This window comes from Schistocerca serialis, chromosome 1, assembly GCF_023864345.2.
Source record: "Schistocerca serialis cubense isolate TAMUIC-IGC-003099 chromosome 1, iqSchSeri2.2, whole genome shotgun sequence".
Taxonomy (NCBI): domain Eukaryota; kingdom Metazoa; phylum Arthropoda; class Insecta; order Orthoptera; family Acrididae; genus Schistocerca; species Schistocerca serialis.
Window position 1 is genome coordinate 870,162,680 of NC_064638.1, and position 243,793 is coordinate 870,406,472.

The 243,793-nt window shown below is 42.3% G+C and overlaps 1 protein-coding gene, 2 non-coding genes and 1 pseudogene across 3 annotated transcripts; 1 reads left to right on the forward strand and 3 right to left on the reverse strand.

Annotated features, from left to right (window-relative positions):
- Nucleotides 1-49,476: 49,476 nt before the first annotated feature.
- On the reverse strand, nucleotides 49,477-242,728 carry LOC126441766 (sodium channel protein Nach-like). Its single transcript, XM_050090691.1, is given in 17 exon segments — nucleotides 49,477-49,660; nucleotides 54,801-55,003; nucleotides 75,618-75,884; nucleotides 85,835-85,967; nucleotides 122,445-122,566; nucleotides 140,791-140,981; nucleotides 148,889-148,995; nucleotides 153,274-153,313; nucleotides 156,316-156,326; nucleotides 157,191-157,308; nucleotides 167,676-167,729; nucleotides 178,322-178,607; nucleotides 192,858-192,970; nucleotides 196,438-196,603; nucleotides 214,651-214,804; nucleotides 232,526-232,732; nucleotides 242,634-242,728. Coding segments are annotated over 17 exon segments (2,451 nt in total).
- Nucleotides 76,951-77,022, forward strand: Trnai-aau (transfer RNA isoleucine (anticodon AAU)). The gene has a single exon. It is a non-coding gene; the product is annotated as a tRNA-Ile (tRNA).
- On the reverse strand, nucleotides 145,040-145,157 carry LOC126419945 (5S ribosomal RNA; annotated as a pseudogene).
- Trnai-uau (transfer RNA isoleucine (anticodon UAU)) lies at nucleotides 182,583-182,657 on the reverse strand. Its single transcript has one exon. It is a non-coding gene; the product is annotated as a tRNA-Ile (tRNA).
- Nucleotides 242,729-243,793: the final 1,065 nt, after the last annotated feature.

A 243,793-nucleotide genomic window follows, 5' to 3' on the forward strand; every position in this document is an offset into this window, starting at 1 on the left:
AAATCTGATGAAATATTTCTTCGAACCGTTTGAGAATGAGACCTTAGACGACGTAAATGAGAGTGCCTTCTAAAATATACGAACCAGTTACTGCGGAAGCTCCTTAATCCTTCACCGAACAGGCGAGACAGGACTACGCCAGCTCACATTCGTTGAGTAATTTGAACGTAGCGTTTAAGTCGATCTCTGATAGGGGAAGACTAGATAGATGGACTAGCGCTCAGTGTTAAGTGACTTATTTTTTTAGTTACTGGCGCTGTAATTAAATTATTGTTTTCCCAAAGATAAGTATTTAATGACAAGTTGTTACGGTGGTTATTAATGACGAAACGCAAGCTCGTATTGGGGAAGGATGGGTAAATAAATAATGACATTCGACTTAATAGGTGTAAGGGGTCCGTAGGCCCTTACTATAACTTTGCACTCGGCACAGGTCGATAGGGCGAACAATCGATTGTGACATGTTGAGAGCGCGAGTGTCGATATGCGCCAGAGTAGTTGGCAGGAATGGTGTGTGTGTGTGTGTGTGTGTGTGTGTGTGTGTGTGTGTGGAGGCCATTGTTGAAATACAGGGTCTTTAACCGAGAAGGGTGTCACCATCGCCGTGGTTAGACCCCTAAATAATAGATTAATACCGGGAAAGTGATGAAGTATCATTATGAAAGTGATCAGTGACGTTACTCGTGCCAATATTTGGTTTCGCGTCTACCGCGCCGGCCTAACCTTGGACTGCAGTGTTGGATGCAGTGATGGATTAGCGTGTGACGATAATGGAAAATGAAGAAAGCCTATGCTGAGATTAGCCGTAATTAGATATGTATGACCAAGGCAGTGGCTGTCTCCTTTTTGTGTTTTGAGAAGAATATAAATTCGTAATTAGTAAAACTGTGCTGGTGTTCCTTATTACCAGATATTCAGTATTATAGTATTGAACAGGACTAACTGGAAAGTAACAACTTCCGTAGTAGTCAATTCCGATTACCAGCCCCATTAGGTTCACGGTCATGTTAATAATAAATATTGGGCTGCTATTCAATCAGATCAGGTCGGGATAAAAACGGAGGTGTTACATAGGTCAAGTTCAGAAAAGTACGCTGAATGGCCGGGACGGGATTTGAAGCCCGCTCCAGTAGGAATAGAAGTTCAGCATTTTAAAACAGTGGGTCAGCTGGTTCAGCGTGTTGGTTGCCTTTTTGGGTTCGTAAACAGCAGCTGTACTACAAGAATCTCTTGACGTGGCGATGTTCAGTAGAGAATGGAAAAGTGAACTGAACTGATGATCCGACTGTTCACTTCCTGAGTAAACAATGCTAAGCTGACTTCCATTGCTACTGACAATTCCTTGATGCTTCAGAATGTCTCATATCAACCACTCGCTTCTTTTAGTCAATTTGTATTATAAATTTCGTTTTATCCCAATTCGGTTATTATCTTTCAAAATTCCTCCTTGGTTTCCTTAACAGCTTACTGAATCTACAGACTAAATAACAATCAGGATAGCCTACAAACCTGCCTCCCTCCCTCCTCAGTAACTGTTTCTCTTTTCATGACATTTGACTCTTATAACATCACTGAACTTCGGTATGCTTCTTTCTTCTTCTGATTGGTTTGATGCGTCACGCCGCAAATTACTCTAGTGGTCCAACCTTCTCATCTCACAGTACCAATTCCAGCTTACATCCTCGATTATTTGTTGAATGTATTGAACTCTGTCTTCCTCTCAGTTTGTACCCCCTAAAGCTCCCTCCAGTACCATGGAAGTTATTCTCTGATGTCCGAACAGGTGGCCTATCGTCCTACTCCTTCTTGTTTTACTACTGTGTTCCAAACGTACATTTTCAGAAAGTTAATTCACAAATTAAGTCCTATGTTTGATACTAGTAGACTTCTCTTCCTTCAACAATATCTTTTTGCCAATGCTAGTCTCCTTTCTATGTTCACCTTGCTGCGTCCATCATGGGTTTCTTTGCTGACTAGGTAGCAGAATTCCTTCACTTCGTCTTCTTCGTGATCCCCATTTCTGCCATTTCTGACGTTAAGTTCTTCGCTATTCTCATTTCTGCTTCTTCTCAATGCTTTCATTTTTCTTCGTTATTTTCTCAGCCCATCATATCTACTCGGTAGATTATTCATTCAATTCAATAGATCTTGTAATTCTTCTTCACTTTCACTCAGAATAGCAATATCGTCAGCGGATCATCGTATTGATATCCTTTCACCTTCAATTTTAATCAGTCTTGAACCTTTCTGTTATTTCTGGCATTACTTCTTCCACGTATACATTGAATAGTAGAGTCGAAAGACTAAATCCCTGTCTTACACGTTGTTTAATCCGAGCTCTTGGTTCTTGATCTTCCAATTTTATTGTTCTCTCTGGTTCTTGCACATATCGGTATGCATACGGTATCATGCGTAACTAGTATGTTCCAAAATGTCACGCATAAAAACGGAATTTTTGCGGTGCTCATACCTGGGTTCTATTGCTGATAAAAAGGCAGGGTCAATTGTTTTGGATTTCCCTTGGGTTAGGGTCCTTTTGTATACCAACAGAAGGATTGTCTTAGTGTCACTATCCTACACATACAAGGTCAAAGTACGAATATTACATACTTTCTCCTACTTAGGCAAATTGAACAAATGGTTGGTTCTTTTTGCATTTGATGTGGTCTACGGTGGGCTTGATGGGTCTTATGGAGGCACCATTAACCCATGGTTGATTCCTCAGAAAACCCCACAAAAACGTTTTTTTTTCTACTTTATTTTCGCCGTTACCAGTGGACCAAAACCCAACCGTGGATTCCGTATTACCTGTTTGTACATGTAAAATAAGCACATAAAATCCGGTGTGAGGCGAAAACATAGTTTGTAAAGTGACGTAGTACGGAGAAAAAAGCTGTAAAATGTCGCCATTATCAGGAAATCCTATGTTGTAGTACTGAAGCAGGTGCAAAATTTGTTTGCGCGTAAAATCCGTTCTAAGGTGTAAAATTCTGGATAGTTTCAGTTTTACTTCAGCAAAATAACTAAATTTTATTGACTAATACATTCCTTAACATTTGAGTTACAAGCCCTGCTGAAGTAGGGAAAAGAGGGGAACTAGCAGATAAATGCTGTATCGGAACACAAAAAATGCTCATATGTACCTATTTATTTAAAAGACTGATTGAAGGATGAGATACCAGCTGCCTCATTCGACCTTTCTCAGCACCTTTACAAATATTCCCAAAGATTTTGGCATGCGAACATATTCACGGTCTTTTATGCTGAGAAAGAAGGCAGAGGGAGTAGCAAAGAGACGGAAAAGTAATAAATACTGGAAGATACTATACAGTCGCTGTGTTATAGAAAGTGCGGGAGGAGACAACGGCAATGTGAAGGAAAGAGAGGGACAAAGTGGCAGTGGAGTATAGTTGACAGTGTTGGAACAACGCTAGCAAAAGAGTGAAGGGGATAGTGCGAGGGAGGAGAAATAAAGAGAAAGTGAAGTGGCTGAGAACCAGTGGTAATGACAGACAGAGTATACAATCGCACCAAAAAGTATTGGCACAGTTACATTTTAGTGGTTGTAGGTTAAACGAAACATATATTTCAGAACAGAACCCATACATGTGACACCTTACATTACATAGTTTACAAATATGTCAAAATCACCTGTCCTTAAAGTAACATACAGTGTCATGAAAAAAAACATCGCTCTTCTGCACCCAAAAAAGTATTGGCACACGCATATGAATCGGACAGTGTGTTCGTTTTCTTCATTGATGTTCACCATCTAATAGCTAGTGTGCATCCCTTTAGCATCTATAACAGCACGTAAACGCCTAGGAATGCTTTGTATTAAATTCCGGGTGATATCAGGGGTAATTTTCGACCATTCCTCCAGGAGCACTTTCTCCAAGTCGTTTTTACCGGACGGACGCCTTTTTCTGACTTGTGTGTCAAGATGAGCCCACAGGTTCTCAATGGGGTTCAAATCAGGGCTCTGAGGTGGTGTTAGAACCCTTCTGGGGGCATTGTACAGTAACCACTCCCGGGTTTTCATGGCGGTATGTTTTGGGTCGTTGTCTTGCTGGAACTGAAACACCCCAGTAAGGCCCAATTTCTGTGCACTAGCGTGTAAATTACCTCGCAACACGTCAATGTATCTCATATGATCCATTGTGCCGTGAATTACAGCTAGATTTCCAACGCCGGAAGCCGCCATACAGCCCCAGACCATGATACCGCCCCCACCGTGTTTGACTGTGGGATGCATGTGTTTGATGTCGAGGTGCGTATTCGGCTTGCGCCAAATTTTCTTTCTTGCATCAAATCCGAACACATTGAACTTCGATTCGTCGCTAAATATCACAGTGTTCCAAAACTCCATCGGCTTGCTGATGTAGTCCTTGGCAAACTGCAGGCGTTTCTGCCGGTTAATTTCCGAAATGTATGGCTTCTTCCTGGGAGAACGTCCATGCATGTCAGCCTCATTCAACACATTTCGTATAGTCTGAACACTAACCGTCTTGTCGGACGTTGTCTGAACAATCTCAGCAATAGTTGCTGCACTTGTAGCAGGTTCCTTCCGAGCAAGTGCGATGATATGGCGACGCTCTCGGGTTGTAAGCACTTTTGGACGTCCAGGACGACACTTATTCACTGTTGTTCCAGTCTCTTTATATTTCTGAATGATGGCTCTTACCGTGGTGTAGCTCACAGACACCTCTGCGCCGATTTGTCGATAGCTTCTCCCTTGTGAATGGAGCAATACCACTCTCTCACGCAACGCCACTGAATGTTCCTTCTTCTTCGGCCCCATGCTGACCACTATCGCGCACTACAGCAACATACTGGCGACCGGGCCGTCAACAACACGCAGTGTCTAATGTGTCAGCAGATGGCGTTCCGGTACCTGAAAACCCAGCAATATACCGAGATGCCATGCTCTGTGCCAATACTTTTTGTGTGCAGAGGAGATACGTGTTTGCCCATAACACTGCATTTCTTTGTTAATGGTAGGCACTATGGGCAGAATTGTAATGTCTGGTATGTGAGGTAGCACGTACATGTACTGTGTACCGGAAAGTGCGGCGTTTGTAACCAGCAACGATAAATACGCACGTGTGCCAATACTTTTTGGTGCGATTGTATGTCAATGAAAGCGTGGAAGAGACAGATAGTGACAGTGAGAAGAGACAGCAGTAGTAGGAAGGAATGAGATGTTAGCAGTAAGAGAGAGCGAGAGGGAGACAGTGACAGTGAGAGGAGACCGCAGTAGTAGGACAGGACGAAGGACACTAACTGTGACGTAGGAGACCATGACAGAGAGACACAAAGAGATAATGACAATGAGGTGGGCTAAATGAGAACGACAAAGAGCAACTGAGAGTGGATAGTTATGAGCGACTTACATCGATGGACTAGTGGGTGTGAGTGAGTTACAGCTAGGGGAGTTTCGGGAGAATAATATCTTCGCATGGCAAAATTTTCGGGAAATGTTTTAAAGCTGTAGAGGAAAGTAGAATGAGGCAGCTGCCATCCCACTACTCATTCAGTCTTTTAAATATATACAGGGTGATTCACCTAACATTACCGCTGGATGTGTTTCGTGAACCACATCAAATACTGACGAACCGATTCCACAGACCGAACGTGAGGAGAGGGGCTAGTGTAATTGTTTAATACAAACCATACAAAAATGCACGGAAGTATGTTTTTTAACACAAACCTACGTTTTTTTAAATGACACCACGTTAGTTTTGTTAACACATCTGAACATATAAACAAATACGTAATCAGTGCCGTTGATGCATTGTAAAATGTTAGTTACATCCGGAGATATTGTAACCTAAAGTTGACGCTTGAAACCTCCGACGTTCAGTTGCGTGTTGTAACAAACACGGGCCACGGTCGGCGAGCAGCATCTGCAGGGACATGTTTACGATGACGACCGTGTTTACGAATGTGGCTGTAGTGCACCGTTGTGGTTTGGTCTAGCTGCCGCAGTGTCCACGTGTAGCGCTTGCTGCTATTGTTATTCTGCATTCGTCTCCGCACGCAGACCAAATGTAGTACACCGTGTTACCAGACGTCTGTGATAGTGTAGTGTTGTAGGAACTGTGACCATGGTGTATTCGAACTCTGAAAAGGCGGAGATGATACTCATCTATGGCGAGTGTCGACGAAATGCAGCTGAAGCCTGCAGGGTGTATGCAGAACGGTACCCGGACAGAGAGCATCCAACGTGCCGCACATTGCAAAACATCTACCGCCAACTGTATGCAACAGGTATGGTCGTAGCACGCAAACGGGTCCGTAACAGGCCCGTCACAGGAGAAGCGGGTGCAGTTGGTGTGTTAGCTGCTGTTGCCATGAACCCACACATGAGAACACGGGACATTGCGAGAGCCGGTGGACTGAGTCAAAGTAGTGTCATGCGCATACCGCACCGTCACCGCTTTCACCCGTTTCATGTGTCGCTGCATCAGCAATTACATGGTGATGACTTTAATCATCGAGTGCAATTCTGTCAATGGGCATTAACAGAGAATGCGTTGCAGTTCTACTTGTTTACCGATGAAGCGGGTTTCACAAACCACGGGGCAGTGAATCTACGAAACATGCATTACTGGTCCGTGGACAATCATCGCTGGCTCAGACAGGTGGAGCGACAGCGACCGTGGACCGTAAATGTATGGTGCGGAATCATTGGCGACCACCTCACTGGTCCTCACTTCATTGCAGGGGCCCAAACAGCTGCAACATACATCGCGTTTCTACAGAATGATCTGCCAACGTTGCTCGAAAATGTCCCACTGGAAACGCGTCGACGTATGTGGTATCAGCATGATGGTGCACCTGCACATTCCGCAATTAACACTAGGTTGACCCTTAACAGGATGTTCGACGGGCGTTTCATAGGACGTGGAGGACGCATAAATTGGCCAGCCCGTTCTCCTGATCTTACAAAAATGGCTCTGAGCACTATGGGACTTAACAGCTATGGTCATCAGTCCCCTAGAACTTAGAACTACTTAAACCTAACTAACCTAAGGACAGCACACAACACCCAGTCATCACGAGGCAGAGAAACCTGATCTTACACCTCTGGACTTCTTTCTGTGGGATACGTTAAAGGAGAATATGTACCGTGATGTGCCTACAACCCCAGAGGATATGAAACAACGTATTGTGGCAGCCTGCGGCGACATTACACCAGATGTACTGCGGCGTGTACGACATTCATTACGCCAGAGATTGCAATTGTGTGCAGCAAATGATGGCCACCAAATTGAACATCAATTGGCCTGACATGTCGGGCCACACTCTATTCCACTCTGTAATTGAAAACGGAAACCACGTGTGTACGTGTACCTCACCCCTCATGGTAATGTACATGTACGTCAGTGAAAAAGACCAATAAAAAGGTGTTAGCATGTGGACGTAATGTGCTGTTCCAGTCTCTTCTGTACCTAAAGTCCATCACCGTTCCCTTTGGATCCCCACGTAATTCGGTGCTCTCCGATACACACTATCGAACAGCGGAGGAGTGGTACTCAAGCGTCAACTTTAGGTTACAATATCTCCGGATGTAATTAACATTTTACAATGCAACAAACGGCACTGATTACGTATTTGTTTATATGTTCAGATGTGCTAACAAAACTAACGGGGTTCCATTTTAAAAAAACGTAGGTTTGTGTTAAAAAACATACTTCCGTGCATTTTTTATGGTTGGTATTAACCAATTACACTAGCCCCTCTCCTCACGTTCGGTCTGTGGAATCGATTCGTCAGTATTTGATGTGGTTTACGAAATATATCCAGCGGTAATGTTAGGTGACTCACCCTGTATATGAACATAGGTGCATTTTTTGTGCTCCGATAGGTGATTTTTCGCGCTGGTTGTCTATAACCCGTCTTTCCCTGTAGCTTACCCCTACTTTTCTTAGAATTTCGAACATGTTGCATCATTTTACTTTGTCGAACACCTTCTCCACGTCGAGAAATCCTATTAACGTGTCTTCGTTCTTCTGTAATCTTGCTTCTATTATCATTCGCAACGTCAGAACTGTCTCTCTCGTGCCTTTACCTTTCCTAAAGTCAAAGTGATCGCCATCGTACAGATTCGCCGTTTTCTCTTCCATTCTTCTTATTATTCTTGTCAGCAACTTAGATACATGAGCTGTTAAGCTGATTCTTTGATCATTCTCGCACATGTCTGCTCTTGCTATCTTCGGAATTGCGTAGATGATATTTTTCGGAACGTCTGACGGTACATCACCAGTCTCATACATACTACGCACCAACGTGAATAGTCATTTTATTGTCACTTCTCCTAGTGACTTTAGAAATTGCGACGCCATGTTATCTGTCCCTTCAGGCTTATTTGATTGTAAGTCGTTCCAATCTCTTTTAAATTATAGTTCTAACACCGGATCTCCTATCTCTTCCCTGTCAACTCCTGTTTCTTCTTCGATCACGTCATCAGACAATTCCCCCTCCCCCCTCCCTCCCCAAACACACACACACACACACACACACACACACACACACACACACAGAGGCCTTTAATGTACTCTTTCCACCACCTATCTGCTGTCTCCTCTGCATTTAACAGTAGAACTCCCACTGCACACTTAATATTACCGCCCTTGCTTTAATTTCACCGAAGATTGTTTTGATTTTTCTATATGGTGAGTCAGTTTTTCCGACAACCATTTCTTTTCCGATTTCTTCACATTTTTCATGCAGCTATTTCGCCTTAGCTTCTGTGCACTTCCTGCTTATTTAATTCCTAAATGACTTGTATTTCTATATTCCTGAATTTCCCAGAACGTTTTTGTTCTTACTTCTTTCATTGGTGAACTGAAGTATTTCTTCTGTTTCCCATAGTTTCCCATAGATTTCCATTCATCCTCAACTGAAATGCCTATTAATGTATGTATGTATGTATAGTCTCAGAAATCTTCAAACGGATCTCTTCGTTCCTTAGTACTTCCGTATCCTTCTTCTTTGCGCTTTGATTCTTCCTGACTACTCTCTTAAACTTCAGCCCACTCTTCAGTACCTAATTGTGATCTAATTCTATATCTGCTCCTAGGTATGCCTACAATGTTATATATAATTTCGGAATCTCTATCTGACCGTGATGTAATCCAGCTGAAATCTTCTAGTATCTTCCGGCCTTCTGCGCGTGCACCTCCTCCTCTTGTGATTCTTGAACAGAGTATTCACTATTACCAACTGAACATTATTGCAGAATTCAGTTAGTCTTTCTCCTCTCTCTTTCCTACTACCAAGCCCATATTCTCACGTAGCCCTTTCTTCTTTTCTTTCCCTGCAACCGTGTTCCAATCACCCATGACGATTAGAACTTCACCTCCCTTTACGTCCCGAGTTACTTGTTCAATATCCTTATATATTGTTACCTGTCAAGTTGTAAATTGCCTTCCGCTCCCTGTACGCTACCCCTGCTACCTTCAGAATTTCAGAGAGTATAACCCAGTCAACATAGTCTCAAATGTCTTCTAAGGTACATCTATCTTCTAAGGTACGACTGTGTTTGCACATTTCTCCGAACTCCAAATTCTGACATGAAATTGATTAAAAGATCCTAAAATTTAACGAAATCTGTGGAACAGTTTGGAATATGCTACAAAAAAGCCACGAAGGGGATGAACGTCAAGGTTTAAAAAAGTCGTAATGGTATCTACCACTCCTCAAGTCCGCGCGGCCAGCGTCGCCACGGAGCCGACTTTTAAACGACGCCACACGTAACACCGTTCAGTTCAGTCAGTTCAGATCTGTCTGTCTGGTCTAATCGTTGTGCCTCGACACTCAAGTCTCTGTTACTACTGTGGATAGACGGACTAGGCCTAGCTCAATGACTTGCGCTGTTTATTGATCTGGATTTTGCTACTGGAATTCAAGTTAAATAAAAGAAGTTTATCAAGCAATGGGTGTGCATCTTATTATTTTGCTCTCTGCCATAGTACCCAACAGCCACTTGGCAGCCACGAGTGCCGCGCGGGATTAGCCGAGCGGTCTCAGGCGCTGCAGTCATGGACTGTGCCGCTGGTCCCGGCGGAGATTTGAGTCCTCCTTCGGGCATGGGTGTGTGTGTTTGTCCTTAGGATAATTTAGGTTAAGTAGTGTGTAAGCTTAGGGACTGATGAACTTAGTAGTTAAGTCTCATAAGATTTCACACACATTTTGAACATTTTTGCAACCACTAGCGAGGCAACTAAACACTGGGAACGACTGTCGCAGTATTAAAACACGTTTGCTTACCCTTCAGACCTCCGCACACCCGTCGCTGATGGGTAGTCGTTCTGTGGTTGTAGTTCATTGCAGCGCATTTCCGCACAATGGTTATCTGGTAAATGTTTCTCGTTTTGACATCCTTTACGCTGCTCTGACGTTATTATCGAGTTGTTTTTCTCCATCCTGCATAAGCCATACAACTAGAATCGCAGGTTCCGATTTAAAATGTCCATCTGGATGAATTTATCTGAAGCTCATGACATTGGTGATCTGCGGAATAACATTCATAAGCAAATAATAGAGAAGACTTCGATTCGAATCCCAGTTAGGTTAAGGTCGCTCCACTAATACTTTTTCATGACGCTCTTTTGCATAATTAAAACATTTGAGGATTTATGAGTTTGCTGAGAACTACATAGACACCACTGCACCTTCTCCTCACTCCCTCCCTCCCTCGCCAGCCACAGAGAGATTGGCTGCTGTAGGGGATCCTTGGGCCTCGGCTACCAGACCGCAACCGCAGCTGCTGACCTGGTGCGGAGGGCTGCTTACCGGTATCCTGGCCTCGATCAAGTCCAGCACGGCGTCGCGCACGCGGGCCGTCTCGCGGTCCACCTGCTTCTGCTCGTCTGCTGGGGACGCGTCCTCGCTGTGGCCGCACACAGTGCTCACTATGGCGCACAACACCATCATGGCCGCCGTGCCCGCCGTCTCGCCCACTATCCACCTGCAGTCGTCAGAAGGAGTGGTTACCTCACAGCAGAAAGCTCGTCACTTTACAAATGAGCTCCGTAAAAAACAGCGTATTTACGCAGAAAGGATTAAGGAATCGACTGTATGCCACCTGAAGCAATAACGCTGGTATTCACTACACTGATTTAGAAATACCCTTGGTAAACACACATTGGAGCATCCATTCCGAAAACTTATTCAGCTACTGTTCAATAAGTATCACTTTTATCTCTTTTACGCGCAAGGTCTGCTTCGAGTACAGTCAGCGATGAAATACGTTGAACATAATATATGTTGCCGAACACTGTATATCGAGTTCATGTAGTGCTCAACTAAAGAAGTCACACACTGTGTTACGCGTGTCTCAAACATTGTGTTTGTAGCAGGTATTACAAATGTAGTATTTGAGTTCGTAATAATATAGACATAACTATTATAGAAACCGGACAATAACTGACTAATTAAGTAAATAACATTTCGTACTGGCTCTTTCAGCCCTACACACAGAGGTCACACACTACTCCCTTATAATGGTGGCACAATTAATGAGTGAAAGTCGTCAGACTTTCATATGCTGAGGAGAACTGAGAAGTTTCCATATTGCCTTACCAGATACTGTCATGTTTTGTGGACAATTTGGAATAGCAGAAGGTAAGGGTCACAGTAGGAAACAGAATAATGCTGCACTCGGCATAAATATTCAAATAAATTAATTTGAAACGCAGTCGCCCCAAAACTATGCATTGTTCCATGAATATTCTTGATAGCGATCACGTTTATTCTGTGGGATCGTTGTAAGTGTAAGAGACGGCACTGAGGTACTGAAACAGTTTCTCGTTCTAGCAAGTGAAAAACAAAAATTAAATTACAACTCACACCTCCTCTTGTTAGTCTTATATTTCACTTAGAATATTGACGTAAATTAATAATAAATTATGTATGTAAACGTAAATAATTCTCTATGACCTATGACAACATCCTATGAGTCGCCAATTTGTATCTCATTTACATTATCTATAAATGTCTAATATTACTCAGATTTTAAGAAACAGCCACAATTTTTAGAACATCCATTAGTTTGCATAGATTCCTGTACCCCAGTATGAACTGATAGCGAAACATGAACTACAGGTTACATTAACACAAAACTGTTTCCTATCCCATATCTCTCTCACACACACATGCACTCAACAAAAATGGTGCCATGGTGTAGAAATGGGACAAACAAATGTACGTAGATGAGACTCTTTTATTAGTTACGAGCTGAACTTAACGACTTTTTCATATTATCAGACAGAAAAATTACTGAAGTCGCAAGTAACACTTAACAACGTGAAACTTCGCTGTTTTTTTTTTTTTTTTGTGCGATCTGTCTACAGAGTCTCGTTTGTCAGCTTATACAAATGTAACCGTATCAACAACAACGACTCTCAGTTGTATGCATTAATTCTATCTATTGAACACTCCATTCTTCTTTCCTATCCCATAGACACCTGTGTCCTCTATTACACAATTACTCTATTTATACGACTGTGCAAAAATTTAACATGAAAGTAATGCAACATTACACAAAGTCAGCCTAGTTATAAGTGAAATAGTCGCCAAGCATTTCAACTAATAGGGTCTGGGACACACTACCAAGAATTTTTTTGTATGTGTCACATGTTTTGAAAAGCAAAATGATTCCAAGAACATTCGTTTGTTGAGGTATTACTTGTCTGTAGAGCAGAAATAATGGCTGATGATGTTTTAAACAAATTTGAAATTAAATATTTCTACGCTCAAAGCATTTTTATTTGTTTCACATGACAACACCGATTCCTCTTTTACGGTACAGCTACTAATATTTACTACTTCTGAGGTACGTATCAGCTTAATTGGAAATTTACTGTTGACTCGGCCGCTAAAAGAAGCAAATAATGCTGAACATGTATTTGAAATTGTTAATGCAGTTTTCAAAAAGATTCAGACATCAATGAATACCATCTGGCTTATGAACTGTTGGTACCTCTGTAATTGTTAACGCACGGAATAAATTTTTTGACATAATTCATGAAAGAACAATACAGCTGCAGATTGTTTGCAAAGTATAACGGTGTTTCACTGCATTATTCGCCAGCAAAATTTGTAAAGGAAATTGATAAAATACACATATATTTCAGAAGTCATAACTTTGACAATTTACGTTCATTTAAATAGCTTTTATTAAATGCAGTTGTACCAAGATGTTATCAGATTATGAAAGTGTGTCATATTATAGTGAAGAGATGTTGTTGTGTGAACAGAAAATGTAAATACGATCCTATGATTTGGACCAAGAAACTGCAGTTTCTATCTAAAAAAATGGAAAAAAAGTCAATCAAGAAAAGGTTCTTAATTTACGTTGCTTGTAGACTACACAACGTAATCAAATGAACTCAAATTACCAACCCTAAGTCAAATAATTCATGAACAAAATTGATACTTCGAACCTTATTGTTTTAAGTTACGCGTTTTTGAGATTTCGATAAAAGTTAAACTTTGTTATCATTTTCCTTCTCTAGTAACTAAAACAACGCTTTACGGCTGCTATCGAGGGGAAGTGAGAGCATTAATGTGATACAAAGTATTGCTGGCTTATGGGGAAGGTAATTCATTTTTTTATATTTATGGGTGCTGACGTTAATAATATGATAGAAAATTTTCAGATGAAACATCTTGTGCTTCAAGTTGATTTAGTATTAAAATCACAATTTAAGAACTTTATTCTGGTGGATTTATATATATCTTATTTGATAGAGGAATAATATACAAACTCATGAGTAGAAACACAATGATAATATGTGACTACTATCCTTGGAAGAAAACTCAGCATGAGTCTGTAAAGGCAACAGTGATGAAACCTAAATGGAATTTTTATATTTTAAGAAGTTGCCAAGACCGTTAACAGTTATAGTTAATTACTGATAACATGATGTAATATCTTTAAAAATTTTGTTTTTTTGTTTATTCTTTGGTAGCAAATATGTGATGATTCTTGGATAGCCGCTAAGAAAAGTCAATAAAGAAGTCTCAAGCAATCCAAGTGGCGTGTGTTCTTGGTGATTTAAAATTAGACTAAATATCGTCAATCAACATCTTTTGGGAATTGCCGCAAGTATTACGTTACAGCAGTAATATTTGGTGACCCCGACGTGATAATAAGAAGATATGACGACAAATGGGAGCGTTTCCGAAGATCGCCTGGCAGCAAGCAAAGTTAGCATTAAAATTCCGCCTTTTTGGAGTGAAAAACCCGAAATGGTTCTATCAAGTAGAAGCACAGTTCAGCATTTGCAAAATTGTCACAGAAGAAACTAAATTTAACCACCTAGCGTCACAATTAGAACCAAGATACATCGAGAGTATTTGGGACATTATTTGCGGCACAGATGCGAATAAATATTCGTTGGCTAAGGAACGTCTACTGAATACTTTCAAAGAAAGTGAAGATAAGGGTGGTAAGAGATTAGTTACTGGAATTGATTTGGGAGACCAAAAACCTAGTCAGTTATTACGCAAAATGCAAGCCTTGGCAGGTGCAGATGTATCAGAAAAAGTCCTAAAGACACTTTGGCTAGAAAAACATCCGGGTTCTATAAGGAACATTTTAATTGTCAGTGACGAGGGACTCGAAAAGGTGGCTATAATGGCTGATAGAGTAACGGAAAAAAATCCCCGTAACGAATTGTTCGTCACAAAAACTGGTGCTTGTAGCCAATAGGATGTTTCGATAACAATGAGTGACTTGATGACAAGAATTTCGGAGCTAGAGCAACAAATGGCCGCGCTGTCAACTGGTTATCGAGGCAGGTCTCGTAACAGAAGCTGCGACTGTCAATGTAAAAGAAATCGTAGTAAGTCTCGAAATAAATACAACCCCAAGGGCAAGTACTGTTATTACCACTTTCGCTTTGGGCAGAACTCCAAGCCTGAAAAATGCACATCTCCATGTAGCTGGACTGAAAAGGGAAACGCGACCCAGCAGCTGAATTAGCGGCAAGTTCTGCTGCCCAAGTCCATTGCCGCAAAACCCGCTTATTTGTAACCGACAAAAAAACGGGATTGCAATTTTTAGTCGACAATGGGGCGGATGTTTCTGTAATTCCCGCTCAAGAAATGTTAATGGTGAGTCACCATATAAATTTTATGTTGCAAATGGTACCGAAATTCCTACATATGGAATCGAACTTCGTGCTATTGATCTGGGACTGCGACGTCAATTTCAATGGCTGATGTTGGCATCCCTTCGCTCCCAGCTTTAGGCAGTGTTGGCTTCGGTCACACAGCTTGAGGCTGTTGCCAATGGGCATCACTGTGGGGGTCCGGATGGGGGTTTGCCGGGGACGGCCATCTCGTCCCACGCATCCCCCGATCGGACTACGGCTGTGGCTGCCCGGGATACTGCCCACATTGAGGCTGACCCCTCACCCGTGGTAGAGTGGGAGGTCGTCTCGAGGTGTGGCAGGGGGCGAAAGACATTCCGGAGGGCTGAACGGAAGGCCTCTCCAGCTTGTTTGACGAACCGGTTTCAGGCTCTGTCTCAGGCTGATACTGATTTTCGGCCGGATATGGCTGCTTGTCCTGTTCCAGAGGTTGCCCCTCAGGCTGGAAGATCCGGGCGGTCGCAGAGGGTGGGCTTACTGGTAGTTGGGAGCAATGTCAGGCGCGTAATGCGGTCCCTTAGGGATACGGCTGCAAGGCGAGGGAAGAAAACCAATGTGCACTCCGTGCGCATACCGGGGGGAGTAATTCCAGATGTGAAAAGGGTCCTTCCGGATGCCTCTCTGGCTTCCGGCGGCTATCTGATTTGGCGAAGACTGCCAGTCTCACTAGCGGGATGAAAGCAGAGCTCACCATCTGCAGCATCGTTGACAGGACTGAGTGCGGACCTTTGGTACAGAGCCGAGTGTAGGGTCTGAATCAGCGGCTGAGATGGTTCTTCGACCATGTGGGCTGCAGATTCTTCGACTTGCGCCATAGGGTGGTGGGGTTTCGGGTTCCGCTGGATAGGTCAGGAGTCCACTACATCCAGCAGTCGGCTCCATGGGTAGCAGGGGCTGTGTGGCGTGGACTGGTCGGTTTTTTAGGTTAGATGACCTCGGGAAACTACAGAAAGGGCAACAGCCTCAAAGTGTGAGGGACAAAGTCAGGACATGCGGGGAACAAGCAGCAATCAGTATTGTAATTGTAAACTGTCGAAGCTGCGTTGTTAAACTTCAAGTGCTGATAGAAAGCACCGAAGCAGAAATCGTTTTAGGTACGGAAAGCTGGCTGAAGCCAGAGATAAATTCTGCCGAAATTTTTACAAAGGCACAGATGGTGTTTAGAAAGGATAGATTGCATGCAACCAGTGGTAACGTGTTTGTCGTTGTTAGTAGTAGTTTATCCTGTAGTGAAATGGAAGTGGATACTTCCTGTGAATTATTACGGGTGGAGGTTATACTCAACAACCGAGATAGGTTAATAATTGGCTCCTTTTACCGACCTCCCGACTCAGCAGCATTAGTGGCAGAACACCTGAGAGAAAATGTGGAATACATTTCACATAAATTTCCTTAGCATGTTATAGTCTTAGGTGGAGATTTCAATTTACCAGATATAGACTGGGACACTCAGATGTTTAGGACGGGTGGTAAGGACAGAGCATCGAGTGACACCATACTGAGTGCGCTATCCGAAAATTACCTCGAACAATTAAACAGAGAACCGACTCGTGGAGATAACATCTTGGACCTACTGATAACAAACAGACCCGAACTTTTCGACTCTGTAAGCGCAGAACAGGGAATTAGGCCGTTGCAGCATCCATGAGTATGGAAGTAAATAGGAATATAAAAAAAGGGAGGAAGGTTTATCTGTTTAACAAGAGTAATAGGAGGCAGATTTCAGACTACCGAACAGATCAAAACGAAATTTTCTGTTCCGACACTGACAATGTTGAGTGTTTATGGAAAAAGTTCAAGGCAATCGTAAAATGCGTTTTAGACAGGTACGTGCCGAGTAAAACTATGAGGGACGGTAAAAACCCACCGTGGTTCAACAACAAAGTTAGGAAACTACTGCGAAAGCAAAGAGAGCTTCACTGCAAGTTTAAACGCAGCCAAACAGAAGCTAAACGATGTCAAAGTTAGCGTAATGAGGGCTATGCGTGAAGCGTTCAGTGAATTCGGAAGTAAAAATCTATGTACCGACTTGACAGAATATCCTAGGGAGTTCTGGTCTTACGTTAAATCATTAAGTGGATCAAAACAGCATATCCAGACACTCTGGGATGATGATGGCATTGAAACAGAGGATGACACGCGTAAAGCTGAAATACTAAACACCTTTTTCCAAAGCTGTTTCACGGAGGAAGACTGTACTGCAGTTCCTTCTCCAAATCCTCGCACGAATGAAAAAATGGCTGACATCGAAATAAATGTCCAAGGAATAGAAAAGCAACTGAAATCACTCAACAGAGGAAAGTCCACTGCACCTGAAGGGATACCAATTCGATTCTACACAGAGTACGCGAAAGAACGTACCCCCCTTCTAACAGCCGTGTACCGCAAGTCTCTAGAGGAACATAAGGTTCCAAATGATTGGAAAAGAGTACAGGTAGTTCCAGTTTTCACGAACGGTCGTCGAGCAGATGCGCAAAACTATAGGCCTATATCTCTGACATCGATCTTTTGTAGAATTTTAGAACATGTTTTTTGCTCGCGTATCATGTCATTTCTGGAAACCCAGAATGTACTCTGTAGGAATCAACATGGATTCCGGAGACAGCGATCGTGTGCGACCCAACTCGCTTTATTTGTTCATGAGACCCAGAAAATACTAGACACAGGCTCCCAGGTAGATGCCATTTTCCTTGACTTCCGGAAGGCGTTCGATACAGTTCCACACTGTCGCCTGATAAACAAAGTAAGAGCCTACGCAATATCAGACCAGCAGTGTGGCTGGATTGAAGAGTTTTTAGCAGACAGAATACAGCTGTTGTTCTCAATGGAGAGACGTCTACAGACGTTAAAGGAACCTCTGGCGTACCACAGGGGAGTGTTATGGGACCATTGCTTTTCACAATATATATAAATGACCTATAAAATAATGTCGAAAGTTCCATGCGGCCTTTCGCGGATGATGCTGTAGTATACAGAGAAGTTGCAGCATTTGAAAATTGTAGCGAAATGCAGGAAGATCTACAGCGGATAGGCACTTGGTGCAGGGAGTGGCAACTGACCCTTAACACAGACAAATGTAATGTATTGCGAATACATAAAAAGAAGGATCCTTTATTGTATCATTATATGATAGCAAAACAAACACCAGTAGCAGTTACTTCTGTAAAATATGTGGCAGTATGCGTGCGGAACGATTTGAAGTGGAATGATCATATAAAATTAATTGTTGCTAAGGCGGGTGCCCGGTTGAAATTCATTGGGAGAGTCCTTAGAAAATGTAGTCCATCAACAAAGGAGGTGGCTTACAAAACACTCGTTCGGCCTATACTTGAGTATTGGTCATCAGTGTGGGATCCGTACCAGGTCGGGTTGACAGAGGAGATAGAGAAGATCCAAAGAAGAGCGGCACGTTTCGTCACAGGGTTATTTGGTAAGCGTGATAGCGTTACGGAGATGTTTAGCAAACTCAAGTGGCAGACTCGGCAAGAGAGGCGCTCTGCATCGCTATGTAACTTGCTATCCAGGTTTCGAGGGGGTGCGTTTCTGGATGAGGTGTCGAATATATTGCTTCCCCCTACTTATACCTCGCGAGGAGATCACGAATGTAAAATTAGAGAGATTCTAGCGCGCACGGAGGCTTTCCGGCAGTCGTTCTTCCCGCGAACCATACGCGAGTGGAACAGGAAAGGGAGGTAATGACAGTGGCACTTAAAGTGCCCACCACCACGCAAGGTTGGGTGGATTGCGGAGTGTAAATGTAGATATAGATGTAGACATTTATAGCTGCAAAGATCAATAAAGTTATATTGGGTGCCGATTTTTTGAATAAATTTCAATTATTAGTAGATGTCCATAATAAAAGATTAATAGATGATGTAACTAAGCTCAATGCTGAGGGTAAAGTTATGTCATTCTCAGAGGAAAACGTCCAGAGCACCATAAGCCAAAACACAAAATTTACAGATCTACTGATACAGTATCCAGACATAGCTAAACCTAATTTGGTACGCAGCGAAATTAAACATGATGTCACACACTATATTACCACTGACGGCCCGCCTGTGTTTTCTAGGGCAAGACAATTAGACCCAAAGCGCATGGCGATGGCAAAACAAGAATTTAAATTCATGTTAGACAATGGCGTCATTAGACCATCTAAATCTGCATGGGCAAGTCCTCTCCATATTGTACCTAAGAAGGACAGCTCAATACGTCCGTGTGGAGATTATAGACGGTTAAATGAAAGAACAATTTCAGACCGTTATCCTGTACCTAGAATAGAAGATTTCCATTGTATTCTTCAAGGCAACAATATATTTTCTAAAATCGATCTGTCTAAGGCATATTATCAAGCACCTATTGCTGAAGAAGATAAGCATAAAACAGCTGTAATCACACAGTTTGGACTGTATGAATTTAATGTCATGAGGTTTGGCCTGCGCAATGCACCTTCAACATTCCAGCGATTCATTAATTAAGTTATTTTTGGGCTAGATTTTGTGTTTCCTTACCTCTATGACATTTTAATCGCCTCATCCAGTATTGAATAACACCGAACACACGTGAAACTAGTCCTGGAGCGATTGTCTAATTATGGACTTCGAATCAACATATCAAAATCAACCTTTGGAGTAAATGAAATTGAATTGAATTGGATAACATCAGAGAGATCCCGTGCTCTACCTGAGAAAGTGCAAGCAATTTTAGACTTAAGTTACCTGACAAACTACACGAGCTCCGCAGATTTCTTGGCATTGTCAACTACTACCGTCGCTACTTAAAGATGCGGCACAGACTCAAGCTGTTTTGCATGAACATCTTAAGGGAGCAAGAAAGAAGGATAACAGGCAAATTCAGTGGACTGAAGAAGCAAAGAAAATGTTTGAGAAATCTAAACAAGATATAGTAAATGCTCCATTATTAGCTTTTCCTAACTCGGAGTTACCCCTAGCATTATGTACAGACGCATCAGATATTGCTGTTGGTTCTGTGCTATAGCAACTGGAAAATGGAAATTGGAGACCTGTTGCATTATTTTCACAGAAACTGAGTAAATCGCAAAAGGGTTACAGTACCTATGACCGAGAATTATTGGGAATTTACCTTTCTGTAAAAAAGTTTAAGCATTTACTGGAAGGAAGGGACTTCATAATCTTCACTGATCATAAGCCACTCACATTTGCTTTCAAGCAAAACAATGATAAGGCATCTCCTCGCCAGATGAGACAGTTGTAGTACATTTCACAATTTTCGACCGATATTCGTCATGTCAGTGGCCATGACAATATTGATGCAGATGCCCTATCCAGAGTTGATGAAGTAGTAATACTGGACTATGATGAAGTTGTCAAAAACCAGCAACAAGATCAAGAACTACAGCAACTCCGAACAGTGAACAACTCCTTAAACTTCATGTCATATCAACTTCCATCAGGGAAAACATTGTGGTGTGGCACATCCACTGCAAATATCAGACCTTATATTCCTAAACCTTTTCGTTATCAAATATTTCTTCATTTTCATGGGTTAGCTCATCCTGGCATAGAGACTACAGTGAAACTGTTGAGTAGCATCAGCCATTTGGTCAAACATTAAAAGTGATGTGCGACAGTGGACTAAATCCTGTGTCAGTTGTCAGAAAACCAAGGTCACTCGCCACACAAAATCACCGCTAGAGAAGTTTGAAGAACCTGATGAACGTTTCAGTGTTGTACACATTGACCTCATCGGACCTTTTCCTCCTTCTAATGGCATGACTTATTGTTTAACTTGCATTGACCGTTTCACATCTTGGATGGAAGTCATACCACTTGAAGATATTTCACCTGAAAAAGTGGCAACAGCCTTCTACCAGCACTGGATTGCATGATTTGGTGTACCATCACTGGTAATCACTGACCAAGGAACACAGTTTAGATCACAGTTGTTTAATAATTTGGGCAAAGTATGTGGAATGAAAATTCAGCACACAACGCTATATCATCCTCAATGCAATGGTAAAATTGAGCGACTACACAGAACTCTGAAGTCTGCAATCAAGGCCCATAACAGTTCTAATTGGACAGAAATTCTGCCTACTATTCTATTGGGGTTGCGCACTGCAGTGCAAGAAACAGCGAACCATTCCATTGCACAGATGGTATATGGAAAAACTATAAGACTTCCTGGTGAATTTTTTGAAGACCCCACTACAAAGATTGACCTTGATTCATTTGCATCTAATTTGCAAAAGCAAATGCTTCATCTGAAACCTAGTAGTCCTACACAAAGCAAATCAAGATCAGTATTTGTTCCAAAAGATCTGCAAACCTGTTCCCATGTCTTCCTGAGATGTGACGAGGTTAGAAAACCATTAGAACCTACATATGATGGTCCCTTTCTGTCATTTCAAGACATGAAAAATATTTCACTATTAAAAGGAAGTGCAAACACATAAATGTATCAGTGGACAGACTTAAACCAGCTTATCTCCTGAAAGAAAAATGGGAATCAGAGAAGGAACTTCCAAACTTTTCCAAGGACACTGAACCACAACATCCCACAGAGGAACCATCTCCAAATATCAGAGTGTCGAAGTTAGGACGGATTATAAGGTTCCCACTTCGATTCCTAGAGCAGTTGTCTCTGTGGAGAATTAATCAAATATCATACCAGACATTGTAAAAAGTTTTTGTAATTATTTTGTATCATATCTTTTGTCATTCCTATATGTTTTTTATTGTTTTATGTTAATGTTGTGCTGATTTTTTTTTTAAGAAAATTCCTTCATCACCATGTATTAATTCGTAACCATGTTACTGGTGGGGGAATAGTGTAACGGCAACAGTGATGAAATCTAAATGGAATTTTTATATTTTAAGAAGTTGCCAAGACCGTTAACAGCTATAGTTCATTACTGATAACATGATGTAATATCTTTAAATTTTTTTTTTTTTGTTTATCCTTTGGTAGCAAAGATGTGATGATTCTGGGATAGCTGCTAAGAAAAATCAATAAAGAAGTCTTAAGCAGGCCAAGTGGCGTGTGTTCTTGGTGACTTAAAATTAGACTAAATATCGTCAAGCAACATCTTTTGGGAACTGCCGAAAATATTACGTTACAGCAGTTATAAGTTTCAAATTGTTACAACAATGATAAATACACAATTTACTGAATATATTCAAATTTTGAATCTTCGTCTTGTACTTTTACGTTAATTTACGCCATGTTAAAATGTTTTCTGAAGAATTAATACCGTTAAAGCGTTAAAATCATGTCTTCATATCGTATTGAGTGTGGTGCACGAAAGATACACATCTATTCCTAGAGAAAGTGAGAGAATTGTGATATATTCCTGTTATTCTTTGAGATAAGAATGATTTTATTTTAGTCCCTACTATGACAAGGAAAGAAGATATATTTCAAGAAAACTTTTAAAATGCAATCGTAGATGGGAGAGGAATCTTGATGGCACATTCGTGTCTTTCGTAGCGAATGTCAAACTTGATACAAATACCACTGAACTCTCCACATTATTTAAGTTAACAATGGTTGTAATGAAGTATTATATCGGTATGTGTAGAACGTGTATCCTGCCTCAAACTTTTTGAGGACATATGGTACTTAGTATGACTTGAGGTATTGTCTATGAACTGTATGAGTCACATTGATTTGACAGAATTTTATAAAGTCAGTCTTATGAAAGAATTGGTAAAATCTTGCTGGTGGAAAATTAAAATTGCTCTCTTACCTTGAAAGCGTCAGTGGCGGACTTCTCACTGGACTGCAGATGTCTCTGATGAAACTCGCTGCGTGACTTTATTTTGGGCAGAAAAGCTTAAGACGCAATTCAGATACGTTACTTCAAACTGCACTGAAATTTGAGGCAGCCTTTCTATTATAGATGCCACTAGTTCACAATGCCAAATTGTAAGTGGAAATGGCCCTGTTATGCGCAGGAAATGTTTTAACCTGAAAATTAATGCAAAGATAAAGAAACTCGCTTATTCCAGCCTGTAACGTACGTTAACTAGCCATTAGAGTTCTACAGATTCGTTACAAGGGCCTGCTTAGACAGTAGCGCTTAGTAGCATAACTACAGCACGTAGCCTAGTGACGTCAGTTCGTAGCGTAAACTGCGGGCATATCCTGTCTCATCAAAAGTATCTGGACATCTATTAATGGACATTAATATGGTGTGTGTCCATTCTTTGCCTGTAAGATGGCTTGAACTCTGCTGGTGACACTTTCAACGAGACGTCTGAATGTGCGCGGAGGAAAGCCAACCCACTTTTCTTCAAGATCTGAAACCAGAGAGGATAGTGATGTTGCATACTGTGGTCTTGAGCTAAGTCGGCATTCTGACTATGCTCAAAGGTGTTCCATTGAGTTCAGGTTGGTACTCCCAGCAACTCGGTCTTTTTCAAGAGTGATATTGTCCACAAACCTTTACCTCACAGATGATGCTTTATGACAGGGAGAATGCTCATGGTGATACAAACAATTATCCTTAGGGGACAACCTATGTGCCACCCCACTCTCCATTGTTGCCAAATTTATTCAAGATGGCGGCGATGACGTCACTCAAGATGGCGGCATGTAGACTTGGCAACAGCGCATGATGTCATCCAAGATGGCGGATTTTGGCGGGAAAATGGGCCAATTATGCTATATCCACTAACCTAACCTCCAGAAAAAATGGCGGGAAGTTTGAATTTTGGCGGGAAAATAGTCCAATTGTGCTACGTCCACTAACCTAACCTCAAGAAAAAATGTCGGGAAGTTTGAATTCCAACAGGATAATGCTTGCAAAGACCGTACTTGTCTTTATTATTATTATTATTATTATTATTATTATTGATTATCATTCATTATCATTCATTGTCATTCATTATCATTCATTGTCATTCATGATCATTTATTATCATTCATTATCATTTATTATTATAGGCCTACCTCCACTAGAAAATTGCGCCAAATTCAAATTCCAACACGATATTCTCTCGAAAACTGTACTTCTATGTGTTATTATCATTTATTATTAATTCAAGATGTCTGATTTTCTCGGTGAGAAAGTCATTCTCCTTACATCCATAACAAAAATCTATCATAAGTTCAAATCCCCAACACCATAATTGATCACATGTGCGAGCTTTCTCCGTCACTTATCTTTTTTTTCACTGGTAACCTATCATAATCATCGGGCGCTGATAACCTCGTTGTTGTGCGCCCTAAAACACTAATAATAATCATCATCATCTATCATAATCATGTCAAATAATAAACTGCACTTACAGTAACGTAATTCATGTCCTTTGATTTTGCAGGGGGGAAGGGACTGAAGACTTTATTTCAAGCAGTACGGTCATCACTTGTTTTCCAACACAGTCAGCACACACATCTTTGATATCGCAGTGCAGTCACCACGACATCCGCTCTCCAACCGAATTAGTTCAAATCCTCGCCACCCCCTGGCCAGCTCGCAGAGACACTGCCTACGCCTGTCACGTGAGGTGGCTGGCCACTAGCATGGGGGGTCGAGCCTGCGAGCACTTAACACCAGATACGATGTTTCCTGTCGACCGCGTGCCGTACAAAGGATATGTTTGGCGCCAGAATTTGACCGACAGTGGAATCCACATAACCATATAACAGCGCGTTTGCTCGTCGCGAGAACGCTCGCTAATTCACTCTCACCACCCCGCTATATTAAACAATTCCATGCGGCGGCGAGCGGCTGCTGTGGGTCCCACCCGCGAGCACTTAACACCGGACACGAAGTTTCCTGTCGACCGCGTGCCGTACAAAGGATACGTTCCACCCCAATTTCTTTTTTTTTTTTCTCAATAGGTTCCAACCTGCCGATACCTACCTCACACGACCACCCGAGATGTAGGAAAGTTCCATCACATGACACACTAAAAGCTATATCGGTCCTAAAGTTCGTAAATTCCCAGCACCGACGGACAGGAACAGACACGCTTGCTTTGTCCAAACCACCCTCACGCCACATGCCCGCGACTCCACGGCGCCACCGTCAAGTGTGATGATGGAGCACAAACTACACTCTCGCCCCATAAACTCTGCAATTCTCTCACTGATAGACAGGAACCGACACGCTCGAACTGGAATGTTTGCTACCGAGTTGGAAACTTCCTTGACGTCACAACGGGCGATCGACCACGTGGCTCTGTGGGACAAAGAATGCTCTCACTAAGTTAACTGATCACCCGATTCTCATTATTCACCCCACATACCCCGATTACCTATTCCAGGATCTTCGCGAAAACACACACATACGCGTGAACTGTAGCTCCCGTAAGATATGTACCTCCGCAAGTCAATTTAACACGAAGCTGTCAACTGAAATAAAAAAAATTAACAAGTCAATATCACGCGCACAAGCGGGAACCATCGCACGCTCCTAGGAAACTTCTCAACTCACATACCTATCAACTCACTCAAATTCTATATGGTCCCAAAATACTTAACCTCCCCTTTATTCATTCAAAATATATTCGCTCCCTACCATAAACTCCACGCCAATAAAAAAATAGCTAACAAAATTCATCTCCAAAAACATTACCTTCAACGCCATTCTTAATACCATCAACCTCCAATTACGCCTATATAACATACTTTTAAATAACAATAATAATAATAATAATAATAATAATCATTCATCCTAAAACACACACACATAATGATCTCACTATCATCCCCCCTCTAATCTAAATAAGATCTTCACTGATACTATGAATTATTCGTGTATAGTTTTATAAATTATAAAATGCTCAGCCCTCCACCACGTCCACGAACCATCTGACTAGTTCAGCTTTCAGCTACTAGGGACGCTAGTGAACTCATTCACCACCCCCACAGAATCCTCAACAGCCATTCGTCCATCCTAAGATCATGTGATACTACGTCATCGCACTTATATAAGGAACCACCCCCTGGTCATCTTTCTCACTCTTCAGTTGTCCACCGCATCGTGTGTTTGTTCTCGTGTGTGTGTGTGTGTGTGTGTGTGTGTGTGTGTGTGTGTGCTGTGTCTGTTTTATTAAGATGAAGCGAATTAACAACACCCAGGATTCTGCTGCGAAGAGACTTAGACTCCACGATTCGCCATTATCAAGTAAGTAAATAATTTTTGTTTTTAATTATCATTTCTCCTTTATATCTTATATGTTCTCCTTATTAATTATATATCTCACTGTTATAGTTGAACTCGCGGACTTTATAATTGAGTCTGAGGAGCGAGCAGGTGGCGTCAATCAGCCTTGTCCTGAACAAGTTCCATTACCTGGTAAGTATATTTTTTCAATGTTTTGATATCTCTACCCTTTAACTCCGTGTACGAGCGCTACATCTGTTTTGGACAACTCTATATAAAGATCCGCTTTTCATTTGGTGTGTGTATATGTATCTGTGTGTGTGTGTGTGTGTGTGTGTGTGTGTGTGTGTGTCTGTTATACTCACTCTCTATAAAGATTTCATTTTTTTATATATATCTGCCTTCGTCCTCTAATTTCTATATCACCAAACTTCTTCTACAAACATTTTTACTTTATATTATACTCATTATACTCCATCTTTCTAGATTACATCGGCCCAGCGCTAGAAGAGCTTGATCGCCAACTCGAAATGGAGAGAGCTCGTCGTGAATGTAAGTACATCTCTAATAATAATAAAAATCATACTCGCTAAAAAATTAAATAATTTTTTCTTCTTGTTCTTTTAATATATACCCCTCTTCCTAGTGTATTGATCTAGCCTTAACATATATTTTGTTTCTAGATCATCCTAATTCCACGCAGAGCGAGCGAGCCGAACACAGTAATAACTTTTTAGATGAGGACGAACTGGACATGCCTGACTGGCTTGAGGGGCTTGTCGAATGCGGCAATGAACTGCTGAAGCCGTGGAATGAGATCGGAGAAGGTGAATAGTTTTTATCATTAGCCCAAAATAATTACCATTATTTACTGGTATAATAATTATTATTATTTATCCCTCTTTTAAATCCAGATCGTTAAACTTTTATTTATGTTACAGGTATGTCACACGGCATTGCCCGTGTTCCGCGAGCGGCGGTTGCAGGCGCGGGGCTCGAGGGTGGGCGAAGACACGCCCCACCTTGCATCGCACCGATCACTGCAGCTCGACAGGCCGCGGCGGCGGCGGCGGCGGCGTAAACTAATTTGGCGTCCATGGGCGTCCCAACAAGCGGGTAGCAGCCCTGCCAGGGGTCCCTCGCAGCGGTCAGCACGTGTGCGCGAAGCTGCAGCTGGCAAGATCGCCGAACCTCTGCCCGGCTGCTCGCACTGGCCGCCTACAGCCACCGCAAGGGGGGCGGTCGCCACCGCCGCTACCCCTCCCGAAGCTGACTGCCCACGACACCGCCAGCGCAGGGTTCGTGTACCAACACGCATACCCCTCCCATTAAATGATGATGATGACGCACCATCGCCAACACCGTCATCCACAGGCTGGACCCCCAGTATCATTAGCAGTAATAGTATTAGTGATCATCCTGTGGCTAGTGGCAGTTCTCTAACCCTCCCTTTTAGTGAAGTAGATCAGGTCGGTGACACCATACCTCAGTCGCAGTACTCGGCGATTGCCGACGCCTTCGAGGAGCGAATCTCGGTCACTCGCATCGAAAACCCGGCAGGGGGGTACCGCAATCCTGTCGGATGTTTAAACGCATGCCACCCTATCCTGGAAACCGAGCTCCTCAGGGTAGTCGATAATCCGCGTTATCCCGCCGTTAAGTGCAGAGTGCAGTGCTCTGCATTGAGTTATCGTACCCCCGCCCCCCCCCCCCCCCCCCCAAAGTTCAGTCTGGTCAGGAAGAGATCAGCATTCATTATCTTTGGGGGGATAATGGCGTGATAACGCGGAACACATCTATCGCCGAGTGGTTTCGTAAATCCACCTTGAGTGTCATATTGGGCCGCTTTTCCGAGATGGAAGTCAACGGCTCAGCTAAGGCACTCAGCAGAATTCTACACCTGGACATCCATATACACGTCCACGATCCGTTAAATGGAGGGTCTAGCTATATCAAGCTCCCTAAAGATATAGCTAATAAACAAGCGTGCATTAATGTCGAAAATACAAAAGATCAGACTTGTTTGGCATGGTCAATCCTGGCTTGCGAAAGAAAGTATAATTATAGAGCTCATCCTGAACGTCCCAGTACATACAAAGTCAGTGATATTAACACATATTATAACTTTGATGGTATTGAGTTCCCCGTCAAGATCCAGGACGTACCTAAATTCGAGGCACAAAATACCGGAATATCGGTACACGTTTATGGCCTGGAGAAGAAGAAAAGCAAGTCAGACGAGCAAGACAAGCATGTCGTAGTCGGCCTCCTCCATTTCTCAAAATTTGCCGGTGAGCGTGAGCTGCATGTAAATATGCTTCTCTTTTCTGAAGGTGACAATTATCACTATGTCTGGATCAAGGACATGTCCCAACTCCTTTCCTGCGAACTATCAACTGATTGTCGTGTAAAACATATTTGTTTAAGATGCCTCAATTATTTCTCCTCTGAGCAGTTATTAGCTACGCATCTAGTAGATTGTACTTCCAAGGATGCGGTACGTGTTATTATGCCCACGGAGGAAAACAAATTCATAAAGTTTAGGAATGCTCACCACCAGGAGCGGTGCCCGTCTGTTGTGTACGCCGACTTTGAGTGCCTCCTCGCTCCTGTGACCCGCTGTGAAGGCGATCCTACGACCTCACACACCACCCTTACAGAAAAACACGTACCTTATGCCGCAGCGTACCAAATTGTATCGTCATATGACACCAACCTTAACCGATACAAATCTTACGTCGGCAATAATCCATCGATTTGGTTGCTCTCTGAGCTTGAAAAATTTCCACTGGAAGTTGATAAGCTGTAGAGCGGCAACGTTCCAATGACCAAATCGAAGGAGAATGAAGATTTGTATAATAAAGCCACCGAGTGTCATATTTGTGGGCTGCCGTTGGACAGAGAAGCGGAAACTCCTCGTAGGGACCACTGTCATCTACAGGGAAATTCTGTGGCGCTGCTCACAATGCGTGCAATTTGAAGTACCAATTACCTAGGCACATACCAGCTTTCTTTCATAATTTAAGTGGGTATGACGCTCATTTGCTAGTTGAGCACTTGGCCGATTTCGGTTTGGAGAAAGATCAGGTGAGTGTCCTACCTGAGAGCGTCAAGAAGTATATTTCATTCTCCAAACGAATGACGCCAAGAATTACGCAGCGCTTCCTCGATACACTACGTTTTATGCAGGCACCACTACAGAAACTTGTTGATACTCTACCTCCGGCGGATATGCGTACCACTCGAGCTGCATTTCCCGACAACGAGAAGTTTCAACTTGTGACTAGGAAAGGGTTTTTTCCATACGAGTATGTGAATAGTATGGTCAAACTCGACGAAACCAGGCTACCCGACATAACTGCATTCTCCAGCAACCTCACAGGCGACACCATAACGAATGCAGAGTATGAGCATGCCGTGAATGTCTGGCGGGAATTCAACATTTCTAATTTAGGAGAGTACGCACGTCTTTACATGGACACTGACGTGCGCTTGCTTGCGGACGTTTTCGAAAAGTTCCGGAGTCTATGTATGACCACATATTCTCTGGATCCTGCTTTTTATTACACGGCACCGGGGTTGTCTTGGGACGCGATGCTCAGGAAAACGAAGTGCAGTATCGAATTATTGACCGATCCTGACATACTTCTTTTCTTCGAGCGAGGGATCCGTGGGGGGCTCTGCCAATGTATTCATAGACACGCGAAAGCAAATGACCCACGGATGGGTGACAGGTTTAACGCATCCCTTGATTCAAGTTATATAATGTATCTAGATGTGAATAACTTATACGGACATGCTATGAAGGAATGTCTGCCTATTCGCGAGTTTCTCTGGCTGTCCGAAGATGAATGCAAGGGATTAGGTGGAAAAATCAGGGGGGGTATGGCCGCCGATTCTGATGTAGGGTATGTTGTGGAGGCAGAACTCAAATACCCTATTAGTTTGCATGACGCACATGCCGATTTGCCGCGGTGTCCAGAGCAACTAGTTCCGCGAGGAGGTTCCACACCGAAACTGATGACAACGCTGGCAGGGGGGGGGGGGGGGGGGGCAAGCAGAGGTACATCATTCACTATATTAACCTCCAGCAATGCCTCAGCTTGGATATGGAGCTGGTTAAAATCACTCGGGCCATCTCCTTCAAGCAGTCCCCCTGGTTAAAGGAACATATTGATCTGAATACGACACAGAGAACTTCCGCGTCGTGTGACTTTGAGAAAGATTTTTATAAATTAATGAATAATTCAATTTAAGGAAAAACTACGGATAATGTGAGGGAACGACGTGAAATTTTTAGTAGAACGCAATGGGATGGGCGTCATGGCGTACGAAAATGCATTGCCAGACCAAATTTTAAACGGGTCACTATTTTCAATAAGAATTTTGTTGCTGTGGAGATGGCTAAAACTGCAGTAGAGTTTACTAAACCTATCTATGTGGGGATGTGTATACCAGACCTATCCAAACTCCACATGTACCGCTTTCATTATGAGTTTGCGAAAACTCATTTCGCAGATCCTAAACTACTTTATATGGATACAGATAGTTTCATCTATCGGGTGAAGAACTGCGATTCATATGAAGTAACTAATTCGACACGTCTTCTTATGCGGCCGATAATCCTTATGGTATTGTTCCGCAAAACAAGAAGGTTATCGGTCTCATGAAAGACGAGACGAATGGATTGCCGATTGTGGAGTTTGTAGGTCTTCGATCCAAGATGTATGCATATCGCATATTGGAAGGTCCCACTCAGAGGCGGGCTAAGGGGGTACGACGGATGGCATCACGAGCTCTGTCTATCGAAGACTATTTGCAGTGCCTACGTGGTGGTGTTCGCGGTGCTGAGCTGCAGCCGCCGCATATTGTCCGGCAAACTAGTATTCGATCGATAGCGCACGAGGTGTACACTGTTCTGCAGTTTAAAATAGGTCTGTCGCCTCATGACGATAAAAGGTTCATCTGTGATGACGGCATTGAAACCAGCCCGTACTCACACTACTCACTTGTAGCGAGAGAAGGGGTGGGGGACTCTGATTGAGAGAGAGAGAGAGAGAGAGAGAGAGAGAGAGAGAGAGAGAGACGGCGAGGGTGTCTGCAGAGTAGTAGTATGACCCTTTTATCATAAAGTAAATATGGAATGAGAGTGTTTTGTAGTATGTATCAGCTTGCGTACTTCCGTGTATGTCTGAGTGTGTGTGAATGTGTGTGAGCCTGTGTTAAGTATGCATGTTTGTAAATATTATTTATTCTATAATAAAAACATAAAAAAACAGAAAAACTAAAATAATCCCATTTATAAAAAAAGTCTCTATATATATTTGTATATTTTTTTCGCCGCTATTACTAGTCAATGGCTATATGACTGAAAGCAGATAAAAATTTTACACCTCTTATAATCAAATAGAAGAAGACGAAAATACAATTTTCGCAGTTCGTATCTGTTTTGATCTTAGTAGTAGTTGTAAGTTTCACCTGCCGCTAGCCATCCAGTCAGAACTAGTTTCTTAAGAATGTGAGTTCCACCAATTATATTCTTTATATGTACTTGACTGTGAAAAAAAAATCTTTATACCGAGAAATATGTGTTCACCTGCTTGTTGTAGTGGAAAATGTCTAGAGCCACTTACTTCAATGAAATATAATTTAAATTGCTAGTGGAAAATGTTTTAGAGCCACTATCTTCAACTAAAAATACGTTGCCTTCAGTTAAAAAAGTGCTTCCGGTGGAACTTCACTAGAGATATTATTTACCTTGTAAGATAATATAATTACGTTCTAGTACCTCTGCTTATCTGTAAACTCATACAATGTGAAAAAAAAGTGAATCATTTTACTGTAAACTGGTATGTCGCAAACAAAATCTGAATTTAATAATAAATTCAATTATTTTATTGAAAAAAAATGCCCGAATTTGTTATTATTTGACCCTCAATCATGATCCATATACGTTGCACTGGCACAGAGAGAGACCTATAAGATTTTTACTGATTTAAAGACAGAGATGAAATCGGAACGACGCGTGCTGGACTTCGTCCGCCGGTCACAAACAGACCCAGCCACTCTCTTCGTGGTCCTGTCACTTTAAATGGTGGGCATCTGGCGAAGCCGACCCTAGCACTCTCTCTTTCAGGTCCTGTCACTTTCGACGGTTGACTCATCGCCGCGCGGGCGAGGTGGAAGCAGGTAAACTGGCTCAGACAGCTCCAGTGGAATACGCTTCACGAACAGTACCACCAATAAACTTACTTCTATGGAAGTAGGTGTCACAGAAAGAAAACAACAAGTTTTCTTATGGAGAAAAAAATTATTTATTTATTTGTGAGCCATTTTAAAAGTAATTTTACATTTTCAGATGCTGGCACAAAACTATTTTTTTCTTCTTCACACGTTCGCTGTCTAAGTTGATGGATAGGTGGACAATCGTAGTATTCCAGGTTCTGGATAGCCGCATATTTGAAGATTCGACGCAGCCAGCTACTCTTCTCATCGCCTTTAACGTAGATTACTGTCTCCTTGTGATCAAATGCGCTCAGCAATTGCAGCAAATGTTTATAAGAGATGCCAGGGGCGTCCCACTTAATCCCATGATAGAATCGTGTTAACCACATCGCGCTTCTGACTGTCTTATTGCACTTGACGTCTTTAAATGGTTTCGGCGATTCAACTCTTGATACAAATGTTCCTATTACTCCATCACTTTGCGTGAATGCTATTAATGCACAGTCTTTAATTATGAAACGTCTGCACTCATCATAGTAAAATCCTTGAACGTCAGCTACGATCCTCACACCTTCAGGTAACATCGTGATCTACGCTAGAGCTAGCAGAGTGCGTATTAATTTATACAACTCGTTGCACTACACCAGTGAGCGGACAGTAGTTAACGAGACGATCATGCAAAACGAGAGCATATGCCGAAGTCTGATCAGGGAAGTTTGCTGAAGATTCAAATTCAATCCGTACATCTGTAGGTCTGATTTAATTATCTCATTCTTTTTTGAACAGTCAATCACGATTATTGGCGCTAGCTTCTTGAAACTCTGTGGGCTGAGTAGGCATCCTTCATTTTCAACACCTTCGTAGTAAGATGCTCGGAATCTCGCATACATGTCAAATGCCAGACTGTATACATTGCTGTCCCACTGTAGATGTAGATTCTCATATGGGTAGTATTCTGAATTCAAGTAGACTCTGGCGTTAGTTAACTTGCAGTGGTCAAATTCAATTGAGTCCTTTGATACGCCTTTGAGTTTGAAATGCTAGTATGATGAATCGAGGTGCTTCCAACTGCACTGATGTTTTAATAGCCCAAGTATGTGTGGACGTTGTAGGTAGGACTGGATATTCAAAAAGCTCCCATGAGCGGAAAGTTAGTGGTAGGTAGGTGCCAGCATTCAGAACGTTTAAGAGCTTCAAGCGCTCCTCGTCGGCAACGGTGATGTGAGGCATTTTCCGTGATATGCTATTAATCTTGATTTGAACATTCTCTGCAGCTGTTTGAGAGAATGAATTCGCGTCACTTGCACTTCTCACCAAAATAAGTTCCTGTTTAGCGTTGATAATTATTCGCTGCATATCCTCAAAATAACCCATAAGAATTTTTAGTGGCACGCACGCGGTAAATCGGCTTTGTCCACCCTCCCCATCCGCTGCATCTATGAACCACCCAGAATTTTCCAAACTGTTTGAATCACAGGGTGAGGCTGAAACGTACGTCTTAAGGGCTGATGTAATGCCAACATTTTTAGTTCGGTCTATTTCAATTCCGTTGAGTTCATAGCGTATCTCTTGAAACAGGAATGCTACCGCATTTCGAATGAGCTTCGAGAGCGCTACGGCAGCCCCGTCAGCTTTCTTAAATGTGCAGTCCAGATAGAGGAAGCTCTTGCTGGGCAGTGTTTCCGCGTCCTGATGCTGGATAACAATCCTAATTTCATCATTTTTGTTAAATGTGCTTGAAGCGTATGGTTTGTGTGAGTGGTATTCATGATGAATAATTCGGTCATCATACTCTACTGACTGAGTTACATTGAGCGACGTCATTCTGCGGCTTTAAACCTGCTGAAATGAGGAATTCGTAATTAAGGCGTGTTATCACCTTGCCCTTCCGCGTTGCACTAACGGATTGTGAGCTTGGTGTGCTAACTTTATACCTTATTCACATCTCGGCTTAGATGCAGGCGTACAATGATCTCTTCTCTTCTAAAGTTAACAAGCTGATTATTCTGCTCCACAATACGCAGTTCAAGGTAGTCCAGTGCCTGAACGGTCACCGGGAGATATATAGCGTTTGTGGGGGCTTCTTGAACTATTTTATACCCTGTGCCGACTGTAGGAAAGAATCCGTAAATTGAATGAATCAATTTATCGTTCAGGTATTAGTTTGTAGCAATATTACACTCAACGTGGATTGTACTCACTGGGAGTATGTCTACAGCATGATCTGATGGGTAAAATTTACTTCCGTCCTTCAGCAAAACACGATCCTTCGCAAAACCTAGCAGTGGACCAATTGAATGTCTCTGTGTAAAGTCGATCGTAGCACTCTCTGTCCGTATTTCAGATTTAAGGGTATTAATGTTTGCCCGTAGTTCAATACCTTTTTCTGACTGTTTTAAGAGTTCGTTTAAATCATCAATATCGCAGGCATCAGGTTGTGTTTGTAGAATCTCCTTCCGGCCGTCAATTTCAAGATGTAGTTTATTGTTGTTCTGTGTAATATTTGGAATGCTGTTATACGTCTCTAGACCAATCAGTGAAATACTCCAGTCCCCTGCACTTAAATTAATCGGTGGAAAGTAATTTGCGCGTAATACTGATCCTCGCTCTTTTAAAGTCAGAGTGTACGACATTGCATCTAAACATCAAATGATAGTCATGTGCTCAATGACAGCTCTTTTATACATCGCGCACATGATCTGACGATGACGCATTCTAGAGGGGATTCGCCGTCGCTGTGATGAGGAACATAGTGCAGAGATGACCACAGAGATATGTGTTAAAGTCCTGATATCGCCGGACATTGTAGAAGACGCGTCTTTTGCTGGTGAAGTAGCGCTGTAATTTTTCAGGCGGCTGTAAATCGCCGAATGAATCGAAATACTGAACTGTATTTGGACTTTTCTTGACATACGCAACCCAATGGGTCCCTGGACCCCCAGCAACATTTAAATTTACAATTCCGCACTCATTAGTCCGCCACATGGTCTTCGGTAATGTATTCCGCATAAAGACGCCGCGGAATCCACGAATGTGAAGTTTTTGTTTAATAATTTTAACTAGATCTTTATTCGTGAGCGCTCGGTCGGGTAGGATAACTAACGGACTTTTTTTTTATTTATGAAGAGACCTAGCCCTTTCCTGTATGGTTTCAAGTAGAGATCTTTTCCGATTGCTGCTGCCTCCATAGCGCGATTATGTCTTCTGGCTTCCTCTAGTTGGGTTTGTGCATTCTGTGCGTTTTTGACCGTTTTGGCTACAGCTGCGGCACCGCCTGTGAGTGAACCTATAGCGGACAGGACTCCAAGGTCTGGAACGAGGAACGGGATAATTCCGCCCGAAGTCTTTGGTACTGGTAGGACCCTAGGTGGTTTAATTGAAGTCGTGTTTTTCTTCTTGTTCCCACCATTGAACACACGTTTAGCTGCAGACATCGAGGTGAGAATACAGTTTTTCAAACAACCGGGTTTGTTGTTCTTCTTCCTGTTCTTCTTGGCTCGCAAAGCTGTTCACGCTGCTTTCATAATTCGTTTGAAATTCATCACACCCAAGCCCAACTTAATTTTCCCACGCATGGTTTTATCAACCACGAATGCAGCAATGCGTTGACCTATTCCGAAATCTTTTCTTCGCCTTATTTGCTTGGCTTTATCTGCTAATATTCGGTAGGCGACGTGGCGTGCTGGGAGATCCTTATTTGCTGCGTATCCGAGGTCGTGCTCAAGGCAGGCTTCGTCTAGTAGGTTAATACCTTTATCGCCTCGTGCCAGGCGCTTCTGAAGCTTTGTTCCAGGCCCACAGAAGTTATATCCGGGAATGTGCAATTCAACAGGCAACTTGTCGACAACACCACCTCCATCTCTTATTATGATGTGCCTCCTAACGTGCATGGTACGCTACTGAGGAGATAGAGGTCTACTCTCCCCGTTATATACTAACATGTCAGCTTCTATCCAACTGTTTTCTGATGATGGAAATCCTAGCCATTTAACCAGTGCTCTATTCCCACGACGTGTTATCACCCGCTCGATGAGAAATACATCTGGTTCAGAACTCTTCTGCAATTCCTCCGTGTAAAAGCATCCTGCAATTTCTTCGCCCTTACCGTCCTTTAAGGTATATGTCCTAGAGTTGGTTCGCTGCACTTTGGACACTGTGAATATCTCAGCCGACCAATTTGGTAAGTACGATTTCTCGAACGCGGTCTTGTGTTTTGAAATACGTACTAAGTCACCTATATTGCACCTCTTTTTGCGAAGGTCGAGCATTTTAATCCCTAAATATACTGCGTCCATGAGTGAATTATCGCGTACATCGATTGGTCTCATTTTTATTGTACTATGTTTGGTTCGATTATACTTTGCAATTATCTGTGGGACGATATCTACCCACTTGTACTAACTGCTAAGATTAAACTGCATCCACATTTGAGCTTTGATTGTCCTGTTCAACCGCTCGACGATACTAGCTTTAAGGTGGGTAAACGTGTAGTGGTGTATGCCATACCGCGCCATCACAGTCTTGAAATGGACATTGTAAAACTCCCCACCATGACCGGTTTGAAGATTGGTCGGGTATCGATTCGTTCCTGTCTGCAGCAGACGCTCAAACCCCACAGCAATATCTCTACCGGTTTTCGTTTTCACAGGTAATGCCCAGGCGAATTTAGAGTATGTATCAATAACCATTAAAATGTATTTCAATCCATTATTATGAGGTGAATATCGATTCATATCTACAAGATCAGCTTGCCAGAGGTCATCCAGCCCTTTAATCATGACATGTCTACGGGGGTATGTTTTGCGCGCTGGCTTGTGCAGTTCTCGAACCACAGTTTCCATACTTATTCGATGATACCTCTCTCTCGAAGCTATGAGATTATGGATACAACCACATTCGAATGAGCTGTATTGCCAGCAGCAGCCGAAGCCATCAACAGTCGAAGTCTGTCTATTAGTTCATCTGGATCATCGTAATATATATATACTGCGGGACTTGATTGCTCACTCCTTTATGCTGAAAGTCTGCACCCTCACCTCATTGAGTAAAGGTTGTATAATGGTAGTGTATTTAGAGTTTTCAGGCTTTTTCAGTGTTCCGTCGGGATTTTTGTACAGATCAGTCAAGTTAATTATTTCCTGATAGACTTTGCGATCATCGGCTGAATATTTTAAGTTTCTTGATGTCCTTAGGAAGATTAGGTTCATTAAGCCACGTGTTCTTTTAAACTCTGTATCCCCGATGCGTATTGTGCTATCGGATAAAGTTATAGTTTGAGAGCCCAGCATGTACAGTCTCGCCCTGCTGACACCAAATGTTCTATGTATCTTAACGGTCGGATACTGGTTAGTGAATTCTGCGATTGAGTCATTATTATGCAAAGCTATCCTGGTGAGAGATTCGATAACAGGTTTAAAAGTTTCATTTAGTGTTTGCTCGCGATCTATATTCCCCCAACTTCAGCAAACGTAATTTCTCTCGAACTGCTTTGCGCGCCTGAATGGCTTTATGCTTTGTCAACATCTCGAAGGATACTAATCAGAGCTCTGAATATCACGTGGTTTTATATATGCTTTGTTGTACTTCTTCTTCTCCTTTTTTCCTACGCCACCTTCTTCAAAAACAACGGCCTCGGCTTCTATCACGCCCTCAATTGCGCTAATTCTGTTAGCTATCCGGTTTTGGTTAATTGCAAGAAGTTTCTGGGTGTCCTCTAATTCCCTTACAACTTTAACTAGTCTGGACTCAAGATTTTGAAATTTGATATCGGTGTACATTCAGGGAATCTGCCTTTGCACACCTAATCTCTCACACTGAGCGTCCGCCATGCGTGCGAATTTGTCCATGGTGAAATGTTAACTGATGGGATAAGGTATTTTCGTACGTTTATATATGGAGAAAGTCTTGGAAGTTCCGGCTATACCTACCGTCATTTAGTTTACGGGTTTTATCAATAACGAGAAAGCCGTATTGTGAGTGGTTCCAGCAATTAGCACATATCTTTACAAATTCATGAGTATGGTAAATGTGCTTTAAATTGAGGTTGTCTTGTTTGAATGCTATAATGAGATTTGCGTTGTCCCTCACCAGCTGTTTTGGGATGATGGAATACGTTTGACTCAGATAAAATACATCAACACCCATATGACGACCAAAGCAGAAATATTTACGGATTTGATCTTGCTTTTCAACAGAGACATCGTCAAATATGAACGTTGTGTTAGGCTTTACCTCTTCAGGTGGGGGGACGTCGTCGCTTTCACTGAAGGTTCTGTACGTTACACCGTCTACTCCATCCAATATTTTCTTCAGTATCTGGTACTTGGGCTGAAAGAGTGTTTTGGAGAAGACGAAAAGGTGCTCGAAGCGGACTCCGTCTACGTGCGTTAACAGAGCCATGAGGACATTTGTCTTACCACAGCTGGATGGACCTACAATTATAGCTCGTATGAGTGGTCCATTCTTGTTGGTCTTCTGGTCTTGGTCATCATCAAAGGACCAGTCACCTACAACAAAGCCCTTGAGGCGAGGGTGTTTCACCCAGCCCGCCATGATACCTACTGTGGTAGGTCAAGGTGTGGAATACGCTTTTATATGATTAAAAATATGTGTTTGTGTGTAGTCACTATAGCGCAGTCACCTTACCAACTGAGCTACAGCGGCTACACAATAGAATGAACTCGAGGTGGTATGTTTAAAGGAAAGGAAGGCAGTCATATAGATAAACGTAGGTGATATTTTGTGTTGACAAATAAGAAACACGCAATGACAAATTTAATATTATAAAATAATATATTTATTTATTAAAATATTTGCAAATATGATCAGCATGAGAAAAAATCAGTACATTCTTTTTTAAGCGGTGCAGCAGAAGTACAGTATTTGGAAAATAGCTGCTCCTTGTATGCTTGAAATTCAGCACGTATATCTCGTAATGTTATGGGTGGATTACAATAGTCCGGTATTCCATCAGTAAATTTGAGTTCGACATTTTCAACACTTATTCGAGGAATAGCACAAGACTTGGGCACTGGTGTTATACACATACTAAAACAATGTTCTATATCATCTATGTGAATGCTACATGTGTGAAGCCAGTTAATGATGTCAGTGTACACTGCCTGAACGTATGGGCACCATCTATTTAGTCTCTCTATCGTACTAGTTAGAGCCATGTCTAAATTGAACAAGTTATCAACAGTGGGGTGATGAATGAAAATACTACAACCATCAGCACTTTTAATTTTTAGTGTAGCATCATCATACATTGGTAGAATACTCACAGTTAGACTGCCACAGTACATGTCCTTGTAGGAGTGGGATGGATAATATTCGGTAGTCATACGATTCTTGATTTGTGTTTTTAAACGACACAGTTCATCCCACTCGTAGTCAGAAAATTTCACTTTAATATTTTTGAGCACATTTTCCAGCACTAACACAGTTGAGAGGCTACCGTATTGTGAAACGTCAAGTCCTACATGGATACGTTTTGAACCACTAACTATTAACACACAGCTTGAGGCGACTAGTAAAGCATGATGTGAAGCGGCGGTCGGTATCTTCTCATCCACGACATCCACACCAGCGCTGATAGCCTGCTGTTCTTGCACTGATGGCGGGATGTCCCTTGTGAGATTATGATCAGTGGATGGCGCGTACGAAGGAGCCCAGTACTGTGAAGCCCCGTCAAGTGCAGCCTCTGGCACCGACATTAACACCTGGCTATCCTGCTTCAGCATGCTGAGAAGCTGAGCTACAGGATCCTGCGTGGACGAGTCCGATGCCTTCACGTGCGTGGACCGGGACATGCTGGGACCTGCTGATGCTGGCATCACGGGCGGAGCTGCTGGAGGACCGAGACGAATATCCATAAGAAATGATGTGATGTTGGCAGAGAAATAATAATAATAGCAATAATAATAATAATAATAATAATAACCCCGTGGAGGCCCGGGAAAAGAATAGGCCTCCGATATGTTCTGCCAGTCGTAAAAGGCGACGAAAAGAACAAGCCACTAATAGGGCTAACCCCCCTTTTAGTGTGATTAGTTGGTTCAGGACAGAACTAAAGAAGCCTCGGACAAGCCCCGTCATGGTCGGGGACGACGCTTGAACCCTATGCCCGCCCACAATGGTAACGACACTGCTAGCCAACTGGAAAATGATTTAAATCCAAATAGAGGTGTTTTGCAGGATATGCTTCCTGCAACTACCCTAGAGGGAAAACAAAGACAGAGGATGAGATGGTCAGATGGAGTTAATCGACACCTCATGTTCTGTTATTACCAAGCAACAAACCTAGGAACCAACACAACTGGATACAGATCACAAGTATATACAACATTTATTACCAGATACCCAGAATTAAAATTTTTAACAGAACAACGACTAGCTGATCAGATCTGTGTAATAATCAAAAATAACAGGATACCCCCGTCAGAATTAGAAAACATCAAACAACAAGTACAACAAATACTGGAACAAAATAATGTGCAATCAGAAGAAGAAGAAAATACAGTAATGGACTCAAACATCCCAGAGCAAACAAACAAAGAACAACACGCATCAATTAAACAATCAGAGGAAAACGAAATCTTAAGACAGCCACCAGAACAAGCACAAATAGAACACGAAGTGACACACATGTTAGATATAGAAGAAAAATTTCAGCTGACATATATAGAATACAAAGACACAAATACAGACATTAGACCATTCTTGCAAAGACCGCCAAATAACCCACAAGTCGAAACAACAATAAAAACTATCAACACAATCATACACAACAATATAAATGAAAACACAACCATGGAAGAGTTACAACTACTGGTTTATATAGGAGCACTCACTACACTAAATATACACACTAGGCAGAGATCAGAACCAACCAACACACAGAAGAAACCCACAAAACCAGCATGGCAACACAGGCTACAGATCAGAATAGAAAAACTGAGAAAGGACATCGGACAGCTAACACAATTTATAAGAAATGAAATGTCAGAAAAAAACGAAAAAGGTTAGGTAAAATCTCACAACAAGAAGCGATAGAGCAATTAGATGAAGAGAAACAGAAATTACAAGCACTGGCCAAACGACTTAGAAGATACAAAAAAAGTGAAAATAGAAGGAAACAAAACCAAATATTCAACACAAACCAAAAGAAATTTTACCAGACAATAGATAAGACACACATTAAAATAGACAATCCATCAAACATAACAGACATGGAACACTTCTGGAGCAACATATGGTCAAACCCGGTACAACATAACAGGCATGCACGGTGGATACAAGCAGAAACAGATACATACGAGATGATACCACAAATGCCTGAAGTGATAATTTTGCAACATGAAGTCACCCAAGCAATTAATTCTACTCACAATTGGAAAGCCCCTGGAAAAGATAAAATAACAAATTTCTGGCTAAAGAAGTTCACCTCAACACATTCACATCTAACTAAATTATTTAACAGTTACATTGCAGACCCATACACATTCCCTGATACACTTACACATGGAATAACTTATCTGAAACCTAAAGATCAAGCAGACACAGCAAACCCAGCAAAATATCGCCCCATAACATGCCTACCAACAATATACAAAATATTAACTTCAGTCATTACACAGAAATTAATGACACATACAACACAGAACAAAATTATAAATGAAGAACAAAAAGGCTGCTGCAAAGGCGCACGAGGATGTAAAGGGCAACTGATAATAGATGCAGAGGTGACATATCAAGCTAAAACCAAACAAAGGTCACTACACTATGCATACATTGATTACCAAAAAGCTTTTGATAGTGTACCCCACTCATGGTTACTGCAAATATTGGAAATATACAAAGTGGATCCTAAATTGATACAGTTCCTAAACATAGTAATGAAAAATTGGAAAACCACACTTAATATCCAAACAAATTCAAATAATATCACATCACAACCAATACAGATTAAGTGTGGAATATACCAAGGAGACTCATTAAGTCCTTTCTGGTTCTGCCTTGCCCTGAACCCACTATCCAACATGCTAAATAATACAAATTATGGATATAATATTACTGGAACATACCCACACAAAATCACACATTTGCTATACATAGATGATCTAAAACTACTGGTAGCAACAAATCAACAACTCAACCAATTACTAAAGATAACAGAATTATTCAGCAATGATATAAATATGGCTTTTGGAACAGACAAATGTAAGAAAAATAGCATAGTCAAGGGAAAACACACTAAACAAGAAGATTACATATTGGATAACCACAGCGACTGCATAGAAGCGATGGAAAAAACAGATGCCTATAAATATCTAGGATACAGACAAAAAATAGGAATAGATAATACAAATATTAAAGAAGAACTAAAAGAAAAATATAGACAAAGACTAACAAAAATACTGAAAACAGAATTGACAGCAAGAAACAAGACAAAAGCTATAAATACTTATGGTATACCAATATTGACCTACTCATTTGGAGTAGTGAAATGGAGTAACACAGACCTAGAAGTACTCAATACACTTACACGATCACAGTGCCACAAACATAGAATACATCACATACATTCAGCAACAGAAAGATTCACATTAACCAGAAAGGAAGGAGGAAGGGGATTTATCGACATAAAAAACCTACGTTATGGACAGGTAGACAATTTAAGAAAATTCTTTATAGAACGAGCAGAAACTAGCAAAATACACAAAGCAATCACTCATATAAATACTTCGGCTACACCACTGCAACTTCATAACCACTTCTACAACCCTTTAGATCAAATAACATCAACAGACACTAAGAAAATAAATTGGAAAAAGAAAACACTACATGGCAAGCACCCGTATCATCTAACACAGCCACACATCGATCAAGACGCATCCAACACATGGCTAAGAAAAGGCAATATATACAGTGAGATGGAAGGATTCATGATTGAAATACAGGATCAAACAATAAACACCAGATATTACAGCAAGCATATTATTAAAGATCCCAATACCACAACAGATAAATGCAGACTTTGCAAACAACAAATAGAAACAGTAGATCACATCACAAGCGGATGTACAATACTAGCAAATACAGAATACCCCAGAAGACATGACAATGTAGCAAAAATAATACATCAACAGCTTGCCTCACAACATAAACTTACAAAACAACACGTTCCCACATACAAGTATGCACCACAAAGTGTACTGGAGAATGATGAATTCAAATTATACTGGAACAGAACCATTATAACAGATAAAACAACACCACATAACAAACCTGACATCATACTCACCAATAAAAAGAAGAAATTAACATAACTAATGGAAATATCCATACCCAATACAACAAATATACAGAAGAAAACAGGAGAAAAAATTGAAAAATACATCCAACTGGCTGAGGAAGTCAAGGACATGTGGCATCAAGATAAAGTTAACATTATACCAATTATACTATCAACTACAGGAGTCATACCACACAATATCCACCAGTACATCAATGCAATACAGCTACATCCAAACTTATATATACAACTACAGAAATCTGTAATTATTGATACATGTTCAATTACCCAAAAGTTCCTAAATGCAATATAACACATACGATACAGTTAAAAGGAAGTGACGCTTGATCAAGGTCCGCGTCACTTTCCATTTTTAACCAGACTTAACGTCTGAGAAAGTAAAGACATAATAATAATTTGAGGACTTACTTTTCTGGTGCTGCTTGCTCCTCCTATTCTGGTGTGGTGGTGACTGACGCTTCATCTTGACCGACTGGAACAGAGTTGGAGGAGCTGCTGAGTCCTCCTTATATAGAAGCCAACTACATCATCATGATGCTGTGCTGCTATTGGTTGAATAAGGTGAACACGTGACCTATCGAAGTGCCCTCTAGTGGAGAACTCGTGAACTAGATAAGTTCGTCGCTCTGCTGGATCGGAGGCAGTCGTCTCTTGTGGGCTGGGAGCTTATGTGTGGGCTTTAGAAAAGCAGATGTTTCCACGAGATGGGTAATGCATTTTTAAAGCACTTCGTTGGAGGGAATTTATTTGGAGGACTGTGTTCTTATTCATATGTTCCAGGATTAATGCACATTTCCATTCAGGATGTAGGAGGTTATTGGGGCAGTCCTCGGCTGTATGCAAGCAAACTACACTGCTGTTAAACTCATTACGGTCGAACACCAATAACTCATCGATTGAACACATTCTGCAGGATGGGCTTCAGTGGTATATACGTTGTATACAAATTGTCACCGCGTGCTGGCCAAGTGGTGGCGAGGATTTGAACTAATTCAGTTGGAGTGCGGACGTCATGGTGACTGCACTGTGATATCAAAGATGTGTCTGCTGACTGTGTTGGAGATCAAGTGACGACCGTACTGCTTGAAATAAGAGTCTTCAGTCCCTTCCCCCCTGCAAAATCAAAGGACGTGAATTACATTACTATAAGTGTAGTTAATTATTTGATGCGATTATGATAGGTTACCAGTGAAAAAAAAAGATAAGTGACGGAGAAAGCTCGTACATGTGATCAATTATGCTGTTGGGGATTTGAACTTGTGATAGATTTTTGTTATGGATGTAAGGAGAATCACTTTCTCACCGAGAAAATCGGACACCTTGAATTAATAATAAATGATAATAATACATAGAAGTACAGTTTTCGAGAGAATATCGTGTAGGAATTTGAATTTGGAGGGAATTTTTTAGTGGAGGCAGGTCAATAATAATAAATAATAATAAATGATGATAAATGATAATGAATGTTAATAAATGATAATGAATGATAATGAATGTTAATGAATGATAATCAGTAATAATAATAAAGACAATTACGGTCTTTGCATGCATTATCCTGTTGGAATTCAAACTTCCCGCCATTTTTTTTCATCTGGAGACTTAAGTTAGTGGACGTAGCACAATTGGACTATTTTCCCGCCAAAATTCAAACTTCCCACCATTTTTTCTGGAGGTTAGGTTAGTGGATATAGCACAATTGACCTATTTTCCCGCCAAAATCCGCCATCTTGGATGACGTCATGCGCTGTTGCCAAGTCTACATGCCGCCATCTTGGGTGACGTCATCGCCGCCATCTTGAATAAATTTGGCAACAATGGAGAGTGGGGTGGCACATAGGTTGTCCCCCTACTCACTTGCACGGTGACCATTCAAGAAGGTCTGTCACTTCTGCTTGGGTTAGTATCTAAAAAGAGTTCCTCTGAAGGTGTATCAGTTTACTTTCGTTTGGCTTGTTAAACATCTGCAATTTTCAGAGAAGAGTCATGAGTGGCGAATTTTAAGTAAAACTAAGACATTTCTGTTGTTGCCATGTTAAAATTTGCTTCTTTTGCCAAAACACAGCCGAGTTTACAAAATGTCACTTCACAAACATTTGATGCAGACGCAATTGCGAGAGAATTCTGAAACAGTGGTTTTGTTAAGTTAATTAAGTGAGGAACTGAGGAAAAGTAAGGTCAGTAGCTTATGGAAAAGCACCTCCTCGGTACAAAATAAACGTGTAATGTCTTCAACTGTATTGTTCCCAAATCCACAGCATTTCTCATTTCATAGCCCTTTAAACTTAAATTCTTTAGTTAAAAAAGTCTGTAGTTAGTGGAATAACATTGTAGATAAAGACGTTTTGCAGAGTGCAAATGTTTTGCAGAGTGCTACCATTTGCCAAAGCCTCTTTTCGGTACCTCAAATCGTTTATGAAATATGATGAATGTTGTGTCTATCTCGCTCTGTTCTTAACGCTGGGGGGCGCGATCGGAAATGAGTGCGCTACATAAGATCCATGTTCTCAAGATTGGAGACAGATTGAGTCTTCGACGCAAGCCTAAAGAAAAATTCGATATGACAGCTAAATTTCACATGCAGCAACATATTACGTAATATGCACCAAACGCAAAATCATAGCGACATCTATTTTTCATTGGGAACTTTTTCAAATTTCTAGCAATGTCTTAATTCCATGTAAATATCACAATAACCATAACCATTAACGAAATGATGGTCACATCACCATGAACCTGGCATATAAAGCTATAAGTAATGCAAGAAGGAAATCTTTTTACCGAATAGTTTTCGTAAAATCGTTTGAGAATGATCGCAGGGCGTGTGCCTCGAGTCTATCATCACCGACCAGCCGAAAGGTGGCAGACACTGTCGGCTTGCCGTTATGAATAAACAAATGAACTCGTCCAGCTCTTTGGAAGAAAATTGGTCACTGCGCATCGGTCACTGTACCCTGCGCGGACTCTTAACTGAAAATGAACGAGAAACTAATGCGATATGAATGATCCGAAATGAAGGGCAGCTCAATGTTTCTGGTAGTGTGCTACCACGGCTAAAAACATAGTCTGCGTTGCTAACCCTTGAGGGAGGCTTCACTGAACAACCCCTTTTACGTTTTTGGGGCATGTAGACAAACGAACGAAATTGGAATCAAAACAGATTTTTATAGCCTGCTAATGTCATATCAGAATTTTTAATAAATTAATGTTTATGGTAATCACGTAATTATTCTGACTTACCTGTGTGGTAGGCACATGTTTCCGTGACACTTTGATGATGTGCGCAAAATTAATTTTCTAAGAGAAATTTGCATATTAAGCGTATGCACTTGATTAAATCGACCTGTGGTTTCAGTCACTCGATTCGTAATTATGGGTTGAACGTAACTATCGATTTTGCCTCTCCTACATGGGCATGAATCACTCTCGAAATTTTTGTGATCTGCAACTATGGAAAGATTTTATATACAACTATGTGATACCCAGAGATACTCTCGGATATCAGTACTTCTGTCATGAGTGATGGTGAGTAAGCGAGCTATTGTATGTGCATTTAAGTCGGCTGCTCTCACTTAGCTGCCTGTTCTTGGGTAAGCGTAGCTCGTGATGGGCACCTCCCTCCCCTCTCCACGCTACTTCCTCTACTCACACGATGTGGTGGCACACGAAACATCACTGCCCAGCGAGGTGAGCAGAGGTATATGCATTGTGGTACTGAAGTAAGTATACATTATGTAACGTGTACATTTAATAACTTTTAATGCGGTTTATGTTCACTGACGTAAAAAAAGATGTTCCATTCCCCATATCACGCTGTTAGGAGTGGATTGTTTTTTCTTCCTAAAATATCCTATGTTCTTCGTCACGGTGCAAGCTACCTGCATACCAAATTTCAACGAAACTGGTTCAGTGGGAAAACGTTAACTGAAAAAGTTACTTTCACACTTATAATATCAGTAAGGAAGTATGGATTAAACACGCTGAGGATCGTACAACCAATGTATTCATTAAGTTGAATCGCATTATGTAGAACATGCAAACCAATAAAAACATTTCCACAAATATGATAAAAGTTCAAAAGTCAAAGAGTAAAGAGCTTCTTCAAAAAGTAAGTATGTTTTCCTAATTCCATTATATTCTTCAAATCAATAAATATGTTGTAGTACAAATTTTTTTAAGTAACCTATGTTCTTCCTCTGGGTTCAACCACATTTCTTCAAAATTGGTTCAGCGACTTAGTCGTGAAAAGGTAACAGGCAAACACACGAAGTCTCTTGAACATTTTTCCACACAAGAGGCTTTGGGAACAGAAAGAGACTGAGGGAAAATGACAGTAAAGTTACGTTCAGTTGTCTGCTTGTATATGAGGGTTGTCCAGAAAATAAGTTCCGATCGGTCGCTAAACGGAAACCACATTAAAAATCAGAAATATTTTATTTGGCAGAGTTAGCTACACATAGTCGCCGCTCTGACTTTAACATTTGTCGGAGCGTTATACCAAATTCCCAATACCATCGTCATAGAAGGAAGCCGCCTGTGCTTTCCGATAATTCCCTACGCTGGTCTATAGCGTGTAGGCTGCACCCAAGTGTTGTCTTTATCTTCGTATCCAGCATTACACGTGAACAGAGATGATACTCAGGGCGAGCCAATTAGGGCTGTGTTGTGAGTGATCGAACACTTCCCATCAAAAAGGCTGCAGGAGCATCTTCACTGCCCCTGCAGAGTGCGGCTGGGAATTATCGTGAAGAAGGAAGTACGTGGCAGTTGTGTCAGGTGGGCTGCATACATTAAGGCGAAGCCTCTCAGCGGGCCCTCCTACTTGGCGGGAGACATCCTTGTTCCAGGCACCTTTACTCGCTCACAGTGCGCTCACAACTGAAAAGAGTGTCTTGATGCGATCGACGGCCATACTAGAGACACTACCCAATACATCTTTCCAAACTTCATCAGGTTTTCACTGTGGTGTCCATTTCGCGAACGATAGGAACCTACTTTTTGGACAACTCTCTCTCTCTCTCTCTCTCTCTCTCTCTCTCTCTCTCTCTCTCTCTCCTGAAGCCCGCTCTTTATTGATGTCCCCACTCTCTCAAAATGATCACTCTCTCGAATGATTTTGTACCAGGAAGTTGTAGTTAAAAGATATTTTCAAGGTGTGTGAAATATTTATCTGCGTAAAAGTGTCGTCAAAATATGAATTATGGTTATTGTTTACCAATGTAAACCTTGCCTGCCAACTTTTTCTACGTTCCAGCTAGGAGAACTGCATGACTGCCGACATAACGTTTGCTGTCCGCTGTCGAACAGCACTGATGTTCGAATTTGTAGCAGCCACTCGTGCATCCCTGAGATCTGTTAAGCCGATCTGTAAACGCCGTTTCCGGGCAGCGCCTCTGTGCTTAACGCGTAATATTAATGATCGGCATATGGTCAACAAACGATGTGCGTGGTCAGTCCACTCCACGGTATCAAAGCAGAGTAGACAAAATCTTAAATTACTAATTTTCTCTCCCTTAGTGGTAAATTTATCTGTGCCATGTTATAATTTAAACTTATATTTTTTCGTATTTTTTACTTGGCTGCTTCTTTTAATTAACGGAACTCCATTTAATTTGCTCTTATCAAAATTAATCTTTTAGCTACCACTAAAGAGCGCCACACGAAATAGAGAAAACTTTCTATTTCAACATAATAATTGACACTGACTTGAGCGCGAGCGCGGCCACGTCCGGGTAGAGCGGCGCCAGCTCTCGGATGCGCAGCTGCACCAGCGGCAGCAGGAACTGCAGCAGCAGCGACACGCACTGCGGCTTCGGGGAGTCCTTCAGCTGGCCCAGCACGCCCTCCGTGTCCTTCCGGAAGCTGCCACAAGTCGATGTCAACTTCGCTCACACTACTCTTACGTCTAGCTTATTACCTGCTCCTTTTTCACTGCTTGCCGTATTTTACGAGCTATAAGACACTACAGATAAGACACCCTTAATTTTTAGCATTTTAAAAAAATAACATTTTTACCATTTTTGTTGTTAGATTGCAAAGCCTGACTAAAAAAACTCTTAGCTTATAAAACCGAACTGACCTTTAAAATCCCGGAAAATCGTCATCTGAACTTTCTGCTTCTTCTTAATCTTCTTCGTCATATTTGTCCTCATCATATATAAGATGGTCTTCACTGCTATCGAGTGTGTTACTTATGCCGCACTTCTTGAAAGATTTGAGATTTAACAATAATGTCTTCCCTCACTCTAGACCACTACTGTTTTACCTAATGACACACTTGTTTGATTGTAGGTCGTTTTAAAGCTCCCTTGGTCGTGAATTCTTGATGGGCTTCATCCATAATCCATTTGTTCCTTTCTCTCTCATATACACTTTAAATGTTTTATTTATCAAAAGGTTGGAATTGTGAAGGAAGTCCTCTCGGAATAACACCAAGCTCTGTATTTCCCTGTCTGAATTTCCTTTTCACAGAATTTTTCAAAGTATCACCAATCTGATCTAACACAAAAAGACAACTATTCTTCAATAACGTATCTTTCCTTCTCTCCCACACTCTGTTAATCAATAATTTGATACCAGCCTTGCCCAGCTAATCCTTGTCATGTACATGAAAAAAACTCCTAGCGATATTTCGGAAGGTTTTGGCATAGTTTTGCTACTGAAAATGATCATTGGATTAAGCTTAGTTCCGTCAGCACAACACGAAAGGACAACAGTGTAGTGCATTTTTTCATGTCCACTTGTTTTTAAAGTCACAGTTTTAGCATCTTTCATGGTATCAGTTCTGTTACTCGGCAGATGAAATGTCAGAAGGGTTTCGTCCATATTTGCTATTTGGTTTAGTTCCACACTAATTCCCTTTCGATGTTGAATAATAAAGCGACAGGGGAAGATAATATTTTCTCTTCATAATTTTGTGGCATTTTCTGAGATAATTTGGTTTTAGTTCGCATGCTATGTACTTGACGCTTTATAAACCTGTAGCATCAACCAACTCCACCCTTAAAGTCTGTTAAGTTCCACTCTAGTGCTAGCTTACGAGCGCGTATTTGAATCGTTCTTGTATTAATTCCAATGCCATTTTGACTGTGTCCTTGAATCCATATGTCATATTCTATTTTTAGACATTTTGCATTCAGTCCTATTTTTGCACATTTAGTCTTCCTCATTTTTCTCATTTCCTCTTTACTAGCCCGCCAATCGCGATGGTTTTTTCTATCGGTGGACGGCTGATACATCGCTCAACTGCTCTGTTTCCACGTTCTTCTGCATATGTTATTTCTTTCAATTTATAGCCCTCATTTTTTCCCATTGCGAAATTAGCTACTAGCAAAAGTATTGTTCTGCTATCAATGACACAAATCACTTTCTATTCAAGTTCACTGGCACCGTAGAGTCCAATGACGCATAATAATGTTCTGGGTTTGTGATGGCGGGGCGAGAAGGAGACGTTGTTAGCAAACTCATGTTCGTCGCATCGGTGCACTACTACTGTCAGATAGAGATAGGTTTCCCGCTGTATGGAATATATGGCCTTTTTTAAGAGTAGTGGGAATTTTGAATCAAACAGTGGACATTTTTATGCTAATTTCGAGTATAAGAAGTGCCTGAATTTTTGAGACAATTTTTCTAAGAAAAAGTGCGTTTCATAGTCCGTAAAATACGGTATATGGACAGAGAGAGAAGCGTTGTTGTCTTCTCCTTTAGTCATAATGCAACTATACTTGAAATGTTAATGCTACTTTTTATACGAATAAATATGACTCCATCAGTAGCCAAATTTCAGCAAAGTAGACGAAATTTATGAGGACGAAATTCACACTGAGAAAAAAGAAAAAAACAAAACGCTGAGCTGAGGCTATAATAAGTGTTAAAACGGATCATCCTATACCCGGACAATCATAACTGCTTGACATAGACCTCGCGTTTCTAGTATGCATACTAAAGGGACAGACCCTAGAGTTAATACATTCTAGGATGTTTTACAGCTATCACGGATGCTGGTGTAAATCAATTCATTTTCTGCTCTAAAACAAAAGTTGCCGTCAGTATTTCAAACATATTTACGGCAGCAATTTCAGGTGGTACTATTTGAGCTGGTAAAATTTTCGGAAGAATCCACACATCGAATTTCCGATACGTCGCATAAGTGATCACTGCAATGACGCTATATCGAACGTACAATATCGATATTTTGATGTATCGGATCATTGATATGTCACCCAGGAAGACTCTTATTTGAAAAAGAAAATAGTTGTTAGGTTCAAAACAGGAAACTGTTACTATTTATATTTATTCTTTGAGAGGTAGGTCATTGTTGATTTACACACAACTTCTATCAAAAATTTTCACTGTTTTTAAAATCAAGAATATTTGTTATAGAGGATTAAATATGTTAGAACTGTGGCAACACAGTTATCAGAGGGAAAACAGTATGCTAAATTGTTAAAGGAAGTGATAGGTTGATATGAAATTTCCAGAGTCTTCAAACAATAGTTAATTTGGTAATAGAGAGTATTGTATGGACACAATTTCTATAGAGAGGTCCACGTTTGTGTGTAGCGAACAGATTCAGATGGATGAACGTTGCAGTAGTTACTCAAACACGACATTTACACAGGTAAGTTGGCGCGCAGAGCTCATAACGTCATTTGATAGGATGTGTGAAGTACGGTGAAAAATAAGGTGCTGTGCAAAACTTAAGCACGACAGTAACTTTCGCATTATATGTCACTGCCAAAGAACATACAGCGATGAAACTTGGGAGCTGGTAAAGTATAGTACAGTACAGAAGGTAACTGAAAGAAACGCGCAATAAGACGAACAGAAATTACATTTTATGATGATCCCCTGGACGTTACAAAAGGCGAGCACTTGTGGGATGTCGCAGCACGCCCACATGCATCAACGACCATCCGGCAGTTGTCAGCCACACTGATGGAGCAACGGAGCGCAGTACCACAAGAACTCCTTAGCGACCTTGTAACCAGCCTGGGATCACGTTGCACAGGATGAACTGCCGTCCGTGGCAATCAAACATCATATTAAGAACAATTTGCTGCCTTTTATAATGTCTACTAGACCATCACAAATCGCGTCGATTTCAGTGTGATTATTGTCTTTAAATAAAATTATTATTTCTGCTCGTCTCACTTCGTATTTGTTTCAGTTACATTCTGTACTACACTAAAGCATATATTTTTATGTGTGGTCCAAGTTACTTGGCAGAGGCAAATCACGCGGAAGTTATTCATATTTTCGTCCTTAAGCTTTCACAGTTGTGTACGTCCAATACCCACTTCAAGAATGTACAAAATAAAATGATTAAAGTCATATATATTGGGAAAATGCTTCGATGCAGTCGCTAAATCGGCAGTGAAGTGCACACTCTGACACAAAAATAAGACGCACCAACAAAATAACGCGTTGGTCCACCTCTGGCCCTCAGGCAAGCAGTGATTCGGCTCAGGACTGATTCACAGAGTTGTTCGATGTTCTCCTGAGGGATATCGTGCCAAATTCTGTCCAACTGGCGCGTATCATCGTCAAAATCCCGATATGGTTCGAGGGCCCTGCCCATAATGCGCCAAAAGTTCTGAATTGTGGAGATATCCGGCGGCGTTGCTGGCCAAGGTAGGGTTTGTCAACCACGAAGACAAGCAGTAAAAAATCTTGCCGGCGGCAGGCAGGCATTATCTCGCCGAAGTCTAAGACAAGGATTGCTTGCCACGAAGAGCAACAGAACGGCGTAGAATATGGTCAACCTACCGCTATGCTGTAAGGATGCCACGTATGACAACCAAAGGGGTACTGCTATGAAAAGAAATGGCATCCTAAGCCACACGGCTGGTTTTAGGGTCTCATGGCAGGCGGCGGTCATTTCGGCACTCCACCGCTGTCCGGGGCCTCTCCAGACACGTCGTCGGCAAGGAATCTCATTTAGTGGAGTTGTAATGTCTACAATGATGAGTCTCGCTTCGGACCGAGCTCAGATGACCAGCAAAACCGTGTCTGGAGACGCTCCGGACAGCGGTGGGATATCGAGCTGACTCGCCCCCTTACGGCTCAACAGCCATGACTGCTGGTGTGGGGTGCCATTTCATATCATAGCAGAACCCCTCAGCTTGTCATCCGCCACACTATTACAGCACAGCGGTACATCGACCATATTCTACGTCCTTTAGTTGCCTTTCAGGGCAAGCCATTCCCGGGCTTACATTCCAGCAAGATAATGCTCGCCCGCACATTCTACTGCTTGTTTTAGTGCTTCCCAAACCCCAACTTATCCAGCTAGGTCGCCGGATCTCCCGCCAATTGCGAATGTTTGAAGCATTAAGGGCAGGGAGCTTCAACAAGTTCGGAATTCTGACGATCTAACGCGCCATTTGGACTGAATTTGGCACGTTATCCGCCAGGAGGACACCCAGCAACCTGTGTCATGAATGCCAAGCCGAATAACTGCTTGCGTAAGGGCCAGAGGTGGATCAACACAGCCGGTCGGAGTGGCCGAGCGGTTCTAGGCGTTTCAGTCAGGAACCGCTCTGCTGCTACGGTCGCAGGTTCGAATCCTGCCTCGGGCATGGATGTGTGTGATGTCCTTAGCTTAGTTAGGTTTAAGTAGTTCTAAGTCTAGGGGACTGATGACCTCAGATGTTAAGTCCCATAGTGCTTAGAGGCATTTGAACCATTTGGATCAACGCATTATTGACTTGTTCACTTTGTGAAGCTCTTTCTCGTGAACAAATCATCCAATTTTTCTGAAATTGTAATCATTTGTTTACCTGTACACGTACACCGCATCCAGTTCGGATGATTTCTTGGTTGTGCGTCGTTCCTTTGTCTTAGAGTGTACTTATGTACGCCGGTTTTATTTCTACATAATATCGATAATTCCTGTAAACCGTTGCTATCTTTAATAATGAGAAGAAAGGGCAGTGAAAAGTTTCACATATCTGTCCGTGCACCGTTAACACGGAGGGAAGACGAATTGTGAGCTCCGTACTTTTCATAGCGCAACAGCGCGGCGCGGCAGCGATTGTCGTTGCGGACGTCCTCGAAGAAGTCTACGATCTGGCGCAGCAGGAAGGCGTCGGCGCAGGCGAGCGCGTCGCCCACGGCGCAGAAGGCCGCCTCGCAGAAGCTCAGCACGTCGCTGTCCTGCAGCCCGCCCTGCACCTGCTTCACCGTCACCACCAGCTTGCACACCTGCAAGCGCACCCAGCCACACCTTGTTCAAAGAGGAACCACTGCAAGCGTAAATGTTACTATACTCTTCAGACATAGAAACTGAATATCCTCTCATGAGCTGTCAGCCCAACTACGACGTTTTCCACTCAAAGCAGAAGAAGAATGGGCAGCGATAAAATGCAACGAGATAGATACCCAAATTGATTCATGATGTCTCGGATGCGGCACATATACATGTAAGCATTCACTGTAGACAGCACGAAATAAGGAGCACGATCGTTAGAGACGAGTAAGGTCATTGAGTAATGGAAGCAAGAAATAAGAAAATGAAAACATTATTTGGACCACCTGTACAGTTGACCGGGAAAAACTAGGTGCGCGAAGATGACAGGAAAGATACAATAGTCTTTTCCAAATTTCAAAACGCTTTGTACAAATTCATAAGGAATAGATACCCAGGGATTGATGAAATACCAGCGGTACTCTTGTGAGCATCAGGCCAAAGCCTTGAGTAACAGATACAAAAGCTTGCAAACGACATTTATGTAACTGACAAAGCTCCATCAGATTTTGTAAAGAATACAATTACTGTACACGTTCAAAGAAAGCAAGAGCAGACACACGCAAAAGTTACCGTGAACTCAGTCTGGTTTTACGTGCTTTAAAAACACCCAGAGTAATACTTTATCAAAGAATGGTGGGAAAAATTAAACAGATTAGGAGAAGATCAGTCTGATTTTATGATTTTAAGAGGAACAGGTGCGCCCGAGGAGCAATATTTGTGCTGCGGTTAGTAATGGACGGTATATTTAGGGAAAACAAGGAAACAGAGATTACATTCATAGATTTGGCGCTATGGAATGGAATAAAATGTTTTCCATTCTTACACCATGTGATGTCAACTACAGGAACAGAACTGTAATCCACTCTCTTTAGCCCAAGCAAAGTGTAGTATCAGCATTTATAGAATGAAAGAACGGCCCAAAAGCAGGAAAAGTGAAAAGTTGAGTTGCTCATTACCACCATTAATATTTGAGTTATACAGGATGTTTTAAAGTCTTTGCATCAAACGTCTAGGTGTGATACACCTTGTCTTGGGGAACAAATTATGTTAGAGACACTGACGCTTCCCTGCAACGTTAGGCGTCTTTTAAAATTAGTTAGCTACGTCGTGCGTATGCGATGTGTATTACCTACAATCCAGTCACCTGCTCCGCATGTCAGACTGTGGCATAGCATCACACTTGCTCTGAGAGGCAGTATCACACCAACGTACGTTGCAATTTGAAGAGAAAGTACTAGGCACAGATGAGGCGAATCAGTCAACAAGAGCACAAGCGATCGCAAGAGATATGGACGTCACTCACACCTTCGTGTGGAGAGCGCTACATCAGCACCCTTTACACTTGCAAGAGGTACAGGCCATTGGAACAGCTGACTCCGAACATCTTATGCGATTTTTACATTGGTTTATGTAGCAATGCATTGCCGAGCCATAGTTTGTATAATGTCGGTTGTTTACAGGCGAAGTGGTCTTAGCGAAGTGGTCTTACGAGAGACTGCTATATGAATACCAACAACACCAACGCGTGGGCACAAAAATACCCGTGTAAAATCGTGGTCACACATCACCAATAACAGTTTCCAGTAAACATGTCGGCGGGCATCGTCGGCGAACTTATTGTCGGACCCTTTATTCTGGCACCTCGTCTAGACGGCCCAATGTGTCACAACTTTCTGGCAGATGTCGTACCCAAGCTGCTAGAAGATCTTCCACTGAATGTACAAGTGAAAATGTGGCTTCAAGATGACTGCGCCCACAATATTTTAATCACTGTGTGGGTCAGCACCTCACTGCCACGTTTAGTGTGAACTGAGTTGAGACAGGCGCCCTGAGCCATGGGCACACATTCACCTCGACCATGAACCAGTTGATTTCTACCTGTGTGGTCACATCAAACGTAGCTTGTGTATTACGCCTGTACACCACAGTGATATTCTAGTCGAACGAATACAAGCAGCACGTAATGCCATTCAGACCACTCCTGGCATCTTAGAAAGAGACCGCAACGGCTGTAATCAGGTGGAAGTTCGCCACTTTGAGCACCTGCTTAGGTTCATGTTTGGTGTTGTTAATATAACATGAGCTAGATGGATTACTTTTATGGCATAAGACTGGATTCAAAATTTTGTAAACCAACGTAACACTTCATTTCCATTTTTATTCAGTTTAATATGTGTATTTCTTTAAATGCTCTGCAGAAAACAAGCAAGGAATACATTAGTTGCTGCGGCGGACAGTAAATTATCTTTTTTTTACTTTCTTTACAATGTATTTTGTCCTGGAGTTCGCTTGTTTTAAAGGAGCGTTTCCTTCATGTCTTGTTGTGGTACCCATAGTGGAAAGACGTGTAGTTGCTCAGAAGAGAAGTGGATTGTTGTGGAAAACTCTAGAAACTCTACTGCTTTCCTGCGTTTAAAATAAAGTAGTTGCCTCGGCCTCGTTTGGAAATTAATCTGTGGGCTTCACTGAGAGGAAATTATCCCATTATCCCCGAGAGACGCTTTAAATCGTCTGAAAAGTTACTCCCCTTGTACAAATATGACGGATCAGTTCCAGCACACAGGAAGCTAGTGGAAGGAAGCAACTATGAAAGAAGGAAACTACAAGAACTCATAAGAATCAAGGACGACACGACTTCACAAAACTAGTGTGGTGTACTAATGAGGCGTACTGCATGCTACCTATCCCAGTGAAAGAGCGATTTTCAACAAGAAAACCTTAAGAACGAGTAGCTGTAAGCAGAGTAAGATATTTTAAATGCGAAACAGGAAGTTTAATTTTGCTCGGTCTAGCCCCTTTCACGTGGGTCAGATGACTGGGTTACAGACAATATCTATTACATACACTTGCTGCGGAGAGCCTCCGCCCTGCCTCCTCTCAGGAGCATAGTCAATAATAAGCAGAATTTACTCCCCGTGACTTGAGTTATCACCCCCATACATCTGACTCTGTGACTTTGAAACATCCTGTATACTGAAGAGACTATCTCCGTTTTGGAGTGATTGTTAATTGTTACTCATTGTGTTGCTAATATTACTTTTGTTGTAGCCTAATTTATCCTGCATAAGACAGCTGCTGAGAGCAAGCAACCCACCTGAATACAGCAACAGCTTTCTGTGCTAGGAGGTTCGCATTCTGGCACCTTTATGTTGGACACCAAAGTTATTTGGTGAATATAACACAGCCTTTCTACTATTCAGTAACAACTGGTAGCGTTGAACCGTTTTTTGTCCTACAGACGACTCAACAACGCGTTTCGACAGGCAGTTTTCTCATCATCAGGTTGTAAGATTCAGCTTCTGAGCTTACACACTAAAGGTCTACCTTATTAGCTGAGTCTGAGAACCTAATGATGAGAGAGTTGTCTCTCGAAACGCGTTTTTGTGTTGCGTGAAGACCGGAAAACGATTCAATGCTATCAATTTTCACTGTTAAATTATTACAGCGACTAAGCGACTACGTCACATAATATTGTGTTGTTTACAAACGCCTACCAAGGTGAAAAGGAAGGTATAATTTTTGTTGTGCTGCAAATTAAAAAAATGATTACAGTACGTAATAACGAATTGATTATAAAACTAACGTCCTATATTATGCAATGAATTTAACTCAGTTGTCTCGGGTTAGAGATCTCCGACAGAGTTCCAGTTCGGAGGGAAGGAAAATATGTGGTATTCTTAAATTGTATTCGCACGTTGTCGTCACATAAATTGAATAACAATAAAGTTTCCGTAATTTTGAAAAGTCAGCAACGCCGTCAGGACGTCCATTTTAGTAACTACATGAATATCGTCTTAAAAATTTCCTTCCGCAAATAAAACTAAAATGAAAACATTGCACATGGCTTGGAGATCACACTGGTGGCAATTCCAATTCTGTACACTGAAATGTGATTTAGGTGTGTGTTCTAAGTGGGACACGGCAACCCTGCTCCCCGCCGTACGTGTTCCTACCGAAGTGTCAATCCTAAAGTAAGTTTGAACAAATTATGGTTAAAATATATCGCACTGGAAACAGTACTCCACAAGTATGGCATGTTGTTGGATCATCCTACGTAAGCAGGAGTTCTTGTGTCAATGGTAAGTATCCTGTTCGTAACCTGGAGAGCATCAATTTCATCGGCGAGTCTGGGAAGAGATTCACCACCCCAGGTTGGTGGTTAGCTGACAATCTACACGAGTGGAGAGCTTCACGTAACAATCTTTGGCTTTGCGACCAAAAGAAGAAAGTGTTAATATTTTGTGAATGAATCTTAAATATGGCTGCGATTTCAGCAGCTGCGTGGCAGTGAAGTCGAAGAGGTTGAAAAAAAAATTAGCCAACCAGTTGCAAATAAACATTTATTGGAACACGTGGCCAATGTTTCAACAATTTTAAAATTGTCTTCTTTAGAAGCTGTAATAGTTCTAAAGTTACATTAATGGCTACAGAATTATTTTAAACAGATCAACTGTAGCCAAAAGATCATATGATAAGGGTACTCACTTATTACATCAGATTCTGATTAAGTACACTGAGTAAAGCCAAACGGCTCTTGTCATATTCGATATCCTTCTTAAAAACACAAATAATCACAAGTCATGACTTGGGATCTGTAATCTAGATGGCACCACTGTGCTCTGTTATACATAAATCAAGTTTTGCGTCTAGAAGAATCTTATATTAATGTACGACTGCACTTGCCATTTGATCTGCACACCTGTAATGCTATAGTGCTGCAATTCAAAATCATGGCTTGTGGTTATTTTTGTTTTTAAGATAGATGTCGAATATGACCTGAGTCTTATGGTTTTATTCAATATACTTAATCAGAATCAGATATATCGTACAATCTTCTGGCTAAGATTGTTATGTTGTTCTGCTTAAAACAGTTTTGTAACCATTAATGTAATTTTTAGGATCTATTACAGCTTTTGAAGATAATTTTAAAATTGAAATTTTTTGGCAGATTAAAACTGTGTGCGGGACAGAGACACGAAGTAGAGGCGTTTGCCTTTCGTGGTTAAGTGCTCTCCCAATTTTTTTTTTTTTTTTTTTTTTTTTTTTTTTTTTTGGTATCTCATTTTGTTCGTTCTATTTGTTCGGGACGGGCATCCCATGACGCTTGTTCACATTCATCGGTGACTCATTAACTCAGTTTTTCTTATTCCAGAGGGAGCTAACCCTCTGACGGAACACGCTGAGCTACCGTGCAGGCGCAACTGAGCTTACCACGCACGACGCAGGAACCGTCTAACAGCTTTACTCCCGCCTGCACTTCGTCTCCAACCTTCCAAACTTCACAGAAGCTCTCCCGCAAAACTTGCAGAACTACCACTCCTGGAAGGAAGGATATTGCGGAGACATGGCTTTGCCACAGCCTGGGGGATGTTTCCAGAATGAAATTTTCACTTTGCAGCGGAGTGTGCACTGATATGAAACTTCCTGACATGACAGAGCCGAGCTTCTCTGAAGCTTGGAAGGTAGGAGACGAAGTACTGGCTGAGGTAGACCTATGAGGATGGGTCACGAGTCGTGTTTGGATGCTCAGTTGGGCACAGTCTGAATTAAGCAGTTACGCGGCACGGACCTGTTGTCCCGGCCGCGGACGAGCGTGGTAGAGGAAGTGTTGACATCGCTGATATTCATGCGTGTTGTTGTCTGACTAGATCACCATGGCACACAATTTCAGAAAGACTACGCTCCAATTTACGTTTGACAACAAATATGCTAGACCCAAGGCTTTCGAAATAGAGCGTTTTTTGAGGGACGAAGTTCGTTTACCTGCTACAAGCCTAATTGGAATACACCTACCCATTGTAAGCAGTACAAGATACGTCAAGATGACCGATGAAGCTGCATGTGAAAGGATCATTCGGATATTTGAATTGCCGTTTGAGGTACCAGAATCGTTGCGATCATATGGAACAGTACTCAGTCATATGCCTGAACGCTTGGCGAGGTTTAGCACCTATCCCGTGCCAATCGGCGTCCAATAGGTGCGGATCCTCCTTAACAAACATTAAAAAGCACTCCGTCTTCAGGCCACGAGTGGCCTACCGGGACCATCCGACCGCCGTGTCATCCTCGGTGGAGGATGCGGATAGGAGGGGCGTAGGGTCAGCACACAGCTCTCCTGGTCGTAAGATGGTATTCTTGACAGAAGCCGCTACTATTCGGTCGAGTAGCTCCTCAATTGGCATCACGAGGCTAAGTGCACCCCGAAAAATAGCAACAGCGCATGGCGGCCTGGATGGTCACACATCCAAGTGCTGACCACGCACATAAGCGCTTAACTTCACGGGAATCGGTGTAACCACTGCGGCAAGGCCGTTGCCTCCTTAACAAACATATTCCTTCATATTTATGTATTGGAAGATGTCGAGCTATTGTGATTTACGATGGCCAGCCACGCACATGTTCTGGCTGTGGTGGAGGAGAACATATCCGCTCGGAGTGCATACAGCGCCGCATCACGCAACTGCCACGTGGAGAAACGTCACAGCGAGACTTTCCCACGCAACTGCCGATAACGTACGTGTGGGTGGCCCGCCGGGAGGTGTTGCCGAGTTCAGAGCGTAGCACGGACGTGTTGACGCAAGAGCAGACCGAGTTAGTGGAGCATATAGGTGACACGGAGAATGCCCTACACCCACTTCATGGCAGATGAGGGAGGCACCTTCCGCACCCTCGCATGTAGCACGCGGCATGGAAGTGGAGGTCGAAACAGTGGCGGCAGCAACGGACCAACGAACACAGTGAGGCGTCGACCACGACGGCAGAGGGCAGGACGCACAAACAACGATCGCCGAAGCGTCGCAGAAAGTTCGGGTGACACGTCGTAGGGGTCACGGAAGTTATCCGAGCCGAATAAACGTCTGACATGGAACACGTACCTTTAGAGGATGCTGAAAAGATTCCTTCAGATCGTGACCGGATGTCCTGCCTTTCAGTCGGTCCCTCTTCATTGACACCGACTGCCCCGGTACTGCCAACGGAGGAGTCACATGGAATGTCCCGGCAGCCAAATCGAAATGCAGCAGGGGGCGTTTCTGGGATTGATGACTAACGCGGCTGGGCAGAACCAGCCGAAGAGATACAGGAATTGGCATCCCCACTTGATGACGACTCACTTATAGTATGCACACCACAGAACGAAAACAGCGGAGGGCAGCCAACTGGCGGGCACCCCCTGAGCACGAGTAGTGGACCAGTGGACCAAGTCTATGGAGTTCCCAATGACATGACACGAGCATGACGAAGACGACGGACCAAGCATATAAGGTGGGAACAGTGAACATTAACACCGCACGATCACTTGCAAAGGTGCAACTTTTCCGGGACACGATTTATGCCACAGACTTGGATATTCTGCTGGTGCAGGAAATCTGCAATGCTGCCTTTCCCGACGTGCTTGGTTACAACACTTACCTAGCGCCGACTCCAGATATAGGACGTGTACAGCGATATTAGTTCGGAAAGGGATTCCGGTATGTGACCTCGATTACCTCCCTTCGGCTCAGGGTATAGCGATGACCGTGAACGGCATTCGTATTGTCAACATCTATGCACCCTCCGGATCTAACAATCGACGGGCGCGTGCGCAGTTATGCTCGGAGGAGATTGCGCTCCTATTCCATGGCAGATATGACTACATTTTGGTAGGAGAGGATTTTAACTGTGTTCTCATACCAAAGAATCAAACCCCTAATTTGAGCTCCTGCTACGCAATGCACAAGACCTGCCGATACATGGTACTAATGGATACGTGGGAAAAGATCCAAGGGCAGCGAGAGGGCTACACATTTTATACTAGCCAATCGGCGAGCAGGCTGGATCGAATTTATGTTTCTGACAGATTAAGAGATCACGTGTTGGCTACTGAACCCTGGCCCACAGCTTTTAAGGATCATCTTACACATTTATGCACGTTAACCCTCCCACGGCAGCGGGTCTGACGGAGGCGTAGTTCGTGGAAACTTAATTCATCCTTATTTAGTGGATCCAGAATGTCGCCAACGGATCGAAGAAACATGGCAGACATGCACTCGTCATCTGCCGATGCACCGTACGGTTCTTTCATAGTGGCTGAAATGTGCAAAACCGGCGATACGAAGAGCTCTCATAACATATAGCAAGGAAAAACCGAGATGGCACCGAGATGAACTTCATTCTTACTACATGGTGGTCCGTGACCTGTCCTCCAGGGAGTTAAGCGGAAGTCCATCGCATTCAGGCGTGCATTTTATCGATAATGAGACGTCGATTGGTGGACTTTCGGTCCGTGTTCGGTGATTGGACAACGTCGATGGAGAACGTATCTGCATGCATCATGTGTCTAGGGGGCATGCGCGTAATCGTCTATCCTTGATCACAGAGCTCCATGATGGTGATGATCGGCCCTTGACGTTACAATAAGACATTGCTGCTGGGTTTCTGGAGCATTACCGCCTCCTTTTCACTGGGACGCCGACGGAAAAACGGATAGGAGAAGAAATTTTGCGTCAGATGCAAACGGGGGTGGATGGTCCGGAAGCAGAGGCGTTATTGCAATTGCTAATGGAAGATGACACTCATGAAGGGTGCGTTGCATAAATCCCCTGGCCCAGATGGGTTGACACTCGAATTTTATTGCGAATTTGCAGATTTGATGAAGTCCCAATGTGTGCAGGTGTATAATGAGTTATTGAGCCCTGACGCGGACGTCCCTTCGTAGTTCATGGCGGGGCTGCTTATACCAATACCGAAATCGGCAGGGAGTGTCAGCGCCCATCAATTTCAACCGTTCACGATGCTCAGTACTGACTATAAGATCTTTGCGCGAATGTTGGCGGCAAGGCTCAAGACTGTAATATCCAAGACATTACACCAGACCACGCTTGTCTAGAGGTTCGGAGCAATATCCATTCCATCCTAGGCGAATACCGTGTCATCATCTCCCTGACGGACGCTCGTCACATGTGAGCAACGTTCGTATCAGTGAATTTTGATCGTGCCTTCGACAGGTTCAACCATGATTTCCTTGGCTCGATCATGCGACGCATAGCTATACCTCAGGATTTTATTACCGTCCTTATGCCCCTCCTTCGCGGCGCTCCTTACTCTTACAAGCGTCCGATTCCGTGCGAGTTCCTTCACGTGTCGTGCATATGCCGACGATTTGATGATACTCGTCCGGTCAGAGAACGAAGTACGTAAAGTGACTGACCTTCTTACTACGTATGCAGTAGCGGTGTGTAGCAGGGTCGACATGAATAAAACGAAGATTATGCACATTGGTCGGGGGCTGGATGCTCTGCACAGTTCGTTTACGACTGTGGATATCTTGCGACGGTTAGGAGTATTGTTCAACCGATCGCTACGGCAATCAGCGGCGACGAGCTACCGGCGTCTGTTCCAGCACGTCCAACTGCACGTACATAGCAATTCCCTCCGAACCCACGACCTGCTCCAAAGGGTGAAATACACTAATGTTCATCTGGCCTCGCGATTGCCGCACCTGACACGGGTACTGCCAATAAAAAATGGTTCAAATGGCTCTGAGCACTATGGGACTTAACTGCTGTGGTCATCAGTCCCCTAGAACCTAGAACTACTTAAACCTAACTAACCTAAGGACATCACACATATCCATGCCCGAGGCAGGATTTGAACCTACTGCCAATACCACATGGTATTCTTGACAGGCTAATGGCGGCCTTTGAATACTATGTCAGCTAAGGGATGCTGTTTAAGTTCAAATTAGAGACTTTAACTCTCCCACACTATTCTGGAGGGCTTAATCTCACGAGTGTGCGGAACAAGGCTCTAGCTCTATACCTGCGAGCGACGCTACGGACATGGAACCAACTGCAACATGGCATCGCGTCGGCGATCCTGGACGTGTTTCTTCGTGCGTCTTCTCAACCGCCGGTGGCGGTAGGCATCATATCGCCTTTTTCTCACGTCGCGCGGTTCTTTGTTGATTTTAGTTATGTTCATTTACAGATACCTTCTATAAGGATCCCCACTACTCGAGAGATATATCGATACTTGAGGCGTCATCATTGCAGCAATGTTGTCGAACTTCAATACCCAACGAGGGATTGGCGACAGATTTGATGAGCTGTGAATGCACCTCCTTTCGCCACGGCAGCGAGATCGTCTTGGTACACATCTTCAACTCCAAGACAGCCACCCGCTGACGACTGTACGACATTCACATAGTACATTCCCCGCTCTGCCTTATATGTGGCATGCAGGACACCGACAAACATTTTCTGCAGTGTGGTAAGGCAAAGGGGTTTGGCGGCTGACGCAACGCATCATGGCACTCCTCCGACGCACCGATGACTCCACGATCACGACGGACGCTTTATCTTTCCCAGACGCTGTCTTTTTCCCCTCACAGAGAACATCGACAATCCGCTGGATTGGAGGGCAAGTGGTTCAAGTGGCTCTGAGCACTATGGGACTTAACTTCTGAGGTCATCAGTCCCCTAGAACTTAGTACTACTTAAACCTAACTATCCTAAGGACATCACATACATCCATGCCCAAGGCAGGATTCGAACCTGCGACCATAGCGGTCACGCGGTTCCAGGCTGTAGCGTGTAGGACTGCTCGGCCACCCCGGCCGGCGGGTTGGAGGACACGCATCGAATTACGTGCTCTCGCGGATCGTGATATCGGGCATGCACTATTGGTATTATCTACTAGAACAACACGAAATCACCCAACGTCACTCTAAATACAAAACGCACTTCGTGAACTTCCTAGGCAGCATGTTTCATGACCCTCCCCCCCCCCCCCCCACCCGCCCCCGGAAGCTGTGGGGAGTCTTAGGTTTACGCAGTTTCGCGGAATAGGCTATTACTCCCAGTGAAGTGACAAGGGTGTCACTTCGGCCCTATATTCCTTTCCCATCTTTTTCATAAGTGATTGTTTTTCCTGGGACATTAAAATAAAATAAAAATAACAAAAAAAGAAAAACATAAATGTACAACGTTTCCTTCCCACTCCCTCTCCTTAGGGGTAAAAATTAAAAAAGAAAGAAAAGTTGGTGAGCATGTAATATCTCTTTATATTCGATGAATTATTCAGATACAATTCTACCCTTGAATGATGTTTACTAATTTTCTATCTTCATATTCGCAGAATCCATGCGAAAAGTAGTTCATACAATAGCTATGCCATGAGCGCATAAGTATTCTTTGTAGTACTCTCTCTGGTGGTTGTTAAAAAAAAAAAAAAAAAAAAAAAAGAAGAAGAAAGAAAGGGGCTTCCGAGATTGTCTTCGTGCCGATTAGCCTGAGCTTGGTTTGGAAGAACTGTAATCTAATTATTGAGATTTATGACAGAAGATAACTGAGACGAAACTGTACGATTAAAAAGAAAATATATATAGATTGCTCCTTCAAATAAAAGGTGTGTATTTGAAATTTGAGAATTAATGATATTTATCGATATATTGCGTAGTTGTTAATCAGAAGGGAACTTCCGAAAGACTGGATACGAAACTGCATTTAATAATCCAAGAGCTCCATTACTTCTTCGGAAGGTTGAACTTCATCAAAGCCAAATATCCGCTTGATATGAGGTTTCCCGACTGATTATACAACGCTCCCAAAATTACGAGGCATTTTATTTGTACAGATGAGCAGACTGCCGCAAAGCACGAGCCTGCAGAGAAGAAGAATCATCGCCTGATTTCAGAGTCAATGTGAGTGACTGAGCTATGACTGTGTTTCCTATCATGAATGATTGATTGCTCGAACGAATTGAGAGCTACGGAATTACGTAGAAAAGAAGGAAAAAAATACAGTGGCGCCAGTGTGACAGGACTCTCTTGGATTGTTATATAATATATGTATTTTTTGTTTCATGAAAACCAACGAGAACGAGAGGTAACTAATCTGATGAGAGATTCGATGCCCATAGTAAAAGATTGCTGATACCAAGAAACGATTTCAACTAGTGGACAACACCGAGACTTCAGAACAAGACCAGAGAAATCTAATTTTTTTATCCTGTAGTTAAAATAGTTTGAAATCAATTTAGAAAGAACTTTTTTCCAGATAGTAGTTAGATTGTAGAACTGTATATTGTGTGATTTTCGTATCTGGGCGTTGAACCTTATACCAACTGTGAGGTAATTTGAAAGTTAAGTGTGTCTACGACAGTAAATTTGAAACTGTATTTAGTGATTAGAATCTGATATTGACAGTTATTTAATGGTATTTACTAGAGCGGCATTTAAAATGTCATTGAATCAGCAACGAAAAGTGCAACAGCCTTCAGCTGTTTGCGCAGGAGCAGAGGCCACGGATAGCAATTCTGAGACTGTTGTGGCTAGCGGTAGCAATATAAATAATCCCGATGGTTCAGAAAACATTCATACAACAGCTGATCAGACTGTTGTTGACACATTAGTTGTTATTATGCAACAGTTGTCTCTATTAGCCGAAGGCCAAGCGGAGGTAAAACGAGACTTATCCGTTATACAAAATGAACTCCAAAATCAACTAGCCGAAAATCAAACAGAATTACAAAATCAGTTAAGAGCAAACTTTACCGAATTAGATCAGAGATTAAATACCCAGACACAGGAAATAAAGGAACAGGCGGAAAGGACCGAACAGAATCTTATTGCTCGAATTGAGCACGTCCGCCAACAATGCCAAGAAAACAATAGTAAATTAAAAGCGGAACTAACCGAATATGTATCCGTCAAAATTGACACGATACAAAAACAAGTAGAACTGTTTCCTCAAGTAATACAAGCTCAAAAGGACATACAGTGTTCCGCAGCTATGATACCAGAAATAACAGAATCCCAAGATAATCTAAAGAAGCAATTTGACGAAGTGAAGGAAAAACAGGAGACAGTGGAACATAGAATGAATGTACTTGCGGGATAGTTTTCAGAAATGACATTAGAGCGGCAAAATTCTCCTTCGGAAACGATAGAAGAAACTGAAAGTAGCTTTGCAGTCAATTTCAGTGAGTTCCGAGGAGAATTTTTTTAACAAAGGGTTAAAGGAAGTTCGAGAACAACTTGGCGAAGATTTCTCGCGTTGGAAAGAAAATATCGAAAGATCACTAAATCTCTCGCAGGAGGATTTGGAAACACCGAGAAGTAGGAAACAACATTCTCAATTTGGGCGTGAAATTCCGTCCATGTCAAGATCCGATGTAGACAGAACTGGTACGTCACAAGTTAGATTCGATATAACGGATAGCCACAGGGAAGAGTACGAACCAGGATGATTTTTGGAATCGTAGTACCGTTGAGGAAAAGATGATTAAGCAGAGACAATTTCAAATCTTTAACCCTGACAAAAAGAATGTTCATCCTGTAGTCTTTATTCGAAGTTTCAGAGGTCTATTTCCACGATCTTGGACAGAATGGCAAAAGATTAGTTTTGTATCTGGATATATACAAGGATCAGGAGCATTGTGGGCATCCGAACAAACAGCTTCTTGTAAATGTTACAAAGAATTTGAGCAGGCTTTTCTAGCAAAATATTGGTCTGCTGGAGTACAAGAAAGACTTAGGCAGGAAGTATTATATCCTGAGCCTTTCTCATTTTCAAGAGGATCTCTAAAGAGATATTTTGAGAAATACATTAATAAATCTTTGTATTGGGATGTACCGATTCCTTTGCCGGATATACTTAGAATACTCAAGTCCAGACTACCCACCAGTATAAGGATTCAGCTGTTGTATATAAATGATAACGATATAGACTCATTTATGACTACGCTTGATCGTATTGATATAATTGAGGAGTACAATAAAAGGGCAAGAGAAATTTCATATCAAAGAAGAGCAATAGGAGCGAATCCGAGCTGCAACTTGAGTGGGAATGGCAGTAATGGTAGCAGTAACAATAATCATAACCAACTACACTCTCCGAGGAGACTTAGCAATGGACAAAATGCAAACAATAATTATTACCATAATGGAAACTTTATTAATGGTGCAGCGAGGGGCTATTTTAGGAACAGTTGGAATTTTAATCGATATAATCCAATGTATGGCAACACAGGACAGTTCTACCAACACCAGCAGAACAACAACAATAATTACACGAATCAAGCAAGACAACATAGACAGAATTCACCACAACAACCGATAATCACTGAAGTAGCTGAAGAGATAAATACCAATCGGACCAATAATCAGTCAAACTAAACATGACCCCATCGTGCCCCGGAGGAGCGGTCAGGGGATCTGTTAGGGGCGAAACAGTAAAATTACAATTGTTAAGATATAATGATGGTGAGCTGTTGACTGAAGAGTTAACAAAGGATTTAATAACTTGTCATAATGATAGATCGAGTGTTCCGGTATCGGAAGTATTTGTTGAAATAGAGGAAGTTCCAACGAATGTGATATTAGACACCGCCGCTTCCGCCAATGTCACCTCAGGCGCTCTTTTTCGGAGAATTATTAGGAAGAAGAAGGTACCAATTTTGCCATTACAGAACTGCAAAATCATCGGAGCTGTTGGAGCACGCTCTCCCAATGTCAAAATACAAACACAATTAGAGATGAAAATGGGAAATGTAGCAATAAAATGCCCGTTCCTTGTAGTGGAGAAGTTATTAGTGGACTGTATTCTTGGTATTGGGAGTATGCAGGAGTACGATTGTCAGATTGATTTTTTGGAAGGAATAGTTAAATTTAGATTAAATGGAGAAGAGATAGCACTGGATTTAAATAGAAAGGAAACTGTGCATGAGAAATATTGTCGCGGTGCCATAATTCAATTAATTGACACTACAAACGGTCGTTGGAAGGAGCTTTCAAAGGATTTGATACAACAGGAGGACTTTAACCAAACAACAATGATAAAAGCTAGTGAATCAAATCAGCTTACCGGAGAACAAAGGCAGCAGCTTCATTATTTGTTAGAGGCATATGAAGAGATTTTTGATGAGAAACCAGGAATTATTAAAGGGTATATTTGTCACCTACAAGTGAAGCCACATCAGACTTACTGTTACACTCACTATCCGATCCCCTGGCGTTTAAAACAATCCGTTCAAAGGGAGATAAATAGAATGTTAGAATGGAACTTGATTGAGCCATCAACTAGTCCGTATTGTTCTCCGCTCTTAGTCGTCCCAAAACCTGGAGGTAACGTTAGATTAGTTCTGGATGCGAGAGAGATTAATAAAATAATAGTACCTGTAAGAAGTCATCCGGAAAATATAGATGAATTAATTCAAAATTTCCAGGATGTTTCGTACTTAACTAGTGTTGATTTGAGAAGATCGTACTGGCAGGTCCAAATGGATGAAGAATCTAGGAAATATACCGCATTTATCTATGCTGGGAGAAGTTACCAATTTAGAGTTGTCCCGTTCGGACTTAATATTAGTGCCGGAATATTTATTTCAGCGTTGGATTATGTTCTTGGACCAGAATTGCGTAGTCGTATAACTGTGTTTGTTGACGACTTATTAATAGCCACGAAAACACGGGAAGAGCATTTGCATATTTTGGAAAGGATTTTTGCTGTTTTCAAGAAAACCGGAATTACAGTAAACTTACAAAAGTCTCATTTCGCTTTACCACAAATTAAGTTCTTAGGACATATGATAGATGCGAAAGGTATCCTGCCTACCGAGAATAAGATAAGTGCAATTCGAAATTTTCCATCACCACGGAATAAAAGACAGCTGAAGGGATTTATAGGTATGGCATCGTTCTTCCGTCGTTTCATAAAGACTCAAGCCATGAATTCTGAGGCATTAAACCGGCTTCTACGGAAGGATGTGCCATGGCAATGGACTGAAGAATGTGAACTAGCTTTTCGAGACATTAAAGACCAACTCGTTAACGCATCCTTATTATATCACCCTGATATGAATTGTGGATTCTGTCTGTCCACGGATTCATCGGATGTTGGATTAGGTGCTTGTCTCTTCCAAATAAGGAAAATAAAAGGGGTACCAACATTCTGTCCGATAGCATTTGCTAGTCGAGTGTTATCGCCCTGTGAAAGAGCCTATACGACCACAGAACTTGAAGCACTTGCGGTTATCTGGGCATTCAAGAAGTTTAACTATTATTTATGTGGTTCGAAAACGATTGTGTATTGTGACCATCAGTCACTAACCTTTTTGCAAACATGTAAATTATTACATCCTAGACTGTCACGTTGGACAATGACACTACAACAGTACCAATTTAAAATTATTCATGTGTCTGGCAAAGAAAATATTATTGCGGATGCGCTGTCAAGATCCCCAGAAGGTTTAACGCCGGAAATAGAATCAGTAAACACTTCGGATTTTCCAGTATTACTGTTGCAGGACAATATCTACAAGACTTATTATGTACATCTTTGTAGAGATACGGGAAATTTACAACGAAAAGACCCTCGATGGAAGAAGATAATTCAGCTAAAGGAACAACAAAATTCAAGGGCTAGTTTACATCATTATAAATTAGTAAATGGAGTATTATTCTTCAGACGTGGGAAGGACAACAATCCACGGTGGTGTGTATGTATCCCGAAGGAATATGAGGAAAAATTAATTTGGTTTACCCACTTATCATGGGGACATTTTGGTGTAATTAAATGTGTCAATAAAATAAGAGCATACTGTTATTTTCCGAATATTCGGAGAAAAGTGCACCAAACAATACAAAACTGTTTACTCTGTCAAAAGGTAAAACCGGATAATAGAGGTTGTAAGCATGTTCTGCATTCAATTATTCCACGAGAGCCAAGGGCGTTAATTTCGTGTGATATCTGCGGCCCTCTCCCACGATCAAGAGGAGGAGTCAAATTCATTGTTGGATTCTTTGACGTGTTTACAAAATATGTAAAACTATATCCATTAAAGTGTGCTACTGCCAGAGCTGTTGTAGGGAGATTGGTGCGTGACTATCTTCCGCATGTAGGTTTACCGAAAGCCATGATTACAGATAATGCCAGAATTTTTACTGGATTTAAATGGAAGCAAACACTAACACAACTTGGTATTCGACAAATTTTGACATCATGTTACCATCCACAAGGTAGTCCAATAGAACGAGTTTTCCGAGAATTAAACCGATTTATGCGTACATACTGTCACAGTAAACAAACATCATTGGCTGATTGTTTGTCAGAATTTGAACAAATATTTAATAATCTGACACATACCTCAACTAACTTTACTCCAACAGAGCTTATGTTTAGTCAGATTGAAAAGAACTTCTGGATAAACCATCTGCCAAAGTATGAAGACCAGAATTTAAAATGGGAGGAAAAAATTCGACTCGCACTTGTCAATTTAACTAAAAAGGCAATACAACGGAAATTGACATATGATTAACGGATTCACCGGATTCAGACGTTTCATCTTGGAGAAAAGGTTTTATTGAGGCGACACATCCATTCCTCGAAACTGATGAAGAGCATAAAGAAATGGAATCTTATTTATACCGGACCATATGTTATTGTAAATATACCAAATCCTGGATCATACTTGTTGGCATATCCCGAATCGAAAAGAATAAAGGGATTATTCCCGCATAATGATATTAAGAAATTTAGTGAAGGATCGTAGATCTGTGATACCAAATATGGAGAAGAATTTAGAGTGGAATTTGACTATGAGTCGAATGTGTATATAAATATCAAGAAGTTTATGTTGTCTAGAGGTTAAGAGACAGTGAGACTACCCCTGTGCTAGGTTAAGAGACAGTGAGATTACTCCTGTGGTAGGTTAAGAGATAGTCAGATTACTCCTGTGATAGGTTAAGAGACAGTGAGATTACTCCTGTGATAGGTTAAGAGACAGTGAGATTACTCCTGTGATAGGTTAAGAGACAGTGAGATTACTCCTGTGATAGTTTAGCACACAATTTTTAAGATAGGTAGAAGAATTTGTTAATTACTAGTGTTTGTAAGTGTGGACTATGAGCAGAAGCCACAGTGATGTACAATGAAAGTGCATCTACATTTTCTCAAGACACGGCACTTATGTGAGAATTGCGTGTGAAACTTGAACAGTGTGGGATATGTAGGTAAATACGCTGTGTGTATGATGTGCGCTGTTCGCGCAAGAAAACAAACGAACTGTGAAATGAAGCAACAGTCGATAATGTCACTGTTGCAAACAACTGAAGAAACTCCCTGGTTGCGCGAGAGAAAATTATTATAAATTTTAGATTTTTTCATTATGCCTTCTTTACCAGGAGAATTAATTTAAGAATTTTAACTAACATTTAAAGAATAGCAGTTTGTGTGTTTCATATTATGGACATAATTGTTGAAATATATTTCCATAAATGTTCATGAGAGGATGAAGAAGATTCTGCGATTGGATGATTTGTTAAATGAACATACGTCATCATTAATGATATTTATTTGCAAGTGGGTCTATAAATCAACTAATTATAAGAATAATGAAAATTTTTCAAAATTTCCTTTTGTGGAGTCAGTGTCATATGCCTATGTTTAAAATTTTTCATCAGCTGTAAACTTAAATTTTATCCATAATTTCGTAATCGAAAGCAAACCTCGGACAGATTCAATGCTCTACTTCCACCTGCACTATAACAAAATGAAGATTTGATTAACAATTTTTTTGAGAGGAATACATTCGATATGAGCTACAACAAAATTTAAATGCCCACAGTCTATTTGGCAATATTTTGCACAATCAGCAGTTGTAACGCAAAACAATTTTGGTATTGAGGACTAAAAAACAAAAATTCGCGATTGTCAGGACTGATGGATGTTCCAGTCTAGTACAGATGGAAGAATATAAGAATCCACTCCGATTTTGAGTTCAACGATGAAATATCTACTTCGCTGCCTTAATCCACTCTCTTCCAGGGATTTATTCAGTCAGAACCTTTTCTTATTCCACTTTAAACCTGTTTCATGTTCACGTCCCTGACCATCTGTTCCTGAGATCATCTTCCTGTTTCTACGGCACGTTACCAGCTTCTATCCTGTACCATAAGTCATCGCCTGTCCTCCGTGCCGCCTCCACCAAACGCTGTACGTCGCCTACCCGGTGTCCGTATCCAGTGTTCCTGTTCCATCGACTTCGCAACGAGATCGCCGGCTACATCGTCGAAAGAAGAATTTTGAAAATTTTTTTTTGAGCAATATTGTAAAATTTTTTTTGGCTATGAGGCACTTTTCCTTCGATCTAATCTATAGAGCTTCTATATATTTCAAAATTACTGGATTTAGGCTTTCCTATCTTCTTTAATACCTGAGCTGGGGTCTATTCTTCCGGGTTTCCCAGGGTTTTCCTGTGAAGGCCAATTCCCAAATGGGTAGACCTTTTTCGTAATTACACCAATCTACGTCTTCCCTCGTTAAGTACTCGGGATGCGGGTATACCCCGGTACATGTAAAACCTACAGCTTAGGTATTCTCGTAACTTATCGTCTTAACATGTTATCCATACTCTCTATAGTAAAATTCTACTAATTCAAAATATTCTTCTTTTGAATAAACAACCCAACAAATTTTTTCAGTTAGCTCACAAAATGTATTATCATTAACTTTGCTCGCTGTGAGGGGCAATTGTAATATCTCTTTATATTCGATGAATTATTCAGATACAATTCTACCCTTGAATGATGTTTACTAATTTTCTATCTTCATACTCGCAGAATCCATGCGAAAAGTAGTTCATACAATAGCTATGTCATGAGCGCATAAGTATTCTTTGTAGTACTCTCTCTGGTGGTTGTTAAAAAAAAAAAAAAAAAAAAAAAAAGAAAGAAAGAAAGGGGCTTCCGAGATTGTCTTCGTGCCGATTAGCCTGAGCTTGGTTTGGAAGAACTGTAATCTGATTATTGAGATTTATGACAGAAGATAACTGAGACGAAACTGTACGATTAAAAAGGAAATATATATAGATTGCTCCTTCAAATAAAAGGTGTGTATTTGAAATTTGAGAATTAATGATATTTATCGATATATTGCGTAGTTGTTAATCAGAAGGGAACTTCCGAAAGACTGGATACGAAACTGCATTTAATTATCCAAGAGCTCCATTACTTCTTCGGAAGGTTGAACTTCATCAAAGCCAAATATCCGCTTGATATGAGGTTTCCCGACTGATTATACAACGCTCCCAAAATTACGAGGCATTTTATTTGTACAGATGAGTAGACTGCCGCAAAGCACGAGCCTGCAGAGAAGAGGAATCATCGCCTGATTTCAGAGTCATTGTGAGTGACTGAGCTATGACTGTGTTTCCTATCATGAATGATTGATTGCGCGAACGAATTGAGAGCTACAGAATTACGTAGAATAGATAGGAGGAAAAATTACAAGCACTTGCCTCCAAACGGCAAAGGTCCCGAGTTCGAACCTCGGTCCGGCAGGCAGATTTATTCTGCCAGGAAGTTTCATATCAGCGCACACTCCACTGCAGAGTGAAAATTTCATTCTTGAATTTTAAAATTGTCGAAACCTAGGTCAAGGTTTCCAATAAATATTTATTTGCAACAGCTTGCTGATTTTTTCAGCCTTTTCTGAGCAGTTCCTTGCTGTGTATGGCGTTCAGTTAGAGTGATTATTGCTAAGTAACAATAGTGCGGACGAAGTAGATTTTAGCCATTACGGAGGGTCTGACCTGCAGCTTGGTGGCGGGCGAGGGGTCCTTGCGGGAGAGGAGCGTGCAGAGGAAGGCTCGCGTGTCGACGGCGCGCATGAGCGCGACCACGGCGGGCAGGTTGCGCTGGCAGAGGTTGACGAGCGCGGCGAGCGCGGGCGCCACCAGCTGGCGGGCCTCGTCGGCCGCGCCCTCCGCCGCCCCCTCCGCCGCCCACGCCGCCAGCGTCTGCAGGAGGCCCGGCACCTGCGCCTCCCGCCACGACACCTCCACGCCGTACGTCACGTCCTGGAGCCACACGCACACTTCTCACACTCTGTGCCACATCTAAATTTAGTGTGCACGTCTCTCCTTTTCGAAAAAATAATTTTGAGGTCCGTGTACATGCCCACTAACTTGCATAAAACATCTGGTTATGCAGTGTGACAGCAAAAACGGACACAAATAGAAGTATTTACTTATTTACTGAAATCACGAAACTTACCCACCAATCTGTCTAAAGCAAAACAACACAATTTCACAAGCAAAATCTCCTGGGAAATTAATACTGTGCGCCAGAGAGGGACTCGAAACTGAAACGTTTGCCTTTCGTGGGTAAGCGCTCTAACAACTGAGCTATTCAAATACGACTCAACACCTGCTCTCACAGCTGTACTTCCGGCAGTACCTCGTCTCCTACCTTCCAAACTTCACAGAAATTCTCATACGAAACTTGCAGGGCTAGCGTTCCTGGAAGAAAGGATACTGTGGAGAGGGCTTATCCACAACCTGGGAAAGTTTCCAAATTGAGATTTTCACTCTGCAGCGAAGTGCACGCTTATCGGGAACTTTCTGGCACATTAAAACTTTATGCCAGACCGTGCTCAAACCTGTGGCCTAGTCCAGTCGATAGACCACTTTCCCATCAAAGGCAAAGGCCCCAGTTTTGAATACCAGTCTAGCACACATTTCTTATCTGCCAGGAAGTTGCGGTTCATCGTACACACAGTTGCAGATTGGAAACTCACTCTTCAAACAGCCATTCGGGCTGTGGCTAAGCCATGTCCCTGCAATATCCTTTCTTCCAGGAGTGCTAGTCCTCCAAGGTGCGCAGGAGAACGTCTGTGAAATCTGGAATGCAGGAGATAAGGTACTGGTGGAAGTACAGCTGTGAGGGAGGGTTGTGACTTGGGCTTTGACAGCTCAGCCGATAGATCACTTGCCGGCGAAATGCAATACAGAACGTTCATTGCAGATCCACTGCAATGCTGTTCGAGTTTAGGGGGAATACCGAGTGGGCAGAGGTGTGAATGGGAATTTGGATTGAGGAGAAAGGCTTGCTAGGGAAGTTCGCGCAGTTACTCAAAGCCATTGTGCCGGGCTAGCGTAGTGGTTAATGCTTCTGCCTAATGAGCAGGAGACCCAGGGTCGAATCCTGGGCTTGGTAGAAATTTTCATTTGTCACTTCAGTCTGCATATATATCATAGGTGTTAGACATGGAAAGGTCACTGGAACCATATCGTTTCATTTGAATATACAACAAAGGTAAATAATGATACTAAAGATAAAAAGTCAATGAAAATGAGCACTTCTTATGTAAAATTACTGTAGTTGACTTCGGTTTGTGGCTACTTCGGTACGTCTTCGAGTTTTGTTGGCGCTGAGTGGAAAGAGCCTAAACTTCAGCCATATTTAATTAGTATATACGATAATAGAAGCAAAAACTTTCCAGTAAACATGGCTCCACAATCGAGCCATCTGCAAGACAGTTGCGAATGTGTGATTGCGAGCTGACACCGCCTTCGGCCTACTTAGAACTAACGGATTTGAAATGTAAACCTCTCCATCGAGTCCCCATTCGTGCTCAGATTTCACCTCTAGCCCGGGGTTGGGGATTGCGCATGATGACGCACCAAAAAAAACTTGCTGCTGATGCAAGATCACATCTAACACATCTGTATGATTCAAGATGGGTAAGTCGAGCGGGCCCGGCACCCTGCCTCCGATCACCTAACGTCTAGATTTTTTCGTTGTGAGGTCATCTAGAAAGTGAAGACTGCACCAATTCCGCCTATAAGATGACGAACTGGAGTAACAAATCGTACCGTCTTCTCAAGATTTACGAGATGATCTGGGTGGGGGCCGGAAGTCCGGGGGTTCCGAAAGAATTCGTAACTCGAAACTCACTGCGGAGACAAGTACAGCATTGTCTACATACGTGAAGCCAACATTTGTAAAAGTCTACAGCAAACTGTAACATGTGTTAAACATCACTCTATTCCTTGTGGGTGCTACCTGAGCCTAGTTACATGGTGACTTCATCAAAAAGTTCACATTTTAGGTAAGTTTGTACTAATTATGACTATAGTTCATACTGAAGTCAGTGATGGCCCGTACCCACACAATTACTGTCACCTCGCAATTGCCTCATTTGTGAAAGCATCTCTACTGGAACGTTTTTACTTGTATTACCATAGTTTCACTCATGTCAGTTTTCGCTATTCATTACGGTACACGTATACAGGGTGTAAAGGGTATAAGCGCAGATATTTTTACATGTGGTACCTTAGTATGTACACACATCAGTATGTTGTTTGTTTCTTCTCTGCGTCGAACAGTTTTCGCACAAACACGTCACATAACTTACCAATTGACGTTTTCCGCACGGTCGTAACTTCACCACTAAGTTGACTACACACGTCAGTATAAACTAACAGTTTTGCTTCCAAGCGTTCACATTCCAGTATTTGACCTGCTGCACAGGGGAAAAAATGGAATGAAATTTTTTCAGCTGGAATTTTTTTGATTTTCATATAATTTGTGGATACTAATGTTAATAACAAATGTTAAAGTGATAAAAGTTTGCAGATACATCAACAGATTTAACGTTATTTTGCTTCTCCATGTACAGGACGTACCGGGTGTAAGTGCAGATATTTCTGTTGGTGACTGAGGATGGAGTACCGATGAACGTTAACGTCAATGTGTACGTCATTTGCGACTAATAATTACAGCTATTACCAGTTGCATGTCTTTAGGTTGGGTAGACAGTCCAAGAACAAGTATCAAGAACAAGCCATTAGTGCTTACTTTCCCCTGTGCAGCGCGGGATTAGCCGAGCGGTCTCAGGCGCTGCAGTCATGGACTGTGCGGCTGGTCCCGGCGGAGGTTAGAGTCCTCCCTCCGGAGTGGGTGTGTGTGTCTTTGTCCTTAGGATAATCTAGGTTAAGTAGTATGTAAGCTCAGGGACTGATGACCTTAGCAGTTAAGTCCCATAAAATTTCACACACTTTTGAACATTCGGAAGATAAGCTTAAAAGACTTTGCGAGTTCTTAACTATGCAGGGACACGGAATTATGAGTTGTCATTTCCTATTTCGTAGGCGAGTATTTTACTTTAATGCATGTGTACTGGATTGACTAGAATTGGTTTCCTATCAAAAACGGTTGAAAGTTGCGTCCTCCTCTTTATATATGTTGAAGTCCTAGTCTCGCACTACACACCCCGCCAATATGAATCAAATCTGAGAGGAGAAGTTCGTACAGTCCCCTTGTCAGTGTTCCTAATCACACACAAATATTAACAGTATTACCGTTCATTTTAGGATCTCCCTAAGGCTTTTATCACCGTTGCGTCGTTAACTGACATTTAATTATAAGAAATCGTACCAAGGGTCACGTGTTTGTGATAAACATGCAATGTGCTGTTGGTTCAAAATGGCATAATACCACAACACGAACAACGAATTTGGTAAAATCAATTATGTGTCACCAATGTTGTCATCTGCTATCCTGGCATCGAGTGAGACGTCATTTTGACATTAACTCCGAGTAAGCCAAGCATGCCACAAGTGCGCCTTCATGTATAGTGGTGAGTGCAGTTGCGCTCTACCAGAACTATAGTTCGGTAGTTTTCGTACAGTACATCAATGATGTGGTGAATGCTAGCATTACCGGCAGTACTGGTAGCATTGGTAGGAACAGAAACATTAATGAATGTGAGAGAGAGCTATTGGGAGCCAACGAGTTCCCTTTGTTCTTTGTTCCTTTGTTTCACACATAATTAGAACCGCACATCGTTAAGTGTTAGTCCATTTTGTACTTTATATCCTTAAAAAATGTAGATTGCATTTTATAACTAATAAAAATTAGCTGCTCTCGTAAGTTCTGGGCTTTTGTGTAACCAAAGCGAAAAGTACAGTTCACATGCCTATATAATTATTGTTGGTATTTTGAGCTCAATAGAACGTTCTTCATCATGATGAAAGACAAGAGTTTCCTGTTCTTATTGATAAGTGTGAAAACTGTTTAGCCGCGCGGGACTAGCCGAACAGTCTGAGGCGCTGCAGTCATGGACTGTGCGGCTGGTCCCGGCGAAGGTTCGAGTCCTCCATCGGGCATGGGTGTGTGTGTTTGTCCTTAGGATAATTTAGGTTAAGTAGTGTGTAAGCTTAGGGACTGATGACCTTAGCAGTTAAGTTCCATACGATTCCACACACATTTGAACATTTTGAAAACTGTTTAGATATAACATATATTAAACACTGAAGCGCCAAAGAAACAGGGATAAGCATTCGAATTCAGATGCAGACATATGTAAACAGCCAGAATACGACGCTGCTGTCGGCACGTCAATATAAGACAAGTGTCTGACGCAGTTGTTACATCTGTTACTGCTGCTACAATGGCAGGTTATCAAGATTTAAGTGAATATGAGCGTGCTGTTATATTCGGCGCAAGAGAAATAGAACACAACATCTCCGAAGGTAGCGATGAAGTGGGGATTTTCCCGTACGACCATTTCACGAGTATACCGCGAATATCAGGAATCCGGTAAAACATCAAATCTCCGTCATCGCTGCGGCCGGAAAAAGATCCTGCAATAACGGGACCAACGACTACTAAGGAGAATCGTTCAACGTGACAGAAGCGCAGCCCTTACGCAAATTTCCGGCCGCGGTGGTCTAGCGGTTCTAGGCGCGCAGTCCGGAACCGCGCGACTGCTACGGTCGCAGGTTCAAATCCTGCCTCGGGCATGGATGTGTGTGATGTCCTTAGGTTAGTTCGGTTTAAGTACTTCTAAGTTCTAGGGGACTGATGACCACAGTAGTTAAGTCCCATAGTGCTCAGAGCCATTTGAGCCATTTGAACCTTACGCAAATTGCTGCAGATTTCAATTCTGGTCCATCAACAAGTGTCAGCGTCCAAACCATTCAGCGAAATATCATCGACATCGGCTTTCAGAGCCGATGCCCACTCGGGTACCCCTAATGACAACACGACACAAAGCTTTACGCCTCGCCTGGGCCCGTCAACATTGACAATAGAATGTTGACGACTGGAAACATGTTGCGTGCTCGGACGAATCTGGTTTCAAATTGTATCGAGCGGATGGACGTATAAGAGTATGGAGACAACCTCATGAATCCACGGACCCTGCATGTCATCAAGCTGGTGAAGGCTTCGTAATGGTGTGGGACATGTGCAGTTGGAGTGATGTGGAATCCCTGATACGTCTAGATACGACTCCGACAGGTGTCACGTACGTAAGCATCCTGTCTGATCACCTGCATGCATTATTGCCCATTGTGCATTCCGACAGACTTGGACAATTTCAGCAGAACAATGCGACACCCCACACGTCCAGAATTGCTGCAGAGTGGCTCCAGGAACACTCTTCTGAGTTTAAACACTTCCGCTGGCCGCCGAACTGACCAGACATGAACATTATTGAGCATATCTGGGATGCCTTGCAACGTCGTGTTCAGAAGAGATCACTACCTCTTCGAACTCTTACGGATTCATGGACAGTCCTGCGGGATTTATGGTGTCAATTCCCCGCAACACTACTTCGGACATTAGTCGAGTTCGTGCCACGTCGTGTTGCAGCACTTCTGCGTGCTCATGGGGGCTCTACAGGATATTAGGCAGGTGTACCAGTTTCTTTGGCTCCCCAGTGTATAAATCTAACGGAATATTGAAACAATGTTTGTTATGTTCTTGTTTTGCGTCTTTTTTTAGTGTTACCTTTTTCGAGAAAATAGCGTTTTCTGGCACTGTATAATAAATCGGTGTTCGTTTTTATTTTTCTACTACGCCCTCTGTTTCATGTTACAAATCATCAGTTTTCGAATAAAACATGAATTACCCATTAATAGTTTCAATTTTGATATAGCGCCGGCCGCGGTGGCCGTGCGGTTCTAGGCGCTCCAGTCCGGAGCCGTGCTGCTGCTACGGTCGCAAGTTCGAATCCTGCCTCGGGTATGGGTGTGCATGATGTCCTTAGGTTAGTTAGGTTTAAGTAGTTCTAAGTTCTAGGGGACTGATGACCACAGCAGTTAAGTCCCATAGTGCTCAGAGCCAATTTTGCTATAAATACTGTTTATTTTTAAAATAACAGGCAGGACAATAAATAGGCAAAAAAAAATCCTTCCGTAGGTCACGTAGCTCACTCATTTTCTAGACGGTTGGCAGGTTGGCAACTTTCAATTTTTAGGGGAATTTTGTAAGGCATTGATTGCATACGCAAATAAACAGATAGAAATGAGGTAACGCCAGATAGGTATGCAATACACCTGACGTGCAGATAATGTGGTTACGATCTTAATTGGCTTAAGCACCCCGTCTTCAGGCCACAAGTGGCCCATCGAGACCATCCGACCGCTGTGTCATCCTCAGCTGAGGATGCGGCTAGGACGGGCGTGTGGTCAGCACACCGCTCTCCCAGTCGTCATGATGATTTTCTTTGGCCGGAGCCGCTACTATTCGGTCGAGTAGCTCCTCAATTGGCATCACGAGGCTGAGTGCACCCCGGAAAATGGCAACAGTGTATGGCGGCCCTGACGGTCACGGTCACCCATCCAAGAGACGGCCACGCCCGACAGCGCTTAACTTCGGTGATCTGACGGGAAGCGGTGTATCCACTGCGACAATGCCATTGATAATTGGACTAAGGTATTAGAAAAACTACCGTAATCTACACATACTTACTTACGATAGTCAATAGCCCGCATCTCGTGGTCGTGCGGTAGCGTTCTCGCTTCCCACGCCCGGGTTCCCGCGTTCGATTCCCGGCGGGGTCAGGGATTTTCTCTGCCTCGTGATGGCTGGGTGTTGTGTGCTGTCCTTAGGTTAGTTAGGTTTAAGTAGTTCTAAGTTCTAGGGGACTGATGACCATAGCTGTTAAGTCCCATAGTGCTCAGAGCCATTTGAACCATTTTTGATAGTCAATAGTGGCCTACGGTAGGTTTACAACATGGATTCCGGAAACAGCGATCGTGTGAGACCCAACTCGCTTCATTTGTTCATGAGACCCAGAAAATATTAGATACAGGCTCCCAGGTAGATGCCATTTTCCTTGACTTCCGGAAGGCGTTCGATACAGTTCCACACTGTCGCCTGATAAAGTAAGAGCCTACGGAATATCAGACCAGCTGTGTGGCTTGATTGAAGAGTTCTTAGCAAACAGAACACAGCATGTTGTTCTCAATGGAGAGACGTCTACAGACGTTAAAGGAACCTCTGGCGTACCACAGGGGAGTGTTATGGGACCATTGCTTTTCACAATATACACTCCTGGAAATGGAAAAAAGAACACATTGACACCGGTGTGTCAGACCCACCATACTTGCTCCGGACACTGCGAGAGGGCTGTACAAGCAATAATCACACGCACGGCACAGCGGACACACCAGGAACCGCGGTGTTGGCCGTCGAATGGCGCTAGCTGCGCAGCATTTGTGCACCGCCGCCGTCAGTGTCAGCCAGTTTGCCGTGGCATACGGAGCTCCATCGCAGTCTTTAACACTGGTAGCATGCCGCGACAGCGTGGACGTGAACCGTATGTGCAGTTGACGGACTTTGAGCGAGGGCGTATAGTGGGCATGCGGGAGGCCGGGTGGACGTACCGCCGAATTGCTCAACACGTGGGGCGTGAGGTCTCCACAGTACATCGATGTTGTCGCCAGTGGTCGGCGGAAGGTGTACGTGCCCGTCGACCTGGGACCGGACCGCAGCGACGCACGGATGCACGCCAAGACCGTAGGATCCTACGCAGTGCCGTAGGACCGCACCGCCACTTCCCAGCAAATTAGGGACACTGTTGCTCCTGGGGTATCGGCGAGGACCATTCGCAGCCGTCTCCATGAAGCTGGGCTACGGTCCCGCACACCGTTAGGCCGTCTTCCGCTCACGCCCCAACATCGTGCAGCCCGCCTCCAGTGGTGTCGCGACAGGCGTGAATGGAGGGACGAATGGAGACGTGTCGTCTTCAGCGATGAGAGTCGCTTCTGCCTTGGTGCCAATGATGGTCGTATGCGTGTTTGGCGCCGTGCAGGTGAGCGCCACAATCAGGACTGCATACGACCGAGGCACACAGGGCCAACACCCGGCATCATGGTGTGGGGAGCGATCTCCTACACTGGCCGTACACAACTGGTGATCGTCGAGGGGACACTGAATAGTGCACGGTACATCCAAACCGTCATCGAACCCATCGTTCTACCATTCCTAGACCGGCAAGGGAACTTGCTGTTCCAACAGGACGATGCACGTCCGCATGTATCCCGTGCCACCCAACGTGCTCTAGAAGGTGTAAGTCAACTACCCTGGCCAGCAAGATCTCCGGATCTGTCCCCCATTGAGCATGTTTGGGACTGGATGAAGCGTCGTCTCACGCGGTCTGCACGTCCAGCACGAACGCTGGTCCAACTGAGGCGCCAGGTGGAAATGGCATGGCAAGCCGTTCCACAGGACTACATCCAGCATCTCTACGATCGTCTCCTTGGGAGAACAGCAGCCTGCATTGCTGCGAAAGGTGGATATACACTGTACTAGTGCCGACATTGTGCATGCTCTGTTGCCTGTGTCTATGTGCCTGTGGTTCTGTCAGTGTGATCATGTGATGTATCTGACCCCAGGAATGTGTCAATAAAGTTTCCCCTTCCTGGGACAATGAATTCACGGTGTTCTTATTTCAATTTCCAGGAGTGTATATAAATGACCTAGAAAATAATGTCGAAAGTTCCATGCGGCCTTTCGCGGCTGATGCTGTAGTATACAGAGAAGTTGCAGCATTAGAAAATTGCAGCGAAATGCTGGAACATCTGCAGCGGATAGGCACTTGGTGCAGTTAGTGGCAACTGACCCTTAACATAGACAAATGTAATGTATTGCGAATACATAGAAAGAAGGATCCTTTATTGTATCATTATATGATAACGGAACAAACACTGGTAGCAGTTGCTTCTGTATAATATCTGGGAGTATGCGTACGGAACGATTTGAAGTGGAATGATCATATAAAATTAATTGTTGGTAAGGCGGGTGCCAGGTTGAGATTCATTGGGAGAGTCCTTAGAAAATGTAGTCCATCAACAATGGAGGTGGCTTACAAAACACTCGTTCTACCTATACTTGAGTATTGCTCACCAGTGTGGAATCCGTACCAGGTCGAGTTGACAGAGAAGATAGAGAAGATCCAAAGAAGAGCGGCGCGTTTCGTCACAGGTTTATTTGGTAAGCGTGATAGCGTTATGGAGATGTTTAGCAAACTCAAGTGGCAGACTCTGCAAGAGAGGCGCTCTGCATCGCGGTGTAGGTTTCGAGAGGGTGCGTTTCTGGATGAGGGATCGAATATATTGCTTCCCCCTACTTATACCTCCCGAAGAGATCACGAATGTAAAATTAGAGAGATTCGAGCGCGCACGGCGGCTTTCCAGCAGTCCTTCTTCCCGCGAACCACACGCGAGTGGAACAGGAAAGGGAGGTGATGACAGTGCACGTAAAGTGCCCTCCGCCACACACCGTTGGGAGGCTTGCGGAGTATAAATGTAGATGTAGATGCAGATGTAAACGGAGAGCTTACCGCCTTCGACCTCTGAGAGTTCACAACTTGAGCGGAAGCGAGCACAGCCAAGGGACCAACGCCCCAAGCTCGCTGTAGTGTCGCGCGAGGCAAAATGGGTCACCTTCGATGACTTCTGCCCACCTGTAAGAAGTCGATTTCCCCTACTCCACCCAACCCCCCACCACCAGCCTCTCCCGCCGCGGTGCTGACCTGTAGGGCGCGCAGCAGCGCGAGGCGGCCCTCGTGCGGCAGGGCGCGCGCGCGTGCGGGCTGCAGTAGCCTGGCGAGCACGGCGGCGGCGCGGTGCGTGTGCGCGAGAGCGCGGCGCGCCGCGGCGTTCTGGCAGGCTTGGCTGAGCGCGGCCGCCGCCGCCCACACCGTGTCCAGGGCGCGGCCTGCCGGCGCACCCGCCGACAGCCGCCGCACGCACTCCAGCAGCGACGAGTAGAACCGCGCCGCCACCGACGTCGACGGGTCGAACACCGACAGGTCGTTGCACGCCGACAGCACCTGTGCAACCCCGCGATCGCACACACTATATTTGCTGTAATTTTGTCAAATAAAGTCACTGAACAGTGGCTGCTATATGAAATCAATTTTAAAAAATATATCGGCCCTACCACTTGTTTATAGTGTAAAACACTAAGATTGACGCGTTTCGGAAGTCAAGCTTCCATCATCAGATTAATGAAAAGTAAAAGAACCTGTTAAAACTCGCTAAAATGTACATGCACCAGTTATTATATTATAATATTACGAGAGTCATAATACCATACTTCGATGATATTTCGCAAAAAGTGCCTAACATTTTCAATCCTTTTAATGTTGATACCGCTTTTCAGACCAACAATACGCTGCGGTTTAAACTTAGAAATAATTTGCAGCAGGAAAGCGATAAATATGAGAGAGCTGGGGTCTATAAAATTCAGTGTAACACGTGCAAGCAAGCTATGTAGGCCAAACTGGTAGGTCCTTTAAAGTACGTTACAAAGAACATAGCGATGCTTTCCGGCTTAATAATTTCGAAGCGTCAGCTGTAGCCACGCATATTTGGGAAACGGGACACCCCATGTTGGGAATACATCAGGATCTCGTTATTTTACATAGACAGGACAAAGGCAAAAAGCTGGATCTACTAGAACAGCTGGAAATTACGATACATAGCGTGGATAAACAGAACACACTGAATGAACAGCTAACTGGTGATACAAATAACTTTTTCAAACATTTCACTGGTTTCTTTTAGTAACTACATTTTTAGCAATTGACAGGATACCATCATTTCATGAGGTCCTTGGAACATGTATACGTTATCTGTTTGTATAGACATCTCTGTGACTTCCTCGTTTATTTGCTCGTGAGCTCACTCGTGTTTCAGTGTCGTGTTTGGCTACGTGGTGCGTGGTATCAACGAAGACGCACTGGCGGTTTACGACGAAACATGAGAGAGCCATGTGGTTTGATGTTGAACACCACAGGCGACACCATTTTAGAGTTTTTTGTATTTTGACGACTATGTGGCCTTGGAAGACACGGCTGCAACAAGGGAAGTAGCCACGATGTTTTAATTTTATTGTCAATTTTATTGTGCCTGGTGCATGTTCCATTTTAGCGAGTTTTAACAGGTACTATTACTTTTTATTATTCTGATGATGGAAGCTTGACTTCCGAAAGGCGTCAATCTTAGTGTTTTACACTATAAACAGCCGGCCGAAATGGCCGTGCGGTTAAAGGCGCTGCAGTCTGGAACCGCAAGACCGCTACGGTCGCAGGTTCGAATCCTGCCTCGGGCATGGATGTTTGTGATGTCCTTAGGTTAGTTAGGTTTAACTAGTTCTAAGTTCTAGGGGACTAATGACCTCAGCAGTTGAGTCCCGTAGTGCTCAGAGCCATTTGAACCATTTTTTTTACACTATAAACAAGTGGTTGAGCCGATATATTTTTTTACATTGACATTCACAACCACGACCTCTCATCCAGTATGGATGAAATCAAAATGAAATCAATTGTTGATGGTATACAGCAATCAGCCGCAAATCGGTTTTAGATTACTTTATTCAAAAAGTACCATTACCACTTTCGAATTTACATAATTCACCATCAGACGGCTGTCTTGCTTTTACATACAGTGAAACTGTTGCGTTGGCAGCAGACCTCAACAAAATACGTAAAAAAATTACATTCACAGTTGAGCATGAAACAAATAAGGATATATATTTTCTCGATCTTAATCTTTGTAACATTAATCATAAACATCAGTATAGCGTCTACGAAACCCACCACAACAGATATCAGCCCTGACGACTCTTCATGTCATCCCAGCCAACACAAAACGTCATATTTCAGAGCCATAGTACACTGAAATCGGAAAGTATCTACGAATCACACAAACGAACAAAATGGTATCAATGTAATTAAAGCAGTTGCTCATAATAACGGCCATGATCCAGTAATAATAGACCAACTCAATAATAAAATAAAACAAATACCCCAGTTCCACAGAAGAGCAGTTCGCACAGCATCCAATCCAAAGAAATTAGCCTCCCGCAGAAGCCAAACATAAATATACTGTTATCCCATATATAGGCCCACTATCATACCAAATTGGACACTTATTTAAAAAGAAGAAGAATAAAATTAACTTCTCTACTAATAATAAATTACAGCAAAAATTGATCCATGATGTAACTCCTTCGAAGACCCCCTATCGTAAATCGGGAATATATAAGCTCCAATGCAACTCGTGCCCAAAATTCTATATCGCTCAGACAGGCAGCAGTTTCGTGATTAGGTACAAAGAACACCTTGAAGCTTTAAGGATTGGAAACTTCAAAAACTTCAACAAACCTACGTTTGCTGCCCATATTGCAAAAGAAAAAGTGACAAAATACTCACAGAAACATGAAAATATTACATTTAGCAGAAAAGGGAGCCACTACTAATCTGATAGAGGAAACAGAAATACACAGACGCGAAAACACTTCCCACGATAGTATCCTTAATGAGCAGACTGAGTTGGCTAACACTCCTTTCTGGGAAAACTTCCAGAAAGTACTTTCCACACTCCATCATAAATGATGTCTGTGCACCTGTCTGCAGAGGAAGTCACTAATCTTATAACCTTGTATGTGTGCACTATCGTCACTATTATTTATGACACAAAATATTAATAAATTTTAACGTACACACATCCAAAAACGTTTTGCATCACCTCGGTTCCGAGAGTTCCGGAACCTACACAGAAAATTGGAATAGAGATCAACATAAACATCATTTCCGCCCTTTTTATTGTTCATGAAAACCACACATTGCGTCTTGTATCTAAATATACCGAGACCTTCAGAGGTGGTGGTCCAGACTGCTGTACACACAGGCACCTATAGTACCAGTAGCACGTCCTCTTGCATTGATGCATGCCTGTATTCGTTGTGACATACTACCCACAAGTTCATCAAGGCACTGTTGGTGCATATTATCCCACTCCTCAACAGCGATTCCGCGTAGATCCCTCAGAGTGGTTGGTGGGTCACTGGGTCACGTTGTCCATAAACAGCCCACGCATTTTCAATACAGTTCAAGTCTGTAGAACATGCTGACCACTGTAGTCGAGCTATGTCGCGAGGAAGACTGCATTCTACGATATTCTGCGTTATTTTCGTAAACAGGTTCTGTTAGGGCAAGATTTTTCGTGCATACAAGCTGAGACAACACGAAAGCGAACGTTAACTATTTCTGGGACTCTATACAGTTTCCGAGAGGTCAACTCGGTTCTTATGTTTTACATAGTCACATGAGATGAGTGTAAGTTGAAAACATTGTTAGATGCGTTTGCAAAGGTTTGTAGCTACTCTGTGATCAATGGTAAAGATACGTGCTGCCTGGAGGTCTCTCGCATATGGGGGCCGCATGAGCGCACCTTGGAGTTCTGTGACATCAGTATAACAGTGACTGTATACTCGAAAACAGAGACAACTTTCACCTGCATCTGGTAGCACCTTGCCTCTGTGTCTTTATGCACGTCCGCAAGGAATTTCTCAGGTGTCAAGTATGGGAGGGGCGCCACCGCTTCATGTGTGCAGGACCTTAACTGTTTTCTGTGTGTGGTGTGACAGCTGATGGCCATTTCACTTCGTGGGGGTTGCCGTTAACCTCTTGTGCGGTCTAGTGGACAGGGGGTGGTTGAGGGTGCTTGCGTATATTGATTGTGTGTCTGTTGCATTATTTTGCGAGCTGATCTGTAGGCTGTGCTATGTGTTATTTGGACAGCTTACGTTTTCGTGTCTGCACATCTCTGTGCTGCATTATTTAGGAGGAGTTTCCAGGGCTGTACTGAAATTATTTCGGTGTAGTAGTTTGCATGTGTGCAGGCTGTGGAATGCATTACTTTGACAGTCTACAATCAGTAAGCGTGTCTGTTGTGTTATTTACGAGTAGTTTGCATGTCTGCAGACTGTGTATTGTGACCCCAAGCCCATCAGGGCGAGTGTTTTGTGTCAGGGTGATTAATGTACTCCGTCCATAAATAAATTGTTCCAAAATAATTAAAGCACACTCCTTCCTCCCTCCAGCAGCCCAGCGCAGGCTGAGTCATTTTCCCACCAATACTTAGGAAGAGGTGGCGGTCGGGTGACTTAGGTTAGTGGAGGTGAGCTTGTTCCCTGCAGTTTTCTTAGGTTGGTAGAGAAACTCAAAGTGACCTTTCTTTACCGCCAAATTTCAAACTCTGCGCCAGTTCCTAGGATGAGGTGTTGGTCAGGTGACTTAGGGTAGCCCAAGTGACATATTTTCCTGCGATTTTCTTAGGCTAGTAGAGATATCCATGGTGTGGTGCATTATCGTCTTGGAATTTGAACTTTCCGCCATTTTTCTAGGGGAGGGAGGTTAGGTTAGTGGATGTAACCCAATTGATCTATCTTGTGCCAAAATGCAAACTTCCAGCCAGGCCAGCCAGGGGCTGTGGCACTAGCATCATCAACTGACTTTGCTTCCAACATCTTGGATGACGTCATGTGCTGTGCACGTTAGTACACGTTAGTGCACGTTAGCCTGACAACATGGGTTGCTAAGGGGACATGGTCTTCGGTTGAGGATCGTGGTGGAGACTTTAACTATTTCCTTCCAAGTCCAGGTGGGCGTGGCATTCGCGAGAATTCATTCAAAGTCCACAGTACCGCTCTCTGGTGTTTTCAATATATACTATGCCTCATTGTGAACACACTGGTTGCAGCCATTTTGGATAATGGTACTTGCATCATCACCTGATGTCATGGTTGCCATCTTGGACAGATAGCGTCCTCTAGTGGTGGTGACTTGTACTAGGTCAGTTTATGTCTGGACCTCGTGGCAAACTGACTGCTTCCCACCATCTTGGATTATGTCACAGATGAGAATGCCCTCTGGTGGTGGTACTGTGTACTAAGTCAGCTGCAGTCCGTACCTCGTGGTGAACATACTGGATGGCTGTGCTGCATGAAATTGTTTAAATAAAGACTTATGTCCTATTCCTTTTTCCCTGAATCCTTAGGAGGCGGTGGCAGTCGGATGACTGAGGTTAGTCCAAGTGTCATTTCTTTCACGCCATTTCCTTAACTTAGTAGAGATACACAAATTGACCTTTATTTACAACCAAAATTCAAACTTAGCGCCAGTCCATAGGAAGAAGTGGATGCTGGGTGACTTAGGTTAGTGAAGGTAGCCCGTGTGACCTATCTTCCCACAATTTCCATTTGTTAGTAGAGATAACCATGTGTGATGCATTATCCTGTTGGAAATTAGAACTTCCCACTATTTTTCTGGGGGAGGGGTGTGGCACTTTCCCGCCAAAATCCGTCATCTTGGATGACGTCACAGCCGCCATCTTGGATGATGTCAACCGCCGTTGCCAGTCTACACGTTGCATCTTGGATGATGTCGATGCTGCCATCTTGGATACATCTGACAACAATGCAGAGTGTGCCAGAATGCAGGTTATTCCAATACTATTGTCCACTTTTTCTACCTTCTGTCATTTTGTGTATAGGTTTGCCATCAGAAGTCATACAGAAATACCTTAATTTCTAAACATTGTCCATCAAAGCGACATAACTGTAAGAAAATCAAATTCTCAAATTGAATTCCTTGAGCATCTGTAACAGTCTAGTACAGGAAACGGGTTGCCTAACGTGAAAGCTCTTTCTCACTCGCCACCTCCATACACATTCTTCTCAAATTTCCACTTGATCACGAAAGTCACCCAGCACATACTAAGTATTAGTTCGCTATTCGATCGTCTAGACGACGCCAAAGTTAACTCAGATACATTTCTATACTCCAACAGGCCTCTGCATTTGGATGACTGATACTGTTAAAGGAAAGCGTGAATCATTCCCACCACAGACTAGAGTGGGCAGCATGTTTTCCAAACAGGAACCCTATCGACCATAGATTGGAAAGTGCTGTATATGGATGACGTGAGCCACCAGCCACTCTGAGGGATCTACGCCGAATCGCCGTGGAGTAGTGGGACGATCTGGGCCAACAGTGCCTTGCTGAACTTGTGGATAGTATGTCACAACGAATACAGGCATGCATCAATGCAAGAGGACGAGCTACTGGGTATTAGAGGTAGCGGTGTGTACAGTAATGTGGGCCACCACCTCTAAAGGTCTCGCTGTATTGTGGTACAACATGCAATGTGCGGTTTCCAAGAGCAATAAAAAGGTCGAAAATGATGTTTATGTTGATCTCTATTCTAATTTTCTGTATAGGTTCCGGAACTCGCAGAACCGAGCTGATGCAAGACTTTTTTGATGTGTGTATATGCATGATGAATGTCAACTTGTATGCTTCGTACCTTCACATTTTTTCTCGTCTTCCAGCATATTATATAAAAAAAGAATACCTAATTATTTCCGTCCATCTGGTAAACGTCTCAGAAAACTTCCAGTAAGAGCTGTTGATTGGTCTGTACCCACAGCAGTGACATTAATCCACAGTAATTTCATGTTGTCAACATGTTTGCTGTAAAAGGCATTTCTGTGTGTATATGGTAGTATCAAACTTCAACTGGATCGTAGTCCAGTAATTCCCCTCACATGGATTGTGTTTAAGGGAAGTAGCTCGTGATGAGGTCTGAGGAGACACGGACCGAGTTCCCTTTTCCCGCGCTGCATCGTGCTGCCTGCTGCTCTTTTTCATACGAGTGCTCGTTTTTCTGGGGGGGGGGGGGGGGTTACATTAATGGATGTAGCCCAACTGACCTATCTTCCGCCAAAATTCAAACTTCCAGCCAGGAGGGTGTGGCACCAGCGTCATCAGCTGACCTCACCGCCGCCATCTTGGATGACGTCATGAGCTGTGCACATTAGTACACATTAGTGCACCTTAGTACAAGTTAGTGGACATTAGCCCGACAACATGGGTTGGTAAGGGGACATGGCGGTTGGTCGAGGATCGTGGTGGAGACTTAAACTATTTCCTTCCAAGTCCAGATGAGCGTGGCATTCCCGAGAATTCATTCCAAGTCCATGGTCGCCCTCTCTGGTGGTTTCAATATGTACCAAGCGTTGTGGTGAACACACTGTTTGTCGCCATCTTGGATAACGGTATTTGTGTCATCACCTAATGTGATGACTGCCATCGTGGACAATAGCGTTCTCTGGTGATGGCACTGTGTACCAAGTCAGTTGGAGTCCAGACCTCTCGGTGAACATACTGGATGGTTGTGCTGCATGAAATTGTTTAAATAAAGACTTATGTCCTAGTCCTTTTCCCATGAATCATTAGGAGGAGGTGGCGGTCAGATGACTGAGGTTAGTCAAAGTATCCTTTCTTTCGCACCATTTTCTTAGCTTAGTTGAGATATGCGAACTGACATTTCATTACAGCCAAAATTCAAATTTGGCGCCAGTTCATGGGAAGATGTGGAGGTCGGGTGACTTAGGTTAGTGGAGGTAGCCCAAGCGACCTGTCTTCCCACTATTTTCTTAGGTTAGTAGAGATAACCGTGGTGTGATGCATTATCCTGTTGGAAATTTGAACCTCCCGCCATTTTATTGGGGGAGGGCGGTGTGGCACTTTCCCGCCAAAATTCAAACTTCTCGCCAAAATTCGTCAACTTGGATGACGTCACAGCAGCCATATTGGATGTTGTCATGCCCTTTTGCCAAGTCTACACGCCGCCATCTTGGATGACGTTATCGCCACCATCTTAGATACATCTGGCAACAATGCAGTGTATGCCAGAATTTAGGTTGTTCCAATACTGACAATTTCTACAAGGAGTTCCTCAGTTCATGTACCGTACATAAAATTTACGTAAAAACATAAATGCAAAAAACGGTCTGACCACGTGACACAAGAGCAAACAAAATCGACTCATGGTTTCGTTTCTCGGATTAATATTGATGTTTATTGTGCAGTTAACAAAAACACTGCTTAATCTCACCACCAGCCTGTCCGTGCACAAATCATATCTGTGAAGCGAGAACACTAACCAGGAGATCTTACCAATTAGCCCTCTTCAATTTTCTTCATACTCTTAGCATTAGAAGTTGAGTGCTCGGACATTAATTTCCTTAATAAATAAGATGCAATACTAAAGCATAATTTTAATAAAATACACCTATTTAGTTTTAATTACTAATCACATGAAATTTAAGTTTGATACAGACATGCGAAATGCCTTATTGTTAAATAAAGGACATTACATACATCAATAATACTATTCAATGTCTAGGAATAAAAAAGTATTTTACTTGCTACTAGCTAAGTGCCCGGCGTTACCTGGGTATGAATTTATTTCAGTTCTATTAGTCAGTTTCTTCCTGCCACTGTCTTTGTCCACCTCCTCCTGCCCCCCTCTCTGTCCATCGCGTCCTCTCGCTTTTCTCTGTCCGTCTTCGTCCCACCCCTCTCTCTGTGTCGTATAATAATATAATTTTGTAGGTACAGTCGTGGACAAAACGAGCGAGACCCCTCTCCTTTTCGTTATGCTGATCCGCACAGCTTTAAAGTCTGCTACACAGCATAACAGGCTAGGCGACGAAGTGCTACCAACATACTATGCACAGGCGTGAAATTGACAAACTATCCCAACTTTGTCAGACTGTTTTCAATCATGTGTAAGACTATATTAATACAGATTAGTGTGTTAAACACAACATGTAAATATAAGATATAAATGAAAGAAGAAACTCTAATTCGTATGAACTGTACTAATAAAAATGAATTTCAGCTTATCGAGGTAACATAACTGTTTTAGTAAGACAAAATACCCCAGATCGTTACGAATTATCAAAATATTATGCGCATTCGGCCGCGAAACGGTCTGTGTCAACGTTCAGACCAGTCATACTGGATTACCGTTGCTGACCTACCATGAAAGTGTGCAAATTTAGCAATGCGTGAAGATTCATAACGAAATTCAGTTAAAAATCGTTCAATGCCACACTTAAGTCAATTCAGTATTTGACAGAAGCGGAAAAAGTGGGCAGTAACAAGTATGAAATTCTACAAGAGTTTCATATTGACATTCACAGGGCGCCAGTACAGAATAAACGTAGCAATAAAACGTATTGGGGGCGCCAGAATTTCTTAAAATTGCTTTACTGGTAGTCTATCAGCCTCCATCGAAATTAGAACCGAAAATAAACCAGACCTACCTTGCAGTAGCAAACACCTTTCACTACACTAGCAGACAACCCAGGCAAACAGCCCTCTATTATTACCCCAGACATGAATAAGCCGGCAATTTCGCAATGAAAATGGCAAAATTATCTGCAGTTTCTGTTGAATAGAGCTTTCTGGACTCAAAAACATGAATTTTCTACCTTTATGTCACCGTTTATGTGACAATCATTCGGGATGGTTAACGAAATAACAAAATACTGTTATTAGCGAGTAAATTTGGTAGGATACTTCTGCACCACGTTAGGAAATAAACGGCTATATAGCTGCCAAACGTATTCTACAATGTATCGAATTCTTCATTAGGCTCCCCATAGCCAGAAAATGTTCATTAGCCGAAGTGTTTCTTAAGCTAGCTAGCAATGGGAATGCTTGCACTTCTAAAACTCGGTGGCATTAATACTGGGATCTGAATTACCATGTATATAGGCAAATGGATTTTATTTGCATCCCTGTAAACGTGATTTGGATCGAAATCGCAGCTACGATTAATATGCTTATATATTGACTGCAACTAGAACATTTCGAATAAAGAGTAGGGGGAATTAATTCAGTAATTGTCGTAGCTATTTTCGTTGTTCGTTCAGTAATTGTCGTAGCTATTTTCGTTGTTCGTTCAGTAATCGTCGTAGCTATTTTCGTTGTTCGTTCAGTAATTGTCGTAGCTATTTTCGTTGTTCGTTCAGTAATTGTCGTAGCTATTTTCGTTGTTCGTTCAGTAATTGTCGTAGCTATTTTCGTTGTTAGGATTTCGTCACCTAAATCGGTAAAAATGGGACCCTATTAGTCTCACTAGTCTTTCTTGACAGTCTGTCTGTCTACCGAACCCTTAAAACCCGTTTACCTCGAGTACGGGTAGACGTAATAAGTGGAAATGTATCGCACTTCCTGCTGTATACCGTGCCTTGTTGATGTATAAAAGTGAGATTCTATGTCAATGCACTCTAAAGATACGGCCGTTTATGTAAAGAAAATTTACGCGAAAGGTAAAAAAATGGCTCTAAGAACTATGCGACCAAACTGCTTAGGTCATCAGTCCTCTAGACCTAGAACTACTTAAACCTACCTAACATCAGGGCATCACACACATCTATGCCTGAGTTAGGATTCGAGCCTGCGACTGAAGCAGCCGCGCTGTTCGTGACTGAAGCGCCTAGAACCGCTCGACCACCCCACCCGGCGAGATCCTTTTTCAGTTCATGTATAATGATAATATATACTGTCTAGTTAGGATAAACTGTATTCGCCAGCAACTCAGATCGTTTGATCACGGAACTTTGACGAAGCTGCTTTCAAATTTTGTTCGAAGTCGTCTGCAATATCCACTTATAAACACCCTAGGAACTTCGTATGCGATATCCACTTCCGAAGACGCTGGCAGATACTACAGAACAATAACAAGTTGTTAAGAATTTATTGTTATTGGTCCATGCATGACACTTTATTTCAGTATCAATTTAAAGCACCTAGGTGTTTGTCTATGGCTGAAAATAATGGACAAAAAATAATTAAACAGCAAACAACGTCGATGTTCAAATCAAATGTAACTCTCATGTCGCAGTTACAACATAATTTCGTTGTTACATCTACATGACTGGATCCACAGGATTTATTTGCAATCCAGACTTACGTTCCTGGCAGAGTGTTCATCGAACCAACTTCGGACTATTTCTCTACCGACCCATTCTTTAACACCGTGCTGCAAAGAGGACAACTTAAATCTTTTCTTACGAGCCCTGCATTACATTATCACTATGGTCATTTCTTCCTATGCAAGTTCCCGAGGAGATAACGTTTTTCCATTCAGAACCGATGTTGGTGATTTAAATTTCATGAAAAGACTCGCAGCAACGAAAAACGCTGTTGTTTTCATGAATGTCACCCCAACTCGCTTATGAAATCTGGGACTCTCTCTCCCCTATTTCGTGACATTACAAATCGTGCTACCTTTCCTTGGACGTTTTTGGCGTGCACCGTCAATCTCATCTGTCAAGCATCCCATACGGAGCAGGAATACTATAGCAGTGGACGGACAAACATTGTGTAGGCAGTGTTTTCAGTAGACCTGTTGCGTATTCTTAGTGTGCGGCCAATAAAACGCAGTCTTTCGTTTGCCTTCCCCTCAAAAGTATGTCTACGATCGTTCCAGTTTAAGTTTTACTTGGTACTGAGATGAACTGACAGTATTTCGACTTGTGTTTTGTCATGTAACCGGAAGTTAATTATTGTTGCTGGACGGAGCTTTCGTGTTTAATGTATTCCTCATTCAACAGAGTACACTCCTCGTACACCACTCGTAACTGATTCAAAGTATTAAATTGTTACTTATGTTCCCAAGGCGAAGTGGTCATCTATACTTTCCGTTTTTGAAACAAATGAAAATATTATAGTGAAATATGGCAACTAAGAAGCGGACTATCCAAATAAACAAACATTTCCGGTTCAAGTCGTTGCGGTTCAAGTCGTTGCAGTAGGTCTACTACACAGTAACGTAAATTAGGAGCAAAGTCCATCAGTAGATCGTGATCAGGAAAACGAGCCCTCATAACGCAAACTGCCACTACAAAAAACGAAGTTTCCAAACATGTCAATGAGTAATCAAGGAAAGTGGACGCGTCCTGTCTACTGAATCGCAACGCACGTCACTTACGAGGGACCCGCCAAGTGTCATACCCCAATCTTGCTGAAACTTCGCTCAGTGAAAGAGGGGGCAAAAAAAGCGAACACGTGTCTCGGCTTATCTGCATACACTCGACCGCTTCTGAGAAAACGACGGTCAAAGTTTTCAATGTGCTGTTGCTATAGTGTAGATACCTTTTAGCGTGTAAGGATTCAGTTGCACTGGTGGCATAGCGGCTACCGTCGTGACTTCTGAACTTTGCACTGCGAGTTTTAAACCCGGTTGACCCTTTTTTCCTCTCACTCTCTGAATTATCTACGAATGTTTATTCCAATTTATGTTGAAACAACGTTGTCGTTATTCGTCAATTAATGTACTGTGTACTGAAAGAAGTTCAAAAATTAAACTAATGAGAAAATGATGTGAAATATTTGTGAATGTCCCTACAACCTGACAGGAACTCGGGAATCAAAGTTAAGAAGGAACGACGGTAGCCACTGCGCTACCGCTTCAATTGAATTCTCGGGCGCAAAAGGTATCTGTACTATAGCAACAGCGCATTCATAACTTTGACCGTTGTTTTCTCGGAAACAGTCGAGTGTCTGCAGATAAGCCGAAACACATGTTCGCTTATTTTGTGCTCTCCTTCACTGAGCAAAGTTTCCGGACAATCAGCGTATGGCACCTGGCGAGTTCCCCTCGTTAGTCGAGTCGCTTCTTAGCCCGCCGAGAACTATGTATGCCTCAGAGTAAATTGCGCCACTCGGAAACACGGCGAGCGAGGGTAAATAGGTTTTCCTTCTTATAAGGCAACTTTCTACAACTAAAATTCACGTAGTGTTCTTCAGGTTGCCTCAGATATTTCAGAAATGTTTGTTGCGTTAGGCCGGCCGTATATTCAAAACGTAAACATTTCATTCCATGTAATATTTATCAGGATAAGACATGACAAGAGCTGGCAAATCCCTTCTGTGAAAAATTATAGATTCTAAGTTGCTCCACTGTGTAATGAAACGAGTAAGGGCTTGCGATCTCTCGTTTATGCCATCGATTTCCGTGTTACACATACTTGGCCGTTGCGTTGTGGCTGCAGTCATGGAGGAGGCAGTCTGTTTCCCATTAGCGCTGTTTTCGCAGCAGATATTAACCGCGACGAATCATGCAGTCAACGGTAAATGGCCTATCTGGCTGAGGCAGGCAAGGGTGCTATAATAGCACTCCATGCAGAGGGATTTTCAAATGGCTATATAGCAAGAACTATGGGTCTTCACAAGTCGACGGTAGCCAGGTGGATTAGAGGCAAGGAAGAGGCTGGTAAGCTGAATGGAAGGCCTCATGGCCGTCGCCGCAAAACAACAGCAGCTCAGGATCAGCAGATACGCCGCTTCAATGAGAACCACCCATTTGTCAACGCACGAGAAATTCAGCAGACTTCGGGTCTCAATGTTAGCAGTAAGACCGGCACTCGTCGTCTAAGGGAAGGTGGACTGAGAGCAAGAAGCACTGTTGTGAAAGAGACATTGACTGTTTCTCACAGAGAAGCCCGCCTTGCTTTTGCTGCTGAAAATGTCGACTAACCTCTCCTGTTTTGGAAGCAAGCGATTTTCACGGACGAAAAAGTTTTCTCTACGGCATCAACCGGAAAAGTACTTGTTTACCGGCCGAAAAGTGCTAAGTATAATCCAGAATATATTTACAGTTGCCGAAGGAGTGGCAGGGAGTCGGTAACGGTATGGGCATGGATATCGTCCGAAGGGTGTGGGCTCCTGCGGAAAGTGGAACGAAGATTCGATGCGCCCAATTACTATAAATTATGGAGAACGTGATGCTGCCTTCTGTGACAGCAAGATTTGGCGATGATCAGATCATGTTCCAACAAGATCACTCGCCTATTCACATGGCACATGTGGTTAAGAGGTGGTACGACGGCCATAGTAATATTACTGTAATGGAATGGCCACCTAAAGCAGCTGACATGAATCGCATTGAGAATATTTGGGCAGAAATGGTCAGAGTGTAAGGGGAAATGCACAGTTACCGTCAACTCGCCGACAGCTTTCTGATGTGATTCATGACGCTTGGAATGAGTTACTTGAATCTCCTAGTTATGATCTGTGGGCTCAATTTCCCAACAGACTTCGAGCCGTTGTGGAAGTCGAAGGAGGCTATACGCGATCCTAAGCAGCATCAGCAGAGCTGTTTTTTTCAGCCTTTAACCAATTAGTTGCAACAGATGTTTCAAGTTTGTTTGTTTTTTCTTTTTTTTATAGACGTATATTTTATATAATTTTAAGGAAACGTAGTAAGTGGAATCTGGACAAAAAAATTAATTCACAACAAGATATGTAATATTTAATCTCCTAAGAGAAGAAATACTCACGTTATATATTCATGTAGTCTCTAAAAAATACATGACACACATGTATATGCAAGAAGGGTAAAAAGCAATTCAGCACAAATGAAAAATATTGAGAAGCTCGCTGATGAAGGGGTGATTGGAGAGCGAAAGTCGGGCTAGAAGGGGAGGTAAGGAGGCCCGAAAAAGAAGAGAAAAATCAAATACCCGATAGACTTCGAGTCGTCTCAGCAGAGGGCGGCTGGTGTATGCGATTCGGAGCAACAGTAGAAGAATAGTTTTATTTATTGATTTTCGAGGCTTTGTTTTGTGACGGCTAAACAGTGCTGCTTCAGGAGACCCACTATTTGTCCACATGTGGCTAAACATCAGAGGTGTAAAAAAAAAATGAGAGGTGCCGAAGTTCTATGGAATAGCAACGTGTTTTAGACAAGAAGATGATTTTTAGTTCATTTCATTTTAACGATTCACAGTATGCTTTTAGATTCTAATCTATGATTTCATTTTATTGTTATGTATCTTTTCTTCAGTGAAAGTGAACGGTAGTAAGTTTCAAGATATAAAGAATAACTGGAAGTTTTTAATTTGCGGAATAGCGTATTTAACAGTTAATATTTTCAACAAATCTGTAGTTACAGGACATATTAAGAAGCAAGTCAAAAATGGCATTGTCGAAAGATCAGGTTGGTCTCTAAAGGGTGACGACGGTCAAATAGCAAATACAAAACAATGGGTAACAACTATTGTTGATGGTGAGGAACCATAATCGATATGCCACTATTCTGTAATTGTATTTCTGAAGTTCATCGTCGATCATAGGGCTGAAACCGATACTAGATTTTACGTAAAGAATATAACCTTTAAAATTTACTTAGCAGCGCAGTATATAGATCAGAACCTAATCCCACTGCCTCTAATTTTATTCTCACGGATGACATTGAGACAGTAAATAACAAGAGGAATAACAAAACTCTCAGAATCGATATAGAGAATTCAAGTGTCCAGTGGATTCAAAAGTTTGCTATAATAGCGAATAATTGCTTTCACTGAATCATTCATGACTACGTTTTCTCAGTCAGACAATGTTTCAAACTAGAATTAACAAGGTAAAACATTTTTCCACAAATTGTCAAACTGGAAGTCGAAGAGCAAGTTACATAAGTTACGATGACAACAAACGTTTTTCAAGTAGACTGATCACTGTAGGCATCCAACGTTTTTTTTTGTGTGTGTTACATGCGCAGTATGTTAATTGGCAACGCCACCAACACACAATACCACTAAGCTCTAAAACACCTGTAGGAAAACAGAACATCTTCGTTGTCCATGTGATGGATAAGACGACTAATTCGCAACATAAAAGTCAATGTAAGCACCAATTTTTGTTGGAACGTGCTTCCTGGATCAAATAACATACATTTCCTACGTCTTCAGTGCGAATCATGTAGCAAATGTAATTTAAAGGACATAAAAATATCGAGTGGATTTACTAACATAATTACGAACCACTCAAGAACGTACATCGATAGCTGCCAAACGTGTTCTACGGTGTTGCCATTGTCCATTAGACTAGCAGAAGGAAGAAATCGTTTGCTCAGCTGATGTGCTGATATAGCTAGCTAGCACTGGCGAAGCTCGTGCTTCGAAGACGCCACAGCATCGTCTGCAACCACTTCGTAGGAAACGAAATAACTCAAGTATAAGACAAAGTGTTGTATTCGCATATCTGTGACTATGACTTGGCACTTAGGTTTGGTTATGGATAGTACGTATGCTCAGATTGCGAATCTAACATCATAAATAAAGACAAAGGGAAATGAATTAGGCGTCTTCCCCTTCCGTAACATCAAAAATATTTTAGTTATTCTATCTTAAATGAACTGTGCAAAAATCATTCACCAGAAGTGAATAACTTTTTAGCAACACCAGGTTATTTGGTAACCGTGATAGCGTTACGGAGATGTTTAATAAACTCAAGTGGCAGACTTTGCAAGAGAGGCGCTCTGCATCGCGGTGTAGCTTGCTCGCCAGGTCTCGAGAGGGTGCGTTTCTGGATGAGGTATCGAATATATTGCTTCCCCCTACTTATACTTCCCGAGGAGATCACGAATGTAAAATTAGAGAGATTAGAGCGCGCACGGAGGCTTTCAGACAGTCGTTCTTCCCGCGAACCATACGCGACTGGAACAGGAAAGGGAGGTAATGACAGTGGCACGTAAAGTGCCCTCCGCCACACACCGTTGGGTGGCTTGCGGAGTATCAATGTAGATGTAGATGATATTAACAGCTTGCCGGCGCAGGTTGACCGAGCGTTCAACGGCGTCAATCGCGGACCGCGCCGGCTGCTTACACCGTCAATGGGAATCCTTCCCCAGGCATGGTTCTGTGTTAGGTTAGGTAGGTTTAAGTAGTTATACGTCAAGGGGACTGATGACCTAAACAGTTTGGTCGCATAGTTCTTAGAGCCATTTTTTTACCTTTCGCGTAAATTTTCTTTACATAAACGGCCGTGTCTTTAGATTACATTGACATAGAAGCTCACTTTTATACACCACCAAGGCACGGTATACCGCAGGAAGTGCGATACATTTCCACTTATTATGTCTACCCGTACTCGAGGTAAACGGGTTTTAAGGATTCGGTAGACAGACAGACGTCAAGAAAGACTAGTGAGACTAGTAGGGTCCCATTTTTACCGATTTAGGTGACGAAATCCTAACAACGAAAACAGCTACGACAATTACTGAACGAACAACGAAAATAGCTACGACAATTACTGAATTAATTCCCCCTACTCTTTATTCGAAATGTTCTAGTTGCAGTCAATATATAAGCATATTAATCGTAGCTGCGATTTCGATCCAAATCACGTTTACAGGGATGCAAATAAAATCCATTTGCCTATATACGTGGTAATTCAGATCCCAGTATTAATGCCACCGCGTTTTAGAAGTGCAAGCATTCCCATTGCTAGCTAGCTTAAGAAACACTTCGGCTAATGAACGTTTTCTGGCTATGGGGAGCCTAATGAAGAATTCGAAACATTGTAGAATACGTTTGGAAACTATATAGCCGTTTATTTCCTGGGGTGGTGCAGGAGTATCCTACCAAATTTACTCGCTAATAACAGTATTTTGTTATTTCGTTAACCATCCTGAATGATTGTCACATAAACGATGACATAAAGGTAGAAGATTCATGTTTTTGAGTCCAGAAAGCTCTATTCAACAGAAACTGTAGATAATTTTGCCATTCTCATTGCGAAATTGCCGGCTTATTCATGTCTGGGGTAATAATAGAGGGTTGTTTGCCTGGGTTGTCTGCTAGTGTAGCGAAAGGTGTTTGCTACTGCAAGGTAGGTCTGGTTTGTTTTCGGTTCTAATTTCGATGGAGGCTGATAGACTACCAGTAAAGCAATTTTAAGAAATTCTGGCGCCCCCAATACGTTTTATTGCTACCTTTATTCTGTACTGGCGCCCTGTGGGTGTCAATATGAAACTCTTGTAGAATTTCATACTTGTTACTGCCTACTTTTTCCGCTTCTGTCAAATACTGAATTGACTTAAGTGTAGCACTGAACGATTTTTAACTGAATTTCGTTATGAATCTTCACGCATTGCTAAATTTGCACACTTTCATGGTAGGTCAGCAACGGTAATCCAGTATGACTGGTCTGAAAGTTGACACAGACCGTTTCGCGGCCGAATGCGCATAATATTTTGATAATTCGTAACGATCTGGGGTACTTTGCCTTACTAAAACAGTTATGTTACCTCGATAAGCTGAAATTCATTTTTATTAGTACAGTTCATACGAATTAGCTTTTCTTCTTTCATTTATATCTTATATTTACGTGTTGTGTTTAACACACTAATCAGTATTAATATAGTCTTACACATGATTGAGAACAGTCTGACAAAGTTGGGACAGTTTGTCAATTTCACGCCTGTGCGTAGTATGTTGGTAGCACTTCGTCGCCTAGCCTGCTATGCTGTGTAGCAGACTTTAAAGCTGTGCGAATCAACATAACGAAAAGGCGAGGAGTCTCGCTCGTTTTGTCCACGACTGTACATTCAGTGGCATTTGTAAGGATTTCAAACGTTACGCACAGTGCGGCATCTCAGTGTTTATGGCGCCATATTTCCTGAACTATTTGTCATACAATGATATAATTTTTCAGGTACATTCAATAAAGAAGAGATGAATTTAAAGGGCATGGCTGATGCGACATTTTACTGCATGAACAGCGAAAATGTAACCAATAAAGTTTTTCCTTTTCATCTATTTGTCGGGTTGTAAGCAAGAACAATTTTAGCGAATGTCTCAAATTATGTGTAAAGTTTGTTGCAAGCCACTAAGTGCTCTCGTTCTCAAACACTGGGTCAACAAAATCTGATTACTAATGCGTCTGAGCTGCACTTCTTTTTCACCCCCACCCGTCTGACAGGTAGGTGGTTGTTATCCGCACAGCAATTCTTGCCAAACAGTAAGTGACATGTATAACAAGTTTGGCTGAAGTCGGTCCTGAGGCTTCGGAGCAGATGTGGAACGTACATACATATATTTTTATAATATGTATGAATATCTTTTTTTTCATCGGGTTACCATCCATTATGAACGAGGATGCACTCAGCGACTATGATCTGATATATAAATTATACAGTGCAGCGATCAGTCGTCCTTTTCATTTGCAGGTTTTATTTGGCAGATCCAGATTTCGGCTAGTCGCTAGCCATTATCAATGCACTATTTTCTAGTCTCAATGCATGTCAGCAGGGAACTGACATGCATTGATAATGGCTAGGCACTAACCGAAATTTGGATTTGCCAAATAAAACCTGCAAAAAATAAATAGGACAACTGATTGCTGCGCTATATAATTTATAAATATCTTATTTACCGTGATCAGATTTTGATGAAATATAGCCCCTAGCTACGCTGAAGTTGCAGTGCAAATCCAATAAAATCCGCCGAGTAGTTTTGGAGATCTGTGTGTTCAGACTAACCGAGAGACAGACGCGACGGCTTTAAATAAAACTTTACGTCACGATATCTTATTGCTTTCGTGATCCGGTTTTTATCAACTATAGCCTATACGGTGCCCCAAGCTATTCTCACGTTGCCTGCGAAAACTCCATGAAAATTCGGATCGTACTTTTGGAGATTACCGTTTTCAAAGACAAACAGACACGACGGTTTTGCGGATTTATTATTAGCAAAGACTTTATGTTTGACTTTTTTATACAAAATTTTCAATCATTGTGAATACTCGCATTTTTCGTGCTATCAAACTAAAATAAAATCATTTTATTTTCATTAAAAAGTAAGATTCAGATTTTGTCAATTAACATTTCCATTTGTTAATAAATATAGAATTTAAATAAAAGAAAAACAGCGAACCAGCCACCAGCGACTATGTAAATAAGTAAAAAATGCTTTCTAACTAAAGGAGAAACCGTGATGTCCAAAGGCGACTTTCTTTAAATTTTTATTTCTGAAAATTGAGTCGCACTGGCTTAGGAAAATGATGTCCGCGCGCTGAGCTGTAAGTATGAAGAAAGTAGAAAAGTGTCAGGCCACATAGTGCTCTTGTAGCAGCTGCGAAAGCAAAAAAAGAAAAATCCTAACCAAAATCCGAGGACTATGCGAGATCAAACACCTAATTCACATTAACGTAATCGGCTTTTGTCTAATTGTGCAACCTCACCATCTCTGACTGGAACGGTAAAATGTACCGGCGCGTCATCGTGTTGACACAGTGTTTCTTCATGAGTGGTCAGTAACTCATCTTCACCAGCATTTCTTACGAGAAAGTCGGGTATGTCTGCGTGGGGAGGAAAGACGTGCGGCCCAATCCAACCACCATCGAAGATACCTGCTCGTACACTGATGCCGAATGTGTGTCAACATCCACGGGAATATGTGACGTGAAGATGTAATTAATTCGAAATGTGACTATATTTAAACAGCAAGCAGCCCTCCTGGTCGGTTGCTTGGTTGATTTGGGGAAGTTACCAAACAGCGAGGTCACAGATCCCATCAGATTAGGGAAGGATGGGGAAGGAAGTCGGCCGTGCCTTGAAAAAAGGCATTTGCGTGAAGCAGTTTAGGAAAATCGCAGAAAAGCTAAATCAGCATGGCCAGACGCGTGTTTGAATCGTCGTCCTCCCGAAGGCGAGTCCAGTGGGCTATCCATTGCGCCACATCGATCACTCAGCCTTCCTGGGAAAATATGTTTCGTCAGTCGAAAGCATTTGTATTTGACTTTGGAGGAAGTACACACGATAGTGTAGGGATCAAGTACAGAAATTGATATGTGGTCCAAAATGTGCACCTATTGGAGGCGGTAAGAGTGGAGTAGCTACCCGTGTAGAAAGAGCCAAAAAGTATTGCAAAACGCATCACGGTTGTTGCAATGGCACAAGTACTGGACACATTCTCTTTCGTTCGGCGATGTTCGCTCTTCACTCTCCTTGTAGCACCACATTTACTCTACTGATTTCGAACGTACCTGGTTTTTTACAGCCCTTTTACTCTACTATGGTAAAAACTGTACGGACAGTTGACGCGAAATGTGGAACACCGTAGCACAAATGTTGAGCTCATCTCCCATTAACATTCGCTGTGCAGTAAGCTAACATGTCGACGTACGTAGACATATTAACTACGATACTAAATCACCTTCATTAACGACAGAATGGCAAGTGACTGTTGATGAGGTAGCTTCTAGCGGGGAACATCATGTGGCAGCAGATGATAGTACCAAGTAAACACGCACTGATGGTAGCCTACCACACTGTTAAACAAAGTACGCGCGATAGTCAATGAGACGAGTTGATTTTGCAGTCGCCGTGACATGGGAACATTGTTCCGACGCATGTGATATTATGTATATCTCTTTTTGATGAGACATCTGTGCATCCCAAGATACAAACAATAATCATTGTGATCATTGTGGAACACCCCATAAATAGTTTTATTTGCACGATCGTTACAGCAATTAATTCGAACTCCACCTCAACCATTTCATGCTGTGATCAGTGGAGTTGTTGTCATCCATAAATCATATTGAATGAACCAAAATATGTTCCACAAGCTAAGGTAATTTAGTGAGTACACAGTGATAACCTAGCAAATTGAAATGGATTGCTCGCCGTAACTGGTAGTTGCAATGCTTCACAGGTGTGAACGACTGCCGTCACCTCTGTAGAAACGACATCACATAACACCGTTAGCTGCTGATCAAATTTTTGTTAAATGTGCAATAGGATTCGGTCAAAGATCATTACACAGCAAAATTTTGGTTAACAGCAACAGTTACACAAAGACCTGTACGCATAAAAAGAATACAATATCAAAATTATAAAAAGTATATATGATGATTATCCTTTTGGAGGTAGATACATGGCTAAATATTATTTAAAATATTTCATTTTCGATCTTTTGTTCGCTTTTGACGTAGACAGGGTCTCCCAGGAGGAATGATCGGTATTAAGTGTTATGACAGGAAGGATCATTCGAAGCATGGGCTCTAAAGTGCGTACCTTTGGAGCTATGAACGCTTCATCTTCGATACAGCGAAACAAATATCTTCTACTGCAAGCTCCTTGCTTTCCATACATTGAGAAGTGGTGGTGTGGACCAAGAGAAAAGTCTAGTAAATATGGGCTCTGAAGCGCATCCCTTAAGAGCTATATGTATGGCCTGGACAGCGTAAGAATACATATATACATACTCGTTCATCTTCGTTAGTGTGACACACATTTCCTCTGCTAAACAAGTTCTCGTAGCGCTTAAGATACACATTTTAGAGCCCTTGTTTACTAGAGTCTTCTGCTTCGAGTGATTCATGACCCTGAATACTGTCCATATTTTTTGTGTATGTAACTCCTGCTGTCAACCCAAACTGTGCCAGTTGATTCTTGACCGGAACTGGCCAAACATTAATAAAATTTAAGCAGCTTACGGTGTCATAACGTCATTTCTAAAGTTTATCAAAGCTTAGAACACAAATAACAAAAATATTTGTCACTACATTAGAGAGTCGAACGATTTCAATCGTTTTTAATCGTTCGATTATGAATACATCTAAAAACACAAAGAACAATGAACTGAGCTAACAGAATTTTCTTCATGGCATATGCACCCTATTTTCCGACTGGTGTATCGACATGATATCGCACGTGAATTACGAAACGTGCTGGCGCGTCGAAACGTGAAACGTGTAATGACGGATAGAAGACTAACATATGGCGTACAAGCTTAAAGATATATACATACATTGAACTTCGTTGCACATTGATAACGTGAAATGTTTGCATGATGGATAGAAGACTAACGCATGGCGTGGACAGCGTAAGAATACATAAAAACACACATACATTGAACTTTGTTGCACATTGATAACGTGAAACGTTTGCATGATAGATAGAAGGCTAACGCATGGCGTGGACAGCGTAAGGATACATACATACACACATACATTGAACTTTGTTGCACATTGATAACGTGAAACGTTTGCATGATATATAGAAGGCTAACGCATGGCGTGGACAGCGTAAGGATACATACATACACACATACATTGAACTTTGTTGCACATTGATAAAAGCAAGCAGATACGACAGGTATTACACGTATGTCGCTAGCAGAAGTCACAAAAAATGATGACTGCAGCAAGTTTCGTTTATGTGGGAAACATGTCTTCCAGAGACGAATATCAATCCGCAAATTTGTACATTTGATTTTGTTAGTATTTACTTAAAATGACTTGAAAATTGTTGACGCTTTCATTCTCATTTCTAAAATAGCTCAAGGGAACAGACTTTTTAAAAATGTAAGTGTAACTGTACTTCAACATAAGAGTTATGTTTCACATTGCCGTAAGGTGAATTAGATCATATGATGAGATCTTTCATTTACACTGAGAGAGTTTTATCGTGAGATTATTTTGTAGCCTGCTTACATTTATGTTTTTAATGAAAGGTGAGATTTTTATACTACAGTGTGAACATATTCTTACGTAGGATTGACAGGTCGTTATGAACAGTGTACCAGCTAGTTTGTTTAACAATAACACGTGTAAATCAAAATAGTGCAACGACTGGCAAGGAGACTCACATCTAATTCTAATGAATTAACGTAAAGCATTCTTACATATAGTTGTGACCGCATCGCCATGAGAGCTGAATCATCGTACTGCTCCAGAAATTTCGATGCATGGCTGACGAAAGACTCTAGAATATCCATAGTCACTTTCCTCTACAACGTGCCAGTTCCCTGCAATGCACAAATGTGCGAATTTTGCATAAGCTCTAAAAAAGCGGAGACTCTGGCTCATAGCGGTATTCCCGTTTCAAGAAACTAGTAACTCTGAAGTCAAAGAGCAAAACAACAGATCGCGATTTAAGAAATACAAGCCACACACAGACATATTCTGAATTTAAATACGGAACATCGGCAGAAAAATAAAATTAACAACGGTTTAAGCAAAAGTCATTACTCATGAAATTTGTATGTTACCAGAAAACACACTTAAAGATAAATATAATCTTTGAATTATATTAAATTTCGCGTTAACAGATGCATCTTTTAGCAGGGCTGCGTTTGAGCAACACTCGAACTGTTCTAACAGGTTACGTCACAGTTACGGATATCTGTAGTTCTATTCGATCTTCCGATTGGCCCGCGATCTAGTGACTGTTGTTGCTACTACGTCCATAATGGTCCATAACCTGCGTTACCGTTTTGAAAGCACTGTGGATTTTAATAATAAGAATACCGGTTAAACATGAACAAAAATATCCTCTATGGTACAGGTCATATATAAATATGGCACCTAATAAATAAACAAGAGATTGCAATCTGATTCCATCCATTTCTCCAACATTCGCTCTTCCCACGTTCTAGTGGCTTCTTGTGATGGTACTGCCTCCAAGACTGGTCTTGTCGTCGTAATTTATTTTCACAGTTTGAATTACAGTCAGTTTACTACGATGTATTTCGTTTGTTAGGCATTGATAAATTTTCTTCCTCGTTTCATCTTAATTTTGTCATCTAGCTTTGAAACTGAGTGAAATTTGACAACATTATTACCTGTTATAATAACAGGGTTTGAAATGCTATTCTGCAACCCAGTCGATAAAACACCACCTTCTCATTACCGAACATAACACTGCACTGAGTTCAGTAAAACAAATTTTCTATGGGAGAACATCCTCGTCTTTGACTGTTACCTTTACTCAAAAATCAACATAAATGTTTACGTATTCATACATATCTGTATTGCACGAGAACTCTTATTGAAGATTTGTTCAAATACAAGAACGGTTTGCCCAGTGACGAAATTTAATACTATTTTCTTCCGAATTTCACGATACTGTCAAACTTTAAGCAGAGACGTAGCACATTGTTGATAATTCGTAGTTTCTCGCGTATACCTCGAATTCTCTCCTCACGACTCAAATGTCGAGTGTTTGATCCAACAGGCTCGAATGCTGCTGCGAATCGGGAAATTTGGGGCCCGTTCGAACGCGAATATCGTTTGCCGAATCATTTTAGCACTGAAAGCTCATACGTGGAAGTGGAAAGTGATAGGATGATATAAACATTAATCAGCAATTATGTTTCTAATGCAACAAGTAAAGAGAATATGAAGACAAAACCTGTTTACACTGTTACATTGCCCATATTTTAATTGTCTAGGCAGGTCAAACAGATATTTTAAAACGCTTCTATGGCCACACAATGTAGAATGATAGGTGTTCTTTAGAAGCCCTACACACGCGCGACGGGCCGCAGCAATCCGTCACATGGATGACCCGTTGCTTCGTAGATCGCACGTGTATTGGCAAATCGCAGCGATCGGTTGCTGATCGCTGATCGCATGGAAATCCCAGGCAATCTAATTGATCGCATATGATTCGTGAACGCAGTATGGCTGCTTGGCTGGTTTGGTTAGGAGCGGTGTGTGGCAATACGGCTGCGAACCTTTTTTTCTAGTTATTAAGCGGTTGTACAGTTCTGTTTCGTTTCGTTTTGTACACAATGATTATGAACTTTATGTTAGAATCCAGAAACCTCTAATTACTCTGAGAAATGAAGCACAAGCTAGATTTGCCACATATATATTTGCAAGTAATACCTACAGTTTTCCAGCGGTTAGCATTTTTAAACTTCTGCTGTAGTAGTAGAAAATTGGAAATTTGTGGTAAGGTCTTATGGGACCAAACTACGGAGGTAATCGAACCCTAGTAGAAGTAGAATTGATGGGAATTTAGTAGTAATAGTAACTTTGAGTTATTTATGAAACAATTACACGCATCATTAAAATTTTGTAGTTCTTAACAGAATGGCGTATCGTAATATTTTAATTTAAATGTTCAGCGAAAATCTTTTATGCAGCTAGATACGAGTTCCTTGCCATAATATAATTCTCCCTTCTCTCCCTCCTACAATTTACAACAAGAGTTGAGGTATAATTAATAGTGCTGCTATTGACAAAATTTCTGTAAATTCGTCGAGATAGCAAAGTAAATTGTGTAAATACTTGAAGTTAAACTATAAGACTAATGAATGAAAGAAAGAACTGAGAATCATTAAGCGAAAAACTCATTTTATTAACAGTCTGAAACCCACTTGGTGTCCATGAAAACCTTTATATTTTCTGAAAAGTACCCTACATTTTCCATAAAGTAGCCTACAGCTTCAAAGAAAAGTGTTTCAAAACAAGTCTAATGAATTACAATGCCCACATTTTTAAAATGTTTGAATTTTTTAAAAAACTTTTTATGATTTATTCCTTTTATTTTAAATGTTAATGGGGATACGGAGATCAGCTGCGACTGCTGCTAAATATAGCAGTTCATTTTCTATGCCATAACGGCTTAACACAGTGCTGTTAGCATTAGTACTTGGAATTGCTTGGGAAATTTTACATGTGTGGTGGAGACGCTGCACGTAACTGATTGCAGCAATATCGCTTGTGATGGAAAACAGAACGTGTGGGGCCTTTTAGGTGACTGAACACGAATTTCAATGAAGTGCAGTGGCAGGAAGAACAGAACATACCTGCGGGTCAGTATAAGGTTACCAATACAAAACGAAATAGGGGTAATACAGGTGTGGGTATATTAATGAATAAGACAACAATAATAACTGTAGATCCAAGAGTGAATAAGAAAACAGCTATGAATAGCATAGTGAGCGTGTTATAGTAGTCAAGATCGAGACAACGTCAACACTCACGACAACAGTACAAGGTCATATGCCATCTAGTATCGCAGATGATGAAGAGATTGAAAAAATGAATGGTGACATTAAATAAATTACTCAGCTTGGTAGGCGATGGGGGGACTGGATTCGATAGTAGAAAACGAAAGCGGGAAGGAGAAGTAGTAGGAGATTGCAGACTGGGGGAAGCCACATGGTACAATTTTTCTCAGAATACAACTTAATCATAGTTCATAGACCCACTTGGTTTAAGAATGATGAAAGAAGGCTGTAAACCTGGAAGAGACCTAGAGACATCGACAGATTCCAGGTAGATCACATGATGGTAACATTGAGGTTGTTGAGAACCAGAGGTTGTCGAGAGTTTCAGAGGGAGTATTAGCCAACAACTGACTGAAAAAGTAGAAAGAAATATAATGGAACACTAATATGTAGCTTTGCGAGTTGAAATAGTGAAAGGAACAAAAAATCAAATACTTAAAAAACGAGATGTAGTAGAAATTCTTGGATTAAACAAGGAATATTGAATTAAATTAACGGAATGAGAAATTATAAAAATATAGCAAATGTAGCAGGCAAAAGGGAATACAGGCGTCGATAAAATGAGAGTTCGGCAAGTGCAAAATGGACAAGCAAAGAATGTCTGGACGAGAAATGTAAGGCTGCAGAACGGAAGCACAGACTGCAGTTCGGATGCCACTATGATGGCGCCCCACCACTCACCGTTCGTTGTGTAATTTTTTCACTCATTTTACTCTGTGTAATTCACGGGGAGAATTTGTGCCCAAAGAAAGTAGGTTTTGAACAGGCCATGAAAGTTACGGTCTCAATAATTTATTTCATAAAGTCTCATGGTTTCATCATAGACAGTTTAATATTTCTCTTGAATACATTGACAGTGAATACGAAGATTAGATTTCTTGATTAAGAATAAAATGCTAAGTCGCTGTAAAATGCTCGAGAGGTTTCTTACTTTAATTCATGAAACTGAAATTTTCATGAGTGAAAACAACAGAAATATCTCTAAATTAAAAAATACGGACTGGTTACGTGACTTAGCACCTTTGATTGCCATTATTCATCGTCAACGGCCCATACTTCCTAACGGAAGATTCAGATAGCTTCACGCAGGTGCTTTCTTTGGTGACTCAGGAGTCCAAGGATAGACTCCACATGGCGCCCACAGGTGGGGCAAGTGTACATAACACCAAAGGAATGTTTCATTGGAGGCACTTGACTAAACGCTCGTTTCCAGCTGAGCTGTTGAATCAGGCGCCGTCATGGTACTGGCTGCCATTCTTGATGATTTTCCTCCATCTTCTGCTGTCTTCGGCAAGCTAATGTATTCATATCATGCTTGATGGAATCTTTAAACCAAAAAGCGGGTGTTCAAGGGTGTCTTTTGGCAATTGTTATCGCACTAAGCAGTGTGCGTCGGGGAAGACGGGAGTGGTTCAAAAATGACTCTGAGCACTATGGGACTTAACTTCTGAGGTCATCAGTCCCCTAGAACTTAGAACTACTTAAACCTAACTAACCTGAGGACATCACACACATCCATGCCCGATGTGCTATGAAGTCTCTCTAGACTAGACCTGCCGTGTGGCGGCGCTCGGTCTGCAATCACTGATAGTGGCGATACGCGGGTCCGACGTATACTAGCGGACCGCGGCCGATTTAAAGGCAAATGTGGTGTCTGGCGGTGATACCACAAAGACTATACCAAACAAGGTAGAGGCCAGTACACAGCCTTGGTGAATTGCTCTTTGCACATGAAAAGGATCTGATGTGCTTCCTCCAATCACCACAGGAACCTCTATATCGTCGTGAAAAGCGTTGATCATCTTCAGAACTTTAGAAGGACACCATATCTTCACTAGTAAAATATTCAGTCCCTCCTTGCTGACTGTGTCAAATGACTTATTTAAATCGATAAAAATGAATGAATAATGTGGTCTTGAGCTCGCGGCATTTTTCCTGGATCTGTCGGAGTGTGAAGATCATATCGGTTGCAGATCTCTGGGCTCGCAACCTACATTGAGACTCAGAGTACATACGCTTGGTAAGTTTGTCCAGTCTGTCCAGCACCACGTGGGCAAACGCTTGTGACGAATGTTCATCGTTCCAGCGGTTTGAATTTGCGCGCCGGTCCGCGAACTTGGGTGGTGCTGGCCTACAACTCGCCTCTATATTGTCGACGTAGCGCCCTCTACAACAAGCGTGGAGTGCTTGGATCAAGCAAAGTTACTTATCGTAACAGCTCCTGTTTGCGAGCCGCAGATGTGGTGTACCGTAGTAAGGGGTCTTAGCACAGAGTGTTGCATGTTTTTGTTCTGGGAACACAGCGATGGCCGGCAACTGTGGACTGCGGATTTCACCTAATTCGTTTGTCAGTAAGAGTTCTTAACTTCGTATCGTGTAGCAGCTGGTCGAATTTGTCCAGGCACACCTTCCAAATTGATACTGGACGGTGCATACATATGTATTTACTACGTCGCGATCCGTTACTGAAGCCTTTAGTTTCACTGTGCATTGAAACTTTACTGCACAAGTTCTCAAACCATCCAGTTTGTCCCTTAAAATCGTTTACAGCCGAGGTCTTCATATGAGACTGGCGAAATACGCTCCGACTTCAAGAATAATCCTATAATTACAGTCTGAAAAAGCCAGGTTTTCATAGATGTGAATACTATCAGTCATAAGTGAAAAATATTGACACAAATGAAAATGAAAAAGCTGGTAGAAGCAGACCTGGGGGAGATCAGTTTGTGATCTGGAGCAATGTAAGAGCAAGCAAGGCAAACGGGGCCTACAACTTATTTTAGAAGATAAGCTGAAGAGGGGAACACCTATGTTTATATCGTATGGTGATTAAGACAAAGCTTTTGACAATCTTGACTGGAACAGAGGGCAATGGTTGTTTACAACTTGTGCTGAAAACAGACTGCAGTTGCATGAAGTAAAGGACAATAAAGAGAAGAAATCGTTGAGCAGGCGATGAGACGGGTTGTAGCTTATCCCAGACGTTATTCTGTCTGTACAACGACCAAACTCTAGAGGAAACCTAGAAGAAATTTGGAAAGGGAATTGAGATTCCAGGAGAAGAAATAAAAACTTAGAGGTTTTTCAAATGACATTGTAATTCTGTCCAAGTCGGCCAAGAACTTCGAAGATCAGTTGAATGGAATGCATAGCGTCTTGACAAGAAGCTATAAGGTAACATCAATCAAAGTAAAAGAAAGGTAATTGAATGTACTCGAATTAAATCATGAGATGCTGAGCAAATTAAATTAGGAATGAGACACTACAAGCAGTAAATGAGTTTTGGTATTTGTGGAGCAAAATAACTGACAATGAGGGAAATAGAGGTGTTATAAACTGTAGGCTGGAAATAGCAAAACAACGTTTCCAATAAAGATAAATTTATTGACATCGAATATAAATTTAAGTGTAATTAAGTGTCTCCTGGAGGTACTGGAATGGAGTGAAAGTGAAAAATAGATGATAAACAGTTCAGAAAATAAGAGAACAGAAGCGTTTGAAATGTGTTACTGTAAAGGGATGTTGAAAATGTTGAAGATTAGATGGGTAGACCGAGTAACTAATGAAGAGGTGCTGAATAGATCAGGTGAAGAAAGAAATCTGTGGCACAGCTTGATTGAAAGTGAGGATCAGTTGATAGAACACATCCTCAGTCAACATCGAGTCGTCAGTTTGGTAATAAGACGTGCGACAGGTAAAAATTGTAAAAGGAGAACAAATCTTGAGCACCGTAATCAGCTTTAAATGAATGTAGGTTGCCATAGTTACAGAGATGAACAGTTTGGGGCAGAACAGACTAGTGGCGGACTGCATCAAACCAGTCGTGGAACTGAAGAGCGTGAAAAAAAACAGGTTCAGTTATCCATCAGCAGCACTGGAGATGGAATCTATATTGCTCACATTTCAGTGACCCAGGATTGCGTGCCATGATGCAATCAAAGCAGGGCACAGAATAGTGTCAGCGTACAGCTAGGCTGTAATGGATCCTGAAATGAAAAGATATGGTCCCTCAGATCATCACTCTTGATTGTTGGGCTGTATGCCACACGCCATTGCGGTTGATAGCCCACTGCCGTGAGGGGTGTATCCAGACACGTCTTTGCTGATCAGCAGGGCTCAATCCGAAGCAGGACTCATCACTGAAGACAATTCCACTCCAGTCATTAAGATCCCAGGCCAAAGATATACCTCAAGATGCCCCAGACAGCTGAGGGATACCAACCTGACTGTCACCCACCACACAGCCTGAACATGGAGTGACAATCTGGGGTGCCATTTCTTTTCACAGCAGGATCCATTTTTTTGTCACCCGCGACAACCTCAGAGAACAGCAGTACATTGACGATATTCTACGCACCTTATGTTTTCATGGCAAGCCATCCTGGGCTTATATTCAGAAAGATAACGTCCACCTGCACACAGCGAGAGTTTCAGATGCCTGTCTCTGTGCTGGCTAAACCTTACCTTAACCAGCAAGGTCACTGGATCATTCTCCAATTGGGAACGTCTGGAGCGTTATAGGCAGGGCCCTCACACCAACTTGGGATTTTGACGATCTGACATGCCAGTTGGACAGAATTTAGCACTATATCCCTCAGGAGGACATCCAGAAACTATATCGTCAATGAAAACTGCTTAAATAAGGCCAAAAGTGGACCAACGCGTTATTGACTTGCTCAATTTGTGAAGCTCTTTCCCTTGAATAAGTCACCCAACTTTTCTGAAATTACAATCACTTGTTTGTCTGTACAAGAACATCATATCTTCCAATTTCCATCCCTTTCAGATAATTTTTATGAAGCCCACTGGATTGCAGTACCAGCATAACGTAGCGGGCTGGAACATTGCAATAAGGGCTTTTCCCAGTAGCTTAGCAAAGATTTCAGCGTTGTTAAAGTGCCTATCGACTGTTAAACTCCCCAACTATCGGATGGGAGAGTACTTTCACTCGCAGTCAGTCCATTATTTACTTATATACAGTTGACATCATCACCTCAGTCAGTCCATATGATGGTACAGAAGCCCTCTATGGGAACACACTGTTATACTCGTAGCTCTTAAAAAATACATGGCACTTCTGTAACTTGAATTTTTTCATACAACTGTAGTGGGAAATTAATGTTCCATTTAGGGCAGTCTCTTACAAAGAGTGACTTAAAAAATGGTTCAAATGGCTCTGAGCACTATGGGACTCAACTGCTGTGGTCATCAGTCCCCTAGAACTTAGAACTACTTAAACCCTACTAACCTAAGGACATCACACACATCCATGCCCAAGGCAGGATTCGAACCTGCGACCGTAGCGGTCACGCGGTTCCAGAATGTAGCGCCTAGAACCGCACGGCCACTCCGGCCGGCAGAGTGACTTACTGGTTTTGTTATCTCTCACATGTGGTCTAAATTACTTTTTGACGCTGAATCATATGAACAAGTTGGGGAGTGTTGAGACTAATCGTAATTGATGACCATCACTGGAGTGTGCGACCATAGGTAATCGCTTTCTCGCGGGCCTTAATAGTCATATTAAAGGCGAAGCGAGAAGTGTCCTGAATGAAGACTGAAACAGGTAAGCTTATTTCTCCATCGTGGTATCGCGCAACTACCAACAACTGTAACTGAAACATGCGCTACAAGGGGAATGTCATGTGTAACAGGATCGCACAAGTGTTACGTGTAACCGACGCGACAAAAAAATTTAAAAAAAAATAAAATAAATAAAGAGTTTGTTTCTTCATCGATCAGTGGTTTGGCACGTACACAATGAATACCGTAAGTTCCATGATTTCTTAAGAGCAATTAATTCTAGTAGCACTTTCACGTCCAGCGCATGTGATAAGAGAAATGACAATTATAAAAAGGTCTCGAGTTCTATCAGGTGTGAAAGGCAATTGCGAGAAACTTTCAGAGCTCTATAAACATCCACATACAGTGGAAGTTATTTACACTACTAAATTTATTTGACATATCCAATACTTTCACAAGAAATACTTTTGATGACTCATGTAGACATTTGTATATTATTACATAAATAAATGTAGAATTGATATCTCGCGGCAATAACGGCGATAGTAGCCCAATTATTTTCTCTTGATGGTACAACATTCCTAAATCTCTCAGGCTGGTTTGTAATATCTGGTGCTTTTGTTAAGACCCAACCGTTTCTAATATAATACAAATACAAAAGGCAAACCATTTTTCCATGGGGTTGGGGTGCAAGCTTTCATGTCAATTATCCATGTCACAGCAGAGTACGGTGTATCTATCTATGCAGGGGCATATTTAGAATATTTTTCTTGGAAAAGGGGGGGGGGGGATGGGGAATAAACCTTCACAGCAGGACACATGTATCTATGATAGGGTACCTGTATGTTAAAGTCAGATAGGTCTTCACAAAAACTTTGTAATAAATTGAAATCAACTGATCTGTTTTATTCGAATTTTACTGGTTTCATTACAGCTAAGCAAGTTAAATAAACCTTTTATATAGGTATGACATAAGATACTCTCTGAAAAGTACTGCACTCTCAAAAATACTGAAGTTCAGTCATCCCTTAAATTTTCGACATAAGACTTCTAGCACTTCTTCTGCTGTAGATTTGATGTTCCTGTTGATGTGCATCAATCCTAAGTCGGTTTTCTGTCATGGTGCTACGAAGATAGGTTTATATGCACCGCAGCGAAAAATGATCTTTCTGCTGTGTAAGTGGTGTTGGGCGGAATCGATAGGAGCTGAAGGAAGTCTGCGATGTTTGGAACACATGATGATCCTTTTATGAGCTTGGATTGTGGTCTCGTTTTTCCCACAACTGATTCCAGATCATCAGTTTCCCTTTCAATGCTGCGAAACATGGCAAATCATTTTTGAACATTTCAGCAATCTTCAACACTTCCCCAGTCAACCCATCAGAAATCAGTTGTTTCACGACGTGCTTTTTGGAATTTATAGCCAGTTCATTACACAGAAAATCTGAGAAAGGACTCCAGATTGACACTCTAATTGTTCTAAGAGTTTTTATCTCAGTGCCAAATTTCTCAGCAAGTCCTTCTGATGCCTTTAAGGCAGAATGAAGGTGTAAAACACTGTCCTGACGAAGTTCTTTCAACCTGCCGCACGCTGCTTCCATGAGTTGCATTGGTTGGAATAGATATATTTCCCTGTCTTGCAGTTGTCGAACAAGTGTCAATATTATCCCAAGCACTTTCTCAGGTATACATAAACTTAAAACAAATTCTGATGACTGCACAGCACGAAGTAAGGAAAATGCAGTCGTGCAATACTGGTACTACTTCCACTGCGAATGTTACATAGTTTCTGCAGTGCAATAGTTAGCATAGGAAAGATGTCTCGAAAATGTAGGACAGAATCATGCTTCTCTACCCAACGTGTTTCACACAGTTTGTTTAGTGTGTGAATCTTTCCTTCTGGAAGAGATGTCTGTATTTATTCCTCTAGTAAGAGTCGTCGCTGACCAGAAGATCGTTTCGGAACAAATTATTTCGTATGCTGCTTAGGAAAACAGGCCTTGAAAAATTGAGCCTGTGACTAGCACAGTGATTGTAAATTGCTAATACTGTTCCTGAGAGATAATTGCTTGAACTCCTTTAAATTTACAAGTCATACTTGCTCCTCCGTCGTAGGATTGTCCTCGGCAATAAGCTACATCAAAGCCATTTACTTTAATCTCCCGCATGATGGTGTTTGAGTTTTCACCTATCAGGTCAGTAACAGCAATGAATTTTAGAAATTCTTCTTACAGCGCTACTCTCAACATCAAAGAAACGTATGCATAGCGATAGCTGTTAAGGGATGGTTATATTGGTTGTCATATTTGCTATTATGGTGAAAAATTTTGATTCCTTTATAGAATCAATCATCCATTTTTCCAGTAATAACACCAGCACAGCAGTCTGTTAAATAATCTTTTGTTGACTTATTGATACAGTGACATTTTTTGAGACCGACTTTATGTGTTGTATTAATGTTTCTTTGCCTGTTTCAAAATTTCAGTAAAGCACGGAAGTTCCCAATGATTCAATGTCCTCTCCTGACTGTCTTCTCCACCCAGTAATCCCTCATCTCCATGCACCCATAATGGTATATCCTGGGCTCCACATAACATTATTGTCTTTATAACTGAGATTAGCTTTTTCCGTTTTCATACACTCCTCTCTTTCTAACCTCATCCATTCTTATTATAACATAAGTTGATTTCCCTTCAATCACATGCAGAAAGTTCTGCCAGGCAACCAGATTTCTCTTTAAATTTATCTGATTTAATTTAGCTACATTCTATTACCACTGTTTTACATTTGTTGGTATTCATCTTATAACTTCTTTTCGAAATACTATCCATTTATCCATTCCATTCGACTGTTTTTTCAAATCCTTTTCTGTCTCAGAGAGAACTACAGTGCCGTTAGCAAACCTTACTTTTTATTTTTTCCCACAACTTCAATAACTCTCAGCTAAGGAAGGTGGTGATGGGAATCGCTTCGCCCCCCCCCCCCCCCCCGCCCCCCCAAATCATTAAAGTGCAACAATGTCAGAATTTGGTAGCTGTTCTTCAAGTGTCAGTAATAATTTGCCATGGAGAAGATCCTTGAATTACACAGAATGACACAGTGTCCTACTCCATTTGAGCACTCGCTACTGCTTCCACTGGTGAAAAATGACACACCTTCAAAATCAGCCATTTTGCGCTTAAATGAATTACATTTGTGGCTTCCACATGCACTGACAATCAATCTAACTTAGGACAGGCTTTTAGTCAATGTGAGACTGTTTGAGATACAGCAGTAGCCCAAACTCTTTTAAGTCTCAACTGAAGAGCTTCCTCATGGCTCACTCCTTCTATTCTGTCGAGGAGCTCCTGGAAGAGCTAAAAAATTAAGCAAATTCGAGTGTGACATTGTAGATATTCTTTATTTAAACTTACGACTTGTCACCTGAATATGTTTTTTATATTTCATTTTATCTGTTTCTACTATCGTGTTATAATTTCATGTATTGACTCGTTCAATGACCATGGAGACTTCTCCTTAATTTGGTGCTACGGAACAATAAATAAATAAACAACTGGTTTAATTGCAAATTAGTTCCAAGCACAACCTCTTCACAGAAAAAGCTTTACACAGTCAAGAAATTCAATTTTGGTAGATTTAATTAAGATAAATTACTCTATTGACATTTTTAGACTAGACACAGCCTTTGGGTAGACAATAAATTTCTGATAAAGCTAAACAAAGATGGTACAGCATTAAAAGCATTCCCATTTCATGGATGGAGCTATGTCTTAGCAAAAGAATCCATATTAAGAAATGAACATTCAGGAATAGACTTAATTTGGAGATGTGATATGTTATATATGGTGCCCCACTCCTGTTCCCTAACCATTGATCTTACACAGACTCATGCAAGTATTCAAATCAATAAAAATGGCTCACTGGTATTATAAGTACAGATCAATGAGAACACAATGGATGATGCTCCTTGTCCAAAATTCTTGGTCATCAAGAAGGATAATAATCTAAGGTGGTACAAGCACATGAATAATTCAACCAGAAAGCTTAGGTATGTCTTGTTGATCTTCAGATGGAATTTCTAGAATACTTTGAAAATTTTCACACTATAATGATCCAGCATAATGGTAGAATCTCAGTATCAAAAAAGTTTTCATTCTACAGAAGTGTGCACAAAGAATATTGTGTAATGTTAACTGAACATTTTGTAGATGCTATCTCAGGGTCTTAGAGATTCTTGCAGTTGTGCACCAGTATATTTCTTACTGTTAATAACAAGAGTGACTTAGGATGAAAAGTGTATTCTCACCGCCACAATACTAAGAATAAAAATAATGTACATATTAACTGTACATCCCTAACTGTGGTTCAGGCTGGAGATTCTTATTCTGTGGCAAATGTTTATAGTCACACTGTATACTGAAAAACCCTAGCTATTCACAGGCAGAGAGAAACAGTACAAAAGCAGTATTTTTTTATATTTTTAAATTAGCTATTTTTTCATGTACATAAGGAAATCTGGAAATATTTGTTATAATGAACAAAGATAGTAGATTAACACTAACCATGCTGTGTTGTTAGTGTACCTTATAGAAGTAGCCTGCAATGTGTGAATGAATGGAGGAGTGAAAAATCTGTTACCACCAGAAGTAATTTCAATGCCCACGCTCTGATAGAAACACTGTGTTTCAAATTCTTTGGGATCACTCTGCAGGAAAAAAAAAGTTCACTGGTACCTCTCACTGTGTTGCCCACAAGGTAAAAATGTTGGCATAGTCTGCATATTTTTCACTCCATGTCGTCTCACAGAGTCATCTTCTAGAGCAGTGTGCATAAATTACAGTATTTATTTTCCAGAAACAACCAGTGAGAATATTGTGTTAAGTATAAAGCTAAACTTATGACAGAGATGTCTGTATGGGACTCAGCAGTTATAAATTCACTTCAAGGTACTTTTTCATTTTAATGAGTTTGTTGCTGATAGCAAAAATCAGTTTCAGTTGAACTGTGATTTGCTCAATCATAAAACAAGACACAAAAATTAGAAGTCATTGTTTCCCAGCATATTTTGAATTAGTGAAATTCTTGGGTGTCCCCTCATATCACATTGTAAGTCCTCTACTGCTTTTTCAGAGCTTGTGATGTGACCTGGGTAGACACTTGTTAATTCTAATTTATACATAGTCTCTGTTTTCCTGTTTAGGGTTCGTATTCCAGTTATGTACTCTGGTGCAAAGGTATTCAACAAGCTTCCACATAACATAAAGCAAGAAACTGATAACCCCAACCACTCTATCTAAGTAAAAGAGATAACCTCATTTCTCATTTTTTCTACTGTTTATCGGAGAACTCATATTTAAGGACTAGAAATTCATGTAGTTACATGGCAAGAAGCAGTACTAACTGTAAAGCTTCAAGAGAAACAGTACTGTACTGTAACCAAGCCTCTGGTATTGCACATGCTGGTAACTATTCTCTTTGAAAAATTATAACGTATTAAAATACATATTATACCATGCAATAGAAGGTAAACAACAGCTCTTTGATGTAACTGAGGGTGCAGCAACTTTTTCAAACGTTACTGTTTGAGTTTGGACCACTTTTTCTGGTTTTTCAAGATAAGTTTATTGTGCCTTTCATTTTTGCTTCCAAAAATTCAAAAAAAATTATGTCAAAAGTGATAGATTTTAGAGAACATTTTGAGGCAGAGTACATAATTAATCAATATTGTCATTTAAAAAATACTTTTTTCCTTAATGGATTAATGTTACTCCAATACAGGACAACTTTAGAACATTTACATTTTTTTGTTTGGAAAATATTTTTTGACCAGTTAATGTTGTACATAAGTTTTATGGAGGCATAATGTTAATGTAGATTCTGTAAAAGAAAGTAAGGCCAAGAAAAGGCAGTTAAAGTTACATGCTGGTACTTCCTGAACATTTTATTGAATGGAAATGTTATACATAGGAGTTGAACATAAACAGGGGAAATATAACATGAGATAAGAAAGAATGAACACAAAAACACTAATATCCTCTCCTCTTTGGTCTGGGCTCGTTTATTCTCATTTTTATATATGAAAAGTGTTACATGATTACTTACACTTTCACTTCTGCTGGCCACTGCCAAAACTTCTTAGTTTTCTACATGTACATCACTCTAACTTTCTTCATTCCTTCTTTTGTGACAAAACCAACCATTCAATCTGGATAGAGTTGTCTGTTATAAAAGAGTGCAATACAGTTATTTTCTTTCAGGTCTTCTTTCCATGATTCATCATTTTTTTGAGGAGGGTTGTCATTAGTGCCACAGTCATCCTACCAACACTCTAGTTCATCACCTGTAGTATCTTCAGCACTGAAAGACTCCTCACCAGCATAGCTGATACACCAACATTTTTTTCTTGGGCTTCCCACATTCCTCTTCTCATTTACAGGTGAATCCAGCATTTTTGCTTCCAAGTCTGCAGGAGTGGTTCCTTTTCCAGGTTCCACACTTACCGATTACCATTTTCTTTCAACAGGCATAGACTCTGCTCTGTTACAAATTACTGTTTCAAGGAATGCTTCAGTGACACATTCAACATATGGACCTTTCAGCGCCCAGTAGCCTCTTTGGAACTGCATTTGCATCTAAAAAGGATAGATTCCACAACCTCTAAAGCCTGAAACCATGTTTTCTTACTTGCCTTGAAGAGATTCTGTCTGTATCTTCTCAAGTGGTCTTGTAAACACATCCTTAGAGAGAGTCCTGAATTTTTATCCGTTTGTAGTTTTGCACCATACATATAGGATATCGTATGGAACAATTACATGAATAAGTGAATTTAATTGAAACTGGAGTAACTTACGTCAGGGACAAAGTTTTCCTGGATAACCTATTTTTCAACACCAAGTGTAATTTCATAAAGTTGCAAGAAAGTTCACAGAAATTAATCAAACAATGGAAAATCCAGGATGGAATATAATAATATTATGAGAGTGAGTAGCTACTATCCTTCTCATAATATTCACAGAACTTAAGCTTTATTAAAAGGGTAATGTTAATTTATACTAAATAGCACAAAAACTGGTACTTACTTGAATTTTAAGGATGGAATTAAGATCCAAAGACATCAAAGTTGTTATAATCTTTTACCAAGATGAAAGAGGGGAATCATTTGTAACAATGCTTCCAGCATGAAGATAGAGTTGGATACTAGTGTGACCAACTTAGACTGAGACTAAACTATCAAAGAGTATAGAACACCTGGATTTCCAGCATCTTCAGGATAATCTTTGGAGGAAAAAAGTTTATCTTTTCCCTCAATGTGGGACAAAGTTGCCCCAAAGGGTGAAATTTCGTCCAGTTTATGGTATGACTTTCTGTCTAATGTAGTGGGTTGCACTACATTTAACTAACATAATTACAAATCATATTAAACGCTATAATCATTTACGGTGAATTTAAGTACAGTATGGACATTAAGTCTCTATTACTGGCTTGTCCTTTTTTTAAATGTACATCTCAACTTATTACATATCCCTGAGACAGTATACTGGCTAGATCTCTAGAACATTATGAACAAATCAATGAATAAATGTATAGTGGTGACTAGAGAAGTGTCTGTGATGTAAACATAGTTATCTGTTGGACATCAGGCACTCTACTGCACGTCTAATATGCAAATTGACAAAACATTCAAATTATGATCTTCTAACAGGGGGTGGTTGGGGGTGGAGGGACTGAGTAGATTTTCAACATACAGTGACTTCTTCAGAGCATTTGATTTTCTCCTAATATATGCCTGTAAAGCATTATACAAGTAATTTCCAGTGTGAGTAAATTAGTGCTAATTATAAATTGTTGTTAATATGCTTTACAGTATTAGTCTGCACTGGTTGCATATGCCTAGTAATGTAAACCTCAATCATTTCACATCCCTAAGAGCTCTCTGTATTGGTGGATTTACTATGACAGAGTGAATACTGTACCACAGACTGTATTTTAGAGCTGAAAATTGTGATTTTCTTTCCACTGATCTATTATTTTAGTGACGCAGTTTTATGAGTTCTGAATTTAGTTATTAATCTCTCTGTAATAGTTGCAGTATTTATTTAAAATATTTCAAATCTTCCAACAATGTTTTAGTGGTAGGAATCACATTAAAGATGGGATTCCTAATTGTAATGTGATGAGAACTGTTCTGATGCAGATTGCTCAGAATACATTTATTTATTTGGATGGTAATCATAATTTCAAAACCTTTGACTCAAACACTTTAGCAAACAGTCTGTATGGTGTGATTCTGTGGAAGATCATGTCAGTGTAATGAAGGATATACACTGAGGTGATAAAAGCCATGGGATACTTCCTTATAGTATGTCAAGCCTCCTGTTGTCAGGTGTGCTGCAGCAACTCAGTGTGGCAGACACTCAACAAGTTAATGGAAGTCCCCTGTAGAAATACTGAGCCATGCTGCCTCTACAGCCACCCACAAAAGCAAAAGTGTTGCCGGGACAGGATTTTGTGCTTGAACTTACCTCTCCATTACATCCCCTGTTGGGTGATATGGGTGGCCAAATCATTCACTCCAATTTCCAGAATGTTCTTAAAACCAGTTGTGAACAGTTGTGATCCAGTGACATTGCACACTGTCATCCACAAAAATTCCATTATTGTTTGGGAATATGAAGTCGGTGATGACTGTAAATGGTCTCAAAGTAGGCAAACATAACCGTTTCCAGTCAATGATTCATTCAGAAGACCCAGTACATTCCATGTAAACATGGCCCACACCATTATAAAGCCACTACCATCTTGCACAGTGCCTTGTTGACAACTTGGGTCTATGGCTTCTTGGAATCTGCACCACACATGAACCATACTATAAGCTCATACCAACTGAAACTGGAACTCATTTGGCCTAGCCACAGTTTTCCTGTCATCTAGGATGCAACTGATATGGTCACGGGCCCAGGTAAGGTGCTGCAGATGATGTCATGCTGTTAGAAAAGGCACTCAATCCAGGCATCAGCAGCCTTAGCACTGTCTTAAGGAATATGTTCATCATACATCCCACATTGATTTCTATGGTTGTTTCATGCAGTGTAGTTTGTGTGTTAATACTGACAACTCCACACAAGCACCACTGCTATGTCATTACAGAAAGGCCATTGGTCACTGAATTGTCCATGGACAGGTAATGGCTGAAATTTGGAATTCTCAGCATACTCTTGGCACTGTGGATCTCAAAATATTGAGTTCCCTAATGATCTGAAATAGAATGCCCCATGTGTCTAGCTCCAATTACCATTCTGCATTCAAAAGTCTATGAATTCCCATCATGCAGCCATAATCATGTTGGAAGTCTTTTCACATGAATCACCTGAGTACAAATAACAGCTCTGCCAATGCATTGCCCTTTTACACCTTGTGTACATGATACTATCACCATCTGTATATGTGCATATCATTACCCTGTGACTTAAGTCACCTCAGTGTATAGTGTATTGTTTCACTGACAGCCCCAAATTCTTAGATATGGAAGTAACATGGAAGTTACTATTTGAACTTTCACATAAGTAACAAACAGTATATGGCTTAATTCATCTGAGTTTACTCCAGACATTTTTATCTTAGTGAATATTCAGTTGTGTTCTGCATAGTCACCTTGTAGATGCCTCTCTAAGGAGTTAATCATTCTAACTGACTTTCCATGAATTATACATATTTGTTAATTAAATCCATAATAAATAATGCACCACAATTTAAAAAGAGTGTTAATGTGAAGGCTACAGCATTAGAAGTAAAAGTGATCTCTGTTACACCTTACAATAGCTGACAGCGACTCAGAGAGGAGTCCAATATATTCAATTGCATGCTCAGCAACATATCTGCCAAGTTGGAAAGCCAGTTTCAAAACTAATTTGAAATCATTTCTTCTGGATAACTTCTTCTACTCTCTATACAAACTGTTCATTAAGGATGATACCATGTGTAGAGTAGCAGGCAAAGTTGCTCATTTTACTTAGTTTGTGTTCACTTGTAAGATGAGTAATGAAAAAGCTTAATATGTTCATTTTTACCAAATTTCAATATTGCACTAATTAGTATTCTCTGAGTTGTTAACATGCACTCATCCATATGAACATATAACATTACTTCTTCCAAATAATTTTGACAGATGTAATGCAAATTATCTATGCAATATCTAACTAAACATCTTGCATCAAAATACAATTTGTATCTTGTAATAGATACAATTAACTGTATTCAGAATGGATGTCATCATATACTTATATGGATATCGTGTCTGTTTTTTTCGGACATGTCCAAAAGAATAGACACCATCGATGACCTGCAGCTGTCTAGAACAAAATTAGAACTATATTAATACCTTCAACTGCTGACGGGCATTGATAGATATCAACAGGAACAGGTGAAAATGTGTGCCTCGACCGGGACTCGAACCTGGGATGCTCTATCCATCTGAGCCACCATAGGCACAGAGGATAGCGGGACTGCAGGGACTGTCTCACACATGCCTCCTGCTAGGCCCACATTCTCACCTTGTATGTCCACACACTACATTCGTAGTGTCTCACCCCAACACACTCATTACTTGTGGAAGACATTCTTATCAAGTGCTGTAAGAGTTCGGGAAATATGTATACATCCACACAGAAGAAGGTCATGGCCGGTAACGCCAGAACTATATACTTATATGGATATGGTGTCTGTTCTTTCGGAGAGAATTCATTTGGTGAGAATGTGGGTCTCAAGAGAGGCATGCATAAGATAGTCCCTGCAGTCGCACTATCCTCTGTGCCCTCAGTGGCTGAGATGGATAGAGCATCTGCCATGTAAGCAGGAGATCCTGGGTTCGGGTCCCAGTTGGGGCATACTATATACTTATATGGATATGGTGTCTGTTCTTTCAGACATATCCGAAAGAACAGACACCATATCCATATAAGTATACAGGTCTGGCAATACTGGCCATAACCTTCTTCTTCTGTGCAGATGCACACATATTCCCGGAACTCTTGCAGGACTTGGTAACAATGTCTTCCACAAGTAATGAGTGTGTTGGGGTGGGACACTATGAATGTAGTGTGTGGACATATAAGGTGGGTCTTGTGGAAGGCATGAGCAAGATAGTCCTTGCAGTCACACTATCCTCTGTGCCATCAGTGATTGAGATGAATAGAGCATCTGCCCTGTAAGCAGGAGATCCCAGGTTTGAGTCCCAATCAGGGCACACATTTCACCTGTCCCCGTTGATATATATCAATGCCCGTCAGCAGCTGAAGGTATTAATATAATTCCAATTTCGGATGTCACCATGGTTAGTTGTCTCTTCCCAGAGCAACTTCCTCATTATATTGTAAATGGGCTTGCTATAGTTCCACAATTTCATCTTATTATTGTCACTTTGTTTCAATATCTACTTTGGTAATCATGTGTATCAGAACAATGAAGCATGTCATTACAGAATGACAAGGAAAAGAATATATACATCTTTTTATTCAGAAACTTTGTAGTAATTTAATGACTGATCTGCATAATTTAACAGCATGTTTCTTTCATTTTCTAATTTACTATTGAAGATAACACAATAAATTAGTCTAAGGACTAAAAGATACCAGATGTTTATCTTATAAATTGCTATGCCACACAGAACATTTACTGCTGATACATTTTTAATTTAACAGTAGCATAGATTTAAAACTTAACATGTTCACAGTAAAGCATTATGTAACACACTATGAGGTACAACTCACTGAGTAGTAGATGTGTTAAGGCATCAACAGGCACATAAACACGACTCAAAACTGTAACAGTTTTCCGGCAAATTCTTTTTAAAGCTAGAGCACACACACACACACACACACACACACACACACACACACACACACACACACACACACACACACACAAATGTGTGTGCATGTAGCCATAGACGTGTCCTCTACTATTTGGTGCTTGTTACCTTCCCTCTCAAATTATTTATATTCTATTGGAAGTTTTAGTACAAAATTATATCTACAAGGTGCAACACATTCAAAGCAAAGTGCATGAGATAAAATTCATACTGACTCAAGACATATGCTTTTCAAACCCAGTAACTGTGAATGACAAATCTTCTAAATATTTTGTGAAAACATTTTCACTACTGGTACTTTAGCTCTTTTTCAAAAATTGTGGACTGCATCAAACTTCAATATTAATGATAAAAGTAACATATTTACTTAGCTTATAACATAAATCAAATTTTTAACTGAAACATTACAGTTGTGTGGAAATATAGGCCATTAGACACATAGTACATGTTCAAAGAAGCAGTCCCAGATTTTACCTTAGGTGATTTAGGGGAGATGACTAAGAATTTGGACAAAGTATACATATTTTATAGGTAAATGTAGGTCTATCAAAAGACAAATGTGATCACCTGAGAAAAGTAGCCATTGATCATAACACTGATATCATGGGTCACCAAGAATTCCATCTAAATGAAGATAATATAACAAAGGGTAAGATTACAGGATACAAAATGATAGGATTTCTGCCACAACATCACATGGCTCTATCATATACGTAAGAAATAGCCTCCTTGATATTAAGGGAGTGGGTTGCCACGAGGTTAATGTTATTGAAGTAACCACTGTGTAGCTGAGTGGCTTAACTGTTGTTGCAGTGTACAAACCACCAAACATCCAGCGGTCCACTCTAGTCTTACTACATGTGCCTCAGCCATGGATATACTTAGATGATTTCAACAGCCATCACACAAGCTGGGATTATAAAAACAGTGATGATAATGGAGAGAATCTAATAGAATGTGCAGAAGGAGAATAACCCTATCTTAGTTATGTAGCCAAAGAAATGAAAACCTTTAACACTGCTAGATGGCATTCTGATACCAATCCTGACCTGTGCTGTCTCTCTGCTGGTGGAAACACACTTCCTTTGAGTCATACAAGAAAAGTCCTAAAAAGGTTCCCAAGGAGCCAGATCCACCCTACAACAATCAGTACAGGATTTGAGATATCTGTCACAAAGTCCATTAACAAGAAGAGCTATCTGGGATCAGTACATTCAGGAGATTGACAACAACTTATGTTGGATAGCCCCCAAAATAGAAAACTCTAAGAAATTTATGGGAGTCATCATTGGAGCAGCCAAAAGCAATATTCCACAAGGACTCAGGAAACACTACATCCCTTGCTGCGATGATGCAACAAAAAACATGTATGCAGAATACCAACAGACTGAAAACTCTGATACTGTCAAAAGAATACTAGAACAACTAAATGAAACAAGAAAGTGGAAATTGGTGGACTTGACTTCCAGTTTAAATTTCACTCATTCAAGTAGGAAGGCATGGATGTTGTTAAGGAAACTTGTCACTGCAACCAATGTTTGCACTCAGCAACCAAAGCCATTGCTATCAGAACTAGCATCACAAATCAAATCAAGAGCTGAGGATGTCCCTGTAGATTCAACCATCAAAGAAAAGATAAAGGGTGAACTGAATGAAGCTTCTAGCTACCTTCATGCTAATGCCATGTTATCAGACCCCTTTAATGAAAGAGATATAAACTAGGCTATCTAAACACTGAAAATCAGGAAAGCAGCAGGACCGGATGGCGTATTCCCTGAATTTATAAAACATATTGGGGTACATGGAAGAACTTGGCTGAAGAGGTTCTACAAAGGTATACTTGAGACTGGAAAATTAACTCAACAGTTCAAGTTTGCACATACACTAGCCATCCTCAAATCTGGAAAGCCAGTTGATGACCCCAGCCAATTGTGCTTCTCAGCGTGTGCTGCGAACTACTGGAACAACTTATCCTTAACATAATTCAAGGACTAATAACATATAAAGCCATTTTCACAAGCCAGCTCACCTGCTATGAACAGTTTCCATCCTTGACATTCTACATTGAGGCTGGATTCCAGAAAACACTAATGACTTTGGTGGCCTTTGTTGTTTTGGCAACAACAAATGATACTGTGTGACATGCTAAAAAGTGTGCCCCAAATAAGAAACTGATGACACTTGTGAGACATATGTTAACCAACCATTAATTCAAGGTTAGTGCTGGACAAAAACAGAGTAAGTCATTTACCATAAAAAAATGGGCTTCCCCAAGTATCCATTCTAGCACCCTTGCTCTTCAACCTGTACATCAGGGACGTGCCAAACACTACTGCCAAAAAATTTTGGTATGCCGATGACTTTGCCATAGCCATGCAAACCAGCACACTTGAGGAAGGAGAAAATATATTGTCTACAGACTTAGAAATTCTCAGCACATGTTACAAAGCATGGAGACTGTTAACAAACGCAGCCAAGGCAGAAGTCTACACAGTCCACTTAAACAACAGAATTGCAAACCCAAAGCTCAATGTGAATTTCTGTCAACAGATTATCAGACACAATTTTCAGCTTAAATGCCTTGGTGTCACACCTGATCAGTCATTAACATATAAAAAACAGGTGGAAAACAGAAACCGAGAGCTAAAGGTTTGAAATAATATAGTAAAAAAACTGGCTGTCACAACCTGGGGTGCAGAAGCTTCCACTCTGCAGCTCTGACACTAGTATACCCAGTTGCTGAATACTCTGCCCAGTATGCTAACACAATGCTCATACAAGGAAACTAAACATCAGCCGGAATGAATCAATGAGAATTATTACAGATACACTAAAATCCACACTGATCCCTTAGTTGCACACCATCAATAACATTCCACTACCTAAATTGCAATGCCAAGAAGCAACCAATTGATAATGGAGGATGCTGCATCACCCTGACTACCCCCAAGACCTTCCAGTTCATACAGTCTTAAATTACCTTCCTCCAGACAGCTCGATATCATGCTATCTACTGTGCCATAATGGAAGAACAAGAAGTCTGACCTTAAAGAAGATTGGTGCAGGAGTGCTACAAAATAAAACATCCAGGTCTTCCAGATCCATCTACCAGTCTACCATAATTTGATCTGAAGAGAGGTGAGTAGAGACAATAGAATAGTCATGCCAGGTGCAATGCTCTGATGAACAAGTGGGGTCTCCATGACTCTCAAGTCTGTGATTGTGGGGCCCAAGAACAAACCATCCATCATATTGTCAGAGACTGCCCTCTGAGAAAGTACCCAGGATCATTCAGTGATTTTATTAATGCTGCTCCCTGTGCTATCAACTGGCTCCCTTCAACAGATGTTGAACTCTGACTAAATGTTTCTGTTTTAATTAACAGTCCTAAGTTTTTAGTTTAAATGTCCTCCTGTTAGTATTATTCAGTTATTAACTTTAAGAATTTGAACATATCAGCAATGTCTTGGAATAAGCTGCAAATGAAACTGGAAATACTCTACTGTGCAATACTCAGTGGTTTGTAGCAACCAAAACTGCCTCTCATACAAAGAAAACAGCTTGGAGCCTTTACACATGTGTAATGAGGAAATACGTTTTAAGTACAAGTGAACAAGAATTTTCAATCAAGAAAGAAGATTATTCTGTTTTTTATACTGAAAAGATACAAATATACACACACATGTCCACATACATTTCTGAACTCAATAAGCCAAGTTATTGCAGAGATTCTTAACCTAGACAATCCAGTCTGAGTTTTAGAGTGTAAAAAAATAATTGTCAGCAGTATATAGCTAGCAAGAAAATGGGAGGTAGTAACATACATCTGGCGACTGCCTTGTTGCATGCTGACTCCCTGGGTTTAATTTGAAACTTATGTACAGTGATTAATACATGGAGACAATTAGATGCTCTTGATGGAGGTCTGACTATTGCATGAGAAGACTAAGCTTAGCTACCACCTTGGAACTTCATGAGAAATTTGTTTGTACTGGTGCTTGATATCATATTCCCTGTTTCACATCATAAGAACTCATCCATAGCATTACACAATCAAGAACTCATCACAAACACTGACACTAGTTCTACACTCATCTTGAAGGGAACATAGGCCACCACATTAGAATTCAGCTGAAATGCTTTTAACTAGCCTTGAGACTTGCTAAATAAAGGTTCTTCTGCACACAAATAAACACACATGAGCACAAGACCACATGATGCATGGGAAATCCATCATCTCACAAAAGTCATTATCTTGGGGTTAAAAAAGCAAGCATTCAAGTGTAATAGGTCAACCTAACAACAAATACCTGAAAAAACTGTGGCACACACCTGCACATCTGAGCTGGTCCAGCAGACTGCACCTACCTATTCAGCCCCTACTCCCTCCGCCCCCCCCCCCCCCAACCACCACCAACAACAAAAATCACTCAGTTACATTCATTCATGAACTATGACTCATCTCCTGCAGTGTTGATGCTAACTGGATGGTTGGTGAAACAAGTGTAATCAGTTCAGCTTGACCACCGATCAGACTTGAATTCCCACTTTTAACTGGCTTACTAGTCCAATGGTTATGTGCTATGTGATGTTTGTGCTCTCTCATATTTCATTTTGAGGGCTTAAATATTTATTTGTGCCTGTTGTATACAACTTTAGGGACATATATAGTATGAGCTTGCACCAGCAGTTGCAGTATGTTGAGCATATTGAAGTACTAAATAATTAGACTTCATGTGCCCAGAGGGATACACAGTTCTGATTTTGATTGCTGCAGTCTCCTTAGTGACTGGATGCATCTGGTAATGCTGCAATTTTTTTTAAATAGTGATAGTGCTTCCTGAAACAAAATTGCACCAAGAAAGATATCAAATTCTTTTACTCTCAGCAGGGTATAGACTGAGTGTTATCAATGTGGCAAGTTAAAATTGTGCATGGAACTGACACAGACCTTGATATCGGTGTTTTTCCAGCAGTGAACTACCAACTGTGATACCTGCTCATGTCACAAATCAACTCACAGATTAACTTTTTACATGCATACTATGAGATTTCTGTCCTAGTATCCACACAGTTTTAGATTGTCACTTACAATGAAGACAACACGTGAGTAGAGGAATTTAACATCAATAACAAATCTGAGGCTATGAAGACACAGTGCTCTGTCTCGACATTGGCAAAACATTCAGCTCTAACTTTTCTTCTGATAGATTTTGAGAGTTCCTTTTTGTGATTGTGCTATGGACATATCTGGTAACTTTAAATGAGAATCATTGGAGGAGGTCATTGTTATCCTCACATAACACTGTTGAATGAGTTTAGAAAATCAGTATTCTAAATATGCAGTGGGATCAATTGTGTTGCTGTTATTGGGCATTCCACTTAAGAGTCATAAAGATACAACAGAGATTTAAGAATGTACAAAATCAACTGTCAACAATTTAATTTATAAGATTTACAATGCAGTATGTCTCATGTGACTCAGATGCTTTCATAAAGACAGAAATTAATTCTATATCTGGTTAGCCTTCTTATGTTTCAAACTTGCAGATGTCTTTACCCTTCTCTTCTGTCTCTTTCTTCATCTTTGTGCCAACCTGTATGCACACTTCCCTACTCAAAGAAGAGCCTGAAGGAATTCAGAGTTGTGCTATTAGGTCTACAGCAGTTATTTATGAAAGTGCTACAGATGTATCTGGTGATTTTAAATGAGAATCATTGGAGGAGGTCATTGTTATCCTCACACAATACTGTCAAATAAGTTTATAAAATCAGTATTCTAAAAACACAGTGGGATCAATTATGTTGCTGTTATTGTGCATTCCACTTAAGAATAATAAAGAATCAATAGAGATCTAAGAATGTACAAAATCATTTTATGGCATTTTATATGTGATATTAACTTAAACAGGAGCGATTAATAATAGCACAGAATCAGCAAAATCTGGTTTGGATGACAAGAGTGTTAATGAAAGATGCAATGAGAGCAAGCTTGAAGATGAATATGGGTAAGACAAAATACCTTGCAATGACAAGAGAGAAGAATGACAGTCCTTTAGATGTGGATGATGAAATGTTTGAAAGGATAAGAGAGTTCAACTATGTTGCGACAGTACGGTACCCAGTGATAGAAATGAGATAGATCAGGAAATAATGGCAAGAATCCAAGCGGGAAACAGGCCAAGATTTGCACACAGAAAGCTGCTGAAGCCCTGGTTTTTGAGATCCATGAAGATTAGGATCTACATTGCAATAATTCAGCCTGTCGTACTGTATAGAGTAGGGACATCACTAAGACACAAAAAATAGAAGGAAAACATATGACATTTGCAACTGCTGTTCTGAGGCAGAATTTTGGATCAGAGACGGATGAGGATGACGGGAGAAAATGGAAAATCTGCGTATAGTAGGGGCTGTACAAATTTCTGGATATTGTTGCTGTGATTACAGAAAGGAGACTTAATTGGTGAAGGCATGTAATGCGTCGCTAAGGCCAGATCACCAGGCACTTGGCAGAAGAAGACATCAGAGGCAACAGACCGAGGGAAAGACAACAAAAATGGTTCAAATGGCTCTGAGCACTATGGGACTTAACATCTGTGGTCATCAGTCCCTTAGAACTTAGAACTATTTAAACCTAACTAACCTAAGGACATCACACACATCCATGCCTGAGGCAGGATTCGAACCTGCGACCGTAGCAGTCGCGCAGTTCTGGACTGAGCGCCTAGAACCGCGAGACCACCGCGGCCAGCGAAAGACAACAGTTGAGATGGACTGGCGGGATCAGAGAGGACAAGAATACGATAGGACTATCTGTGTATGAATACATGGACTGAAGAAGATGGATTTGTACGGATAACCACGTAAGTAAGATAAAAGGCAGCATTATCAGATATGGTGGCCAATGTTGAACTGTTACATTGGCAAATTAATAAACAAAGAGATGAATTCGAAATTAAAGGAATCAACTGCATAAGCTAAATCATGTATAAGGGGCAGCCAAATTAAAACAAGGCAGGTGGAAAAAAGTAAGTCAACAGTTATTTATTTAAAAAGTGATTGTGGTAACTGTTAATACACTTTCGCCACTGTGAGACAAGAGGATAACGCCTTCATGAAAAATTTTTGTTGTTGCCTGCGGAACCTTGATTGTACCCAGGCATTGAAATATTCGTCTGAAGCGAAGTGACAGCCACGAACGTCTTTTTTCTTCTCAGGGGGCCAAAAACGCATGGAGAGATTTCGGGACAGTATGGAGGATGTATAATGGTATCTCAGCTTACAATCATGGGAACATGTCGGCCAGAGTACGCTGTGGAAGTTTCGCTGGGAAGCCCTTACACATTCTCCATATAGTTCCGATATCTCCACATTCGATTTTCGCATTTTTGGAGTCTTGAAGAAAGACAACCGTGGCCGTCGATCCGCTTCGAAGGAAGAGGTGCACCCCTGGGTATACTCACGGTGCTGTAGGCAGCCGCAGATATTTTTCCATGAAGGCATTGACCGTCTCGTCTCATACTGGGACCAATGTATTAACAGTTAAGGCGATTATTTTTGCACCCGACTGCAAATTGTTGCTCATGTCGACACCAAAGACTCCTGCCGTCTGGGTTCAGAGGTCATCCTCAGTTCGTACAGACGGTTGGCGGAATTGGTGAAGGCGAAAAGCCTCGCTCGCGGGGTGAAATAAGAGCTAACTATTTGTAGTATCGTTTCCAGAACCGATCGCAGTCCTCTGGTTTGGAGCCGAGTGGAAGGCTTAAACCAGAGCCTCAGACGATTCTGCAGGGATCTGGGGTGCAAATTTCTCGACCTCCGCTATCGGGTGGAGAAATGTAGGGTTCCCCTGAATAGGTCAGGCGTCCACTACACGCCGGAAGCGGCTACAAAGGCAGCGGAGTACGTGTGGAGTGCACATGGGGGTTTTTTAGGTTAGAGAATTCCCTCCCTAAGCCCGACAAGACGCCTCCTGAGACGCGGCAAGGTAGGAGTAGGCAAAATGCAACAGGGAATAACAATATTAATGTGCTAATAGTAAACTGCAGGAGCGTCTATAGAAAGGTCCCAGAACTGCTCTCATTAATAAACGGTCACAACGCCCATATAGTATTAGGGACAGAAAGTTGGCTGAAACCAGAAGTAAACAGTAATGAAATCCTAAACTCAGATTGGAATGTATACCGCAGAGACAGGCTGGACGGTGAAGGGGGAGGCGTGTTTATAGCGATAAGAAGTGTAATAGTATCGAAGGAAATTGACGGAGATCCGAAATGTGAAATGATTTCGGTGAAGGTCACGGTTAAAGCAGGCTCTGACATGATAATTGGATGTCTCTACAGTCCCCTGGCTCAGCAGCTGTTGTGGCTGAGCACCTGAAGGATAATTTGGAAAATATTTCGAGTAGATTTCCCCACCATGTTATAGTTCTGGGTGGAGATTTTAATTTGCCGGATATAGACTGGGAGACTCAAACGTTCATAACGGGTGGCAGGGACAAAGAATCCAGTGAAATTTTTTTAAGTGCTTCATCTGAAAACTACCTTGAGCAGTTAAACAGAGAACCGACTCGTGGCGATAACATATTGGACCTTTTGGTGACAAACAGACCCGAACTATTTGAAACAGTTAACGCAGAACAGGGAATCAGCGATCATAAAGCGGTTACTGCATCGATGATTTCAGCCGTAAATAGAAATATTAAAAAAGGTAGGAAGTTTTTTCTGTTTAGCAAAAGTGACAAAAAGCAGATTACAGAATACCTGACGGCTCAACACAAAAGTTTTGTCTCAAGTACAGATAGTGTTGAGGATCAGTGGACAAAGTTCAAAACCATCGTACAATAAGCGTTAGATGAGTATGTGCCAAGCAAGATCGTAAGAGATGGAACTGCTGCGGAAGCAAAGGAACTTCACAGCAAACATAAACATTAGCCAAAGCCATGCAAAGAAACAAAAATTACGCGAAGCGAAATGTAGTGTTAGGAGGGCTATGCGAGAGGCGTTCAAAGAATTCGAAAGTAAAGTTCTATGTACTGACTTGGCAGAAAATGCTAAGAAATTTTGGTCTTATGTCAAAGCAGTAGGGGGATCAAAACAAAATGTCCAGACACTCTGTGACCAAAATGGTACGGAAACAGAGGATGACAGACTAAAGGCCGAAATACTAAATGCCTTTTTCCAAAGCTGTTTCACAGAGGAAGACTGCACTGTAGTTCCTTCTCTAGATTGTCGTACAGATGACAAAATGGTAGATATCGAAATAGACGACAGTGGGATAGAGAAAGAATTAAAATCGCTCAAAAGAGGAAAGGCCGCTGGACCTGATGGGATACCAGTTCGATTTTACACAGAGTACGCGAAGGAACTTGCCCCCCTTCTTGCAGCGGTGTACCGTAGGTCTCTAGAAGAGCGTAGCGTTCCAAAGGATTGGAAAAGGGCACAGGTCATCCACGTTTTCAAGAAGGGACGTCGAACAGATGTGCAGAACTATAGACCTATATCTCTAACGTCGATCAGTTATAGAATTTTGGAACACGTATTATGTTCGAGTATAATGACTTTTCTGGAGACTAGAAATCTACTCTGTAGGAATCGGCATGGGTTTCGAAAAAGACGATCGTGTGAAACCCAGCTCGCGCTATTCGTCCACGAGACTCAGAGGGCCATAGACACGGGTTCACAGGTAGATGCCGTGTTTCTTGGCTTCCGCAAGGCGTTCGATACGGTTCCCCACTGTCGTTTAATGAACAAAGTAAGAGCATATGGACTATCAGACCAATTGTGTGATTGGATTGAAGAGTTTCTAGATAACAGAACGCAGCATGTTATTCTCAATGGAGAGAAGTCTTCCGAAGTAAGAGTAAATTAGGTGTGCCGCAGGGGAGTGTCATAGGACCGTTGCTACTCACAATATACATAAATGACCTTGTGGATGACATTGGAAGTTCACTGAGGCTTTTTGCAGATGATGCTGTGGTGTATCGAGAGGTTGTAACAATGGAAAATTGTACTGAAATGCAGGAGGATCTGCAGCGAATTGACGCATGGTGCAGGGAATGGCAATTGAATCTCAATGTAGACAAGTGTAATGTGCTGCGAATACATAGAAAGATAGATCCCTTATCATTTAGCTACAAAATAGCAGGTCAGCAACTGGAAGCAGTTAATTCCATACATCATCTGGGAGTAAGCATTAGGAGTGATTTAAAATGGAATGATCATATAAAATTTATCGTCGGTAAAGCAGATGCCAGACTGAGATTCATTGGAAGAATCCTAAGGAAATGCAATCCGAAAACAAAGGAAGTAGGTTACAGTACGCTTGTTCGCCCACTGCTTGAATACTGCTCAGCAGTGTGGGATCCGTACCAGATAGGGTTGATAGAAGAGATAGAGAAGATCCAACGGAGAGCAGCGCGCATCGTTACAGGATCATTTAGTAATCGCGAAAGCGTTACGGAGATGATAGATAAACTCCAGTGGAAGACTCTGCAGGAGAGACGCTCAGTAGCTCGGTACGGGCTTTTGTTAAAGTTTCGAGAACATACCTTCACCGAAGAGTGAAGCAGTATATTGCTCCCTCCTACGTATATCTCGCGAAGAGACCATGAGGATAAAATCAGGGAGATTAGAGCCCACACAGAGGCATACCGACAATCCTTCTTTCCACGAACAATACGAGACTGGAATAGAAGGGAGAACCGATAGAGGTACTCAGGGTACCCTCCGCCACACACCGTCAGGTGGCTTGCGGAGTATGGATGTAGATGTAGATGTAGATGTAGACTTGATTGCCCCTTATTGAAAGTCTAAGAGAGAATGCAATAAATTACAAACAATATGAGCCTACTACGAAGAAAACAAGAGGAAGAGGTGGAGATGAAGACTCCATGTTATAAGAATGCTGGTGGCATATGGAACATCCATGTTTCTTAATTAGACGTTGACATGTTATAAATCTCAGTAAGCTATGCTGCGTAGAAGTACTCCATACTTTTATCTTTAGTATATCTGTACATTAGAAGGTACCATTTCTCTCCAGTATAACTGTTTTCTTACATCTTGACCAGCTAAACTGTAATTCCGGCTCAGCATGTTTCTGTCATATGTTTGGTTTCCATTTTGAGCTGAACGTTTGCTGTTCTCTTCTTGAATGATGTAGAAAAGACGTATAGTAAAGAAATAGAAAAATTCAACTATGCTGATGAGGCTGAAGCCTACGAAGAGCCCGCAAAGTCCACCAAAGTTACCTGCAATAAAAGGTGATCGAATTAGAAATTTCAGTATTGGCGTACACAGAGGCAAACTTAATTTAATACCGACGTGTGTAAGCACTCAGCTTCATACAGAGAATTGACCTTAGTTCATATGCTACATTTTGTCAGCACACCATCATATTGTGGAATATCATCTGAATGATGAACAATAGATAACCCTTTTTGAGGTGACGTATCTTTTTTTTTTTTGTTATTTACACTCCCTAATGGAGTAGCCGTCTTTGTCACTGGATAGTGACCTTCTACAGCCATTAGCTGCACTTAATAGAATAACACTATCAGGAATGTAGACTACCGGCATACGGGAGTGGTGTAAGCTTTTGTTCTGGCTGTGCTTAGTAATGTCACACAAAACAGAACAGACCTGACAGCTGTGTTCTTCTTCCTCTGAAAGCTCTATTTAAACAACCTCTCAAAAAAAAAAAAAGACAAAAGAAAAAGTACCTTAAATGTCATACAGAAATATCATCATAAGGGACGATCAAACAGTTTCCGTTCGAATGCTGTACAGTCCAGAATCGGTATGCCTATCAGGCAAAATAGCTATGAGCGCTGAGGTAATCGTCCTACCAACTCGCCAGATTGAAGATATCCTTTTGTTAAAACACCGTGTCCTGCTGTTGTACATCCTCGTCCGATAGGATTCGTCGACCCTTCGAAGCCTTTGTTAAGAGACCGAAAGCGCGATAATCACACAGTGAGAGACCGGGACTATAGGACATGTTCTCAAGCCCCACTTGAGTTGGCGTAACTTCTGCGTTACGGCATTTGCGATTTGGGAACGTGCTTTATCATGAAACAGCAGCAACCCTTCTCGCACCACTCGACAGACGTGCTGCCCCATACACATTCTTCATTCTCCAATGGATGCCTACCGGTGTTGGTCCTTCAGCAGCCAAGAGAAGAATAACATGTCGGTCCTGTTTCGACGCGTTTAGTGATAACGTTGGCATAGTTCACGTTTTACATCTACAGCATGCCCATCGGCAAGGCACTACCGTCACGCTAATCCCTTGCCTACATGTCGGTGCTTATACATCCAAATAGAAGTCGTGCTACATTGCATATACGCACCAGCAGCGCCCTCAAACAGAAACTTTCTGATCTCTCTTTATATTATTATTATTATTTCATTTACGCTGGGTGCTCCACAGCTTGTAATATATGTCAAAATACATCTTGCCGTACACCATGAATTACCTGTAAAATAGTATATATATAATCTGATACACAAGAAAGCCAACGGCCTTGCCGCAATGGTAACACCGGTTCCCGTCAGATCACCGAAGTTAAGCGCTGTGGGCTAGGCTTGCACTTTGATGGGAGACCATCCTGTCTGCCGAGCGCTGTTGGCAAGCGGGTGCACTCAGCCCTTGTGAAGCAAACTGAGGAGCTACTTGATTGAGAAGTAAGGACTCCGGTCTCGTAAACTGACTTACTGACTTACTGCCGGGAGAGCGGTGTGCTGACCACATGCCCCTCCATATCCGCATCCAGTGACGCCTGTGGTCTGAGGTGGACACGGCGGCCGGTCGGAATCCATTGGGCCTTGCAAGGCCTCTTCGGGTGGAGTTTAGTTAAGTTTAGATACATAAGAAAAGCAAATAGATTTATTGATATGTATATATCCTCTGGGTCATATGCCTCTGATGACGAGTTGTGTGTCAAAATGCTGGTCTGACAATTCAATATGTTTACATGCAGCTCATGGTAGCTGTAAAAGAGGTCTTTGAACGAACATTTTATATCCTTGTGCAGGACATTAGACAACATTTCTTGCGTTATTGAGACAGTTAAGAGTTTCAATGAAAGTGTTAGGCAATGACTGACCGAAACAGGCGAAATAAATACAACGAACGGTCGTGCAGCTTTGAGAGACGAAACAGTGCCTGTCAAATGATAATGTCAAAAAAATCTTACCCTCCTCATACGTAAGAAGACGGAGACACAGGCACGAATGCACTCAAGATGCCATGATCTACATAAGAAAAAATGGCGACGTGACCTGTTCATAATATTTACATGCAACTTGTCGTGGCCAGAAATCAAAGAACAACTAAGATCCGTATCTTAGTTGTCCCCAAGCATCGACACGACATATTAGCCCGAGTTCTCCGACAAAAGCAAATCAGGTTTATTGAAGTCAAAATACCGCATATTTGGCACTGTTAGATGCTGCATGTACACAATAGAATGGCAAAAAAAAAAAAAAAAAAGATGACTGCCTCACTCACTCTATCTCATATGCCTGTATTACAGAATTCATCCCACAGATATCGACAAACTCACCTAAACTGACTTTTTCAACCCACAAGAAGATGCGGAACTGTACGACGTAGTAGTGAAAAACATGAGTCACGGACCACGCAGGCCATTAAATCTAATTCGCCATGTATGAGTGATGAAAAATGTACAAAAGAATATCCAAAACCATAGTTGGACAACACACAAACCGGAGTTGATGGCTATCACAAACCGGTGACTTCATAGCAAAAATATGAATAGGAGGCAGCGACGAATTGGAAATAGAGAACGAATGGGTAGTACTATATAACACACTACTTTCCAAAATGTTCCGAGCACACATAAACGTAGAATACTGCAAATCAGTGAAATCCATCAAATATGTCAGTAAGTATGCGAACATAAATAAATGGGAAGATACAGCAACATGGCGGATTTTCGGTTTTTCCATACACGAACACGAACCAACCGTGTAACATCTAGCATTACATTTGGAGAATGCACAGAGAGTTTACTTAACAAAAGACACCGCCAGAAAAATTGTGAGAGAACCACATCAGAACACAAAAGTAACAGCTTTTTACCAACTGTACTGAACGGATCTATTCGCGAAAACATTACTATATGTCGAAGCCGCTACCTATTGTACATGGAACACAGCAAGAAAATCTTTCAAAGACAAAAACAAGGAATCACAGTGGAAGATCATCCATGAATCACGAGAACTGATGCACTAGGCCTAGTATACACCGTGCATCTGAAAAACGCCGAATGTTTCTATGGTCGGATGTTGCTACACGAAATATGGAGACCAACAAGTTTCACAGATTTCAAGACTGTTGACGGTTACCTCTGCCAGATGTACAGAGAAGCATTCCAATGCTTACGACTACTGCAAAACCACCACCGCTGGGGATTAACACTACAAGAAGCCTCACTCACAGGCTTAGCTGACCACTGAGAAACTTGTTCGCCATAATTCTAACAACATGTAAACCATCGAATACAAAATAGGTTTGGGACTCCTCCAGAGAGGATATGAGTGATGACATACTGCACCAGATCCGTTAAATTGATCCTGAACTGACCATCGAATTCAACGATGACATCTTTAATGAAACACTCATTCGCCTGGAAGATAAATATTTAGCAATAGACGACTAACTTGGGATGTAAGAACCGCGAAAAGATGCTATCAGTGTGCTAAACTTCGAAATTACAAAGGAAAAAGACTTCAAAGTCAACGAACTGCTTCAATACATTGCTCACAACAAACCACTCTCAATGACAAAAAGAGATTTACAGCGTTATCATGGACCAGATCGACAACACCACTGAAGGAATTATTTACTTGGCCGCATCAGACGGTACTGGGAAAAAGTTTCTAACAAATCTAATGCTGGCGGAAATAACGTGCTAAACATCACATCGCACTTGTACTGGCATCATCCGGTATTGCAGCCATACTTACAGAAGGAAGACGAACTGTCATTCCGCTCTACAAATACCGTTGAACATCGCCGAAGAACAATTCCCGGTATGTAAAATCTCAAGAGCGTCTGGACGGGATGAACTTCTAAGGCAAGCTAAAAGTATATTTCGGTACGAATGCACAAAAGCACTCCGTCTTCAGGGTACAAGTGGCCCAACGGGATGCGGATAGGAGGGGCGTGTGGTCGGCACACCACTCTGCCAGTCGTTATGATGGTTTCCTTTGACCGGAGCCGCTACTATTCGGTCGAGTAGCTCCTCAACTGGCACCACGAGGCTGAGTGCACCCCGAAAAATGGCAACAGCGCATGGCGGCCTAGATGGTCACCCATCCACGTGCCAGCCACGCCCGACAGTGCTTAACTTCGGTGATCTGATGGGAACCAGTGTATCCACTGCGGCAAGGCCGTCACGAACGCACATATACATAAAAAATCACTCGAAGCCATGGACAGAACATTACAAAACTTGTGAGGAAACTCTGAAGTGATCGCAGGAGCTCTACTCATATTCTAAGGAAATTTTCGATGAACACTTCCAGTTATCCTCAAGTCAACACCAGCAGTAATTACTGCAACATGGCCATCCTGAAAACGAACTCATCGACCAAATTTTTCCAAACATTGTTCACAACTATACCAATCCAGACTAGCTATTTGAAACGGCAATTTTAGTAAATAAAAATAGTACGTCGACGACATCAACTTTAATATTGAAAAGAAAATTCCCAGTGAAGGGAGAATACACAAATACTCGACAGGATGGTAAACGTTGAGGAAAGTGTGAACGTCCGTACAGAATTTCTAAAGTCTTTGCAAGTCCCATAAATGCCATTACACTGCCTTAGATTTAAAATTGGGTCTCCGAACAAACTTCTCAGAAGTCTCAACTCTCCAAAAGTATGTACTAGAACAAGGATGATCATTAAACAGCCATCGAAGAACATCATTGAAGGCGAAATTATGACTGGAAAGTACAAAGGACATACACTATTTATCCCCAGAATACCACTGATCTCTACTGCACTAGCATTCCAATTTAAAAGACTGCAATTTCCAATTAAATTAGCCTACAGTTTCACAATTACCAAAGTGCAAGCGCAAACTCTAAAATATTGCGCCATCAACCTCGAAGATTCCTGCTCGTCTACGGTCAACTATACGTAGGTTGCTCTCGAATAGCAACTTCGAAAAAAATGTACAGATATACCCCAGATAACAAAATGTAAACAAGTATTGTAAATAGTTAGAATATATTTTCAATATAATCTTTTGCCTCTTATGCTTTAAATTCTGTCCTTTTATTCCAACTACCACACAATCTCGTATCAACTCCCTGAGCGAAGCCGCGTAGCCCAGTGAGCCGTGTGTCGGCTCTCAAGTTCTGAGTCCTTCCATTCCATCGTTAATTGGTTCTTTCATATTTATCGTTATGCTGCGTACGATTCTGTTGCGATTCCCCTCTGGCGACGTGTCTGGTCTTATCGATCTTCGAGTCGTTGCTTCCTATTAGCCTTGTGTAATGGAATAAGATGGGGGGATGGCCGGTTTGTTGCCTAGCGGTGACGAGTCGGTCGGTCGGTCGGTTTTTAAAATCGGGAATTAGAGAATGTCGTACGATGGCACCGCGGGATGGGGTGGCGGTGGAGAGTTGGCTGTTGTTCCAAGAAGCCTCGTGGTTTATCCTGGCGGTGCGAGACGGGTGGGACTCGTTGACGGGACAAGGCTGTAAGCTCTTGCTGTGAGCACCCGGGGGCCACGGCTGTGGTTCCGAGTCACTACTTGGTGGGAGCGGCAACGGAAGTCTTTAAATTTTCGGTCTGGGGGCGGGAATGATGGACTAGTAACTCGCCTAACCGGAGGAGTGGTATTTCGCCGCCGTGGGTGCAGAGAAGACGATGGCTCCGGTGACAGAGCGCGTGGCTGCGTGACTGTGCCCAGTTGTACACGGTCGGGTGTGAGGAACCTTTGCATTGGAGTTCACCTGCTGTTTCTCTGATAAACTGCAAGTTAAGTTGGTTAAAAGTTTAGATGTTAATTGAAGAATTTTGGTTTGTGCAATCAGCGTCTTTTCTGGCTTGTGGCCTCCTGCGTTCGGATTTCCTATCCCTGTCGCCGGTGTAATTATAGACAGTGATCTTCTTATTAATACTGCCTGGGAGGAAGTGTATTTTTGGGCAGGGATTATGGTTCCTGATTTGATTCCTCCTCCTCCCCTGGCCTCGCGTGAGGATGTGATTGCTGAATGTGAGGCGTTGTGGGTCTGTTAGTCCGCTTCTAGCCTGAGCATCCTTCGGGAGACAATTGTGGCCGCCCTTACACCCGGTAGATTAATTATTTCTATCCCAGGACATTTTGGTGGCAGGACATGGTATTAAAGTTGTTAGTTATTGTAAAATGTTAAATGGCTGTGTTTTTCTCTGATTGTTTTTGGCCATTGTTTAAAAAGGTTAAGTTTGCCTTTCGTTGGTGGGTTTTTAAAATTACGTGGCTTTAAGATTGTTAGTTATTGTAAAAGGTGAATGACTGTATCTTTGATTGTTTTAATCTACTTGGCATCCTTTGAAAATGCTAGTTCTGCATTCCTGTTAGCGAGCCCATGTAATTTAATATTTTGTTGTGCCAAAGTTTAAAAGAAGTTGCCTCCCTACATGTTCGGTAGCGACATTGTATGCAAATTGGTGTTTTTTTGTTTCATTACGTGGAAAGTTTTAATTTTGTTATTAAATACTTTATCAAAGTCTGTTTTAAGTAAAATGGGTTGGCTATTAACGGTAAAGTAAAGTTTTTTTTAATTTCATTACTTGGAAAATTTTGATTTGTTATCAAATGTTTTATCAAACTCGGTTTTAAGTAAAATGGCTTGGCCGTTAACTGTAAAGTAAATTGTTTTGAAAAGGCACTCATGCCTACTAGCTTTTTTTGGATCTGTTCCTGATCAAGTGATAAAGAAATGACTTTTAATGGTTGAAGTAATCAATAAAGAAATTGTAAATTGCAACTCGACAGTAACCAACTAATTTTGGCCCCGTTTGCCAACTGGGGGTTTTCCTTGATTAATCTCTCGCGGTGGCGTTCTCGCTTCCCGAGCACGGGGTCCCGGGTTCGATTCCCGGCGGGGTCAGGGATTTTCTCTGCCTCGTGATGACTGGGTGTTGTGTGCTGTCCTTAGGTTAGTTAGGTTTAAGTAGTTCTAAGTTCTAGGGGACTGATGACCATAGATGTTAAGTCCCATAATGCTCAGAGCCATTTGAACCATTTTGAACCTTGATTAATCGTAACACCCATCTCACCCAGCTAGAGTTTAGATAAAGGTAATTGCAACAGAAAGAAATGAACTAGATTCCGCATTGTGAAGGTGTAAATTGTATGCAGTTTGATACTGTAACTGAAAAAGAAAAAATATTTGGCGCAAGGGCGACTCGAACATCGGCGGGTCTGTATATTGCCTCATCTCACTGACATGTGCAGTCCAGAGTTTATGGTACCCGTTCTTGGCCACACTGCACGCAGTTACAGCGTTACCAGAGCCTTGTTTTCTAAATCGCACTTCTATTAAACCTACTGACGGGACTAGGTTTTGCTAGATACACTTTTGTCTTGAATTGGAATGAGGAATCGCACCTTCAAGTATGGCATTTTTTCTTCACCCGGTCTATATGCGCCAGACGCCGTTACGATGTTTCATTGCGAATGCACAACAGTATACGAACACTTGTGCGAATACGGTTAGGCTGCTAGCAAATGGATTAATGGAGAGGGGGCGCTGGTCTGCAGCTTGCGACGTGTAGAGATTTGGGTCAGACGGGGAACGCGCAGTCGAGGCGACTGCTCACGTAAACTCCATAATCAAGGTTCGACTCCTTATCTAGCACCAATTTCCGTCTGTCGTCCATCAGCTTGCTCATTGCCCCATTGCAGCTAAATGTCTGAGATTTCTTTCGTCAGTAAGGTAAGTACATGGGGCTGGTATCTTAATACAAAAGGGCCTACTTTGATTTCTGTTAAAAGTAATCGTACAATGGCAATGGGAACAAAATTCTGCGCACTATTTAAATAAGAAGAATTAATTCCGGCAACAAAATATCAAAGAACTTTAGGACTGCAACATTTTCTCAGAAAACTTGGCGTTATGTTTGTACTCACTCATGAGATCGTACCAGTAGTACAGTGTGTCATGTTTCAGCCGCACAGAATCGGAACTCCCGAAGAACAGGTGGAAAACGCTGTGGTTTTTCAGCTCGATGCCTTCCCTGTAAAAGACATGAGTATTAATGTCTCAACTGTCGTTGTTTAGAATAAGATTGTAACACATATCCCAGTAATCAGTTGTGATAATGATAATGAGTTATGTCTGATTATTAAAGGGACGACTTCACGCTCCACTAGATCACAAAACATCTGACGTAGTGTCCGTGAGGAAGATTTAAAACACCATACACTCCATTACATAACGAAAGAGCGATTGCGAACTTCACTCACTGCAGTACGCCATGAAAAGTGCAGTTACACGAGGTGCCATGTTAGGATAGATAAGGTCTGGGCATCTTTAGGCAATGTTCAGAGAGAGGATTAAGTCTTTTGTAGACCGTCAGGAATTTATTCCGTCCTCAGATTACATTTTGGCGTCCCAGGATGAATTGAAAGGCTGCCAGCCAGTCTTGATTGGAGCGGTGGATGAACACCATAGAAAAGAAAGTTTACAATTTCTGGCCTAGGTCGCCAAAGGAATTCAGGGGGGAAACACGTCTGATCTATCTGGCTGCCTGAGCAAGAGCGGACTTTCAGGCTGGGCCAGAACTGCTTGGGGGATCTCAAATCGTTCTAGCGAAACACTGGGGGGGGTAAAATTAGAGGATTTCTGTCCGAATAAGATTGTGCGATCACGCTGCTGCTGCAGTCGCCACTAGTTGTACATTGCCACGTCAGGACAAAACAGAGACTTTCTAAAATGTCCACCAACCTACCATTTGAAGGTGACGTTTTCCCAGAACAGAGGCAGCACGTAGATCTTGAGTCCGCTGCTTTTGCTGTGCGGCTTTAATGGAGCTGCCAAGAAACAGTCTAAGGTTCTTTCTTACTCAAGTGATATGTTCCAAATTTCACAAGCGTGCCAGCTGTGTGTGATTATGCACCTTTCTTCAGACAAAATAGCAGACTTTACAATATGTGGAGTAGTAATGGGTACTCCTAGACAAATCACCGGCAAAGTTACTAGTAATTCTTTTTGTTCAAAGTTTACATTGCCTGGTAAAAAAGTGAAACATCCAGAAGACATTGTCGGATATCAATGTGCGCTCGTATACGTACACACCACCCGCGCGAACACTATGTGATCAAAAGTATTCTTACCCCCCCCCCCCTCAAAAAATACGTTTTTCATATTAGGTGCATTGTGCTCCTGTCTACTGCCACATACTCTATATCAGCGATCCCAGTAGCCATTAGACATCGTGAAAGAGCAGAATGGGGCGCTCTGCGGACCTCAAGGACATCGAACGTGGTCAGGTGATTAGGAGTCACTTGCGTCTTACGTCTGTACGAGAGATTTCTCCACACTCCTTAACATCCCTAGGTCCACTGTTTCCCATGTGATAGTGAAGTGAAAACGTGAAGGGACATGAACAGCACAAAATCGTACAGGTCGACCTCGCCTGTTGACTGACAAGAGACCACCTACAGTTGAAGAGAGTCGTAATGTGTAATAGGCAGACATCTATCCACACCATCACACAGAAATTCCAAACTGCATCAGGATCCACTGCAAGTACTATGAAAGTTAGGCTGAAGATGAGAAAACTTTGATTTCATGGTCGAGAGGCTGCTCATAAGCCACACATCACGCCGGTAAATGCCAAATGACGCCTCGCCTGGTGCAAGGGGCGTAAACATTGGACGATTGAACAGTAGAAAAACATTGTGTGGAGTGACGAATCACGGTAAATAATGTGGCGATCCGATGGCAGGGTGTAGGTATGGCGAATGTCCGGTGAATGCCAACTGCCATCGTGTGTAGTGCCAACAGTAAAATTCGGAGGCGGTGGTGTTATGGTGTGGTCGTGTTTTTCATGGAGGGGGCTTGCACCCCTTGCTGTTTTGCGTGGCACTATCCCAGCACAGGCCTACATTGATGTTTTAAGCACCTTCTTGCTTCCCACTGTTAAACAGCAATTCGGGAATGGCGATTGCATCGTTCAACACGATCGAGCACCTGTTCATAATTCACGGCCTTTGGCGGAGTGGTTACACGACAATAACATCCCTGTAATGGACTGGCCTGCACAGAGTCCTGACCTGAATCCTATAGAACACCTTTGGGATGTTTAGGAACGCCGACTTTGTGCCAAGTCTCACCGACCGACATCGATACCTCTCCTCAGTGCAGCACACCGTGAAGAATGAGCTGCCATTCCCCAAGAAACCTTCCAGCACATGATTGAACGCATGACTGCGAAAGTGGAAGCTGTCAAGGCTAAGGGTGGGCTAACACCATATTGAATTCCAGCATTAGCGATGCAGGGCGCTGAATGAAAACGATCTAATTAATGAATCGGTAACTAGAATTGACCTATGGGGGTCAATTCTACTTACCGATTCCAACTATTCGATGGTTCATAATTATGGACATTTTTGCAGTAAATTTGTGAACTATGTTTTTGTAGGATTTCTAGATTTCTTATCGATCTCAGAACTACTATGAAAAGCTAATAAATATTGTAGATATAAATTGCAAATTTTTATCTTTTTCATAGTAATGAAAAAATTAATACCACTTTTCATATGCATGCGCAATATGTTACATTTATTTACGTCCAGGGTCAACTGCCAGAGCCTGCAAATTCTTGTTATCTTCTGGCGTTGCTAATTTGGTATAGACAACTGTATCGTCTGCGAATAGCCTTAAAGAGCCTCCGATGCTTTCTACTAGATCATTTTTATATACTGTGAACAACAACAGTCCTATCACACTTCCCTATGGTACTCCGGATATTAACTTTACATCTGGCGATTTTGTTCCGTCAAGAGCAACGTGTTGAGTTCTACCTGCAAGAAAGTCTTTAATCCAGTCACAGGTCTGCTTCGATACTCTGTATAAGCTCGCATTTTTTTCGTTAAACGGCAATGCGGGACGGTGTCAAATGCTTTCCTGAAATCAAGGAACACAGCATCAACGTGAGCTCCGTTGTCCACTGCACTGTGGAGCTCACACAGGAACAGAGCGAGCTAAGTTTCGCAGTATCTCTGTTTGTAAAATTCATGTTCATTTTCCAAAACCGTCATAATTCTTGAGCATTAAACATGTTCCATAATTCTACAACAGCTAAGCGATTGTAGCTACTTTTCAATTCCGCGATCGGTTATCTCAGTATCTGCCATTTCGGTTTTCGTACGACGATCGAAAGGAGGGACAGTGTTACGATCTTCCGCGGTGAAACAACTTCGGAAGACCAAATTCAGTATTTCGGCCTTCTCTTTGTTACCTTCCGTGTCGATGACGGTGTGGTCGCTGAGAGTATGAATAGATGAGTTTGACCCACTTACTGATTTTACATAAGACCAAAATCTCTTAGGGTTCCTACTCCGGTCGGTTGACAACGTCTTACTTTCAAAATCATTGAACGCTTCTCATTGCTCTCTTTTCGCTCATTTCCGCTTCGTTCAGTTTATGTTTGTCAGCTGGGTTTTTACTTCTCTTGAATATGAGATGAAGTGCTCTTTGTTCACGTAGCGCTTTTCTAACACGGCTATTAAACCATGGTGGATCTTTTCCATCCCTTAAAACCTTATTCGGAACATACTTGTCTAGGGCATATTGAACGATGACTTGGATTTTTTTTCTGTTTGTTCTCCTTATTTTCGTCCTCATCACCGAATATTTGAAGCTTTCTATCTTTATTCGTGTCAGAGGTACACTAAAATGGACACATATACAATACATACGAAGAAAACTATGCAGTATTCACCCAGAATTGGGCAACTTTTGTAGCATCGGGTGCTGTAGACGTTAAGTCCTTTATGCTACAGCTGGTTGGGCATGAGTTACATTTGAAGAGATGCCGGGTTGTCTGTAATTCACCGCATTCGCACAGTGTTGTGTTGGCAGTTGGCAGTTGGAAGTTCCATTTAAGGAGATTGTCCCTCGATCTTGCGACTTCCGTTCGTGGTCTGTTCAAGGACTTCCAGTTGCCCCACTTCTCCATGTGTCCATGCGGTAGGGATTCTTGAGGTGTCATCCAGTTTGACAGGTGTAGGCATCTTTCTTTCCACTTGGTGTGTCGCGTAGCCGCAGCTGATCCTTCTAAGGGCTGTGAAGTCGTTAGGAAACTCTTCCTGGACTTCAGTCTTGGCTTGGCAGGCTGAAGTCGAAAGAGTGGATGTGAGGTCACTGTATCTGATTTATGCCTCTCGATGTCAGTGACGACCTCTCTTCTGATGTCACATGGAGCAATTCCAGCGAGACATTGAACTTTGTCCGTGGGGGTTGGCCTTAGGCAGCCTGTGACAATCCTACAGCTGTCATTTAAGGCTACATAAACCTGCTTTGCATGTACTGAATTGTACCACACTGGGCTAGCATACTCTCCTGCAGAATACCATAAGGCAAGAGCTGTTGTTCTTAATGTTTGTGAATGTGTACCCTAGTTCGATCCCGCCAGTTTCCGAAGAAGGCAGTTTCTGGAGGATACTTTCTGCTTCACCTTAAGACAATGCTCCTTGTAGGTCAGTGTAAGGTCGAAAGTGACCCCCAAATACCTGGGGTGTGAACAATATTCTAGCGCAACTTCATTCCAGAATATTTGATACTGACTGCTGAAATTTCTATGTTGTCACCCTTGCTGAGCAAATATATCTTCCTACCAGTCCACTTACTTACGTTTTCCAGAAATATTTTATTTTATTAAGAACATCGCCCAATTTTCACACAATAGAAATTTTTATTTGCTTTATGATTTTACCTGTATCATTTTACCCACGTTGTAGGCTTTGTTCTGCTACTACAAGAAAACTTCACTCATTTCAAGAAGAGACGAAAAATAAATGTAATAAAGGAATTGGAAGCGTTGTGGCATCATGAGCTGTGACGACAACGGTAGCAGGTTCGTGTGCACTCCCTTCAATTTTTCTTAAGATTTTGTTTTCTATAAGATTTTGGGTCTTTTTAATTTTTTTAATAGAAGTATTGTCTCAAAAATCGATGTTATTTATTACGAATAATGAATTTTCTACAATTCTGGAATGTTTCCCCAGTGTCTAGAAATCTTAACGTGACTGCCAGTCTATGTCAGCAGGAAAACACTAGTTACATACGAAGTTTTTGGTATTATGAAACATTCTGCGAAATATATAACCTATCCATGATTTTACGGACTTCCTCAGGTTTGTATCTCGCCGGTAAACGTCTCTTTCAATGATGGTGAGAATCTTCGAAAAATATATCCTTTTCCATTCATATGAAATTATGAAAGGAATCTCAATCTCGAAATATATGTGAAGAAATACGTCATTTCAGAGTGTTGGGAGTCAATGCAACACCTAGAATATGGATATTATGCATGAGCAAACTGACATGAGACACTATAGCTTAACCATATTCCATTTAAAACCGAAAATGGGGTGAAAATTAATTTGACTTAACGAATAACTCCTACTAGTATGTATCACAGATAGTTGTACACTATTATGTAATGTTCGCTATTCAAGTCATCGACGAATCCAGAATTTATTTTACGTGCGTCATTTTCGTAAAGAAACCGTGTGATCTGAGAGCCAAATAACGACCGTTGAAGTGCTCTGAGAGCAGAGTCACGTTAACCAGGTCGTCCCGTGCGTGCACAGCGCTCTCTCTTGTGAGGTCGGATGTCCCGTCCGAGTCCACATCCACATTAGCTGCTTCGTCCCGTTTGGGGACGGCTTTAGACTGGCTGCCTCCGCATCAGCGGTGTTCTGACACCTCCATTGGGGACACACAGACTGCGGGCCACAACTCCTGTCCTGGCCGCGTACATCCAAACCCACCTCACCGCCCGTGCCACCACGGGTACCAAAGACCCGAAATCGACAGCGAGAGAGAGTGGGTATATGAGACACGTCATTCATCAGAACCTCTCCTCTTCCCCGACGTCCGCGATCGGACCGACACCTCTGCCCCTCTACTCGCTCCTGGCTTCCAGTACTTGGACAACATTGCACACATGGAACTCAACACCCCCATCACCACTCAAGACATGGTAGCCACACTTCACACTAAATGCAACACCGCTCCCGGTCACGACTGTCACCTACCGCCATCTCTGTGAGGGTCCCATTTCCTTCCTTACCATCCTAACCAGTCTTTATAATGTGGTCCTCTCTACTGGTTTCTACCCCGACCTGTGGAAAACCTCCCGGATCCTGATGTTCCCCAAGCCTGACAAACTGCCTCCTGATGTTTCCTCCTGCCTTCCTCTCAGCCTCACCTCGGTCTTCAGCAAGGTTTTGGAGTTCATCCTCACCAGCCACATCCACCAACACCTCCACCTGCACCTCCTCCCCCTTACCCAATGTGGCTTCTGCTCCTCCTTCTCAGCTGATGACCTTCTCCTGTATCTCACTCACCTCCTCTCGGACCAACTGAATTCCTGTCGTTCCACCATCTTCGTCTCCCTCAATCTAGAATGTGGCTAAGACTGATCGCCTCCTTCCTCTCTCATCGCCCTTCCTATGTTACCCTCCACAATACAGACTCCTATACCTTCTAACCCTCTGCCGGTGTGCCCAAGGCTCCATCCTCTCCCCTCTTCTCTCCCTCCTCTATACGGTGGCCATGCTGTCACCCCAACCCCCATCTACCTTCTCCAGTATGCTGATGACACCACCTTCCTTGCCCTCGCCCCCACCCTCCAACGCTCCCAGCGCCTTCTCCAATGCCAACTTGACCTATTCATCGCTTGGTCCAACCAGTGGCTGCTAAAGGTCAATCCTTCAAAAACCCAGGCAATCGTCGTAGGCAACACCACCCCTTCCTTCTGTCTCCTGCATTTTTACTTTACCATATATGGCTGTCCCATTAACCTTACCACCACCCTCAAGTACTGTGATGTCATCCTCGACTGCCACCTTTCCTGGAGCCCCCATCTCCGGACAGTCCAAGCCAAGGCACATACCTGACTCTGTCTCCTTAAACTCCTATCTAGCCGAACATTGGGTTTGGACCCCTCCACCATCCTCCACACCTATAAATCCCTCATCCGCCTCATCCTTTGCTATGCCCACTCTGCATGGACATCCGCCCCTCCCACCTAGTACAAGTCCCTCCAAATTCTGGAATGCCATGCACTCCGCCTCACCTATTGCATCTGTCTCCCATCCATATGCTGATGCTATACAACTTGATTCCCTTCCTGCAATTCATTTTCCTCGAATGGATACGGGTCCTTTACACCTCCCACAAGCTTGATCCTCCCCACCTGTTGTCTCTCCCATCCTCTCCCACCCCACCCAACTGCCATGCCTGTACCATTGCATCCCACCTGATCTCCATCTTCACACTCTCCATACCCTTGCCCAAGGTGGCTTCTGCCAACTCCCCCTACCTGATGATGTCCTCGTTCCTTCTACATACCCCTCCTACCAGCCCTAATCCTCCCCTCCCTCTCCCCTTTCCCCCCTTTCCTCCAGGGCTCCCTCGCTTCTCTTTCTCACCATCCTTTCTTCCTCCCCCCTCCCCTCTCCCATTTTTCCCGCTTCCTCCCCCCTCATGGGCTTCCACACCTGACCCTACCCTCTCCCCTCCCCTCCTCTCCCCTCTCTCTTCTTCTTTCCCACTGGCTTCTCTCCCACCTTCCCCCCCCCCCTTGTGTTCCCTACACCAAGTGGCAGCCCCCCCCCCCCCATCTCATCAAGTGTGTTCAGTGTTTTCTGTGCCAAAGATCGTCACCAGTGTTTAGTGCAACGGTGTTTTCTTTGTTTCTGTGAGTTAGTGTTGTCTTCGGTGTGCTCCTTCATTCGAGTGTAAAACTGATTACCTTCGTTTGTGTGCACTGTGGACCTTGTTTCTGAAACCAGTGCCTTCCAACGAACGCCTTCGTTACTATTCTTGCGTGTGTCTTTTGTTTCTAACATTCATGTATTTCGTTTTCTATGTCTCCATGTTCGCTATATGTTTTTTCTGCTGGCCGAAGAGCGGCATCTGTACGCCGCTGCCGGCCCACGTTTGTATAAAGGGAAAATACAATAAAGAAAAAAAATCAGAACCTCCTTAAGATGACAAGTCAACTTGCCAAAATATAGCACCATTTGGACGACGCCACCAGGCCGAATACCTCATGACATTTCAAAAGCAAGCTATGTTTCACACGAATTGCTTGTCCTGGGAAATTTCACTAGTTTTGTAAACAACATAATTCCGTGAACCTACAGGAACTGGGAGCCGTGGTCGTGGTGGGCCATGATGGGCGAGAAGGTGGACTGCAGGCTGTAGGCGGTGTCGGTGCACGCCGGCCGGCACTCGACGCACGATATCGAGTCCTCCCGCTCCGCCTCCAGGCCTGCGATGTCGTCGGTGGGCCGAAGCGTCAGCCACTTCTCTGCAAAACAAAACACGGCGGGCGCGTAAGTGCCGTAGCAAACCCAAAGTTTGCAAAACGTTATATCCTGTTCAGAGATTTGTTGACCAAATCTCCGCAGAAGATTCCATCACGTCTCCTAATAGAAATGTATTTAGAGTTAATAGTACATATTATCTCTCAAATCTGTTCATTTTCTATATAATCTGTGTCATGTTGAAATGTGTGTGAATTCGTAAGGGACCAAACTGCTGAGGTCATCGGTCCCTGAACTTACACACTACTTAAACTAACTCATGCTAAGGACAACACATACACCTATGCCCGAGGGAGGAATCGAACCTCCGGCGGGAGGGGCCGCGCAATCCGTGACGTGACGCCCCAAAACGCGCGGCCACTCCGCGCAGTAATCTACGTCATGGTCCATCACTTACTACTTATATAATGGGGCCAGACTGGTTCGTCTCTATCACCAAGTCGCACACCTTACATCTCACATGACAGGCATATGTACACAGGTGTGACAAAAGTTAACGGACAGCGGTATGGATACATACAGATGGCGGTGGTATCGCTCACACAAGGTATAAAAGGGCAGTGCACTGGTGGAGTTGTCATTTGTACTCAGGTGATCCAAGTGAAGAGGTTTCCGATGTGATTATGACCGCACGACGGGAATCAACCGACTTTGAAATCGGAATGGTATTTGGAGCTAGACGCATGGGATATTCCATTTCGGAAGCCGCTAGGGATTTCTATATTGTGAGATCTACTGTATCAAGAGTGTGCCGAGAATACCACATTTCAGGTATTACCAAATTTTAGGCATTACAGCGCAGTGGCCGACGGCCTTCACTTAAAGATCGAGAGCAGCGGCATCTGCCTTGAGTTGTCAGTGCTAACAGACAAGCAACACTGCATGAAATAACCGCAGAAATCAATGTGGGACGTAAGACGAACGTATCCGTTAGGATAATGTGGCGAAATGAGGCGTTAGTAGTCTGTGGTAGCAGGCTGCAGACGTGAGTGTCTTTGCTAAGACATCGCCTGCAGCGCCTCTCCTGGGCTCGTGGCCGTATCGGTTGGACCCCAGATGACTGGAAAACCGTGGCCTGGTCAGATGAGTCCTGATATCAGTTACAAGAGCTGATGGTAAGGTTCTAGTGTGGCTCAGACTCCATGAAGCCATGAATCGGGCTGTAACAAGTCTCAGTGCAGGCTAGTGAAGGCTCCATAATGGTGCGAGCTGTTTTTACATGGAACTGAAGAAATGATGAGGGGACATAATCAGGAGGTTAGTTCGTGCACAAAAACCAACACCGGAAACACCTTCGCAATTGTGGACAGCTCAGAGGTAGCATGGCTCAATATTTCTGCAGGGGACTCCCAGCGGCTTGTTGAGACCATGTCACGTCGAGATGCTGCAATACCCCGGACTAAAGGATGTCAGACACGATATTAGGAGGTACCCCGACTTTATATTTTACTCACAGCAAGTAGTGGCAACACATGAGAGTACTTTATCGTATCAGACTGTACTAACACTGATACGAAAATTAAAAAAAAAGGGAAGAAAAACTGGGAAAGACAAGGAAAAGGAAGAAAAAGGAGTAAAAAGTTTCAAAGAAAGATATGAGAGTTATTCTAAACTATGTGGGTACTATAGGGATGAGGAACAGAATTTCCACTTCTCCCCCGCTACCAACCCCATTTTTTTTCATTTGTTCTGATTTTAAGCAGCATCAAAGTAATTACCAGAACATTAGTTTCAGAGACTGAAATGGGGTATCGGTTCTCATAAAATGTCGAAACTGAGAAGTGTACGAGGGTAATCCCAAAAGTATGATCTATTTTTTTACAAGTACATAGACCTGTTTATTTCTACAATGGTTCACATCAGTTTACAGCTTGAACATTTACCTATTTTTCGACATAATCACCGTTTCTGTCGATGCATTTCTGATGACGCTGTGGCAGTTTTTGTATGTCCATGTCATACCAGCACGCCGCCATGCTGTTCAGAAAGTTATGAACCTCTTCTTTCACCTCGTTGTCGGAGCTGAATCGCTTTCCGGCCAAATGTTCTTTTAACGAGAGAACAGGTGATAGTCACTGGGTACCAAGTCAGGACTATAGGATTGTTGTTGTTGTTGTTGTTGTGGTCTTCAGTCCTGATACTGGTTTGATGCCGCTCTCCATGCTACCCTATCCTGTGCAACTTTCTTCATCTCCCAGTACTTACTGCAACCCACATCCCTCTGAATCTGCCTAGTGTATTCGTCTCTTGGTCTCCCTCTACGATTTTTACCCTCCACGCTGCCGTCCAATGCTAAATTTGTGATCCCTTGATGCCTCAGAACATGTCCTACTAACCGGTCCCTTCTTTTTGTCAAGTTGTGCCACATACTTCTCTTGTCCCCAATTCTATTCAATACTTCATCATTAGTTATGTGATCTACCCATCTAACCTTCAGCATTCTTCTAAAGCACCACATTTCGAACGCTTCTATTCTCTTCTTGTCCAAACTATTTATCGTCCATGTCTCACTTCCATACATGGCCACACTCCATACCAATACTTTCAGAAACGACTTCCTGACACTTAAATCAATACTCGATGTTAACAAATTTCTCTTCTTCAGAAATGCTTTCCTTGCCATTGCCAGTCTATCCTCTCTACTTCGACCATCATCAGTTATTTTGCTCCCCAAATAGCAAAACTCCTTTACTACGTTAAATGTCTCATTTCCTAATCTAATTCCCTCAGCAAAACCCGATTTAATTCGACTACATTCCATTATCCTCGTTTTGCTTTTGTTGATGTTCATCTTACATCCTCCATTCAAGACACTGTCCATTCCGTTCAACTGCTCTTCCAAGTCCTTTGCTGTCTCTGATAGAATTACAATGTCGTCGGCGAACCCCAAAGTTTTTATTTTTTCTCCGTGGATTTTAATACCTACTCCGAATTTTTCTGTTGTTTCCTTTACTGCTTGCTCAATATACAGATTGAATAACATCGGGCAGAGGCTATAACCCTGTCTCACTCCCTTCCGAACCACTGCTTCCCTTTCATGCCCCTCGACTCTTATAACTGCCATCTGGTTTCTGTACACATTGTAAATAGCCTTTCGCTCCCTGTATTTTACCCCTGCCACCTTCAGAGTTTCGAAGAGAGTATTACAGTCAACATTGTCAAAAGATTTCTCCAAGTCTACAAATGCTAGAAACGTACGTTTGCCTTTCCTTAATCTATCTTCTAAGATAAGTCGTAAGGTCAGTATTGCCTCACGTGTTCCAATATTTCTACGGAATCCAAACTGATCTTCCCCGAGGTCGACATCTACCAGTTTTTCCATTCGTCTGTAAAGAATTCACGTTACTATTTTGCAGCTGTGACTTATTAAACTGATAGTTCGGTAATTTTTACATCTGTCAACGCCTGCTTTCTTTGGAATTGGAATTATTATATTCTTCTTGAAGTCTGAGAGCATTTCGCCTGTCTCATACATCTTGCTCACCAGATGGTAGAGTTTTGACAGGACTGGCTCTCCCAAGGCCCGCAGCAGTTCTAATGGATTGTTGTCTACTCCCGGGGCCTTGTTTCGACTCAGGTCTTTCAGTGCTCTTTCAAACTCTTCACGCAGTATCGTATCTCCCATTTCATCTTCATCTACATCCTCTTCCATTTCCATAATATTGTCCTACAGTACATACTCCTTCCACCTTTCTGGTTTTCCTTCTTTGCTTAGAACTGAGTCTCCATCTGAGCTCTTGATATTCATACAAGTGGTTCTCTTTTCTCCAAAGGTCTCTTTAATTTTCCTGTAGGCAGTATCTATCTTACCCCTAGTGAGATAAGCCTCTACATCCTTACATTTGTCCTCTAGCCATCCCTGCTTAGCCATTTTGCACTTCCTGTCGATCTCATTTTTGAGACGTCTGTATTCCTTTTTGCCTGCTTCATTTACTGCATTTTTATATGTTCTCCTTTCATCAATTAAGTTCAATATTTCTCCTGTTACCCAAGGAGTTCTACTAGCCCTCGTCTTTTTACCTACTTGATCCCCTGCTGCCGTCACTACTTCATCCCTCAGAGCTACCCATTCTTCTTCTACTGTACTTCTTTCCCCCATTCCTGTCAATTGTTCCCTTATGCTCTCCCCGAAACTCTGTACAACCTCTGGTTGTTTCAGTTTATCCAGATCCCATCTCCTTAAATTCCCACCTTTTTGACGTTTCTTCAGTTTTAATCTACAGTTCATAACCAATAGATTGTGGTCAGAGTCCACATCTGCCCCTGGAAATGTCTTACAATTTAAAACCTGGTTCCTAAATCTCTGTCTTACCATTATATAATCTATCTGAAACCTTCCAATATCTCCAGACCTCTTACCATGCATACAACCCTCTTTCATGATTCTTGAGCCAAGTGTTAGCTATGATTAAGTTATGCTCTGTGCAAAACTCTACCAGGCGGCATCCTCTTCCATTTCTTAGCCCCAATCCATATTTACCTACTATGTTTCCTTCTCTCCCTTTTCCTACTCTCGAATTCCAGTCACCCATGACTATTAAATTTTCGTCTCCCTTCACTACCTGAATAATTTCTTTTATCTCATCATACATTTCTTCAATTTCTTCATCATCTGCAGAGCTAGTTGGCATATAAACTTGTACTACTGTAGTAGGTGTGGGCTTCGTGTCTATCTTGGGTGGGTGAGTGATTATGTTCCACTAAAACTGTTGCAGGAGAGCAACGGTTTCCCGAGCGATGCGTGGGCGAGCGTTGTCACGGAGAATGTGTACACTCTTGCTCAACATTCCTCTTCTCCGGTACTGAATTGCGCGTTTGAGTTTTTTCAGAGTCTAACAGTACCTGTCAGCGTTAATTGTGGTCCCAGCGATTCAGCTTCGACGACGAGGTGAAAGAAGAGGATCATAACTTTCTGAACAGCATGGCGGCGAGCTGGTATGACATGGACATACAAAAACTGCCACAGACTCTACAAAAATGCATCGACAGAAATGGCGATTATGTCGAAAAATAGCTAAATGTTCACCCTGTAAACTGATGTAAACCATTCTAGATATAAACAGGTCTATGCACTTATAAAAAAATAGGAGACCTTACTTTTGGGATTACCCTCGTACATTGATACCGCAATATACACAGCCATTTATGAAACTAGTTTTCGCAACGCTAGTTTCAAGAAACGGGTTTCGTAACGCACAGTCTCTGGGGAAACTAGGTTTCGGATATTTATTTAACTGTGCCTCGTGCTACCAAAAACGTTAAGTATTCGTATATGTTTGGGGGTGGGGGGGGGTGGGTTGGGTTCTTTGGGGAAGGAGACCAGACAGCGAGGTCATCGGTCTGGTCGGATTAGGGAAGGATGGGGAAGGAAGTCAGCCGTGCCTTTTCAAAGGAACCATCCCGGCATTTGCCTGGAGCGATTTAGGGAAATCACGGAAAACCTAAATCAGGATGGCCGGACGCGGGATTGAACCGTCGTCCTCCCGAATGCGACGGTATTTGTTATCGACACAATATTTCTCTGAAGAGAGCTTTTCTCCTTTACGCTTGACACAAGCCTTGTAGAAAATAACATACTAAATTTAAAACACCGTCTTTAATGTGACGACGGATCAACTGCAAACTAATATTATGAAAAAATATTGTTATTTTAGTTATACGTTTCCCGGCGTAGTTATATTAAATCGATGACCTGTGTTAAAATTTTTATGATTCTAGAAGGACCTGCCAAAGTGCAGACATCAGTCATAATTATGATAAGTTGGACGTAATTTTGTATGAGTGCTGTTATCCTCGAAATATACAAGAGTATGAACACGTTAGACCACGAGTACACGAAAATAACTGTAACTATTTCGTATATTCAGCCCAACTGTGACTTTCCCCCGTTATCTGATACATTAACGGGTGCATGTAGAGCGCTACTTGATTCCATTCGGACGGTGTACGGCTCTGCACGTCTCTGCACAAACTATATGGTGTAGCGTAAATAATAGCTGCGACAACTGAATGGATTTTCCGAAGACCAGTGTCAGTTGCAAAGCGATTTAGAAAAGATTGCTGTATGGTGCGAACCATGGACCTTGCCGTTGGTGGGGAGGCTTGCGTGCCTCAGCGATACAGATAGCCGTACCGTAGGTACAACCACAATGGAGGGGTATCTGTTGAGAGGCCAGACAAACGTGTGGTTCCTGAAGAGGGGCAGCAGCCTTTTCAGTAGTTGCAAGGGCAACAGTCTGGATGATTGACTGATCTGGCCTTGTAACAATAACCAAAACGGCCTTGCTGTGCTGGTACTGCGAACGGCTGAAAGCAAGGGGAAACTACGGCCGTAATTTTTCCCGAGGGCATGCAGCTTTACTCTATGATTAAATGATTATGGCGTCCTCTTGGGTAAAATATTCCGGAGGTAAAATAGTCCCCCATTCGGATCTCCGGGCGGGGACTACTCAAGAGGATGTCGTTATCAGGAGAAAGAAAACTGGCATTCTACGGATCGGAGCGTGGAATGTCAGATCCCTTAATCGGGCAGGTAGGTTAGAAAATTTAAAAAGGGAAATGGATAGGTTAAAGTTAGATATAGTGGGAATTAGTGAAGTTCGGTGGCAGGAGGAACAAGACTTTTGGTCAGGTGACTACAGGGTTATAAACACAAAGTCAAATAGGGGTAATGCAGGAGTAGGTTTAATAATGAATAGGAAAATAGGAATGCGGGTAAGCTACTACAAACAGCATAGTGAACGCATTATTGTGGCCAAGATAGATACGAAGCCCACACCTACTACAGTAGTACAAGTTTATATGCCAACTAGCTCTGCAGATGACGAAGAAATTGAAGAAATGTATGATGAAATAAAAGAAATTATTCAGATAGTGAAGGGAGACGAAAATTTAATAGTCATGGGTGACTGGAATTCGAGTGTAGGAAAAGGGAGAGAAGGAAACGTAGTAGGTGAATATGGATTGGGGCTAAGAAGTGAAAGAGGAAGCCGCCTGATAGAATTTTGCACAGAGCACAACTTAATCATAGCTAACACTTGGTTTAAGAATCATGATAGAAGATTGTATACATGGAAGAACCCTGGAGATACTAAAAGGTATCAGATAGATTAAATAATGGTAAGACAGAGATTTAGGAACCAGGTTTTAAATTGGTAAGACATTTCCAGGGGCAGATGTGGACTCTGACCACAATCTATTGGTTATGACCTGTAGATTAAAACTGAAGAAACTGCAAAAAGGTGGGAATTTAAGGAGATGGGACCTGGATAAACTGAAAGAACCAGAGGTTGTACAGAGTTTCAGGGAGAGCATAAGGGAACAATTGAAAGGAATGGGGGAAAGAAATACAGTAGAAGAAGAATGGGTAGCTCTGAGGGATGAAGTAGTGAAGGCAGCAGACGATCAAGTAGGTAAAAAGAAGAGGGTTAGTAGAAATCCTTGGGTAACAGAAGAAATATTGAATTTAATTGATGAAAGGAGAAAATATAAAAATGCAGTAAATGAAGCAGGCAAAAAGGAATTCAAACGTCTCAAAAATGAGATCGACAGGAAGTGCAAAATGGCTAAGCAGGCAGGAATGGCTAGAGGACAAATGTAAGGATGTAGAGGCTTATCTCACTAGGGGTAAGATAGATACTGTCTACAGGAAAATTAAAGAGACCTTTGGAGATAAGAGAACCACATGTATGAACACCAAGAGCTCAGATGGAAACCCAGTTCTAAGCAAAGAAGGGAAAGCAGAAAGGTGGAAGGAGTATATAGAGAGTCTATACAAGGGCGATGCACTTGAGGACAATATTATGGAAATGGAAGACGATGTAGATGAAGATGAAATGGGAGATACGATACTGCGTGAAGAGTTTGACAGAGCACTGAAGGACCTGAGTCGAAACAAGGCCCCCGGAGTAGACAACATTTCATTGGAACTACTGACGGCCTTGGGAGAGCCAGTCCTGACAAAACTCTACCATCTGGTGAGCAAGGTGTATGAAACAGGCGAAATACCCTCAGACTTCAAGAAGAATATAATAATTCCAATCCCAAAGAAAGCAGGCGTTGACAGATGTGAAAATTACCGAACAATCAGTTTAATAAGCCACAGCTGCAAAGTACTAACACGAATTCTTTACAGACGAATGGAAAAACTAGTAGAAGCCGACCTCGGGGAAGATCAGTTTGGATTCCGTAGAAATACTGGAACACGTGAGGCAATACTGACCTTACGACTTATCTTAGAAGAAAGATTAAGGAAAGGCAAACCTACATTTCTAGCATTTGTAGACCTAGAGAAAGCTTTTGACAATGTTGACTGGAATACTCTCTTTCAAATTCTAAAGGTGGCAGGGGTAAAATACAGGGAGCGAAAGGCTATTTACAACTTGTACAGAAACCAGATGGCAGTTATAAGAGTTGAGGGACATGAAAGGGAAGCAGTGGTTGGGAAGGGAGTAAGACAGGGTTGTAGCCTCTCCCCGATGTTATTCAATCTCTATATTGAGCAAGCAGTAAAGGAAACAAAAGAAAAATTTGGAGTAGGTATTAAAATCCATGGAGAAGAAATAAAAACTTTGAGGTTCGCCGATGACATTGTAATTCTGTCACAGACAGCAAAGGACTTGGAAGAGCAGTTGAACGGAATGGATGGTGTCTTGAAGGGAGGATATAAGATGAACATCAACAAAAGCAAAACGAGGATAATGGAATGTAGTCGAGTTAAGTCGGGTGATGCTGAGGGTATTAGATTAGGAAATGAGACACTTAAAGTAGTAAAGGAGTTTTGCTATTTGGGGAGCAAAATAACTGATGATGGACGAAGTAGAGAGGATATAAAATGTAGACTGGCAATGGCAAGGAAAGCGTTTCTGAAGAAGAGAAATTTGTTAACATCGAGTATAGATTTAAGTGTCAGGAAGTTATTTCTGAAAGTATTTGTATGGAGTGTAGCCATGTATGAAAGTGAAACATGGACGGTAAATAGTTTGGACAAGAAGAGAATAGAAGCTTTTGAAATGTGGTGCTACAGAAGAATGCTGAAGATTAGATGGGTAGATCACATAACTAATGAGGAAGTATTGAATAGGATTGGGGAGAAGAGAAGTTTGTGGCACAACTTGACCAGAAGAAGGGATCGGTTGGTAGGACATGTCCTGAGTCATCAAGGGATCACCAATTTAGTATTGGAGGGCAGTGTGGAGGCTAAAAATCATAGGGGGAGACCAAGAGATGAATACACTAAGCAGATTCAGAAGGATGTAGGTTGCAGTAGGTACTGGGAGATGAAGAAGCTTGCACAGGATAGAGTAGCATGGAGAGCTGCATCAAACCAGTCTCGGGACTGAAGACCACAACAACAACAACAACAACAACATGGTGTGGCAGGTGGCAGTTGACGCTAAATAACGAAAAGTGTGAGGTGATCCACATGAGTTTCAAAAGAAATCCGTTGGATTCGATTACTCGATAAATAGTACAATTCTCAAGGCTGTCAATTCAACTAAGTACCTGGGTGTTAAAATTACGAACAACTTCAGTTGGAAAGACCACATAGATAATATTGTGGGGAAGGCGAGCCAAAGGTTGCGTTTCATTGGCAGGACACTTAGAAGATGCAACAAATCCACTAAAGAGACAGCTTACACTACACTCGTTCGTCCTCTGTTAGAATAATGCTGCGCGGTGTGGGATCCTTACCAGGTGGGATTGACGCAGGACATCTTCCGAATGCGAAAATATTTTGTTGATCCCAACCTACATAGGTAGGAATGATCATCAAAATAAAATAAGAGAAATCAGAGCTCGAACAGAAAGGTTTAGGTGTTCGTTTTTCCCGCGCGCTGTTCGGGAGTGGAATGGTAGAGAGATAGTATGATTGTGGTTCGATAAACCCTCTGCCAAGCACTTAAATGTGAATTGCAGAGTAGTCATGTAGATGTAGATGTTTACGAGCAAAAACAGTCAGCGACAACTTGGAACGCATTAAACTCTTTAATTTGTGAAAGATATGTGAAGCAATCTGTTTCAGTGTCACTGTTTCCTTGGTGGTTGTTACTGAAAGGCAAACAGATGAAATAGTTCACAATCGATGTCTGTGGCTTAGTGAGTCTATGAGGATGGAAAAGTAGGTTATATTTTCAGCTACACGTCACAGTTATCCCTCCAAAGGTGTGAGTTACTTCCGTATTTCCCACGAACTAACCACAAACAGCTGGTGCTGTACTGCTTGTGCGGACGATATGGGGTTGTAAGAGGTACAGCACTGGGAACTATATACTAAGGAAACAACTTTAACACAACTAAGTAGACGGAATAAAATCTTATTTCGTTCGTATGCTTCAGGAAGATCACTTACCTCTGTACTTTGAGAGGCATTGTATGTCCAGTACATTACACTCTCTTGTGTTGCCTGAAATAAAGAAAAGGTCAAGTTATAAAATGTTAAGAAACTTTTGCTGCACAAATTCTTAATTTTTTTATATCATCACACTTATTTTCTGAATACTCTGCACCTCTCAAATTTTTGGTGTCCGCTAAATGATACATCTGCGTGAAAACCTTGTAGTCGGGCAGCTTCAGACACGAACTGTAACATTTGCTATAAAATTGTTTTCACCTTTTATATGATAAAGTGATGCTCAGGAATGCTAATTTTGATGGGTGTCACTTTGACATCCTTAAGCAACTGTTTTATGGCGTAATTTTATTCAAGATTTTGAAATCTTCCAAAGAAAACAGAAAATAATTATTCGTTAGTAAAAAATTATAAGGTTAGAAGATTTGATGCGTTTACAAGTTTAAATTTGCAGCTTAATTCAGTATTTGTACACCAGAAGATTACAGTAATGTTACGTCTTACACGGAAAAACTTTGTCGACTAAGATAAAATATGTTAAAATACTGCCACCACTGAGTTTTGTTTAATGTTACATTTTTGTAATGGTATCAGTAAAAATTTTCCTCAGCTCTGTCGCATGTCAAAGTGTCAACATCATTTTCAACATCACTTTCATCACTGCTGATACAGTTCACGCTATTTGTCTCTGAATATGCACATTTACAATATGCCAAAGCGGCAGCCGCCACAATATGAACTTTTGCAGGTCCAACTATCATCGTTAGAAGAAAAGAAACTTTATACCAAATGTTACTGTGCTATTAATTTGTACACTGATCCCTGTCGGACTACTATGTAATATTCCGAATTTTTTCTGAATCTATATTCCCAACAGCGTTAAAAGATCTGGAACAGCATCGGGTGTGTTAGTTCATATTTTATTACTAATTTAATACTAAGGAAACTAGAGCCAGAGCTCAACCTGAAATGAAACTGCAGTGCTGGATGGAATATAATTTGCTTTTGACTAGGCTAACGCAAACCAATGAGCTCTTATTACATTATTCAGTTGTTTTGTGGTTGTGGTCTTCAGTCCAGAGACTGGTTTGAAGCAGCTCTCCATGCTACTCTATCTTGTGCAAGCTTCTTCACTGCAACGTACATCCTTTTGAATCTGCTTAGTGTATCCATCTCTTTGTCTCCCTCTATGATTTTTACCCTCCACGATGCCCTCCAACACTAAATTGGTGATCCCTTGATGCCTCAGAACATGTGCTACCAACCGATCCCTTCTTCTACTTAAGTTGTGTCACAAATTTCTCTTCTCCCCAATTCTATTCAGTACCTCCTCATTAGTTATGTGATCTACCCATCTAATCTTCAGCATTCTTCTGCAGCACCACATTTCGAAAGCTTCTACTCTCTTCTTATCCAAACTACTTATCGTCCATGTTTCACTTCCATACATGGCTACGCTCCATACAAATACTTTCAGGAAGGACTTCCTTACACTTAAATCTATACTTGATGTTAACAAATTTCTCTTCTTCAGAAACGCTTTCCTTTCCATTGCCAGTCTACATTTTATATCCTCTCTACTTCGTCCATCATCAGTTATTTTGCTCCCCAAATAGCAAAACTCATTTAGTACTTTAAGTGTCTCATTACCAAATCTAATTCCCTCAGCATCACCTGACTTAATTCGATTACATTCCATTATCCTAGTTTTGCTATTGTTGATGTTCATCTTATATCCTCCTTTCAAGACACTCTCCATTCCGTTGAACTGCTCTTCCAGGTTCTTTGCTGTCTCTGACAGAATTACAATGTCATCGGCGAACCTCAAGGTTTTTATTTCTTCTCCATGACTTTAATTCCTACTCCGAATTTTTCTTTTGTTTCCTTTAGTGCTTGTTCAATATACAGATTAACATCGGGGATAGGCTACAATCCTGTCTCACTCACTTCCCAACCACTGATTTCCTGTCATGCCCCTCTATTTTTATAACTGCCATCTGGTTTCTGTACAAATTGTAAATACACTTTTGCTCCCCGTATTTGACCCCGGCCACCTTCAGAATTTGAAAGAGAATATTCCAGTCAACATTGTCAGAAGCTTTCCCTAAGTCTACAAATGCTAGAAACGTAGGTTTGCCTTTCATTAATCTATTTCCTAAGGTAAGGCGTAGGGTCAGTATTGCCTCCCGTATTCCAACATTTCTACGGAATCCAAATTCATCTTCCCCGAGGTCGGCTTCTACCAGTATTTCCATTGGTCTGTAAGAAATTCTTTTTAGTATTTTGCAGCCGTGGCTTATTAAACTGATAGTTCGGTAATTTTCACATCTGTCAACACCCGCTTTCTTTGGCACTGGAATTATTATATTCCGCTTGAAGTCTGGGGGTATTTCTCCTGTCTCATACATCTTGCTCACCAGATGGTAGAGTTTTGTTAGGCCTGGCTCTCGCAAGGCTGTCAGTAGTTCTAATGGAATGTTGTCTATTCCCGGGGACTTATTTCGACTTAGGTCTTTCAGTGCTCTGTCAAACTCTTCACGCAGTAACATATCTCCGATTTCAACTTCATGTACATCCTCTTCCATTTCCATAATATTGTCCTCAAGTACATACTCCTTCCACCTTTCTGTTTTCCCTTCTTTGCTTAGAACTGAGTTTCCATCTGAGCTCTTGATATTCATACAAGTGGTTCTCATTTCTCCAAAAGTCTCTTTAATTTTCCTGTAGGCAGCATCTATCTTACCCCTAGTGATATACGCCTCTACATCCTTACATTTGTCCTCTAACCATCCCTGCTTATCCATTTTGCACTTCCTGTCGATCTCATTCTTGGATACGTTTGTATTCCTTTTTTCCTGCTTCATTTACTGCATTTTTATCTTTCCTCCTTTCATCAATGAAATTCAATATATCTTCTGTTACTTAAGGATTTCTACTAGCCCTCGTCTTTTTACCTGCTTGGTCCTCTGCTGCTTTCACTATTTCATCCCTCAAAGCTACCCATTCTTCTTCTACTGTATTTCTTTCCCCCATTCCTGTCAGTCGTTCCCTAATGCTCTCCCTGAAAATCTCTACAACCTCTGGTTCTTTCAGTTTATCCAGGTCCCATCTCCTTAAATTCCCTCCTTTTTGCAGTTTCTTCAGTCTTAATCTACAGTTCATAACCAATAGTTGTGGTCAGAGTCCACATCTGCCCCTGGAAATGTCTTACAATTTAAAACCTGGTTCCTAAATCTGTGTCTTACCATTATATAATCTATCTGAAACCTTCAAATATCTCCAGACCTCTTACCATGCATACAACCCTCTTTCATGATTCTTGAGCCAAGTGTTAGCTATGATTAATTTATGCTCTGTGCAAAATTCTACCAGGCGGCTTTCTCTTTCATTTCTTACCCCCATTCCATATTCACTTACTAGGTTTCCTTATCTTCCTTTTCCTACTATCGAATTCCAGTGACCCATGACTATTAAATTTTCGTCTGCCTTCACTACCTGAATAATTTCTTTTATCTCATCATACATTTCATCATTCTCTTCGTCATCTCCGAAGCTAGTTCGCATATAAACTTGTACTACTGTGGTAGGCGTGGGTTTCGTGTCTATCTTGACCACAATAATGCGTTCACTATGCTGTTTGTAGCAGCTTACCCGCACTCCTATTTTTTATTCATTATTAAACCTACACCTTCATTACCCCTATTTGATTTTGTATTTATAACCCTGTATTCATCTGAACAGAAGTCTTGTTCCTCCTGCCACCGAACTTCACAAATTCCCACTATATCTAACTTTAACCTATCCATTTGCCTTTTTAAATTTTCTAACCTACCTGCCCAATTAAGGGATATGATGACATTCCACGCTCCGACCCGCAGAACGCCAGTTTTCTTTCTCCTGATAACGACGTCCTCTTGAGTAGTCCCCGCCAGGTGATCCGAATGGGGGACTATTTTACCTCCAGAATATTTTACCCAAGAGGACGCCATCATCATTTAACCATACAGTGAAGCTGCATGCCCTCGGGAAAAATTACGGCTGTAGTTTCCCCTTGCTTTCAGTCGTTGGCAGTACCAGCACAGCAAGGCCGTTTTGGTTATTGTTACAAGGCCAGATCAGTCAGTCATCCAGACTGTTGCCCCTGCAACTATTGAAAAGGCTGCTGCCCCTCTTTAGGAACCACACGTTTGTCTGGCCTCTCAACAGATACCCTTCTGTTGTGGTTGCACCTACTGTACGGCTATCTGTGTTGCTGAGGCACGCTAGCCTCCCCACCAACGGTAAGGTCCATGGTTCATGGGGGGGATTATTCAGTTATACGGCCATAGTACTACCTTACTGTCACCAATGAAAACGGGATTCGACACATTAGGGAGTCTGTGGAGAGATACCCAGGTAGGGTAACAAGGGAGCAACATGTAAGGAATCCGTGATCTCACAAGCATAGATGCTATCCGACACCCAGGTCGATAGTAGACAGGAGTCGATTGTCGAGCGCTGCAGGAGGCAGAGTAGTACTGGAGAGTGTCGAATGAGAGGTAGTACTGGAGAGACGAGCAAGAATGGTGGTCGAGTGAGTAGTAAACGGTAAATTCACCGGAGTATGACGAGTGAGCGCGTCCCCCTGATCGTCCTGGGGTGGGCCCTCACCGATACCGATTCGCGAGTGATATGAGACCGAAGTTACAAGGGCCGAATTACGTGTTTCGCGTCAACCGCGTCGTCCAGCAACAACCATGGATTGCAGTGAGGGTTGTTGTGAATGTTAACCATCATCATTGCGTGTGACGAAGTACTTAAAAGCCACAATCAATAAAATATATAACCATAATTAAAAGTGTAAGGTGAAGGTATCAACTGCCTCATAATTCGTGTGTTAGTAGACAATACATATCAGTTTGTGCATCGCAACATTTGTGGTCCTTAATAATAGACAAACTTTCAATGATTCCAGTATTCAGTCTCAGAACATCCGTACTCGGTTGAAATACCCCCGAAACCACAGCAGAGAAACCGATGGCCTTTCATCCATTAAGCACACGGTCATATTATTATAATAATTAGTTGTTTGGCAGCTTCGATAATAACATACAAAACCCAATAAAGGAATTTAAACGTGGGTGTTTCAAACTGAGGCGAGTACAGGCTGGACGCACAGAGCTCCAAGTTTGTGTGGCTAGGAGTGGGGTGGCGTGGTGGTCCGGACCTGGCCAGCAGCTACTGGAACTTATCACCGCAGTAGTAGCTGGTAGCAGTCAACCGTCTCGTGTCCTACACACAGCTCAACAGCGCATTTCGAGAGACAGTGCTCACATCATCATGTTGTAAAGCTCACCTCATCGGGTTAAAACATTAAAAAGTATACAAAAAATTTTCAGCGTTCATGAAACGACTAAAAGACGCCTGTCGTTTTTAAAATCGTTTTTAACTGATTTCAGTTCTCTTAATGGAGGACGACCCTTCGCCATACAACATGGACCTTGTGGAGCCTATAAACTTCCTACCTTGAGAAAGCAGTGCCTCTCTCCCACAGAATGCCAAACCGACAGAAACCACAGAAGAGTTTTAATTGGAACTAGCCCAATATTTTATTATGAAATGCGCAACGGAACTCTGACCACCAGACTTCAGAACGAACGATCAGGGAACAAATTTTGCTATTTATTTTCTAGTGCATTTATCATACATGGCAACTATGGTTAATGAACACAGGAGACAGAATGGAGTGCTGGAATGCACATAAGGGGAAAATCTACTGAACTAACTTGAATGATAATTGACGTATGTTATCAAAAGAGGAATGCATTCCTCGACTTCAGCAAACATTTAACATAAAGATTATCCAGTTCCTTAGTAGGGATGCGTTCCCTACAACATCTTTAATCAACATTTATTCAGCAAGGATCATGTCATCAGAGGAAACGACCACACATGCTCATGTGCTCAAGCAAAAAGATTAAGATATTCGGTACAGATGGAAAAGCAGATATTAGAAGGCAAGTTCATCATGGCTAGTTAAATTCGAATAAACTCTACAATTCTCATAAAAGCGTCGTCAAACATGACTTATGACCCCTCAATATATTCGCGAAATTTACTTAGAACATGAGGTATGAAGTGAATCGTGTAGACAGTCAGCCCTAGCAGAAATTACGTTGGCAAAATTTGCACACGTGAAGCCATGTGATTCGGTTGGTGAATTCAGTGACTAAGGCGAAAAACAAAACGAACTCCGATCCAAAATATTCGATTCACGTGCGTACAATGGCTGTATATCATACTCACCAGACCTAGATCGCGACTGCCAAACACAGCAAAAATCGCAACCTGACCCGACTCAGTGGACCAATAGGAGCACCATAGTGGTGCCGAGCGTTTTCTCCATTCAGATGGAAGCTGAAGCAACGCCTGGGAAGGCTGCATACAATTTTCCACCCATTTAACGTCCAAAATTTGAAAATTCGGTCGCCTTGCGCTTTGGTCTGAGAGACCAACAGCAAGGGGAACCGTTCAAGAAGAGTGAGACAGACAGGCAGGCACCATCTCCAAACTGTCACCACAATCCATGCTCGGAAACTTAAATTCAGCGTCCTTTCTCACGCCTAACTACAAGGAGAAACCAAGAAGGCTGTACACATTTTACTAATGTGCACGTGATTTCAATCATTCACACATTCATGTATCATAAAGTTTTAGTAATATGGATAAAGTGGTACATGGTACGCTGATATCAAACATAATCAGAATTGAAATAAGAATATCAATTAATTTGATTCTCGACGGAATCTCTCTCCCTAGCATGATTATACGGAAAAATACTCAAAGAAAAGGCACTCTGTCGAGCCCAGTGAAATTACAATGATCATAACAGCATGAAAGGTGGATAAACTGATGCCTTTCACGACTGCCAGCTGAGGTCGACGGCTTTAATATAAGACGAGGACTCAAAGACCAATGCGTTTTTATTTCATTTTATTTTGCGAACGCCGAAAATGTGTTGGGTTACTTTTTACTGTTTCATCCCCATCAGCTGAATTTGACAACCTGATGATGAGTGCATACTCTCTTGGAAGGCTCTGTTGAGTTGGGTGTAGTACGTAAAACAGCTAAATGCTACCAGTTATAACTGTCAAAATATATCAATCCCTACCTCACATTCTGAAAATGGATAACATTATATTGTTCTGAACATGCGGGAGTGGATTCGTGTCTTGGGCGGGCGGATGGTGACTGGCGTCTTGGCTCCAAGAGAGGCTGTGCTGACGGTATGCAAGTGGATTCTAGCTGCGGTGTGTAATCTTCAATGGTACTGCACAAGAAAAGTGTCTTACTGGTCGGGCTTGACAAAACATCGGTTGAGCATTCGCTTGCGGACTGGTTACTATTCACTTTCATGTTGTGCTAACTGATGGAGGGTTCCATGCTTTTCCGTTTACTATTGTCCCAATGGCGGGGCTGTCGCAAGGCCTGAGTATGTTTGGCTCAGATATATGTGATTTGCTGAAGATCTGTGTGGATTAGACCCTGGGATCAGGAAAGGGGTGCTCTTACAGTACTGCTAAGTGTTGTTTCAGTGGGTGATTCTTTACGTCTGATCGGTCGGTTTAGTGCTTGATTTTGCTGGATCTGTCTATCTTTCCTATAGTCAAGCTCGATGTAGGCCTTCTTTGTTGTTTAAATTGTCTAATTCATGCTACCTTTAGCTGATTGGCAGAATTAACGTTAGCTTTAGATGTTTTTGTGTCAGTTCTCATTTGTATTTTATTAGTAAATTGTATCCTGAACTGCCGAGCTGCGTATCCAATTACTGTTCCATCTAGCTTGTGTAATTATTTAGTTGTAGGTTTGTCGATTTACCTTGTGCTGTACTGTTTGTGTTGAGTTAAGGGCCAGGAATTTTACCAGGTTGACACTTCGTTTAAGATATCCATGTGTATTTGTTCAATCTGAGTGCAAATGATGTTTTCTTCTGTTTGTATTATGCTCACACGCTCTGATTCGCTGGATTGTGGTATTAATAAACGTTTTCAAACTTGGTAAGTAATTACGACCAGACAATTCCCAGCCGCTTACCCCTTCGAATGTTTCCTCTGAACAGGATTGGTAGATCGAATAACTAATGGTGAGTTACTGAATCGAAATGGGGTAAAGAGAAATTTATGGCACGATTCGACATAAGGGATCAGTTGACGTGACATATGCCGAGGCATCAACGAATAGTCAGTTTGGTAATGGAGGAAAGTGTGGGGATAAAAATGGTAAGTGTAGACGTAAACATGAACGCGGTAAGCAGGTTCAAATGTGTATATATGGTTCTCGGGCGAGACGTCGGATGTCGTAGTGAAAACTCCACAATATTTCGTCAGCGCAACTGGCCGACATCTTCAGGTGCGACATACACACTGCTAAGGCAAGACCAGACCTCCCTATTTATGCCAGTCTTGGGCAGGAAGTGCGCATGCGTGGAGGCGCCAAATTGATGGCCAATAGCGACGATATGAACCGATAGTTGGAAGGACAGCAACACCACCTACAGGATGAAGAACCAAAGACTTCGGCGCGCGCGCGGAGGCTGCCGCCGCTGCTCTGCGCTGCCATCGGCCGCCCCAGTCACCTCTGTCGGAAGCCGCAAGCGCGGAAGCTGCCGTTGTTTCTCTGCGCTGTCATCGGCCGCCCCAGCGACCTCTGTCGGAATCCGCAAGCAAAAGTGCGCGTCCACGTAGGCGCCTTGATTATCCTCCCGTTGTCAACAGAACGTGCCACTTTCCAACAAAATGGATACTTCGAACGGGAGATTCGCCGTGCCTTACAACCGAAGCGGGTTACCCAACGTGAGGAAATGGAAGAAGGCGAAGAACAAAGTGGAATGGTCATCTTGCCATACATCGGCGGTGTCTCTTCAAAAATAGGAAGATTATTGAAGAGGCATAAAGTTAAATGTGTCTTTCGTCCGCCGGAAAAACTCAGAGCTCTCTTGGGCTCATCTAAGGACAGCCTTGGCCTAAGAAGACCCGGTGTTTACGAGATTCCTTGTAGCTGTGGCATGTCGTACATCAGACAAACTTGTCGCACTGAACACCGACTCTACACTCGTCTGGAGCAACCAGAAAAGTCTGCAGTGGCCGAGCATTGTCTCAGTACAGGCCATTCTATGAATTATCAACTTACGAAAATTCTCGCATCTACGAGTTCGTACTGGGACAGTGTTATTAGGGAAGCAGTGGAAATACGTATCTCGACGAATCTTGTAAACAGAGACACGGGCTTTCAGCTTAGCTTGGGATCCAGCACTGGCCATATTGAAGTCGCTTCGAGCAGAGAGGAGTACTATTGGTCGTAAAACAGATGACGATTCGGCACCAACATAAATATTCTGTTGACAACGGGAGGATAATCAAGGCGTCTACGTGGGCGCGCACTTTTGCTTGCGGCTTCTGACAGAGGTCGCTGGGGCGGCCGATGGCAGCGCAGAGCAGCGGCGGCAGACTCCGCGCGTGCGCCGAAGTCTTTGGTTCTTCATCCTGTAGGTGGCGTTGCTGTCCTTCCAATTATCAGTTGATATCGTTGCTATTGGCCATCGAATTTTGCGCCTCCACGCATGCGCACTTCCTGCCCAAGACTGGCATAAATAGGCAGCTCTGGTCTTGCCTTAGCTGCCGCGCCTGTATTCCCACGTCCCACCCGGTCTCCATCTCTCCACCCTCCTTACCCTCTCCCAAGGTGGCCTCCGCCAGCTCCCTCTCCCTGATGATGCCCTCCTCCCCTCCATCTACCCCTCCTACTAACTTTGATCCTCCCACCCTCCTCCTGTGTTTGCTCCTCTGGACACCCTCCCTCCCTTCTCTCCCTCTTCCCTCCCTCCTCCTTTTCTCCCCACTCCTCCCCCGGGCTTCCCCTCCCCTGTCCCTCTCCTACTCCCCCCATCTCCTCAGCCATTGGAATCTTTGTTCTCCCTTCTCCCCCACCTCGCCCTTATTCCCCTCTTGGCAGGTCCCCGGACTCGCACACGCTAAGTGGACATTCGTGCGCCAGAGATCATCGGCATCAGTGTCTCGTGTGTGCCGTCGTGTTTAGTGTTCAGTGTTCAGTGTTCACCGTCACACTCCATCGTTCACCAGTGCCATCGTCATCTTCAGTGTTTGTGCTTCGTGTCAACGGTTTGTAGTGTGGATTGTCATCGAGTGTGAATGGCTTCCTGTTTTTTTATGTTCATGTGTCTACTGTTTTTTCCCGCCGTTTTTCCCAGTCATGTATCTTCTCTGTTTATATCATTCTGCTATCTTTGGCTGAAGAGCGGCGTATTGTGCTGCTGCCAGCCTACCTGTTCTCCAGGTTTTAAAATCACATAAAGAAAAAAAAAAAACCTTGCCTTAGCAGTGTGTTTGTCGCACCTGAAGATGCCGGCCAGTTGCACTGACGAAATATTGTGGAGTTTTCACTACGACATCCGACGTCTCGCCCGAGAACCATATATACAACGTGTCCGTTGGGAAAGCCTCAAGCAACACAGGTTCAAATGTGTGCAGGTTGCAGTGGCTATGCAGAGATGAAGAGGCTCGCACAGGGCAGAGTAGCGCGGAGAGCCCCATCAATCCAGTGTCCGGACAACAGTGGTGGGAAGATCAGTAGAGGTGCCTGGCACTGACCCCTGCTAGGGAAGTAGAAGGGCACGCAGTCGCAGAGCGCGGCGATGCTGCTGATGCGGCAGTTCATGAGGCAGTCGCTGTAGGAGTAGTAGCCGGCGAAGAGGTCGGCCAGCTCGCTCTGGAAGAGGCAGCAGCGCCGCTGCTGGCTGTAGCCGCGCACGCTCTCAGTGCTCCACGTGCTGGTGGCGCCCAGCCGCAGGAACACCTCGCTGCCCGGCGGCACCAGCTTCTCCGTCAGGCTGCCGCTCGGCGTGTCCGGGTAGTCGCGCGGGTTGAACACCAGCACCTGCGCACGATGCGGCCGCCTCGCCTGCACCACTCTGTCCAAAACCCACGATACACGTAAAATGTCCAGAAAAGTGGTGCTCCAGCTCCATGTGTGCCCTTAGTTCAGTGAGAAGAATATTATCCTTGTTGTTGTTGTTGTTGTGGTGGTCTTCAGTCCTGAGACTGGTTTGATGCAGCTCTCCATGCTACTCTATCCTGTGCAAGCTTTTTCATCTCCCAGTACCTACTGCAACCTACATCCTTCTGAATCTGCTTAGTGTATTCATCTCTTGGTCTCCCTTTACGATTTTTACCCTCCACGCTCCCCTCCAATACTAAATTGGTGATCCCTTGATGCCTCAGAACATGTCCTACCAACCGATCCCTTCTTCTGGTCAAGTTGTGCCACAAACTTCTCTTCTCCCCAATCCTATTCAATACTTCCTCATTAGTTATGTGATCTACCCATCTAATCTTCAGCATTCTTCTGTAGCACCACATTTCGAAAGCTTCTATTCTCTTCTTGTCCAAACTATTTATCGTCCATGTTTCACTTCCATACATGGCTACACTCCAAACGAATACTTTCAGAAATGACTTCCTGACACTTAAATCAATACTGGATGTTAACAAATTTCTCTTCTTCAGAAATGCTTTCATTGCCATTGCCAGCCTACATTTTATATCCTCTCTACTTCGACCATCATCAGTTATTTTGCTCCCCAAATAGCAAAACTCCTTTACTACTTTAAGTGCCTCATTTCCTAATCTAATTCCCTCAGCATCACCGGACTTTATTAGACTACATTCCATTATCCTTGTTTTGCTTTTGTTGATGTTCATCTTATATCCTCCTTTCAAGACACTGTCCATTCCATTCAACTGCTCTTCCAAGTCCTTTGCTGTCTCTGACAGAATTACAATGTCATCGGCGAACCTCAAAGTTTTTATTTCTACTCCATGAATTTTAATACCTACTCCGAATTTTTCTTTTGTTTCCTTTACTGCTTGTTCAATATACAGATTGAACAACATCGGGGAGAGGCTACAACCCTGTCTTACTCCCTTCCCAACCACTGCTTCCCTTTCATGTCCCTCGACTCTTATAACTGCCATCTGGTTTCTGTACAAATTGTAAATAGCCTTTCGCTCCCTGTATTTTACCCCTGCCACCTTTAGAATTTGAAAGAGAGTATTCCAGTCAACATTGTCAAAAGCTTTCTCTAAGTCTACAAATGCTAGAAACGTAGGTTTGCCTTTCCTTAATCTTTATTCTAAGATAAGTCGTAAGGTCAGTATTGCCTCACGTGTTCCCGTGTTTCTACGGAATCCAAACTGATCTTCCCCGAGGTTGGCTTCTACTAGTTTTGCCATTCGTCTGTAAAGAATTCGTGTTAGTACTTTGCAGCTGTGACTTATTAAGCTGATAGTTCGGTAATTTTCACATCTGTCAACACCTGCTTTCTTTGGGATTGGAATTATTATATTCTTCTTGAAGTCTGTGGGTATTTCGCCTGTTTCATACATCTTGCTCACCAGATGGTAGAGTTTTGTCAGGACTGGCTCTCCCAAGGCCGTCAGTAGTTCCAATGGAATATTGTCAACTCCGGGGGCTTTGTTTCGACTCAGGTCTTTCAGTGCTCTGTCAAACTCTTCACGCAGTATCATATCTCCCATTTCATCTTCATCTACATCCTCTTCCATTTCCATAATATTGTCCTCAAGTACATCGCCCTTGTATAGACCCTCTATATACTCCTTCCACCTTTCTGCTTTCCCTTCTTTGCTTAGAACTGGATTTCCATCTGAGCTCTTGATATTCATACAAGTCGTTCTCTTATCTCCAAAGGTCTCTTTAATTTTCCTGTAGGCGGTATCTATCTTACCCCTAGTGAGATAGGCCTCTACATCCTTACATTTGTCCTCTAGCCATCCCTGCTTAGCCATTTTGCACTTCCTGTCGATCTCATTTTTGAGACGTTTGTATTCCTTTTTGCCTGTTTCACTAAGTGCATTTTTATATTTTCTCCTTTCATCAATTAAATTCAATATTTCTTCTGTTACCCAAGGATTTCTACTAGCCCTCGTCTTTTTACCTACTTGATCCACTGCTGCCTTCACTACTTCATCCCTCAAAGTTACCCATTCTTCTTCTACTGTATTTATTTCCCCCATTCCTGTCAATTGCTCCCTTATGCTCTCCCTGAATCTCTGTAAAACCTCTGGTTCTTTTAGTTTATCCAGGTCCCATCTCCTTAAATTCCCACCTTTTTGCAGTTTGTTCAGTTTTAATCTACAGGTCATAACCAATAGACTGTGGTCAGAGTCCCCATCTGCCCCTGGAAATGTCTTACAATTTAAAACCTGGTTCCTAAATCTCTGTCTTACCATTACATAATCTATCTGATACCTTTTAGTATCTCCAGGGTTCTTCCATGTATACAACCTTCTTTCATGATTCTTAAACCAAGTGTTAGTTATGATAATGTTGTGCTCTGTGCAAAATTCTACCAGGCGGCTTCCTCTTTCATTTCTGTCCCCCAATCCATATTCACCTACTATGTTTCCTTCTCTCCCTTTTCCTACACTCGAATTCCAGTCACCCATGACTATTAAATTTTCGTCTCCCTTCACAATCTGAATAATTTCTTTTATTTCATCATACATTTCTTCAATTTCTTCGTCATCTGCAGAGCTAGTTGGCATATAAACTTGTACTACTGTAGTAGGTGTGGGCTTCGTATCTATCTTGGCCACAATAATGCGTTCACTATGCTGTTTGTAGTAGCTTACCCGCATTCCTATTTTCCTATTCATTATTAAACCTACTCCTGCATTACCCCTATTTGATTTTGTGTTTATAACCCTGTAGTCACCTGACCAGAAGTCTTATTCCTCCTGCCACCGAACTTCACTAATTCCCACTATATCTAACTTCAACCTATCGATTTCCCTTTTTAGATTTTCTATCCTACCTGCCCGATTAAGGGATCTGACATTCCTCGCTCCGATCCGTAGAACGCCAGTTTTCTTTCTCCTGATAACGACATCCTCTTGAGTAGTCCCCGCCCGGAGATCCGAATGGGGGACTATTTTACCTCCGGAATATTTTACCCAAGAGGACGCCATCATCATGTAATCATACAGTAAAGCTGCATGCCCTCGGGAAAGATTACGGCTGTAGTTTCCCCTTGCTTTCAGCCGTTCGCAGTACCAGCACAGCAAGGCCGTTTTGGTTAATGTTACAAGGCCAGATCAGTCAATCATCCAGACTGTTGCCCTTGCAACTACTGAAAAGGCTGCTGCCCCTCTTCAGGAACCACACGTTTGTCTGGCCTCTCAACAGATACCCCTCCGTTGTGGTTGCACCTACGGTACGGCTATCTGTATCGCTGAGGCACGCAAGCCTCCCCACCAACGGCAAGGTCCATGGTTCATGGGGTGGATATTATGCTTACGAAGCTGAAATAAATAAATACACTGGTGTTCAAATCTTAAGGACGAGACGTGTCACAGACAAGTAACATAGCTTCATGAAGCTTGGATCAGGCATAGAAAAAGCTACTACAGTTTGTACAGAAGGTAAATGAAACAAATACGCAGTGGGGCGAACAGAAGTAACACTTTTATTCAAAGACAATAATTACAGTGAAGTCATCGCGATTTATAATGCTCCCCTATACAATTAGACTTTACAAACGGCGAGACGTGGATTTTCTTAGTATGTGTGATCACCACAGACGGTAACGCATGCTCTGCAACATGTTCCCATGTTGGCGACAAGGTTGCTACGTTCTTCTTCTGGCAGGGCGTTCCCCTCCTCGACCAGTGCAGTTGGCAAGTGCTGGACGATCGTTGGAGAATGTGGACGTGCTGGACTACGTCCTCCCATCGCATTCCACACGTGCTCGGTGGACTTAATTACAATTATATATTAATACCTTCAGCTGCTGACGGGCGTTGATGTACATCAACGGGGACAGGTGAAAATGTGTGCCCCGACCGAGACTCGAACCCGGGATCTCCTGCTTATATGGCAGACGCTCTATCCATCTGAGCCACCGAGGGCACAGAGGACAGTGCGACTGCAGGGACTATCTCGCGCATGCCCCCCGCGAGACCCACATTCTCACCTTATATGTCCACACACTACATTCGTAGTGACCCTACCCAACACACTCATTACTCGTGGAAAACATTCTTACCAAGTCCCGTAAGAGTAGACAAATGAACATTGCTGGACACTGGCAGGGCGGTAAAAAGTAACGTGCCGCGCCGCACATGGTGCATCGGCCGGGAAACTATAAAGCTGTAGGAACCGAATTCGTGATCAAGAGGAACGCTCAATAAGCAACTTTGCAACAGTGACTGTAGGTGCGAGTGAGATATATCTGTGAAGACGAACATACGTTTTGAGATGCAACCAGGAGAGAACCTGTGGAATGGAGATTTTATAGCGAACTGGATGCTACGGGACTGAAGGCGCAGCGTAGAATTGGTCCGCTGAGCAACAGATGGCACAGTAAGCGGACAGCAAGGCGCAACAGCTTCCATCGCAGTGGCAGCGCGTGGGGGCCCTGAATCTGGTACACCGCGGGGAGAAAGGCAGATGCTGTTTTCAACACGCTGCGACGACGTCGGACGAAGAAATATAAGCTAAGTTTATATAGTGTATTATTTGCATGTGTAAACAGACTTGCTAGTATGGATGGGAATGGTAATTCTTTGGTTGTGAGAGAGGGCAATGTAAGTCAGTTTGATGTGAGTGCTAGTCAGGCAAGTACTCCTGAACAAAAGCAAGTAGGGGATACCGTTAATATGGAGGTATTAAGTAACGATGTGCCTCAGGTATCTCCAGTTGTAAAGATGGAAGTGGAACATAATGTTCCGACCGATTCTGGTATGGGTGACAGTTTAAATCTTGACGATAGTCTGTTGAATGATTTCAGTATTAATAGTTTGTTTGATGTCAGTAGTGTTAATGTGAGTGAGGAGTCTGACAGAACAGATACCAAATTTGGTATTATGCCTGTACAATTAGCTGAACAAAAAATTGTACAAGAGGAAAACAAACCAGTAAATTTACAAGATATGTTCACAGCTTTAATGACGAATATGAATCAAAATTTCAGTAATATTAATCAGAATTTCACTGAGGTAAAACAAAATTTTAGGAAGTTAGATCAGAAAGTTGAAAAACAGTCTGGTAGTATTATCAAGCTAGCTAATGACCTTGAAACAGTTTAAGACTGAAATTAATGAGAAAATAGAACAGGCTGTTGAGCTTAAGAAGATGTGGAGGACAGATTTGCAGGTGTTTGATACTCACGTAAATAAGAGAAATTCAGATGCAGAAAGTAGGTGTAAAAAGTCTTCAGAAAATGTAAAAAGTGAATTAACAGAGCTGGTTAGCAAGGCTGCTATTGGAAGCGAACAGAAAATAGATCAGATAAGAAAAGAAGTAGGTTAAGTCAAGTCAAATCTGACATCAGTAGAATCTACGTGTCAAACTGCACATGGAAATTTAAATAGAAAAATTGAATCTGTGAATGAAAATTGTTTGGGTAGTGTTAAAGTTGTGTCTGAACGAGTGAATGCGGTTGTGAGTGGTGTAGAAGAAATTACTAACAAAACTGAACAAATAACCCTTAAATCAAATGAGCATGACAGTAGACTAAACAAAGTGGAACGTAATATTAGATTGGGTGCTAACAGTGTGAACAGTGGTATGGTGACGGAAACTGCTGAAGTGTCTTATATTACAAACAGACAGTTTCTTCGTTTTGCTCCAGCTGGAAATATTCATCCGAAAGAGTTTTGGAACGACTTTGAAAATGTTTTGCCTAGTTTGTGGAGTGACCGACAGAAGATTGGTTTCGTAACATCGACGTTTTTGAGTGAGGCTAGGATATGGAGAACGACTGCAACGGAACAATATGAGACGTTAGAGAAGTTTAAAGAAGCGTTTTTCAAAGAATATTGGTGCAAGCAAAAGCAAATAGAATTGCAAAACAGTTTCTGGGCTGGGGAAAAGTTCAATCCCAAGAAAGAGAATATAAAAAGATTTGCTTTAAGATTGGTGACTAATTTGTCATATTTGACGAACAAATTAGAGCCTGAGCAAATAATTATGGGGTTAGATGGAAAGCTGCCTCTAAGCTGGAGGAATAAAATAGGTGCTGCTCCTAGGAACAATGTTGATAAGTTTATTAGCTATTTGGAAAGGGTGGAGAAGCTTATGCAGGAAGAGGAGTAGACAAATCGTAGTTTTAGGCCTCGGAATACAGTTGAGAGAGGTCAGAATGTTAATGTAAACAGAATGGGTGTGTCACATAATAGCCGAGGAGGGAGAGGAAAGGGTTGGCGCTATGCTCCAGTTCCAAGGACAATTGATAATGATCAGGGGCATGCTTACAGATCGCGATCGCCAATTCATGATGACAATGATTTTCAGGAGAGAGATCAAGTGGGGGTGCGAGGCAGAAATGAAGCAGAATCACAGGGCACGGGAAACTAGATCCCGTTAGTGAAGGGGCTGGCATTTGCAGAACGGGTAGCAGTAATTTGAATCCGCTGGCCACATCTTTTGTATACAATAAGAATAAAGTAACTGAAGTCCACATTATTGACAATGATACAATTGAAAGTAGTAAAGCGAAGGATGATAGAATAGGCATGCTACAAGTTGGCTATGTAGATGGGAGCAGGCAAAAGGAGCACTGTGCTGCAGGTTGTTTAGTGGGAAAAGATGTTGAGAGTGATGTAAAATCTAGCAGTGAGGGAGAAGTGTACAGTAGAGCGAATGAGGAATCTTGCCAGGGAGAAGGAGGAGATACGAATATACAGGGATTGCAGGAGCTAGATGAGAAGTGGGCAGAAGAATTATTGATGTCAGTAAATAGGGACTTAGAGGAAGCTATGAAAGCATTTCATGCCGGTGATGACCAGAATGGGGGTCAGCCGAGTAAAAATAATGTAGAAGGAGAAGATGAGGTAGAAGAATTAGTGGAGAAACTAATTACTGTAGAAAAGGGAGCTGCAGATTTGCAGAAGTGTTTTAATCTATCCTTAGTGGATAGGCTAAAGAATGTAGGAAGGGAGAGTAGTGAAAGCAATCCTGTAGAAATTTTATAATCTCTGGGCACAAGGAAGGTTTCGAAAGGCGTAAAACTGTACACGACTTGCTTGAGGAGGATGCAGTCACTGTTAAGGAAGAAAAGAAAGTTCGACCAGTAATCAATCTGTTATTGCAAGGGGAAGAAGTACAGTGCCTAGCTGATAGTGGCAGTGATTTGTGTGCTGTTAGTCAGCAATGTTTAGATGCTTTGCCTAATAAGAGAGCTAGTAATTATGCCTCTCATGGGAATCCAGATTATTGTAGCCACAGGAAAATTGAACAATCATGTAAAGTATGAAGTGATGTTGCCTATCAGTATAAATCGTAACCAGTTGTATCATAACTTTCTAGTTATTGAGGGCTTAAGTATAGATATGTTAGTGGGAATTGATTTCTTAATGAAGTACAGTGGGAGGCTGGACTTTGAAAATGACAGTATAAACCTGGAAGTGAGTGGGAAAAACATTATAGTGCCTTTCTCTAAGAAAAGAAAGCTTTCAAAGAGGGAAGGTGAGCAGATTCCGATTAGATATTGTAGGAAGAGAACACATCTGGAAGGGTATAACGAATATGGGGAGGAAGTGGAGGTAGATCCTGATGAAATGCTCTTAGTAGAGAATAAAATAGAGGAAAAAGTTAAAGATATTCAAGGTTTAGACGAAACTCAAAAAGGGGAGCTGAAAGATGTTTTACTCAAACATAAAAAAGTTTTCTCCGATCAGCCAAGCTTGGTAAGAGACTATGAGTGTTAACTTGAATGTTAAAGAAGGTGCACAATTTTTTAAGAAACCAATACCAATTGCTGAAAAACATAAAGAAGCTGTGAGGGATTTAATACAGAGCATGCTTAAATGGGGAATAATAGAGAAAGCAGTAAGTGTATTTAACAATCCATTAGTTGTAGTGATCAAGAAGGATAAGTCAGTTAGGTTGGTACTAGATGCGAGAACTTTAAATAAGGTGGTTTTACCGGAAAGTGACCGACTCGAAAACATTGACGAACTGCTGCAAAAATTTAAGGGAGCTAAATTCTTTACATCAATGGACGTAACTTGTGGTTACTGCAACTTGCCTCTGGCTAAAGAATCATGGAAGTACACGGCATTCTTGTTTGAAGGCCTGTTATCAGTACAAAGTCGTTCCTTTCGGATTAAATATAAGTGTTTGTCCTTTTGTTAGAGCAATGTCACAGGTTTTAGGTGATGAGCTGCTTAGAAAAATTATATGTTGATGATGTGATTTCCACATCTACTTGGGATGAACATTGCATGCTGGTAGACAAGGTTTTAGAAGCTATTGAAAAAGGGGGAATGAAATTGAAGTTGGACAAGACAGAATTTGTGAAGAAAGAGTTAAAGTTTTTAGGACATATTATTAGTGGGGAAGGAATACTTCCAGATCCTGGAAAAATGGAAGCAATTAGGGAATATAAGGCCTCTACTAATAGAAGAGATTTGAAGGGTATGTACGGATTATTTGGATTTTTTCGTCGTTTTGTGTCAGGTCAACAGTTTAATACTCCATGTTTAAGGAACCTTTTAAAGAAAAATGTACCGTACAAATGGGCAGCTGAGCGCCAGTCAGCATTCGAAGAACTGAAAGCAGCGTTATGTAATAGTCAAGTACTACACCACCCAGACTTTACAAAACCGTTTTGTTTAGTAGCGGATGCATGTGGGTGTGGAATTGCTGTTGAGTTATTTGAAGTGGATACAGAGGGAGAAGAAGAAATTCACAAGACTATAGCGTTTGCAAGTAGGTCCTTACAGAAGTCTGAGAAAAATTATTGCATTTCAGAACAAGAAGCCTTAGCTATTGTTTTCGGTTTGCATAAGTTTCAACAGTATTTGTGGTGACACAAAGTGACTGTACATAGCGATCACAGGGCTTTGACTTACTTACAGACTTGTAAACTTAATCGCCAGAGACTAACCCTGTGGGCAATGTATGTACAGCAATTTGCCATAGAAATTAGATATATAAAAGGATATGAAAATGTGGTAGCAGATGCATTATCTAGAAGTGTGGAGAATGAGGAAGAAAGTGAAAGTCCAATGTTGAATAAGACAGGGGTATGTAATTTTGCAGTTATGATGAAAATAGATTTGTAAAAATTTACGAAGGGAGCAGAATCAAGATGACAATATAAAGTTGGTAAAGAGTTATTTGGGTGATCCTGCACACCCTAAAGTAGCGGAATACTACCAAATACATAAGGGCATTCTGTTTAGGAGAAGGAAGAATACCGACAGTCAGTGGAAAATTTGTTTTCCTGGGCAGCATGTAGACCTACTTACTGAATATTTGAGGGACGTGGGGGGAAAAAAAGGCCGCAGTGCTGAATATTAATTTTTTTTTTCCACTCATTCAATTTCAAGTTCAGCTACAGTGCCAGAATTTGTTTCTCAATGGAGATATACAGGCAGTGCCTCCTCCTGACATTTCATATTTATACCTTTTTTAAATTACAAAATTCAGGCCGTTGCGCCTTAGTTTTATGGTTGTTTAAATGTCAAGTCAACCCAGTTGTGCAACCCTGTAACGTTCTTATCAAACGTCATGGAAAATTGTATTTCACTTATTTGCGCCCGTTACTGCCTCCTAAGCTGTGCCCTTTTTTAAAATTTACACAGTTTGTGGTTTACATGATAATACTTTCTCGTAATTTGTAATTAATAGTTTACATTTTTATAGGATTGTCTATAAAGTGTTACAATTTGATAAAAGGTCCTGTTTCATTTTATACATGTTGCTGGTATCGATAATAGACCTTTTTTCGGATTTCCTTCAGTGAAATCATTTTTCAGCAATATAAATGTTCTTTGTTTCATATACGAATGTTTTAATGATATCGTTTTATGTTACCCCTGTCTACTCCTCAGATTCCTAATTAGTTTCGGTTATCATGCAGGTTAACTAAGGTGCCGCCTTCCGCCCTCTCTTCTTCCTGCCATTTGTGGCCACGATTCACGATGAAAAAAACGGATGTGTTGGGGCCTTTTATGACACTACCTCTAGCTCGGAAAGCGATAGTGCCATTACGTCATCTCTGGAGACCTAGCACCGCTATTCTGAATCCAAATAATGCTAACTGTCACCTGTGCGTTCTGTCGCACAACGAACACAGACAGCTGTCTGCATATAGAAGGTCCGCTACATCAACAGGGAGTGCTAAAACGCCGTCACCACCGGATAACAACCTGGAAATGAATGTATGAAGATGGTATCTGTTCTTTCGGCCATGTTCAGGAGAACAGATACCATCTTCATATAGTTAAGGCTAACCGGCCATTGACCTTCTTCTTCTGTGCTGGATACACACGCATTGCCCGAACTCTTACGGGACTCGGTAAGATTGTCTGCTGCGAGTAATGAGCGTTATGGGCAGGGGCACTACGAATGTAGTGTGTGGACATTAATTTGGGAATGTGGGTCTCACGGGGCGCGTGCAAGGGAAAAATCCCTGCCGTCGCACTATCCTCTCTGCCCTCGGTGGCGCAGATGGATAGAGCTTCTGCCAGGTAAGCAGGAGATCCCGGTTTCGATTCCCGGTCGGGGCACACATTTTCAGCTGTCCCCGTTGATGTACATCAACGCCTGTCGACAGCTTAGGGCCTTGATTTAATTATCATTTCATGGAAATGAATGCGTGGAAGTCATCTTAACTAGATGTTTATTGCTATAAACATATCCAATCTAAAATTGCTTTTGGTGATTACACGCAAAAATCCTTATCACTCAAGATGCATAATATGTCAGCTATATGTTATTCATTTAAAACGGCGACACCATTGCAAGGGTGTCAATATTTGAGTTCTGTCCTTCACTAATTCCTCCCCTGAAGAATTAATTACGCCACAAAGGATAGTTGAGGGGAAGACACAGCATCGAGTGAGAAAAGTGTTAGATGTGCTGTACCCTACCAGTGAGCATTACTCAAACCTGATGTGGTCGCTGCACAGCTGCCTGCACCTCTCAGGGTCACAGTAACCAGCGTCTTTTCTAACCTTCGTCTGAGGACAGGACAGGCCCACGCAGCCAGTGGTAGCGTTAGCCAGTCGGGAGTCCCCCACCTTACCCAAGTCTGTGTTACTAATTTTTATATCAACCGACGGTTGAACGAGACAAATAAATCTCCGCAGATGACACGCTAGAACAAAACCAGTTGTCACCTATTTGCAATAAAGTTAAAGGCCCCTTTTAAAGTAAGGAGAACATCCACAATTACAGTGCCAGCCAGTGATTTGTCCACTTGCATTTGGACGGTTACCAGCACACTTTTGGCGCCAAGGGAGAGCAGCCTCCGTCAACAGCCTTTGCTTCTGACTCTGCGGGGTTCCGGAACCATGTGGTCAGAAGCATTTACGACCCCACTGTGCCCTCTGAGGCCGGTTTTCACATGGCCACACAAGCGGCCGTGACGAGCTGTTGAAGGATCCGTCGTCTGAGAATACTCCCACAAAAGAATCCCAGGTAGCGTTTAAAAAAACTTGAAAATTTGTCTACAGTTTGCCAAGTTCCATTACAAATATTTATCAAAAGTTCGCACATCTCGCGTTTTTGTGCAAAGTACCACCTGAACAGAACTCCCAATCTTAATAACAGAAAACACTATAACAACACTTAACTCATGTGGTCTCAGATTTGAAAGAACAGACACCATTTTTCATCCTATAACCACGATGAACCAAGACACAAAGTATTTAAAGACATTAGCTGCCAGTGGGCATGATTTACATCAATTGGGAAAGTTGAAAATCTGTGCGAGACTAGGACTCGATCTTGGGTTTCCTGCTTACCAGGCAGATGCGCTGACCATTACGCCATCGTAAGTGCAGACAACCCACCACGCCTCTCACCAGACCCATATTCTCAGCTTATCCTACACACTAATTACGTAGTGCCCCTTGCCCTCTATCCTCATTGCTCGCAGCATTTTGCTCATCCCTGTAATGTCTTTAAGTCCTCTGTCTTGATTCATAGTGGCTGCAGGATCTAAAATGGTGTCTGGTCTTTTGGAGATGGCTGAAAGAACACACTAAAAGTATATTTTATAGCTAATGGTATAACATGTGGGCAGCCAAGCCAAACTTTGTCAATTTTGCACTGTTTTGTAGCTTGAAACAGTAAAAGGTTTTCTACGATGCAATATGTGATATTTGCAAATCAACTTAGTTTTTTTTAATATCTTCACAATTTTTGTTAGTTTTCAGTAACTTCTATTCCAAAATGTTTTTAGCTTGTAACTAGTTTTTGATAAAATATTACTCAGTCTTATTTTCCTTCCTGTTTGTTGTTATAAAGCACAGCAATAACGTTCAGATAATACTATGAAATACAGTACTGACAATATTTTCTTGATTGCAACTCTTAAATTTAGATAGAATATTCTTTTTTACGTAACATGTGCTTGTAACTAAACGGAAGATGTTTAGAGTGCTACAGTGAGGGCCGTACACATCCCAGGATACTGGAACATCATTAATCGGTGCGCTTGTGGAGTATGCTGAAAAAATAACACTTCCACTTTCTGCCACCATTTGAAATTATGGCGCTGTAAGCAATGAGAATGTTCAACGTTTCGTGCATTGAAGTCAGTATGCTGTCTGTCGCTTCACAACACATATTGATTCATTATCTAAAGTGACTTTTTGTGTAAAGGACTGAGACGGTTGAAGTTCTCTGTACGAAATGCAATTGGTGTTGAGGAGAAAGACCGTGCACCGATGGTAAAGTTGTTTTAGCGCAGGCCTGTTAGGTTTATAATGACATCTGCAATTTATAAGGATGCATAATACAACACATGGTGCCAGCTTTACAAGAACGCATCTGTGTACACACCACTAGTTTCGTACAAGATGGGGCAACACATGTCCCTCGCCAGGTGAAAGATGGTGTGAGAAACCTTCCGTTATGACCGCATCATCTCTCGGCAAATTCACGACGTGTAGCCTTCCCCCAACCTAAAACCGTGTGACTTCTGGTTGTGGCAATATCTTAAAGATCGTATTTATCAGGGATTTTTACGGAATTTTTCCTGATATGCATGAAAGCATACGACACATTGCTCTGATTACCCTGGATATTCTGATAGCAACAGTCGACCATGCTGTTGCGGATGCAGTATGTTGCTGGGTCTAGAGACGATATTGAATACATGTTGTAACTTATAACCATATCCTAATAAACGCGCCAGAACCACCGTTATGTGTTTGATCGTTCCTCCCCTTTTCATGCACCAACATCACATTGATTGCTTACAGCGCCATTCTTTCACCTGGTGATAGGAAGTGGAACTATTATTTCTTTTAGCCTATTCCGCGAGCGCGTCGATTAATGAGTATCCCTACGAAGTTACAGCATCCTGCTATGTATACAGCCCCCACTATAGCACTCCGAACACCGCCTGTTTAATTACAACCACCCGGTACACGATCATGTTGTACCTTGGAGCTCTTTACACTTTTTGAAATACCTTACTTCTGCGGAACAATTTTTTAATTCCAGAAAAATACTGCAACACACAACAAGTAAATGCTACATTTAAAAATGGAATAATAAAATATATTAAACTTTTAATATTGGGGTGATTGGAGGCGAAAGTTTGAAACTGGTTTCAAGGTATAACATTCTCCACTACTAATTGGCCCGCCAATACAAGTCAACGGCTGAAAGAGGGGAGAAGTTGAAACACTGTTTATGAAGCAGCGACGGGGTGGCAATAATACAGTAACGGAAACCACGCGGCTGAGTGTTTAGGAAACGTACAATTCGAACGTTTGCCGAATGCGTTCCATTAACTTCAGAAACTTAATTCGGAAGTTCGGTGTACTCGGCCATTTCTGAAGTAAACATGCATACATTTGGAACTGATTGGAGTGGCCAAAAGTCAGGGCTGTTCATGACGCCCATAAAAACCGAGCACTAGTCAGAAGCATCCTTAGGTTGTAAATAAGCCATTCTGCTCAGTATCCTCTTTCCCAGGTGTGCTAGGGCAGTAACGATCGAAGGAGAGTTTCTGAGGACGGTAAGAAAAATTTCATCGTAAGGCACCCGTCCATTCTCAAATCTTGGTCCAAAATACAGTTTTAACTTGTCAGAAAATTTCATTATAGCCATACAAGAGGTGTGCTGGCAGGAAGTAAGCATTACCTTGGTCCCGGATGACGAAATCAGTGGGTAGAAATAGTCGGAGTAGTTGTCGTTCACGAGAACTGTTAGTCCCATTTCGTAGCCCGGTGAGTCCACTTTAATCCCTGGGTCGTCTTCTCTGTCTCTTTGGTATCTTTGTATATCCTCTGGGCTGCAACAGAAAAGAAGATGTACATAGTGGGCCGGCCGCGGTGGTCTCGCGGTTAAGGCGCTCAGTCCGGAACCGCGCGTCTGCTACGGTCGCAGGTTCGAATCCTGCCTCGGGCATGGATGTGTGTGATGTCCTTAGGTTAGTTAGGTTTAAGTAGTTCTAAGTTATAGGGGACTGATGACCACAGATGTTAAGTCCCATAGTGCTCAGAGCCATTTGAACCATTATGTACATAGTGGGATCGAGCGGGAGAGGAGGAGGAAGCGGCGAAAGGCAATAACAGACAGAATGTGTTCTCAGGGAACTTGTGTGTTATTTGTGCTACTTAAATCGGAAAACTTGATATTACGATATAGGTTAAATCTTGTATAAGACCATTTTTATTACCATACTTCGTGCAATATCTCGAAATCTATTTAGGAACAAGCAACAATTGAGTGGCAATAAAATTATTTTACTGCACCTTAGTTTTCACTACGTTCGTCGGGCCTACACAGTGGCGTGATGACCCAGTACACATCCGCTACTGGTATATTGTTTTAAACTCCCATCTTTATACTAGGGGCGTTCGATAACTAATGCAAGACATTTTTTTATTCCCCACTCTCTTGGCTACAAAACCGTATTTCTCAACATAATCTCCGTTCAACGCAACGGCCTTACGGCACCTTACTGTTAGGGCCTGCATCCCCTCGTGGCACCACTGCACTAGTCGATGTCGGGGGCAACGTCTTGCTGTATCAGTAACGTCCCCAGCATCCACGTGGAATGCAACCTTCGTTGGGCTTGACTGTTTGCTCTCTAGTCCTCGGTTTGGAGGCGAGGAACCCAGCGGCCACACACCTTTGAGTACCACAGTTGGTGGATGAGTGTGTCAGCATTACCAACAGAGACGTCCAGTTGAGCAGCGACGTGTTTGATTGCGATCCGCCGATCATCTAGAAAGAGAGTGTCCGCACGTTCCAACATTGCGGGAGTCACAGCTGTTTGTGGCCGGCCGGTACGCAGGAGATGGGACATGTTTGAGCGACCGCGTTGCAATGTTGGCAGACGCCTCGCCCGACGATTCATCGTGCTTTTGTTCACTGCAGGGTCTCCGTAGACATTCTGCAAGCACCTATGACTATCTGCGATGCTCTGGTTTATCCCCATAAGAAGCTCAATGACAGTTCTCTGCTCTGCTTCGTTACGGACGCCATTTTGAAGGCTACGTATAGCGCCGCCACGAATCGGAACTTCATGCAACTACAGCAGCTGAAACGGGAATACCCCACGATATCCCACAACAAATTCTGCATTTTTTCAATCGAAAAAATGTGTTGCGTTACTTATTGAATGCTCCTCGCCCTCATATCTATTTCGGAACGGATGGGTGTGTCGCCTATTGAGGCGATTCTTCCATTTTCTAAAACTGAAAGTAGTCGGCGCATCCTACATATCGATAAGTTGGGTGCCTTTCGCCGGTTGTAAGTTTTTATCACTAGTGAAACTATAACTGCTGAGACGTCCACGGGTAGTGTCAATTGATATTAAAGTTTTTTGAGTATGGTACCGCGTGATAATGCAAAAAGCTGCACTGGAGAAACGAACGCTTCGACCAGGGTTACAGTGGCCTTCTTCAGCGTCTACTGCCGACTGTAACCGTGGCCGAAACGTTGGTGTCTCCGGTGCAGTTTTTTACACAGCGACGCGGTACCATAACCAGAAAACGTTTATGTCAAGAACGAAAGTGGGTAACAGAAAGCTTTTCCTTGCGCTAATAGGCAGCATGTTCGATAACAATATCGCTTCTTCTGGGTAAGATATAGTGGAAGGACAAATTAACTTTGCACCTTTACCGCACAACGGAAAATAGTGTACTGATTCTACAAACACAAATCTCACGCGTACAATTCACTTAAACGCTTGCCACTTGTCGTGATTGCTCATATGTGTGTACTGTAAAAGGGGAAATTAAAGAGAAATACTGAAACAGGCGAACTACTGAATATTAAAACAGTCTTGTTGGATGCTTGTGTTTCTCCGAAAAGTGTGGGACGTATTAACGAACTTAAACATACTGGTAAACTAAGATGGTAAAACATCATTAACCCCCTAAATTAATTTACGTAACTTGAGCGTGTGACAATGCATAGTAAGAAGTGCTGATGACATAAAAATGTGAGTTTTTTGTGTGGTGTATGCTGCGCACTCCACGTTTCCTATAACTGCTAACAACACAGATACAGAAGTTGAGCTGGTTGAAACTTTGACTGGCATTTACGTTTGAATAATCTCAATTCCCGCTGGTCAAACTTCAGAGCTAATTAACATGCTAAAAAATAAATGGAGAACTACATTCACTTCGGACAGAAATGCTACACAGTAATCAAACAAAAAGAATGGATTGTCACACACTTATGCCGACTGTTGATGTTAGAGTTTTGTCGACATATATACGTTTGCCGCTCAGAATTCATAACGGTAGTTTCACAGAAATGAGGTATGTGTAAAAGTTGATAAAGCAAAATGATCTCTTGAATGTAGTTTAAACTGGCGAATTTTTATGTTGCTCAACTGGCTTTAATCATTACGCCAAAACCACTCTCATTAAGAACGGCAAACTTTTTGTTCTAACTGTATTAACTACGTAAACTAACGAGCTATAAGCGGACATACAGGAAACAACTTGTGTTCTGACAGCTTTTGTTACTTACAGCTGAGGAGGTACACGAAAAATTTCTAACTCATAATGACTGGTGTTTAGACGTGCATTTTGTCATTGCTAGACTTCAAAAATCAGAATATTCATTTGTGTGGCTACATTGTAGGTAGCTGTTTTAAAATTATTGGCCGTAATGTACATCCGTTTGTGCAACTATAAGAAACAGTATACTGGTATTTTTGTGCAAGCAGACGACATTTCCTGAGGCGAGTGAAAATCGGACACAACATACCGTAAGCAAAAGCAACAAATTTCAAAACGAACTGTTTTAGATCTAGGAAGCAAGTTAAATGGTTCAAATGGGTCTGAGCACTATGGGACTTAACTTCTGAGGTCATCAGTCCCCTAGAACTTAGAACTACTTAAACCTACCTATCCTAAGGACATCACACACATCCATGCCCGAGGCAGAATTCGAACCTGCGACCGTAGCAGTCGCGCGGTTCCAGACTGAAGCGCCTAGAACCGCTCGGCCACTCCGGCCGGCAAAGCAATTTAAACTGAGGTCATGTTCACTGATGATATTTTACACGCATAAACCGAAAAATTTTTGTGACAAAAATAAGCATTTTCTTGTAGGTACACAGACAGATTTAAAATGCCTTCAGTGATTTGAGTACTCAAATTAAATACTGTTTGATGTTACAGTAGATGGGACCGTGTTCAGCTGACTCATCCTCTTTATTCGGCTAGTATTACTACTATGTCTGATTGGCGAGTTTTACTGCGTGAGAAGTAGGGTCACCTGATGAAGTCGTCGCTGCCGCGCACGTAGTTGAAGGCGCAGCAGAAGCCCTCCATGGTCTTCCTGGTCTTGAACAGCTGCGAGCAGTTGTGGAGGCGGCCCTGCCACGAGCAGCGAACCAGCAGGTCTTCGCACGTGGGCGCCACCTGCCACAGTCACGAGCAGACTTTCCTCTCCTCTCTGTGGGCTTGCCGGTCATAGTTCTCATGCCTACGGCTATGAATCGATATCGACATTATTGCTTCTCGTCTCTTTGTTTCCTACACTTACTAGCAAGAATCGCTAAGTAAATACAGTATCTGCTAAATATTATGACAATACTTCTGTTCCATTGGACTTCGTCTATGCAAGTTATTTAAATGTTATGTAACAAATTAACCATCAACAAAATGAAAATGGCAGGAAGATACGGTGATATACGGAAACGGCATTCATTCACTGAAATCAATTATGACCTCAGCGCATTTAGGGGTACCCTGCCATAGCGTTTTAAAATGAAATTGCCACAGATTTACTTCATCTTCAAAGATGGTAAGTCAGGGAAGAACAGGCTATCTGATTCTTGCATTTTCTTCGTCAGATTTTTAACTCTGCCGAACTGTAGTAGAGGAAGGGTTAAAAATTGAAATGGGAATTGCATGAGTAGCTACGGATTCCTCCAGTCAGCACATGAATGCTCGACGATCTACACTGAGGGATACTGCAAGAAATAATTTGCTTCCTCCCCCCCCCCCCCCCCCCCATGAACAATGGACCTTGCCGTTGGTGGGAAGGCTTGCGTGCCTCAGCGATACAGCGATACCGTAGGTGCAACCACAACGGAGGGGTATCTGTTGAGAGGCCAGACAAACATGTGGTTCCTGAGGAGGGGCAGCAGCCTTTTCAGTAGTTGCAGGGGCAACAGTCTGGATGATTGACTGATCTGGCCTTGTAACATTAACCAAAACGGCCTTGCTGTGCTTGTACTGCGAACGGCTGAAAGCAAGGGGAAACTACAGCCGTAATTTTTCCCGAGGGCATGCAGCTTCACTGTATGGTTAAATGATGATGGCGTCCTCTCGGGTAAAATATTGCGGAGGTAAAATAGTCCCCCATTCGGATCTCCGGGCGGGGACTACTCAAGAGGACGTCGTTATCAGGGGAAAGAAAACTGGCATTCTACAGATGGGAGCTTGGAATGTCAGATCCCTTAATCGGGCAGGTAGGTTAGAAAATTTAAAAAGGGAAATGGATAGGTTAAAGTTAGATATAGTGGGAATTAGTGAAGTTCGGTGGCAGGAGGAACAAGACTTTTGGTCAGGTGATTACAGGGTTATAAATACAAAATCAAATAGGGGTAATGCAGGAGTAGGTTTAATAATGAATAAAAAAAAAAGGAGTGCGAGTTAGCTACTACAAACAGCATAGTGAACGCATTATTGTGGCCAAGATATGCACAAAGCCCATGCCTACTACAGCAGTACAAGTTTATATGGCAACTAGCTCTGCAGATGATGAAGAAATTGATGAAATGTATGACGAGATAAAAGAAATTATTCAGGTAGTGAAGGGAGACGAAAATTTAATAGTCATGGGTGACTGGAATTCGTCAGTAGGACCGAGCGAGGTGGCGCAGTGGTTAGCACACTGGACTCGCATTCGGGAGGACGACGGTTCAATCCCGTCTCCGGCCATCCTGATTTAGGTTTTCCGTGATTTCCCTAAATCGCTTCAGGAAAATGCCGGGATGGTTCCTTTGAAAGGGCACGGCCGATTTCCTTCCCCATCCTTCCCTCTCCCGAGCTTGCGTTCCGTCTCTAATGACCTCGTTGTCGACGGGACGTTAAACACTAATTTCCTCCTCCTCCTCCTCGTCAGTTGGAAAAGGGAGAGAAGGAAACATAGTAGGTGAATATGGATTTGGGGGAAGAAATGAAAGAGGAAGCCGCCTTGTAGAATTTTGCACAGAGCATAACTTAATCATAGCTAACACTTGGTTCAAGAATCATAAAAGAAGGTTGTATACCTGGAAGAATCCTGGAGATACTAAAAGGTATCAGATAGATTATATAATGGTAAGACAGAGATTTAGGAACCAGGTTTTAAATTGTAAGACATTTCCAGGGGTAATTGTGGATTCTGACCACAACCTATTGGTTATGAACTGCAGATTGAAACTGAAGAAACTGCAAAAAGGTGGGAATTTAAGGAGATGGGACCTGGATAAACTGAAAGAACCAGAGGTTGTACAGAGTTTCAGGGAGAGCATAAGGGAACAATTGACAGGAATGCGATAAAGAAATACAGAAGAAGAAGAATGGGTAGCTCTGAGGGATAAAGTAGTGAAGGCAGCAGAGGATCAAGTAGGTAAAAAGAAGAGGGCTAATAGAAATCCTCGGGTAACAGCAGAAATATTGAATTTAATTGATGTAAGGAGAATATATAAAAATGCAGTAAATGAAGCAGGCAAAAAGGAATACAAACGTCTCAAAAATGAGATCGACAGGAAGTGCAAAATGGCTAAGCAGGGATGGCTAGAGGACAAATGTAAGGATGTAGAGGCTTGTCTCACTAGGGGTAAGATGGATACTGCCTACAGGAAAATTAAAGAGACCTTTGGAGAGAAGAGAACCACTTGTATGAATATCAAAAGCTCAGGTGGCAACCCAGTTCTAAGCAAAGAAGGGAAGGCAGAAAGTGGAAGGAGTATATAGAGGGTTTATACAAGGGCGATGTACTTGAGGACAATATTATGGAAATGGAAGAGGATGTAGATGAAGATGAAATGGGAGATAAGACACTGCGTGAAGAGTTTGACAGAGCACTGAAAGACCTGAGTCGAAACAAGGCCCCGGGAGTAGACAACATTCCATTAGAACTACTGATGGCCTTGGGAGAGCCAGGCCTAACAAAACTCTACCATCTGGTGAGCAAGATGTATGAGACAGGCAAAATACCCACAGACTTCAAGAAGAATATAATAATTCCAATCCCAAAGAAAGCAGGTGTTGACAGATGTGAAAATTACCGAACTATCAGTTTAATAAGTCACAGCTGCAAAATACTAACGCGAATTCTTTACAGACGGATGGAAAAACTGATAGAAGTGGACCTCGGGAAAGATCAGTTTGGATTCCGTAGAAATGTTGGAACACGTGAGGCAATACTAACCTTACGACTTATCTTAGAAGAAAGATTAAGGAAAGGCAAACCTACGTTTCTAGCATTTGTAGACTTAGAGAAAGCTTTTGACAATGTTGATTGGAATACTCTCTTTCAAATTCTGAAGGTGGCAGGGGTAAAATACAGGGAGCGAAAGGCTATTTACAATTTGTATAGAAACCAGATGGCAGTTATAAGAGTCGAGGGGCATGAAAGGGAAGCAGTGGTTGGGACAGGAGTGAGACAGGGTTGTAGCCTCTCCCCGATGTTATTCAATCTGTATATTGAGCAAGCATTAAAGGAAACAAAAGAAAAATTCGGAGTAGGTATTAAAATTCATGGAGAAGAAGTAAAAACTTTGAGGTTCGCCGATGACATTGTAATTCTGCCAGAGACAGCAAAGGACTTGGAAGAGCAGTTGAACGGAATGGACAGTGTCTTGAATGGAGGATATAGGATGAACATCAACAAAAGCAAAACGAGGATAATGGAATGTAGTCAAATTAAATCGGGTGATGCTGAGGGGATTAGATTAGGAAATGAGACACTTAAAGTAGTAAAGGAGTTTTGCTATTTAGGGAGTAAAGTAACCGATGATGGTCGAAGTAGAGAGGATATAAAATGTAGACTGGCAATGGCAAGGAAATCGTTTCTGAAGAAGAGAAATTTGTTAACATCGAGTATAGATTTAAGTATCAGGAAGTAGTTTCTGAAAGTATTTGTATGGAAGTGAAACATGTACGATAACGAGTTTGGACAAGAAGAGAATAGAAGCTTTCAAAATGTGGTGCTACAGAAGAATGCTGAAGATAAGGTGGGTAGATCACGTAACTAATGAGGAGGTATTGAATAGGATTGGGGAGAAGAGAAGTTTGTGGCACAACTTGACTAGAAGAAGGGATCGGTTGGTAGGACATGTTTTGAGGCATCAAGGGATCACAAATTTAGCATTGGAGGGCAGCGTGGAGGGTAAAAATCGTAGAGGGAGACCAAGAGATCAATACACTAAGCAGATTCAGAAGGATGTAGGTTGCAGTAGGTACTGGAGATGAAGAATCTTGCACAGGATAGAGTAGCATGGAGAGCTGCATCAAACCAGTCTCAGGACTGAAGACCACAACAACAACAACCACATACACATCGCGTGACATAAGTAATATGACGGACAGAACAAGCCGTCGGCCGATGTGGCCGTGCGGTTCTAGGCGCTTCAGTCTGGAACCGCGTGACCGCTACGGTCGCAGGTTCGAGTCCTGTCTCGGGCATTGATGTGTGTGATGTCCTTAGGTTAGTTAGGTTTAAGTAGTTCTAAGTTCTAGGGAACTGATGATCTTAGATGTTAAGTCCCATAGTGCTCAGAGCCATTTGCACCAGAACGAGCAGCAATCTCCAACTGTTTGCTGACGCCGTATTGTGTTGGAAAGTCCCGTCGCTAAGAAAGTTGGAGTATATAGGATGGATTTCTATGTGGTGTGATGAATGGAGGCTTGCTCTAAATGTAGAAAAATGTACGTTAAGGCAGATGAGTAGGAAAATGTACCTTGTAATGTTCGAATACGGTACTAGTGCTGTGCTGCATGACACAGTCACGTCGTTTAAATATTTAGGCGTAACCTTGCAAAGCGATATGAGATGAAACTAGGTCGCTAGTAAGGAAGCGAGTGGTCGTTTTGTTGGGAAAGTTCTAGAAAAGTATAGCTCATCTATAAAGGAAATCGCTTATAGAACTCTAGTGTATCTAGTGCACTGCTAGATTTGTTACCGGTAGGTTCGACGAACAGGAGAGTATTACGAAAGTGCTTGAACAGAAATGGGAATGCCTGGAGGAGGACAACGTTCTTTTCACGAATCACTATTGAGAAAGTTTAGAGAACCAGCACTTGCGGCTGACGACGACGGGTCTACTGTTGCCGACGTACATTTTGCGCAAGGACCTTGAGGGCAAGATAAAAATTAGAGCTCATATGGAGGCGTGTAGACAGTCATTTTTCTCGCTCTGTTTGCGAGTGGACCAGAACAGGGAATGATTAGTACGTGGTACTCTCCACCGTGCACCGTACAGTGGCTTGTGTGTATGTATGTATGTAGATGTAGCTGGACGTAAAGGCAAAATAATAAACCATTCCACCACTGACAAAGGAGATACTGTGCAGAGTAGGTGTGATAAGACTACCTACATCCACATACATACTCTAAAAATCAATGAAGAGAATGTCAGACGGTTCTTGGTATGGTATCACATTTTAGAGTTTTTCTCATTGCTATCGCTTATGGAGCTCGGGAAGAATGACTAAATGCATCTGCTTGTGCTGTCTTTAGCATAGTTTCGTCTCCACGCTCCCTGCGCGAACAATACTTAAGGGACTGATCCACCCTCCTCCACTCACAGCACAGTCGCTGACTGAATACTAAAGGAAATGGTGTTTTTATATGTCCTGGCACAAGCTCTGTTGCCTTGTAGAAATACTGAGACACTTTTGTAATAAGAGGTGAATTATTTTAGTTTCTTTTACGCTGCTCTCTGTGCACCTCTCGATACTACAACGGCACACACTAAAGCAAATTTATCGAATGTTTTCGGGAATCTGATCACATTTATAACATTGCATCTGCGGGGCCTTTACTACTTCGACGAAACCTCTAATTTTCAGTCGAGTTTTCATTTGAGGAAACAAAGCAGTGTGAACTATCAGATCTTGAAGGTAGGTGCTCAAGAACTTCGAATGCTGCTGTACCAAAATATTCGGTGGAAGTATTTTCCAGATGTCTTGTAGTGAAAGAACCAAATATCGCAGTTTGCACCGAGGGGTTGCCGGTTTTGAGATGAGCTTTTTCCGGTCCATAGAACTGATGTTCGAGAGTATAGCAACAGAAATTGAAATCTACGGTGAAGATCATAGACGCGATTAATTTTCTTTGGTGTTTGATCTGAACGTTCCAGTGAAAAAAGACGCACATCGTCGGCCACAATAGTGCTTTTCAGACAATGAGTTGCTCTCCTTCCGACTGTGTCTTCATTTATGTGCGCCTCGAGATAGTATGCGCCTTCTGTTCCTCTGTGAAGGAGTACGGTTTCCCCTACAAACAAACCGCTATTTCAGTTGTGTCCTGAACAATATGAGAGCTATTTGAGCAGAAAGTCTCAACGACTCTTTCATCTGATGATGTGGCACACGCCCCTCTTACCTCTCGCTTTTTATTTAGAGCACAATCGCGTCAAAGATTAATGATGACAGCTGAGTGGGGAGCGTTCTCAAGAGGCAAACTCACTCTTCTGAAATTCTGTGATCCGTCCTAATACGGCCGAAGTACGTGCGCATTGATCTGAAAGCAACTGAGCCGTTTCATGGAACGACAGATTCACTGAGAGCGCCCAAGGATAAAACTCCGCCGCGAGACTGTCGTCATTGTTCTCTCTCTCTCTCTCTCTCTCTCTCTCTCTCTCTCTGCCCGAACAGGCCTTGGAAGGCCCAACGGTACCGACCAGCTGCCGTGTCATCCTCAGCCCATAGGTGTCACTGCATGCGGATATGGAGAGGTATGTGGTCAGCACACCTCTCTCTCTGCCGTATGTCAGTTTACGAGACCGGAGCCGCCACTTCTCAATGAAGTAGCTCCTCAGTTTGCCTCACAAGGGCTGAGTGCACACCGGTTGCCAACAGCGGTCGGCAGACCGGTGATCACCCATCCAAGAGCCAGCCCAGTCCGCCAGCTCTTAACTTCGGTAATCTGACGGGAACCGGGTTCTTCCTTCCACTGTGAAATATTTTGGTTGTTACTGATCGCCCGTCGGTGGAAACGTGGTAGAAGCAGCTTGAGCTCTGGACTGTATGGCGTATACGAACAGGTCTAAACATCCACAGAAGTACGCCTTTTCTCCTGGATACTCAGATTTTGTCACAACACATAATATAGAAGTGGCGCGCTTCAAAAACTTCCCAAGAAAATCTTAGATCATCGTATCTCGACAATGGATAATTACTCGAAGAAAAAAATCGTTTTCTCTTTACCCGTTTATCAACTTTCTTTCAAAGTATGAATCGATTCGTAAAAGTTTAAGGTACAGAATTGGTGCACTTGGAAAACTTTCCAGAACAACGTGTTTTTTGCACGTAAAATCCAGACGAAGCAAGATTTTTCAAACGGTTGACACTTATCTTAGACCAGGGTTCGATGCGCCGGTGGAACAAAACCAATCAATCAGTCTCGCTCCAGTCCGGACTTACGGGCAACTGATTTTGTACGTAAAATCCGAGCGAAGGTGACTGTTTCTGCACGTAATCTCTCAACGTTGCACATACAAATAGTGCCATTAGCTGGGCATTAATTTCAGCCCAAATAATTTTTTTTTTTTTTTAAAAAAGGAGACAATCGATTCGTACAATTTACTTGGGCGTCAGCTCTGGTTCGTCGTTCAAACCTTGTTCAATATATGTTCGAACGGTTATACAAATGGCCGCTGGTTCGGGCTATACCAGAAACGTTTTACCCCATGTTCTCCCCAGCTCCAGCAGGAACCTAGCACCACGATTCCCCTCCACACTCCCCCTCCCCCCCCCCCCCCCCAATTCTGCGAGCGGCCTTTTCGGACATTCTTGTTACAGCGCTTCCGCGTTGTAACTGTATGTCGGTTACGGACACAACCGATTCAGGGTTCCAAATGGCTCCAATAGCTCTGAGTACTATGGGACGTAACATGAGGTCATCAGTCCCATAGAACTTACAAATAGTTAAACCTAACTAACCTAAGGACATCACACACATCCATGCCCAAGGCAGGATTCGAACCTGCTGACCTTAGCAGTCGCGCAGTTCCGGACTGAAGCGCCTAGAACCGCTCGGCTACCGCGGCCGGCAGATTCAGGGAGAAAGTGTTTCCATAATAGGAAAAATGGTCGCTCTACGAATGGTAGTCATCTCCACCAGCACTTTGTGGTGCGGAAGAGTCGTGACTTCCAGAAGGACATGTGACAGGAGTGGCTCATCGTGACACCTGGAGCGACGAGTTCCTGGGGACGAAGTTACCTCACTCCTTGCGACCCGTATTATAACGCATAACGCAGTAACATTCTGCACAGAGACAACAAGGGAGTATCGACCTCGAACCAGCTGACGACGGATCAGTTCGATCCAGTCATGATGTCTCGCTCTTATTCATGCTGATTCTTTTTGAGCTGAAATTGCTGTTAGGTCTGGTGCTGGGTGACGTGTGACGATTACTGCGACCACGTCAAAGATGTCATGTGCGGTCCACACGAAATACACCTGGTGGTCAGTGTCTGAAGAGAGAAAGTCACACTCTGGTTCACAGGCATGCAGCATAACGTACAAAGCGACGCAATTATGTCCAGTTTCCTGCTGAGTGGTATGTTCAATGAGCGTATCACCACTAAAGGTGCGCCGATGATTTGAAGCGGTTCATTGAGAGAGATTTTGAATAAAAAAATTTTTACAATCGTTTAATAATGTGTTTAAATGATACGATTGGATGGACTAGGTAAAGTGTAATACCATTAGAAAAAAATTATTTCTTGAATTTATATTTTGCATGTCAGTCGCAGAATTTAAATTTATTGTGTAAAATAATTATTTTCAATCTCAAAGTGTTTATTAAATATTTATGTGGCGTCTGTTCTTTCGGTTGATGTAAATCGATGGGGATTTGAACCCGTGTCTCCCGCTTCGTAGGCAGATGCGTTGACCACTGCTACATCTTCTTTTTATCTCATTTTTTTCGTTATTGTGCGTTCTATTTGCTTATGGCGGACGTCCCATGACGCTTGTTCAAGTTCATCGTTGAGCCTTTAACTCAGGTTTTTTTTTTTTTTTTTTTTTTTTTTTTTTTTTAATTACGGAGGGCAGCTACTAATCCTCTTACCGAACAAGCTGAGCTACAGTACCGGCGTCATCCGGCGTCATCTTACCCACGCGCTACTGATATAGTGCTCCTTACCCATTATCCTCATTACTCGCGGTATTTCGGCAGTTCCCATAAGAGTTCGAGCGTGCTGCGCATTCCCACTGAAGTGATCATTGACCCTCCTCGCCTTTATTATAAACTGGGGGAAAAAAGTCGCAACACCTAAAAATAATTAATACAGGGTAATGAAAATTCGGGAATGCATTTGTCTGGGTGACATATTTCAGTGGCTAACGTTGTAATGTCAGAGGTTCACGCAAGCGCGAGATAAGGCATTGCAAATATAAAATGCTGGTACCTTAATAACCAGTATAATTGCCAGAATATTGCATGAAAGTGTGCAAACGTGCATGGCTTGTGTTGTCCAGGAACGGACGTCAGTTTGTGGGATGGCGTTCCATGCCTATTGCACGTGGTCGGTCAGTGTTGGTTCTGGATGACGTTGGAGTTGTCGTCCGATGATGTCTCATATGTGCTCGATTGGAGACAAATCTGATGATCAAACAGACCAAGCCAACATGTCGACACTGTATAGAGCATGCTGGGTTACAACAGTGATATGTGGGTGAGAGTTACCCTATTGGAAAAAACCCCTTTCATGCAGTTCAAGAATGGCAGCATATAAGGTCGAATCACCACATGTACAAATTTTGAGATAATCGCGTAAGCTGATAAGATAATCACAGGTTAGCTAGTATACTTGCTGACATTTTCATTAACTCTCCAGAAGAAAAGTTTTTCAACTGTTTCTCACCTACAGCGCTAGGCTCTCTCTCCTATTTCGAATATGTCGCTGATTAGTTTAGCCATCTACAAAGGACCTGTTGATGGCATTGACCGTATTTTCAATCTCTTCAGTGAACTTCACGAGAAAATATCCTTCACCAGCGAACTCGAAAACGACCCATGTCAATTGAATTTTCTTGACTTGACGCTTACAGTAGATGAAACTAAAATCTCATTTAATGTTTTTCGCAAAGAAACATACTCCGATCAGATCGTACCTGCGTCTTCTATGCACCCACAAACTCATAAGAACGCTTTCTTTCGCTCTGCTATTCACAGAGCTACTTCTATTCCATGCTCGAAAGAAAAATTCGAGGAAGAAATTAATTTAATCAAAAAGATTGCAGTTAATAACGTATACGAACCTGCCATAGTGGATAACATCCTTAAAAAGAATACTGTTAAAAGAGTTAATACACTCGGCAGCTCTATTATCGAGTCCAGCCTAAAGAAGAAGTTTTGTTCTATTCCTTTCTTGGGGCCCATCTATCAGATTCAACGCCTTCTTCGTAATAAATACAAGTGCAATGTCGCCATTTCAACCAATAATATTTTGGAAAAATTTTTTATTCGTAATTTAAAAAGGGCCCATCCCCCTTTGAAAAACTCTGGTGTCTATAAGATTCTTTGCGACACCTGCTCTTCTTACTACATTGGACAAACAGGACGTGCATTGAGAGTCAGATACAAAGAACATCTTTTAAGAAAAAATTCGTCTTTTGCCGACCACCTTCTGATTACAGGCCACACGCCTGCAAACATTTTGCAAACTGAGAAGAAAGGGCGTAGATTAGATGTTCTCAAAGAATTAGAAATTTTTAAACACCTTTCTCGAAATTATGGGTCTCATTCTTAATGAGCAGCTACAATTACGTAATGAAAGCTTCTTCAGTCGTATAAAGCCGTTACTTGATATTTGGTTTCGTGTTCCCTCATGCAGTTACCGAAATATTTTTTCTATCTAAGTCGATTCATAATTTTTGTTCACCAAATGGTTTATATTAACTACACTTCATGTTACATCGTTTTTCTACTCGCTGAGTTATTCAGCTCCTTTTGTAATTCTGCAATGGCGTTTTCAGCGTTTAAACTGTACTTTTAAGCTCTTATGTAGACAAATTGTCACCGTGTCTGCTGCTGTCAGATAAAATATTGCCTCTTACTTCATGTATTAAATAATGTTCATCACAATATTCGTCTGTCTATATCTTGAATGTTAAGTAGCCTGTTTGTATCTGCAGCTACTAGAAGGAACTTTTGGTGTAATGTTCATCTGTCCGCAATTGCTTACACGGGTGCCGCAATCTGATGCTACCGCAGCTCAACATGTGTGAGCAGCCCATAGTGGCTTGCCTTCTATGTTATTTTGTGACTAAAGCTTTATCGCTTGTTATTTATTTTATACGTGACATGTCAGTACTAAGCCTTTTCTTTTTGTACTGCTAGTCAGTACTTACCTTTAAAAATTTTTTTCCTAGAACTTTGTACTTATGCTATAGACCAGTTTAAATGTTTTATTGCTGATGAAGGCACTCTTAGTAGTGGCCGAAATCTAGGGCAGAAAGACTTCATTTTTGCGATCGTGGGCTGTTGTTGCTTTAATTTTAACCACGGAAGTCCTCTTATTGCCGTACGAAATCACACTCGAGATCATAACACCAGGTGTAGGTCAGGTGAGGCTAGCACGCAGAGAGATAGGTTGCAAGCTCTCAACTTAACCAATACAAGGCCATCACTGGCACCGAGGCAGAATCAGCTTTCATCTGAAAACGCAATACACCTCCACCCTGTCCTCCAACGAATTCTCGCCTGACGTCACTGAAGTGGCAAATAGCGGTGATTTGGGGTCAGCAGAATGCACATAACAGTGTGCGGTAATGGGCGAGTTGTGGCGCCCTGAAAATATTCCAAGTTCGGAGTTGGCGTGGTCACACAGGCTGCTCGGCAAGCCAGGGTTCGTCAGCGACCGCGTGATGTCGAACGTTAGCCGGGGTCCACGCCGAAAACGTGGCTGGGAATTCCTTGGTGACGCTGTGTCGATGAAAGAGTGCCAAAGATGGCGGACTTTGTGAAACCTTAATGGCAGACATTTCACAGTTCATATAGAAATTAATAGCAGCCAGATGAATCATCATACCTCAAAAAGAAACATGTACATTACCATTATTTGCACGACGGTTCTGATGGTATAGTCAGATATCCAATATCTTTATTATTTTAAAGTTTAGTATCTGACAATAAATTATACAACTAACACCCAGCAACGAATTTCCAAAATCTAAATCTTTCATCCGATTTTGTCGAGCGATGTGTCTTTAGAAAGCTATTAGTGTAAACCTAAATTGGTATAAATTACAGGCATGTAACTTGAATAGTACATGAGTTATTGGAGGTCAAAGTGGCCGACTACTATCGATCGCGTCAGGCCATAAGTACTACACAGTTACACGAAAAAACGGTAGCAGTAAACTTATAAATATATTTATTCATCTATGTCTTTGTTTATATCCGATATATACTATTCATGAAGAAATTGGTCAACTATTTACTGTGTTTTGGTAAGCACACAGACATTAGACTACTGGCTTACCTCTGTTATATTACTTTGATATATGTTTATTTAAATTGTTTATGTATTTAATAATGTGTGTTAGAGCGTTTTTATGGTTTAGCCGTTGGAATATTTATTTAATTTCAAGTTATTTAAAGGTAATAAATCCAGTCTTTCGAATGTGTTTCATTATGTTTATGAGTGTGTGTTGGCTTGGAGACAGGGCGGGAGCGCTCTAGCCAATCACAGCGCTCGTTTCCAAGAGGGACACGTGGAGTGACGTATGGAGATCGGGGAGGAGCATCGTTTCCGGAGAGGACTCGGGGGAGTTCTGAACAGTGCGGCGCGAGGGACAGTCGCAGGAAAGACTTTGAGAGTGGAGCAGTTTGCGTGTGGTTGCGAGAGAGAGAAATATTTCGTAGTGCCGACTTGTGCACTTGTGAGATTTCCGTGGTTTCTGCAGTGAAGACGTAGTATGCGTTCAGAAGTGAATATCTCGCGAGCTATGTTGTTGCTCATAACTAATTACATGAAGTACGAATCTATTGCTTACCGGCCGGCAGGGGGAGCCGAGCGGTTCTAGGCACTTCAATCAGGAACCACGCGACCGCTACGGTCGCAGGTTTGAATCCTACCGCGGGCATGGTTGTGTGTGATGTCCTTAGGCTAATTAGGTTTAAGTAGTTTTAAGTACTAGGGGACCGATGACCTCAGAAGTTAAGCCCCATAGTGCTCAGAGCCATCTATTGCTTTCCCGTTATTCAACTTATATTTTAATTCCTGGACCATCGACACCAATAAGTGTTTTACAGTAATAAAGGGCAATCCTAAAGGTACTTCTGCTGTCGTACTCATCATTTAAAGTCATTAAAATAGTACCTGCAGAATTTATTTAATTACAATCTTTCATGTATAAATGTTTGTTACGTTCAAAATTCGCAATTGCCGAGGGATAGGAATCTTCGACGATTCGATTCTTGTGTATATTCATATTGTAAACTGTAGACTCTGGAATATTTGGCTTGTAATGTGGTAACTACGTATCCCTGCCGGTAGACAACGAAACCAGCCAAAACTTTCAATGTTTCAACTCTGAATCGGAGGTACGTAGTTGAGAGCCACCACACATCATTTCATTCTTATTAGAAAGCCCGCAACAGGGTGTGTGGCTCGGAGCTGTCCTTGAAGTTACCGATTTGTAAGAGTTCGATGTGTCACTGCGGTGCCAGCTGCTGCTCATATTGCTGCTGTAGATGCAGTAGGATGCGCCACAGCCGGAATCTGCACACGATTGTCTTCCCTGTCAGTAGTGCCCTGTGGCCGTCAGCATCCCGTTCTTCTTGCAGCCGTACTTTCCAATGATCACTGCTGCCAGTGATCAAGTACAGTGGCTACATTCCTGCCAAATATTTCTGCAGTACCGCAGAAGGCACGTCCAGCTTCTCGTAGCCCTATTAGACGACCTAGTTCAAACTCAGCGGGGTGTTGACAATGGCGTCTTTGTCGCCTTTAAGGCGTTCTTGACTAACATCAACTCACCACGTCTAATCTCAAAGGCAACCAACGCCCAAGACCATTGAAGCATGTACTTAAATCGAACATAATTTGCATTCTCATTGTATGGTACTAGCACCATTAGTACGCGACTGGCGCGAAATTTAAATAGACATCACCATTCAGATGTAGAAACACGCGTAACAAATTTCGTTTATGTCGCACAACTGCTTCTTGGTGTTGTAACTTTTTCAGTTAGTCTGTATGTAGTATCTGTTGTTTCGCACATGAAGGCAAGGACGGCCAGTACGGATGCACATTTCGCTCGAGCTCTTACGGTGAATCGGCGAAATACCGCGAGTAATGAGGATAATGGACAAGGGCTCTTTTAAGTAGTGTGTGGATAAGTTGAGAATTTGGGTCCGGCGGGACGTGTTAGGGTCTGGATGGCGCAGTGCTCAATTAGTTTGTCTAATAAGCAGGAGACTCGGGTTCGCATCCTCGTTTGGCACAAATTTTCATTTTTCCCCATTGACTTAAATCAATGCTCATTGGTAGCTAATGTCTTAATTCCTCTGTATCTCGTTTATTAATTGTTTTCCCTTTATTCCAGATACTAGTTTCACACTTGCACTAGGAGACGTAACTGCAGAATTCGGTCAGAGCTTGAAATGAGATATGTTTTGTTAGTCAATAAATTCGCAAAGTAATTAGAATAAACAGACGGTCATTTCATTGAATCCTCATCCCCTGAAAGTAATATGTTTTCGGACGATCTTGTATATCTGTTCGATCAGAATTGTATCTGAGGTTCCACTGCATTGACACCAGTTTCGGACTTTTGTCAATCCGACCATAAGTGGATTATTTGCATTATGCAGCAGCTGATGTTGGCGGTACGTTTAAAATTGTAAATGCCAAACTGCACGAAGATTGCTTAGTGCACGATCATCGCCATCAGCACTATGGAGAAACATGAATAGCAACAGCCAGAGAGAATCTTTCGAAAAGGATCAATAACAATTTGAAATTCCGCTAGATTTGCCACAATAATTCCGGAAGCAAATTGAAGCAAATTACTTAGTGTTTCTTCATAGTATATTGCTTGACACTCTTCATTTGTAGTGGATGCTCTCCTTTACACCATGGAACGAGAAGGTTTGTTACTGCGTGGATCTTTTTGCACGTAAACTCCTTTCTACGTTTCACGGCATTTTTTGTAACTGATTGGTCTTCTGCAGAAAATATTTTACTCGCCTCCAGTACTGCCTCTGCGTTAGCTCAAATCAATAATGATAACATCAAACAACGACAGTTAATCACTTTGTAATATACGTCTGACTTGTGGTGTTTTGGAACAAACGTATCCTTCGACATTAATAGTGTTGTAACATTGGCATGTCTGCAGTTGTACATATGTCGTGTCAGAGAAAACAGTGGTTTATTAAGATTATTTATCGTTTCGTTGTCCTGAACTGACTCCTTTCCTTTATATCTAATATTGAAAGTGTTGGTGCAATTACCAGATATGCCTTATTTTGACCGAAAATAAGTTTTTACTATCAATGCTTAACTCGAAAATTGCTAGTTCGTATGGTGTAAGAATGGGTTCTGTTCTTGGAACTAGCTCAATGGACATGTCGACGTCGGGTGTCTGAGGCAAGAACCTGACCCGTCCAGGACTTGCTTTGTCGTTGCATCAAACAGTAGTGAGATTCTGGCATGTACAATACATCCAATAAGTTTACTGTGACTGGAGTTACACTTAGAAAACCTGTTTCGGCCTAAAATTAAGAGTGCTGTTAAGCTTACTGCTTCGTAGTACAGGTTCTCTGAGTACTCCACTGAATGCAAGCATGTAGTTTGCTGTGGCGCATTGTTGCCACAACTATCACAGTTTCGTAATTCAGAAAGCCTCAGTTACGGTGATATTTCTAAGGATACAGAGAGCTGTAGGTAAGCAAAGTATTGGCGCGTATGTCTTTAGCGTTACATGGGTTCTGTATGCAGGTAAGTCACCAGTTCCGTGTGTCGTGTACGACACGAGCAAAGCGAAGAGGGTAATAAAAGTCCTAAGTGTAGCAGGTTAATAAGGAGCTCATGGCGCATCTCCTTCTGATGAAATGTATGCAGCATCTGCAATAGTTCTGTATCAGACCAACTGAAATTGGCACATTTTTCTTGGCTACCTTTATGAAATCCTTATATTTCTCACATTTAATTGGTGCAGGCACTTCATAAATATTCTGTGATACTCCCTTGGCTTACATCTGAAACTACTGTTGCGCCTGAAGACTTTTCTGCCGTAAGGCCAACATGCTGCGTTCTGTTGGCTAGAAATTATCTAAGCTGATCATAAATCCGCACCTAATTTGTTCTTTAGTTGATAGTGAGGATCAATCTTGGTGCTCGAAGCTACTTCGTGGACGGAAAGAGCGAGCACGGTTTTACAAATACTCACATACGCGGCGTCCTGATGCACAGTGGTCCAACCAATTTGAAAACCTGGACATGATAGGAAAATAAAGGGTAGACGTTCCGACTTAAGTCTCTCGATATGTTGTGTAGAGTGCGATGGAGCATACTTGCCCAATCTGCGGTGTCATTGCAGTCTCAAGTCGATCTGATACATGCCGTGCGATTTGAGCCGAGGGAGGCGGCGTAGTGGTTAGAACACTGGACTCGCATTCAGGAAGATCAAATCCTCGACCGGCCATCAAGATTTAGATTTTTCGTGATTCCAGTAAATCGCTTCAGGCAAATACCAGGATGGTTCCTTTGAAAGAGCACGACCGATTTCCTTTCCCATCGTTGACGCAGCCCGAGCTTGTGCTCCGTCTGTAATGATCTCGCTGTCGATGGGACGTTAAACCCAGTCTTCCTTCCATTCCTTTGTGACATCTGACGGTGAACAGTGAACCGGACAACGAAACATTTTTCATATATTGTTTGTCCTGTTTAATATATGACGGTGTTCCTACCTATTTTCCAGGATAAAACAAGATGGGTAGCACTCCAGGAGAAATGTTTATGACATTTTTAATCGGTGTATTGATGTACATAGAGTTAAAACTAAACTACCACCGATATTATTCGAAGTCTTTGGCTACAAAATTGCCTCTGCGTGGCTCCACTTTTGTAAACAGCTCTCCTACCACATTAATAATACAGTTAACTAGTTCAAATGTATTTGAACGCACATGTTTGCGGCAGTTCCATAGGTTAAAAATGGGTCCCTCATTATTGCATAAATTATTATCTGCACAAAAAGATTGGTATTAGAGTGTCTTGAAGAATTCATGAGGAGCTTTTGGGAACTGTGATCTTAATTTTTTTTCGGAAATTGGCAAATAATCTTTACAAGATTGTAATTTACCCAAGTAACATTGTTTTTTTCGCGAAATGCTGGAGAAGTATTCAAATCTTATACAGAGAACTCTAGAACCAAAACACATCTATCAACGACTCTGAAAAAAAAAATATTTCTCGAAAGTCGGGTACCAACTTCAATTTGCAATAATTCCCAATGCCGACAAGATGCTACATAATTTCGGATATGCCACGATCGAAGCTGCTCCGTTGACAATTTGTCGGCTGTCTGAAGATGCACTGGAACCTCAGAATAAAGATGCCTGGCGTTACCGAGACGATTTTACAAGCAAATATTCCCGCGAGAAAACGATGCATGCCGTATTCCATCGGCTTCTGGCACCCTCGGATTCATTCATTTCGGGAATCCATAAGATTTCGGTTGAAAAATGTAAAATATCTAATAAAACAGACCAGTATGGAAATTTCGCCTTCCGTGCGTGGTAGCCGCGCGATCTAAGGCGTCTTTCCACGGTTCGCATGACTCTCCCCGTCGGAGGTTCGAGTCCTCCCTCGGGCATGGGTGTGTGTATTGTCCTTCGGGTAAATCAGTTTAAGTTAAATTAAGTAGTATGTAAGCCTTGGGACCGATGACCTCAGCAGTTTGATTACACAGAAACTTTCCACAAATTTCCAAAAGAAAAAAAAAACAAAAAAAGACTTCTACCTCGTTATCAGTGACCTCGCAGTACTTTATATCCGAAGTTTAACTCGAATCCGCTAAATTTATCATTTCTGATATGCCAAACTGAATCTGTTATCTTGAATTTTGTAATTCCGAAATCGGATTCCTAATCAGCGATCCAAAGAATCCAAAACGAACACAGTTTTGTACGATTTTATATCAGTTTTTCCGCTGTGTCCAGGTTCTGAAACGATTTGGACCACTGTGCTACGTGTCGCAGCAGAGAGAGAGAGTAGAGTTGAGTGACCTGTAGCATGACGCTGGTGACGTTGTAGGAGCGGCCGAGCAGCTGGTGCAGCGCGTCGATGTTGTGCAGGTCGCTGCTCTCGTAGTCGTAGAGGCGGCCCGCGTACCGCAGCAGGGACAGCGCCTCCGCCTCGGACACGCCCGACGCCTCGGACCTACGAGCACACCACCAGTCTGCTGACAAACTGACAGACTGCATCGTCCGGGGAAGCGAGCGCTAACAGCATACTGTACTGCTGGCAGCTACATTTACAGCAACACGAAGGCGGTATGCAACGAACGTCAAATTTGCATATAATTAATTACGTGCTTCTACATCTACAGCTACATCTACGTGGATACTCTGCAAATCACATTTAAGTGCCTGGCAGAGGGTTCATCGAATCACCTTCACAATTCTCTGTTATTCCAATCTCGTATAGCGCGCGGAAAGAACGAACACGTATATCTTTCCGTACGAGCTCTGATTTCCCTTATTTTATCGTGGTGATCGTTCCGCCCTATGTAGGTCAGTGTCAACAAAATATTTCCGCATTGGGAGGAGAGAGTTGGTGATCGGAATTTAATGAGGAAATTCCGTCGCAACGAAAAACGCCTTTCTTCTAATGTTTTCCAGCCCAAACCCCGTATCATTTCAGTGACACTCACTCTTCGCGATAACATAAAGCGTGCTGCCTTCCTTTGAACTTTTTCGCTGTGCGGCTGGTCCCGGCGGAGGTTCGAGTCCTCCCTCGGGCATGGGTGTGTGTGTTTGTCCATAGGATAATTTAGGTTAAGTAGTGTGTAAGCTTAGAGACTGATGACCTTAGCAATTAAGTCCCACAAGATTTCACACACATTTGAACATTTGAACTTGAACTTTTTCGATGTACTCCGTCAGTCCTACCTGGTAAGTATTCTAAAAGAGGGCGAACAAGCGTAGTCAAGGCAGTCTCCTTAGTAGGTTTGTTACATTTTCTAAGTGTGCTGCCAATAAAACGCAGCCTTTGGTTAGCCTTCCCCATAACATTTTCTGTGTGTTCCTTCCAATTTAAGTTGTTCGTAAATGTAATACCTAGGTATTTAGTTGACTTTCCGGCTTTTACATTAGACTGATTTATCGTGTAACCTTTTAGTACTCATGTGTGTGACCTCACACTTTTCGTTATTTAGGGTCAACTGCCAGTTTTCGCACCATTCTGATATCTTTTCTAAATCGTTTTTCAGTTTCTTTTGACCTTCTGATGACTTTATTAGTCGATAAACGACAGCGTCATCTGCAAACAACCGAAGACGGCAGCTCAGATTGTCTCCCAAATCGTGTATATAGATAAGGAACAGCAAAGGGCCTATACACTACCTTGGGGAACGCCAGAAATCACTGTTTTACTCGATGAGTTTCCATCAATTATTACGAACTGTGACCTCTCTGACAGGAAATCGCAAATCCAGTCACATAACTGAAACGATATTCCATAAGCACGCAATTTCACTACCAGCCACTTGTGTGGTACAGTGTCAAAAGCCTTCCGGAAATCCAGGAATACGGAATCGATCTGAAATCCCTTGTCAATAGCACTCAGCACTTCATGTGAATAAAGAGCTAGTTGTGTTTCACAGGAACGATGTTTTCTAAACCCATGTTGATTGTGTGTCAATAGACCGTTTCCTTCGAGGTACTTCATAATGTTCGAACACAATATATGTTCTAAAATCCTGCTGCATATCGACGTTAACGATATGGGCCTGTAATTTAGTGGATTACTCCCTCGTCGAGCGAACGGTTGTATATGACCGTTAAGTATGGAGCTAATGCATCACCATACTCCGAAAGGAACCTAATTGGTATACAGTCTGGACCAGAAGACTTGCTTTTATTGAGTGATTTAAGTTGCTTCACTACTCCGAGGGTACTTACTTCTACGTTACTCATCTTGGCAGCTGTTCTCGATTCGAATTCTGGAATATTTACTTCATCTTCTTTTGTGAAGGCACCTTGGAAGGCTGTGTTTAGTAAATCCGCTTTGGCAGCACTGTCTTCGATAGTATCTCCATTGTTATCGAGCAGAGAAGGCATTGATTGTTTCTTGTCGCTAACATACTTCACATTCGACCACAATCTCTTTGTCTCGAAACCTGGCAGAAAATCCAAAGTTTCGTTGTGGAAACTGTTATAGGCATCTCGCATTGAACTCAGCGCTAAATTTCGATCTTCTGTAAAGGATCGCCAATCTCGGGGCTTTTGCGTCTGTTTCAATTTGGCATGATTGTTTCGTTGTTTCTGCAACAGTGTTCTAACCCGTTTTTTGTACCAAGGACGATCAGCTCCGTCGCTTGTTAGTTTATTTGGTATAAACCTCTCAATTGCTGCCGATACTATTTCTTTGAATTAAGCCACATCTGGTCTACACTTGTATTATTAATTTGAAATGAGTGGAGATTGTCTCTCAGGAAGGCGTCAAGTGAATTTTTATCTGCTTTTTTGAATAGGAATATTTTTCGCTTATTTTTCGAGGATTTGAGGATTATAGTATTCAATCTCGCTCCGAAAACCCTTTGTTCACTAATCCCTATATCGGTTTTGATGCTGGTTATTAACTCAGGATTATTTGTTGCTAAGAGTTCAAGTGTGTTTTCACAACCGTTTACTATTCACGTAGGCTCATGAACTAACTGCTCGAAATAATTTTCAGAGGATGCGTTTAGCACAATTTCGGATGATATTTTATGCGTACCTCCGGAATTAAACATGTATTTTCGCCAACATATCGAAAGTAAATTAAAGTCACCACCAACTATTGCAGAGTTTTAAAACTACCATAGTCTACCGTAGATCATCGTAAGTAAACGTAGACTACGGCGGTTTTCTTAGCAGCTTTGGTCAGTTATGGTCGTAAGCTGTACATTAATTGTACTGTGTACCTATCGGGAATTACCTCATTTCGGGGGCTTCGTTTACGTATGCAATCTGTCTCTTACTAGATTCGCCTGGTAAACTAGAAACGGTAAACAATCTTTAAGATGAGTGTGAATATATTGGACTGCATAACCCACAGAACATTGTTGTTCTACTCGTACATAGTTATTCTCCTGCCTGTTACTTATAAATAAACAGTATTAATAGCAAAATTGAAACTGTCATTGTTTAATTAGAGCTTTATTCGAAAATTGTTGGTTTGTAACGTGAAACAGAGGGACGATGAGGCAGAAATAAAAAAAAGCTGAACAGAAAAATCAGTTTCCTCAAAAAAGATGGATCTAAAAACCTCAAAAGCAAAAAAATATCAAACATCGCTCCAATACTTTGGCGAGCTGAAATAAAACATGACTCTGCTATTGATAAACAGTTGTTGCGCTTGTCAATAATAACAGGTAACGCTTGTCTTTGATGAAAATGAAGAGCGTTCCATCGAGTACAAAATAATAATACTTTCATAGATTTTTTGGTGTTGGTGTATGTAAACTGTACTTTTATCAAAAGTAATTATTTTGGTTACATGAAAGCCCAGAAGCTACGTGAGCGGCTAATTTTTTTACTTATAAAATGCAATTTATATTTTGTAAGCGTATAAAATACAAACTGCTGTAACACTGAACGATAAGCGGTTCTGATTATGTGCAACACAAACGTAATACAAAGAGAAGCCATGGGCTTCCAGGTCTTCTCTCACACATTCATTTATGTTTCTTTCCCTATCAATGCTACCGTTAGTCTTACCATTCACTACGTCATTCACGTACTGTACCAGAACTACCGAACCGTAGTACTGTGGACGGATCGTGGCCTATGCCGATGACGGGTTATCATCCGGTGTAAGGTAGCACGTTTCTGCGTGCATTTTTCACGCTAATTCCGTTAGAGAGTCGTGTGTCTTTTCACTTTCCTTCAAATAAATCGCTGACAACTTTTTTTTTTCAGAACCAAACTGAAACGTGATTTAAGTAAAATGTAATTTGAACTGTGCATGAAAAGAGAGAGGAACCGTTGTTGTGCTTTTATTCCGTTTTTCATTCTGTACCCAGTGTCAGTAATTTAAGGAAAAAGGAGACGATTACCAGCGGAGGAGGGTATTGTGATCTGTGAGAATGATGATAATTTGACAGAGAAACCACGGAACGACGACGAAGATGAAAAAAACGTAAGCATAATTGGCAAGGCTTTTTTTTATGAGCACCATCCCTGTAATTATAATTAATAAAATATGTGCTCTTGTTTTGCTACGTAACAGTGTAATTGAGTTTCCTCTTGTTTTATGTAGAAGGAAATCTTTTGTATTGTTTTCTGGATTGTTAATAGAGAGCCGTACGCCTATGCACATAGAAATTAGATATTAAATATAGATACAATGCAAGAAAGTTTGTTTTAAGTTGTAAAGAGAGAAAGATGTTGTAAGTAACAAACGTATGTCATTGACAGGTTATTAAAATGTAGTGTAAGTGATCTGAAAGTCTTCCATTATTTCTAGTTATTCAGATTATAGCCTGCTATTCTTCTTTTAATATTTCAATTACAGTCTTTCAGCGGGTAATACATCGGGAGTTTGCTGTTGCTGTGACAGGGGGGAAACATTAATATCGTGGGCGTCCCCAGACACGTCTTCGGCCTGTTATCTCATTAACTGGACTAGAGCCGGCCGCTGTGACAGAGCGGTTCTAGGCGCTTCAGTTCGGAACCGCGCTGCTGCTACGGTCGCAGGTTCGAATCCTGCCTCGGGTATGGATGTGTGTGATGTCCTTCGGTTAGTTAGGTTTAAGTAGTTCTAAGTGTAGGGGACTGATGACGTCATATGTTAAGTCCCATAGTGCTCAGAGTCATTTGAACCATTTTGACTGGACTAGAAATGTCTTCAGGGATCACTTCCGCTTCGAACTGAGCCCCGATGGCTAGCGAAGAGAAGTCTGGAGGCGCACTGGACAGTGGTGGGATACCTGACTGTCGCTCTTCACACGGGCCGTGAGCCAGGAGTGATGGTCTGGTATGCCATTTCTCTTCACAGCAGGCTCCCTTTGACTGTCATCTGCAGCACCCTTACAGCAAGCGGGACGTCGACCACATTCTACGCCCCTTACATTTCAGCAAGGTAATGCCTTCCCCGCACACAGCGAGAGTTTCTACTGATTGTATTCGTACTTGCCTAACCTTACCTCGCCCAGAAAGGCCAACGGACCGCTCCCCAACTGAGAAAGTATGGAGCATTTTGGGAGAGCCCTACAACTATGTCGGGATTTTGACGACCTAACGCACCAATTGGACAGAATTTGGCACGATATTCCTCAGGAGGACATCCAACAATTCTGTCAGTTAATGCCAAACCGAATAACTGTTTGCGTAAGGGCCAGAGGTGGACCAACGCGTTATGACTTGCTAAGTGTTTGAAGCTACTTCTCTTGAATAAATTTTCCGAAATTTTAGTGATTTGTTTGTTTGTATATGTGCATCACATATACCGACTTCCGTCGCCTTCGCATGATTCGTGAGTGGTGCGTCTTTCTCTCTTTTGTTTCCTTAGGAGTGTATTTTCTGTGTACTATCGGAGGACTGCAGCCTGTTGCACTGTAGGATTCTCACTGAAATTCCAATAGCAAAACCGTATTTCTCATGAAACACAGATTTTAACGTCACTGCCCGTTACTTCTCGAAATAACAAAATGCCTTTACTTTCGGATATTTCTTTTCGCTCGGTATCCTGATAACTGATTTTTTAAATATTTAATTCGTTCGTCTGGCGGACTAAGTCGATAAACACAGCATTTTTGCGATCAAATGTCGTGACATTGCTGCTCTCGTTGTTTGGGATCTCATAACTATAATGCGCATATGGAATCGATGTGTTCTGGATGGCGATGCTCTACGCCATGCAGGATTTCAAAGCTCCCTCACCAAACAGCCTCCCTAGAGGACAGACGCGTAGCTAACTCGACTGCGCAGATTCGTACAAGTCATGTATCTTGAGTTAAAAAAGCAGCAAGACAGTTCATTGCGATGACGACCATCAGCTTCGGCCGTTGTCGTAGATTCCCTAGACACGGCAGCAGAGAGAAACGCGCCGACAGAGATGCCGCCAGCCGAAATCTGGATGGAGGAGTGGCTCCAGGATGCGTTTTCAGACGATTTACTCTCTGGTTCCAGCATCACGCTGCATATATCCGCGTGAGGGAGCGGGGCTCCAAGGAGCACAAAACGTTGCTAGACATGTTTTACCATACGGGAGGCTACTGGGTACACAGCACGATCATCTCTACCTTAGGTACCGGTGATTTAAAAAGCAGATGTTCTCCTGGATGACACATTCACCGATCTATCACGCACGGAGAACATTTAGTCATAGATTGTCGAGAGACCGGCATGCCATCACACGCCATCTCTTGCAGTTAATGAATCCGGCATAGTGTTGCAGCAGCTAGGCATTTACCCATACCGATCATCCAACCTCAATTCGGCTGGATACCCATCCTGGTTGGAGCTGTTGCTGCTACGAGAATAGCAGCTCTATCTACTAAATTTCGCACTCCATATACTCCTAAATCACTTATAAATTTCTTTCTACATACGCGCTAAGACAAAACAAACCTACACACTAGGGAGGAATTACCCGACAGGGACGGAAATCGGTAGATGCGACGTGCAGTCTTAGACTGATTTGATTCGGCCCGAATTCCTCTCCTGTGTCAACTTTCTCTTCTCACATTAGTAGTTGTAAACTAATTCCTAAATTATTTGCTGGATGTATTCCAATCTCTGTCTCCGTCTACAGTTTAACGCCCTACAGCTCCCTCTACTACCATGCAAACTATTCCCTGATTTCTTAACAGACGTACTATCATCCTGTCTCTTGTTCTTGTCAGTGTTTTCCATGTTTTCCTTTCCTCGCCGGTCTGCAGAGAACCTCATCACTGTGTACCTTACAAGTCCACCTAATTTTCGACATTCTTCTGTAGCGACACGTCTCAAATGCTTCGATTCCCTTCAGTTCCGGTTTTCCCATAGTCCTTTTTTGTGCTCCAAACGTACATACTCAGAAATTTCTTCCTCAAACTAAAACCTTTGTTTCTTACTAGCACACTTCTCTTGGCCAGGAATGCCCCTTTGCCAATGTTCTTTATGTCCTCCTTGCTCCGTCGGCCATGGGTTATTTTGCTGCCGAGTTAGCAGAATTCCTTAACTTCATCTACTTTGGAACATGAATCTTGAAGTTAGGTTTCTCGCTGTTCTCATTTCTGCTACTTCTCATTTCTGCTACTTCTCATTACTTTCGTCTTTCTTCAATCTACTCTTGATCTACATTCTGTACTCATTAGACATTTCATTCCGTTCAACAGATGCTGTAATTCTGCTTCACTTTCACTGAGGATAACAGTGTCATCTGCCACTGACAATCTTTCACCTGCATCTTAATTTCTATCTGGTGAACATTTTTATATTTCCATCATTGCAATCCCAACGCTACGTTCTTCGTCTTCCACACTTACTATTCCCTCTTGGTTGTTGTACATTATGAATATTACCCGTCTTTCCATACAGCTTACTCCTATTTTTCTCAGAATTTCGAACATCTTGCGTCGTTCGACATTTTTGAATGTTTTTCCAGGTCGACAAATCCTATGAATGTGTGTTAAAAATGGTTCAAATGGCTCTGAACACTATGGTACTTAACATATGAGGTCATCAGTTCCCTAGAACTGAAGCGCCTAGAACCGCTCGGCTACACCGGCCGGCAATGTGTCTTCATTTCTCTTCAGTCTTGCTTCCGTTATCTACGCCTCTCTAGTGGCTTTACCTTTTCTAAAGCCAAATTGATCTTCATGTAACAGATACTCAGTTTCTTTTCCATTCTTCTGTATATTATTCTTGTTGGTAACTTCGATGCATGAACTGTTAAGCTGATAGTGCGATAACTTTCTCATTTGTCACCTCTTGCAGTCTTCGGATCTGGGTGTATAATGTTTTTCCGAAAGTCAGATGGTTTATCGCCATTCTACACACCAGATTTAATAATCGCTATGTTGACACTTTCCCGCATGATTTTAAAAATTCTGGTTGAATGTTGCCTACCATCAGTGCCTTATTTGATCTTAAGTTTTCCTAAGGCTCTTTTAAATTCTGATTCTAATACTGGATCCCCTATCTCTTCTAAGTCAACTCCTGTTTCCTCTTCTAGCACCTCATCAGACAAGTCTTTCCCCCCCCCCCCCCCCCCCCTCCCCCCGATAGAGGCCTTCAGTGTACTCATTCCACATATCTGCTCTCTCTGCTCGGCATTTCAAGCTGGAATTCCAATTGGACTCTTAATGTTATCAGCCTAGTTTTTCATTTCACCGAAGCTTGTTTTGACTTTCCTATATGTTGAGTTAGTCTTTCCGACAATCATTTCTTCTTCGATTTCTTCACATTTTCTTCCCCCAGCCATGTCCCCTTAGCTTCCCTGCACTTCCGATTTATTTCATTCCTAAGTGACTTGTATTTCTGTATTCTTGATTTCCATGAAAATTTTGAACTTCTTTCTTTCGTTGAGCAGCTGAAGTATTTCCTCTATTATCCATGGCTTCTTCGCAATAAATTTCTTTGTACCTATGTTTTTCTTTTCAACTTCTGTGATTGTCCTTTTTAGAGATGTCCATTCCCTTCAACGGAACTGCCTACTGATCAATTTCTTGTTGCAATATCAATTGCCTTGGAGAACTTCAAGCGTATCTTTTCATTTCGTAGTACTTTCATAACCCGCTTCTTTGTGCAGTGATTCTATCTGACTTTATCCGGTTCGTGTGGCCGTGCGGTTCTAGGCGCTTCAATCTAGAACCGCGCGACCGCTACGGTCACAGATTCGAGTCCTGCCTCGGGCATGGATGTATGTGATGTCCTTAGGTTAGTTACGTTTAAGTAGTTCTAAGTTCTAGGGGACTGATGACCTCAGAAGTTAAGTCCCATAGTGCTCAGAGCCTTTTGAACCATATACCCGGTTCACAATATCGAAATGATTGACAGCTAAGCACAGCTGAGCGAGAAAGTGGGCGATGTTGGCTGTTCGCCGGTGCGTGCGCGCGCAGTATGGCTGCAGCGGCAACAGCCGTGCGGTTCTGTACTTGAGTATCTTCTCACGCAATCTTTTAACGCGTGGTATTGAGTTCGTTCGCTTTGCAGGATCGTAATATCCTTGTGGCTTAGCAAAGCACTCTCATGTATCAAATGATATCACGTTCCCATTATTTGTATATTTCAACAAAAGCAACACGGATTGAACTGCTTTTTACAATAATTACAATAATCACGTTCATTTGTCGTATTCGATACGAAAATGGTGTTAAAGTGAATCTGAACTGCTGTTATAAATATAATAATTAACAACATTGAAATATTATGTACAGCTTGTGTACTTACCATTCACTGTAGTCTGCAAATCATACTTGTGCAGAAGAGAACTCACGTGTCTGACCATGCAAAAAGACGTTAAGCAGCTTTTTTTCCCCACTTCGGGCCTTAGACAGTCTGTAGCGCAAAATAGACTCACCGCCTCGCCGCACAGAGAAACAAAGCGCACAAAGAAACGGACCACAAATGTGTACGTTTCCAGGCGTAAGCGCCGTCTGGAAATGGCTACAGTAGTCGCTATCTGCAGTAGCAGAGAGATTTGACAACGGTGAACGGAACAGCACGCGTGGCCAAGCGCGTTCTCGGATTGGCTGTTGCTATGGTGACAGCCCTGTTAACAGTTAGATATTTTGTTATTATTATCTGGGTATAATAGTCTCTTAAACTTCGCTCTACTCTTCATCACTATTAAATTGAGATCTGAGTCTATATCTGCCCCTGGGTACGCCTTACAATCCAGTACCTGATTTCTGTAACTCTGCCTGACCATGATGAAGTCATCCTGTATCTCTAGCCTTTTCCCAAGCCTACCACCTCTTGAACAGAGTATTCGCTATTACTAGCTGATATTTATTGCAGAACTCTATTAGTCTTTTTCCCCTCTCATTCCTTGTACCATCCCCACATTCTCCTGTCAGGCTTTCTTCTACTCCTTTCCCTACAACCGCAGTCCAGTCCCCCATGACTACTAGATTTTCATCTCCCTTTATGTATTGAACTGCCCGTTCAATATCCTCATATACTTTCTCTATCTGTTCATCTGCAGTTTGCGACGTCGCCATGCACACCTGAAATGTCGTTGTCGGTGTTGGTATACTGTCGATTCTGATGAGAACAACCCTATCACCGTTCACAGTAATTCACTCTCAGCCCCACCTTCCTATTTATAACTAATCCTACTCCCGTTATATCATTTTCTGCTGCAGCTGATATTACACTATAGTCGTCCGACTAGAAATCCTTGTCTTCTTTCCATTTCAGTTCAGTGGTTCCCACTATATCTAGACTGAGCCTTAGCATTTCCCTTTTCAGATTTTATAGCTTCCCTACCACATTCAAGCTTCTGACATTCCACTGCCCGGCTCGAGGAGGTTATCTTTTCATTGGTTATTCAATTCTTTTTCATCGTCCCCTCTCCTTTGGCTGTCTCCTCCCAGAGATCCGAATGGGGGACTAGTCCGGAATCTTTTGCTAAAGGCGAGATCACCATGACACTTGCCTTTGGATATACTTTATGTGTCCACTGCCTTCTACATCCTCATACTGTTGATCATTGCTGATTCTTATGCCTAAGCTAGTTTCTCACCCCAAGGGCAAGAGAATGCCTTGTACCTCTCTCCTCTTCTCTGTCCTCTTTGATAAGGCCGTTAGGTGAATGGGGGTGACTTCTTACGCCGGAAGCCTTCGGCCACCATTGCTAATGATTTTCATTCAAAATTTAAATGGTGGCGGAGTGCGAAGCCCGAACCGACCCTTATGTAGGCAGTTATTCGGCTTGCCACCTACTGACAGAGTTATTGGATGTCCTCTGAGGGATATCCTGCCAAACTACTTCCAATTAGCGTGTTAGATGATGAAAATTCCTAGCTGGTTGGAGGGGCCCAGCCAATAACGCTCCGAACGTCCTTAGTTGGGGAGATATCTGAGCAAGGTGCGGTATGACAAGCACGAAAACAAGCAGTAGAAGTTCTCACCGTGTGTGGGCGGGCATTATCTTGCTGAAGTGTAAGCCGAGAATAACTTGCCAAGAACGGCGATTAAACTGGGCGTAGAATATCGTTGACGTACCGCTGTGGTGTAAGGGTGCTGCGAATAACAACGAAAAGGGTTCTGCTTTGAGATGAAATAACACGTCAGACCGTCACCCCAGGCTGTCGGGCCATATGGCGGGCGACAGTTAAGTTGGTATTCCACCATTCTCTGGGGCGTCTCCAGACACGTCTTTGGCCTGGAATCTCATCGACTGGAGTAGGATTGTCTTCTGTGATGAGTTCCGCTTCGATGTGAGCTTCGATGGCCAGCGAAGACGTGTCTGGAGATGTCTCGGATAGCGATGGGATGCTAACCTTACTGTCACCCGCCATTCGCTATTCGGGCTTGTCAGATCATTCAGTACCGACCGGTCGTTGTGCCATCCCCCGCAACTGGCGTCATTCGGATGCGTTAAAGACGGATATGTGGTCAACAAACCGGTCTCCCAGCAATTGTCAGCTTCCCAGGCCCGGTAACCGCTACTTCTGCCTTACGTAGCTGGTCAGTTGGTATCACGGGTCTTGGTGAATCCCCTTCCAGTCCTCCCACCAAGGAAAAGTCGGTGGAGGTACCAGGGTAGTGGACACAGGTACGCCACGAGGCAGTCAGATATGCTAACCGCTCAGCTACAAAGCAGAACCTGTGTGCTGTCCTCTATTTCTACATTGTCTTACAGTCTGCGGCCCGACAACCAGCAGTGATGGCCATTTCATTTCGTAGCATTTCATCTACCAATTTCCGTCCCATTGGATAATTCACTCGTGGCCCGTCGTTTTTCTTTTTCTTTTCATTTTTGTCTTCTTTTTTGTCTTAAAGTGTATTTTCATGTTATCGAAGACGTTAGAGAAATTTCACATCCCATTGACATGGATCCGACTAATTGCAGCTTGGTAGTGTCAACTTGTTGCCGTTATTCACAATTCGAAATGGACTGAGACAAGGAGATCCATTGGTACCAGCTCTATTCAACGTGGCCTTGGAAAAAGTAAGCCGTGACACCGGTAGAATCAGAGAGCTGGAGATGATGGGAACAGACACATTCCTACCATTTTCTGACGGTATTGTGACTCTTGGTGACACCCTGGAGTAACTATGCGCTGATACTTCGTATTTCTCCACAATGCGAAGAAAATTGGGATAGTGATGAGTGAGGATAAAACCAAATGTCTCGAAGTATCACGCCGTCAAGCACCTTTTCCTTCCATTCTCATTAAAGGGTGTGCCTTTGAACGAGTTCAAGAATTCCGGTAGCGGTGTTCCCTAAGGATTAATAAAAGTGACGAAACGAAGGAAGTGCATCAACGAATCATAAGCACCAGCCGCATGATCTGTGGATCCGTCTTCAATACTGCAGAAGGTAGATGGGAAACGAACAAAGATCGAAAGACTACCTGTACCAGCGGGTTGAAAAGCCATACATTGGCCGAGTATTAGGTCACAAAACTGTATAGTAGGTTGACCACGTCGGATAGATCCCTCCCATACGGAGTCCTCCATTCATAAACTGCTACAAAGCACTCAAGGGAATGTCCATGGGAGCGACTGAACGATCATTAACAGCCCCTAATTAAGTAGAGCAGACAGCAGTGGGAGGTGAAGCTGGAGGCGGGCGACGATGACTACCATCTGCAGCAAGTATTTCCTCTGTTGTGACTCACTAACCTCCTTTATATTGTGCTTTTTGTAACGTGCCCTTTTATAATGTTTTATAGAGTGCTGTTTTTTCTCCTTTCGTAGTTTGATTATTGTTTCTGTTTTCTGCTGTAGGCCTTAAAGGCACGCTAAAGCAATAAACGAGGATTTAATTAGTGTATTGTAAGTAAAAGTTCTTCACTCTTTTTCTTCAGGTTTTGCATTTTTACTATTCAGCAGTGAAGATTGTGAACTTGAAAGTGCTCCAACGTACTGAATAACCAATGATATTACGGCCATGCAGCTAGATGAGCACAACTTCTTATGTTGTTTCCGCAGCCGTGTTCAAATGAGGGGATGAATATATCATTAGTGCGGGCTCTGGTATTTTATACTCACCGTCAACGACTAGACACGACTACGCGCTCGACGTCGCTACCATATATAGTGGCGCGCGACATAGACGTTGCGAGGTCGACCCCTGATGACGAAGGAAATTTACGTCACCATTATTCGTCTATCAAGATAGGAAAAAAGGCGGTGACATAAAGTATCTGATCACCAGATTGGGTTCATTCATCCTAGCATCGATTCCAAACCCTTTCGAAACGTCCCGAAAAGAGCCGACGTGTGGCACTGTTGCTGGTCAACCGTGCATCATAGCCGTGTTGCTATTCGAGAGTTGTGGAATGCGCTGGTACCGGTTTCGCCTTATTCCTTTCTTTCATTCCTCGTTGCCGGCCGCGGTGTTCGTGCGGTTCTAGGCGCTCCAGTCCGGAGCCGCGCTGCTGCTACGGTCGCAGGTTCGAATCCTGCCTCGGGCATGGGTGTGTGTGATGTCCTTAGGTTAGTTAGGTTTAGGTAGTTCTAAGTTCTAGGGGACTGATGACCTCAGATGTTAAGTCCCATAGTGCTCAGAGCCATTTGAACCATTTTTTCATTCCTCGTTAATGCTTAACAACAGAAACACAAGAGTACAACGCAGAAGTACAGAAAACAGACACGTGAGCCACAGATCATAAGAAACAAAAGACAAACCATTTCCATAAAGACTTCGCCCCAAATGATTTAGTCCACTTATTTATAATTCGTTCGAGCCACTGAGTAAGCAAACGCACCCAAGCGACATCTTTCTGGTACCCGTTCATCAAGAGAGGTGTAGAAAATAAGAATGATTTATCAGTTATTCGCCTCCGTACCTGTGTGATTAGTGTATTCGACTGTACGCAAAAAACAAGAATTACATCACCACCCCCGCACTGTATTATTCTGCTGCAAGCACTACAACAGTGTTCACTCCTCGCTCTGAGCTGTCTGTAGGTGAGGTACCGACTCTGGTTTCGATAGCCGACGAGAATGTTTAGCAGTGATCGGTTGACTTGGGACCATTCGCTGGGTGTGAGTTTTCTTACTTCAAGATGCACATCTCGATAAAACCTGGAACCAGTTCGTCTTAGAAATTCGGCCTAAAGGATGCGTTGATACGTACTTTAAGTAATCAAAACTCTTTGGCCATTAATTACTGTTCGTTACAAATGTTATGATACATTTAAGACAACATTTATTTCCATTCTTCTTGAAGGACGTTGAATAGTGGTTGCTGGATTTCGCAAACGAAATGATTTGTGAGGCGAGCAATCGTACCAAAATAATGGGAGCTATCAACAAATCAGCTACATGCCACACTCATGCAGAACAAATCTACGTGTAATAACACTTGTCTCAAAACCCATTCGGTGTTAAACAATGGATAAACTGTTTTCTTTACCAAAAACGGCTGTTCCCATTTAAAACCAGTAAACTTATTCTTCCTGCTGCGAGGAATACGATAACGACAATTTACTTATTGGTGAGTCTTGGTTTACGTGCTAGGAGACTGCCACTGAAACATTAATACAAACAAATGCAAATACAGGTGTCTTCTAGCAGCATCCATTACATACTATGCAAAAAATTATTAGCTTCTATGTACTAAACAATGTGCACTACAACAGAGAATAATAGTTAGTGGCAATCCTGCTCAAAAACTTCAAGGGGGAATTAAGTTTGTTTTTCCTCTGTCTCTCGATGTCACTGGATGACATGTATATTTATTTTTTTGTTTCGTTTTTGAAAGGGGAATTTAGTTTGTTTTTTCTCTGTCTCTCGATGCCACCGGATGACATGCACAGAGTAGAAAATACGAAGTGGTTGGCTTTGTGAAGATCTAAGAGATCACTGAGGCAACAACTTTTACAGTATATTCGACGTTTCGCAATATGTGATTTTAATAACACATTGCGGATTCTGAGTTTACTCGTGTCTCGCGCGCCATCCGTTGCGGAGGGATCTCGATATAACTCGTATTTTCTACACGCTGTCTGTAGAAGCCACCTGCTGTGATATATTTTAGCTACGTCGTCTATTTAGATGTTTTTACCAGTAGACAGTGTATCAAACTTATTTAACTTAATGTACTTTTATCTTATTTTGATATTTTAAACATTGGAGAACGAATTCTTTAGCGACGCCATTGTTTTATAAAACATTATCGGACTTCTAACCGTGTCAGCTCAGGGTAAAACCTCGAGCTTTCGACGATTTCCTCCATCGTCTTCGTCAGGAACAACTGACTGTCAAAATTACTGCTGCGGTGGCCTTATACACCCGAAACACGGCTTCGATTGATCAGTAATTACGTCATGCAGTCGCAGATAAGTGTCAAAACGTTTGCGTTGGGGGCGCCACATGCCCGACCGTAACGTAAACACTGCGACGAATATCTCTGGCTCTTCTCAACATCGAGAACTCGCTTCCATTCACCGCTAAGATTATATCCGGCCGTCCGGTTGAAGATTATCTCACACATTTATACTTCTAAAGCCTTTTTAATTATAGAGTCCCAATATATGGGAGCCAGGGACAAAAATTTTGTTTTACCAAACAGTATTTCATGTTTGTTGGCGAACCTGTGCTCAGAGACTGCAAATTTCACGTTCCCGATTTCTAATATGGCGCTGATGTTCTGCACAGCGGTCAGAAACCGTGCTATTGGACTGACCGATGTAATTGCTTCCGCACTCGCGTGGGATGCTGTAAATCCCAGGAATCCCGAGGTCGAGATTGTCCATAACAGGGCGTAGCGTTTCCTTTACCTTCTTAGGAGCTCGGAAAATAGATCTGATACATCGTCTTCCAAGGACTCTGCCTGTTTTGCTTCATGTAGCGCCGTTGAAGGGAAGAAATGCGACGGGTGGCTGATCACATGAATGTTCAACATTTTCACGTTTCCTTTCTTGGAGAACGCTGACTTCATATCACGTGACCCATTGCCGTCCTTTCGGAAAACATACGTCCGATGATTAATTTTGGAATCTAAGTGATCTTCGTCAGAAACAGTTTTTGCTCCGTGTATTACTGTATTTAAAGGTGTTTCCTTCTGGACTAGTTGGTGAAAATTCCGGGCGATAAGATATAAATCAATGCGCGTCGGCTTGCGGTACACTGTCTCCAGTAAAGGCCAACGTTTGTATGGAACATTTTGAGGAACCTGCATTAGATTTGGCTCCCTTTCGTCCATCTTCATTTCATCATTACGTTGACGACACGTTTATGGTATGGTCACACGGCGTAGAAGATCTCGAGCACCCAAACATCCTGTTCGCCGTCGAGACAGAGAAAGAGGGAAGGCTACCTTTTTAGATGTTCTGGTACAACGAAAGTTGGACTGACGTCTCGGCCACTCAGTCTACCGCAGGCCGGCGCACACTGATTTATATCTGAGCACCAAGAGTTTTCGCCATCGGGTACAGAAGAGAGTGGTATTAAATACGCTGGTACGCGGCGTAAAAACTGTTTCTGACGAAGATCATTTGGATTCCTATATGAATCATGTGAAGTATGTGTTCCGAAAGATCGACTATGGGTCACCTTATATGAAGTCAGCGGTCTCCAAAAAAAGAAACTTGAAAACGTTGAATATTCGCGTGATCAGCCGCCGATCGCATTCCTTCCCTTCTGCAGCGCTACATGCAGCAAAATAGGCAGAGTCCTGCGACGACGAGGTATCAGATCTGTTTTCCGACCTCCTAAGGAGATAAAGGAGATGCTACTCCCTGTTAAGGACAGTCTCGGCCTCGGGATTCCTCGAATTTACAGCATTCCTTGTGAGTGCGGAAGCTATCACATCGGTCAGTCCATCAGCATCATTTCCGACGCTGTGCAGAACATTGGCGCCATATTAAAAATGGAGAACTGGATAAATCTGCAGTTGGTGAGCACAGCTTCACAGACATAAAATACTGTTTGGTGATGCAAAAGTTTATCCTAGGCTCCTGTATACTGAGACTCTGTGGAAATAAGAAAGTGTGAGGAAATCTTCCACCGTGACAGCATGCGTAAGCTTAGCGGTGCATGAAACCGTTCTCGATGCAGAGAAGAACCAGAGATATTCGATGCCATGTTTACGCTATGGTGGGAGCGGTGGCACCACCAGCACAGACGTTGGCGCTATCTGCGACAGCATGACGTAATTACCGACCAATCACAAGCTGTCTTTTGGCTATGCAAAGCCACCATAGGAGCAGTTTTGGCGGTCAGTTGCCCCTGAAGGAGACGGCGTAGGTAATAGTCGAAACATTGAGGGTTTTATCCTGAACTGACATGACAAAGAAGTCCGAGAATGTTTTATACATTTCAAACAGTTATTATTTTCGTATCGAAGTTACTCCTACTTTTATAGATGACACTGTTCAGAAAACGCAGGCAAATAGATGAATCTGAAATACTTGCGAGGGTTTTCGGGATGGCTGATCACATCTTCCCAGTGAGAATCCGGATGGTTGTAAGAATCAATGTTTTTATGGTCTTGGGGACGAATTCGGTGGCTGTGACAGCATTACACCGGTAAAGAAGCGTAATGTGGCAGTGTTTTCAAGAGATTCTGACAATAACGATGAAGGTTATTCTGTTCTTATGAATGATTAGTTTTGTCACGATTTTAAACCTTTCGAGGCGGCGCCCTAGTTTCATTCAGGCATGGCTATGTTAGAGCACCAGGGAAACTCGGGCGACGTCTCGTATTTGTTAAGATTTTCCGGCGCGGTTATCTGTTCAGCGAGTGGGACACCTCATACGCAGAGAGATGTCAGCGGCGTGGAGTACTCACAGGGATTCGGCGAGCCTGGTGGAGGCGGCGAGGCTCATCTTGTTGACGCTGCAGACGGCGACGGCCGGGAAGGGCACCCGCCAGATGGGGAACGTGGTCGAGTCGATGGTCGTGACTGTGGGCCGCCGCATGAACTCCAGCCACACGTCCACGATCACCACCACCACGCCCCACACGGTCGCTGCCAGCACCACCAGCCACACCAGCCTGCAGGGCATACGGCCACACCAAAGCCGTCACCGTCAGCAAACTTACTCTGCTGCTGCTCTCTTATTAAAAGCTAAAGCACGTGTGGTCTGCGCCTGTTGCAAATGCATGCAGTTGTCATATGTCGTACAGGTAGCTTAACACGATTTACGAACAGCCTATAGAGCTTCACTTTATTTCTCTGAAGAGTGCTAGTCCAGCTGAGTTTCTGTGGAGTTTGGAAAGTATGAGAAGAAGTACTTCCAACATAGAAGCTGTGACCGCGGATCGTAATGCATGTAGAGCCTGGTCGTTAAGTGCATTGCCGGCTAAAGGAAAAGTTCCCAGTTCGAATTCGGTCCAGAAACAGTTTTAATCTGTCAGGAAGGGTCAAAACATAATAAATCCAATGCGGAAAGAGAGATTCGGTCTGGGAACTCGACACTGACACTGCAACAGTACGATATGCCGAAACGGGTGAACTTTCGTAGTTGTAGTGGTTTAGGAAGTGTGCGCTACTCAGGCCCACATCTCGGAGGAGAGCAAGGACACATTACCTCCAAAAGGACCATCTATAGTAGAGTACTGCAGCTTCGTGACGACTGCCCTCTTGACTCGGTGAGAAACATGATCTGATCAAAAGTATCTGGACACCTATTAGTGGACATTATTATGAGGTGTGTCCAATTTTCGCCATTATGGCGCCTTGAACTCTGATGGGGACATTCTTGACGAGGCGTCTGAGTCATTGAGGAGCAATGGCAGCCCATTCCCTTAAGAACCAAAACCAGTTGAGGAAGTGATGTTGGATGCTTGAGTCTGGTCCAGTGTAGATTTTCTAACTCATCCCAAAGGAGTTCCATTGGGATCAAGTTGGGGTGCAGGCCAGTCCTTTTGTAAGTGTTATTGTTCGCAAACCGTTGGTACACAGGCGCTGCTTTACGAAAGGGTGCACTTTTATGCTCACAAAAAGAATCATCGTCTCCAAACTGTTCCTTTACTGCATGTGGTACACATTGCTGCAAAATTTGTTTATGTCCTTCTGCACTTAACGTTTTTAATGGCAATGGGAGGATCACACTCTTACCACGGAAAATACACCTTTACTGTAACACTACTTCCTCTGCACTTTACTGATGGCACTACACAAGCTAGCAGGTACCATTCTTCAGTCATTCGGCAAACCCAAACCCTTCCATTGGGTTGCCACAGGACACATCGTAATTTGACACGCCAAACCACTTGTTTATAGTCACCCAGAGTGCAGTGGTGTCGCTCTTTACAACATATCAAACGTCGCTTAGCATAGACTACAGAAATGTGAAATTTATGAGGAGCTGCTCGATCATTGTACCCTACTCTTTTTATCTCCCTACCCACGGTCATTGTGCAAGCTGCACTGCTGGCCGAATCACAAGTGATTCCCTCCGCTGATATCATGTTGTGTTTTGCAGCCACCCTCCCCAATCCTCGACGGTCCGTGTCCGTCAGTACATGAGGTCTGCACTGTTTTAGTTTAGCTGTACTCGTTACGTAGCGTTTCCACTTCGCAGTCACATCAACTAACGATTTCGGCGGTTTTAGAAGGGCTCAAATGTGCCTGATGGATTTGTTGCTCGGAAGACCAGCCCATTCTGTTACTACTGCATTTATACTGACAACACAATACTTCCCGGCTCAATTTATAATGCGAGCCTGTCGCTCATCACATGTGGTGGTCAGTTGTGCGTTACATAGCGATGTCCAGAGACTTTTTATCAGACAGAGTATGTTCGTAATGTGACTATGCTGTACAAACGAATCTTCAATATAGTGGATGGGGGAAATGCGATATAATGCTAGAGAACGAGAATAAATAAACATACGGAAAAGCATTCCCGGAAGACCGGACGAAATTTTCGGAATATGCGCTTCAGGCATTTAGTAATACTAAGTACATCCATATAGACTGAAGAGCAAAAGAAACTGGTACACCTGTCTATCGTGTAGGGCCCCCGCTAGCACGCATTAGTGCTGCAACACGACGTGGCATGGACTCGACTAATATCTGAAGTAGTGCTGCAGGGCTGTGCATAAATCCGCGAGAGTTCGACGAGGTGGAGATCTCTTCTGAACAGCACGTTGCAAGGCAACCCAGATATGCTCAACAATGTTCACGTCTGTGGAGTTTGGTGGCCAGCGGAAGTGTCTAAAGAAGAGTGTTCCTAGAGCCACTCTGTAGCAATTCCGGGCCTGTGTTGTCTCGCATTGTCCTACTGGAATTGCGCAAGTCGGAATTCACAATGGACATGAATGGATGCAGGTGATCAGACAGGATGCTTACGTACTTGTTACCTGACAGAGTCGTATCTAGAAGTATCAGGGGATTCCATATCACTCCAACTGCACACACTCATCACCATTACAGAGCCTCCGCCAACTTGAAGTGTCTCCTGCTGACATGCAGGATCCATGGATTCAAGAGGTTGTCTCCAAAACCGTACACGACCATCCACTCAATACAATATGAAACGAGATTCGTCCGACCAGGCAACATGTTTCCAGTCACCAAAACTCCACTGTTGGTGTCGACAGGCCTAGGCGAGGCATAAAGCTTTGTGTCATGCAGTCATCTAGGGTACACGAGTGGGCCTTCGACTCCGAAAGCCCATATCGATGATGTTTCGTTGAATGGATCACACGCTGACGCTTGTTGATGAGGAAGCGTTGCGTTTCTGTCACGCTGAACGATTCTCTTCAGTCGTCGTTGGTCCCGTTCTTGCAGGATCTTTTTCCGGCAGCAGCTATCTCGAAGATTTGATGTTTTACAGGATTGCTAATATTCACGGTACGCTCGTGAAATGTTCGTACGGGAAAATCTCCACTTCATCGCTACCTCGGAGATGCTGCGTCCCATTGCTCGTGCTCCGACAACACCACGTTCAAATCACTTAAATATTGATAACCTGTCATTGTAACAGCAGTAACCGGCCTAACAACTGCGCCAGAGACTTCATGTCTTATATAGACGTTGCCAATCGCAGAGCCGTATTCTGCCTGTTTACATATCTGTATTCGTATACGCATGTCTATACCAGCTTCTGTGGCGGTTCTGCTCAGTTTTACTTAGTACCTCTAAAAATACGCTGAAGGAAAAAATCATAATAATAAAATTATTGATGTACAGTAATGAAACTCGGCACTATATCTATGTAGGTACCTATTTAAGTAATTAACATTACAAGATCACAGGTTAAAGCAAGCGCGAGATAAGACATTGCAAATGTGAAATGCTGATACATTAATAACCCGTGTACCTACTAGAATGTTGAATGCAAGCAGGTGGACGTTCAAGTATTGTGTTTTACAAGTGCCGGATGTCAGTTTCTGGTACAGAGTTCCATGGTCGGTCAATACAGGGACGGTTAATGCTGGTTGTGGACGATGCTGGAGTTGTTGTCCGTTGATGCCCGTGCTCGGCTGGGGACAGATGTGGTGATCGAACAGGCCAAGTCAACATGTCGACACTTGGTAGAGTATGCTGGGTTGCAACAACGACGAGTAGCGAGCGTTATTTGTTGGAAAACGCCATCTGGAATGCTGTTCATGAATGGCAGAACAACAGGTAGAATCAGCTGGCTCACATACAAATTTGCAGTCAGTATGTTGTCATACGAAATCGCACCCCAGGCCATAACTCTATACGTCCAGTGTGTCTAGCATATACAGATAGGTAGACTGTAGGCAACTGACCCCTTCCTAATCAACACACGGCTGTCACTGGCACCGAGAAAGATCCAGCATCCATCAGAAAACAGAGTAGATCTCCAATCTGCCCTACAATGATATCTCTCTTGACACCACTGAAGTCGCAAAAATCGGTGGCTCGGGGACAGAGGAATACACTATAACGGACGTCTGGCTCGGAACAATTCGTTGTCTCCGTGGTGCCAAATGCTGCTAAAATTGCTGCTGCAAATGCAGTACGATGCGTGAGAACCATACGCCGAACTTGATCGTCTTCCACTCGGCCGTCCGGAGCCCGGTCTTCTTGCAACCATACATTCTCGTGACACCGCTGCCAGCAGCCATGCACAGTGGATACATTCCTGCCAGAAGGAACATCCAGCTTCTCGCAGCCCTATTACACGACTTCGATCAAACTTGGTGAGATGCTGATAATGGCGTCTTTGTCACCTTAAAGTCATTCTTGACTGACATCAACTCACCACGTCCAACCCCAAAGGGAACTGATGCTCACGATCGTTACAGCGGGTGTTTAAAGCAAACTTGATTTGCATCCTCATAGTACGCTACCAGCGCCACCCTTATGCGACTACCGCGATATTTGAATAGACGTTATCTTTCAGATGTAGAAACACGCCTACCAACTTTCGTGCGTGGCACGCAACTCCTTCTTAGTGGAGGAACTTTTTTCCGTCAGTGTATTCATGTAATTAATTTTTTTCTTTGTTTCAGGTACATGTCTGTAGTTCTGGTACACACCAAACCTCCACGCCAAAGTATAGTAGTACATCGCTGAGAAATGCTGCAGCCCATTGCTAAAATGGAGTACCGCGTGGTGTCACAGGTTCGAATCCTGCCTCGGCATGGATGTTTGTGCTGTCCTTAGGTTAGTTAGGTTTAAGTAGTTCTAAGTCTAGGAGACTAATGACCTCTTATTTTAAGTCCCATAGTGCTCAGAGCCATTTGAACTATTTGAAGCAGTGCCGCGTGGTAGTTGGTTTTCTGAGTTTGAAGGGGCACAACGCTGAAACGATCTACGCTTAGTTGATGATGGCGTGTGCGGCAACAACGCACAATAATATGACACTGTCAAAGGAAAGGAAGGCCCTGGTCCTCGAAGGAGGGCGTAGCACAACATAGGGGATAGCGCAAAAGTGGAAATCAGTCACGGAGCAGTTTTCAACATCTTTGCCGATTTTTTTAGGGCAACAATGGCCGCTGCTTACTGAGTTCCGCAACTGCTCGAACCCGTTCAAAAAGTACGCCAACTCGAGGCAGGAGGATGCAAGTTGCAGCAGTGTCAGGCCAATGAAATGATTTCTTCAAGTCAAGTAATAAAACAAAACTCATGTTCAAGGGGAATGATTTATCCATTCAACATATAGTTCTTCTGCTCTGATGAAACATTTTAAATTTAAGAACTGCTAGAAAAGCACACTTGATTGCTAAATTGTTAGTAAAATTTATGAAACTGCTAAATACATTTCGTGCCGCATTGCAATAGGCAACATCTTAAATGAAAAAAAAGCAACTGCGGTGTTGCACTGCTGTTGCTAATCATTGTTTCCTAAGTGCATGATTATATTAAAATTATTACATATTTTGACTGCTATACGTATGTTATTAAGAAGTACGGGTAATTGTGATCAAACGACTATGCGAGTCGATGATTCTTGTTTCATTAACTTCCTTGAATTGGTGCTCAAACCTAAATGATTTGAACAGGGTTACTTGGATGTGCCTTCGTTGACATTTAAGTAAATGTGCTATCCATGGAATTTGTAATTGCGCTATCATTTGTGTGTGTGTATGGGGGGGGGGGGAGGGAGGGGCGAGCGGTCTAAATTTAAATGACTGCTTATTGCGTTACGTAACAACTTTGCCTGCGACTTATTTGGTTAACTGTGTCTACCACCAGCTCGATAGCTAGTCATTAAAAACTGTATGGTTTTTGAGCTGTAAGGTCGATGTTAAAATGTGTTACTGTTCTGCAGAAGAACCCGAGCCCACCGACAAAATTTCGGAAATTTATCATGGTATTTTCTGAGTACATTTGTGAAAGGGACAAATGGTATAAGTTAGGTCGTTACGGAGTAATTACACTTAGTTTGATTTCTTACCTCCGTTTCTCTTTGTTCTGTATTGTACTGAAAAATCTGCTCAAGAGTGCAGAAGTGCACTTTGTGTGTTATTTAGAAACAAACTTGTTCCATTCAGTCACGGTACTCCTTGTTAGCCATAGTAATGCCGATATTATTCTTCGCACTCCACCTTGCATTCAGTACTACTCGTTTTGTGTTGTGTCTGATTTCCGAAAGTCATTGTGGTTAACTGTGATACACAGAAGTACCGTGGGTATGTTTACTGATGAAATGATGGCGACATATACCTCGTGTGTGGTTTCACTGAAAGCTGCGGAAGATCGAAACAAGGACGTTATGCTGAGCTGTTTTCACAGCACTGGCAACGGCATACCAGTACTATTGCAGACGAAGGTTGTTTGTTGTATTACATTCTGTTTTAGGTTGTACGTTTTGATGATTGGACATTACAGCCCTTTTCGCTGTTGTGAAGGCATTCTCACATAAACAAAGGTAATCACGTTGAGGTAACGAATACATAATAACTATACTATTAATCTGTCACGAAATGACTAAGACCACGGGTCGCTTCTACCAAAACACACAGAAAATATTCGTGAACAACCTCCGGAATTTTGTCGGAGTTCGCGGTCTTCTTTACTTGATTTTGCGATACGAACTGACGTGGCAGTGAGTTTGCCGATACTGCTGCCAAGGAAGCATGGACCCTTCCAAAAGTAGACCAATGTCCTATCCCTCTGTGTGCCGTGATGTCACTGTTGTAAAGGTCGTCATGTCTCTGAGAGAAAGAGAGTCAGAAATTGATAGTTGAGAACTTAATAAAAGGCACTATAACGCCGTGGCTCACCTAGTTCCTGCCAGTTAGAAAAGCTGAAGTCTACTTAACGCTTCCTCGAATATGACACAGCACTTTGATGGTGGCTTCCTTCTCAGACGTGAAGAACCGCGCGTTTGTGGAGCATGTGACGTGCTGATTACAGTTCACAATATTTTAACTGAGCATCGTTTATATAATGACGAGAGGGGAGAAGATGTTTTAACCGGCAGACCTTCCCTCAATTTTAGTGGTGATGAGATGAATGTGGAAAGTATTCTACGATGTTTGTTTTTATTTAATCTGACCTTCTAACTAAGTTGTTAGGCAGAAGATCGTATGTGTAGGTGACGGTTGGAGCATCCAGTTATTGTATAAATAATTAGCCAAAAATCTTTTATAGACTTCTTGTTTCGTGTCTTTTCTGGTCTGGTAACAATATTTTAAGCGTACGTCTTGAATCGGTTTTCACTTTAGTATTGTTAGGTTAAGGTGCTCTGTTTTCAGATGGTGCCCTAATCTCGGATGGATATTTTGCCGCGCGGAGTGGCCGCGCGGTTTGAGGCGCCACCTCACGGACTGCGTGGCCCCTCCCGCCGGAGGCTCTAGTCCTCCCTCCGGCATGGGTATAAGTTAGTTTAAGTAGTGTATAACTCTAGGGACCAATGACCTCAGCAGTGTGGTCCCTTAGGAATTCACACACATTTGAACACATTTAGGTGGATATTTGCTCCCTGGACATTGCTGCCGATTCAGGAACTAGCTGAACTACTTGTGCTTCCGCCACTTTAGTGTCCTACTAACCACCAATAGTATCATTCCGTGCGCGCATTTGATTTTTTCTTAATATCTTGCATTTGGAAGTCATATTTCGTAGACACAACGTAAGTATGACAGCTGCATGGAAGTAGTTTGGTATTTTAGTGTTGTTTATTAGTGATATGTCATATTTAGTGAAACTCGTATCTTTGAAGCGCAATAATTCATTGCATGATTCGGAAGTTCAGTCATGTCTGCTAAGTGGTACAGGTGCCTAATTTCGACCACACAAAAATTGGGTCCCCTTAAATATTTCGCTTTTTATATATTTTCAGGAGATGTATAGGAATAAAAGGAAGTCTTGGGCAAATAAAAATACGAAGAAGGCAGTATTCAGACTGAGAAATATGGCTGGAAGACGTACAAATCTGAAAACTGCAAATTATGGTCCCAACATAGTTTCAAGATTGTTATTACTATTTTCAAATTGGGACTATCTTAACATTATCTCTTGTAACAGTACAGTATTCCAATAGCTATGCAGTCTTGAATTTTCCTTATGGAGTAACTTAATCCCAAATTAGAAACGCCACTTTCCGAAAGTGCACATCCTTTTAGGACACACTCCAAAATGCCCAAGTTTCTTTGACATAAATTATGAAATATAATTTGTTGACTTAGTCTGTAGAATGTTATATACTCTCTTTTTCAGAAAAATTCTAGGACATGTTCTTCGTTTCTGAGTTAGTCATACTAAAAAGAAACGAGATTTTTTTACCTCGTACGTGTGCTTCCTTGAAATTACCTTGGCCACGTTTCCGCGCAAACTCACTAGGTGGCAGGGCTGGGCTTAGCGACACATCGTTTGGGTTCTTGGCTCATTAGTTACGGTGACACAACGGATGCTGATTGTGAGAAAAGAATGAATATTAAGTTGTGTGTTAAGCTCGGGAAAACCCCTATTGAAACATGGACCACGATTAAGCAAGGAATTGCAAACTAGGCACTTTTAAAAAGTCATGTTTTTGAGTGGCAGAAAAGGTTTCATGAAGGCAGAGATTCAGTGCAGAACGGTACCAGAGCTGTTCGCCTGTCTACAGCACACGTCGATGCAATCGTAGGGCATGTAAGGCAGTTATTGCACGAAGACCGTCATGTAACTGTGCATCCGATGTCAGAACAACTTAAGCTGAATCGTGATGTGTGTCAGAAGATTTCATGCGAACGTTTAACGAAACGGGAACTTAAAGCAAAACTCGTCGCTGACGCACTAATAGACGAGCAGAAAGAGGAAAGACGAAGAATTTCCGCTAAAGTGCTGGATAGAACCAGGTGTGATCCCACATTTGTGTCAAACATTGTTGCAGGGGATGAAGGTTGGTGCTGCCAGTGTCACACTCACACCAAGCGACGAAGTCTGAATGGCGGAGTGCTGGATCACAAGCCTCGAAAAAAAGTCAAATGACAACCGCCGAAAACAAAGGCAATATCGACCACATTCTTTGATAGAAAAGGATTAGTTTACTATGAGTAAGTTCCTCCAGATCAAACAGTGAACGGAACTCTTTACACCGAAGTCTTGAAACGTTCGCGACAAACAATTCGACGTCGCCGCCCTAACATGTGGCATTCTCAGGACTGGTTCTTACTGCATGACAGTGCAACACCCAATACTGCTTTACCTGTTACCGAGTATCTGGCCGGACAATCTGTTATTGCCATGCCATATCCGCCATATTTGCCAAACTTCTCGTCTTGCGATTTTCTCTTGTTTCCGAAAATGAAAAGGCAACTGAAATCAAAACTTCATCAAGGTACTGCAGACATCCAACGGTCTGTGACAAACGAGCTTACAAGCATTGCAGTTGAAAATTTCCCTCCTTGCTTCCAAGACTTCCGGAAACATTGGCAACCGTGTATAGATGGCTAAGGGGACTACTTCGATAGGGGCTAGAATCATTTTTGGTGCCATTTTCAGTTTAAAAAAAAGCTGTCAAGGGACTTTTCTGACAAAGATAATGTAACCAAAATCAATTACGTAGTACCAACGACAGTCATTTTTGGAGAGCTGTCACCGGATTTTTAACCAGCCATATACTTAGATTTCCTTAGCTATCCGAGAACAGGAGATATTATCCCAAATGTGATCTTAGGTAGGTTTTTAGCACGTGTGCATTTTATATGACTCGACCTGTTCATCTCATGCACTAATTGTGCGGGTGCTGATAAACACAATGTTGAGCGCTCTGATCAGGCGAGTGCAAGTCACGACCACGATTCCCCATGGGCTTCCTGTAGAGTTATTTCACGTTATAATTTTAGAACTGATTTGTCTGTGCTTAGGTGGTCTGTATGTATGCTGTAGCTGACAGCCAATTCTTTGACATGTACGAGTATACTGAAAAGAGTCGTACCGTCGCAACAGGAGTGACGAATGGAGAAAGCCACAAGGACGAGCAAAAGGCTATAGGGAAACGTTACCGTGTCTGACTGTGGTGCTGCGCCTATCCACCAGACTCACCTCTCTGGACAGGGCTGTGTGAGGTAGCGCGGCCCGTGTAGCGACGTCTGCTCCAGGTAGTCCCTGGCCACCCGCTGCAGCGCCGCCTGCGCCATCGCTGTTGCTATCGCTGCCACTGGCCGCGGCTCCTTCTACTGTGAGGACGCGCGGCTTCCACTTCAGTGCGCATGCTCTGTGCTCAGCGCCGCTACCAGCGCTCCAACCTGTCGCCACTGATAAACAAGTGGTTGCGCCCTGGGACCACTTGCCTATTATTTTATGCATCACGGTCGATCAGAGTTTCTCTATCGACAGTTGTCAAAGTTCCTTCGATAGCATAGCGACCTCGAGACCGAGACTTTTTTCGTTGTTCCGTAATGCACCGTTTTAATTACGGCACATTGTGGAATTCATCTGTGTGTGTTTCGAGCCGAATTTTAGTGTTGTGACCATTTGTAAATAATAAATTGTGAACTCATTACTACAAAAAAATGCGTGTATTAACTCACTCCTGCTCGCTTTGGCACACAGTCACTCCATTTGTAAAATAATAAAAATTTAAAAAACTTTCTATAAAACCTTTTAAAACTTACAGAATTTTTCTATGTATTGTCTCAACCGCAATTAACATTACAAAAATTATTTGCAAAGTGATTTCCAGTTTCGACAGCTTAACTACCATCTTCAGATCTGAGAGCAGACAAGCCAACAGAAACAATGCCTTAAGTAACGAAGTTACGTAAAAATTGCTACTGGCCTACTTTTAAAAAATGTTACAGGAATTAACATCTTACATGTATTATTATAAATGCATTCGACGTGTACAAGACCATTGCATCGTCCACAACGTTTTTATTCTAAACCTCCAGGTAAAATGTGCTATGTACGGCCTAAAACGAACATATGGGAAGTATATTACGTGCTGGTAAACAAATAAGAATGAGAAATGTGTGTAGACCATCAATATTGCAATTGAGTATTTACTTAGATCGCTTCCTCCTATTCTGACATTGACAGATATATTCATTAAATAACTATCCAATAAAGAACTAAACATCGATTTTAGCAGTCTTCCATGAGAACAGTCAATCATCTGTTCTATTAATGGCGCTAGAACACCCGGAAGCACCATTAATCAGTCACGCTGAGATACCATATCTGTTCTGTCACACGATATGATT